This window comes from Desmodus rotundus, chromosome 7, assembly GCF_022682495.2.
Source record: "Desmodus rotundus isolate HL8 chromosome 7, HLdesRot8A.1, whole genome shotgun sequence".
Taxonomy (NCBI): Eukaryota; Metazoa; Chordata; class Mammalia; order Chiroptera; family Phyllostomidae; genus Desmodus; species Desmodus rotundus.
The window spans coordinates 95,492,129-95,757,746 of NC_071393.1; the positions used below are offsets into that span (position 1 = coordinate 95,492,129).

The 265,618-nt window shown below is 45.1% G+C and overlaps 5 protein-coding genes, 3 non-coding genes and 2 pseudogenes across 17 annotated transcripts; 3 read left to right on the plus strand and 7 right to left on the minus strand.

The window, feature by feature from the left end:
• Positions 1-15,926: 15,926 nt before the first annotated feature.
• MAP2K1 (mitogen-activated protein kinase kinase 1) lies at positions 15,927-93,434 on the plus strand. The gene is made up of 11 exons (XM_024567676.4): positions 15,927-16,448; positions 51,633-51,843; positions 54,138-54,284; positions 60,318-60,395; positions 60,952-61,003; positions 84,219-84,343; positions 86,987-87,188; positions 88,466-88,530; positions 91,200-91,261; positions 91,638-91,683; positions 92,402-93,434. Exons 1-11 carry the CDS (start codon positions 16,369-16,371, stop codon positions 92,513-92,515), a joined length of 1,182 nt encoding a protein of 393 aa, XP_024423444.1. The 5' UTR covers positions 15,927-16,368; the 3' UTR covers positions 92,516-93,434.
• Positions 30,032-33,514, minus strand: LOC112311577 (large ribosomal subunit protein eL42-like; annotated as a pseudogene).
• On the plus strand, positions 52,047-53,105 carry LOC112311574 (methylsterol monooxygenase 1 pseudogene; annotated as a pseudogene).
• Positions 93,435-95,118: 1,684 nt separating the features above from the next.
• SNAPC5 (small nuclear RNA activating complex polypeptide 5) lies at positions 95,119-98,193 on the minus strand. Of its 2 annotated transcripts, none has more exons than XM_024567751.3 (3): positions 98,066-98,193; positions 96,813-96,902; positions 95,119-96,028 (listed from the first exon to the last, which is right to left on the minus strand). In XM_024567751.3, exons 1-3 carry the CDS (start codon positions 98,153-98,155, stop codon positions 95,915-95,917), a joined length of 294 nt encoding a protein of 97 aa, XP_024423519.1. In that variant the 5' UTR covers positions 98,156-98,193; the 3' UTR covers positions 95,119-95,914. The 2 variants fall into 2 exon arrangements, with proteins under 2 accessions (XP_024423519.1, XP_045057414.1); XM_045201479.2 differs by having other exon boundaries at positions 95,119-96,031.
• Positions 98,194-99,396: 1,203 nt separating this feature from the next.
• Positions 99,397-104,464, minus strand: RPL4 (ribosomal protein L4). Its single transcript, XM_024567279.3, has 10 exons — positions 104,310-104,464; positions 102,820-102,991; positions 102,523-102,629; positions 102,038-102,176; positions 101,563-101,687; positions 100,895-101,024; positions 100,585-100,741; positions 100,206-100,289; positions 99,787-99,907; positions 99,397-99,702 (listed from the first exon to the last, which is right to left on the minus strand). Exons 1-10 carry the CDS (start codon positions 104,310-104,312, stop codon positions 99,472-99,474), a joined length of 1,269 nt encoding a protein of 422 aa, XP_024423047.3. The 5' UTR covers positions 104,313-104,464; the 3' UTR covers positions 99,397-99,471.
• LOC112312064 (small nucleolar RNA SNORD18) lies at positions 101,784-101,855 on the minus strand. The gene has a single exon (XR_002975518.1). It is a non-coding gene; the product is annotated as a small nucleolar RNA SNORD18 (small nucleolar RNA).
• LOC112312066 (small nucleolar RNA SNORD16) lies at positions 102,238-102,336 on the minus strand. The gene has a single exon (XR_002975520.1). It is a non-coding gene; the product is annotated as a small nucleolar RNA SNORD16 (small nucleolar RNA).
• On the minus strand, positions 102,701-102,771 carry LOC112312065 (small nucleolar RNA SNORD18). Its single transcript, XR_002975519.1, has one exon. It is a non-coding gene; the product is annotated as a small nucleolar RNA SNORD18 (small nucleolar RNA).
• A 32-nt stretch (positions 104,465-104,496) lies between the features above and the next one.
• Positions 104,497-138,492, plus strand: ZWILCH (zwilch kinetochore protein). Of its 2 annotated transcripts, none has more exons than XM_045201698.2 (19): positions 104,497-104,906; positions 106,794-106,845; positions 111,795-111,890; positions 114,451-114,566; positions 116,469-116,668; positions 117,430-117,500; positions 117,829-117,984; positions 119,536-119,607; positions 123,927-124,020; positions 124,530-124,579; positions 125,213-125,318; positions 126,281-126,360; positions 127,778-127,934; positions 128,432-128,460; positions 131,042-131,178; positions 132,257-132,352; positions 133,524-133,636; positions 137,168-137,277; positions 138,360-138,492. In XM_045201698.2, the coding sequence occupies exons 1-18, from the start codon at positions 104,854-104,856 to the stop codon at positions 137,254-137,256; spliced, it is 1,767 nt and encodes a 588-aa protein (XP_045057633.1). In that variant the 5' UTR covers positions 104,497-104,853; the 3' UTR covers positions 137,257-137,277; positions 138,360-138,492. The 2 variants fall into 2 exon arrangements, with proteins under 2 accessions (XP_045057633.1, XP_045057631.1); XM_045201696.3 differs by having other exon boundaries at positions 104,499-104,906; positions 137,162-137,277.
• LCTL (lactase like) lies at positions 138,296-151,189 on the minus strand. Of its 8 annotated transcripts, none has more exons than XM_045201704.3 (14): positions 151,046-151,189; positions 150,358-150,497; positions 149,808-149,971; positions 149,071-149,158; positions 148,684-148,793; positions 147,111-147,239; positions 146,914-147,009; positions 145,507-145,561; positions 145,252-145,413; positions 141,926-142,200; positions 141,294-141,420; positions 140,961-141,160; positions 140,047-140,110; positions 138,296-138,609 (listed from the first exon to the last, which is right to left on the minus strand). In XM_045201704.3, exons 2-14 carry the CDS (start codon positions 150,473-150,475, stop codon positions 138,494-138,496), a joined length of 1,704 nt encoding a protein of 567 aa, XP_045057639.2. In that variant the 5' UTR covers positions 150,476-150,497; positions 151,046-151,189; the 3' UTR covers positions 138,296-138,493. The 8 variants fall into 8 exon arrangements, with proteins under 8 accessions (XP_045057639.2, XP_045057634.2, XP_024424018.2 ...); XM_045201699.3 differs by having other exon boundaries at positions 151,086-151,165; XM_024568250.4 differs by having other exon boundaries at positions 150,358-150,511; positions 151,046-151,165.
• Positions 151,190-265,618: the final 114,429 nt, after the last annotated feature.

Sequence of the window (265,618 nt, forward strand, 5' to 3'; positions counted from 1 at the left end):
TCTCCTATTCAGTAGACACAGACTACTTTCTGGGGTTCCTGGAGAGAGGGTTACATCATATCTGGCAAAGCCCTCATCTTCAAGCCACTCTCCCACTCTTCTCTCTCTTTCCCATCTCCTCTGCTACTGAGACCACCTTTCTGTCTTTGTAAACTTGGAGCAATTGACACCCTCAGGATAGGAGGAGGCAGTGTATGTGGGTGCTCACTGACTATACTTTAATAAGCATTTTAATAAGTATTAATTAAAATGTAGTGTTCTTCCTAACAAGAACATTTCTCTTCCTTGGAGGACTTTAGTGTTTTCCATTAAGGCAGTAAACTGTTCTTTACCTCCATCCAGAATTTAATGAAAATGAAGGGTTATAAAAAGTACAGTCCTACACTTCCTAATGATGTTTCAATCAACAATATATACAATGGTGGTTTGATAAGATTATACTGAAGCTGAAATATTTTTATCACCTAGTGATGCCCTAAAGTTGTAGCACCAGCGGGACCTGGAGTGTGGCTATGAGGTTGGCTCGAAGTTGGCACTGCACATCCTACCTGACTTTCTTATGGGACTCACTTCTCTCTCCTTCCTTCCTTCCTTCCTCCCCCTCCTCTTTCTGTTTCTCCCCGAAAGTACCCAAGTGCAGTTGGGGAGGAGCCACGAGCTGATGGTCCAAAGACATACACCTCCCCCCAGGGCCTTGTACACCTTTCTGGGAACTTGATTGTCTTGGCACAAGACATTGCTCGTGTGTTTGTGGCGATGCTGGTATAACCAAAGCCAGCTGCGCCATCAGTCATATAGAAGTACTATACTTACCGTCGCGCTACAATTGCTTACAGTACTCAGTGTAGTAACATGCTGTCCAGGTTTATAGCCTAGGAGCAATAGGCTATACCATAGCCTTTGTGTGTGGTAGGCTAATCTAGGTTTGTGGGAGTACGTTTTATGATGTTCACACAAGGAGGAAATCACACATCTCTCAGAACATATTCCCATCAGAAAGCAGGGCATGACTGTATTTCCAAGGTGGGGTGGAGTTAGAAGCAAGCACTCAACCATTGGACAGATTGAGACCAGCACTATTTGAGTTTCATGTCTCACATTTTCTAATTATTTCTTCTGTGTTCCCCAAAATAAGGAATTTTGCAATTCTGAAAAATATTTGAAAAAAAGAAAAACACATTAGGTAATTTCTGACTCATAATTTTAAAATGTTTTGTGTTCAGATGTTTTAGAAGAGCATTGTCACCAGACGAGGGAGCTGGGGAGCAGTTGGCTCCTCAAGCGTTTTCACAACCAAAGAGCATGTTTTAAAGATTCAAAGTTTAAGAGATGCTATTCAAAATATGGAAGAAATTTTCCCTGGTAGCATTCAAATGACAAAAGTTTCTTAACTGGAACACACAAAACATAAACTACAAAAGAAAAAGACCAATAAATTGGACTTCACCAAAATTAAAAACTTGCTCTTCAAAGAAAATGAAAAGACAAATCACAAACAAGTAGGTAGAATATAGTTGCAAATCATATATTTGACAAAGGACTTTTATCTAGAGTACATAAAGAACTCTTGCAACTCAATAATAAGACAGACAACCCAATTCAAATGGGCAAAAGATTTACTTCACTGAAAAAGATAAATGGATGCCAAATAAGCATGTAAAAAGATGCTCAATATCATTAGTAGGAAAATGCAAACTAAAACCACAGTGAGATACCAGTACACCTCCACTAAAATGACTAATATATAAAAGACTGATCAGACCAGATATTGGCAAAGATGCACAACAGTGCTGATGAGAATATAAAGTAGTATAATAATTTGGAAGTTTCTTATAAAGTTAAACATACCTACCATATAAATAAGCCATTTTACTCTTAGGTATACTCAAGAGAAATGAAAACATAGCCATATAAAAACTTGTACACACCTGGCTGGTGTAGCTCAGTGGTCTGAGTGCAGGCCTGTGAACCAAAGAGTTACTGGTTTGATTCCCAGTCAGGGCACATGCCTGGGTTGCAGGCCAGGTCCCCAGTGGGGGACACATGAGAGGCAACCACACATTGATGTTTCTTTCTCTCTCTTTCTCCCTCTCTTCCCTTCTCTCTAAAAATGAATACATAAAATCTTTTTTAAAATAGCCAAAAAAACCCGGAATGAAATAATGACATAAATATCCATCTGAATAGATAAACAAATTGTGGTATCACCATAAAATGACATACTACTCAGCAATCATGCTGAATGAAAGTAGCCTGACTAAAAAAGAGCACATTAAAGAGTACATACCACCCTGGCCAGTGTGGCTCAGTTGGTTGGAGCTTCGTCCCTGTAACCCCAGGTTTGATTCCGGGGAACATACTTAGGTTGCACGTTCGTTCCCCTGTCCGGTTGCTTATGGGAGGCAACTGATCGATGCTTCTCTCTTACATTGAAGTTTCTGTCTCTCCCTTCCTCTCTCCCTTCCTTTCTCTCTAAAAAGCAATGAAAAAGTGTCCCCGAGTAAGGATAAAAAAAAGAAGAGTACATGAAAGAGTACACGACATAAAATTCCAGTTACATAAAATTCTAGAAAATGCGAAGTGTAGTGGGGGCAATGGGCAGATGAGAGAGGGATTCTAAAGGGGCCCAAGGGAACCGCTGGAGGTGATGGATGTGCTCCTTTTCGTGATTGTGCTGATGGTTTCTCCACATACGTCAAAACCGTTCAAACTGAGCAGTTTCAGTGTGTGCCATTTATCTTATGTGGTCATGCCTCAAGAATGCTGTAAAAAAGATTCGAAGTCTAAGAAATGTTTTTAAAATCTAGAGGAAAATTCCCTCAATAGTATTTAAATTAGTGTGATTATATTTATTGAGCTCCCAGTTACTGAGGATATATAGCACTGAATTTGGGACCTGTTACCTTATAGGAACTGAATGAGTAATCATCTTCTGCCTTAATATTTTTCTACTGAAAAGCAAACAAAAACAAAACAATAAAAATACATTAAGAGGAAGAATAAAAATGGCCATGGGAATTAACTGATTATGTCATTTCATAATTGTTTTCTCCAGCAGTCTTAATCCCTCAGGGTGAGAATGTTTCTTTTTATGTTTACATTGCAAACTGGCTAAATGGCCTGAAATAACACAAAGTAATTTCATGTGAAAAGAAACCATATATATATATATATATATATATATATATATATATATATATATATATCACCAGTGAGGGTGGAAAGCTGTGACAAAGACTTCTGAGTAAAAGCCTTGGATTACTTTTTTTTTTTTAATAAGAGGGCATTATAGCACATCACAGAGTTTGTTTTAGAAACTTGCTAAAATTTTTTCCTTCTCTAAAATGGTACAAGTGTATATTTTTACAAGGAATATAGAAAAACACATGAGGAGGGTGGATTCCTTGGCTTAACTGAGTGCTCAGGTTGCTGTGGCAGGAGCCTGGGGCTGGTGAGATGCTAGACTGGGATCCTGTCCAATCTTTGCTAATGATTTACAGTGTAACCCAACCTTTTCTGGCAACCAGCATCTTCTATAAAACGGAGATCCCACTGGCTCATATTAATGTGCCTCAAGATATTGTTTACAGGATTTGGTCAGAAGGTGAAGGGGGAGAATTACTCATTTGACAAATATTTATTGTGTATGTGCCAGGCATGGCTCTCGGAGCCAGCGATGAGACAGGGAGCAAGATAAATGAGATCCATCTCTTACGATGGGGAATCAGAAAATAAATAAGTAAATAAATGAAGATAATAAAAGAAGAAAATAAAATGGCAACATGACAGAAAGTGATTAGAGGAACAATGTAGAAAGGGTGAAGAAGTGACATTTGGGCAGAGTCCTTATAGCAAGAAGGGGGCAGCCAAGCAAAGGGCTCAGGAAAGACTGCTCCAAACTGAGAAAACAGCAAGAAGCCCAAAGGCCCCGAGGCGAGAACAAGCAGACTTGTTCAGGAGGAAAGAAGGTCAAGGTGGCCAGAGTTTGGCAACAACGGTGGGGAAATAGGATGAAATGAGGTATGGAGGAGGCAGAACTGGAAAGTTCTGATAAGGTTTTTGCAGATGGGTCCACTGGGGGACCTTAAGCAGTACGCTAATGTTTGCTTGGCTTCTGTTTTTGTTTTTTCTTTCCTATCAGAATGGGTAAAATGAAATAGTGACACCACCATATGCTAGTTGTCGGTGGAAGGCGAGAAAGGCACCAGGTGTTAGACCAGTGGGGGCAGACTGGACCCTGATTCAGCAACCTTGGTACTTGAGTTCTGGCTAAGAAAGAATTCAGAGGCAAGCCTCAAACTATAAGAGAAAGTTTATTTAGAAAGTCACAGAGGTAGAAAGAGAGAGCTGTAGAAGAAATGGGCTCAGGAAACAAGTTACAGAAGCAAAAGAAGGGCCCTTGGAGCTTAGGAGAGGGAAAGGGAAAGGTAAGGCACCTGGGCAGGGGCAGGGAGGGGAGAAGAAGGGCAAGGGAAAGGCTCTGGCATGCTCCCTGGGAGGAAGAGCCACCCTAATGTTTGTTTTTTAAGATCTTCTAATTGTGTGGAGAATGGACCATCAGGAGGCCAGTTGGAAAGCAGAGGGCTGGTTAAAATTATATATTTGAAGATAGAACTTAAAGTCAGACTCAACGCTGATGGTTGCAGCATTTAGGGCACAGGTGGCAAACACAAGGCCCACAGGCTGAATCTGGGCTTCCACCTTGTTTTATCTGGTCCAGCACCTTGTTTCCACCCAGGGGCAGTACCGAGCTCTCACTTAGCTGTTAAGGAGTAGTTACATTTATACAGTCCTAAAATTACATTCGGCCCTTTGAAGGCAACCCCGAGGCTGATGTGGACCCCAGTAAAAATGAGTTTGATACCCTTGGTTTAGAGCAAGAGAACAAATGGAAGCCCAAACCCCAATGCTCATATGTGTGAGTTATAAATTAAGCTACAGATCATTAAATAACATATCTTCTATCCTCCTATCTTGAAAAATATACTTTCAAACAATGTGGAAGTCCACGTTGGAATTTAGATTTCTAAGATTCCTTGGAATGCTGTAATGGAACAAGGGGAGAGCTGGCCCCCTCACTTTCCTTCCTCTGCCTGTTCTCTCTCCTTTTCCCACCTCCAACTCCTTCCTACACTGCAAGGAACTTCACCTTCAGGTACATGGAAATCCAGCTCACCAGCCAAGCTCTGTCCACACATTCTTAGCAAAAAGGTCCTTTTCTCATCCCTTGGGGCTAGAGGAGACTGTGCCTGAGCGCAGGGCGTCACTCTGCCCTCAGGAGGATGGACCAGGGGAAGAGGCCCCTGCAGGCCCTGGGAGCAAGCTCTGTTTAGGCATGGAATTCTGGAGTCTTGGGTGGCCAGAGAATGGTCTAGAAGAGAAACCACAGGCTCTGTGCAAGCATGACCCCTTGGCCCTGTAGACCTCACAATGCGAGCAGGGGTGTGACCAGAGAAGGACCATAGTGGAGCCTCAGAAGCCACCGCTGAGAACAGGGCCTCAGAATTTTATGATCGGGTGGATGTGGATAGTGCTGGATAGAGAGGAATCAAGGTGGTTCTAGTGGGTAAGGGAGTGGAATCAAGTGCTCTAGTTTAGATGTTTTCAGTGTGAGATGCCCATTGATATACCCAAGTAGAAGTTCCAGGGAGGCAGTTGGCCATGTGTGTCTGAAACAGGAGGAGAGGTCTAGCCAGAAGTACTAATAACATTGGGAGCTCATCGACATGTATTGTAGATGGTAGAGGTCACCTAAGCAGAGAGTGTAGACAAAAAATGGGCTAATAAATGTTCATTAATGAAAAATACTGAAAAGCACAAAATAAAAAAAAGTCTCACCGGTATTTTCACCTTCTAGAAATAAACACTGTCAACATTTTGAGATATTTCCTTTGTCTCAACCTCTCTGTTTATATTGTATTAAACACACATAATATGTGTTTATGTTGTATTTTAATAATATAATGGTGCTCATAAGTAATACATACTTTTTTTTTAGGGAAAGAGGAGAAGTTGGGAAGAAGGAGAGGGAGAGAAACATTGATATGAGAGAGAAACATAAATTGGTTGCCTCTTGCATGTGCCCTGACTGGAAATTGAATCAATGACCTTTCAACTTTGCTGGATGATGCCCAACCAACTGAGCCACACCAGTCAGGGCTATAATATATACTTCTTATAAATGCTTTTTCACTTACTATTTTCAGAACATTTCTCATGCCATTACCATTACATTTTTAAAGAGAGATTTTTTTAAACTAATGTATTGAATTTCATCACATAGATATATTATAAAATCTTCTATTTTTGGACATTATTTTTATGATAATATAATTTACTGTTTTTTTTAACATACAGAACTCCAAAGAAGGAAACCAAAAATTGCCCATCATCTTCCCACCTAGGAAATAAATATCTGTTGATGTTTTTGAAGAAAATAAAATAAAGTAGTACATATGCAGGGTGGGATAAAAGTAGGTTCACAGTTGTGAGTATGTGAAACACAGGGTTTATTCTGAATTATTATTGATTAATTATTATATTATTTTCCATATGAACAACTGTGAACCTACTTTTACCTCACCCTGTATATTGGGCAGAAAAATCAAACAATGCAAAAAGTTACAAAATGAAACGTGAAAGTTTTTCTTCCCACTCAGCAATTCTTTTTTTCTAAAGGTAATTACTGTTAACAAAATCTTCTAGTTCTTTCCAAGAAAAAAAGAACATTGAATTCAATAAGAGAGTAAACAAGTTGAGTATAAAATTAATTTGTGTCTACATCTTACTATGAGTAGTACAGAAATAAACATCCCTATTGTATATAAATCTTTGTGCATATATCTGATTATTTTCCTGAAATAAATTCCCAACTTTGAGCTGTATGCATTACGGAGATTATATAAAATTGCTTTTTAAAAAAAAAAACAGTTTATAAACTAAATTTGAATGGCATCTAGATTTGTCAGCTTTTAGGTTTGGCCCCAAATTCACAGCACTCAAAAGAAGTGTGGACTATGGGCTGTCCAAAGCTATTGAACTTATGCCAAATATGGTTTGACATCACTTGAAATTGATGGTAAGTATCAAAATTAGAGAAAGGGATGATAGATAAAGGGGAAAGAATTGTATTATTGTTATTTATGGCATTACGGAGATCTCGGTGTCTTTATAATTAAAGATACTTGAAAATGCCATGGCCAAACTCATCTACTTGGTGTCTATCAAACAAAGTAAATTTACTTATGTACTATTTGGCAAGGCATCAAGACTATTTAAATGATCGCTGGCCTGGGAATTGGGAGATATGTCCCTGTTCTACTCCTAAGTAGCTGTGTGGCATCAAAGGACACCATCAAACCCTCTGAGGCTCAGTTTTCCCATTTATAAAATGAGATGACTGGACATCATGATACCTATAGTCCAAATCTAAAATTCGGAAAGGAATTCTGTCTTTCTCTGTATGCTGAAGCCCCACATCATATGCCGTTCCCTGATCTAGCTATAAAGGTCTCTCTATTCAGAGAAAGCCCACACAGAAGCAAGGATAAATAACCATATGGTTCAGTAGTCATTATAATGACACCACAAAACTATCATTATCATAACAATACTTTATGAGGCTATACAATTAAAACAATCTGGCACATTGCAGAGAAAAGATTTCTTGCTCCCCAGGAGTATATAAAGAAACAAAACACACCAGTGTATCAATAATTATAGTTTATAATAAAGTATGCATAAACCCAGAACCACGTGTCATTTATGGTTCATCATTGAAGATGAAATTCTTTCAGCTAATTCTTAGCTCTCTATAAGTTGACCTGACCTTTAAGTACGAGTGTGAATTATAAAAATGATTGACAGATTTAGGATGGCTCTGTATGTGTACATCCCATATATTCTTATCATAGCTCCAGACCACTGTGGTTCAAAGGGTCAGTTTCATTTTACATTTCCTGCTTGTCATCTTTGCAAAGCACCTGTCAGGAAAAGGACGATTGCAGGGGTTTTCCATTGAACTGAGAAAGCTTTAAAAAATTTTTTAAAAGACCAATGATAACAAGAATTCAAATGAATGTCCTGGGAAAGAGATTTGTTTAATCTCAGACCAGATATGAGAATAAGAATATCCGGGATCCTGGACTGTGATTCAAAAGGAAGTCAAGACTTCCCTCTCCACAGCTGCTGTCTAGGAAGCTGGTATGTCCAAGTGTATCTTCTTTCAAGGGTCAAAAACAAAGTGCCACATCTCCTCTCTGGAATGCCAAGCCAGGGCAAGGGCCCTACCACTCACTCCCCTAAGAAAAAAAGGTGCCCTATCTGTATCCTGTCTGGTTGAAGCCACATCCTTAGAGAGCAACTGAAATAGTATCATTCCGCACCTTGGTGAGGCATCTTTTCCTTTAAATGAAGGGCAAGTGACCAATTAAAGTGGCTCCCCAAATAACCCAGTGGTTTCACTGCATTCAGAATGTCTGACATCCAGAATGAAGGAAGCGGATGTACCTCCTCTGAAGGGGAAAGGGGTAGTGTTACCCTTTACGCAGCTACTCAACAAAAACAGCTGCCAAACTCACAGGAGCTTAAAAACCTAGACAACGGATTCCTTAGCTATTTATTTAAACATTTAAAAAATTACCTTCACCCTGAACAGAAAGAATTATAACCAAAGGGACTTAATGATAGTAAAGCATTTAATAAAGATTCAGAGTTCTCTCAGGACTTGAGATTTGGAAAATATAGTATTAAAATGAGAAATATGAAATAACTTTTGTTTACAATAACTAGTTTTTTTTTATTTTGAATATCCCAATTGAACTTTTCATAACAAGAGAATAAAAGATCTTGATTCATAAGGAGCAAATACGGACTTGCCTCTAAAATAAAGCTCGTGAATTGATGATATAAACTTGAATGACCCCGTAATACAAACTGTGTGTGAGTACGGCTAAGATAAATGCGGGGCTCCATACTGTAAATGGAAGGGATTCTCGAGCAGCGTATCAAGAATGGTTTTTATCATCTTTTCTAGTTTTTACCCACGTAATAAGCTGGTATTATTTATTAATTTTTAAAAAACCAGCAAAATTTGAAACAAAACTAAAACGTTCAGAAGACATACATGTTTTAATGTAAGAAAGGCCTATATTGTTCTTTCCCTTTAGAAAGAAAAGCAGAGCAAATAACAACACATTTTGGTCATTCTGTCCTGTTTTCTGAGGAAAAAAAAACCTTACTGTAAGTTTATATAGTAAACTATAGTTCTTTTCTATAGTAATTGCTTTATTGAAAGGGTAACACATATCCAGAAAAGTACATAAATCATAAATAGGACACACCTGTGTTTTAATGTCATATAAAGTCATATTGCTTTTTGTGTGTAGCTTATTCTATTCAAGAGGATGTTTGTGAGATTCATTCATATTATTGGAAGTAGTTATTGAATATTTTTCACAATGCTACAAAGATTCCATGTACAAATTTACCATAATTTATCTATTTACTATTGATGGACACTTGGGTTGTTTTCCTAATAACTATCATATATAGTGTTGCTATGCACAGTCTTGTACATATTTTTTAAATTAAATTTATTGGGATAACATTGGTTAATTCTATGATGCTAGATCTGTCTATTGCACTGAATGTCCACCACCTAAAGTCAAACCATCTCTGTCACCATAATTAGCCCCCACGACATCCCCACCCAACCCCCTTCCCTCAGGCAACCACCACATTGCTGTGTGTGTCCATGAGTTTGTTTTATATCCTGCATGTGAGTGAAATCATACGGTTCTTAGCTTTTCCTGACTGACTTATTTCACTGAGCATAATATTCTAAGGTCCATTCGTGTTGTCACAAATGGCAGTGTTTCATCCTCTCTTACGGCTGAGTAGTATTTCAATGTGTATATGCACCACATCTTTATCCAATCCCCTATCGAAGGACAATTTGGTTGTCCACTGTACGTGTTTTTTGATAAACATATATACTGATTTCTAGGAGTAGAATTGCTGAGTCTTGGGTAAATGTAAGTTCAATCTTAGTCAATATTGCCAGTTTTCCAAACTAGTTGCACAAATTTATACTTCCACCACAGTGTATATATTTTTTTATTGTGGTAAAATATACACAATAAAAAATCTACCACTTTGATCATTTTTCAACATACAATTTAGTAGCATTAGGCACTCGCATTGTGGTTCTACTTTTCATTTCCCTGATAACTAAAGAGGCTCAGCACCTTTTCAAGATTATCGGCCGCTTGGACATCTTCTTTTACGACGTGCTTGTTCTAGTCTTTTGCCCATTTTTCTGTTGGATTGTCTGTCTTTTTCTTATTAATGTGTAGTTCTTTATACATTTTGGATATGAGTTTTTTGTCCAGTATATACATTGCAAATATCTTCTTTCTACCTTTTTTAAAGGTCAGAGGTCACTAACTTTAATGTGGTCCAATGTGTCATATTTTCCTTTATTATTTGTTTTTTGTGCTTTGTTTAAGAAGTCTTTGCCACCCAGGCTGATGTGGCTCAGTGGATTGAGCACCAGCCTGTGAACCAAAAGGTCACCAGTTTGATTCCCAGTCAGGGCACACACCTGGGTTCTGGGCCAGGTCCCCAGTTGGGGGCGTGCCAGAAGCAACTGATTGATATATCTCTCACACATCAATGTTTCTCTTCCTTTCCTTCTCCCTCCCTTTCCCTCTCTCTAAAAATAAATAAATGAAAATTAAAATAAAGAAATCTTAGCCTATCTTGATGTCATGAAGATACCCAATATTTTCTTCTAAAACTTTTACTTAGTTCCATTATCCATCTAGAGTTGATTTATTATGTATGGTGAATGGTAGGAGTCAATATTTATTTTCCTCTGTATGGATATTTAATTGGCCACGCACCACTGGTATAAAAGACCTTTCCCCACCTCACTGTATTGTCATCTTTGTCATAAACTGGGTGATCAAATCCATGTGGGCTTGTTTTCAGACTCTTTGTTCTACTCCATTGGTCTCTCTACTCTGGTCTGACTGTCCGTCCTTGTGCTGGTGCCCCATCGCCTTAAATTCTCAGCCTTTAGAGGGTTCTTGATGTCTGGAAGTGCGAATCCTTCAGCTTTGTTCTGCAACACTGTCGTGGCTAGCCACTGTTTTATTTTTCCCTTGAACTTCCTTGTTCATATTGTTGTTGTTTTAACATCAGCTTTATTGAGAAACAATTCACATACCATACATTCACCCATTTGAAGCGTACCATTCGATAGTTGTAATAACTTCACAGAGATGTGCAATAGCACCACAACTTTAGCACATTTCATCACTTCATACAGACACTTTACACCCTCTATCACCCTACTATCACCCTACTCTCCATCATTTACCTGCCCCACCAAGCACTAAGCAACAACTAGTCTGGTTTTAGTTTCTATAGATTTGCCCGTTTTGGACATTAAATGTAAATGAAATCAGATGTGATCTCTTGTGACTGGCTTTTTTCAGTTAGTAAGATGTTTTTCAAGGTTCCTTCATACTGTAGCAAGGATCAGCACTTCACTCCTTTTCATGGTTTAGTAATATTCCATTGCATGGATATGCCAAATTTTGTTTGCCCATTCATCAGTGATAGACATGTGGGTTGTTTTCACTTTTTGGCTTTTCTGAGTAATGCTGCTATAAACATTTGTGTATAGGTTGTTGTGTGGATGTACATTTTCATTTCTCTTGAGTATATTGTTAGGACTGGAATTGTCAGGACATATTAACTATAAATTTTAATGTTGTTTTTAACTGAATAAGATATATATAAAATTCAAACAATACCAAAGGCTACAAAATGAAGAAGAGAACTTACTCTGCCTCTAGACTTCTCAGGGGTCCTCCTCAGAGGCAACTACTATTAACAGTTTCTCTGTATCTTTCCAGAAATTTTATATTATATATAAGCATATATTTAAATATATCAATTTTCATAAGACAAATAAGACCATCTTGCACTGTCATACTCTTTTTTTTTTCTTTAACATAATACATTTTGGAAATCTTTCTACCACAGCATAGCTAAGTCTACCTAATTCTTTTGAATGACTGTATAGTACTTCTTTGTATAAATGTATTATAATTTATTTAATTGCATCTCATAATTTACTTTTTTTTGATAGATAATCAAATTGGTAACAGTTTTTTAAAAGGTTTTATTTATTTGTTTCTAGAGAGAGGTGAAGGGAGGGAGAAAGAGGGGGAGAGAAACATTGATGTGAGAGAGAAACATTGATCGGTTGCCTCTTCTATGTGCCCTGACAGGTCATTGGGCTGGCAACCCAGGCAAGTGCCCCAGCCAGAAATTGAACTGGCAACCTTTCACTTTGCAGGATGATGCCCAACTAACAGGGCCACAATGGTTGGGACGAATTGATAAAAGGTTTTTTTTTTAAGATTTTATTTATTTTTTTAGAGATAGAGGAGAGGAAGGCAGGGAGAAAGAGAGGGAGGGAAACATTGATGTGTGAGAGGAACACAGATCAGTTGTTTCTCGCACGTCCCCAGATGGGGACCTGGCCCTACAACCAGGCGTGTGTCCTGACGGGGAATCAAACCGGTAACTTGTTGGTTTGCAGTCAGGCTCTCAACCCACTGAGCAACACCAGCCAGGGCTAATAACAGTTATTAAAAATATTTTAAATATTGCTGCAGTGAACATGCCTGAAGAGATTTTTTTTGTACACATGTCTAAGTAAATTCGTAGGAAAAATTACTAACAATGGCATTGCTGGGTCAATTATGGGATCTGAAAAAATAAAAGTTATTACCAAAATGCCATTTAATGAGATTGCAGCAATTACACTCCCAGTAAGTATGTGAGAATCCTTCCCCCCAACACTTGATATCGATAAGTGGGAGGTGATATCTAATTTTAATTTGCCCTTCTCTAATAAGTGAGAGTGAATATTTTTCCATATATTTGAAAACTGTATTACTTTTTCTATAAACTACCTACATTATTCATGTGTTTTGCCCAATTTTCTGTTGGGCAGATGGTCCTTTTTTTTTTATTTGGAAGAGTTCTTTTATATATACAAGAAATTAGATTTTTGTTGTGTATGTTGCAATCATTTGGTGTCTCAGCTTGTCAGGTGTGCACTTACGTCTTTGTATAAGACATTTTTTTCCCACGGAGAAATTTGAAATATTTTTGAGGTTAATTTTATCAATATTTTACCTTTATGGCTTTGGGGGGTTATGTCTTGCTTAGACTGGCTTTTGCTATTCCAGATTTTGAAAACTATGTTCTTATGCTCTTTTCCAGTACTTCTACAGTTTCATCTTTGATGCACCTGAAATTCTTTCTCACATAGAAGTAAAGATCCACCTTCACTTCTTTTCCAAATGACCAGCCAGTTGTCCCTTTACTCTTTTCTGTGTAATTTAAAGTCCTGGGCACTTCCCAGATGTCTATATATTCTATCAAATTTTACCAATAATAGTGATGGCTCAGTGCTGGCTTATTTCACTTTCGTTTTTGTGTTGACATAAACAGAGGTTGACATCCAGCAAGTCACTTTTTCTCTTTCCTGATAAGAGAATAGATTTCAGAAGGGTTGCTAAAAAAATTGCCTAATGATTGAAATCTCTGGAGAGAAAAGCCTTTTCTTGCCCAATATTCCATTATTTGGGTGTATATAATTCTCTTTTGTTGAATATTTAGGTGGTTTCAAATTTTAACTATTTAACTAATACCATTCTTTTACAGTTGCCATAATTCCCTTACAAGATATGCACAGAAATGGGATTACTGAGTCAAAGTATATGAATATTATTGAAAACTGAACCGTTTTCCAGAAAGCCTCTGTCAATTCTCCTCCCAGCAGATTATGTTTACATGATGAAACCCACCGTCCACACCATTTATTTAGCTCCTGTATGTTGGGCCTTGTTCTTTCACAATTTCATTGAATGTTCACCGCAATCTGCTATAGTAGGTAGTGCAATTCTTATTTTATAGGCAAATTAACTGAGGCCCAGAGAGAACTAATCAGCACAAGGCAGAACTGGAATCCAGGTTTTTCTCTCTCAAATTCATGCTCTTTTTTCTCTGTTTTGTTTTATTTGATTTTGGCCCCCATAGAGGATTAAATTAAATGCAGTTCTCTGTTCATGGTACATTTTCATCATTGGCTGCCTGTGTATTTCTTGGTTCCTCACATTTGTGATCTCATTCTGCTATGTACTTATGGGATGACCCATATGAAATTGTCAGTATCCAAGCTTTTTTTTACCTGCTAACATGGCAACTTCATATGGTCCAGCCTAATATGCACAGTGTTTATCACATGGTGGTCACTAATTCACACACATATATCTGAGTCTTATTCTTGTCTGTCTGATCAGCACTTACGTCTGGGACTCAGGGAAAGTAAACAGGATCAATGAAAGCCTATCTATAATGGAAAGGAGGAAAACTCTCCTATCTTGGACTATTCTGGTAACTTAAATCACTAGGGCTTCTTAATCTGGACTCCCCAGGCTACAGTGGGGACTTAGGAACACTACTCAATGAGGCTGACCCTCAGCAGCATTCATAGAATCATAATATTTCAGTGTTGGAGGAATTTTGTATTTTTTCACAGCGTGAAAACAAGGCCTTGAAAATTAATTGCTAAAAATCCTACTAGTATTCATTTGCACTAGTAAATATAAAATTGTACCAGATTTCAGATAGCCTGTCTTGTTTCTCAACGTACATTGCTTTGAAAAAGTTAGTGTCAATTAATTTTTAATGTTTATTATTGTACTCTGACATAAAAGTTTGCATGTTTAATATGCATAAATACAGGATCACATCTACCTACACACATTCACATATCATCTCTTCCTATATATTGAAAACTGTGAGTTAATACCAATACCTCCAATTCCAATGCCACACCACAGGGTTTTCTTCCTTTCCCTTTCCTTCCTTTCTTGATTTGAAACTTCTTTTTCCCACGGTGAGAGACCTGGCTCTACTATCTTTAATCATATTTAGACTCCCATCTAAGCGGCCATGCTTCCCCCTCTTGGATGCCTTGCCCTACCCATTTGGCTCTAGGGCCAGTGTAGGGCTGCCTCCTTGGTGGGCAAGCCCTCTTCATCCTCTCAGGTTTCTACAGCCTCCTTCCCTGCTGGGGGGCTAACATCCTGCTCTGGACCACCAGGTGTAGGTGCTTGCTTTGTTCTGCACAGGTAAAGCCTTTAGGACTGAATACTTTAGGGAGGGCAAAGGTGATGAGGAAAACTGAACGTGCATTTTGAATAGGCATTGTGCGTCTTTTATTTTATTAAGATCTTTATTCACGTCTTAATATTCAAGTTTCATAGAGCTGGAATTACTGGATGAAAGGGTTTATTTTTAAGGCTTTAAAAAATATTACCAATCTGCTCTCAAAAAGGTTGCCCCAATTTACAACCTCATCTGCACCATCCGTCTTCCTATACCCTCGTCAGTAAATCAGTAGTATTTTCCAGTTCGTTAGGCGCAAGGAGCCCCTAAACAAGTTTTCTATTCCTCCACGCCGCCTTTCCTTTGGATAAGAGAAGGGGTCCTTTTCCTATTTTATTTTGTTATTTAATCTCTGTCAACGTAACGCAGCCCGGAGGACTCCAGTCACCATAGAGGAGGAGGCAGCTCGGTAACCCTGGCCGGGACAAACTCGCCTCGGCTCCAGATGAGTACGAGGATGCACGCACGACCTCCTTTCCCGGTGGATCCACCTGGGTGCCTCCGGCCAGTAGAGGGCGCTGTGGAGCCCGCGCCGGACTCCGCCTATGGGGCTGCTGGCCGCGCCCCCGTGACGTATTTCCGCGTCATCTGCCTCCGAGGCTTGCTCGCATTGGCTGCCTGCGAGGCAATTGAGGCGGAGCCTAGTAGGTTCGCGTAGAAGGCAGCAGTCCCCTTTCTCGCCCCTCCCCCACTCTCCAGTCCCTCCCAGGGGCCGCTGTGCAGAGCTACCGGGGAGGGCGGCGGCTGCACTTTTTCGGGCTCTGGTTGGAGCAGGGTTCTGGTGCGCGAGCGGCGGAGCCGCTGGAGCCCGAGGGACCGGTTGACTGTGGGAGAGAGAGAGGAGGGAATCCCGGGCTGCCGAGCTGCGCCTGCTGGGTAGCCCTTTCGTTCTCTGCGCGCCGAGCCGAGCCCCGTGCTAGTAGGGCGGGGGTCCCGCCAGACCGCCACCGGCCCAGCAGCGCTGACTGGACCGCGCGCCGCCCCGCAAAGACAGCCCCCTGCTCGCGGCCCCGAATTGGCTCCGCGCGACGGGCGCGGGACCTTGCAGAGGGAGGAAGCAAGAGGGGCCGCCTTCCTCTCGGAGTTGGAAGCGCCTTTCCCAGGTTCAAAATGCCCAAGAAGAAGCCGACGCCCATCCAGCTGAACCCGGCCCCAGACGGCTCCGCGGTTAACGGGACCAGCTCGGCAGAGTAAGTATGGGGTGGGCGGCGAGCGCGGGGCCAGACTGGGGAGGCCCCCGCTGGGGTGCAGGAACAGCGGGTGTGCGCCGCGCGCTGGGCTCAGCTCGAGTTCGTCACGTACGTCTGGGGCTGGCAGGGGCGAAGAACTCCTGTCCGCCGAGGTATTGGTGACTAAGCACTGATTGTGCTCCTGACTCAGACTAGTTAGTGGACCTAGCGAGTCTCGATTTTTCCTCCTTTTCCGACCTTTTCAGTCACCCCTGGCCACAAGAAAATAAAAACTGGTTCTTCTACCGCCCGTCCTCAGCTGTTTTATAAATGCGATCCTCTGGGATTCTGGCCTGTAATGGGGAGAAGGGACAAATGTCTTGGAAATAATGAAGATCGCATCTGCTTCTTTGAAATCGGCCCAGAGTATGGAGTGGAGTTGGGACCAGCTAGCAGCATCCTCGCCTTGTTGCCTGACACCTGTGGGCCGGGAGTGCCTTGTCGCTGGCCCTCTGCCTGGCCAACGGGGGCGAATGTACACCGACACCCCGGTGTCTCTTCCATTGCCGACTTTGGGGATTCCCGGTCCTTGCCCTTCTTCCTGGAAACTATCTGGTCTCATAGGGAGCGGCTTCCTCTTCATCTGACTTCATTCATTCATTCATTCATTCATCAAATCACTACTCACCTTGCCCTTGAGCCCTAAATTCCTGACCTGAGACATGAACACCATCGCCATGGACACTTCACACGAGGTGCTCCATCTTTGTAGCTTCCAGTGTTGCTCAGGAGCCAACACATTAAATAATGATGAGATTGTTTTATTAGGGGTTTCTGAGTTCCCACAACTCTTTGGGGTTTTGGGTAAGAGACAAGAAAGACTGGGGGAGAGACTGCTAGCTGGAGGATTTGGCTTTTAATCTCTTGCCGGAACGCTGGAGACTAGGAAGCTACCTAATGAAATGAATAGAGAAGGCCTGGACCTTCTGCCCTTTGGTGATGTCTGTAACTTTCCTCTCTGGATTTTAATATTCCGGGGACCTGTTGGCTTGGCGAATGTCTATTGTAATGATCATGAGACCATTGGTGAACCTGTGGTGTGAGCTCAGCCAATTTCCTCACACCTGCTCCCAACAAACCCCCTCTTCAGTACTGTAGTGTCTGTCTGGCATGCTGTTGACTTCTACAGGTCAGTGTATTGCTTTGCAGATACTCGTTCAGTTTTAGTTTGTAAGAATTTTATGTCCTTAAAATAGACTGAAAACCCCCAGAGACGGGGATTCCTTAGTAACGGTCACTGTTTTCAGGTCATACTTTTGACCTTTTTGTTTTTATCACAGTGGATTCTGGCTGAATGTTGTGGCCTAATCATCCTTCTCGTATTTGGAGGAAGGAATTAAGTGGAAGTATCTGTTGTCATTCTGTTAATTGTGACACCACAGCTGTATTCCTGTAAAGGGGAGACATTTCATTAACTGAAAACAGTACAGGATGGAAAAAAAGAAAGTGCCCTAGTCAGTGGCAGAAAAAATTGGGAGGGACTGGGAGCATTCCAAAATCTGGGTGGTTAAGAGGTTGAACTCTGAAGTCAGCCTTAGTTTGAAGCTTGCTCTGGTACTTGTGGTTTTGTGACTTGGGACAAATCTTTCTGTGGCTTAGGTTTAGTTTTTTCATCTGCGAAAATGGGGCTAATGATAAAACTGATTTAGGGTAATTTTCAAGATTAAATAAGCTAATACATAGTAAATCTTCCATAGATGTTAGCTGTTGGTACCTTCGTTACTGGGTAAACGTTGAGAAGGCTGAAGGAAACTGGAAGGTAATTTTCATTCCTGGTGGTACATGTGTTTATTAAGATGCCTTTGCTTCTGGATGAACGACTCTCCCTTGCTTAGTTTTCTGTGCCATTTGCATCTACCTCCATGAGTCATTGCTGTGTTACAATAGGAGGCATCTTTGTGTAGGCTGCCTGATACAAACAGGGACTGTCCCACTACACTTCCTGGCACTAACAGGGGGAGAGCTGTACACATCTTCATCTTTTACCTTCAAGAGTGTTTCTCAAGCAAAGATACTGTTCTCGTGGTTTCTGTAATTAGACCAGGGCACAGTTCTGAACCTATCATACAATGTAAACTAAAGAAGAAAAAAAAATCCATTGACAGTGAAGACTTACTCTTGATACTAAGTTGGCAAGGTTGATTCTCCTGTGTGGCTCCCTGGTACCTTGGGATTTACGTCTAATGTAACACTTACCCATTCAGATCAAGCTGAGTTATATGGGACCTGAAGTTTATTTTATGCAGGTTCTGCGAGGTCCTAGAAGAAAATGAATGCAAAAATACTTATTTCGCAAGTTTTGCAAAAACGTGTGATCATATTGCAAGGCTGCTAAGTGTTAGAATGAAAGAAATTGGAAATAAGATCCTATTTCCCTGTTTAAAATGTTTTCATGGTCCTGTTGCAGTTAGAATAAAGTCCAAACTTCTTATATTGGGCTATGAGACAAGGGGTGATTCCCCCCTCCCCCTCCCCCCACCAATCTCTTTATTCGCATTTCCTGCTGCTTTTTTTTTTTTCTGCCCCACTGGTCGGTCCTCTTTCACTTCCTCCAGGGGATGGTCTACTCCCACCAGGCCCTTGCACGTGCTGTTCCTTTTGCCTGGGACTGAATCATCCCTTTCTCTTCCCAAGCTAGGAAGGAAGCAATCTTCACCTCTCCTAAATGTCATTTCCTCAGAGATGTTCACAGACCACCTAGTTTAAAGTAGATCCCTTTTTCTCATGTCACCTCATTTTTAAATGACACTCATTCACTGTCTGTAATTTTTTACTAGGGTATTTTAAATATCTATTGCTTCTTTACACCGTGAACTATATTCATAGTGCTGCCATTTTTTGATTCACTGCTCTGTATTTAGAATACAGTACCTGGCACATAATAACTGTGCCAGTGTTTGTTCAGTGAATCAGTGAGTGAATGAAGTTTGTAATGTTTGTGCAATATGTTTAACAAATCTTTTTGTACCTTTTCATTTTTTTCTTTGATTTTCCCTTTTACTCTCATTTCCCCATCCCCATTTTCTTTTCCTTCATAGGTACTGCTCACCTACTCTATGGTATTTGATAGATTCTTATAGTTCCACCCATTCGTTGGGTATATGTGTACCTTTGGGAGGTAGGTAATACTGTTTTTTGTATTTCTGTGCTTAGAGTGCTGGATGCTATTGTGCTACTATTCAGCCTTAAAAAAAGAAGAAGGTCCTGCCATTTGCGACAACCTGGATAAACCTGAAGGACATTGTGCTAAATGAAATTAACTGGGCACAGAAAGAAAAATAGTGCATTTATCCCTTACATGTGGAATCTAAGAAAGTGGAACACAGATGCAGAGAGTAGAAAGGTGGTTATCAGGGTGGCGCAGTGGTGGAGATGGGGAGACGCTGGTCAGGTGTACAAGCGCAGTTGTGCCCACGCGTGCGTCAGGGAGCTGATGTAGAGCACGATGGCTGTGGTTAATACGCGGTAGCGAGAACTGGGGCTTTACTCAGAGTGGATTTAGGTCTCTCACCACACACACAAATTGGTTATGTGAGGAGGTGGATATGGCTAATTAGCTTGACTATAGTAATCATCTCACTGTATATCCGTTTATCAAATCACCACCTTGTATATCTTAAATATATTCACTTTTTGTTAAAAAAGCTATTGTACTATAAGTCTGCATTAGGCACGATAAACTAGGTTCTTCTGAGGTAACAATCACAAAATCTTACTAATTTAACACGCTTGCAGGTCAGTGGGAAACTTTGTTGATTGGATGCCATCAGGGACCAGACTGATGGCAGTGCTGTCTCTGAAATATGCTTATGTGAGAAGGGAATCTTGAGAACCACATTTTGGCTCTTAAAGTTTCTGCCTGCAAGTGTCACTTGTCACTTTTGCAACCATTTCATTGGCCAAAGCATGTCACATGGCCACACTGATCTTTAGGTGGGAGTCTTCTTGGATCTAGAGTATTTGAACAGAAGCAGTGATCACCCCAAACTTTTATTTGAGTGTCTTACCTTTTAATTTTAAAAACCAGATAGCATGTTTCTGAGCTCTGTTCATAATGCTTTATTTGTATCTAGTTCATTATTTCTCCTGGTTGCAGGGCAGTCAGTCATGTGCATGTACCACATTGTACTCATTCCTCTCCAGTTAGACCACTTGTTTCCAACGCCTTGCTGCCTGGAACAGTGCGGCTATGACTGTCTTTGTACCACAGCTCCTCTTGGATCCTTGTGAGAGTTCCCTGTGGAATGTTTGACCTTAGGCAAGTCCTTTGTACTTTCTGACTTTTAGTTTCCTTATCTGTAAAGTGGAGATAATAATTTACAAAATCTTTACCTTAATGGCTTATAATGCCCTACCTAATGAGGTCCTTCGTTTTCTTCCACTGTTCCCTTCACTCAGGCACTCTGTCTGGCCACACTATTCTCCGTGCTCTTCCGCAGTAGGGTGGGCCCATTCCCATCTCAGGGCCTTTGTACTTGCCCTTCCCTCTCCCTGGAATGCTCTTCCAGATACCCACGTGACTTGCTTCCTCACTTCCTTCACACTCTGCTCAAGCGTCTCCATGTAGAGGACGACCTGATCACTATCTATATAACACTTGCTGTGGTTCTCCACTCCATTTTCTTTGCAGTGTATTTCTTCATAGCGCTTGCCACTAACCAACACTGCATTGTGCACAAGTATTTATCTGCCCCTCCCCAACTAAAATGTAAGCTTCCTGAGGGTGGGGGCTTGGCTTTGTTTCTTGCTCAGTGTGTAGAACAGTTTTGGGCCCTACAGTACCCTAAGAGGTACTCCGTAGGGATCTGTTGATTAAATATTCCTACCTTAAAGGAGTATTGAGGAAAGATTAAATACTCTAAGCACTTTGACAGCTTCAAGGTGCTGAATAAACAGGAGGGTGCATTACTTGACTTTGGTGGCATCTACAGACTTTGGATTTTGAACTGTTTCAAGGTAACCCTGAAACACTCGGACTTACTGAATCTTTGTAGTCAGAGCATAGTTTATAGCATGAGCAAATCTGCCAGGCTTGTAAGGGACACACATGTTAGCGTGTGAGGCTTTTAAGGAAGGGAACACAAAGGTTGTGATAGGTTGATGTTCTCTTTTGAGGGCAGGGAGGGTTCTCCAATGGTCTTTTCAAGATAACTAGGAGCTTTTGAAGTGGTTGTAACTGCTTTTGTAGTTTTGAACTTGGATGCTTCTGCCGGTTTGTTGCTGCAGTAACTAACGGTGGTGGTGTCTCTTGAGAACAGTTGCTGGTGAAAAGTACGTCCCGCTGAAGTCCGTGTGTTTGGGGAGGATGTCTTTCCTTGCAGCGGATAAAGGAACGGCAAAGATTCACAAAGATGACTTAGCCCATGACGAGATGTGCATGCAGCTCTCGTTTGGTCATAAACACTTACAAAATTCTACTTTCACTAATTTACACATTTTGAAAGAAAGGGAGAAAATACTTCAGTAGTAGAGTAGCTGTACCCGTCTAGTTTGATTTTTCTCTCTCTCCCAATTCACCTGCGTTGGTCCACACTGAGTATGTATTTGTCCTCCTCCTGATCTCAGCATACTGCTTCTTAGCTCTCTCTCCTCTTGCTCACATGATTTCCTTAGTCTGGAATGTCCTCCTCTGCTTTCCTGTGTGATTTTATTTTTATTTTGTACTTGCCACCACACTTTAGATTTTGTGACAGCAGGGACCATGACTGTCTCATGTACTGGTACTTCCTTAGCATCTAGCATGGTGTCTGGAATGAATGAATATGACCTATCTTTTAAAACATAGCCTAAATCTCATCTGAACCTTGGTTTTCCTCATTAGTAAAGTAAGAATGATTATATTGGATTGGCCAAAAAAGATCATTTGATTTTGGTAAGATGGCTCTAGTAATGCTTAGCTGTCTTTAACTTCATTCAAAACAATTTTGTTAGACTATATTGTGACAGCTGTCATATCAGCGTGCATTAAAAAAAACTTACCAAAATTGGTGACTTTTTGTGTAGCCATTGTAATATCGAAGATGGAAGAAAGTGTGCAACATTTTTGGCATGTTGTGCTTTATTATTTCAAGAAAGGTAAAAACGCAACTGACACACAAAAAAAGATTTGCGCCATGTATGGAGAAGGTGCTGTGACTGATCGAATGTGTCAAAAGTGGTTTGTGAAGTTTCATGCTGGAGATTTCTCACTGGACGATGCTCCACAGTTGGGTAGACCAGTTGAAGTTGACAGCGAGTAAATTGAGACATTAATTGAGAACAATCAACGATATACCACACAGGAGATAGCCGACATACTCAAAATGTCCAAATCAATAAAGTTATTGGTGAAAATGAAAAATGTGTCTTTTATTTTACGGAAAAAACTAAACAGCCTTTTGGCCAACCCAAGACAACAAACTTGTGAGGGAAGGTGGGCAGGTGAGCATCATCTGAAACAATGTGTAAGAAAGCACTTATGGCTGCTGGGGTGCCATCCCAATGGGAAGTGTTGTTAAGGGTGCCAGCTGTGGTTTCTTCCGTCTCAGAAAGCTGATTCTTGCCGTTTGTTCTTTACCACATTTGCAAATGTTGATAAATCATGTTGATTTGGACATTTTATATGCTGTCCATCCTTTAAAATGTAACCCAGTCCTGCATCTAATCAAGCTTTGAGATCTAACTTCCTGTTTACAGCAAATACAGGGACAGAGAAACAAGTTAAATGACACCAGGAGGACACAATCAGACCAATCCAGGATGTGGAACACTCACAGTCTCTTTAAAAAGTCAGTGGCATAGGAAAAAAGTCTGGGTGGGGAATAGGTAGAGGTGCTGTTCTAGAATAAGAGGCTAAGGAACATGCCAAGTAAATGGAATGCATGAACCTCAATAGGGTACTGGGTCGAAAATTGAAAAAGCTATAAAATGCATTGTTGTGTCAATTAGGGAATTGTATAGAGAGTTATTGTTTTTTTTAAGACAATAGTATTATGACTGTGTAGGAGGGTGTTGTAATAAGTGATGCATGAAACTTAGTTTGAAATGGTTTAGCAAAAAATGCACAGCAGTGGATAAAGCAAATGGGGCAGATGTTCACAATCGTTTATTTTATTTGGTCAGTTTATGAGTTTCACTGTTTCAGTCTTTCCATCTTCCTGTGTGTTTGGAAAAATTCATAATACATTGTTAGAAGTACCCAAAGGACAAAATTCATCCTAAGTGTTATGCCCTTCTTAAGTAACCCATATTTCTCTCCTTTTGAACGTCTGGCCTAACATTGTATAATAAACATAAATGCAGTATCAGTTTTAATCATAAATACTTTCTTGATTATTAGGGACCATACTGTTTTGGACCCTGGGTCTTTTAAAACTATTGACACCAAGTAAATAATTTTTGGTAGAGTGGACAAAGCCAAAATAATGTTTAAACAAACTTCTTGCTAGCTTTTGTCCATACAAATTGGTAATTGTTTCCAGCATATCCACAGGAAGCACAGGTCAAGCAGTGGTGAATCTTTCTGACATGCTGAGAAAACAGATCTGGAGAACCCGCAGGCTGGGAAGATGAGGTGAGCCTAAGAAGAAAGCCTTGGGTTTTGTTCCTGTTGTCTTCCTTCCAGAAGCTGCCAATTTTGAAAAATCATCCTGGTCTCTTACTGATACTTGATTGTGGTTTTACTTTATGTCCTGTGTCCTGGTTCTGTTGCCTGAAACCCAGAACTGTTTGGAGGCTCACAGACCTGTTTGCAGAGTTAACACCTCCCACAATGAATGGTGTTTTGTTTTAACGTAGCAGGTGTTCTCTGAATCCTGGTACAGGTCCTGCTGCTAAAAATGCTGATCCTGCCCCCAGTTTCTTTGGGGTAGGTCCCAGGGGCATCCTACTTTGATGTCAGCAAAGGAGTCAGATTGAGAATAGGTTACATGGGAGTTGAAGGAAAAGTGGACAAGGATACAGTGACCTCTTTTCCCCTTACCCTTTCTTTGAATATTTGCCTGCGTGAGCACAAGTTTCAAAAAAATTGAATATACAAATACCTTTTAAAGAAAGAACCTACAGACATTACGTTTTCCGGTTTACTTTTGGTTTTTCCATATATACGTGTTAGAGAGTTGTGATCAGCTGGTGAGTGGAAGACTCTTTGCCAGTTTTTACACGGGGACATAATCCTCATAAATCCTTGTTATTTATTTTTGGGTGAGAGTAGAATTTGATAGGGTCCGGTTTCACAAATGACACTTTGTTAATTTATTGATACTCTTGTAAATGTTTTGAATCAATTAATTTTGTTCTGCTTTTAGATTACTTCATACATAGAATCAGAGGCAATGAACTGTGTTACCACTGTTGTTACACATTAACAGAATGTGTTCCAAAAAATAATACAACTAACTTACAATGTATATTTCAACTGTTTCCTCAAGATTCAGGAAGGGTTTTTTTTTCTTTTTTTTAAGTTTAGTGTTTTTTGGTAGTTTAATAGGCAGTACAAGGGCTCCTTTGAAGGTCAATCTGCTTTACTTTAATAGTTAGCCAGGCCGTATTTGTGAAATGGGATTATTTTTCTGTATTTCACCAGTTCAGTTTCACATGTAGTGACTGCTCACTGAACGTAATTCACTATGCTGGAAGCTGTAGGTAGGTGAGTAAGGCTGTTTTTGCCTCCAAGGATCTTAAAATCGCACACAGGAGGAAGAGGTTGCAGGGGCACGAGAAGGAAACAAGTGGCTGTAGAGTAAGAGAAGTGCCCTAAAAGAAGAGGCACAAAGAAGGTACTGTGGGAGCTCGTCGAGAGGAGGGAGACGCACATGCAGTGGAAGAGGTTAAGAGAGCCTTCGTGGAGGAGATGACATTTGAGCTAGGTCTTGAAGGATGGCTGGGATTTCAATGGGAATGTTTGGGGAGGGGGGAGGCAGGAAGAGGGTGACAGTGAGCCACTTTACACAGTGGGAAAGCTTGGGGTGCGCGGAGGAGCCAGCTAGTGGTCTAGTGCTCCTGGAGCACCAGTGCTGGTCGCAGGAGATGAAGCCGGAGAGGTAGGTGGTGCGGTTTTGTGCTGCCAGCTGGACATTCTGAAAAGTCATGTGTAAACTTTTGTCAACCGCTGACTATTTTTAAAAATATGTCAATAGTTTTTATATGCTTTGTATTTTGTTTTTTTCCTTAGGTTATATCTTTTGTTAATCCATGTACTGTATAATTACTTGTCTACTGGTTTATTGAAGCCGTAGGTCAGTGTGCTTTGTATTTTGAAGTTTTTTATATTATGTGGTTACTACATTGCCCCATTGTGATATTTATGTTGTATTACTTAAGAAAAAAATTTTTTTTAGTCTTCAGAAGCATGTCTTTTTTATGGAATAGCTAACTTTTCGTTAGTATTTAGACATCCATCATCTCTTCATAACTGGCAGGAGTATGCGGCTTCATTTTCTTCAGCCTTTTCTCTCCCTTAAATGGGTAACATTTTGTCCCATGTGGAGTTAATGAATTAGTGTGTTTGGCGTGAGGTATGGGTCTAAGTTAATTTTTCGCCATAATGAGTTCTAGTATCTTACTGGAGTTTATTAAATATGATTTATTTATCCATCTGTTATAGTTTCAAGTTTATCTTTATTTGGTCTTCATGTTATCTTGTTCTATTTCTAAAATTTCCTTTTAACTTTATGCAGTTTTGGTAGTATTATTGTTTTTCAAATTTGATAAGGGTAGGTTAAAACTTTAAAAATGTTCATGGTATACCTTTCCATTTATTAATGTTTCCTTCTGGTGTTATAGTTTCTTCTGAATAATTCTCTTGTTATAGTTGTTATAGTTTCTTCTGAATAATTCTCTTGTGCCCTGAGGTAATATTTCAAATACTTAATATTTTGATGCTGTTGTGATTGAACTTTTTAAAATTTGTTTTTCTGCCCTGGCCTGTGTGACTCAGTCGTCTGTCCCATGGGTTCGATTCCCCGTCAGGGCACATACGCAGGTTGCGGATTCTATCCTCAGTCAGGACATGTATGAGAAGGTAACCAATTGATGTTTCTCACATCGATGTTTATCTCTTTCCCTTGCAAAGGGAAAAAAAATGTCCTTAGGTGAAGATAAAATTTGTCTTTCCATCGTCACTGTGGTTTGATTTGTATGAATTGTTTATTTCCTGCAGCTTTGTTGAATTTACATATTATATCTAGTAATTTTTGATTGAATATATTTGCATTTCTAGATTTACTAGTGTCATCTGCAAAACACAATTTTTCCTCTCCACACCTTTTATATTTTATAGCTGTCTCATCTTTCATTGCTCTCAATAGCAGTTCTTGTGTTCCAAGGGAACACTATCAAGTGTAATGAAGCTTCCCAAGGAGCTTCTGGGCCAAGGACTTTTCTGCTCTTTCCAAGGAGCCATGAACATAGGAAGCAGCTGCCCAGCTTTAGAAGTGGAGCCTGTTAGAGCTGGATGGGACCTTATAGGCCCTCTAGTTGAGTGCCTTCGTTCGTGAGACCGTCCCCAGAGAGGGGAAGGAACTTGCTGGCAGTTCACACAGCTGAAGTAGAAAGAGATGTGGTTGAGCTTTCATCCCGACTTACTCTCTTATGGTGTATGTATTACGTGTTTTCATTTGGGACATTTACTTGGTTTGAAAGTTTTCCCAGTTTACCCAATGCTGAATTTTGGTAACTTTATCCAATTATCCTAAAAATAATTTTTTTAGAAAACTACTTTTCTTTCTTTAAAAAAAAATTAAAGATTTTATTTATTTATTTTTAGAGAGAAGGGAAGGAAGGGAGAAGGCGAGAAGCATTGATGCGTGAGAGATACATCAGTTATTTGCCTCTCGCACCCCCCAACTGGGGACCTAGCCTACAGCCCAGGCATGTGCCCTGACTGGGAATCAAACCAGCAACCTTTCAGTTCTCAGACTGGCACTCAACCCACTGAACCATACCAGCCAGGGCTAAAAACATCTTTTCAAGTAATAATCTGAAGCTATGGAGAAGATACCTCTCTGTTAGCACTCTCCCAGATGTTTGAGGGGAAGGGGAAATAAAGAAATGGGGGAAGGAAAGAATATTTTAGTCCAGGATCCTTAGTAAGGGGGCCTATTTTTAAGCTTCAAAATGATAGTTTTAAAAGCGGTGGTTTTCAAAATAACCGCAGACAAAAGTCCCCTTGAAATGAATGCCTTTCTGGAATTGACCTATTTTGAGTTTAACTGTTACTGGGAAAGGTTCAGAATCTTGAATGCTCTTAAGTGCACAATTGAGGTAGGTGAATGATCCACTTGGGTTCTAGATTCAGGTTAAATCTTGAAATTTGGGGAGCTGGAAGAAGACATGACTAATAAGCCAGTCATATTGCCATATTCTTAGGTTTGTCCTGATCCAGGTTATGTTTCCTTCTTTATTGAGTTAAACTTACATATCTGGGTCAGTTCTGAGAAGTGAGATGAGAACTTCATTATATTTGAGGGTCCAGAGTCAAAATTATTGCACTGTTTGATTTCATACATCCTTCAGTAAATGATCATTCGAGAACGTCCTTGTTGGGGGAGGCCTCAGAAGTCCAAGCATGAACTCCAAGCTAAATGTGAACCTTTGTGTACTGGCTTACTCAGATCCAGATTGAAATCCTACCGAATGCCAGCCTGCATTTCAGTCCCCCTCTCCCCAGCCCCTCTTTCCGGCTCCTTCTCCCCATGCCCTGCCTCAGCCTGCGGAATGGTGGGGAAATGAGAGCAGCTTAACATTCCAACAGTTGTTAATCATAGAAAATTTATCCTGCTTACCTTAGCCATTTGTGTTCACTTGTGTAAACTTGGCCATTTAAATCATGGAAAACCATTTACCAAAGGAAGGACCAGTGGAACATTTGGACTAAGCTCTTAACACATTATATTAATTTAGATAGAGATTGTAATACTTATTATTTTACTGGCATACTCCTAAAAGAGTCTTCTTTGCCTTGTTTTATTTTGCTAACTAAATTAATGCTGGGTTGGCCATAAATGTAGTTTGCTGCTTTTCTATTTCTGAGTATACTGAAAAATTACCAAAAAAAAAAGAAAAGAAAAGAAAAAGATAGTTGTAGGCATTTTTAAATTTTAAGAAGGCCATAAAATATTAGGGGAAGTCAAAGGCAGAGTTAGTGAGGAAAGTACCAGAAACCACCAACAGATGTTTTAATTGCATTGAATAAAGTTTCAGCTTGATAGGCAATCACAGGGAGGAGTTTTGTGAATTCCTGAATGCTGGTGTGAGGTGGAGGGGACACAGGGTAAGCGGAAATCAGCAGTTCCCGGAGGCTCAGAGGACTTGGATTACAGAAGGCTCACCCATCGCGGAGGACTTGGAATGATTCCTGAGCAAGTTGCTTTCTTTTTGAAAAACAAGGGCTGCATCTGTAGCTGCATCTGTAGGGCCACAGCTGTTACTCTGTAGGGTGTAATTAAGTATGGCTCCTAGATTGGGAAGGAATAGTGGGATGAAGTCAAAAGACATGAAACTCTTCTCCCTGAAGGATATCATAACTGGAAAAATAACTACCATTTATTGAGGGTCTGTCCGGTCTATCTACATCCATTATCTTGAATTTGCACTAAAATTCTGCAAGAAAGGTCATAATATTCTATTGTACATATAAGGAAAATGAAATTCAGGGAAGTTAAGTAATTTGTGCAAGGCTGCACAACTAGTAAGTGGTGGAACTAAGTTTAGAACCCAGGTCTGTTCTACTCTAACACCCATGCTTTTTCCTACACACCCCCCAGAGATTGCATAAAATGCGAGAGGTCTTTTTAGAGCTTCACTCTCCAAACTGTAGCTACCAGCCATATGTAACTATTTAAGTTTAAATTAATTCAAATTAAATAAAGTTTTAATCATTTAATCATTTTTTTAAACTTTATTTTATTTTATTTATTTATTTCTAGAGGGAGGGGAAGGGATGGAGAAAGAGGGAGAGAAACATTAATGTGTGGTTGCATCTCGCATGCCCCCAAATGAGTACCTCACAACCCAGGCATGTGCCCTGACTGGGAATTGAACCAGTGACCCTTTGGTTCACAGGCTGGCACTCAATCCACTGAGCCACACCAGCCAGGGCAGTCATTTCTTTTTTTTTTTTTTTTTTTTTTAATTTTTATTGTTATTCAATTACAGTTGTAGGGCAGTCATTTCTTAAGTTGCATAGCATACTTCAGGGTCCCAGTGGTCACATATGGCTAGTGGCTACTGTATTGGAGATTACAGATTAGAACATTTCCACCATTGCAGAAAATTTGATTAGTGCCTAGAGGTTACTTAATTTTACTCTTTAAAAAAATTTTATTGATTTTTGAGACAGGAAAGAAGGAAGAAAGACAGAGAAATATTGATTTGTTGTTTCACTTATTTATGCATTCCTTGGTTTCTTCGTGTATGTGCCCTGATTGGGGATGGAACCTGCAACCTTGTCATATTGGGACAACACTGTAACTGAGCTATCCAGCCAGGTCTAATGTCACCGCCTTGGTCCCCCTCCCACACATCCTTAGGATTTTATTGTCACATAATAAAACAAAATACGAAGTTTAGAACTGTATCACTTGGCCCTTTCTCTTATCTCCTCCTAGATCAAAATGCTTGCATCTCCTAATAGCCAGCATTCTCTTAGATCTGCAGTTAGGCTCAGTGCATTCAGTCCTCAGCTTGATCTTCTTTTGTAGTTGGAGCTCTTTTGTGGATGGCTTAGTCCGCCCACCATAGCCACTCCACTTCCTGTCCTAATGCTGCTTTCCCTGCACATACAGAGAATCCTTGCCCTTCTTACTGTTACTTTGTGGGGTTGATGCTTGCCACGCTTTCTATAGAAAGTCCTGCAGGTTTTAGCAATGTTCACAATGTTTGTGAGAGCACTATTGGGAAGGAAAAGGCCAATTTTATTTTGTGAAGGAGAAAATGAAGGACTAAGGCAGGAAGTAACTTGTTTGTTGTCATACATCTAATTAATCCAGGCCTTTGGACTGGTGGCTTTTCCTTTGCTCCACATTGCCTTAAAGAAAAAAAAAACCAAAACCCAGAATGGAGATACAAATGCAAAAGGAATGACTCCCCTACTCTCCCAGCTTTGCTTGGACTTCAAACTAGGTTTTTTTCAAAGGACAACCCTGTGTTTTCTTAAGTTCAAAGGGCATGTCTGTGTTGGTTTTCCCTAGGGAAATGAAAGATGTTTGTTGGAAAGAAATTCCACGCTTAATATATGAAATAGCACTTAGATTTTCTCTGGTTCTTCCTCTGCCTTCCTACCAAGCACTTTGTAATTGAACTTGCAGCTGCTAACCATTTGTCTTCTGAATCAGAAGACAACTTCAAAACAGGTCAAGTGACAGAGGTATGTATACTTTCAATGCAAGCAGCTGCTTGTTATTTGCTGTTGATTTGAATGGCATTTGTATTGAGGTCAAATAGATTTAGAGTATGACAAACATTTCAGTAGATTTCTAACTTATGTGTTAAGAAGGTAAAGATTTATTAACATTGATTTAACTGATATATACCAGTATACCTAGTATATACCAGACACTGACCTGAGGGATGGACAAAAAGGACTTTTGCTGAAAATTGGAAAGGATGTATGGGCAAATTGAATGCACTTTAAAATCTTGTCTGAATTTTGTCAGTATTTGCCATCCATATATTTGCTAATTTAGTCCTGAAATTAAGTAAAAACTCCAGTTTGGATCATAGCGTTAAAGTAAAGTGAAGACTCCTGTGCAAATGTCCTTTTAGTAGATGCTATTAAAGGCATTTAAATTACACACTCCAGTATCTAAATGACAGTCTGAAGTATGTGTGTGTGTGTTTGGGGGACAGGCATGTGGGAACGGAAAGGAGGCATTGTGCTGAGGTAATATTTTTAGGAAGCCTAAATGTAGTGTTTGATTTCATTACAATAGTCTAATTATTTAGAAAGTTGTCTTTCAGAAACTGAGAGATTAAAGTTTTGGGGTTTTTCCTAAAGAAATGTGAAAGTCATGTGCACGAGTATGCTCAGAGAGAGTACAAACAGAGAAATTAGAATGATGGCAGGATATCCAGGAAAGTGCCTGTCTTCCCCGAGACCCTCTCTCCCAGAGGGGTCTGCAAGTCTGCAGGCTTTAGAAGTTTTAAGCTGCACTGCTTTTGAACAACAGTGCCTTGTGGAGAGGAAGAGTGTGTGATCTGAGCTCCGTCTCTGGTGCAACTGGTAACTCACCACGTGACCGCTCTGCCTGCTGCTTCTCTGCAAGGTGGGGGCGATAGCAGTGCTTTGCTGCCTTTGGGTTTATATAATGAACTCCGCATGATCACACATGTTACCACTGAGCACACGTTTGAGCTCTAAGATATTAAGTAGATTCAATGTTATTGTTGAAAGGAATTTTGGAGATCTTTTGGCAGATAAAAGAACCCAGGACTACAAAGAAGGGTTAAGAAAAATTGGCCTTATCACACAGCAGGTTCTGTTTGAATTGTGATTGTGGCTTTTGAGAAAGCGTAGCCTGGAGATGGTGTGGCTCAGTGGAAAGGCTTTGGAGCCAGCAGACTTGGGTTTGATTTCCTACCCTTACTGAGTGATCTTGTCCAAGTTCTTTCAGATCCTTGAGTCCATATACACATTTATAAAATGGGCATAATAACACCTGCCCAGCAGAAAGGATTTATAGACATTGTGTAAACTGCTTTGTATGATTAATATGATTAATAGAACCGGCCCAGGTTCCCGGCCCAGGGTGCCTTATTCTGTATCAGGTGAAAAGGAGAGAAAACTCTTAACCTCCCAAAGAACTCCCAGTGATGGGGCTCTTCACCTGTTCTTTTATCTATACAGACTTAGAATGGAGACAATGCCGAGCACACTTGGAATTTTGGGGGATGTGCAGGAAGCAACAGAATTATTTCCTGTGAACAGGAGGCTGCCCAAAGGTGCTGAGAAACAACTGCCACACATTACCTCCCAACACAGACTTCTCCCAGCTTCTCTAGGACCTCAAGCACCACCCAGGAAACTCAGCTTTCCTCTTCAAGAGTTTAAAGAGGATTTCCTGGGCTGTGTGTGCGTGTGTGTGTGTGTGTGTGTGTGTGTGTGTGTGTGTGTGAAGGAATAGGGCAGGGTAGTCACCGACTTAAAGGGATGGATGGTAACACCCCCTTCTTGTGGCCCTAGCCAGATGTTGGGGATCATCAGTTCTAGGTAGATTTTGGGTTCAGCTTCTCCATAGTTCATCCACACATCTTCCCCAGTGGGCTTCGGCCTCTGCTCGTACGGTGTCGTCTTCTGGGATTTCTTTCTCCACCCTCAGTGCATGTTGAAATCCTAATCATATGTTGGAGCTCAACTTACAGGTCAGCACTTCTGTAGATCTGCCGCAGACCTCTCTTCCACCCCATCCCAGGCCCTGGTCGTCTGCTGCTGCTTTCAGGGCACTCTGCACGTATCCCCCCACACTTACGTTGTTTGCGTGACTCTGTCTACTTGGACTGGGTCTTAATCATCATCATCCCCAATGCATATCATGTGCCCTGGCATCTGGTTTGGTAAAATTTTGTTGAATGACTAAACAGGTCTTGAGATGGCAGTAAAGGCAGGCAGAAGACGCTCTGCTCCAAAGATCACAGCTCTGCTAATACCTGCAAAGGGATTATTGGTGGTTGATTATTTTCAGTTTATAGCATCTTGGCACCAGAGGGTCACAGTGTTGGTGGTAATCACGGCATTTGTTCTTCAAGGCTCTGAATATTCTTCACTGTTTTTATATCCCTTTATTTCCTAATTCGTCCACGAGACATTCGGGATGTGTGTTTACTCCATAGATAGGAAACTGCTTCTGGCTAAGGGCCTTGTGCAGGTCACACCGCCAGCTAAGACTGCCTGTGGACCTCTGTACTGCCTTTCAGCCAAGAGTCCCTTACTCGCCCAGGGGGGGACTGGTGGTGACATTCTGTGGTGTTCCCTCAGCCCCATGCCTGGCACAGAGAAGGCTCAGGGAGCGTTTGGGGCTGGGTGGAGGATGGACGATGAGCCTTTTTTGCATGCTGAGCTGAATACTTATCTCCAGCAAATGCTGGGCTCCTTAATGGATATGTGACATCGGTGGCTGAATATACATGGCACCTGTGGCTTTTCACACTTTCCCCCCACGCCTCTCCGGGGACTCAGATAGGACAGATGGCCGGAGACATGGGATTGGCAGCTCTGCATCCTCTCTGCAAATCACATTTGGGGAAAAAGTTAAGTTTGTGCGGTAACACAATTTCAGTAACATGGTTTCACGCTGCTGGTAGTTGTTTAACACTCTGGATAAATCACACTTCAGCAGAACTCATTTGGGAACAGAGTTTAATTTCACTGTAGGTGGCTGTGATTCCCACCCACCAGTCCTCCCACACCCCTCCCCCTTCTCAATAAATCTAGGCTGATTAGGTGAATGTAGCACTAAGCTGGGCAGGCTATTTTTGGGCCCAAAATAGCGTTAAATTGTATTAATCATCGTTTTCACCACCAACACCTTTCACTCCTCTCCTGAGTGTAGCTGCCTGTCTGTCCTTAAATGCTAGGATGGAAAAGATCTTGATAGTTCCTATCTGCTGGAAGTATCAAGAAGATATCCAGACCCAGCGAGGTGCGGCAGCTTATTCAGTGTAAAATGGCTAGTGAAGGCCTGGATTAAGGTCCAGGGCCCCTGACTCCTTGGCTTCTGTGTTCTCCCCTGACCTATTCCCTGCCCTTTGATCTGTCTTACAAGAAAGGAAGAATTTATACGTTGAGTTCAAAATAAGTAAAGGTGACCAGTTCTTTTTGTTGTTACTATTTTTCTTTTCTTTAACAATTATTCTTTTGTTGTTTGTTTTATTCAGTTGTTCATTGTTCAAGGCCCCCAGCCCAGAGTGAATTCATTTCCTGTTGACCCTCACAGACTTTCTTTGACCTATCTTTGGTAAGGGCCGGTAAAGTCTTGACATATTTCTATACAGTCAGCTGCAGCCTAGGGGTAATGCTGTGTGGATTTGACTGATACGATTTACCTTAAAAAAAAAAAAAACAGAGGGGAGGATAATAAATATATATAAAGGGAGAGAAAAAGTAATGTTAATTTTTTTTCTTAATAGTATACCTTTGGCTCCTTGGCTTTAAAAATCATCAGATTTTGGTGTTCAGACTGCTATAAATTATTTAAATGTAGCAATAGGTCCAAGTTTGAAACTTGAAATAAAACAATACTTTTCATTTGTCATAGAAGCTTCTGTGTTCTGTGTTCCCCAGCTAAAGGACTTGGGGAGGCTTGGGAGCTCAGCAGCTGGTGTGCCATGGACTGGTCTCTGGTCCTCCCCTACTGGGGTAGGCATACTCTTTGTTCAGGTGGGGACTTCTGCGAGGGACACACGTGCCTGGCCAGCCAGAGGGGCCCGATTAACCTGCACTGGGGTGATGTCTGTAGCAGGAAGTCCAGTTGTAACACAGCAGATGATAGTAATTCTTTGCACAGTATCTCACAGATAGTAGGTAGTCAGTGTTGACAGACTTCTTGATTTAAAAAATCTTTCTTTCTTGATTACAAAGATCTCAGTCAATTTAAGGGGGCAAGAGGAGTAATTATGCCCTGCTCCTCTTCAAGTTCCAGCTCCCCCACAGACACAAACTCCATTCTGGCTCTTCGTGTGACAGGAGTGGTCTGTGGAGGCAGCCGCTGAGGTTGGAGTCCTGGCATCACTCCTAAACACGCTACGTCAGTAGGGCTCATTATGTCACCTTGCTCATACCTCGCTTCCTCGTTAGTAAATATGAAGGTGATAATACTTAACTTGTAGGGTTGTTTTGAGGGTTAAAGGTCTTTGGCATAACACCTAAATCACTCACTGTAAACACTCAATAAAATGTTACCCGCTATTTACAATTCACTTGGTGTTTCTCCTTCAAGTTTATTGCCAGTGTTTGAGAGTCTACCTCTCCTTTAATGCTGAACTCAGATATTTTGTTGACCGTGAAACTGCCTGGCCTCCCTTGGAAAAGCTCCAGTGGGACTGTCGTAAGCTACTCAGGAGACAAACCACTTGTGCGTGTATGTGTGGTGGCCTTCATACATACGTTGTGTTTCACCACCTCCACTGAGATCTTCTGGAGATCAAGAGTCCAGTCTCTCTGCCCTGTCCCTAGTCCCGTCCTGGCATAGTGATCTGTAAGTGTGGAATGAATGGATGTCGGGGCCAGTTTACAGACCTCACGTGGGACAGGAGATTTGCCCTGCAGGTGTGCTTCACAGATACAGTGGGTTTGGTTCCAGTCAACCACAGTAATGTGAGTATTGCAGTAGAGGGAGTTGTAATTGTGCTGGTGGAGGGTCTTGCCTTCAATTTGTAAAAAACACATCTTTGAAGTGCAACAAAGTGCAGTGCAGTAAAGCAAGGAGTGCCTGTATTGGATTTTCACTGATTTCAAATACAATGTTATATGTATTGATTTTTCTTGATAACCATTCTTGAATCGTTTCTTCTTTATGTTTTTATTTTATTTTTTAACAATTAAGCAAAAGCTGGGCTAGTTGGAGCCCCAGATGGGACTGAGATGTGCTTCTACCTGACTTTATTGTAGGTAAAGTGCTTAAATTCAGTGCCTGGCAAGAAGGAAGTTGGGAGTTTTTTATTTTTTTTTAAGGTTTATATTTATTTATTTCTAGAGAGAGGGGAAGGGAGGGAGAAAGAGAGGAAGAGAAATATCAGTGTGAGAGAGAAACATCGATCGGTTGCCTCTCACATGCCTCCAACTATGGACCTGGCCCACAATCCAGGTTGCTGGGAATCAAACCAGCAACCTTTCGGTTCTCAGGCTGGTGCTCAATCCACTGAGCCACAGCAGTCAGGGTAGAAGTTGGGACTATTATCTGGTCAAGTAGAAGGAGTCTAGTTACTAGACTGTATGAGTACGGTGGGTAAGGATGTCATAAATATACTACTGGTTTAGGGCAGCGATTTTCAACTCTTTTCATCTCATGGCACACATAAACTAAATTACTAAAATCCTGGAGCACACCAAAAAATATATCATTGCCAATCTGACAAAAAAAAAGGTGTAATTTTGATTGATTTAATAATAATAATAACGGCAACAACAACCTACTGTTTTTGCTACAAAGTGCCTTTCAAAAAAATCAGGTGCCACCCTGGCTGGTGTGGCTCAGTGGATTGGGCACTGGCCTGTGATCCGAAGGGTCACCAGATGGATTCCCAGTCAGGTCACCTGTCTAGGTTGTGGGCCAGGTCCCCAGTTGGGGGTGTGGGAGAGGCAACTGATTGATGTTTCCTCTCACACATCAGTGTTTCTCTCCTTCTCGTTCTTCCTCCTTTCCCTTCTCTCTACAATAAATAAATAAAAATAAACTGCTCCTGCCTTTAAAAAAGCATAAAAATCAGGTGCCTATACTTGTATCTTTAAGGACTTCCGGTACCAAGAATTAACCAATCAGACACAACCTTATTATGCGACATGACCGGTAAGATGCAACTCTATTATATGACCTATATAGTTATGGTTCAAGACAGGGCATTAACATTGACGGCTATTGTTGTGTTGGCTGTTGTCATTTTTTTTTTATTTGACAGCCTAAGGGAAAGGAGGTCAGTGCCCCTGACTAAATAGTCAAGTATCTCATGTTTTAAAAATTCTTGCAGCACACTGGTTGAAAATGGCTGGTCTGGGGCATAAAGATGTTAAAGCTTCTCTCAGAATAGCCCAAGCAACTCCTAGGAAGTAGCTTCAGAGACAGGATGTGGCAAACCAGCGGGTAAATGAGAGCCCCTCTCCTTTGGAAGAAAAGGAAGTGGGTGGGGAGAAGTGAAGAGGAAGAACTTGGTGGACAAATCTTTTTATGCGCTGCTCTAAGAGCATGTATCCCTTATGAGTGCCAGGCAGAGCCTACAGATTTTTGACTCAGAGTGGCCAAGGTCCAGCGAATACTTAATAATGCTGGTTTCGTAGTTGTCTTGTTTTCCCTCCACAGCTCAATTTTGATACATTTGTTTAATATGCAGTGGAGTATTATCTTTGTAGCTTTTGTTTGTAATCTTGATAATTGGTTTATTCTTTAATGCTCTTTAAGGATTCACAGTTACTGTGAGATGTCATCCACAGTCATACTCTTTTCTAACCAAGAATAAGATACAAGAAAGGCATTTTTTAAAAAAACTGTATCTTCAGTGTGTTTATCTGTGTACCTGTTTCAGAACACTTTCTCACCCATTCTTTGCTCAGGTACTCATGACAGTCCCTTGTGATACAGGATAAGAGTGTGCTTCCATTGACTTATATTTTCCCCATTTTTCAAAGACTGCTTTTGCTTTTTTAATACCCTTTCCCCAGCTTTTGTGGGATGATCTCAGCAAGTTTCAGAAGAATTGAGAAGACCAATTTCTAAATCATCTGGAGTAATTAATTCCAGTGGTTGGAGTTAGTTATGACGGGGCAATTCATGAAGTATACAGTAGGAAAAAAGCACCAGTTAATGAGACTTCATCTTCAGTGGGGTTTTTTCCCGAAAGCATTTTTCTGGCAATGGCTTTCCAACTTAAATGTGAGTGTGCTTTAATGGTAGGAAAATAGTTTATGAGGTTATTGGGTATGGGAATGAATTATGTGCAAATGGTCCTATGTATATTTTTGCAGATAGGATATAGGCTTAACAGGTGTATAACATGGGAGATGTAATGATATAGCAGAGACCTCAGCTTCATCATGTTTTTTAATGTAAAAACTATCATATATTTACCAAAAAATCCATTAGTAAACTGTCATGGTATTATGAAATGTTAATATCAATATAAAAATTATCAGGAGCATATTGAGTATAGAAATGACATTTTTGGAAGGAATGTGCTTTAATGCAGTTGAGGGATGCTCAGGATGACCAGTTGTCAGCATAGTTGATGGAGGGCAACAGATCTCCTGACTTCAAGTTCAGGGTTATTTCCTCGAAGCAGTCCGTGAGAGGTTAATTATCTAAAACAGAAGACCCCAGTGGGCTTTCAGGGATCTGGAAAGCCGAGCTCTGCAGTTTTTAGACTTCAGATTTCTGTATACACTTTGTCTCCTGAGTTGTGTACCTCTTAACTCCATTTCTGTGAAGGTTTCAAATGAGAACTTTTTCACTTATCCAAATGTCTGCATTGCATAAGCACATCATGGGTAATGTGCTTATGCAATGTAGACAGGCTTAAATTGTATCCTACTCAAATTGTGATATCTTGCGTTTATTTTAGATGTTTAAACACAGCGACAGGCAAAAGGAAGTTTACAGATGTGAGTACGTGAAACACGGAGTTTCATCTTGTATGATTATTTAATTATTGTATTACTTCCCATATGAACAACTGTAAACTACTTTTTCCCATCCTGGTACTAAAACAAGTATTCTTATGACATTTTTTAGAAGCTCAGGTGCCAAGCTGCTCTTTGCTGAACCCTAGCCATTTTGAGGCGTTCTAGACTCGTGTGCTGTGGCCATCCTTTTTTATTTTTTTTCCACTTAAGATTTTAATTTATTATTTTATTGAGATATAATTGACATAAAACATTGTGTAAGTTTAAGGTGTACAATGTGTTGATTTGACACATTTGTGTATTGCAATCTGGTTACCGCCATAGCATGAGCTAACACCTCCATTGTGTCACATAATTATCATTTCTCTTTTGTGATGAGAACATTTAAGGTCTAGTTTCTTAGCAACGTTGAAGTATATAATTCAGTATTGTTGACTATAATCACTGTGTTGTGCATTAGATCTGCAGAACCTATCTGTTTATCTTCTAACTGTAAGTTTGTACCCTTCAACATGTCATCAAAACCTAATTTTTGGCATGGTGTACTGCACCCTTTATGGTCCAGCCCCTGCTTACCCTCCAGCCTCATCTGGGCGCTCTTCTGGATGTATCTACTTTCTGGCCACTTGGAAAAGCTTGTAACTTTCAGTACCTCCGTTCATGCTGATGCCCGGGCCGGGGTGCTTTTTTTCTCTGCTGCAAAACCTGATATTTCTTCAGCACTAAACTTGGGCAATACTTACTCTGATTTTCATTTTCCCTTCCTTATCTTAGATGGAATTGGGGTCTGTTTTCTGTCCCCATAACCCCCTGTATCCACCTCAGTTTCAGCATTATGATCTACTTTACCCCCCCCCAGTTGTTGCTATACTTGTTAGTAGCCTTCCCTGTTTCTCTCTTTTTCCTCTCCGTATCTCTGTCTCCCTGTCTGTTAAACACACACAGACTGAGACTGCCTGGTGAGGGCAGGGACCTTGTCTTCCTCACGTGCACCTTCCTAGCCTCCCGCGTAGATAGTGCTTGTCACGCGGGGGCGCGCCATCCTGAAGCCGTGTTGCATTTTCCTAGGTGTAAGCCGATGTCTGCTCCAGCTCCCCGCCCCTTGCCCTCCTCTAGTTTGGAGCAGTTTTTGTAGTTTACATCTTCATGGTTACTTCTGCTTCTGTGGGACTCAGAGTTCCCTTTCTGTGGTTTTTCTCTTCTTTCTGCTCTGTGTTTAACCAGCTTGGAGTTTGGTCCCCTTTTCCTGATTTCCACCAAACAACAATAAGAACAAAATACACGTGAAGCTATTTGTGTGCATGGCAAGTTGGATTTAAGGTCTGGGTGGGAGAATTATAGCAATAAACACAACTTAAAATCTACTAGTATTAGGTAGTTTTGTCTTAAACGACCTTTGCCACTCTGCCATGGTGCATTTTTTTCTTCCTCTCTTGCTACCTCACAGCCATTTCTAAAACAAGCTTCTTTCATTTTATTCTGCAGCATAATTCAGCTCTCCAGCTGCTCAGGTCTGCTTCTGCATATGCCAAGGCTCAGGAGCAGGCCCTTCTATAAACTATAGGCAAGCCTCCTGTCCTCTGGTGGCCTCTGCTGGGAGGGGGTTGGCTAGCACAAACACTTATTTCTCCATCCTGCACCTTCTTTCAGAAGACAGAAACAAGCTTAAATTTTGTTTTCTCTGGTTCATAATATTACTTCTACTTAGGTAGGTTTTGACCGTACCAAGCCAACTGGGTATTGATTTAACGGCCTGACTAGTAGTTTTCCACGCTCTAGATTAAGGAGTTGAGTTGCCTGGGTGAGCTCTTGTGTGGAATCTGAGATCAGGATTCCCTGAGCATCGCTAGAGAGTGACCCAGGGAGTGGGATTTTCCCCATAGGTGATGTGTGCTTGGAGGTGAGGTTTGCGCAACCCCTCCTTTGTGTACTTTGGGCAAGGAGAAGGGCCAAACAGGTTGTTTTTGTATGTAAGAGAGGAAACAGTTCTGGGGAATTAAGATTCCTCAATGTTGACTAGAATTGGAGAGGTTTTGAGTGCTGTGATTCTTCTGACTACATCTTCTTGCCCTTGGCTGTGCTTGGGCACTTGCTGGCTGTTGATCTGTTTGTCTTGGGGACTTGATTGTTCTCATGGTTTTGGGTTATGAGGTCTAAGATTATGGTCACATTGGGTCCTCTACCCCTCCCTGCACTCCCACCCCGCATTGAAGAGCAACTTGCATCTTTGATTCACAGAGCAGTATGGTATCACCACCATTATTCTCACATAAGATGTTTCCAAAAGGTCAGGTTTTCAAGAACAGGGAACCGGGGGGGGGGGGGGGGGGGGGGGGGTGTCGAATGCATCGTCTAAGGCCACAGTCAGTCAGCTTGTCCTTTCAGGAACCGCCAGCCACACCCATTTCTGTGGCCACCACCAGACCCAAGGCTCCCCTTGTGTTTTTTCTCCTGACAACCACACATTTATTAGACTTTCTACCTGGGTTGTCCTTGGTGCTTTCTTCCTTTCAACATTCCCTGCCCTTCCTCTCTACCCTTCCCTCCCTCAGCGGTGCCCTGTTTTATTTATTTATTTATTTATTGTGTGTGTGTGTGTGTGTGTGTGTGTGTGTGTGTGTGTGTGTGTTTATGGCCACCAGAATTTTCCCTGCTTGTACCAGTGTGCTTTACCTGGCCCATGTCCTGTCTCTTCCCTTCCTAGCCAATCAAAATATGTCAGCTTCGGATGTTCCTCTGAAGGGAGTTCCTCTTTGGGTAGATTTAATTTGTTGTCCTTCCAGGAACCTTGCCCTTTTAGCAAACCACAGTTCTTTACCTGAAAGGAATGAGTCACTAATGGGTAAACACCTGGTATTGGAGATGAGCTAGTGGGGGATTTGTTTGAAGGACACGAGCTCCTCAGCAAAGTGTGGAAGAGAAAATCAAGCTTTGGAGTTCCAGCCCTCCCCTTGGGTAAATTCCTTAACTGTTCCTGGCCTCCATTTCCATATCTGTAAAATGGGAACCACATACCTATTTTTTAATGTTTTCATTAGGGTTTAGTGAGTCAATGGGTGGCATTTAGGAAGCTCATCTCTTACATGCATCTAAACCTCACTCTTTACCAGATTGTCATGTCCCTCTCCTGCCCCTCTCCAGGAATGTGGTATTCCATTTTGTCCTCTGTCTTCTGATCTTTTTTCCCTCTCCTGCCAAACTCCTTTCTATATTTCTACGAAGATTGATCCATAGGAATTAATTCATAGGTGGCTAATATGAAACAAAATTTGCCCACTCGGGCAAAAGGAACCATAGGCTATAAGTTCTTTCAAACAACAATATGACAGCCCCTCTCTGATTCAGGACATTTTCAATATTAAGAATAGTCTATGTGAGTGGGTCGCCCTATCGCTCCGGAGGTTCCTCTGTGTGTGCGCAGGCATGCGTTTTTCAGTGAGTCTCTGCGGAAGCCTGCCATGGAAAGGTCATCTGTATGACTTCAGAAGCCTGTCTGAGTCCAAGGAGTAAGTTGATTTTGTTTTGTTAAGGATAGGAATATGTAATTCTTATTTGCTTCTTTTTAAACTGGTTTTCTTCACTTTTTTTTTTAAAGACTTTATTTTTATTTTTAGAGAGGGGCAGGAAGGGAGAAAGAGAGGGAGAGAAACATCGATGTGTGAGAGAACATTGATGCACACCCCCAACCGGGAACTGGCCTGCAACCCAGGCATGCGCCCTGACTGGGAATCGAACCAATGACCTCCCGTTTCTCAGGCCAGCACTCTTACCACTGAGCCACACCAGCCAGGGCGTTTTCTTCACTTTTAAAAACATATTCATTGGCTTGGAAACCACTTGATTTAAAGTGAAATTAAAGATAAACATTTGTCTTAACTCCCATTTTTATCTTTACTTTTGTTTTATTCCCCCAACCCTTACTCTGCTTTTAATATTCCTAACCCAATTGTACTCCATTGTCTACAGAGTGGACCTTAGTAGAGAGCCCCTTTTCCTTTTTTTGCTATAGAAAATTTTTTTAAAAATTAAATTTATTGGGGATAACTTTGGTTAATAACATAATTTTCAACTGTTCAAGATTATAATTTGACATCTGTCTTAAATTTTGTGTGTTGTTCTGGACCAACTGAGGCCTCATTTTCCTACAAAACTTAGTCTGGTTACTCTAGCATATCTTGGACTACAGAGCCATCTGTGTTCTAGGTACCTCGTGAGACTTAGGGGAACTGTGGCACAGTCTGTCCTACAGTCATTTTTGGGAGTGGTGATGAAAGCAATGAAAAGCAATAAAGGTAGCATTTAACTAAATTGTACATTTTTTTCAGATTATTTATTGCACGAAAATGTGAAAAGGTAGGGATTTCATCAGTAAAATGGGGCTGACAGTGGTAATCACATCATGGTGGCCTTAGGCAATTAAAGGAGCTCATCCACATTCAGCAGCATACCTGGCACAGAGCAGGTGTGTAATAAATCAATGGTAGGTACTATTAAATGTTATACTTATTGACGAATAATTAGCTACAATAGAATAACAATATTAAATATTTGTTTTGCACTTAAAGTAATTCTAACTTTTTTTTACATTATACTCGCATTTAATCTCTACAACCACCTTTTATTTATTATCACATCATTGTCTTGGTCTATATTCCTTTCTCTTCACTGAGGGGGCCTTCTGGTGTCGAAGTGCATGCAATCTCAGAGAACATCAGGGGAGGTGAAGCAGTCGATTTAGTCTCAAAGGAAAATGCAGTGAGGGTGAGATAACTTTCAGTGGGGTTTGTATGTGGACAAGAAATAAAGACCAGGGTTTCAAACCGTACAACATGGGAAGCTAACCACTGTGTTTGCAGAAATGTGTGGTACTTAGCAGCAGAGTTCTATCTTTGGAGTATTACAAGAGGAATCTGATATTAGGATTAGAGAATTTTAGCACTAAAGAGGGCCTTAAATACTACTTAGTTTAACTCCCCTATTTTACCTACGAGGAAAATTGAGAGGAGTGCACAAGTTCACAAGGTCAAGTAACTATGAAAGTTGAACGCAGGTCTTCTGACTCCCAAAGCCTTCACACCTATTTCCTGAGTATCTGGCAGCTGCATGCATATTTTCTATTTTCTAGTTGTTTCATGTGCCATTGTAAAAGACCAGCTCTGTGCTGACCCAGAAGCAGCTGATTTCCTGCATATATCTCTGGCCCTAGAAGTGGGTTGGGGGGCTGCTTTCAAGAACAATGTCTGTAAGACTCTTCTCACCTACATACCTGTCATCAGGCAGAGAAGAGTCGGCAGCCAACATGTGAGCAGCTTCATCAAGGAAAAGGAAACAAATACCTCTGCTAAATTCAATGAAGTACATGATGAACCATGCCAAAGAATGACTGCACTGAAGCCTGGCTCCCCGCAGTTGGTTAAGAATCTAAGCCTAAAGATGGGCTCAGCACCCATAAGCAGAGGTCTATCTTAGCTGGAGGAGGTCTAGGAAACGTTCTCCTGCCCAAGGATCGCCACAGATACAAGGTAGAGTTTGGCTGCCATGGAGAGGAGGGGAAGTCATGCTCACAGGGCATGCTTAAGACTGGGGCTGGACCAGGACAAGAGAGACCCTACTACCCTCTACCTGTTCCTACCACAGGCTTAGTGCCAGATGAAAGTAATTTCGGTCTGCCCTGGAGTAGGGACAAAGCATGGAGAAAGACCCCACTCTGAACAGGCATTAACGGACACTTCAGAGCTGATGGAAGAGTCGGAACACTGAGAAAAAGAACTGTGTGGCTCAGGCACTTCTCTTAGCCCAAGATAAAACTCATTGCTGGATAAATTTGCAGGCTTTGGTGTGTTAACGTTAACAAGAAACCCAAACCCAACTCAACTCCTGACTAACACACACTAACAGCATGACAGAGAATGTGCCCATTATCAAGCATAAAGACAATTTACTTCAGTCTCTGTTCTTCTGTAATAATGTCCAGCTTTCAGTCAGAAATTACAAGACAAGAAAACCAAGTGAGAGGGGGAAGAAACTCAGCCTATTAACAAGTGAGAAGGTAGTGAACCAAACCAGACCCAGGGATGACTGAGACTGTGGAATTATCAGACAGGGGCTTTAAAAACCATGATTAATATGTGACAGGTGGATAAGATGCATAAACAAATGAATTTTAGAAGAGATGCAAACTAAAAATGGATTCAAGTGGAAATGCTAGAAATTAAAAAAAAAAAAAAGCATCAAAGGTCAACAGACTCATCAGACTGAACAGTACTGAGGAAAGAACCAATGACCCTGAAGATGGCGCAATAGAAATTACCCAAAACGAATTACATGAAGGGGGAAAAAAAGAATTAAAAGATATCAGAATGCTGCATCTAAGATTGATTGACTTGTCTGTCTGTCTGTCTATCTGTCTGTCTACATCTGTGCATCCATCTATCCATCAGTCCATCCATCCACAGGGAGAGAAGAGAGAGAGGAAACAGACAGATAGTGACTGGGGCTTTTTAAAAAAATGGCTCATACGATTGTGGAAGCCTGAGTAAGCCCCAAATTCCCAGGGTAGCTGGCAGGCTGGACACCCATGGAAGAGTTGTAGTTTGAGTCCCAAGGCAGTCTGCTGGCAGAGTTCCTTCTTCAGGGAGGCAGGTCAGCCTTTGTTCTGTTACGGCCTTCCACTGATTGTATTACCCTCCCTAGTGTGAGGTTACCATCACACTGTGGAGGGTAATCTGCTTTACTTAGTTTATCAATGTGAGTTTTAATCTCACCCCCCAAAAAACATGTTTTCGTAGAAACATCCAGAATAATGTTTGACTAAATATCTCGGCACTGTGGCTTAGCCAGATAGACACATAACATTAACCATCACATGGCCCCTTGCAATTACTGCCCCTTGCTGCAAAAGGTGATCCTTTTCCTACTTTATAATTGCATAGATTAGTTTTGCCTTTCTTTGAATTTTATGTAGATGGAAGAACATAATATGTGTTCTTTGGCATTTGGCTTCTTTCACAGAGCTTATATGTATAGTCCTGGAATTTTATTGCCTAGTTAGGTGACCAGCCCTTCCCATAGTGGCCTGCAGAACTGAGGTGTCGGCAGGCATCGAGGCCCTTCTTCGTGTTGTCTGGGGCTGGCCCTGGTTGGCACGTCTGCATCCTCTGACACAGATGGACTAGCCTAGGGTAGCGTCTGGGAAGTTAGTTACGTCTTTGGCCTTCTTTGCCTTTCTCCTTCAAGGCCATTCCCCTTTCCTCTCTTACTACCTGTAACCACCCCTACCTCTCATCCCCTGCTGTCTCTGGGCCGGTTCTCTTTTTTCCTCACATTTCCCCACTGCCTGGTGAAGCTCCTCAGCCCCTCAGCCTGAACACACCTCGGCCTTATTCTGCAGGTCCTCAGCTGGCTGTCACATTGACAGGCTTGGGCCTCATATATATTTAGACAACTGTTTCCTCCCTCCTCTCCTCCTCCCCATATACTGTTGTTACTGGGTGTGGAAACTGAGGACCAGAAGGGAGGTAACTTGCCCAAGATGTCACAAGTGGGGAGTGGTGTCTAGGGGTGTGGATCAAGGGGTTGCAGCCTTAGTGGCTGGGTGCTGTTACCTCTTAGCTTGGGTCTTTCTGCCTTTCCTTCCCTCCTCCTGCCCCAGTAGCATTCCTGCTTGCCAAATGCCACAGGCGAGAGAGAACTTTGCTCCCTGGGCTCTCTGGTGAGGACAGCCACCTGCGCTGGGCCCTTTCTCTCCTTCCAGCACAGTGATTGGTTGTCATCCTTTGCTCTTCCGTCTGTGTTCCTCCTGGCAGAAATGGGGGCTGCCACCTAGAGCAGCCTTGCTCTGCCAGGCTAGAGCAAGGTTTCAGTGGGTTAGAGCGAGGATAGCTGGCTGGTGTTTGGCATGCAGTTGTGGCCCATTTCTCTGTAGCGTGTGGCAGTTTGAGGACTCTATTCCTTTGTCTGGACATCACCTCCTTCCCCCCACCTTCAGTCACTTTTTTTAAAAAAAAGATTTATTTATTATTTTTAGAGAGAGAGGAAGGGAGGGAGAGAAACTTTGATATGTGAGAGATACATCGATTGGTTGCCTCTTGCTGGCTCTCAACTAGGGATCTGGCCTGCAACGCAGGCACCTGCCCTGACTGGGAATTAAACCGGTGACCTTTCAGTTCCTAGGCCAGCACTCGATCCACTGAGCCACAGCCAGGGCGTAGTCACTTCTTTAGGTCACTTCCCATTTCAATGACCGTGAGAGTTGGAGGTGGCAATATGGGGCCTTGAAAGGAGCCCTGTTCTAGGAGTTGGGGGACTTGTTGCCAATAAGCTGTATGACCTGTACTCTTGGGACCCCAGTTTTGTTACCTGTGAAATGGGTTAGATCAGGCTGTCTTTAAGGTCCCTTCCCGTGCTACATATTATACTGCTTCTGGATTTAAACCACTGAACCACAAATGAAAGATCCCAGTGGTGGTGGTGTAATTAGGCTTAGCAGATGTGCAGGATGAGAGGGAGGGAGATATTCTTGCCTGTGGGATTATCTTTTCCCCACCCACTTCTTTGTGCCTTCCTGGTGTTTTCAGAACACAAGTGACAACCTTTGTTTTTCTCCATGTTCCTTATTTTTCTCTGTGTTCCAATTTCAAGCCTATAATCTCCTTTTTATTTCAATGAACTTGTATTTATTATAAGACAGCTGTAGTGCAAAATTCGCATTACAGTGTTTGGTTTTCTTTCTGCTGTGGTGAACTTGATGGGGGTAGAGCTCATCACAGCTGGTCCCTGGAGAGGGCTGTACGTGTGTGTCACAGATTTATTGTGCTGGGCTCTGGTTTCTTTTCTCAACCCCTAGTTCTGGTTTTGCTGTTTTTCAGTTAAAAACAAAAATTATGAAGAAGGCAGATTCTTGCCCTCTGAGTTTTAGGGATTTGTGGTGTAGTTTAGGGTTGAGGGCCCCTGTCTTCCTCTTTCCTTTGCTTGGGGCATTTCGCCTCGGGAAGGGACAGATGAGCCTTACTGCACATCCTTGACTCCCTGTGCAAGAGGCAGTAATACTGAATACTGTTAAGTTATTGGGTGATTTCTTTTGAATGAGTACTGAAAGCCATTTTGATGCCAGAATTTTTCTTTTGCCTTCAGATAAAATCTTGTGTCTTTCATTCTCTGAAACAGTTTTTAAAACTTTCAGAGGGTTTTAAGAATTACTAAATTAAAGGAAAGGCAGTTATTTCTGGATCCTGCTGTTGCTGCCTTGGCTTCTGCTCCTTATCCTCCAACCTGCCCTAACATTAGTGTAGAAACGTGTCAAAATTCCAGTGTTTCTTCCCATCACTTTTCTGTTTCGATCCTCCGCTTGTGATGTAAGCATGAATTGCGACTCCATATTATGGGAGAGAACACTGAGATGTGTCAAGGTTAACATCTGTTATGATGAGTCAAGGTTAAATAACTTGGCTGTGGTCACACAGTTAGTTGATGACCACCAATTTGGGATAAGAATCCAGGATTTTAGATTACTAATGACTTGTTTATTGAGCAGCACTATTCCACCCCTAGTCATTAGGAGAGTTGTCACCACAGCTTACAATGTAGCCTTTGCCCTGTCTTTCCCTGGCCCATCTTCTGAAAGCAGGAGGCAGGAGTCAGTTCCTTGCTGATGGGGTAGGTGTTTACATGGTACAGCATAGGAGGTAGAGGAGGGAGGAAGGTGGCACAATGCCCAGATTGAGTTTCCTTCCCTAAAGGTGGAAGAATTACTTTTTCTACAGAGAATTGGGAAAATGAACAGTCAACATTCCCCCCCCCTTCTTTTTCTTTCCCAAATGGGTGGTGTCCCACAGTGGGGTAAAGGTGTACTGGCCCCTGTAAATGAGAAGGTACCTTAAGACCGCCAAACCAAGTGGGCAACTCCACGGAACATAACGGGTTTATGATAGGGTGATTACTTACGGGAAGATTGGCTCCGAAGGGAAGCAGATTATTCTCCATGAACAGACCCCTGTCACAGTACTTTTTTTCAGTAGTGTAACTGGGACGCTAACGATCCACAGCACAAAGGGAAAAGACTGTGGTAGCGCCAAGGGCCTTCCCTCCTGTGGTCTCCTGATGCACGATGGTTTATAATCGACACTGTCAGTTTGTTATTTATCTCAGTTGTCATGCCATTCTAGCTATTACTGGCAAAAATAGTTATGGCTACATCTCAAGGAACACAGATAATCATCAACTGGAAGGCTTTGATGTGCTTTCCTAAGGTCAGTGAGGTTGGTCAAAGGTCACACGAAACTTAAAAAATGAAATTAAATCCAGGACACGGATGGAGTTAGTTTTGTTCACACCTACACCTATCTAGGTGAGGTTTTTTGTGGCCAGTTACTTGCAAGGCAGTGTTCAGATGATGTTCGGGGGAAACAGGATTGCATCGGGGGCGGGGGTTCTTTGTGTAGGGGCACCGTCTTCATGTCTCATTGGCACTGGTGTGTTCAATGTGCTACACTGGGACCGTACCCATGTTTGCAGCTTGCCTCTCTTGAAAGTATTGAATCTTTTGAAGAGGTTATATAGCATCATGGTTAAGGTCAGAAATTCTTTCTGTCCAGGTTTGAATCCTGGCTCTGTCACCTACTTGCTTGGTGGTGTTGGACACGTCATTTCACCTGCCTGTGCTTGAGTGTGCTATCTGTTGTAATTGTAGGATTGTGGATTAAACGTATTAACACATAAATCAGAATACACAGTGTTGTGAAGAGCGTGGTTGTCCTCTGATCCAGCCCTCCGTCCTCTCTCCCTCACCTCCACTCAGTGTGTGTGTTTTGACAGTACCTTTTAGAATTGCATTTCCAGCTGGCCTGGTGAGTCCTCCAGGCAACGGTAACCTCAACGAGTTTTCGCTGTGGGTCTGTCAGCATTTAGCATGTGTTTCTGAACGCTGTCGTCAGTGGGCTCCTTTGTGGAGAGACCCGAAGGAAAGGAAACCAGAGGGGTGTACTTGTGCACTGCAGCCACACTGTGCTGGACCCCCAAACCTGAGGGCCTGGGGGCAGCTGAGACTTGGTTGAATGTTTTAGCAAGGTGAGAGTATTGACCAGCTAGTTGTCTTAGCCCGCTTGGGCTGAATAATAAAATACCTTAGACTGGGCGGCTTAAACAACAGAAATTTGTTTTCTCACAGTTCTGGAGGCTTGACTTCCAAGATAAGGGTGCCAGTGTGTGTAGAGGTGTAGGGGGAGGAGGCCGCCTCTCTTCTTATAAGGCCCCACCAGTCTTGTCTGGTTAGGAATCCACTTGGATGACCTTATTTAACCTTAATTATCTCCTAAAAGTCTTATCTCTAAACATAGTTACATCCAGGGGTTAGGGCTTCAGCATATGAATGGGGAGGGGGCACAATTCAGTCCACAGCATCAGCTTTCCTCTCCCCAGAGTTACCCAGTGAGGAAAATTGGTAAAGGCAGCCTTGTGTCCTCTTTGGCTCCATGTGCTGTGTTATTTGTAAGGCAGTGCTGGATCTTCCCACACACTGGGGGGGCATTAGGTCTGTCTGACTGTCTTCTTGGAGATTGGAATAGAGTATGAATGAAGAGTAGAAGGTTATGCTTACTCCTGCCCCACTAGCTCAGAAATGGTGTGTGTGTATGGGGGGTGGCGGGGGGGGGGGCACCAACATTCTGGTGTGGGATGATGGCCTGTCTTGTCACATGTGTTGTTGTGTAGACTAGGGACTGAAATAAAATGAAACACCATGGAAGTTCTCTTTGCCACCCTCATCTTAGTGAACTCCCAGGAGTGATGAACACTTTTCAGTTCTCTCTGTAAAACACACTTAGTAATGCCCACCGCATGCTGCATGCACAGCTAGCCGGCTGCTGTCCGCCTCACCCACTCGCTTCAGCGCCTGCTGGTTGAATTATGTGCTTACCAAGAGCCAGTTTGTTCCCAAAGCTGTTTGTGCAGTTTTAGCTGGTATTAAGTAACAATGTGTTTAAATATTAGACAAAACTGATGAAATATGACCGCAAATGAGATGGTTTTCATTTTTTCCTCCTGTGAACACTAGTTAAAAGCTGTGGAAAGGCACAAGTTCAAGTCACTAAAAAACATTACCACTGTCCAATTGGATAAGATTTAAAATTGGGGAAACATAAAATTCTTAGAATTTTATTCTGTTCTAACTCCGTGTGTACACTTTTACTTCACGTTAAGGAATCAGGAATTGGAAATGATAGGCAATGTATTGTATTGTGGTTCATGCGGGAAAAACGATGTGAGGCTCTTACCAGTGTACCCTTCCGCAAAGAGACGGCCTTGCGCTGGGTTAGAGGATGGGTGAATGAATGCGCATTCATGTGTATTATGCACGTATGAAACATTTTAGGTAGGTGTTTTAAAGATTTCTTGCATTACTTTGGTTAATCTGGTTCCCGACTTGATCACATTGGAAAAGAAGTTTGTGTTCTTGTGATTCCGTTTAGAGCCTCTTTTGATGATTTGCTTTGGTTTCAGTTTAGTGGCTTTTGGTAATAGATTTTACTTTGTACATGATGTCAATACAGCCAGCACTAGTGGGGCTTTTGAAATTGGGGCTTTAAAGCAAATTAAGGAGGCTCCTTCTGGAGCCACCGTTATTTTAGTAGGTTCTTTGGTTCCTCTTGTAGACTCACGGCATATTGAGAGAGACCTAATTCCCTTGTTTTATGAATGAGGAAACCAAGGCCTTGTCGGTGGTGAATTGTGTGGGGTGGTGGAATGAAGAGGGCAGAACCACTGTGATGGAACCTCTCCCCCTAGCCTTTCTTTGGGTGGACTCCTCTGGTGACATTATTGACCTGTTCTTCCCCCCTTTGGGACAGGACCAACCTGGAGGCTTTGCAGAAGAAGCTGGAGGAGCTGGAGCTCGATGAGCAGCAGCGGAAGCGCCTTGAGGCCTTTCTGACCCAGAAGCAGAAGGTGGGGGAACTGAAGGATGATGACTTTGAGAAGATCAGCGAGCTGGGTGCTGGCAATGGTGGTGTGGTGTTCAAGGTCTCCCACAAGCCATCCGGCTTGGTTATGGCCAGAAAGGTGAGGCTGCCTCAGAAAAAGGACTGAATCAAGTTTGCTTGGTAAACAGGTAATTGGTTCATCTCTTAGGAGACCTGGGGAGAGCTCAGCTGGGAGAGGCGTTTCCTGGGTTGTAGCACCTGGCTGAGTTTGGGTGGTGGTGAGTAGTGGCGTTCTCCGTGCAAGCATCCAGAGTTACAAGGCCGTGTGCGGAGATGTGAAAAATGGCAACAAGTGAAAGTGTCGGCATCTTTGGTTCAGCGTCCTTGGTTGTGGAGTCTGTAGATTCACTTTTACCCGAAAATCCTCCACAAGAACCACTTTAAAATGCTTGGAATATGTCTTGGACAACTATACAGAGTTCCGGATTGCAACATTGGGGTCCCTGATAGTTCACAAGGCCCTTTATTTTTTGTTCTGTTTACCTGGCTTTTGTTTCAATTTATACCTTACGTGAAAAGTACAAACTTCAAAGGGATAAACCAGAAACATGGGGAAACCAATGGAAATGCTTTAGAGTACTCCTCTTGAACCAGTTTTGTATCCAGCGTCCTTTGATTTGTAGATCTTACTATTTTATAGAGTATTTCAAGATTCCTTATGGTTGGGAAAGTATGCCGAGATGGCATATGCTTTCAGCAGGGCACTTTGGTTGTGCGGTGACTGAGGATACCTGGTGCTATTTCCTATATAGGCTCTTACACCACAAGAAATATATGTATGTTCATGAGTTTCAGGCTCCATTTGGAATGGAAGCTGCATGTGCACATCCCCTGGAAACTAATTCTTGGAACTGGATTTTTTCACTGGAATCATTCTTTTATGTAATCATGTAGTTCTTTGGGCGTGGGTGACCATTCGTGTGCTGGAAACTTGATGTCCACAGTGGTTACGATATTCCTCTCAACCCTTTAAACCTCATCCCTTTCTGTGCTGGTCCTCAGCATCATGATCTTCACTCCATGAACGTCACTGGAGACTATGCTTCAACATTTACGCGAGGGGATGGAATTTTTGGAACAGACCTTCAACTTATGGCTTATACTGAAAGGATGAAGCATTTTGATAAAAAGTCTGAACAAACATTTATGCAACACTTAAAAAAAAAAAAAAAAAGACCTGGGGACCTGAGGACAAGAGTGGAAGGAAGGCTAACTTTTCACCGAGTAACTTTTGTGCTGTTTGAATTTCAAACTCATGTTATCTATCAGGTTATAGGTAAAGACATTAATAATGTGTTAGTGACTTTATCCCATTCCCAGACTGGAAATAATACCAAGTGACCCTTTGTTAGCGTTCTGTGTGTTCTGGAAGGAATGCTAGCGTGCATGTTTGTAATTTTTCAAGTGCGGGCGAAGCTGCTTTCATTTACCCAGCCCCAGGGATGCACAACACACTCATTTCTCGTGTTCCCCATGCTTCTGCCCTGCCAGTTGTCTCCCTCATTCCCTTCAGTATAACGTCTCAGCTCCCCACCATACAGCATGTCGTCTTCAAGCTGGACTTTCCTTCCTGTCTGCCCTGGGTTCTTTTTCTGAACACAGAGCCCTGCTCCAGTGAAGTTGGGCTCTCTCAGCACACCATGTTCATTCCTGTCTATATATTTTTGCTTATGCTGTTCCTTTCATCATTTCAAAGAGTCTGCATCTTGAAGGCCCACCTCTCGCCCGGCTTGCACTAGCTGCTGCAGCCCACACTGGTAACCAGTGCTTGCATGTCCTCTGGCACTCCTTGTCTGTGGCTCTTTTTAGAAGTTCAGCCTTATTCGGAAACATTTCATGTATGCCACCTGTCTCCCTGATTGAAACAAGGGACAAATCAGGAGGATTTAAGTTCTGAGGAGTTCACTAAATCTCAACTACATTGGGCTCCTGAGGTCAAAGAGAAATCTCTTGGGCAGTTAGCTCAGCCTATCCCATTCCTCATTTCTTTGTACTCCTACAACCCTTAAGTATCAACCAAGTGCTCAAGGCCACTTTCCCTTCATCTCTCAGCTTCACGGGACTTTTTGGAGGAAACCCTTCATTTAGTTTTTTGGGGTGAGGGATGAGTTTTTCTTTCTCAGACTTGGCTCCTAGGAGTGGAGGCATAGCTGGCCCTCCCCTGCTTACAGGTCCTCAGGTTCTAACACCTGCCTTGGTGTGTTGGCACTTAGTGCTTTGGCTGGGCAGAAACTTGTTTCTTAAACTTGACTGTTTCCTCTTACCCTACCTTTAAGAGCTTAAGCATTTAAGAAAACTTCCATGCATACATCCATCTCTCCATCCACTTATATATGTTTAAAGCCTCTCCTTCTCCCACCTTTGTTTCCTCAGCTGATTCACCTGGAGATCAAACCTGCCATCCGGAACCAGATCATAAGGGAGCTGCAGGTTCTGCATGAGTGTAACTCCCCGTACATCGTGGGCTTCTATGGTGCATTTTACAGCGATGGCGAGATCAGCATCTGCATGGAGCACATGGTATGTGACCACCTGTTGGCCTCTGGAGCCTGGGAGTTGGGTGACTCTTGGCTAAAATTTAGTCTGAGAGGTAACCAGCTGCTTCCTGCTTTTTGCTGGATCCCCATACTCTCTTGGGCTTCTGGGAAACCTGACTGTAGAATTTGTAATAGCCAAAAGATGAAGGCCTCCTTCTAGATCCCTGCCTCTCTTCAGAGAGGTGGCAGCACCCAGTTATCCCTGGTGGGTATGCCTAGAGCACATCTCCCAGTCTTCTTGACCCCAAGATTTTGATGTGAGTAAAGTTTGGTTGTTATAGTTCAAATCCATTATGCAATGCTATGTGCTAGGTACATGGTTCTGGGGTTATGAAGATGAGTAAGACAGTCCTGCCCTCTGAGAGTTTATAATTTGCTTTAAGTGCAGCCTGAAGGGGTTCTTGGGGCGAGTAGAGAAGTAATCCCCCCTGATGCACAGGAGAGCATGCGAAAGGGTATCGATGGGCTAGTCATGTTTGCGAGCTGCCAGTCTTCTTACCATTAGTTGCCTGGAGTCACTTTTTTCTCCCCAGTGACTAACAATAATAGTAACAGTCATAATGTTAGCAATACTAATAGTGATAAACTAATATTTATTGGGTGCATGGTATATCAAGCACTGCCCTAAGAAAATTAATATTTTATTACATTTTCACAACAGTCTGATTGTGTGGGTAGGTTTTCCCTATTTACAAGTGAGGAAACACACTCAGAAATGGAAGAACTGAGCCAAGGTCATGCAGCTAGTACATGGTATTGTAGAATTTAAACTGATGCAGGTACTTTCGTGAATCCATTGTGTAGTGATTGGGGTCCTGTTTCCTTCTCGATGCCTAGAGCTTCAAAGAGAGGGGTTGGCTTCATGGTTGCTATTTTCTCCCGTCCCCATTAGGCAGCATGGCACCTTGGAATCTGAGATGTTTAGTCATTATCTCCCTTCTCCACAAAAAGCCAAGTAGGCACTCTGTTTTGTTTGCCACTGTGCCTCCAAAGCCCAGAGTAGTCCTGGCCCACAGCAGGTGCTCAGTAATTATTTGTTTGCTGGTTGTCACTGTCTCATCCATGTCCTTGGGCAAGATATCATCCTGATTCTCAGTTTCCTCATCTGTAAAATCACCATTACTACACCTTCCTTGTTGTGGTGAGGATTAGTTATAATAACAGATGTATGTCTTCCAGCATACTGTCTGATTCAGAGTATGTCTTTGGCAGACATTAGCTTTTGCTTTATTCTCACTGGGGCCAACAGTGCAGAGATACAGGCTGACACGATTGATCTCCATACTTTGTGATTGCTGTGCTTTCAGTCCAGCATAGTGTCCCTCAGCAACTTCTTTACTTCCTTCCTGACTCTCTAGACCTGCCCTGGCCCCTGGAATTAGAGCCCGGTGTCTGGTCTCAATGAACTCCCGGAGAACTTCTGTGCCTCCTGCCCTGTCTTTCCCCCATCCCCTCCAGCCTTCCCTTCCAGGAGGAAAAGATGACATGGGAATGACAAGCGATGACTTCTTATTCTCTTGGCTCATTTCCAGTATCTGCAGGTCATCCCCCACCCCACCCCCATGGACTTGGCTCTGTGGCAATAGTGAGATCATCCCACACAAGTCCCTGAAATAGAAGATGTCTCTGGAATTATCCTGGGGAGCCTGAGCCTGGAAAACTGGCTGTCAGAAGCTGGGTGGGTTAAAACCTTTTGAGGGCCAAACACAGTGTCCGGCACCTTTTAGGTGATATGTGTTGAACGATTGAATGAGGGAGGCCAGGATGGGGGAAGTAATGGTCAGGCCTGGGCTCAGTGGGAGAGAGGCCCTGGAGTCAGCAATAGGGCAGTGTTTTGGGTATACATAGAGTCAGAGGGCAGCTAGATCAGTCTGTTAATATTAGGGGAGAGGCAGGACCCTATAGGGAAGCAGTTGTGACCTGAAGTTCAAGCAGCCATGAGTACCAGAGTAGCTTTCTGCTGCAGCCCTGGACACTCTTACCCTTTCCTTGGTCCCCAAGAAGATTCTCCTGCAGGAGAGTTCCTGCACCAGCCACCCGGATGGGAAGGCTCCGACTGCTGGCTGCTACTCGGGATTTCTGCTTTGTGCCAGATTCTGTGTTTCTGAGGTGTTGACATGTAGAGCTCTGTTCATTATCATACCCCAGCCTCTGAGGTTCTTCAGTCCTCTCTGTGTTACCATCTTCACATGATATTTTTTGTCGTTAACATTTCCCCCCATGCTTATTACGAAAATTTGAAAATAGAAAGTTGAAGGAATTGTATAGAGGTACACTGTAAACCCATCATCTAGATTTTTCAGTGGACATTTTGCCATATTTGCTTTACCACATATTGTCCATCTCTTCATTGCTTAAATTGGTGTTTTTGGATGCATTTTAAAGTAAGTTGTGTCATTACCATTCATTGAGCCCAGTCTTCTAAAGTACTTGGCTAGTGTCTGACCTTTCCTAGAAATAAGCGGTGTGTGCACTGCCCAGTCTGAATTTTGCAACCCAAGAAATGAGTCTTCCCTGACAGAACAGGAGTGCTCTTGTCTTTGGGGAAGTAGATTTCTGCTCGGTGGTAGCTGGGCAACCAGAGGACTGGGGACTCAGAGTTGGTGGTTTTCCTGCAGGAGTAAAAGCTTTTGAGCTCCCCCCACCCCCCACCCCCATAAATCATTTATCTCTTCTATAGAAAACCTTCACAAAAGCACCATTGACTTAGTTAATAATGGGCTTCTAAAAATAAGCACTGTTTCAGCAGCTTTAGTCAGTAAAGGCGAGTCCTTGGCAACAGTGCAGTAGAATTTAGAGGTTGTGAGGTGAGTTGCACGCATCTCTGGGTAATCCTGATGCTGGTTCATGCTTCTTATATCTCGTTAATTCCATTGTTCACACTGTAACTCTGCTTATAGCATAGAAGGGGGTTAAAGGGAAGAGAGCCAGGGTTTCTTCCTTTTTATTAGAAATATTTACCACAACTGTAGACCAAGACAGTGGGCCGGGCTGTCCTCTGTCCTAGGCTGTGGCACCTGAGCACCACAGAGCCAGCTTTTCTACTTCATTTGAATCAGATTTTGACAGAGTTGTTTTATTATTTTGTTTTAAGTTCTCCTCGAGAAGTAGGGGAAGCTGTTTAAACATAGGCTCTTGAAACCACATTGAATTGGAAGCAAAATAGAAATGGTTGGGAAACTTTCTGCACTGGAGTTTCTCTTCCCATCAGTGAAGGAAATTCAGAGGTGCTGGCTGACTTGGGTGTGGTTACCTGGGTTATTGTGTTGTCCTGATTTGGTCATCAGGAGCCAGTGACATGAAAGCAGCCAGGCTCACATGATGACTCAAACCTCAGCCTGAGTAGGGCTCTTCCAAGTGCCCTTGGAAAATAAAGGTGCTTATAGGGGAGTTCTCATTTGAGTTCTAGATTCCTAATTCCACTCTTGTACTTGTGTGGAGATTATGCACATTTGGTCTGTAGGCTGAATTTCAGAATCTTCTATACCGTGCTCTTTGGTGGACTGACCCCCCTATTGATAGTTTTGCTAGGGAGTTTATCCTGATTAGAGGTGAAACCTGTTTAAGGGTGTTAGTGTGCTTTTAAGAGTCCACACCTGTACTGCTTTCTTTTTCCATCCACATCCCTGATCCAGAGTTGACGTGACAGGAAGTGATTAGTCCAAACTATCCCTTTTTATAAGCATAGGATTTTTAAGTTGATAATCTTTTTTTAGCATTGTTTTGGGTAGCATTTTTCTGAGAGGTCTGTATCTCTGAATGAGTCTTACTTATTTTCTCACCTCCTTTAGAAAGACAGCAGTGTGGTATCCACCTAACAGTACCTTTGCACAAAATGGGTGCTCAGTTAATTGATTTGTAGATTCAGTTTTCCACTTTTATAAATGAGCTCAGTACCTAAAAAAGGTAAAATATTTACTCATTGTAGATAATTTATAAGCAATAGAAAAACACAAAAGACGAAACTCATGCAGCACAAATCCCCAATAATCTTACTACCTTGGAAATAACCATAGATAACATTGTTGATGTTCTGGTTTTGTGTGAGTATACGGAGACTTTTTTACTTCTTTAGTTTAGCATGTTATGCATTGTCCTGTGACTTCACCTTCCGTGGCTGCGTTATAGAGGCTTGTGATTTTGGAGGGAACGTCTCTTTGGTCTTGCCCACCTTCAAGGTTTAGCTTCCATGTCACTCCTGTTGTGAGTCCATCCCTTAGCCGCTCTGAGTGGGGATCATTTCCTCCTCTGAACACCCCTGGCAATGTCTGTCTTTTCATTCAACTCTTTGTTCCCTGCCTTGTTTCCGAGGAGGATTGAAGGTGCTTGGCCTCATTATGAATTCATCCTGTTTCCCCAAGCATAGTGTGTTTTTTTTTCCTCTATTTATAGTTTTTTCATCCCTAGTTTTTTACATATCCCTGTGCCTTACTCAGAGGTGATTCATAAATGATAGGTGATGAATTCAGTGTAGACAGGATACTTTATAAAATTAGAGTTTAAAAGAATTATTTTGCCTTCTGAGGGTAATTTTAAATTGTGGCTGACAATCGGTTACCCCTGAAGCCATGGGGGCACAAACTATTTGTCTTGACATTGAGGTTCCCTGAGTGAAGCATTTCTTCCCAGGTGAAAATGTAGGATCCATGAGCAGAAAGGCCCTGCCTGGTGCGTGAGCCTTGCAGCAGCTGGCTTCGCACCAAACTTTGTATTCTCTCTTACACTTTCCCTTCCCACTACCTCTGTCCAGGGTCCAGCTCATGTCATCGTCGCGTGATTTGCTTCTTGCTGATTGCCTTGCCTCTTTCTCTCAGGCGAAGTTCTTGCCATCTTGAAACACCCTATCCTTCTGTGGGATTCCTCTCCTTCTGCCTCCATCAAGTCAAGTCTTGTTCCGTAGTGGGGCTCTGTGATCTGGCCACAGCCGGCCATTTGCAGCCTGACCCGTCCCTGCGTTGCCTCATGCACCTGCAGTGAAATGAACCGCATGTCATTCCAGCAGCGCAATGCAATTTAATGCGTCTGTGCTTTTGATCTTATTGAAATACCTTGGGAGGGGGGTTCGGCTGGGGTGGGGTGGAGGGATGGGGAGAAAAGGCACACAACTGTAATTAAATAACAATAAAAAATTTAAAAAAAGAAAGAAAGAAATATCTTGATCTTTTCTTCTCTTGCTTCTCCTCTGTTCCTGGTATGGAAATCATACTTATTCGAGTGAGATTTCAGCTCATATGCCATTCTTCTAAGTGAAGTCAGAATTACTTCTCCCTTCTTCTGCACATCTAGAGCACTTTTCTATAATTTATTTCATTTTTATAATACTTTCTTAAGAGATGTATATTTTCTCTATTAGTTTGTAAATTTATTGAGAACAGGAACTAGGTCTTTTTCATGTCTCTATCTGCCATAGAACCTAACATCGTACTTGGTAAGATTTGTGGAATGAATTTATTGCTTTCTATAACATTTTAAAAGTTTCTATTAATTATGATTTATTAGGATAATACCAAATGCAAGTTGTGACATGATGGTGATAAAATGGCTGACATTGGTTGAGCACTTACTATATGCTAGAGATTATTCTTAATGCTGTGTATTAGCTTGTTTAATACTTACAATAGCCCTATGATTATTTTAATAGGTTTATAATTATTATCGTCCCCAATATATAAGTTGAGTAACTTGGCCAAAGTCCCCCTAGATAGTAAGCAGCACAGTTGGGGTTCAAATTTAGACAGTTTGCCTCCAACTTTCTATAGTACAGTGCAAATAAAGCCCTTTTTTTGACCACTAAATTAGTAATTTGTTTAATGATTATTCATAGTTTGGGTTACTAGTTATTTGATACCCCCCACAATGTTTGGCATTCATATAATATTTGATGTCTGGAACAAACCAAAGGGTAACCCTCTAGGAGGATTTGCCATGTGTGAGATTCACTTTCCTCCTGGAGTTTAACACTTGAAAGAATAGTTAGAAACATTGTCACTAAATGGGCCGGTATTCTTATTCTTAGGATGGGGGTTCTTTGGATCAAGTCCTGAAGAAAGCTGGAAGAATTCCTGAACAAATTTTAGGAAAAGTTAGCATTGCTGTGAGTATATTGTGAATTTTTTCCCACCAAGTCCCCTTATTGATATGTTAATGAGTCAGAAGGAAGTAGACAAGGGAGGAAGCTAGGAAGTCAACAAGGGAAAGTTTGTAAGAAAATGGGGTTTACTCGCTAGAATATTTCCTATTTAGTTCTCTCTCTTATTAAAACTAGAAAAGTGACTTACTCTGTATTAAAATCAGTGTCTTGAAAAATCTGGTAAGGTGTCCAAAAGAATTCCCATTTCTGGCATCAAAAAGCCTCTTTTTAGATTGTACATTTAGAAAGAAATGGATGCAAATAAAGCATTTTTTAAATGTTGTTTAAACTTGCAATAATCAATTTTACTTAAAAATAATACTCTGTATTCCATGTAAAAGAGATGGCTTCTTGTTAAGGACAGTTAAAAACACAAAAGAAAGAATAAAAAATAAGAGAAGGAGGCAAATTTATGATGTTAGATAAAATATTTTCTAGATTATTTTAAATTAGAGACATTGAGTGTTTTCTAAACACCATTATTTCCATTTCCTAACTCTTTACATTCTTTTTCCTCTAGGTAATAAAAGGCCTGACATATCTGAGGGAGAAGCACAAGATTATGCATAGAGGTAAGAAATTACTTGCTAGTGTCCTGGCTGGTGTGGCTCCTTGGGTTGGAGCATCATCCCATTAACCTTAAGCTCGAGGGTTTTGTCCCTATTCCAGACACATGCAAGAGGCAACTGATGGATGTTTCTCACATTGATGCTTCTCTCCCTTTCTCTTGCCCTTCCTCCCCCTCTCTATAAAATCAATAAGCATGTCCTCAGGGCAGGATAAAAAAAAAGGAAAGAAAAAGAAAAGTAAATACTTACTTGCTAGTTGTTACATTTTAAATTTTAGCTGAAATCTAAAAATGGCTGTATCTTTTGTGTTTTGGTGTAGAAGTCATTTAATAGGGGTTTTTTGGGGTTTTTTTTGCTACGTCAACACAATGTAGATAATTTATATTCATATATTCCTGTTTGTACATTTTCTTATTGCTGTGCAATTACAGTTGTCCCCATTTTCCTTCCATTACTCTCTCCCATCCCCACCTCCCCCATTCAGTTTTTTCCCCCTCCCATTGCCTTGTCCATTTAATAGTATTTTTAATTTTTATTACAAGTCTTTGGCTATTTAGCTTGATGTCTAGAGCAGCAAGTTCCACCCTCTTCTTGGTCTGTGGTACACGCGTCACCTGGAGCTCTAACAGGCGTAGAGAGCAGCCAGCCCCCTGTGTCACTGTCCGCCTGCTGGACTAGATTGTCCATAGGCCCAAAGCCACGACAAACAGCCTGGATATGAGACTGACTGTAAAAGAAACTCTGGTTTCTTTAATAAAGGTACATACACATTTGCAATATGACCAAACCACTCTGACAAGATATTGAAACATATGTCCACGTAGGCTCCTGCGCAAATGCTTAAAGCAGCTGTAGTCATTGTAGAAACAATCAAAATGTTCTTCAACAGGCAAAGAGATAAACAAATTGTAGCATCTCCATACGATAAATACTATTCAGCAGTGCAATGAAAACAAATAAGCTACTGATACTGTAACTGTGATTAATCTCAAAAACATTTATGCTGTATGAAAGAAGCTCGACACAAAATAGTACAAACTGTTTCCATTTATATAAAATTATAGAGAAGACAACAACAAATTTATGACAAAGTAGATCAGTGGTTGCCTGGGGGTTTAGAGGATGACTTCAAAGAGATGTGAGGTGTGAGGGAGCTTTGTCCAACAGGGCCCCCCTGCCCATCATGGATGAGAATAATTCTATTCAAAACATGATCTGCTTGGGGAGGAAAGGTGGCCAATGTCTCAAAGGAGAAGGGCCTTGAGCCTGTTCCTCAGTGGGCTTTTATTGGGTTTAATTTGCATAGGAATACAGGGCATATAGGTAAAGCTCAATCATTGTCAGGGATAAGGATCAAATAATAGATAACATTCAGAGAACTATGAGGGCTCATTCTGAGTCAGGGTCAGATAGAGTGCCGCCAAAGGGCCATAAAATTTTGGGAAACAAACTTATTTTATGCTTGGACTCTTATCATTGAAATTGAGGGTATTCTTAGCAAAGCGGTTTCACAGGATTTTATGCGTTCTTTTCTTAGGTCTGATTGCCTCAGAAACCCACCCTTTCCAGCATAGGGCCGCACCCACCTCTGGCATTGTTTCAGGCTTAAATCGGGTGGGGGGTGCGAGCAGCCAAGAGATTAGGAGACATTTTAAAGACAGAATGAGGACTCAGGCTATATCAAAGCCAAGGGGTGAGGGTCCATCACCCCCTTTTTTCTGTAGTCCCCCAATTTCTTCCCTGATGGTCCCATCGTGGCCATGCCTGTCTTAGGTCGTCCCTCCCTTGAGGAATCTTACCTGTCATTGGCTAACCAGTCATCCTCCAGGGGCCAAGCAGGGTGAAGTAAAGGGGGCAGAGGTGGCACCCCTGCGGGGAAGATAAGCTTTGTCTCCTTAGTGGCTTCTGGTCCCAAGGTCTTTTTACTCAGCCTTAGCCATGGGGGGTGGTTACAGCTTCTGAAACCAGGCAGGGTGGTTCCCAACAGTGAGGGGCCCTGGTCAGTGTGGCTTGATTGGGTGGAGCATGGTCCCTATGCACTGAAAGGTTGTGGGTTCAATTCCCAGTCAGGGCACATACCTAGGTTATGGGTTCAGTCCCCTTTTGGGGTACACAGCAGAGGCAATCAGTCGATGTTTCTCTCTCACATCAATGTCTCTCTCATTCTGCCCTCTCTGTCTTTCGCTCTTCCTCAGGTGAGGATTAAAAAATAAGATATGAGGTAACTTTTGGGCGTGATGGAAATGTATTTTGATTGTGGTGGTAGTTACACGGGTATATGCATTTATCAAAAGTCAAACTTTCCATTAAAGTGGCTGTATTTATAGTATGTAAATTATACATCAATGAAGTTTATTAAAAAACAAAAATGAAGAAAAATGGAAAGTGCTGTAGGCCATGTCCCTTCAGCCACAGTGTGCTGCCAGAGGCCGGCAGAGCGGGGAAGGCTGAGGAGGAGTGGGGTGCGCTGGAGCAGGCGGGTGCGATTGACTGGCCAGTTCATGAGTGAACACGTGCTAGGTGATAGGTTCTAAACTTTTAAATAAGCACTGCTTTTTTTAGTTAAAAAATTTTAAATTGTGGTAGAATACACATAAAATTTACCATTTTAACCAGGTGTAAGTGTACAGCTCACTGGCATTAAATCCATTTTATATTGTCGCACAACTACCGGCACCAATAGTGTTGTTCAGGCGCCAGTTTTGCTTTAGATTCAGGGCTGTCCCATTGCCGGTCCAGCAGCCTTCTTTTTCATAGAAGCGACAAAATTGTGTCTGAAATGTGTATGGAAATGCAGAGGATGTAGAATAGCCAGAACAACTTTGAAAAAGAAAAAGTTGTGGAACTTACACAACCTGATTTCAAGATTTGTTACAAAGCTCCCGTAACAGAGTGTTATGTAGGTGTAAAGCTAAAAGTAATAGATAAATAGAACAGAATGAGGAGTTGAGGAGCAGACACATGTAGTCAATTGAGTTATGACAATATCACAAGGTAGTTCAGTAAGGGAAGGGTAATCTTTTCAACTTACGATGCCGGAACAATTGGATATCCTGTGCACAGAAACGAACCTTTGTTGCATCATATAAAGATGAACTCTCAGTAGATCATAAGTCTGACTGTAAGAGTTGAAACTGTAAACCTTCTAAAGGAAAGCGTAGGAGACTTTTAGTGACCTGTCTTGTAACAAAGAGTTTTTAAATGGGAATGAAAGGTGCAAACTATCAAAGAAAAATCAACAAATTGAACTTCATCTAAATTAAAAACATTTGCTTTTCAAAAGACACTGTGACAAAAATGAAAAGACAAGCCCCAGACCGAGAAAAAATATTGGCAAAACCTGTCTGTCAAAGGACTTTATCTAGAATATATAAAGACCTCTTAAAACTTAATAATAAAAGTATAAACAGCCCAATTTAAAAATGGGTAAAAGATTTGAACAGAAACTTTACTAAAGATATGTGAATGGCAAGTAAACACATGAAAAGGTATTCAACATCATTAGTTATTAGGAGAACGTAAATTAAAACCCCAGTGAGACTGTGGTTTTAACTACATTAGAAAACACCCAGATTTTAAAGAGACTGGCCATATATTATTGAGGATGTAGAGTAACTGGCACTCTTAGAAACTGCTGGTAGAAATGCAAAATAGCACAGTTATATTGGAAAACAGCGTTACCAGTTTCATAAATGTAAGCGTGAACCTACCACACATTCATTCAGCCATCTCGTTCCCAGGATTTACCCCGAGGAAATGAAAGCATATGTCCAGCCAGGGACTTGTACATGAACGTCCATGGCAGTTTTATCTGCAACAGCCCAAACTGGAAGCAACCCAAATGTCCGTCTCCAGCTGAGTGGATAAGCAAACTGTGTTATGTCCATAAATAGCATACTGTTTAGCAGTAAAAAGAATAAATCATTGATACATGGAACAATATGGATGAATCTTAAAAGAATGATGCTGAGTGAAAGAATCAGACAAAAAGCACGTACTGTGTGATTGATTCTATTTATATAATTCTAGAAATTGCAAACTAATTTGTAGTGACAAAATGCAAATTGGTAGTTACATGGGAATGAGGGAAAGGGGAGGAAGGGAAGAATTACAAGGGAGCATGAGGACAAGTTTGGGTGGTAGATATGTTTATAATCTTGATTGTGGTGATGGTCATATGTATTCATCAAATGATAATGCTTTAAGTATATGGATTTATTTTATAAAATTATACACTAGTAAAGCTGTAAAAAAACAAAAGGAAAAAGAAGTCAAGTTGCTGAAAACCAGTGATGAAGAGAGATTCTTAAAAGCAGCCAGGGAAAGGGACAACTGCTTTGGAAAGCAGTTTGGCATTTTCTTTAAAAGTTAAACCATGGAATTCATCACCCCCACTTTTCAATATTGACTTAAGAGAAATGAAAGCATTTGTTCACACAAAGGTTTGTGTGCAAATGTTCATAGCATCTTTATTCCTAATATACCCATACTAGAAACAACCAAATGTTTATTACCAGATGAGTAGGTAAACAAATGTTTTGACATATTCAAACAACAGAAAACAACTCAACAGTAAAAAAGAGCTCCGTTGATAAACACAACTTGGATGAATTTCAAAAACATGCTAAGTGAAAGAGGCCCGACACAAAAGAGCACATAATTTATGACGCCATGTATGTAAACATGCTAAATGAAAGAGGCCTGGCACAAAAGAGCACATAATTTATGGTTCCATGTGCGTAAAATTCCAGAACAGACAGAAGGAAGGAAGCCACGGTAACAAAGTAAACCGGTAAACCGGTGATTGCCTGGGGGTCTTGAGGGCAGGGTCGGTCACATCGGGGTGACAGAGGGGACTTTCTTGGAGTGATCAAAATACTAAATGTTGAATTTGGTGGTGGGTTCACAGATTGTACATTTTTTTCAGAATGCATCAAATTATACACCTAAAATGCAGAAATACAGAAAGCCCTCTGCTTTCTGACTGCACTGGCCCGTTACCATTCTGTCCTCTTCCCTCTGATAATCAGCAGCGTGTCAGTAGGAGGTGTGTTATGGCTTAAGCGTTCCTTAAAGGGAAGGCAGTTTTCCAAGAGTTTGTGGCCCTTTATCTCTGAGATCTGAGTTCCGTGTTAGAATATTTTAGTGGATTGATTTCCGGGAAATAGAAGCAGGTGAAAGGAGAGGAAGGATGAACACTTCTTGAGCATGGAGCTGTGTTCTAAGGCTGTGATTGACGTGTGTCCTCACTGACAGAAACCCTGAAGTCCGTGTTGGAGGGATCTGGTAGAGGAAAGCCAGTACCTCCTCTGTAACATGGAGTCCTCACGTCTGCTCCTAGGTTGCTGTGAGGATTAACGATACTACAGAAGGAAGCAGCTGGTGAAGTGTTTTGCATATAGAAGGTCCTAACAAATGCTAATTGCCTCTCTTATTCCTTTATGTGATTTGTGAGGAAATTGAGACAAGTGAGATTAAATTCCTTTCATGACCTTTGTGTGCCCTGCACCTTTGCTCTTACTACTGCTTTTCCAGGGATACTTCCTTCCACATCCCCCCCAACCTCCTCGTACGAAAATCTTCACTAGACCCAGTCTGCTGGTCCTTTAAGTACAGCACTGAGGCTGGGGAATCAGCAGTTGGAGTTCAAATCCTGACTCACTTATATAAAAGGGTGTGTGAACTCTGGGTTATTCATTCATCTGTAAAATGAGGATGATTCTTGCCAACGAGGAGTAATTGTGAATGACATACTTTTATTTTACACATTTGTGAGAATTAGCCTCCCTCATAAGTCATTAATAAATTTTAGCTATTAGTAATAATATAATTATTTAGCTCAGACATGTCTTAGAGGTTTTCCCATGAACCATCCCGTACCCAGAATGGATTAAGTATGCTACATCTGTATTCCTTCGGCACAGTACCCATTTCACTCTTACTGTAATAAATAATGACCAGGATTTATTGAGGACCTGGTATGTACCAAGTGCTGTATTACGTGCTCTATGCTACTTACCTCATTTACTGTTCATAACAACCCTGTGAAATGGGTATGTTTTTCTTATTTTACACATGTGGAAAACAACGCTCACAGAGTTTATAGGTTTCTCCCTAGTCCTTGAGTTTCTTTAAATCTGGAAACATGTCTAATTTGCCTTTGTATCCCGGTCCCTGACATAATTGCAGAAAACGGCTTCTCCTTTAAAGAGTTATTAGTCAGAACACATGGGAATCAACAGTGGAACTGAGCTAAGAACCCATGTCTTCCACCCTTAACATAGTCATTAAGCTAGTCCTGTTTTTTTCTACCATGCGCCTTCTTTGTGACTTTGACAGAAAGTTCTGAGTCTAACTCATATTTCCATTCTGGAGAGAGGAAGGTTTCAGCTTATTCCTGGAATAACAAGCTTGGTTTCTCCTTTAGCCTAGGTGCTGCTCCCACTTTCCTAGGAATTTCCTTTCTGCATTCACCAGTTATTGCTCTTTGGCTTAAACAGCGCTTAGTTAACTAGACAGGTCTATGGGTAGATGTCTTTGGTGCAGAGTTCACAGCTTGCCCAGCCAAAAAAGGAGAAGTCACTGGAAGGATTTCTGCCCCAGTGAGCTGTGCATGTGCGGGCTGGCCTGGCTGCTCAGCTTTTCAGACTCCTGCTGTTAGTAGGTCTTCTCCAGAAGTTCTGAAAGAATTTGCTGTAAGGCCTGGCCTCTTGCACAACTTGATTCCTGAGCAAGAAGCACAATGAGTTGTTGATTCCTGGAAACGTGAGTTAAGATAAGAATGAGAGGGAGTGAGTCTTCCTGCCTCTTTCTTTAGGTGTCCTTGCTGCCAGTAAGCTCCTCCTGTGTTCTACATACAGGGTCCGGCAGAAGTAAGGCCTGCTCGAGTGTGGTTAGTAGGGTAATAATATGGGTGTAATCATTTATAGTTTTAATTTGAACATTTCACCTAAAATGCCATATGGTGTGCTTGAGTGTGATATTGTTGTGTGACAGAATTACATGCTTATGATTTTGTAATAGAAAAGGGGCATTATTTGTTTTGGATTGTATATTCATTCCTGATTAAATATAAACTCTCTTCTTCTCATTCTGTCCCTGAGGAAAGATGAAGGATACAAAGGCGTTTTTTCTGCCTCATATTTTTGCTAACTCCTACTCGATACTATTGATTTGCTGGTGATAGCTTAGTGATGATCAGTTCACTTTTGCTATCTAATAAACCACCCCAAAACTTAGTAGTTTAAAACAACAGCAGTTCATTACTTTCTATAACTCTTTGGGTTGGCATGGCCTATCACCCCATGTTTTTACTCAGCCTCTGGGAGGGTGAAGCCCTTTCAGCTTCCCATGATGGTCTTAGGCTTTTAGTAGCAAGAGGAGGTAACCCCAGTATCAACCACCATGGAAGCGCCTGCTTATGTCAGGCTTATCCCTGCCCCGTTGGCTAAAGCAAGTCATGTGGTCAAGCCAAAAGTCAAAGAGTAGTGCTATAGACTATCTCGTTGGGCGGAGCTACAAAATATTATGGCCAGTTTTTCTACTCTGTCACACTGATAAAAGCTCCGGGTTTGAATCTTGACCGTGTAGCCTTGGGCAGGTTATTTAACTTTTGCAAACTTCAGGAAAATGGAGAAAATAGAGCCCACATAAAGGGTCGTGAGGATTATTTTAGGTAATGCCTACAAAGCACTTGAATAGTGCTTGACACATAGTAAACACTTACTAAACATTAGCTGCTGCTTAGCAGATGAATTAGTAGAGGTTTTTATGATTACCAGCAACAGAAACCAGCCTAACTTGGTTTAAGCTTCTCAAAACTTACTCCTTGGAAGGATCCTGGGAAAAATCAGAGAATCCTTTGAAAAGCTGAACCCATAGACTTTGGTAGGACAAGGACCAGGGCTGCCCTGGTTGGGAAGCTGGGTCACTCAAGCAGAGCAGCAGCTGCCCCGAGGCCACACCTACCACAGGGGGCTACTGCTGGGCCATTTGGACCTTCTAAGTCTCTGTGGGGAGTGGGCTGTGGGCTCAGTCACCTCCCAGAGGTCAGGGGTCAGTCCTGTGCAGCATATACTCCCACAACAATCATGCAGGTGTCAGTATCAAGGGACACGAAGCCCTCCTGCTGAGTGTTGGAGGCAGGTTGGTGCCCCATTAGTGTGCAGAGGTGACACTTGGGACTTTAAATTATTAGGTTGAAAGTGATTCTCAGTGTGCCCTGCTCTAAGTAAAACTAATGTACAAAAATAACTTACAAGTTGCTCTGGGGGCAATTCTTTGCTTTTTAAGTACATTCACTATAGGATCTTTCCAATGTAAGTTTTCATAGAATCTTCACAAAAGCAAGCAAATCAATTTGACTCAAACATTTCTTTTTAGTAATATGTCAGTGATGCAAAACTAGGCATACCTATACTTAAAACTGACTTTTGTAAGGAAGTAAATGGTATTTAGGTAGAGACCAGCTGTTTTCAGGTGCCTTTTAGCTACTACTTTTATCTTTTTTTTTAACTAGGTGAGTGTGTCTTGGTCCTAGTGAGGTATACTGCCTTGGATGTGCACATCATAGCTTTCCAACATTGCAAATGTCTCCATGCTGGATGGGATCTTAGAGCTCCCCCCCACTCTCCCAGCATCCAGATCAGTGCTTGACCACTGATTGACTCTGATGGGAGTGCCCGCCCACTCCTGGACCAATCATTGTGTCCAGGACACTTAAGTAGTTTGGCTGGCCGTCCTGGGTTATAAACCCACCTCTGTGGCCAGATAGATGGGGCCTAGCTGACATCCTAACAGAAACACTTGCTGTTGGGGGAGGGTCATATCCCAAATGAAAAAGCACTTCTATTACTAGAAAATGCAGAGGTGGAATGGATGCTGAAAGCAAGCAAATTGGGAAAAAAAAAAAAAAGTTTTTCCATTATAAACACTGTTAAGCATTGGATGAGAAAGACAAAAATACTAACACGAATCAAGACAATAATTGAGCCCTTAAGGCCGGGGTGGCAAATTGGCGGCCTGCAGGCCAGATGTGGCCCACCGTCTGTATTTGTGCGGCCTGCAGGCTAAGAATTGTTTTTCAGAACTTTGACCTGTGGCAATAGTGTGAAATTCACATTTCGGTGTTTGTAAATTAAGTTTTATGAAACACAAGCATGTTTATTTGTTTAAGTGTTGTCTGTGGCTGCTTTTGTGCTATAACGACAGAGTTTGTGAAAGAGACCTTGTGGCTCTCGAAGCCTAAAATATTTGCTCTCTGGTCATTTACAGAAAAAGCTTCCCAACCCCTGAGTTAAAGGGAGGAGAATCCCCCCCTGCCTGAGGAAACTTTAGAATTTAATCACAAAACTCAGGTTTAAGTTTATCAGCTCTAAGTTCTCTCTCTCTCTCTCTCTTTTTTTTTTTTTTTGCCATGTCAAATACCATTTACTGGTATCTATATACATGTAATAGAAGAAACTAATAAGGTTACCAACACAATGTTACTTGTTTGTTGATCTTACAGCATCAAGAGGAAATGTAGGAGCTATAATAGCCAAGATTGTCAATAGCTGCATTTTACATCCATTATCTCATTGAATCGTTACCTGAAGGTGCACTTTACCTCTAAGGTGCCAGTTTTTCTCATTTCTTTTGGTAATACCAAGACACAATGTGTGTAACACATTACACCAATTGATTGTTCTCACTGAAATAAGCCTTAAGGCCCTTTAATTTCCCACAAACCATAGCTACTGTTGAATTTCTTGTACCTAGTTTAAAATTGTATGGCTACCCCACTAAGCCCTTTAATCTTTAGGATATCAGTACTTAGTGTTTTAATATGGGCTCAAGAAACGTTTTCAGAGACCCATCGTATACATGGTCTTAGTAGTTGGGGCAAGTTCAGTGTGGGTCTGGCCACTCAGCTCTAGCCTCGTCAGTCTTAAGAGCCTCTCCTGAGCTGCATGGGTCCAAAATGAAATTCTTTTCACTAAGCCAAGAAAACAGACATTTTAGGAAAAAGATGACAGCTCATTGAGGAAAAAAATTGGGTGCTTTGACTATGATACTAGGTATGGGCTTGGGAACAACTCATTCATGCAGCTGTTTAGGGAAAACGATCATGAATCACCTCATCGCCTTGGTTATATCACTACTGCTTACGAAAATCCGTTCCATGCCGGGTTTGACTAGTTCTAACCCAGATTTTTTTCAGTGACCTTCTTTGTGACCGTTAACTGCTATGTTGTGCTCTCTTCATTTTCATCATTACTCTCCATTTTTTAGGTTAAACATCCTTTCAAATTACAATTACATAAGACTAAGTATTCTACGAGTTAGTTAATCAGTGATGACTTTGGTGCCTGGTGACCCCACCCCAAAATTGGCCCTGTCTTTTCACATTGCTGTCATCCATTAAACAGCATGAACTTTCACTCCACTTTAATTACGCATTTTAACTTTACGCAGATGATCAAAGTTAAGACATTTATCCCCAATTATTTGATTACAAGACTACTTAATTGCCAAAAAATTCCATTACAAATACTTAGTTTGACATGCACTCCTAGAAACAGATCCAGGGTATAATCTACTAGTTAACAGGCTGTGACTCTCTAGGGCAGTGTGACATGACTAAATAGAAATGGCTTGAAATCTTACGGATCTATTAATCTAGATTTGATGTGGTTCAGAATCTATTTGCAAAATTAAAAGTAAACACTCTGTCTTGATGTGTATGTTTTCTTTCCGTGTCCATAAAATGAAGAGCTTTTCTTGATCACCAGTTTCCCACACAACATGCAGGTCACTCTTGTAACACTGGCCTTCAAAATGAAGCTGACTCGGATAGCTTCACTAGTATTCATCAATCCTCAGGATGCTAGTAAGAATTCATTTTAGCCAGGTAATTTTCCAGCAAATGTTCTCCCATGTTTTGGAGTTTTCTTTTGCATCAGCTACAAAGGAACATCTCCCAAGTCCCGAAGCAAAAGAGTTCTAAGTTCTTGATGAAGGCATAGGTAGGGGAGAGTGTTTTTCCCCTGACCCTGGAGCTCTAAAAGAAATTAGCTACAAAGGTTTCTGTGTAGTCTTTCCTGTGTAGTCTATGGCAGGAGGTTGTAGGTCTACTTCATCCAAAGCTGAACCCCAAGTGGTTAGGTTCTGAGTTAATGTGTGTGTGTGTATGTGTGTGTGTGTGTTGGGGAGGTTGCGCAGGGGGTGGGGTGGAGATTAGGATACAGCTCTGTTTCCTGCCCTTTAAGGCAGTGATTTGCATTGGCAGCCCACCATTCTTCTTAGCCCACTCAACTTACCACAGTTTTACTTTGATGAAGACCCTGAAAGAGAAGCATTACATGATTAGCCCATAAATTATTTCTGCCTTGGAATTGCTGGCTGGTGATCAATAAATGGCCAAGGACATTGTTAAATTATGCCTCAACTTGTTTTTCTTTCCCTTGTATCGGATAAAGCAGTGTGCAGCCCGCCTGGTGTTGATGCACAGGATTGAGTTAGTGGCCTGGGCCTGTCATGTATGAGAAAGCCAGCCTAGGTTTTTGAGCTGTAATTGGAGCAAGCTGTATGGGGTTCTTCAGAGCTGGAGTAGTTTATATCTTGGGACCTTTCTGCTTGAAATCCACTCCAGAAGAGTTCTGTATTGCTCAGGATCAAGAGTTGTATAAAAACAGGGAGCTCTTGGATCAGAAAGAAATGTAAAGTTTCTTCGGGGACTGTAAGAGTGTTTTTGGATCCTAGTCCTGGGGACAGGAGGGTGTCTCCAAAGTACCTCACAGGTATTCCAGCAGCAGCCTCCAGAAGAACCGGGTCCTCAGCCACGGCCAAGATTTCAACTTCTGAAGTCCTTCTCTCCCTTCAGTGAGACCTGCTGTTAGCACTGGTAGGCAAGATCTGCAGTGGCCTGAGAATGTTTTTGTTTTGTGATTGTTTTACAAGCTGTTGGCAGCAGACTCCCATGTGATGAGTTTCTGAGTAGCTTCTGCAGACCTTACAAGGCACTTCCTGCAAGCCGGGCTTTTTCTGGTGTATTGCCAGGCTGCGCTGAGCGAAACTCAGGGTTGCCCCTGAGGCTGTACAGAGGGTTCTGCCCTGGGTAGTATCCGTGTGTGTGTGTGTGTGTCTAGATATTGACTGTGCTACGGTCCATAAATTGGTCCATAGGACTCTGGAGGTGTCTCTGACTGCACCCCCAGGCCATGTGGTGACAGCCTCAAGGTGGCAGTGAATTGACCGGGAGACCAGGTCCTTTGGACTCTGTCTAGACTGCCTCACCTTACAGACGGAGAGAGAACGGTGGTTAATTAGTAGCTAGAATCCAGCGTGCTGGTCTCTTGAGAAGTGAGAGTCACGTTCGCTCTAGAGTTACCTCAGCTGCTAGACCCACAGCGATGCTCCAGATGAGTTTGTCTCTCGCTCTGAGTGAGGCAGCTGGGAAGTTGGAGGAGGGGGAGTGTTTCCTCCCCTGAGGCACTGGCTGGAGTGAGGACGGAGCACTTCTTCTAAAGAGGTGTGTGTGGTGGGGAGAGCGTTTTCTCAGTAAACTACACAAGGAATGCCCATTACTTTTGGCTTACATTTGTCTTTAAATTGGCAAACACATTCTTCTAGTGCTTTTCTTTAGGAGTTTTTCCCAACTTGAGGTATGAATGACAACTGGCGAGTGGCCTCTTGACCTGTCCAGACTTCTGTGGTGAATCATGTTGAGACGTGACCCAGGCACAAATAGTGATGTCTGTCTTCGGTGCAACTTGAGTTGCCATAAATACAGTGATGTTACTGGGAATTTTCTCCCACTCCATTTAAACATGAACGTACAATTTTCCTTTCATGAATAGCAGTCGATGACTCTCCAAGGTAGCCAACACTGTATTCCTGCCCACTGGCGTTGATCGGCTTTGTGATGGATGCCATACCTACTTGACTTCTGAAGTAGCCTAGAGAGTCTGGAGGGGGAAATACGCTACATTAAGGCGTGTCCTTTAATTGGAAAGGTTATTTCATGATTTCTGGCAAGAAACTTCACTTGAGCCTTAATTTCTGTGTCTGTAAAATGGGGCTGCTCTGCCAAATATTATGGGTTATTAGAAATGAGAAATCAGGGAATCTGGGACCTGTGAGCATTTTCCTTAATAGTGCCTCTTTTCTTTCCTTCTCTGCTCTCTGTCTCTTTAGTGTAACCCCTATACGTTTTGCTCTGGCTTTTGCACATCCTATTTTAAAATTTTAGGCCATTTCTTAGAGTGGTGTGTGTTAATGAAAACCAAATCCTGACTTGCAACATCCTATTCTGTTTAATTGTCAGCATTTGTGTCCCTTATGGGTCAGAAATGAGTAGTGAATTTGCAGAGAAGAGTGTACAAAGGTAGAGAATGAAAGCATTTCAAAACTAATGAATCTTGGGAGGGAAGGAAAATATTTTACGGCCAAGATGGAGGCGTAGGTAGATACTCTTCACCTCCTTGCACAACCAAAAGAAGGACAACAACAATTGAAAAACAAAAAAACCCCAGAACTGCCAGAAAATCGAACTGTATGGAAGTCCAACAACCAAGTAGTTAAAGAAAAACACTCATCCAAACTGGTAGGAGGGGTGGAGACAGGCAGCAGGGCAGAGAGGACAGGCAGCAAGGTGGCGGCTGGTGGAGCAGGTGGTCCCACATTTGTGTGCAGACAAACGGGGAGGAAACACTGGGGAGCCAGACAGACCATACAACCCAGGGCTCCACCATGGGGAGATAAAGCCTCCAAATGTCTGACTGAAAACACCTGTGGGGGTTATGGCAGGAGAAACTCCCAGCCTCACAGGAGGGTTCACTGGAGAGACCCACAGGTTCCTAGAATGTACACAAACCCACCCACCCAGGAATCAGCACCAGAAGGGCCCAATTTGCTTGTAGGTAGCGGGGGAAGTGACTGAAAACCAGCTGAGAGCCGAGCAAATGGTGGTATTCCCTCTCAGACCCCTCCCCGACATGCAGCGCTACCACACAGTGAGGTGGGTTGCCCCACCCTGGGGAACACCTAAGGCTCCGCCCCTTATAACATAACTGTCTGCTGATACAAAAAAAAATATGGCCCAAATGAAGAACAGATCAAAGCTCCAGAAAAAATACAACTAAGCAATGAAGAGATAGCCAACCTATCAGATGCAGAGTTCAAAACACTGGTAATCAGGATGCTCACAGAAATGGTTGAGTATGGTCGTAAAATAGAGGAAGAGGTGAAGGCTATGCAAAGTGAAAGAAAGGAAAATGTACAGGGAACCAACAGTGAAGAAAGGTAACCGGGACTCAAAGATTTGGAACAAGAGGAAGAAATAAACATTCCAGAACAGAATGAAGAAACAAGAATTCAAAAAAATGAGGAGAGCTTAGGAACCTCTGGGAAAACTTTAAATATTACATCCGAATCACAGGGGTGCCAGAAGGAGAAGAGGAAGAGCAACAAATTGAAACTTATTTGAAAAAATAATGAAGGAGAACTTCCCTAATTTGGCAAAGGAAATAGACTTCCAGGAAGTCCAGGAAGCTCAGAGAGTCCTAAAGAAGCTGGACTCAAGGGAGCACACACCAAGGCACATCATAATTATATTATCCAAGATTAAAGAAAAGGAGAGAATCTTAAAAGCGGCAAGAGGAAAGGAGACAGTTTCCTACAAAGGAGTTCCCATAAGACTATCAGCTGATTTATCAAAATAGACCTTGCAGGCAAGAAGGGGCTGGAAAGAAGTATTTGAAGTCATGAAAGGCAGGACCTACATCCATAATTACTCTCTCCAGCAAAGCTATCATTTAGAATAGAAGGGCAGATAAAATGCTTCCCATATAAGGTCCAATTAAAGGAGATCATCATCACCAAGCCCTTATTATATGAAATGTTAAGGGGACTTATCTAAGAAAAAGAAGATGATCAAAAATATGAACAGTAAAATGACAACAAACTCACAACTATCAACAACTGAACCTAAAAAAAAACCAAAAACAAACTAAGCAAACAACTAGAACAGGAACAGAATCGCAGAAATAGAGATCACATGGAGGTTTTCAGCAGGGAGGGGGAAGGGGGAGAATGGGGGAAAAGGTACAGGGAATAAGAAGCATAAATAGTAGACAGGATAGTAGACATAAATAGACAGGGGGAGGTTAGGAATAGTATGGGAAATGGAGAAGCTGAAGAACTTATATGTATGAACCATGGGCATGAACTGAGGTGGAAGAATGCCGGGGTGTAGGGGGGTGCAGGGTGGAGGGGAATAAAGGGGAGAAAAGAAAGGACAATAGTAATAGCATAATCAAAAAATGTATTTAAAAAATGTTTCTAAAAAAATATTTTAAATACAGTTACTAGACTTGGTTGCAATAATCTTGAATGTGAAGAGAGAAAATAGCTGCTTGGTGGGACCTAGCATGCATGCTTTGAAGGCTCCTTGTTGAACTCATTGTTAATCAGAAGGAGGTGGGAAACAACCTTTAGTGCCCGCTGTTTCTTGCAGTTTGACTTGTCAAGGAGGAATGAGCTGGAGCTCGGAAGGAAACACATGCTCACTAAACTAGAGTAGAGAATTATTTTCTCTCACAACCAGATTCAAGGGTTTCAACCTACCGCAAGTCAGATCCTATTCCCTATTATGTAAGTGACCCCATTCCCCAACCACTACTTTTAAAAACTTGAGATACAATTGACATATAACATTGTATTAGTTTTAAGTGTACAACATGATTTGATACGTGTATATATTGTGAAATGATACCACAGTAAATTTAGTTAACATCCATCACCATACATACTTATCGTTGTTTTTTCTTCTGATGAGAACTTCAAGATCTATTCTTCATAGTAAGTTTCAAATATACAATACAGTATTGTTAACTGGAGTCACCAACCTGTATGTTACATCCCCTGGACTTATTTATTTTATAACTGGAGGTTTATACCTTTTGACCACTTTCACCCACTTAAAAATGACTTCTCTGAAATTTTGGAGTACAACTCAGTGATTTGCCATTTGATCTGTTGTCTAGACCCAGATTATTTAGGCTCTGGATAGTCAGTCTGGAGTCTATGAGCTCTGCTCCAGCCTCTGACATCAGTTCACTGTAATTTCGACAGGTACTCCTGGACCCTGGGCTGCAGTGTTTCTCATCCTCGCTAATGCTTACTTCACAGAACCGTGAGGGTTAAAGCAGACCGTATATTTAAAGGGTCTGGCATAGTAGGTGTTCAATGACCCAGAGCTCTTGTGGCGTCTTCCTAGGTCTGCTGGGCTCCCAGCCCCCATCCTGCCACCCCAGTCTTTCAGGTACATTTCATTTTCTGTAGTAGGGAGGGGAGAAGGCTGGGGCCTCTTTTTAATGCCCTTGGGGAAGGTTGAATGGGGCAAAAGAGGTTACAGTTTGTGGCTAATTGAAGGGTTTGGGATTTTCTCTGAATTTTAATTACATTTGCTACTTAACTAGCTCCCTGAGGCCATGAACTGGAGGTGGCTCTGTGCAGACTGTTAATCGACTTAGCAGGGGCAGATACCTTTCCCTTGTGTTTCTCCACCTTTAGAGAAGGGTTATTAAGGCTCTGCTGGGGTTGCTAAGAAGAGGCCATTTGACGCCTAGACTCACCATTTGAAAATCTCATTTGCCTTCTTTTTTCTTTAACCTTTAACTCTCACTTATCCAAGATCATCTTACTTTTGGATTCAGCCTGTCACAGGTGAGCCAGAATCTGGTGTCCAAGTGTCCTCAGCTTGCTTCTCTAGGGCCCTCATTTCTTTCCTCCAAGAGCTCTTACCTGTTTCTCTTCTACTACTCATTTGCCTTTCCTGCTTCTCTGCGCTTTTGTCCCTCCATGTTCCACCTTCTTCCATTTGCTTCCTCCCCCACCCCCTGCAATAGGTAATGCATCTTGTGATATTAGCCTAAACCAAACATAATGAGGTTACTCAAACCTAGAAGCCTGTGGGGGCTGATGCTCACCTGCTTCATCTGCCTGACAGGGCCTTGCCACCTAGTCAGGCTGGCACTGATCCTGCTGGTTGGGAGAATTGGACTAGCTGAGACCACAGTGCCCTGACCATTTCTCTCTTTGCCCTACTGTCACGCACATGTGTACACATTCTTGTTATTTATTTGATTCTGTCTCCCGTAATGGCAGTGGCTTTGAGGACAGGGACAGGGACTGTGTCCTTTTCACTCATAGCTCAGTACAGGCATTCTGTAAGGGTTCATACAATAAACAAATGACCCGCTGACTTATTTAATTTAAACAACTTCTTGTAGAGAGGTAGAAAATGCTCCAAAATTAAGTTAAAATCATGTGCTCTTTGGGGGTTAGAACAGGGGTTTTTGAATGGTAGTTATTTCTCGGACAGAAAATATCAGAGAAGAACATATTTTCTTCTTAGTTTTTCCAAAAAGTTCCTTGTTCGTTTTTGTGGAAGGGGTGTTTACCCATCCTCATTGTTGCAGAGGCTGAGCAGGATGGGGGTATTAAACCTTAGCCTCTTACAGATTTCCTAGGGAGGCTTGTAGCCTGTGAGCCTAGCAGGGTGGTGGATGCTCCCCCCAGAATGCAGGCTAACCCACCAGGTGCTGGGGCTCCTCCTCACCTCAAACTCTTGATATTGAGGGCTCAGAAAGAGAACCCAAGGCAGAGAAGGCCTCAGGAAGTAGGGAGAGACCAAGCCTATGATCTGAAAAATGTTTGAGGTTGCTGCTAGGAAAGATGTGGGAGGAAGCCAGTTAACTCCGGGCTCCAGGAGCAGGGCAGTACTCCGCATTGGGAAAACGACTCAGAAGAACCAGGCACCTAGAAGTGGAGGTGAGAAGGGTGAGTGGTAAAGGAGGATGCTTTAGATGCAGGCACCAGTACAACACCAGCAGCTAGAGAGGCAGACAAGCCTGAGCTGGGAGGACATGGACGTGGAGACATGTTGGAGGGGTAAGGAGGTGCAATGGAAGTCTTGGAAAGGCAGGCCAAGGGGCTTGGACTGTTACTCTAAGAAAGGTGGGAGCCACTGCAGGCTCTGTGCAGGGGCCGTACTGCTGAAGGGGGAAGATACTGGAAGTAGAAACCGAGGAGAGAGGGGTCAGAGGGGTCGTGACTATAAAAAGCAAATGTGGTTGCTGACAGAGAGAACATTCTCTCTCTGGTTTTGTCTGATATGCATCTCTTTTGTGCCCCCAGAGAAAAGCCCAACTTGGCTGGGGCTGCCAGGGAGGAGCTTGCTTCAGCCACAAGCTCTGGAGTTGACAGGTCTCCAAGCAACTTCTTATCAGGCTTCCCTGGTCACCAGGGACAGCCATGTGTAGTGCATCTGGCCCCCAGGATACAGGTCCAATCAAGGAAGTACCCTCAGGATTTCCCTCTGCTCCTCTCCGCCTCCACCACCATCATGGATCTTAGCAGCCTCCCAAGCAGTGCTGTTCCCTGGGGTGGGTGGGGGAAGCGGAGCTGACAGTCAGGGCTGGAGGGAAATGTGTTACATAAGTTTGAAAAAAAGGAGGCTTGCTTGCAATGTGAATAGAAATCAGATACAAGGACAGCTACAGAGGCAGTGCAGCCACTCCTGAGCAGCAGCTACAGCCTGGAGAGACGTGTGGAGCCAGCAGGCGAAGGCGTCCCCAGGCCCTGGGGGAGGGGAAGGGACTGCTGCTCTGTTGTCTTGGAGGGCAGCATGTGAAAGAATCATTCTTTGTGTTCCTGTAACATGGTGTGCTTTTATTTTATTTTTAAAAATATTTTATTTATTTTTAGAGCAATGGTAAGGGAGGGAGACAGAGAGAAATATCAGTGTGATAAACATCAATCAGGGCCTCTTGCCTGCCCTCGACTGGGGAGCTGGCTTGCAACCCTGGCATGTGCCCTGACCAGGAATTGAATCGGTGACCTTTCGGATTGTAGGATGATGCCCAGCCCACGGAGCCACACCCGTCAGGGCTGCTGTGCTTTTTAAATGCCCACACTTCATTACATTGATCCTGGGCTCCACCTGGTGAGGTGGCAAGAGCTGCTGTGCTGATAGGCAAGCCACAGACCAGGAGAGCGATGTGGCTTGCTCAAGGCCGCAGGCAGCAGGGCCAAGGATTTGCATCTGAGTGCCTTGTCCCTTTAGTCACTTCCACTCTTCTGCTTTAAAACAAAGCCTAACAGGCCATTCCTAAATCGGCCATGGGAGCATTTGGAAGGTGAGGGGGCTGAAGGCTTCATGGCCAAGCACTGGGATGAAGTGCCGTGGCGTTTGGTGGGAGTGTGGAAGAGAGAAGTGCACATTGGATGCCTCCATGTGCCCTCCCCGCCAGGCCCCAGCAAGCAGCATCACAGGCCTGGTTCCTCCGGTTCTGTCCTGTTACTCAGCATCACTTCCGGTCCTCTGTCCTCTGTTTGGTGAGGGCCTCAGTACTGTGGGGAGGGGGACATCCTCGGTTGAAGGTATCGTCTGGGCTTGTCCTAATGTTAGGCTTGGAAAAGAAACGAAAGTTAGTCCCTGACCTCCTAAAGTTTGTAATAGCCCCTTGTGCTTGACGTAATTCTCCAAGAGGCCACACAGGTGGTTGCGCAAGGGCTGTCCATACAGCGAGGCCTTCCCTCGTGGCCCGTCAGGGCAGCACCTCCTGCCCCGCCCGCGCTTTTTCATGGTGGTGGTAGTTCCATTTTCTTCGCGGTACTGGAGACCACCGGACGTTGCACACTGGTTTCTCAGTTTGTTTTTGTTTGTCTCCTCACACTATAATGTCAGCTTCATTTTACACTGGACACATGATCAGTTCGCTTGCTGTTGTCCCCCTGGGACCTGCCTGTAGTAGGTGATCAGTGAACGGGTGAAACCGTTGAGTAATATGGCAGCAAGGGAAGTGGGAAGAGGGCAGGTGTAGGCATCAGAAAGTCTGAATGCTGATTCCACCTTTACTCAGTTTTTGCCGTGTGACCTTAGGCAAGTCCCTGGACCCCTTTGGGCCTTAGACATTTCATTGCCACCATGAGGGGGAGGAACCAGATGCTCCTTAAGGCCACTTCTGATGCCTACATTCTGTTCATCTGTTTGTAGGAGACACGGGGTTGCTGAGGGGTCTGGAAGGGGCGCAGGTCCGCGTTCCTGTGTCCTGTGACGTGACGAGGGTGGGCCTTACAGAGATGCACAGATGGCTCGGAGCGTGTGCATCGGCGCCCGTGCGTACAGCTCCGTCGTCCACATCGTCTGGAGCGCCTGCTGTGTGCCAGGCCTTGTCCTCACTCTGGGGTTGCGGTGGTGGGTAGATCGCCAGCACTCCTCTCTCTTGGAGCTGATGGTAGGGGGAGAGGGGCTAGAGTGGCCAGGAGCTGTGGTTATGACCCCCCACCCCCGGGCTGGGGGTGTTGAGGGGCTAGGTGGGGGCTGGGCAGGGGAAGGACTTACTGGGATATGAAAGGGTGGGTTGTTTTGTTTTGTTTCAGTTTACTCTTGGAAGGTTCTTAAATAGACCTATTAGAATCTATTTAAAAATAAATGCATTCACCTGAGAGTATTACAGGGAAAAATAAAATGTTAATAGCAGTTCTTGGAGGTTGGAATTGTGGGGAGTTGTTGTTTACTCTGATCTCCAGATGTTCTATATAGTGTCTATATTACTCTGTGAAAGATTCCCTGTCATGGTTTATGACTTTGTCCCTAACATGTGGCCTGCTCAAGTGGGTCTCATGTTTGCTGATGTCTGCCCACAAAGTCCTGGCCTGGGGACTTTTACTGAGTCCCAGCCTCGGTTTTCCTACCTGTAAATGAGACTACTACTTGGCCCTGGTCTGCCCACTTTATAGGGCAGCTGTTTGAATCAGAGAGGCAGTAGAAGAAAATACTTGGAAGTTTACCTCTCTCTGCAGAGGGAATGGCCAGTGGCCTAGCAGTGGTGACGGCAGCTAGGTCGCAATGTGAGGAAGGTCTGTGTGCAGGAAAGGGGGACGGGGCTGGTACTGGGAGCACTGCCTTGACCACAGTGAGGAGCAGTTTTTCAGGCCTTCCTGGTTCTCCGGCTCTCCTTGACTAACAGGTACACGCCACTGTGTAGGCTGTTAGCGAAGTCACTTCAGTGAAAGACTCATGTCACCTCCTAACCACTGCCACACGAGGTCTATCCAGAAATATCCAGCCGTGTAATATGAAAAACTGACATTTACTGAAGATACAAGAAACATTGTACATAGAACAATGATGCCTCAGTCCACTTCAAAGGCACCCTGGGACCCACTCAGTTCTCCCAGTCGCCATCAGCTGCCCCATCATATTTTCCTGAATCTCATCGACAGTCTGAAATCTCTTCCCTTTCAAAGGTGATTTTAGTTTTGGGAAAAGCCAGAAGTTGCTGGGTGCCAAGTCTGGGCTGTAGTGGGGCTGAGTCACCTGGGTGATTTGATGTTCTGCCAAACCACTCTGCACGAGACGTGATGCATGAGTGGGCGCGTTGTTGTGATGAAGCTGCCAATCACCAGTTGCCCATAGCTGCGGCCTTCTGTATCATCTGAATGGTTTCCACGGAGGAATGTTCAAGCTTAACACAAAATTTGATACAGATTTGTTGCTCTACTCCAGGGGTGTCAAACTCATTTTCACCGGGGGCCACATCAGCCTCGTGGTTGCCTTCAAAGGGCCGAATGTAATTTCAACTCCTTAACGGCTAAGGAATAAGTCCTAAAATTATTTTGGCCCTTTGAAGGCAACCACAAGGCTGATGTGGCCCCCGGTGAAAATGAGTTTGACACCCCTGCTCTACTCAGTCATTTTGAATACAGCAGCCAGACAGTACGCGTGCTCACTCAGCGGCGTCTTCTGCCCCCACTGACTAGTACAGTGAAGTTGTCATCATTGTTCACACATGCACATTCCAGGCCACTCTCCTTGGCTGCCTGGTTACATCGGTGTCGTGCAAACTGTTCTCATGATATTAATGATGGTTGGACTTTTTCTAGACAGACCTCATATTCATGAAACCCACATGTTCTGTGCTTGTAACTGAGGTCAAAAATAGGAAGTCCCACCCCCACTCCATCCCCCTTTAGTCTTTGGTCTGCAGCCTCAGCAAGCATTCAGGTGTTATTATTATTGGTGCTTTTCTTCCTCCCTTATGATCCAGCCATAGTTATTGTTTTTTTGCCAATAGGGGTGCTTGAAGCCACAGACTTTGAAATCTTTCTTCTTTTGTTTTAAAGATTTATGTATTTTTAGAGAGAGGGGAAGGAAGGGAGAAAGGGAGAGAAACATCAATTGGTTGCCTCTTATATACACCCAGCTGGGGACCTGGTCCACAACCCAGGCATGTGCCCTGACAAGGAATTGAACCAGTGACCTTTTGGTTTGCAGGCCTGCATTCAGTCTACTGAGCCACACCAGCCACAGCAGACTTTGAAATCTTGATTATTCTTGGTAACTGACTCTTTCCATGAGTCACCTTGCCAAGTCTAGATTCCTAAAGAGTTGACATTTACTGGTTCTCTGTTCTGCTTCTACAGTAGCTTGTCATTTCCTCTCTTCACAGTCTTTCCTTTAACCCTGAACAAGGGGGATTAAGGGGTATCGGTGTTAAGTTGTAACTGAAAGCCAGCCCGGCTGTCTGTCCCCAGAAGAGCCAATACTCAAGAGGCTGGTGCTAATGTGAAGAAAAGTGGTTTGTTTAGATGCCGGTCGTCTGGAAGACGGGGGACTCATGCCCCCAAGCCCATCTCCACTTCTCAGTGGAGGCAGAGGTTTTTATAAGGAGGGAGAGGGGACCAGAACAAAGTGATCAAGGGAAGGGGTTGAAAAGTCTCTCCGTGCACATGAGCACAGTCCATTCTGCTAAGGCAGGTGACAGTCTGGTGTGTCTCATCCTGGTTTAGTCATCCTGGTTTTCCATCTCCCAGCTTCACGTCATCCTGGCTCCACGGCGGAAGGTCAACCAACCTCCCGGAGCCGGGATGCCTGAAGGTCGGAGTCTGTCTTCTGAAGTTTGTTCCTAGGATTCTTCCACAAACATACTGTTTATCTACCAGTTACACATTAGAGTCAGCACCTACAGAAACAATGTCAAAAGCATGGTGGTGTGGGGTACAGTTTTCCACAGTTACAAGGTATTTGCAAGCTGTGGGCTGGCTCTGTGCCGGGGGCGGTGTGTGTCCTGGGGCTCATGGTCAGAGCTAGTCTGTCCGTGGAGTGCTGACTTCTCTTCCCAATCCTGGCAGAGAGAGTTTCTACTTTTCAATTTTCTTTTCCCTGCAGATGTCAAGCCTTCCAACATCCTAGTGAACTCCCGTGGGGAGATCAAGCTCTGTGACTTTGGGGTCAGCGGGCAGCTCATCGACTCCATGGCCAACTCCTTCGTGGGCACAAGGTCCTACATGTCGGTATGAGCCGTGGGTTCTATTTTGTGGGCTTCTGCTCTGGTTAGGAGCTAAGGGGGTGCCTTTCCTGTGGAGCCAGAGCCAGGTGATAGAAGGTGGGGGAATGATCGGTGAAGCCCTGTGACCCCACCCTGAGGAGACTGTGGTAAATATGGAGATGGTCTCCGCCTTTCATGGGCCTTGGAGCATAACTGGGTTCCTGGGCCTCTTCTCACCAGAAGAGGTTGTCCGATCACAGCTCAGTCTGTTGCTAGTACTCCGATGTTTCCCAGAGCTGGGCTTCCATTCTGAAGAGACTGTGAGCTCCAGCTACCCTCTGGACACCTCTCTCTGATTGTCTTCAGAACTTCGAACCTTACACACCCAGACATGGCCCCACCCCAGGTTGCCCCATCTTTCCCATTAGCAGTAAATGGCATTACTCTTTCCTTGGTTTCCCAAGGCAGAGACCTGAGCATCAGCCATTAACCTCCCTTCCCAGTTCTCCAGCTGCTGTGAGACTATTAAGAATTGTTTTCTCAGTCCAGCCCCTTTTCTCCCTCTTCACCGCATGTCTCCCACTTAACTGTCCCTGCCTCTCACCAAAACCCACCTACCGTGTCTCCTGGCTGGAGTCTCTGCTCTAGTTCATCTGACACCCCGTCACAAAGGTCTTCCTCCTGCTGCCAACTCTGGTGGTTCCCCCGGCCACTGGAGCTGTGTGTGTGGCTGTGCCCACGCCATGGTAATATTAGCTTGTTCTCGTCCTTTCTCTGTACAGCGAGCTCTTTGGGAGCAGGGATAGGACATAGGTGTCTCTGTTGTCTCTAGGGTCTGGCTCGGGGCCTGGCACATGGTGGGTGCTCAGGGAGTGGTTGGTGAGTGGGTGAATATTTGATTGACTGAATGGGTGGGAAATGGCTAGCACAGTCCTTAGGACGATTCAGAAAGGGGGAAACTTGACTGGATGAGTGCTGAGCGGGGCCAGAGGTCCCTGTGGAGGTGGACATGAGGGCAGGCCTGGGTTGCAGGGGCCGGGCACAGAGGCTCGGGGCATCTTTGCATAGAGGATGTTTTATGTGGTCTGTGTCGAGCACTTTCACATCTTTGCGTGACCTCATTTGATGCATGACCCCTATGTGGTTGTCCCAGGAAGTAAAGATTATTGTTCTCATTTTAGAGGTGAGGAAATCTAGATTGAGGGAGGTTAAGTGACCTGCTCACTTAACCTTGCAGAGCCAGGATTGAAAGTTAGATCTTCTTGCCAGTAGGTCTCCCGTCCCACAGCATGCACTAACTTGCTTCTTAGGTAGGCTGTCAGCTGTTCCTGACCTCCCTGTGCGGGAGGTCGTGTCCACATCTTCATTCCTTCTTGCCGTCCCCGCCTCACCATGGCGCCAGTCACGGTCAGCAGCCCTCAGCCGGCGCTCACCCCCGTCTCCGCCCTCCGCTCCAGGGACCCAGTCTCAGGAAACTTGAAGCCCCTGGGCCCTTCAGAACGTTCTTCTACTCTTTCCCTGCCCTCCCCTCATTGCTTCATCTCTGCATGTCTAAAAACTGGGCCACTCAGCTGCTGACTCAATTTCACAATCAATTGACAGGCCCTGGGACTTATTGATCCAGGGGTTTTGTAGTGGTTTGAGTTTTTGTGGTTTTGTGGCCAATTCCAAAATAGTCCAGTGTTGGAGTTAGGGAAAAGTCCTACAGGAGAGATAATTTGATGTCTAAATAAATGCATGATGGTCAGAATAAGGGTTTTTTAATAGGGTCCCTGAAATACATGTGCTATATCAAATAATGCTTTTCTCTAGCACTATATGCTTTTTCCTTTGCCTCTTCCCATCAACAACTCATTTGTACAGCATTTTGCAACACACAACACACATTTTCTTTTGCTTTAACCTTTCTAATAATCCAACTAAGTAGAGCAGGTATTTTATTATGTTCTTACTGCTGTTACTTCATCATCATCCCCATTTTATAGATGAGGAAATGGGGGCTCAGGATCGTGTAGCTTAGAAGTCCCAGAGTTCAGATTTGAACCCAGGTCTTCTGACTCTAGATCCTTTGCCTTCTCGCCATTCATGTTATCCAAGAACAGTGAGTCAGTGGTAGAGCTGGGCTTAGAACTTCTTTCTGCCCACCGCACCATCTCATTCATGACCCGTGCACCAGAAGCTTCATGCTTCAGACTCAAGTAACAAGATGAGCCTCTCACGCTGGACTCTGGGTGGGCTGCCCCACACATGCAAGACAGTGGCCAGGCTGGGCAAAGCTGGAACCACAGCTGAGGTGACGGCCAGAGTTCAGCTGGGTTGGATGCTGTTTAGGTTACAGGGGAGACAGAGAATTGAGGAGGGGTCAGAGCCATGGGACTGGCTAGGACTTGGTAAGCACAGTATTTGGGAACAGGCAACAGGCAAAATTTAAGAGGTTAGTGGAGATCTTAAAATGGGATTTGAGTTCCGGAGAGAGAAAATAAAAGCCATCAACAGACCCAGGGCTGGAACCCTGTGGGGAACGCTACTCCCCTGCAGTGCAAACGAGTCTCAAAGTGGCAGGAGTCCCTGAGGCTCCCTTTGAGCATCCATGGGGACTCCTCCATCCTTTCCTGCATGGGCCCAGGTTAGCTCACAGGTGATTGTAACTGTTTCTGTCTCTCCGCAGCCAGAAAGACTCCAGGGGACTCATTACTCAGTGCAGTCGGACATCTGGAGCATGGGGCTCTCTCTGGTTGAGATGGCGATTGGGAGGTATCCCATCCCTCCTCCAGATGCCAAGGAGCTGGAGCTGATGTTTGGGTGCCAGGTGGAGGGAGATGCGGCTGAGACACCACCCAGGCCAAGGACCCCTGGGAGGCCCCTTAGCTGTGAGTGTCCTGGTGTGCCCAAGCTTGGGCTGTGGGGGTCCCTTACTGTCGGGCATTTCTGGAGCGCTGATTCTCTGTATACTCTCCCGAGACTGACTCCCTGTCTCTGGGTGCCAGGCTGGGGCTGTGGGAAGCAGAGCAGAAGAGTGCAGGGAGGTGCAGGAAATCACCGTTGTAACTGCCACTTCTGCCACTTGTTGAGTGCCCACTATGTTCCTGGCACTGCACTCCGCACTTACATGCATTATCTGATTTTTTTAAATCATGACATTTTCTTTTTCTTTTTTTTTTTTTAGGTAGATATTTTTACTGAGATAAAATTCACGTAACTGAAAATGCACATTTTAAAGTGTTCAGATCAGTGGTTTTTAGTATATTCCTCCATGTAGCGCAGCTATCACCACTATATAATTCCGTCACAGAATGTTTCCGTCACCCCCAAAAGAAACCTCACCTCCATTAGCGTTCACTCCCAACTCCCCCGACCCCACCCCTGGCAACCACTAATCTGTTTTCTATCTCCATGCATTTGCCTACCATTATCGAATTCTAATAGCAGTTGTGCGTGAGCACTATTATAATCTCCATTTTAGATACGAGGAAACTGAGGCACAGAGCACTTGACTTGCCAGGGCCACATATGCTTGTAAGTGGCCAAGTCTGACTCCGAGGTGGCGAGCACTGTGCCGCCTCTTTGAATGCGAGTACTGTGAAGGAAAGCTGATACGTGGAGGCTTCTGCCCGCCATCTTCTTCTAACATAGTTCCCACGAGGACAGTCCTGTCTGACCCAGGAGACCTGGCTGGACTTCACCCTTAGGAGGCCCACATGGGAGAGGGCGTGTAAGAAGGGAGAAGCATTGAAGGGGCTGGTGGCTGTGGCCCATGACTCTGGGGTATACAAGGAAGACACCCAAGTTCAGAGTTAATTAAAATTAAGTTTTTTAGTTGTTTAGTATTACTTCATTTGTTTCTCTCTCAACATAAGGAAGAGAGAAAGGGCAGATATAATTATCTATTTATACAACTCAAAACTAGGCTCCGTGACAATTGATTTGCCCAAGGTCAAAACCTTTGGGTGTGGCAGAGCCCAGATTCATACCTGGCCGGCTTACTCTGTGCCTTTGCTGGTGCCCTCTGTTCAGGCCTGTGCCTCTGTCGTCCACTACCCTGTTCTGGTTCCTGGGATCCATGGTCGACATCTAGCCCCTTATTGGCAAGTATCATCCTGTCTGTTTCTGAGAAGCGTTTTCTTCTTTCTTTTTATAAAATCTCTAGCTTATGGAATGGACAGCCGACCTCCCATGGCAATTTTTGAGTTGTTGGATTACATAGTCAACGAGGTAAGTACCGCATGGCTTCCTTGACCGTGGAATCTGTTTGCTCCTCTTAAGAAAAGACTCACAGTTGGTTTAACTGGGAAAGCTGTGAGTTGTTCCCACCAAATGGGCTGGTTGGGCCTCAGGGTCCCTGGGTTCTGCTTTGTGCGTCATGCTTTTGGAATCGAGTGGCTGGTTTAGAGGCTGCAGCAGTCCCATCCCCAGGGAACATCTTCAGGTAACTCTGTGTCCCTCCTCTTTTCTCAGATAGGAGCCTCCACTTTACCTACTTACATTCTCATCCCTTCATTCACCAAGCGTTTCTTGTGCACTTACTATGTGCTGAGCGCTGTGGGGTGGCAGAAAGGAGGTGGACGTCCAAAGGTGGAAAATCCGAAGTCCTGAGTCGTGAAGACGCTCAGATTGTGTAGGGGAGACGAGGCAAAAACATTTATAACTGCAACATTAGGTTTTGTCTTGTGCCATTAAAAAGCAGTGAGCATAAAAAAGCGACGGTGCAGAAACAATATATGTATATAGTTTGTATGTGTGTATAAGGTCTGGAAACTAATATACCACAGATGGAATGACAGGTGATCAAAGGTTTCTGTTTGCTGATTGCTGTTAGCTGACTTTTTTTACAAGGAACACATATTGTATGTAAATATGTATACCAGTATGTTTAAATGAAAAAAAGGATCAAAGGAGGAAGAGACTGATAAGCATTCATGAAATTTGGGTGGGTTTGAGGGGAATGGGAAGCTATGGGCTAGCACCGTGGTTGCTCAGAGGGGAGGGGCAGGGCTCAGGACAGGATTTCAGATGGTAGGGCCAGTGCTCCTGGCCCCAGGGCAGCATGGGTAGTGGACCAGGATAAGCTTCTGGCATGGTTGGGCAGCAGTTGAAGGCCCCCACTCAGCCTGGGTATTTGGTATAAAGGGCATCACCCTGTTCTCTTCTTTCTCAAAAGACTAGTGGAATAACTTTCCATACTTCCTTATTGCTCTCTAAAACCAGGTCCCAAAAAGCCCAGAAGGTCCCCTTATCTATTACAAACTCAACAGGGAAGATCCTGGTAACCCCAGCAGTACTAAGCCACCATCACTGGGTCACAGTCTGCCAGGGAGGTTAGCGACCTCTCTCTCGTGACTGCACGGCGTTAAGCTAAGCACCGTGGCCATAGAAAAGAAGTTCGGGGTCTGATCATGGCTGCTTTAGGACCCGGGAAGGGCCATGAGCATTGCATTGTGGTGGTCAGGAAAGCCATCCCCTACTGTTGTATTCCTGGGTTCCACTTTGTGGGCCCGAAGCTGAGTGGTGCTGGGTGGGAGTTAAGGGAAGTTAAGGGAAGAAATGGCCTGAGGTTATATGTGCAGCTGCCAGTCACCTAGAGTGCACTGCTTTCTTCCATATTTTCACATTTTCCTGATCAGGTCTCTAAGCACTGCCCAGGTGGGTCAAGTTGATTTTGTTAAGTTCTTCATACAGGTGAGGAAACTGAGGCTCCAGGATGAAAGCTCAGGTTCTTCCCACCTACTGCTATTCCTTCCTTACCACTTACTCCTCCCAACCCTCCCCACCTTCATCCTGGACCTCCCAGGAGGCTGGGCTGCATGGTGATGGGGGCATGCACCTCACACTCTACTGGCACACAGTCTCTCCCTTGCCTGGCCCCTCCTACTCAAGACTGGAATGGCCTCTGGAGGCCCAGCTGCTCGTTTCACCCTTGGATGTCCCCTTCACATTCCCCTGAGCAGCAGGGACAGTCTGCAGGTTGGGCCTAAAACCTGGGTTTAAATCCTGGACCTCAGATCACCTGCTTTTCTTATAAGGCATTCAGGGGAAGAGGGCTAGGCTGGGCATTTTTGGTAGTGTCAATATTTAACTTTTAGTTTCAAATTACTTGTTTATTTGGGCAACACATCAGAGCAATGGCATCCTGGGCAGGGTCTGGAGGTAAGCTCACAAGGAAGCTGCACACGGTCCCTGCACAGGTCACAGGGGTGGGTCATGTTTCCTGAGGAGCTGTGTGGAGCACAGGATACTGCAGGGCCTTGTCCTGAGTAGCCCTGTGTCATGTCCACCATGCACGTGGGGAAAATGAGACCTGTGGCCAGTGTTCTTGCTCTGACGCCTGCATACAGCTTCATTCCTGGAGTGTGCAGCTAACATTCTTTCAGACCCAGTCCTTTGCCAGTTAATGTTTAATTAACCTTTCTATTTCCTTCGGGGCTTAGAAAGAGGATATATTTTATTAGTTAGCTAGTTAGCCTTCTATGACTTCCTCAAGTGCTGTCTGGGCTGGACTGTGCCTGGTGGTTTGCATATGCCCGTAGCTGCTGCCACTGGTAACTGCTTGTTGTTTGCATTGCCACACTCCAAGATTTTCTGTTGTACAGTGTGAGCTAGAAAGGGTCATTAGGCCCTCATTTCATAGAACGGCAAACTGAGGCTTAAGGGGAGCAGTGATCTATTCAGTAATTAGCCAAGTGAGTGGTGGAACACTGACCTGGCCCCAGTTCTGTGGTTTGAGACCAATGGTTCCGCCAGAGAGACGAAGTAGCCAGCCACTGGCCTCCCACCCTTGGCCTTTGCTTGACCGGATAAGGGCAGCCTTGCCCGGTGGGGTTGGGGCGGAGGGATGGCTGGGGCAGGAAGCCCAGCATTTCTCACGTGTCGACATGTATCTGCAGCCTCCTCCGAAACTGCCCAGTGGAGTATTCAGTCTGGAATTTCAAGATTTCGTGAATAAATGGTAAGTTGGCTCCTTGTTATATGGAAGAGTACCCCATTTTTGTCAAGCTCCCCACCCCATCTGGGGGAGCACGGCTTTGTCCTTTCCCCTCTTCGTGATCCTTTCGGCTCCTGCCCTTCTTAGGTGACCTGACAACTGCAGTTGGTAAAGTAGCCGCTGCTTTTGGCATATTGCCTTTTGGCCTTACTCGGTTCGGCAAGCATTTATTAACCTGCTGTGGGCATGGCATTGTGCTAAGAACAGGAAGGTGAATAAGGCTCAGGCTCTGCTCAGAGCCTATAGGGTGTGGGGAGGGCAGGGAGGTAAACATAAGTACATAATTGGAGGTAGAAGCAGCTCCAGGCAATAGCTCTCATGTTATCTTTCTTCCTTTAAGCTTAATTAAAAACCCTGCAGAGAGAGCAGATTTGAAGCAACTCATGGTAAGTTCATTTATTTCAGATTCTTACACTACTTGATTATTCTTCTGTTCTCCTGTGAGTCATCCATCTAGTACTTCCCGAGTCGGTCCCCTGCTCTGCATGACCACAGCAGTCCAGCTGGCCTTGCCATAGGGTCCCAGATACCAGTCTCCTCTGTCCTCCCATCAGTTTAAAGGAAAAACTGGGATGGCCCTGCAGCCCTGAGTCCAGCCCATCCCTTCACAGGGACAGGGTCTTTTTCCGATACTGACCAGCTGACTTTTTATTTAGCTCCCTCCCCAAGCTACTCTCCACTCGCCGCCTCTCGTTTGGTGGTGGTGGTAGAGGGGAGTTGAGAAGTAATGCTATACATACCTGGGCTTGCGTGTCTTGTAGAGCCTGTACAGTGTAACATGCACTTTTGTCAGTTCCTTTGTTCCTCCTAACAGTTGTGTGAGGCACTGAAGGCAGAGCTACTATCCCCATGTCAGAGCTGGAGAGAGCAGGCTGAGGGAGGCGAGCCAGTTGCCCAAAGCCTCACAGCTGGTGTAGCTGGCAGAGCCAGGGAGAGCTGGTCTTTTGTCCGGCAGCCGGACCTGCTCTCCTGGCCCCCACAGCTGCTCAAGGGCAGGAGGCTCCAGGAGCTACTTTCAAGTGGCATGAGCTCTGTACTACCAGGACTCCTGAATTTTCCTTCTTGGTGGCTTTTTATCGTTGCTTCCTCTGTTTCCTCATGCAGGTTCATGCTTTCATCAAGAGATCTGATGCTGAGGAAGTGGATTTTGCAGGTTGGCTCTGCTCCACCATTGGCCTTAACCAGCCCAGCACGCCAACCCATGCGGCTGGTGTCTAAGCGTTTGGGAAACAGCAAAGAGCAAGTCCCCTGCCCAGTGGCGTGTCATGTTGCTTTCAGACCTATTTCCCACGTCTCTGTTCAGACATGCATTTCACATATGACAAAGGATGAAGAACACAGCATGTGCCAAAATTCTATTTGTGTCATTTTTAATACAACTGTCTTTATTCTTCTTATTATTCCCCTAAGTGGATTGGCTTTGCGCTTGGGGCTATTTTTGTGTATGTTGATGATCAAATCATGTGCAACATTGAGTTACAGTGAAACTTTGGTGACTGTGGGTAGTCATTTTACTGAAAATTTGCACTGCTGTCCCTCACGAGGATTGGCTGGCCGGCCGCCTGGATCCTGGGGATTCTCTGACACTTGGTGGTACTTCACTCTTGCCAGGCATACCTTCTCTACTTGAGGAAGGAGCCTTGTAAGATCCTTCACAGGCAGTGCATGTGAAGCATGCTTTGCTGCTATGAAAATGAGCATCAGAAAGTGTGTATCATGTTATTTTATTATATTTTCGCCTTTGGTGTAGAATTCAGCAATTTCCATCAAAATCTAGCCAGAGCCCTTCACTGCCATAATAATTGGGGCTTCACCAGTGTATCTACTCTGATGATTTGTAGACTTCTGGTTGTATTTCTATATTTATTTTTAAATATACTGTGTGGGATATTTAGTGGTATATGTCTCTAAGTTTGGATTAGTATTTCTAAAATGGTAGAATTACTTTGAATGTCACCAGTGTATCAAGGCATTAAAATGTATGAGATTTATCTTTCCCCAAATTCAAATACTGATGCTATTGTAAACAACAGTGTGTATAGTGCCTAAAAATTGTATGGAAATCCTTTTAACAACTTTAATCCAAATGTTTAACAAATCTAATCTCTTATTCTAATAAATATACTACCAAGTTAAAGGCTGAAGCGTATTTCTACCCTTGAGTTAGGGTATTCAGTGTCTCTGACATAGGAGAAGTCAGATGGTTTAGCCAAGCATCATTGTGAGGGGGAAGGAGGCCTGAAGGTGGAAATGCCACCGGGAGGGCAAGTGCAGTGCTTTGGACTAACGGGGCTTCCTGAAATTCCCACCGTGGACTTTGTCCATCTCTTCTCAGCAGACACCCTTGTCTGTGAATCTTCCAACCACCTTTCCCGTGGACCTGTGAACATCCTTCCTACTACATACGGGAGCAGCAATAAGTGGGGGTGGTCAGCAGGGCCTGGCTGGCACTGGAGCCCCACCTGGGACTGTCCCTGCTGCCCTGTCCCACTGAGCGCTGGTTCCCCTTCCACTCGCTCCACTTACTCCACCTTTGGAGAGGAGAAATATGCCTGGTGCCGGTATTGTCATGGCTGTGAGGTGGCAGTGAGGTCACAGAAAAACAAAGCCCTGTCTCAGTTGGCCACTGGTACCCTCTCCTCCTTTGAAATGACTTTTGGAACTTCAGGTCCATGTCATTGGAGGTCCTGGTCAGCACCTCTTCAGACCTCATGTTCTTTGAGAGGACAGGTTATAGAAAGCCAAAAGTAAGTATATATTAAAAAATAAAATGCCTATTTTATTTTCAAATTAAAGAGAGAATCTGGGTAAATCTGAGCAGGTAGTTCCACTCTGGAGCCACCAGAGCTTGGAACACAGCCAAGATTTTTAAAACTGGTCAGTGTTATATATACTGCCATCTCAGCTCGCCATTTTTTCCTTGCTGCGAGGCTGGCTGTTCTAAGTCAGCATACTTTCTGATATACAAACATTCAGGCTAAGGTTTAATACCCACACCTTCCTCATTCTGTCTTTCGCTAGCAGAGAAAGTGCCACCGCTACTGAGAATGTCTCAAGCTGGGCAAATGCCACCTGAGAAGGAAGGGATGGTGTAACTTGGAGTCTAAAATCTGGATCTGAACACTTTCACGCTCGTTATCGTTTGAGGGGTGCTTTTAAATTCTCTTCATGTCTAAAGGTATTACTTTTGAGAGGCAGAAGATTTTTCCCCCCAGTAATTACTGAGAATTATCTCATTCTCCAGAATGATGCTCCCTGCATCAGTCTTGCTGTGTTTTGAGTTCCTCATGCCAAGTTCCTTAAACTTCTGAAACACTGACCCCAGTTGGATTTTTCATTAGCATCTCACAGTAACCTGTAAAAATAGAGCAGGTACGATACCCTCATTTAACAGAGAAGTGAGTTCAAAGATGTGAGAGGCAAGCAGTCAGAGGTAGGGCTGGAATTCGTAGCCAGTTTCCCAGCTCTTGCAAACCCATGCTCATATTTTACATTAGGCCCCAAAATGTATAACCCTGATGCTTTTCCTTGATGCAAAACTATCTTCACATTGTGTTTTCTAAGAAACATGTTCATTTAAACTTCCTGCTACTTCCCGTACGAGTAGCTCAAGGTAACTTTAATGAAAATTATTAACACGGTCTCTTTTCTGGAACAGTTACATAAGACGTTCTGCTTGAGGTTCTTTGTGTTTGGCTTTTCTGTTGCATGGACAGGGCACGTTACTTTTATAAAGTTAAGTAACTCACCAGTGCATTCAATGGCAAAGGGAGAGTATGCAGAAACAACTTTCAACTTCAAACACCAAGTTTTAACAACACTTACTCTGTAACTATCATCTCTTTATTCTAAAAATCCAATCTCCCAAGCACAGTGACTCCTTCCCTAATGACACATTTCCTCCTAAGTCACGAAGTGGGTTTTAAACCGCCCGGCCATACTCTGTTCCCCAGAGGAGGAGCTGATCGGTTTCCCTGTTGCTCTCTGGAAACCCGAGGCTGCACGATGGCTACTCATCTAGTTTATTTCTAAGCACGTTTTATCAGTGGCGTCTCCACCTAGATGTGACGACAGCCACACAAAACAGTCTGGAGTGGGCAGCGTTTCTGGACATCGCTGAGAGGTGGCAACAGCCTGTGCCCTCAAGTGGCCTTCTGTCCTTGTCTTCTTTCTTTCCTAGACTCTGGCTATGCTTACAAGGGTACAATAGTATGCAAACAGCCTTACACTGATTTGCTTACAAGAGGCCTTGTTGATCGGAAAGGCTGGCTTGTACTTACACTCTGCCCTTTTGGCAAATGTCAGACTTTCTCAATAGCACTTCAGAGGAAATGTTGTTTTGAAGACGATTACTGGATCTGACCAGAATAGACACAGCACCACCCACATTGCTCAATGCTCAGACATTGCATCTTTGCTTTTCCCCGTGTCACTGATTTTTGGTAAAGTGTTCCGAAACTTGAATTATTGATGGAACCAGTTTCGCAAGTACACATCTTCCTGAAGTTCTTGCTCTCTTTAAAGCAGGCCGTAGGGCCCATGGCAAGAATGTTTGGAAGGAAGTTTCTGAGACTTCGAGATTTAATTTGTATAAGTAATCCTGGCTCTTTCCCCACTTCAGGAATCTGATTCTTCTTCCTCCTCCTCCTCCTCTTCTGTCACATGGCTCCTTGTGCTCAACTCCAGTGCAGTTTGGTTGATGGATGCTTCATTGTCTACATGCACCGACATCTGCTTTAGCCAAGGACATCATGGATTAGTAGGGAGGGCACCGGCCTCAAAAACAGCACATTTTAACCCGAATCTCAATTGTGTGTTCATTCCCAGTATTTACCACTAAGAGGTATGACCACTTTCCTATTTCTCCAAATTCTACCCCAGGCTTCCCTCCAACCTGCATTGCTAAAATGGGAAGTTAAATGCCCTAGATCTCACAGAATATCGCCTGATTTACAAACATGGTTCTTATATAAGAATTATGCTGGCTTAGATGTACTACTTTCAAATGGGTTTAAAGGGCTTCACACAACTAACTGTTCAAATGTCGTATATTTAGAAAGATTATGATTTTACTGATTTAAATGAGGGAATCTGGGAAGAGGGAGGATACAATGAAGACTAGAACTCACTTGTTAGCACCATGCTTTGCAATTGAAGTTATCTTCTATTTCTGAACCCCACATTACTTGTTCACAGAGCAAGAGGTCTGCCACGTCCCTGCAAAGACCTCTCCTCTCCTTGTGTTCATTAAAGTAATGCAAAAGGTAGATGACTAGGATGGTGGAGGCAATATAAGTACCTAATGAATGAATCAATCATGGTGTAACCAGCTGGGCTGTTCTTGTCTAAAACAGTAATACTAAGTAGTCAGTTTATAAAACTAGAAAATTCTTATCAGTACTTCCCAGTCCCTTGGGCTTCGTAATGTAATTTACAACAATTTTTGACCTCCAAACATCACGACAGCAGAATGGGCTTCGCACTCCCTCCCCACTCCAACACTTCACTAGCTTACGTCATGTGACTGTTCACGTGCAGCTTGAGAAGGCAGCATCTCATCCCCTCTTCTGGAACTAATCATTGATTGGAGGGCCAGTTCTTCAACCTAGAAAAGAACAGTGAAGGACATTTTCCTTACTATTTCCCTGGGCTACTGATGCGGGAAAGTTTTACTGTCCATGCTGTAGACGGTTGGCATCATGAGAGGAAGTGAAAACAGTGTAATCTCCCTGCCGCAGGAGAGAGCGGGTTGGAAGCCTCCAGTCCCTTTCCCCTGGGTGTACAGGTGCCCCAACTGAGCCAGGGCTTCCACTCCCCCAGCCCTAGCGGCTCTGGGAAGAAAACAAAGAGTGAGTCCTTAAAAAAAGCCAAGTGTCATCTTCTGATTCCACAGAGGGCAGATTCCTTAGGTGTGAGCTCTCCACCTAGTAATGAGAAACTGAAGGTGGGAAGAACGGGAAATGGAATTGTTCTCAGGAACATAAAGAAATTTAGGCTTTGGAGTTCATTATCAACACACGCACATTAGGTACCTGTACAGGTACTGTGGTGCCCTGAGAATGTTAAGTGTGGGCTACGACAAATGTCCTGAGGAAAAGTGCTTATACATTGATATGTCACAGTTGTGCACAATGCTTCTCAGTTTACAATGGGCTTTCACAACCCTTAGCTCCCTTGGACTTAGGATCCTGAAGAAGGGTGCCGAGCAGGAATTATCAGGATCATGGGGCTGAAGGGTGAATGGTAATGCACAGGTCTGGGAAATGGTCCTGGTGGGCCTAAATCTCTGTTCCCGGTCAAGGCCGTGGAGTCTGTCACCGCTGTGGAAAGACAAAGTGGGAACTGCAACAAGTCTCTTCTCTCGGGCCTCGTTGTCCGTCGCACAGTGGGAGACTGTGCGAGTCTCTTCTAGCTTTGCAATGCTAGAGCTATTTCAAGCGGCAATACAGCCTGGGAAGAGTGGCTCGTAAAACCTGCATTTCCGGGAGGTCTGGTGTGGGAATGAACTCGCCAAACGTGCAGACTGCCGGGCCTCAACCTAGACCTACAGGATCAAGGTTCTGAGCTGGGCCCGCGATCTCAAAACAAGCTCACCCGGAGCTTGTTTACCACCAGGTCAGCACCCCAACCGCCAGGTGAGGAAGGGATCACCAGCAGCAACGCTGCACTGCGGACGCCTGGGGGCCGAGTAGAGCCGAGCCGGGGCACTGTGGGGTGGAGGGGGGCCCCGAGGTGACGGGGCGGGTGGGGGCTGCGCTGCGGGGTCACCTTGAGCCGGTTCAACTGGTCGTGCAGTGCCGCCTTCAACCGGAGCAACGTCTCCTCCTCCTTGCGCAGCTCCTGGAGCCTGCTCAGCATCGTGTCTCCTCAGGCAGCCCAGCCTGCCGGGCGCTCGGTGATGATGTCACAGCCTGTGTCCCGGAAATGGAACTGCAGGCTGGCTGCACGTGGGATGAGGCGCTTCCTGCCCTCTCTGCCGGGAGGATCCCGAGGCTTTAAACCCGTAAAACCCAAACTCGAATAGTAATCAGGATTCCTGAAAAACAGGGCCTTGAACAGTATGGAACCGGGAGATAAAACTAATGTGACGTTGGATTTATATTTTAAATTTGATTTTAGAGAGGGAAACATCGATGCTGCTGCTCCACTTCATGCAATGGTCAATTTTTGTATGTGCCCCGAGGACCAAGTGCAACCTTGGCCTATGGGACATTCTAACCAATGGAGCAACCTGCCTAGGGTTAAGTGGTTAACACCACGAAACCTCCTTTTGAAGGCAGATTATCAGCAACATCCAGCACAGAAACAAGCTCCCATGTTGGTTGTTGGAGGCAGATTCCCAGTTGCATGAAAATGTTTCCCAGGAGACCGCGGAAGTGAGCATGAAAATAAAGCAGCCAGCAAATTGGAAGATGGTGCCCTTATGAGCTAGGGAACTGGGATCTCTGGAATCTGCAAATGGATTGTCACTCTTGCCTCAGCTTTGACTGCCAATAGGAAGGAAAAAACCCCCCTAACATGAAGTCAACTCTAGGGTAATGACATTCAACCATCTAAAAGAAAAAACTAACATGCCTTGGGTACATGCTTGACCAACATATGCATTCCAGAATATGCAAACTGGAAAATACTTCTGGCACTATTCCAAGAGCCAAAACAGGAGGGCGGCAAGCATACCCTCTAAGCCTTGTCCCAGGTTGTACACAAGCACTCTTAAGGAAACCGGGTTTTCTCACTGCTGCATCTCAGATGTGCATTCTGATCACGCCCTCCTGTGGTTACTAGAAATGTCAAATCTTTATGAAATTCTCTAGTTTTTTTGGGGGGGGGGGGGTGGCAGTTAAATTTTAACAGTTTCGGTGTATTTCTGATTCAAGTTTTCTCACTACTATCTCTTTCTCAAAACATTGCTTACAAAATGGATTGGACTTTACATTATATTTATGGAGCATTCTCCCTTCAATTCAACAGCATGGACTTTGTATAAATCCAACAATCCATTTTAGACCAGACCGTTAACAAATGAAAGGCTGGGGTTATAGAGAACAAGTGTCACCAGAAACAATTCTAAGCAAGAGTCACACAACAGATGCAACGAGTCATGTTTCTCACTGCCTTTGACACATTTATTCAAAACTAGCTGTCTGTGCTTTATGGGATAAACAACTGTAAGTTTATGCCACAGGCTTCTTTTCTTCCGTGGTGGGCTTCTTCTCTGCAGGCTTCTTCTCGGCTGCTGGTTTCTTGGTAGCTGCAGCCTTTTTCCCCACCACAGGCTTCTTCTGCTTCTTAACGCCAACCACCTTCTTTCCTTTCTTTCCTACCACAGGCTTCTTGCCTGGAACCCCCTTCTCATCTGATTTGGCTTTTAGTGCTGCTGCTGCTCTATCCACCCGGAGCTTGTGCTGCAATAAATTAGGAAGAAAATCTAAAAAATCACATCTTTCTAAAGACTTGTTGTATCTGCAAAAACCCAAATTATCACTCACATTCCTGGCCTGGCGAAGAATAGTGTTCCGGCGCATGGTCTTTGCGTATGGATTTAACTTCAACATGATTCTCAGGTTTTTCAGTGGATTCTTCTTCAGGACTCTGCGATGAATCTTCTTGCTATTAAGAGATAGACAGTATATTAACATTTTATTCCATTATCCACATTTTTAAGAACCCTCACCCAAGGACATGCTTTTTAAAAAACTGACTTTAGAGGCAAGGAGAGAGCAGCAGTCACTGGCTGCCTCCCATACACACCCTGACCAGGGATCAAAGCTACAACCTTTTGGTGTATGGAACTGACACTCCAATTAACTGAGCCAACCAGCCAGGCCTACATTACCCACGGTTTACAAATAACCAACTCATTATAGTGATGTTGGGGCAAGAATTACTGTAAATACCGCAACTTTACCGTGGTGCTCGGAGGGCTCGTTGGATCTCTGGACTTTTTAAGATTCTGCTGAGGTCTGTATTGAGCATCTTGTGCATGGGAAGGCTGAAAGAAAAATCAAGAAAATGTTGAAAAGATGCCCAATTCTTATTTCTCATGTGATTAAAATGAACCTCAATGTTTAACCATTTAAAGCTCCCCAGAATTCAATGAAAATTTTCAACTCCCCTATCACTCCCCACAGCATCTCACCATATCAGCATATTGCATTTGTACATACAGGGAAATAGCAACACAAAACAATCCACTTAGACTAAAACACGCAAACCAACTCTGAATGTGAACAGGCATGGTATAAACATCTATGAATGGATTCATATGTGAATATGCAGACACTCACTTGTAGTTACTCTTGAGGGAGGCTGCTTTACGCCAAGTGCCATACAGATCATCTAACTTGCGGAAAGCACTTTCAGTCCAAATGCAGAAACGGCCCACATGCCCACCAGGAGCAAGTTTCAAAATGTTCAGTTTGCTTACATTAAGCAGAGTAATTCCTTTTAAAGGGAAAGGAGAATTCAGGAATGTGTATTTCAACAGAAGAAACACAAATCGTCTTACACGGACCGTAAGTGGAATCTCATCATAATAAAAGTTGAGTAAATTTGCATAGTTCAGGGTATCAAACACGAAAGCAGTAGAATAATTACCAGGAATGTTTCTGAAGGCTTTGTTGATACCGTTGTCCTCATTATAAATGATGCAGGGCCCCCTGCGCTGGATCCGACGACGGTTTCTCATTTTGCCCTTGCCAGCTCTCATTCGCTGAGAGGCATAGACCTATGAAGCGAGGAGGTTTTGTGTTCTGATTAAGACTATCCTGTAATGGATCTTCAGAGTTAAAAACCACATATATAGACAATGGTATACCACGTAGCCTAGGGACGTAGTTAAGAAGGATACCTCCCATCTATGTTTGTGTTAAGCACTGAGTCACAGGAGGACAAAACCACCTAACACATTTCTCAGACTGTATCTCTGTTAAGCAGTGCGTGACTATAACACGGTTCCAGTGTACTTGCTCGCACACGTAATCATATCCAAGACTTGTGGTTAATACTACCCTTCAGCAATCTTTAAAAAAAAAAAATTACTGATTTTTCTGAGAGAAAGACAAAGAATCAAAAACATCAATTTGTGGTTGCACTTATGGGCGCATTCATTAGTTGATTCTTGTATGTGCCCTGACTGGGTACTGAACGTGCAAACTTGCAGGCATACTGGGGTGATGTCCCAACAAAATTACCCAGCCAAGGCAGCAATGTTTTGAAAATTAAATTCTGACAAATTTGTGAAGGACTACCAACGTTAAACCTACCTTTTTGATATCATTCCAGGCCTTAAGCTTCTTAAGAAGCAAAACAGCCTCCTTGGTTTTCTTGTAGCTTTCAACTTTATCTTCAACCACCAAAGGAAGTTCAGGAACTTCCTCAATACGATGACCTGACAAAGCCAATTAACACTGAGCTGGTTACCCTGAAACTTTTGAAAAATGGAAAGTTTACATAACCCACAAAAGCAAAGTGGTATACAATTTACCCAATCAGAACTTCCACAAATATCATGTGTTTCAGAAACACGGACCAATTAAGTGGAATCTCATCATTTTGACAGTTAAAAACAACAGGCAACATGAAGTAGAAAGTTTTCTAATAAACTAAATCACTGTATTTGAATTACTTCCATGTTATAGTATTCACGGGTAACTGATTTGTCAGACTGAACAGAGTATTTGGTAGAAGGAAAAAATGGGTATCCTGTACCACTCCTGCAATATAAAATACATCACAAACCTTTAGACATGACCAGCGCTGGTAAGGCCGAGGCAGCTAGGGCAGAGCAGATTGCGTATCGTTTCTGTGTTGTGTTCACTCTGCGGTGCCAACGGCGCCAGGTTTTGGTTGGTGCAAACATGCGGCCCCCACGACACATCTATTTTTCTAAGTTAAGAATCATATTTCTCAAATGTTAGGAATTAAAAAAGGTTATGTCTTGCTCAGTAAGAATTTTCGTCAACCTCCTGAACCAGCTTACTGACAGCAGGCAACTGTCGCCGAGAACAGAGTAAGACGCAAATTACAACATCATTGCAAGTAAAACTTTCTAACGTAAAGCCACTGTTGGAATCTTCCAGATTCTAAATCTGTCTAGAGTTAGCTAAACACTATTAGTATTTTGGACAAAAATATTTTCAAACTACTAACATGAATAAACCAGGACCAGTCTGCTAAATTCCATGACGGCTGATAAGTAGGTAGTGACAAAAAAAAAAAGATACGTTTCCAAAAGCACCCTGGCCGGAACGATGAGTTCCACCACCTCGAACTCTGGGAATTCGAGCCACAGCTCTACCAGTACCCCACGACTCGGCACTGGTTTGATGTCCTGAAATTGGAAAGAAATAAAGTTTTAGCTACCCCACCATATCAATGTGACAGTTATGCACGGCAGCAAACAGCATCAGAACATCCAGGAAAATCATCTGATTCAGAAACACGGACCAATGGAGTGGAATGTCATCACTGCTGTTAAGCAGCTCTTAAAACATCAAAACATGAAAGATCCAAATCCATACCTGCCAATTCACTGACAGCATAGGGCTGTCTATTGTTTTTGCGCAAGTTGGTGTGAACAAAGTTCACAATATCTGGTCGAATGGGAGCCTTGAACACAGCAGGCAAAGTGACATTTTTGCCAGATGATTCCCCCTTTTCGGAGTACACTGATATCAGCGGACGAGCACACGCCTGGGAAAAAGGAAAACGTATTTATACTGACAAGAAATGTCAGAAGCACTCTTCTCATGTGCCATCAATGCCATTAAATGCTCAGTTACAAGAGTCCAGAGTTTAGTGAGGGTGACACTGCCTAAAGCTAAAACAAGGGCTACGTTACAAACGCGTCACGTCTACTAACTTCAATAATTCTTACCTGGAAGAACACTTAGAATCAAGTTGTACTACATAATTTTCTAAGAGAATGGTTTATCACTAAGCTTTCAAACCAGGGTTCACAAAGTGAAATGACTGAAACAACACTTTGGGGTTTTTTGGGTTTGTTTTTTTTTTTTGAGAATTTGAGAATTGAGAAAGATTCGAGAATGCAGATTAAAACCACTACCTAAACTTTCACCCCAAATGTCAGCAAATCTTGCCTACAATTCTATTCCTCCAAACTTCCATCCTTGCCCCCTTTATCCCATTCTATACTCATTTTTCAAAACTTACTAATAAAAACACTGATTGTTACTTTTTGCCCAACCTTCTCCAAAGACTGACCACCTGAAAATAAAACCGACAAGTCCGGAGCATGGCCTATACAATCTGGTGAACCTCCTGCCCACTCGCTTCAGACACACTGTTTCTGATTGTTTAATGCCCACCTGCTCCCTCCTTTTCAATTCCCAATGTGCAAAGAACTCACTACCACCAACATTACTGTGAATTTTACGCCTAACTCAATTACACTCTAATCAACAGCAGTTTTTTGCCCATTCTGTTCATCAGCAATACTATGAGCGGGCTGAGTTCTAAAAGATTTAGAGGACACCAAGTCAAACTCTTAAGGGGAGTAGAAACCTTTTGATAGAGGACATTCTTAAGGTGAACAGACTGGAATTCAGATAAATGGTGGAAATACAAATATTTAAAAACAAATCTGCCTCAAAAGATAGAATATTCTTTATTAATCAGCACCTGGAGCTACAAGGCCTAAAACTGACTCACCACGACTCTTAGGACTCAAGAACTCCCAAATTTTCAGTACAGCTCGTGCCTTTTAAGATCAAGGAAAGCTACAACGCCAAAAGACCCTCTGCGCCAGAGAATCATATGGTGTCTTGCGTTGTTTCCAGAAGCTGGAGCACCCTGTGCCTGAAGGCCCACGTTGCCTCTAAGATGGCCGCCGTATGGCCCCACTACCCAACTCCCCTCAACAAACAGATGCATTTGGTCCATGTCTCCTTTTCCCTACTTCCCCTCCATAAGATCTTATGCCCTGAACCCTCAATCCACTCCTGCCGGCCCAACAGATGGGGAAAGACCAGAAGGGAAAAGTTCTACTCACCATGGCGTTGAGAGGAGAAAGCACACTCCTCTCGGCCCGGCGGCTCCCACAGGAAAAGGAAATACTTAGCACTTCCTCGTTCTATATGTAACCTTCACCTCGTCTCCCATCCTGCTCCGCCTCAGGACCAATCCAGAGCCACAAAATCTCTCTGTACCACTCTAAAAAAAAAAATACAGTATTATTTCTTCATATGGGTAAAATTACGGTAACTTGACTTCCAAAGTCCACAATAGCGCTTAGAAACGAGGGACTCCTTTTCGCGGAATAATTCATAAGTAGGCGTGTCAACTCTCGCGAGATGAGGTGTCTTTCCCTTCAACTACTGTAAAGTATTATAGCTTTCTCTTATGGAAAAGAAAAATTACAGGGACGGGAAGAATCGCTGTGTGCTGTAAAAGAAAACTTTGACTTGTGAACAAACCGGCCCTGTTGTGGGCTGGTGGAAGTAGTCCCGGCGGGGGTGGGGTCAGGGCTCCAGACGTCAGCGTCCGGCGCGCAGTTTGGTTTGGCGGTGTTTGCTCTGCTGTCCGGCTCTGGCGGGATGTGGTCGCGAATGAACCGAGCCGCTGAGGAGTTCTACACTCGACTCCTGCAGTGAGTTGTAGCCCTTCCTCTTGGCTAGATTGCGCGAACGGCATTACTCCCTCCGGGTATCTCGATTTCTCCCCCTCAAGCCTGTGGCCACAGCTTTGGGGATTAGCGCCTTGTCAGTTCTCGGTGGCGCGCACGTTACCGACTAAGTTAGCTGCCCAGGGTCCGGGCGTTGGGCGGAGGCCAGTTATCCGCTCCAGTGTGCGGTTGGCCCTGGGGAGGCTTGGTTGTAGTGTAGTTTAAGAGAAAATATCCACGTTATCGATCGCGGTGGAAGGTGACAATTTTCCAAGAGGTACTTTATTCATTGTGAAAACGCATATAACTTGCAATGCTAGAGGCACCTTCCAGTATATGGAAAACTACGTGTTGGCATCTTTCATCGTTTTAAAGCCTTGCTGTAGTCTATTCAAGATAGTTATCATATGAGCCATAGTTATAATGTGATGGTGTGTTGGCTTTTTTAAGCACCTTTATTTTACTGTGCTCTAAGATTGCATTTTATTCTCATAGTGAGGTACTAGTACCAAAGGGGATTCCGTCTACTCCTGCATCCAAGTAAAAATTGAATCTAGTAGTTATCAGATTTGAGCGTGCATGAGAAGCACCTGGAGCACTGTCAAAACACAGATTGCTGGGCCCCACCTCCAGGGTTTCTGATTTAGTAGGTCTGGGTGGGGCCAAACAATTCGCCGTTCTAACTAAGTACAGGGGAAGCAGCTGCTGCGGGCTTGACACCACGGTTTGAGAACCACTGGTATGATCTAACCCCGTGTTTTCTAAATGCTATAAATGTTCATTGTTTATTGCTTTTTTTCTGCTTACAAAAATGGTCATTCTGGTCAATTTTTTGATCATTATAGAATGTACATTGGCTTTTTTTTTTAACCTAACAATGTCTTCGATAGCTTTCAGTATGAGAGCCTATAGGTCTGTTTTTTTTTTTAATTAACTGCTGTATAATTCATTCTATAGCTTGAGAAATATACATATGCTTGAGAAATGATTGTTGATTGACTAACATCCCTGAGTTATACATTAAAGACAAACGTTTTTAAGAATAAGTCACAGTCTTGTCCAAAAGAGCAAAAGTGAATCAGTCTCAAGCCTATATCTCCTGGTTTTATTTTAGTAAGTCATAGAGTAGAGAAAATAATAAATGGTATCCTGAAACAATTCCTTTGGGTTCCTTTAGGTCTCTAAAGATTCTTTTTTCAAAGTGTAGAGCAGGCATTCGGGTATGTTAATGATTTATAGTTTTACATGCTTTGGGATCACTATTTTAAAGCTTTTTTAAAAATGATTTTATCTTATCGTTAGAGGGGAAGGGAGGGAGGGTAACATCAATGTGTGGTTGTCTCTCGTGCACCCTCTGCTGGGGACCTGGCCCACAACCCAGGCATGTGCCCGGACTGGGACAAACGTAGAGGGAGAATACATGCTTCCATTTTAGCCGTGGAAATCTAGGACCTGGGAGCCTTAAATAAGTTCACTGTGGTGGCCCACTGATTCATTGGCAGGTCAGAATCCAGTCGTCTTTACTTCCTAAAAGTCTTGTGGTAAATTACGTTTTAATAGTGGCTAGTAATATGTTTTAAAAAATAAAAGAGTGGAAGTGGGTCCTCTAATTTACTACTGTCTCTTAGGAGCAGTTGTACCCAGTTGTGGGCTGCAGTCTGTTAATCTCTACTACATCTCCTTTTTCTCTCTTTCCCTTAACCCAATACTCTTTTCTGCTTTTTTTGCCTCTCTTCCCAACACAGGACTGCCACGACTGCTTTTGCATTTTGCTTCCTCACTGTTGCCACATAGAGATGAAATGATTACTAACTCCTGAGTTGAAATGATGATACTGTAACTCTATTTTTCACATGTGGTTCTTCATTACAGGGAATTTGATGAAGAAAAGAAAGGAATCGGTAAAGACTCATTTATCTATGAGGTATGAAAAACTTCCTTGGTTTTCAACATAACTCAATAATCCTAAAATTGTGAGTTTTAAACAGTAGGGTTTATTGAAATTAATTTACATACTGTAAATTTCATCTTTTTAGAGTCTACTTCTATGAGTTTTTACAAATGCATTCAGTCATATAATCAAGACATAGAACATATCTAACATCTCCAAAAATGTCCTCATGTCCCTTTATACGTAACCCTTTCCTCTGTTCCCAGGCCCTGGCAACCACTGATGTGTTTTTTATCTCTGTTTTCTGTCTTCTAGTTTGCCTTTTCCAGAATTTCATGTAAATAAAATCATACACTATGTAGCCTTTTGGATTTGGCTTATATCAATGAGTATAATGCATTTGAGATTCATCTAATTTGTTGTATATATGAGTAGTTCATTCTTTACATTGTTGAAAAGTGTTCCATTGTGTGGATGCACTGGGTATCCATTTACCAGCTGATGGACACTTGGATTGTTCCAGGTTTTGATAGTTATGAATAAAGCTGCTAAAACATGTACGAATTTATTAAGCATCTAATATATGCCAACCATTCCATAGATAAACTCCCCATAAAGTTTAACCCATAAAATAATTAGTAAACTAAAGTAAATTATACATTAAAAGGGAAATAAGCTGGGGAGAAATAGTCATAAGTGATAAGGGTTAATATCCACATATAAAAAACATATGATTCCAGTCAAGATGGCGGCATAGGTAAACACAGCTCACCTCTTTGCAAAACCATGTCAAAATTACAGCAAAACATCTGACTGCAAAAACCAGCAGGACTGAGTCAGTGGAAGAAACTGTTGAAGTCCCAAGCAGTTCCCCGTAAAGAATCCACACATGGACTTACTCAGACTTACTCCCTCTGAGCTCTAGCACCAGGGTTACAGCTTGAAAGGCACCAGTGGCACACAGGGAGGAACTGAAGTGTCTGGCATCAAGTTGGGAGCTGGAGAACAGGTTTGTCCCAGACAGAAAGGCAGGTAGAGGTAATCGTCCCTTTTCAGAGCCTTCACCCCACAGAGTCTCAGAGCCAGCAGGCAGGTACCAAATCTGAGACTCCATCAACTCAGCTAACACTGCCCTGCCCTGGAGATCCAGATACTCCATGCCACCCAACTTACAGACCCACACAAACTGTTAACTGTGACTTTTCAGTATGAATGGCTGGTCTTGGCTCATGTTTCACAACTTCCTAGATCCTATCAAAAAAGCAACAGCCTACCTCATTAAGCACCCAGACCCTGTACCTCTTGCTAAGTGGCCCCAAGCCTGGCACTAGCAGCAGCTAGCCTAGATTCACAGCTTGGCTTTGCCTGGGAATCTCCAAGCCCAGCACAAGTAGGAGCCATCTCAGATTTCTTTATAGTTCAGGCAGGGTGGCCCTGGCAGGGACATAGGTGGTGGCTGACTTTAGATTGCATCACCTGGAAAACTCCAGGGCCTGTGCTCTCAGTGGACAGCTACAGACCATGTCAGAGCATCACGACTCTGCCCCTGCACAGCTTATCCTCCACGGAGGGTGGAGGTTGGTGGTCAGTGGTCACAGCCAGTCTTTGCAGCTGACTGGCCTGGGGAAATCCCTCCCATGGACTTGCCAACAGCAGCCAACGCTCAATTACAAGAGGAGGGTATACTCAGCCAACATGAAGGGCACTCCTCAATTACCCAGCTTGGGTGATAGGGGAGGCTTTGCCACTGAGCCTTACAGGACACCTGTTAGATTGGTCCACACTACCAAGACATGGAGTCATAGCAGCTCTACCTAATACATAGAAACAAACACAGGAGGCTGCCAAATCAAGGAGACAAAGAAACATGACCCAAATGAAAGAACAGATCAAAACTGCAGAAAAAGAGCTAAATGAAATGGAGATCAGCAATCTATCAGATGCAGTGTCAAAACACTTGTTATAAGGATGCTCAAGGACCTTAGTGAGGATCTTAGCAGCATAAAAAAGATAAAATCAGAAACAATGGATACACTAATTGAAATAAAGAACAATTTACAGGGAAACAACAGTAGATTGGATGAAGCCAAGAATCAATGATTTGGAATATAAGGAAGCAAGAAACAACCAATCAGAACAACAAGAAGAATAAAGAATGCAGAAAAAAAAAAATTGAGGCTAGTGTAAGCAGCCTCTGGGACAACTTCAAGAGGTCTAACATTTGCATCATAGGGGCGCCAGAAGGAGGAGAGAAAGAACAAGAAATTGGAAATCTATTTGAAAAAATGAAAGAAAACTTCCCTAATTTAGTGAAGGAAATAGACATGCAAGTCCAGGAAGCACAGAGTCCCAAATAAGATGGATGCAAAGAGGCCCACTCCAAAAAAATCATAATTAAAGTGCCAAAGGTTAAAGGTAAAGAGAGAATCTTAAAAGCAGTAAGAGAAAAGCAGTTAGTTACCTACAGGGGAGTTCCCATAAGACTGTCAGCTGATTTCTCAAAAGAAACTTTGCAGGCTAGAAGGACTTGGCAATAAATATTCAAAGTCATGAAAAGCAGGGACCTACAGCCAAGATTGCTCTACCCAGCAAAGATATCATTTAGAATTGAAAGGCAGATAAAGAGCTTCCCAGACAAAAAAACTAAAGGAGTTCATCATCACCAAACCATTACTATATGAAATGTTAAAGATACTTATTTAAGAAAAAGAAGATCAAAACTATGAACAATAAGGTAGCAAAAATAACTACCAACAGTTGAATCTAACAGTTGAATCTAAAAAACAAATTAAGCAAACAAGAAAAACAGAGACAGAATCATGGATATGGAGAGTGTTTTGTTGGTTGCCAGGTGGGAGGGGAGTTTGGGGGAATGGGTAAAACTGAGGGGATTAAGAAGTATAAATTGGTAGTCACAGATTAGCCATGGGGATATAAAGTACAGTAGGAGATGGAGTAGCCATAGAACTTATACACATGACCCATGGACATGAACAATGGTGGGGGGATTACCTGAGGGAGTGGGGGGTGCTTGGTGGAGGGGAGCAAGGGGGAAAATTGGGACAACAGTAATGGCATAATAAGACAATTTTAAAAATTAAAAAAAATAATCATTCATACATTCATTCAATATATACCGTATTTTTCGGACTATGAGATGCACCAGACCATACTACGTACCTAGGTTTTAGAGGAGGAAAATAGGAAAAAAAAAAACCCTGCTCCACCAACGCCGCCCCCACCCCAAGTGAGCCAGGTAAGCTACATTTGGACTATAAGACATACCCCTATTTCCTCCCAAATTTGGGGGGTGCGTCTTACAGTCCGAAAAACATGGTATTCAGTAACTGTATAATATATGCTAGAAAAAACATAAAAAGCTCTTTAAAATCAATAAGAAAAAGACAACTATATTAGGACACAAGTAATCACAGGAAGAAAAATACAAATATAGTTATCTTCACTATCTGAATTCTCGCTAACCAAACTCAGAAATTCATTAGATTCAAGTAAATGTATTAATCCTTCCCTATATGAATTCTTGCCACTTGATACCTATATTAATTTCCTAGGGCTACTGTAACAAAGTCCCACAAATTTGGTTTGCTTAAAACATCAGAAATATATTCTCTTAACGGTTCTGGAGACCAGGAGTCTGGAATCAAGGTGTCAACAGGGCCGTGTTCCCACTGAAGGCTCTGGGAAAAGTTCTTTCCTTGCCTCCTTGCATTTGGTGCTGTCTAACAATCCTTGCTCTCTGAACTCGGTATCTAAGTGCTTCAATATCCAAAATAAGAAATTAAACACACTTAAATAATGAGAGATATTTGTCAATAATAAGCATACTAGAGGCTGTTCACCTTCATTAGTAATCAAATAAATGAAAATTAAAACAATAACAGGATACTATTTTTTGCAATGAGATGGTAAAAATAAAATACTCGAATATTGATATAAGTGATAGGAATGCAAATATGTGGGTATGGTGTATTTGAAAGGCAATTTGGCAATATCAATATGATTTTATGTATTCATCTTAAGAAAGTAATTCAAGATGACCATTAACAATTTTTTATTATATCAAATAACGTGAAACTACCTAAATGTCAAACATTTGAAATTAGTTATATGATGATAGAGCCATGATACTGGACAGCCAAAGACCATTTAATGGCATGAGATTTCATGACATACACGTTTAAAATTTTTTTTTATCCTCACCCAAGGACATTTCTCATTGCTTTTAGAAAGAGGGAAAGGGAGAGAGAGAAACATCGGTCGGTTGCCTCCCATATACACCCAGACCAGGGACCGTATGCACCTGGACTGGGGATCCAACCCACAACCTTCTGCTTATCTGATGACGCTCCAACCAACTGAACCACACCAGCTAGGGCAGGAATATCCCACTTTTGTTAAGCAAAATCCTATCTAGATATCTAAATAATGGATACATTTCTATTTACATAGATTTGTTTATATTCCTGGAAAAAGTGCTGGCAAAATATGTGCCAATAAGTTTAATAACAGTAGTGATTACCCTGGCTAGTGGAATTATAGGTGAGTTTTTAAACATTTCTTTTAGCTTTCTATTTTCAGACTTTTCTACAGTAAATGTGTATGGTAATTGGAATGAAAGACTGCATTTCCTATAAACAGATAAAGTTCTAAATTCCATCTTCTAATCAGGAGAAAGGATAATATTTTGTAAAGGGTTACTTTTGTGGTTCATAACAGTAAATTCAGAAATGATTAGAGGAAAAGGCAATCAATGTGATCCTAATTTAAACAAAAAGACTACAAGGCAGAGTGCGATTTAGGTGGGCCTTGAAACACGTGTAGGTATAGATATGAGCTACATTTTCTAAACATGAAAAGTAATGTGGGCAAAAAAATTACTTGCGTAGAACTGGTGTTTATTTAAATATTTGCACAAATATTAAACACATAAAACATTGCTTGACAACCTCTGTTTTTACTAGGCCGATGTCCAAGTGCAATTGATCAGCAAAGGCCAACCAAATCCTTTGAAAACTATTCTAAATGAAAATGATGTAGTATTCATCTTGGAAAGAGTGGTAAGTGGTTCTTGGCCTTTGTGGTGGTTTTATTGTTAATTTGGTTTTGTGGGAATAATCTCAGATGTATACATTTTTTTTTTAAGATTTTTGTTTTTTTATTTTAGACAGAGGGAAAGGGAGGGAGAAAGAGAGGGAGAGAAACATCAATGTGTGGTTGCCTCTGACACGCCCCCTGTTGGGGACCTGGGCCACAACCCAGGCATGTGCCCTGACTGGGAATCAAACCAGTGACCCTTTGTTTCACAGGCTGGCGCTCAATCTACTGAGCCCCACCAGCCAGGGCTCAAGTGTATACATTTTTTTATCAGTATATTTAAAAGTAGATTCTAATTCTTTTAGGAATAAGTACAGTGATGTTCAATAGAAATATGTGAAACATGTAATTAAAAATTTTCTGGTAGCCTCATTAAAAAATAGATAAATGATATCATATGGTAATATTTACTTTTAAGAATGTTATGAATGGAATCATACAGTGTGTAACCTTTTGAGTTTGGCTTTCACTCAGTATAATGCCTTTGAGATCCTTCCAAGTTGTGTGTGTATCAGTGTTTCATTCCTTTTAATTGTGAAGTGGTGTCTCATGATATGTCTATACCACAGTTCATTTACCTATTCACCCTTTGAAGGACATTTGGGTTATTTTCAGTCTTCAGTGATCCTGAAAAGAGCTGCTATGATAATTTTTGTTCATATTTTTGTGTGCACTTAACTTTTAAGTACAGTAAGTACTCTCAGGCGTGGGATTGCTGGATCTGCAATTAGGGTCAGTAATTTTTTTAAAATTTAATCTATCTGAAATTATAATTTCAACACCTAATGTAAAAATCACTAATGAGATGTTTCAAGTTCTTTTTTTCCATACTATATCTTTAAAATCTGATGTGTATTTTACACATGTATCTCATTTCAAGTGCTCAGTAGCCACATGTGGCTATTGTATATTGAACAGCACAGCACAGGTAGCTATGACTCATGAAGTTCTATTTTAATTTTGTTTAACTGTAATAAGAGGGAACTTCTTATTTTGTTTCACTTTATAATTACAACCTGAAACCTTTTTATTTTAATTATGGTAACTGTTTTGGCAGTTGTGGTTCTTACCCAGTGCTGATAATACTGTCACATGACAGGATTGCTTGGGGCAGCCATTCCTTTGGTTACATCATTTCCTGAGGTAGATGGGAACAGGCTCTAATAGGGGAAAGTGGATGTTCCTTTAGAAGGACCACCTCTGTCTGCTTTAGGACCCTCATGCTGTCTGGCCAGGCATGGTAGTGAATGAACAAGCTCTTTATTTTAAATACACACACGAAGACTTTCTGAGGAGGGAGCTACTTTGTCTTTTATGTTAGTGCATAGGTATTATTAGTGCTTATCTGTGGTGGACAAATGCTAGGAAAATAATAATCAGTGAATTATGTGGTTGAATTTAGATTTGTGTCATGGGGAGAAGGGGAAATGTATGTACATAAAGCAAAAGCTGAAAAAAATGAATATGGTCAGGTAAAGATAAATTATCTTGAAAAAGGTAAAGATGAATGGGGGGCATTTGTGGAAATCTGGGCGAGGATACTAGGTAGAACCCAGGTAACTTGGAGTTAGGGTTACCTAGATTTCAGCGAGGCCCTGTCGTTTTTGGGCAGGGAACAATTAAAATGGCCTTTGTCTCTGCAAAGGTCAGTAAGGCTTAATGCATAAGTGTTAGATACATAAATGCTGAAAAGTAGAACAGAGAAAAAATGACATTTCTTGGATACCTCTAGTTCTATGAACTTTTTGGAAAGCTAGGCTTGGAAGGGAATAAAATCTGGAATATGGCAAAACCAATTCAAAGTTGAGGAAGCATCTAGGTTTGATTCCTATTAGATCGGCAGAGGACTTACTGCCAGAAGAGACTACGTAGATTCAAATGTTGGCTTTGCACTCAGCAGCTCTGTTATTATCCTAGGCAACTTATTTAGCCACTCATTACCTGTTTTCTCATGTCTAAAACGGGGTCAGTAATAATATCTATCTCAGGGCTTTTATGAAGAATAAGAGAAAACTTAGAGTGATAGCTGGTACCTAGTTATGCTTAGGAAATATTAACTCATAATTATTGTTACTCTTGGCAAGATTAAGCTAGTTATCTAGTTAAACAGATAGATATCAGAACCCTGTAACACAAATGAGAGTTGATAGCCCTAAGAGGAATAGCTTTTAGGAATCTTCGAATTTTGAGAGTGAAGAATCCAACAAAATCAGGGACTTTCCTGTGGGTTTCCCTTGGTATTTGGTCTTTAGCTTATCATTAGGTACACGTTGAAGCACTTTTTTTCCTAATGGCATCGGATGGTTCCTTCATCAACAGCAACTCAGAGCAGTATCTTTTGATAGAAAATACTTCTAATGGCAAGATGTGTTGGTACCAAACTGCTTTGTAGGTATGATTTTTCGATAGCCAAATCATTTGTGCTTAAAGTTTTAGAAATCGATGCATTTTGTTCTAGCATAATGAAGAGTCGACTTTTATGTTCTTTTACACAGTTAAATAATTTTAAAACATTTTTTAAAGCCTTTAGAAAAGGAAGAAACAAGTCATGAAGAGCTACAATCTGAAGAAACTGCTATTTCTGATTTCTCTACTGGTGAGAATGTTGGACCACTTGCTTTACCAGTTGGGAGGGCAAGGTAAGTATTTTTCTTAGTGTCAGGGTAGGAATAGAGGTGGAGGGTAGAAACTTAAATTGAAGCATTCTTATAAACAATGGGGGAAAAGACATATCTAACGCAGATTCTTCCCTCCTGCTTCCCTCCTCTCCCTAAATATGTATATCCAGGTCTACTGAACATCCATTGACCGTCCCAAACATGACGAAGAAGGCTGCAGTGATCTTCCCTGTCTCCAGTCTCCTATACTGTTTGCTGTTGCTCCTTAAATGTTTTCCTTGTGTCTAATCTGGTTCCCCTCCAATCTTTCTTCCTCTGTGTTGCCAAGAAAGTCTGATCAAGTTTCTTCCCTGCTTATAAATCCCTCAGCGGTTCTCATTGCCTCATAATAACATCCAGATTCCTTTTGAGTGACACATAGGAGCCTTCCTTGTCTAGTCTAGTGACGTTCCACCAGGGGTACCATGCCCGGTATGGGCATTCGGAAATTTAGGGGTACTTTTTGGTGGTCATAATGATTGAGGGGAACTATTGGCCTGGGCCATGGATTGTAAACGTCCTGCAATGCATGGGGTTCTCTTGCCCAGTGAGGAATGATCCTACCCTGTTAGAAACCCTTTTGTCTCTCTGCCTTGCCAGCTTCACTTCCTGTCTCCTCCCTGTGTAGCCATATGCGGTTCTCTCTGCCTGGCCTCCCGTAGCTCCAAAACCAGAAAGTCCTTGCCATCAAGGAGTTCTGGAGGATATAGTCATAAAAATAATAACATTTAGAGAATAACAACTATAACAACAATATTCACAAAGTGACCTTCCTTCATAATGGTTTTTGTTTGTTTTGCTATGTAGAAGCTTTTAACATTTTTATGTAGTTAAATTAATCAGCATTTTCTTTCATGGCATCTTGACTTTAAGTTACATTTGGCCTTTTTTCTTTTCTCTCCCACAACTTAAACATCATTTATTTATATTGTTTTCTCCAGCCAGTGTTTGTTGGGATTTACCCATATGCTTATCATTTCTTTGCTCTCTATTTCTTCTTGCATTTCAGACCTTCCTTCTGGGATTATTGTATTTCCCTTTTGAAGTTCAGTCCCTTAGAAATTCCTTTCCTGAACATCTGTTGGTAATAAATTCGGTTTTCATCTGTTTAAAAAAAAATTAAACCACGTTTTCAGTAACTTCATTTTGATATACTTTCAAATTTACAGAACAGTTACAAGAATAATATGGGTATGTCCTTGACTGAGTTTTAACCAGTTGTTTACATTTTGCTGTATCTGCTTTGTCACTCTTTTATTCCTTCTTCTCTTTCCTCCTCCTCCCCCACTCCCACTATCTGTATAATATATACATCTTACACCATTTTTTTTAGAATGTTGGAGATATTGTACTTCTTTACCCCGAAATGCTTCACTATGTATTTCCTGATAACAAGCACATTCTCTTATATAATCACAAAACAATGATCAAAATCTGGTAATGTCACATGTAACAGTTACAATACTGTTACTTAATTCATTTTCATTTCCTCAAATTGTCCCAATGATTAATAACTTGGAGCATCTTTTCATATGCTTATTGGCTCCTACTTCCTTTTTTCCCCCAGCTTTATTGAGAGAGAGTGACATATTCTACTTATTTCCTTTAGCTTAATCTCATACCATACTTCCACTTTTACTGTATTGAACTCCCTGCTGATAGCTCCCGTCACTCTGTCACTTTCTGGTGTATGAATTTTGATCTGCCTCGTGTGCCCATCTCTCACTTCTTCATTGGGTGAAATATTTATGTGCATGCTGCCACTTAATTTTCAGAGTTTTGTTTCTGGAAGACCCTTCATGATATGATATCTTTGGAAAAGAAAATTCTTGACTGATTGGCAATCTCTACCTATAATTAATATTTTCTACTCTTGTTTTCAAGGCAATTAATTGGACTTTACACCATGGCTCACAATCCTAATATGACCCATTTGAAGATTAATCGGCCAGTTACTGCCCTTCCTCCCCTTTGGGTAAGGTGTGACAGTTCAGATCCTGAAGGGACCTGTTGGCTAGGAGCAGAGCCTACCACAACAAATAACAGCATTACAGGAATTGTCTTATATGTGGTCAGTTGTAAAGGTGAGAGCTCACTCTTACTACTTTAACGGGTGTATGTGTATATTTATTTATTTGATAGTTATTGTTTTGTGGTTTTTATTAAAATTTGGTATCATTAAGAGGGAAATGCACACAACAGAACTTGTGTTAGCCACCACGAATGAATCTACTCCAATGTATAACTTGAAGCATGTTGGCGATATTCCAGAAACACCAGAAACAGATCTCCAAAAGTCTGGGCAGGAGTTTATGGCTGTTTTGTTTTGGTTTCATTAGATTTGTATGGTATATTTTTGGGAATTTTCATTAGAGGATAAAAAATTGAATATAGTGACAATATAATTCCAATCTCATAGTAGGCATCAGTTATTTTTTTGGTGGTAGTATTGACCTTTGTCCCACTTTTATTCTTTTATAAACTTTTTTTTTTTTTTAAGATTTTATTTTTAGACAGAGGGGGTGGGAGGGGGAGAGAGAGGGAAAGAAACATCAATATGTGCTTGCCTCTTGCCTGCCCCCTACTGGGGGCCTGGCCTGCAAGGCAGACATGTGCCCGAGACTGGGAATAGAACTGGTGGACCCCTTGGTTCACAGGCTGGTGCTTAATCCACTGAGCCACACCAGCCAGGTCTTACTCTTTTATAAACATTTCTTTCACCTATGATTTAAAATTTAATTTCAGCTATTATTAGTGTTAAGTTGTGGTACCCTCAGAATTTGAATTTTCTAGCATTAAGATGTAATTTTCAGTTGTAAATTTTTCTTTCTTTCATGCCCCATAGCTGATAAAAATTATTCTATAAATCTTGAAGAGTTAAAAAATTCACATAAGAAAAGACATCACTTGTCTACTGTAAGTATTTCTCTTCTCATATTATTTTCTTCAAACTGTTATTGACCTACCTTCTAATTTAAAGGTTTATTACTCCTAATATGACTACATATTTTTCTGTAGTATCAAAATGTTTGTATTTATTTTCATATCAACTGACTAAAATTAAAATATGTGTCTTCTTGCCATTTTGCTAATTTTTGTGTTTAAAAATAATTGCCTTATTTTTCCATTTGGGATGAAAGTAGGGCACTTTTTCTTCATTTGGGAAAAGAATCAAAGTAGTTTTGAAAATGGGCTTTGGTTATGTGGAAGCATAGCTGCTGGTGTGCTGGATGTACTTTTCCAGGTTATAGCCAAGGGCTTTGCCCAGTATGAGCTCCTGAAGTCCACTGCCTTGGATGATACAGTCCCTGCATCACAAACTATGATCACTTTGGATATTTCCTGGAGTCCCGTGGATGAGATTCTTCAGATCCCTCCACTCTCTTCAGCTGCAACTCTGGTAGGAGTGAGCCCTGTTTTTTGTTGAATTTACTCAGTGTAGTTTACTTTTAACTTACTTGTTGCTGGTGCTGCATGTTTCTAGTCCCAGCCCCAGCCCTTCTCTGACAGCTTGCCTCTGAAGTATCCAGAGAAGCCAGTGGAAGTTTTGTCAGGTGATCTGATGTATCAGTTGCCCACAGCACTGCAATTATGTAACTTAAGAATTTTCCAGTGATTAATGAAGTCCCTTGAGTTGGGACTCAAGTGAAATTATCAAAATGACTTCTCTCTGCTATTATTTTTATTATTTCTTTTTATTTTTCAGTTGTTGCAGACATTCAATATTATATTAGTTTCAGGTGTACAGCATAGTGGTTAGACATTTATAAAACTTACCAAGTGATTTTCCTGGTAAGTGTGGTATCTACCAGGCACTATACACAGTTATTACAATATTATTTACTGTGTTCCCTATGCTGTACTTTACATCCCCGTCATCTGTGCTAGACTTAAAAGAGTGCCTATATTGGCAATACATCAAGAATTAGTATACTATTAAGTCTTTTCACCATATAACATTTCTAGGAATCTGCCTTAGGAAATTAATCAGAATTACTAACAAAAATATATATACAAAGCTATTCATAGTGATATAGCTGGGTTTCCAAAATATTAAAAACAAAACCTGAATGTTCAATAGAGAAATGACTAAAGTTGATTTCTCTCATGAAATATTACACATTCTTGGGGGTGGTTGGGGTTGGGGGGAGTGGTGTGGGGAAAATGGAGGTAACTGTACTTGAACAATAAAAAAAAGAAATGTTACACATTCTTTAGAAATCATTATTTAAAGTGTCTTTAATAATAATAGGAAATGCTTATTCTTAAGCAGAAAAAAGCAGATAGTACAAAAGTGAACGTGTAGTAGAATCCCAACTATGTGTTTAAAAAATGTACAGAGCAGCCTGGATAGTGTTAATAGTGGTTCCCGCAGGGTAGTGAGGTTATGGGTGGTCATATTCTTAATGCTTTTCCTTCAGTAGGTAGTCACATACATCAGAATTTAATTTTTCTTTTTTTTTTTTACTCCCCCTTTTTATAAATAATATCTTAGGTTTGTAGCCATTGGCCTCCAGGTAGGGTGGTACATTGTTGGTTTAGTTAAGAGTCTAATGAACATACTTATTAGGGAGGTTTTAGTTTTGGTGTGTGGTAATGCTAAGTTTATCATTAAGTCTGGAGCTATATTTATATTCTACTTGCCCTTTGGAAATCCAGTGGGAGGGAGCAGGAGAGTGTGTAATGAGAGCAGTTGTTCCACGTAGGTACACTCACGGTAAAGAAATGGGGTTTGATGGCCTGAACTTAGGTTACTATGTTGGGATGGGCAGAATCTGTGGTATCTCTGTGTGAGAGGTTCTAAATGAAGTTTTGCTCTACATTTTTAATTTATTCGTGCTATATGAAATATATATTTTTAATATGTGGGTAGTTTGAAATACAAGTAACTATGACCCTAATGTTGAGAACACGAGATTACCAGTGAAAACTGATTTTGGGAACTTTTTAGAATATTAAAGTGGAATCGGGAGATCCCAGAAGTCCTTTGAGTCATCTTCACAGAGAACTGAAATTTCTCCTTGTGAGTATCCTTCTGGAATTTGTAACTTGCATTAAATCTCATGTTTTCATAAACATGTTTGCTAATATCATTGTTATTTAGTTTTGCATTCCTGATGTTTATTCCAGATGTTATGTATGCATTTAATATCCTTGGCAGTTTGGGCAGTTTAGTTTTTCTGCCCTATTACCCTTACGTTTAAAGGGAGCATTAGTTAGATCATTAATAGCTACAGTTCTTCGACATTTTTTTACTGGAATGTTCGCTTTTATTTATATGATGGACTCCCCTCTTTACAGGTGGGTTAGCTGCCAATTTATTTCCAATGCATGTATAATCTGCTTGTTGATAACTTGAGGTTTTTAAAAATATATACATGTATATTTTAATCCTCACCTAAGATATGTTTATTGATTTTTAGAGAGAGACAAACGTTGATGTGAGAGAGAAACATTGATAGACTGTCTCCCGTATGTGCCCTGACTGGGAATCAAACCTGCAACCTTTTGGTATACGGGACAACCCTGTAACCAACTCAGCCACCTGGCTGGCAATAACTTGTGTTTTGATTGATGCTAAAGATTAATGGGCACATGCTTCAAGGATTTTATGTTTCAGTAATTTTAGCTCCACTCTACAAATTGAATCTCAGGAAGGTGCCTCATTTTAATGGAGTAGTAATTCCAAGTGTCTTCTTGGCATACAAACTCAGTTATAGCTAATCACTGCCCTACTTCTTTCTTTTTTTAAAAAGACACCTTTAATAAGTAATATCCCATAAAATTGACTTGTTCAGTGATTTTTTTAGAGATTTTATTTATCTATTTATTTTTAGAGAGAGGGGAAGGGAGGGAGAAAGAGAGAGAGAGAAACATCAATGTATTGTTGCCTCTCGCATGCCACCAACTGGGGACCTGGCCTGTAACTCAGGCATGTGCCCTGACTGGGAATTGAACTGGCGACCCTTTAGTTCACAGGCTGGCACTCAATCTACTGAGCCACACCAGCCAGGGCTGTTCAATGGTTTTTAGTATATTTACAGAGTCATATAACAATGACCATTTTAATTTTAGACCATTTTCACCACCCCCAAAAGAAATCCCATAGCCATTAGCAGTTACCTTCCATCCCTACCAACCGCTGGCAACCACTAATGTACTTTCTGTAGTACTTTGTTCCTTTTTATTGCTGAATAGCTTCCATTGTATAGATATATCACATTTTGTTTATCCATTTGTTATCAGCCGATGAACATTTCAGTTGTTTCTATTGTTTGGCCATTCTGAGTAATGCTGCTATGAACAGTTGTGTACATGTTTTTGTGTGACATCTTTTCACATCTCTTGGGTGGATTTGCCACATCATATAGTAACTAACCTTTGGAGGAGCTGCCAGACTGTAACTGTTTTCTAAAGTCGCTGCACCACTTTACATTCCTACTAGCAGAGTATGAGGGCTCACTTTCTCCATATCCCTGCCAACACTCGATATTATCTGCTTTTGTTTTGTTTCTGTTTTTCTTCATAATCATCTTAGTGGGGATGAAGTGGTATCTTGTTATGTGGCAGTGCCCTGTTGGCTAATGACTTTTGGTATCATTTCATGTCCCTATTGGCAGCTACCTTTTTCTTTAGACTAATCTAACATTCTACTTCCACTCCCACTGAACCCCCCACCCTCAACATATTGAGCCCCATGCTTATAGTAGCTCCAGTCCTGTCATACTTTGTCACTTTCTGTTGTGTGTGGGTCTTGATCCACTGGGTGTGCCCTTCTCCCACCTCCTTCTGGGTGAGCTCTCTGTGACATCTTTTGCTTAGGATGGTTGCACTGGTCCCCTAGAGTGGCTTGTGCCTTGCTTTGTGCTGCTATAGAACTCCAGCAACTCTTGTCAGAGTGTTTATCACTCACAGTAATTTGTCTACTTATCTTTCTTCCTTACTAGACTTCAGTGCCAAGTACCCCGTTGTGCCTTCAGCATCTAGTGTAGTGCCAAGCATTCTAAATAGCTTTGTACTATTATTATTATTATTTATTATTATTCCTTCCTATTATTATTTCCCTGTTTGTGCAAAACTTGGTACTTTTTCTACCTTTCTCACTTTTCTTCTTGAAAGCTCCTCTTCCAGGACTGTTACTGTGGGCCACCATCATATTTCTACCCTCCTGTCTCTGCCTTTCTCTCCCCACCTGGTGAGATGTACAAATCCCTTCTACATTCAGTGATTTGACTAATGCCTTTATGAGGGAACTCCAGATCCCTTCTTTAAGCCAATACTAGTTCCCATCTTTCCTACTCCCACCAAATTATTTGCAACTTGAATAGAGGGTTATTGCCTCAAATTTAGTATATCCAAAATGAAACATGAAATCTTCTCCAGGCTAGATCTCCAGACGAGGAACCCCTGTGTGGTTCCACCCTTCCTTCAATTTCACTTATGTATTGACCCTTGAACAACTTGGGGGTCAGGGGCGCATACCCTTCCACCCCCAGCATGTTTGGCAATTCATACATAACTTTTTTACTCCCCTAAAACTTAACTACTAATAGCCTTCTGTTGATTGGAAGCCTTCCCAATAACATAAACTGTTGATTAACCCATTTTATATGTTATATGTATTACCTATATTTGCACAATAAAGTAAACTAGAGAAAAGGAATTTTTTTGAAAATTATAAGGAAAAGAATATACATTTGCTGTATTTACGGGGGGAAATCTGCATATAAGTGGACCCGTGCAGTTCAAACCTCTGTTGCTCTTGGGTCAACTGTATTTTACTTTAGTAAGAACTGTTTATGCCACCACCACTTACTACCACAGCTGGAAGCTGCTGCTGTACTGTGTGCCAGCCATGGGGTGCTAGATGGTTTAGTCATTTTGCCTGAGGCATCAGCACTGGTAAGTGAAAGACCTGGTTCAAAACTCATTCAAATACATGTCCGTCTATCTGACTTGAAAGTCCATGCTTTGTTATAATCTCTCTTATAAATTCACAGAATCTTAGATATGCCTAGGGACATAGTCTCTCCAAGTTCAGTCTTCTGTATTTTTATGAAAGGGTAGGATTTTTTCTTTTCTTTTATTCTACATACATTCTCCCCCGCCTCCTCCCCCACCCTGAATATACTATTCTTTTCTTCCTTTGAAGTTTCACTCACTGTGCCCATCTTAGTTAAAGCTCGTATCACCTCCCTCCTGGACCACTATAATGATCATTTATCGTTTCTCAGCAGGGACACTATCGATGTTTTGGGCAGGAGCATGCTTTGTGGTTTGGGACCTTTGTACACATTGCAAAATGTTTAGCATCTTTGGCCTCCATCACATTAAATGCTCAAGATGCTCCTGTACCCCTAGATATTGTGACACCAAAAATAATCTGCATATTTTCCCAAATGCCTCTTGAGGGTGGAGGATGAGATCAGTTCTGTTGAGAAGTATTGTATCTTCTCTATTCCTTTGACTCCATCCTGGGTATTTCTGATGAAGGAATCCTCAGTTGATTGTGTCATTTACTTGCCAAAAAATTGAGTGGCTGTTGTCTTCCATATGAAATAAAAAATATTTTCAAGTTTTAAGGTCAGTATTCCTGTGTAGCCCCTTTCCCTTGTAATTGTCTGGTGTTCCATAGGTATTGTCTCCACCCTAGGTGGAATCTCCCACCCTCTTCATCTCAGTCCCTGTTCCTTCCCTGCTCTGTAGCCGAGGGTTCTCACTTTTGGAGTTGAGCTGAGGTTTCACATTGTTCCCCAGGCTATTCCGACGTATCTTGACTTAGTACTTCATATCCTTTCTTTAGTACTTCAGTTTAAATATTGTATGTATGGACATGTACATTTATATTATTTTTATGTAAACTTCCAGTTCGCTTTACATTTGTTGTTCCCAATTATTTCATCTGTATTATCAGTCCTTCTTAGCCAAAATTACAAGCATCTTCAGGGCAGGCTCGTCAGTCTTGCATCCCGCAGCATCTGCGCACATGGCACTGTGGTTTAGAGTACCGTCTTTAGATGTGTGTGCTGGCACTGTCAGTTGCTAACTGTTTGTCCTGAAGCAAGTTACCTTAGCCTCTCTCAGCTGCAGTAAAGTGAAGGAAAATAGTAATATCTGCCTCATCGGGTTTTCGTGAGGGTTACATAACATACTGTAGGGTCGGCTTTAGTTCAAGCAGTTACTTCGTCATGGCAGACACTCAGTAACATACTACATATGAAACACTTAGAACAGCTCCTGGCATGTGATTAAACTCAAGAAATACTAGTATTATTAAATATATCCTTACTGACTAAATTGAATTCCACTAACAAGCTTTTGGGTTTTATAAATCTCTCGTAGGTTTTGGCTGATGGTTTGAGGACTGGTATAACTGAATGGCCTGCGCCTCTGCAAGCAAAATCCGCTGTTGAACTTGTGCAGGAATTTCTGAACGGTGTTTGTTTTCCTAACTCATTCTTCTACATTGTTTATTTTTCTTAATTGGGAATATATACTTGCTGTATTTAAATGTAAGTTGCCTTTTTAGGCTTAATATTCTTTTTGATTGTGATATATAAACTGTGAAGTCTGTCATGGTCAGAAGGATGGCTTTCATTTTGAATTGCTGATGGTAACAGCCTGAGTAATTTTAACAGTAAGATTTAATTTAAAATGTATATACCACAGCCATATGTGAGATTGTAGGAGAAGAGGGATGGAACAGCAACCTTCGAGCACCTACCACATGTGCAACGCTGTGTATCGGGGCTTTCCCTCTACCTCATTTCTTCCTCACACCCCTGCCTCCTGGGTATCTATCACGGCTTCCCCTGAAGAGTTATGTGATGTCCTAAAATCCCCAGTTCTGTCCTCATCGACCATTTGGAAATAGGATTAGAGTAGAAATAATTTTGAAAGCAGAACAATAATGTCCAGAATTAATAAGCTTTTGCCACTTTCTAGACTTAAATAAGCTGGATGGATTTGGTGATTCAACAAAAAAAGACACCGAGGTAAGTGGTTGTTAATATTTAGATATGTACACTGGAATGGCTTTTAAAAGAATGTGGTTGGACAGTTAGTTATCTTTCATGCTGTACCATCCATGTCCAGTGGCCCTGGTACAGCAGAAGCAGTGATTTTGTCTTTAATGGCAGCTCTGGTGATTGTTTTTCTTAAGGGCTGACAAATATTTTTGAACAGAACTAATACATTTGTATTACTTCTCAACTGCAGAGAAGTAGAAATGAATATGGTAAAAAACTATAACATGGTATTGCTTTAGTATATTAATATAAGAAGCATGTTAATGTGCTAGATAGAGGTGGTATTATTAAATTAAGCTAATTGTGTTGTCATTTGATGAATAGGAAAATGTAAGCAACAGTAATTTAATTAAATATTTTTACATGAAGGGAAGTTGGTGCTTGTTTTGAGGCATCACAAACAATCTTAGCGGCCCAGTTCTTCATTGTCTGTTGATTTGTAGGTCCCCATAGTGTGTGGAGTTGCTGGAAATTCATTCACATCTTTCTTTGTGTACGTTCATGGGTCCATGTTTTCTCAGAGCAGCGTTCGAAAGCTTATTGACCTTAAACTATTTCACTTAAAAGAAAAACTATTTCTGACTATTTCTCTGATTTCAGACAGTGAAGCATGACAGTGCTGCTCTGGATCGTTCCATCGAGTGTCTTTTCACAGTACGGTGTGACCTCGATTTTGCCGAGCAGCTGTGGTGCAAGATGAGTAGTAGTAGGTGTCCGTCGTAACTGTAGAATAAATTATTTTCCTTTTACTTCTTAGGTTAACTATTTTCCCAAACTGTAAGAGAATGTTTATTTACAAAGTCACGGAGGTAAAAGTGGGCTGGCTATAGAAGGAATGGGCTTGGAGAATAACTTACAGAGGCAAAAGTAGGGCCCTTGGAGCTTAGGAGAGAGAAGGGTGAAGGTAACCGCATGAGGGGCCCCGGGGTGGGGGGAGGGGGGAGGGAAAGGCGTGGGCATGCTCCCTGAAAGGAGAGTGAACCAAGGTTTACTTTTTTTAAAAAAAGACTTTACTTATTTTTGAGAGAGGAAGGGAGAGAGGAAGAGAGGGAAAGAAACATCAATGTATTGTTGCCTCTCGCACACACCTTACTGGGGATCTGGCCTGCAACCCAGGCACATGCCCTGACTGGGAATGGAACTGGCAACCCTTTGCTTCACAGTCTGGAGCTCAGTCCACTGAGCCACACCAGCCAGGGCCAAGGGTACTTTTAATTAAGTCTTTTGGAAATAATACAGTGTGTACTACTAGTTTTGTGTGCAAGTCTAGTTCCTATTTCATAAACTTATGATGCACTGGTACATTCTGCTTAAGAATTGTGCTAATACTATAAGGCAGTTGGTAAAATCTATTCTTTTTCCTCAAGTGTAAGACTTAGGTGGTTTTTAAGCTGTGTTTGTATGAACCAAAACATACACCTTAGCGCAATTTTCATTATTAGAGAAAGGAAAAGATATTTCTCAATATTCTACTAAGTGTGTTATTTTGTGGCAATAAGTTTAATTTCTTTCTTTAGAAATGCGTTGTCTTTTCTTTTGTCATTTTCTTTCCCTTCCCCATCATACAGTACAGATACTTATCTTCTTCATTTGTGTAGCCTTAAGATTAATGACAGATTTGATCTGCAGAAATACCGTGAAAATAATGTTACTGACTTGCTCTTCAAGGTGTGATTTCATATCAAGACTTGGTGAAGTGCTTCGCGTTGATCTACCAGAGTCTGCAGCATGGTGACATACAGCCCTGGGTAGGTTTAGTAGTGCGCGCTCAGTGTTTTCGCAGCGGTATGGCACAGTGGGTAAGGACGCAGGCTCTGGAGCACACTGCCTGACGCTGAATTCCAGTTCTGTGACTGACTTACTAGCTGTGTAAACTTGGGCAGATGCCTTATTGCTCTGGGAGCTAGTTTCCTCATCTGTGAGGTAGTGATAGGAATAATACCTACCTCAGAGTGTTGTTTTAGGATTAAGTAATTTAATTTATATAAAGCTCTTAGCACCCAGCTAAAAGTAAGTGCTCAGTATTTGTAAGCTACTAATACTATCATCGTTACTGTTGCTGTGCATGACAGTTCTCATATAGTACTGATGAAGGTACAATTGGGAACACGCTCTAGGAAGCAGTTTTCATAACGATCCTGAAAATGTGTCATGCCATTTGAATCAGTAATTCTTTTGTTAGGATCCATCCTAAGCTCATACACAGAAATGTGTGTTGAGATTTTATATATCAGAATAGTCATTAGAACTTCATTTAGGGTAGCAAAAAATTGTGAATAACCTAAATTTCCACTATTAGTGAAATGACTAAGTAAATAATAATATAACCATATAGTGGCACATGTAATAGTTGCCAAAAATGATGCTGGTATCCCTGGCCCAGTGGGTCAGTTGGTTAGAATGTTGTCCCAATATGTCAAGGTTACGGATTGGCTCCCCAGTCAGGGCACATGCAAGAATCAACCAATGAATGTGTAAATAAGTGGAACAACAATTCGATGTTTCTCTTTCTTTCTGTCTGTCTCTCCCTCCTTCTCCCTTCCTCTCTGTCTCTAAAAGCAATAAAAATAATAAAATGCAAAAGATTATAATGAAAATTAGAGATCATAGCAAGACAGTAGCGAGATAATATTAAATATTTTAGGTATGTTTAAAATTAATTGTTTAACATTTGGAACATATGTTAGATCTGTAAGTTCACAGCCCTTTTTTTTTAATTTGCAAGTGATCAAGTTAGTGTGTTGGATAGTGTAGCCAATAAGAAGTTCCCTATGACACATGCATGGACCGTTGAGGGAGAATTTTCTGCCACAGCAGATTCAGTGTGGGTGAAGATGTTTGACTGGGCAAAGCTGCTCCGTAGCACTTAGCCAGGAAGAGGATTCCTAGTTGTAGAGCTTCAGTGGACCAACTCTGTCTTCTTTTTGGTGCAATAGCATCTAGGGGTGATAAGTTTAAATCCTTCTTAATTGCTCTGGACTTGAGCAAATGAAGTAGGAATGGCACTAGAGAAACTATGTAACTTGGGGGATTTTATTCAAACAACTATAGTATCAGGAGACTAAAGATGCAAGCTAATAATTTTTAGCTTGTAGCTAATGCAGTTTGCTCCTCTTTTGCTTATTGGATTTATTTATGACTTTGTAAAGTTTTCTTGATTTCTAGCTCCATAGTGGCAGTAACAGTTTACTCAGTAAGCTCATTCATCAGTCTTACCATGGAGCCATGGACTCAGTTTCTCTCAGTGGGACTCTTCCAGTTCAGATGCTTTTGGAAATTGGCTTGGATAAACTAAAGAAAGATTATATCAGTTTTTTCATAGGTAAGTCCCTTTCCCAGCTCACAAAATTAGGAAGTACATCATAGTTGTCAGCCCATAGATATTTTCAGATTTTATCTACTTGTCCCTAGTCATTTGGAGACGTGGCTTTGCCCTTGGTTCACTGTGAAACAAACACTTTTGTTGTCTGGTCCTTTAGTTTCTTCCTCAATAAAGGTATTAGATTAAAGATTCTTATAATGTTTGTTTTTAGTTCAAACATTTTGAGATTCTATGAGGATAATGTAGTAAATAAAAACCCTTTAATGAGGTGCTGTTTTAATACCCAACACTTAGTTGTTTTTATTAGGGCGAGCTGCCATCATTTTTAGAATAAGTATGTCTTTACGGTGTAATGTGCCAGAAAATTTGACTACTTCTGATCAACTATTTAGTTTGAGCATCTCTTTTATATATGAACTATGAAAAATTTCTACTTAGATTCTTTAACTTGTAATAGATAATACCTAAAGCTTATTTTCATGTTTTTTTCATAATAGGTCAGGAACTTGCCTCTTTGAACCATTTGGTAAGTTAATTTTTTTAATCAAAACTTGATTTTTCTTTTTATTCATTCATTCTGTATATAATTATTGAGTACCTAATCTGTGCCCCTGTGTCCTAGGTCCTAAGAAACAGATAAATAAGACAATGTCCTTATTTACTGCTGTCTAGTAACTAGACAGACAAAAAAGCCCATTTAGTGTCACTTGTCATTCTCTATAAATTTGTGATGACTGACATACAGCTGTATCCTGCTCAACCCAACGTATTCCCACAACTCATTTATCTAAAATGGAGGGAATGCCTTTCTTTGATAGGCACTATAAAGGAATTTTTGTTTTATATTCTCTTGACCCATTCATATTACACACAAATTCCGAAGAATTTACGATGTTCTTTAATATATTGATTCAAATGAGACTTCTGTGATAAAAGGAGACCTGACTCGGGGTGGTGAACACGGAATACAATATACAGATGGTGTATTATAGAATTGTACTCCTGAAACCTACATAATTTTATTAACCAATAATCACCCCAATAAATTCAATAAACGAAAGACAGACTTCTGGGTTTCAGGGTCATGGTTACAAGCTTTTGTATTTTTTTAGTGTCTTTATTTAGAAAGTTTAGGAGATTGAACAGCATCTGTACTGACCCTTGGCATTTGATGGAAGATGCTTTTAGAAAATGAATTTATAGCAGCAACTTGTTTGTCATTTGTGTCATAAAAATACAAGATCCAAAAACTCTAACTGTGTCTGCTGTGCAAAGTAAGACTCAACTGAATTCTTTTGAGGTTTAATTTTTGCTCTTTAAATTTTGCACATTTTATATATCTCTTTAGTGGAAACATGCTCTAACAACAACTATATACATACAAATATGTATTATGTATATAGCATATATACTGAGTCTGGCACAAATAATGCCCCTTTTTTATTACATACAAATCTTATTACAAAATCATAAGCATGTAATTCTGTAACACGACAATATCACACACAAGCACACCATATGGCATTTTAGGTGAAATGTTCAAATTGCTGTCATTCATGTATCCTACCAACCACACTCAAGCAAGCCTTACTTCTGCCGGACCCTGTGTATATAACATATATGTGTGTGTTAATGGGGGTCCCAGAGGGGAATGGTTTGATACATATTGTTAAACTTAGAAAAGTAATAAGATTTTTGAACGTTAGAATACTGTAGAGGGCAAATACACCCTTACTCTCATCATCCAAGTATGAATACTCTAGTTTTTATGAATTCCCCTGTAGTCATTTTATATGCCTGTTTTTTAAAAAAATATGGTTTGACTCCAAACTTCTGACACAATAGTCCTTAAACTTGAGAATCTCCTAGTCTTGTTAAAATGCTAATTCCGAAGCCCCAGTGACTCGGTAGGTCTAGGGCTCAATAATACGTCTTTATAAACAAGCCATCTCTTACTCTAAATAACTGATGTTTTCCCTTACTGTAGTAGTTTTCTGTTACTGAATAACAAATTACTACAAAGTTCAGCTGAGTCCTCTCTGCTCGGGGGTTTCACAAGGCTGAAATCAAGAGGTCGGCCTGCTCTATTTTCATCTGGAGGCTTAACTAGGGAAAGATCCACTTCCAAGTTCCCTCATTTGTTGTTGATAGAATTCTTTTCCTCGTGGCCTGATGACATAGGTCCCCATTTTCTTGCTAGCTGGCAGCCCTGGATCAGTCTTAGGTCCTAGAGGTTGCTTGTGGGGCCTTGCCATGTGGTACTCTCCACAACATTGTAGGCAGTTTGTTCCCTCAGGCCCAGTAGGAAAGCATCTCTAATGCTTCACCGTTTAAAGAGCTCACCTGATTAGGTCATAGTAATACATATAGTCTGTCTTTTGATTGATTCACAGTTCATCAGTTAGTAACCTATTCACAGGAGTGACATCTCATCATATTCAGAGGTTTTGGCCTCACTCAAGGGGAAGGGATTATACAAGATGGTCACGCCAGGGGGTGGGAATCTTGGGGACAGCTGTTGAATTCCACCTACCATATTTACTATGGCCTATTTCCTTAGGATGGGCTCTCAGAAATAGGGTTAGAAGGTCTGAGCATTTTCTGATGCCTGGCAGACATTGCCAAATTTCTTTTCTGAAGGGTTGTACTAATTTACCAATAATATGTGTGACTGGAATCTTATCAATACACTTGCTTAATTTCTTGGTACTTTAGGTTTACTACCTGTTTTTAGAGGTGGACACTTCTGTCAACCTAGCAAGAGTATTGAAGTTAAGAATTATCTTGTGGATTTGCCATTTATTCTATTTGGAGAGGTTGGTGGGTAGCGTAATCACCCACTTGGGTCTCCTTTGTGAAGCAGTTCCATGATTTGCCTTCACCAGAGATTATGTAGAATGGTTTGCTTAGAATATTCTCTGTGAAGACTTTACTTACAGATTAGAGAAATAGTATTAAAAGGTGGTAAATTCTATCTAGCTGCCTCCTGTTTATTTTCCCCCTATGAATGCAGCATCCAAACTTAGGTTTAGCAGGCATAGCCAGATTCTTTCTAGAGATTCTCCTTAATTAACTCCCTATCTTGCTTATACTTTTTTTCTCTCTAGGAATATTTCATTTCTCCGTCAGTAGATATACAAGAACAAGTTTATCGTGTTCAAAAACTCCACCATATTCTGGAAATAATAGTCAGTTGCCAGCTTTTCATTAAACCTCAACATGAGCTCCTCTTTTCTTTAACACAGTAAGTATTTCTCTGTTGTTTTTACTTATGTAACAGTATTCTCTTCTGAAATAGCTGCAGCCAAAATATGTGCCTATTTTATTACCAGTTAGAATAGAATCTGTGCACCCTGTCTTCAGAGTAGCAAAATGGTCCTAAGGTGCTGTCATAGGAAGGAAAGGCCTTAATTCAAAAGGAATCAGTTTGATGCTTGGCTGTAGCACTTCCTAATTTCCAGAGGAAGTTTCCTTACACTGCACTTTGTTTTCTCATGTATAAAAGTAATCTAATAACCTTATGTGTTTGTTGTCAGGATTAAATGATGTAATGTATATAGAGCTCCTGTCACTTAATATATGCTTAATAAATGGTAGTTCCTTTTCTTTACTAGCCCAAACTAATTGCCAGTTTTTTGTATGGTAACTGAATGGAATGAATATGACTAGGCCTGTGTCAACAGTATCGCTGTAATTTTAGAGATTTCTGCTGATGAGTTTACTAGATTAGTTGGGAGTAGTTCTCGTCTGCGCGTCACTGGTGTCTCCTGTGTGTGGGAAGCCCAAACTGGAAATAAGTGAACCATGCAGCGGCGGGACTGGGCTTCTTTTCTCTGTGAAAGGAAATGTATCTCTGCCTCTTCCAAAATTAGAATTTGCCTCAGTTGTAAATGGAAAAGTACCAAGAAGTTATTTTTTTTTCCATTAAAGATAAGTAGTATAAATAACTTTAATTCCCCAGACTCTGAAAACCATGGAGACTACATCTTTCTCTTTTGCCTCTTGACTTTTTTTCTTTCTGATAGCTCTCTCTCCTCATGTAAGCCCTTATTTGGGCTCAACGAAAATGTATTTTATATGTCTATTACTAATTTTTAAAAAGCAGATGATATTTCTTCAACGAAAAATAAATGACCAGTGTTTTGTTGGGAGTGGGAGTATTGTGTGTTTGTTTTTCACTTTTGTGTCCCTGAAATTATTCTGTTGTTAGTGGTATTCAATATGAATGTTTCCCATATGAGTTTTAGACTACCTGAAAGCCTTTATCTCCAAGTGTCATCCGTTTCTAAAAGAGGTTCATTTTTTTTTTTTTACTTTTATAGGTCCTGCATAAAATATTATAAACAAAATCCTCTTGATGAGCAACACATTTTTCAGCTGCCAGTCAGACCAACTGCTGTAAAAAACTTATATCAAAGGTACACAATTTAATACATTGAACTTTAAGTCCAGTCCTGATTCTAGGCAGTTTTGGTATCTATTCCATGGGGACCTTGTGACACAGAGCTGCCTCTCCTCTGAAACCTGGATCATCTCACCCCGTCTCTGGCCACTGTCTGACAGCTCTCCCTCTACCCTCTCTCTGACTTTTCGTTTACTCTTTGGACCATTGAGCCTTTAGCCTTTCATTTCTCTCAATTTGTAATTCCCTTGCTGAACAGGGTGGATTGTATAGCCATAAAGGAAATGACAGATTGGAGAAAGAGTGATCAGGGTAATGACAACAAAGTCAAAGGTATGGCAGTGCGAGTGAGAGAAGAGTTTGGGATGGGGAAGGACTGTGAGGCTAAGATGACAGACTGGCCATCAACATGGACATTGGGTTTGCCGCAGATGATGGTCTCCCCTCTGCATCTCATATACTTGAACTTTCTGTCATACTAAGTCACTCTGTTTGTACCCTCCCTCTATTTAGTTCCCTCTTATTGAAATCCCAGCATGCCCATGAACCTGCTCTGGCAAAGGTCATTAGTTGCCTTCTAAGTGCCATATCCAATGGATACTTCCCAGTAAAACAGTATTTTTTAGCTCCTGGTGTCACTAGAGGGCCCACCAATTAGTCCTTCAAATTTATAAGCACTTGTAAGGCGATTTGGCATTTAACACAATTGCTTTCTTGATCCTATCCCCTTTCTTTGTTTCTGTGACATAGAATTCTGTCTTAATTTTAATTCTACCTCCCTGGTCTACTTCCATGACTGAGAATACCTCTCTATGAATTTCTTCTTCCTATGCCTGCTTTCTATATGAGGGTTTTCACCATAACTCCATTCTCTGCCCTCTTCCTACTTTCTCTCTTCCCTGGGTGATTACATTCATACTCAAGGCTTCAATTCCTCTGGGCTAATGATAATTCATAAATCATGTCTCCAGTTTCTCCTGAGCTTCAGACCCATGTTTCTATTAGATGTGAACCCCAGCTACAGTGTCCTGTAGGTAGGCAGTTCAAACTCTAAAATCTAAGTTTAGAATTGTGACCTGTTCATCTCTTCTTCCTTAGTGCTTATCACGTAAGGATGTCACTAAATGATTTTAGGCGGAAAAAAGAAGGAAATAACTCATTTTTTTCCCCTTTGATGTTTTCCTTAGTGAGAAGCCACAGAAATGGAGAGTGGAAATAAATAGTGGTCAAAAAAAGGTGAAAACAGTTTGGCAACTGAGTGACAGTCTACCTGTGGACCATCTGAATTGCCACAAACCTGGTAAATATGGTTTTTAATCTATTTAGATAAATTGAAAATGAAAATAGAATTTTACTGGTAGACATCATTATTATAGCTCTTGTGCCCAATTTTAAATAATTTTCCTAAACCTATGTGTAAAACATATTTATTCTGAAAAAAATCATGAAAGAGTGCTTTTTCTCATTATCCTGGATAGAGGAACTTTTATTAAAAGAGATCAAGCAGTAGGGACATAGGAATAAAAATAGGTTAAAAGATTGAAAAGCCATATTTCACACTTTTGTGCACTGTTTAAAATAGTGGTATTTCTGCCTGAATGTCTTCTCTGTGACTGGAGTAAAGGTTCAGATTTCTGGTATTCTATCAAAGATAGTTCGGTCAAAGAATGTCTTTTAGCCCCCAACGTAATTATCTGGCCCACCAAGTCTTCCTCCTTCATTGTGCACCTATAAAACTTGTTTTCGTTGCTCAAGTGGATTTATGGTGTAGTCTTCTTTCACTTACATAGGTCCTAAATGGCTGAATTCGAATATTGCAAGGGTTATCCAAAATTGAATCTGGTGGTTGTAAGACAAAATCCAAGATTTCAAAAGCCTGTAGTTAACTACTGCTGGGAATACAAATATTCCTATTTAAGTGATTGATACCTTTCAAAATTATTTCCAGAAAATGTTTATCCTTCTCCCCAAAATATATTTTAGTTCAGTCACAATAGAAACTTCTCTATTCATATGGCTGAACTGTGTAAGTCCTGAAGAAACTGAAACAAGTTTCTTTTTTTTAAAGATTTTAATTATTTATTTTTAGAGAGAGGGGAAGAGGGGGAGAAAGAGGGATGGAAGCATCAATGTGTGAGAGATACATCATTGGTTGCCTCTTGCACGCCCCCAACTAGGGACCTGGCCTGCAACCCAGGCATGTGCCCTGACTTGTGCCATTGGGAATCAAACCAACGACCTTTCGGTTTGCAGGCCAGCACTCAATCCACGGAGCCACATCAGCCAGGGCAAGAATTTTCTTAAAAAAAAAAATTTTTGCTTGGCAAAAAATACCAGAGGCAAAACAACAGACAAATGATTAGGAAAAGAAATTTTCAGCTCAAGTTCAGAAAAGGGGCTACATTCCCTGGTAAAGAAATTTCAAATCAGTAAGAAAAATATTAATAATTCAATAGAAAAATGATCAAGTAATATAAACAGATTACCAGAAAGGAAATTCAAATGTCATTTTAAAAATAAAAGGTGCTCAACTCTACATACAATCAGAAAAATGTGAGTTTATGTTATATATCATGTTACATACCATCTTTCACCTGTCAGTTTCACGGGGATCAAAAAGTTTGGTGCCACAGTGCTGACAAGGACATGGGGGAACAGGCAGTCAACCTCACTCGTTGCTGTTTGGAGTATAAAGTTGTGTATAGCTTCTTTGGAGGATGATATCCACCAGAATCTTACAACAATATGTATTTGGCCCAGCAGTTTCTTTAATAGGAATTTATTTCACACATATAACCACATGTGCCAAAAGACCTATAAACAAAGCTATTAATTGCAGTATTGTTTACAGTAGCAAAATACCAGAGAAAACATGGAAACTGGGACATAGTAAAAGGTATGGAAGGATACAAATGAGTTCCTGAGGTGTGGAATGGTGAGGGCAGGGGAGGTTCTCAGCTTTGGCTGAACATTAGAATCATGTGAGGAGTTTTTAAAGTTCTCATACCAAGTAAATCCTAATCTCTGGAAGTAGAGCCTGGAAATCAGTAATATTTAAAGTTCTCCAGGTGATTCCATTGTGCAACTTAAGGTTGAGAACCACCAACTTAAATGTTTTATTTTATCTACATATGTTATTTCAGGTGTTTTTTAAAAGATATGTATTACTTTTTTATTAAAAAGAAAGTCTTAATGATGTGAACATATGTGATGTACTTTTGAAACTGCTGTTTTAAAATTTTATTACATAAAGATTAAACCTCTTATGAAGAAATTCATGCAAGACTAAATACCCTTTTCCAATAATGCTAAATAAGTGAAGTATACTAAACATATTTTTCAGAGTCTTTTTGATGCAGTTTGCTTCAAAAAAAGAGTGAAAGTGATTTTGAATATTAAAAGTTAAAACAATTTGCTAATACATTGGTCCAGTGACGACTCTTATGAAAATCAAATTTTTTAATGAAATTGTATACTTGCGTACTTGAGAAACACACTCAGCCCTGGCCGGGTGGCGGGTTAGAGTGTGCCTCATACACCAAGGTTGTGGGTCTAATCCCTGGTCAGGGCACGTGCAAAAACCAACCAGTGAAAGCATGGATAAGTGGAACAATGAATTGGTGTTTCTCTCTCCCTCCCTCTATCCCTCTTTTCTTCCTCTCTGTCTCTAAAATCAATAAAATAAAAATTTTAAAAAATACGCAATCAAACTCCATTTTGGCTCTGGTGTCATAACCTCTTCTCCCCATCATATATTCTTGACGTGTTAGTCTAGAAACTATTTACTACCTTTGGCCCACAACAAGATCCACTGTTGGAAGGAGGGCCTCATTTATATTCAAACAAAGTCCTGATTATAAATTTTAAAGCCCAAAAATGAAAGATCATACGCATTTAAGGAGTTAGACTTCCTATTTCATTGGACTAAACACTTTGGTCAAATACTAGTTTTTCAAGATATTTAGTGGTATAATACTCTTGTGTAAAACAATTGATATCAAAAGCAGGACAACTTAAGAGAGAAAAGTGCCCCTTTACCTGCCATGGGAAGAGAGAATAATGATTTGGAGTTAGTAGGGGAGTAAAACAGTGCCCAGTACAGTGCCGCTCACCCAGTGGGTGTTCAAATAATTGTTGATAATGGTGAGAATATGGAAACCAAAATGTCAATCTACAAGAGTAGACTTAATCTCATCTAAACGTTAATTGTACCATTTATTTTGAAATAAGAGACTTCAGGAGAAAAAAATGGGTGTATATCTAGCCCTGAGACTACCTACATATCCTAGGTAGAATATGTTTTCTCAAATACATGTTAAGATTGGAAAAAAATTGTTTAACAGTAGTGGATGAGGCACAAAAAAATAAAGCAAATTAAAAATATATAATTTTTTTAAGGTTTTATTTTATTTTTAGAGAGAGGGGAAGGGAGGGAGAAAGAGAGGGAGAGAAACATCAAATGGTTGCCTCTCACATGCCCTTGACCAGGGACCTGGCCCGCAGCTCAGGCATGTGCCCCAACCAGGAATGGAACTGGCCGCCTTTCGGTTCACAAGCTGATGCTCAATCCACCAAGCTACACCAACCAAGGCAAAAATATATGATTTTTTAAAAATCTGATTTCTCGTTTAATTTATCATGTTTTCAGTGCTCCAAGAGGGTTTACTATTTAAAGGAATTGTCCTTGCTGATTTTTGTCTTAACAAATTCTCTTAAAGTATAAGATACATCATTCACTTCCTGTCTTTTATTGTGAAATTTAGCAGTATACATGATAGAAAAGCCAGCAGGATGGTAAACAGTTCTGATCTCACTGTCTTTCTAGTTACAGATTTTTCTGAATTAACATTAAACAGTAGCCTGGAAGAAAGGATATCCTTTACTAACATGGTCACCTGCAGCCAGGTGCATTTCAAGTGAAGTGTGCTGGTCCTCTCTCAGGTAGTATGTTCACTTTTTGTTCTCTTTGAATACTTTGTAATGTGTTTTCAATACCTTATGTTTTAGTTTTTCTTCAACATAATGATGACTTAATACATTAGGAATATCGATTACATATCAATAATCACATAAAAGGCTTACCAGATGTTACTGGGCCGTGCAAGTTTTTAACTTCCTTTCTACCTTCTGTAGCCAACCTAATAGCTCAGTTTAATCCTAAACCCAGAGAAACAAAAACAATTTCTTTGAGTGGTAATATCTTTGCACTTTAAATCTGGATATAGAGTAGAGTTTGATTTCAAAAATATTGATGGAAGAGCAAAACCCTGAACAGGTATATAGATTTGACATTGAAAGCAAAGACTTATTAAAAGCAATTTACCCCAGCCCAGTTGTAGGACTAAGCCTCAGGTGTAAATACCTTTTTAAAAATGTTTAATTTGAAATGCTATTGGCCAAAAGGATTAATGGAATAGCATTTTCTATTATCTTACTGTTTTTTTTTGTTGTTGTTTCAGAAACAGTATTAAATAGAATCAGATGAGTAAAATTTCTGATATTATTCCTTCCTAAGTTGTGTTTTGTCCTCAGGCAAGTGGAGATTAGTTAATGTTAGCATAGTTAAGAATAAAATGAACCCTTATTTTAAGAAACAGAATATCTAATTACAGAAAAGATACATAAATTAGTTATATTTCTTTAAGATATTTCATTGAGTGAAGTGGATTGGGATGAGGAAAGTGTATGTGCTCATTTGCTTGGTACCCCCTAAGCTTTTCCCTGGTGCCTGATAGGACCCCCGGACTGAACGGATGTTGTCTGTAGGTGATTGACTCTGCCCCTCGTGTGTAGGACGGTGCTGAGATGGCGTTTGTGTCTACTTTACAGTTACGTGTCTGGGCAGATTTGAAAATGAAAAAACATCAAGTCATAAAACAGTTTGTACACTGTGATTTCTTTTTGCAAAATGAAAATAGATTCATAACATACAGCAAAATATTAACTTTGAGAAGGGTAAGATGATGGGTGATTTTTATTTTATTTATTAATGCCTATTTTTATTTTCAATTCTTAAATCCCAGCATAAGCCCAAAAAAGAAAAAAAAAAATTACAGAGCCTGAAACAGGAATGTATATAAATCTTTGAAGCAGAAAATGGATGAAGATCAGAAGATTCTCTCCGAAAGATGAAGCTGCAAAATGGGGTGACCCTGTCTCAGCTCTGGCTCCGCAGGAGGAGCATTAAGAGAACTGCAGCAATTAACACACAGAGGGTGCAGACTGTCGGTACCACGATCTCCGTCGCCATCTGCATATGGCTTAGCAAAGGCTCTGCAGTGGGAGGGAGAACACCAGCACAAATGGGAACGTGATCATTTTAGCAAATACTGTTTCATCCTGAAAGCTTTACCTGTGTTGGAAAAACTTGGAAAATGGTATCACACTTTCTAATTATTCTCACTTGCTACAAAAGAATTAAATGTTATAAAAATTATGTGAGGGCTTTGGAAAATATTTGAGAAAATATAGGATAAAGAATACCTAAATTTGATTCTTCCATAGGTACTAATAAAGTCTAAATGTATACTAATACTCATACTTACCATAATTTATCTCAGAATATTAGCAGCTATATCACATGGTTTTTATAATTTTTACTGCAGGGATTTGTGAAAGAAAAATCCTTGGCAGACATTTCCAACCTTTCAAAGATGTTATTGGTGTATCTTAAGAAGTATAGGAGTTTCTACATTGAAATTTTGTGAGGTAGTTCTTGCGTAGTTAAGTAATAGTCCTGAAGAGTTAAATGTTAAGCATATTCATATTTCATGTACATGAATATAGTAGTGGACATTGATTCAATACCTGCCTTTAGGTTTTGTGCCAGGGACCCTGATGACCAAGGTAAATAAGGCATAGGCCCTCCTCTAACTGGGATCATAGGCTCAACAATAAATTCTCCATCATGTCTGTACATGATAAAGGTTTATTTTAGTTTAATGGAATATACATCCTTAATATTACCTACTTATTTATATGTGGGAAGAGGGGTAGGCACAGTGGTGTACTAACTTATAAAAATAGCTGAATTGGCAGGGTTTGGTTTAGCACTTTCTGCTTCTGATACCGTAGTAAAGATGTGTTTGTTAAAACAGGAAATATATTTCTCTGATTGCCCTTATAGAGATATAAAGACAAAATTCAAAGAAACAAATGGTATGTGCTGGCATTTCTTGATATAGTTGCGTCTTTATTATTCTACATCTCTGAGCTTTTTAGATCCCATTGCGTAAGAAATGATGCCTTCCATGAGGTCAGGGACCTTGTTTTGTTTATTACTATTTCCCCAGTGCTTAGAACATCCTGCCTACCTTAAAGTGGGTGCTAACAGTTACTTGCTGAATGAATGAATATAATATCTCAAGTGTTCTTTAATTTTTCTTTATTTCCTTTGGTATAATGGTTGAATTTTTCCCTCCTTCCATAAGCCCACTATAACAAAATAATGGATTTATAAGTTTACAGTATGATTCAGGAAGAAAAGAATAGAGTAGCTAAAATGTTTCTCTTTCTGGTAGGTTTTTAAAATACTACTTTAAATGCTTATAAAATAGAAAATTGAAATTGCTTCAAAATAAAAAAACATTTTAATCATTTGGTTTTGGAAGATTGACTTAGGGTAGGTCCACATTTTCAGATTTTGGTAATGTCATTTTCTGTATAATTGTGTGGTTTAATTATCAAAGGGAAGAATTAAAATATACTCACCTGCAGCAAGCATCTGGTTGTTGACAGAGCAAGTTTCCAAGGCTTTGAAGTACCAACTTTCCACCTAATAAAAAGTCACTTGGTGATTAATGTTGTTTTTAATCTGCTTGTAGATAAAAGTAATTAACATTTATTGAACACCAATGTGCATCATTGTGAAAGGGTAAAAAAAAACGGTATTCTTGAGGAGCTCATAACCTAGTGCTTTTCTAGTGAACGCCTACTAGCTTCCATAGTCTCACTGGAGTCACCCTAAAAGAATGTTGGTAAATAAGTGAAATTTATTTTTTAAATTATTTTTATTAAGACAGGCTAAATTACAACATTTATTGTCATTAGCAACATAGAGAGCTAATAGAGAAGATTGTCTGATATTGAAAAATTGGCAATATTTGTTTACATTAAGATTCACCATTTAGCCCTGACCAGGCAGCTCCGTTGGTTAGAGCATCATCCCAATATGCCAAGGTTGTGGGTTCAATCCCTGGTCAAGGCACATATAAGAATCAATTAATGAGTGCATAAATAAGTGGAACAACAAACTGATGTTTCTTTCTCTGTCTCAAATCAATCAGTAAAAAGATATATTTTTAAAAGATACAACATTTAGAATGACACTTAAAGTCTTTATGGACTAATATAACCTAAACAAACAGGGCTCCTGCATTACTGTAGTCTGCTCTTAATATTCTGCATGTTAGGGGTGAATTTTAAGATGTGCTCACCCTGTTCTAGGGCAAATGAACAAATAGGTTGTACTAGTTAGGGTAAGAGACCCTAAAGGGCCCTGCTCTCACATACCCCTGTCCTCTTTCGTGGAGGAGAGGGGAGGGAGGTGCTTGCCAAACTCTGTGCCCCCCAGCTGCCGAGCTCTTCTAAAACCCAGAGTGAGTAAGATGGAGGACTAGTCCTACCTCTCTTGGATTGGGAAAGCCATTGGCGGTAATAATCTTCTTATAATACTGAACTGAAGCCTTTGGATACCGCGGCTTATTTCTGTTTTTAAATTCGACATAGTAGAATCCGTATCTCTCTGAGTATCCTTTCTCCCATTCAAACTTATCCAAAAGAGACCAGGAAGTATACCCTTTTATGTTAGCACCATCTTTTATAGCTGCAAAGACATTGTATTCCACATTTAATACATTTCATTTACTTGGAAAAATAGTATTGGGAAGATAAATGTATTCACTTAGAAACATGTTTTAGTCAGTCTTGTGTATGAAGACTGTTGGTTTGTATCTCACCTTTTAGCATTTCATTTATATATCCTTTAAGGTATTGAATTCTCCACTTGTCACATAATTGAGTGCAGTGTAATTTTTGAGGTGCTCCATTTTCCATCACATATATGGGAGGATCACCATATTGAGTCTGAAAGTGAGTCACAGTAATGAATATCTTTAAAAAATCCAACCTAAGGTGGGTTTCTCAGTCTGAGGTACATATAGACACACGTGTTCAAGCCTGCCGTGTTTTAACCACGTGTGTTTAGTATTTAGTAAATGCCAGTTCAGACGTTTATTTAGAGATGAATGCAAACAGGAGGCAAATTCATATGAAAGAATACATTTCTCAATAAATCAGCATCAGTGTAGAGAAAATGTACCTCAGGTCTTGTTCTTACCCACATATTCCATTTCAGGTGAGAAGGGCAGCAAAATAATTAAATGTAGGATAAGACTTATAGCTACAGTTATATAAATTGAAATGGTTATTATAGTAGGCATTGGTCTATAAGGTCTAAATCAGCCTCTGAAATGTGAGTAACTGGATTTATTTTATTTTGTTAACTTTAAATGTAAGCACCTGCGCTTAAGCTCTAAGACCATGAGTTCCGATAAAAAATGCCTTTTAAATAGCTCGGTGTAGTGGTCACCTGAGCGAAGTTGAGGAGCCTCCTTAATCCCCATGGCACAGAAGATAGCTGCTGAGACCCCATATCAGGCCAGTTGGGGTCAACCAGTTCTAGTAAGTCACGATCGTTCTGGTAGCTGGGCCCCTGGCGGGAGGAGGAGTTCCTTTCTGTGATGTACCGAGTTGTAAAATGACCTAATCCTAAGAAGTCAGATGTGCCTTTAATGTAGCTCTTTTCCTGGAGTGAAAACACTGGTAACCTTGACATATCCAGGCCTTGTTCTGCACTCTTTCTTCCTATTGAAAGAGAAAAACAATTTAACAAAGTTTTACTTTCTCACAATCATTTTATGTACTAGGATGATACTGACATGTTGACATAAAACCTGTCATCCAAATCCTGGGCTTTGGGATTTATTTGTATGGAAAATGTAACCTTAGCTTTTCAAACTGGAATTTTGACATTTGAATACTGTCCAAAAATTTAAAAGTTTATATTGCTTAAAAGTAATACTTTCATAGATTATTCAGTAAGTGGTATGAAGACATGTGTGTAGCCATCTGGAAAATAGTGGAGTTGGATTCCTATATTTTCATTTAATCAAAAAGTGGTGACTTTGGTTGCCTCTGGGAAGGGAACTGAAAGGCCAGTGCGGGGTGGGGGGACACACGGTCGCCTTCGTGCTCTGTTGTAGGGTAAGTCAGATGGTACACCTCTGTGCTGAGAAATGTTGTCCTGGCTTTCAACATTGTAAAAATATTTGTCCTTTCACTGATCAGTTACAAATCCGTTTACCCTACATTTTACTCACACATGTAAAAGGATATATGTACGAAGATCTTCACTGTAGATTGAGTAGCAAAAGGTTAGAAACAATCTAAACATCTGTCAGGAGAGACTGCTTAAACAAATGACGGGATGTCCCTCCGTACCCAACGCTGCAGCCATTGGAGTGCACGAGGCAGTACTTTGTATGCCACCGTGGAAAGAATGCCAGGGTGCGTGCTTAAAAGAAACAAGATGCACAGTGTTGTCTACAATAAGCACGATAACCAGTGCCACTCGCAGCAGCGCTTTCGCTCACGTGGGCACGGTCCATGCCCAGAAGTGTGCTTCCTCCTGGGGAGGTGAGGGCAATGGGGAGGGGAGGGGGCAGAAGGCTGACTTTGTACTTTCAAATTTTTGAAACATGCATGGCGTTATATAATCTATGCAAAAAGTTTTAAATGAATAAATAAAAGTAACATTTTTATGAGTTGATATAAAATATAACCATAAAAATGTTTCCACAGAGGCTATTGATTTAAGTAAATGAAAAGTTTGTATTATTAAATACCTTTCAACTATTAGCATGTTATTACTTTCAGTTAAATTTAGTAACTTGAGAAAAACCACAAGTTATTGCCGCTATTGTCTTTACTACAATAGCCACTCGCCACATGTGGCTCTTTGAATATGGCTACTGAGTTAAAGATAGTATGACTGCGTCTTTAATTCAGTCACACTGAAGTACTGAGTTTTTTATTTTAATTTTAATAGACAAATGGCACAGGCTGTCATTGAATAGCACAGATATACATTATCTGCATAATGTGTAGCTGTATATATCATATCTGTGTATATATACATTATTCATAACATTTCCGTCATCACCAAAGTTGGTCAGCATTGGTCTAGAATTACTTTTGTTCATGTTTATTGTGAATAAAAGGGTGCTTGAGATGCCTGGAAGTAATTTGTGAACAAGATTTCAAGCAGATGCTTTCACTACTAAAGAAAATATTAACTGCTCAGAGGATCTTTCCACATTGTACAAAGGAAAAGTTCAGCCCAGTTTGCACTTGAGTTATCACAGAGTTGTTCGGGATGATTGGCCTCAAGCCAAGATCTGCTCTATGACAAATAATCTGTTTAGCTTTTAGTGCAATCCTGTGTGGCTCCTGCAATGGCCTCTGAGGCCCCAGGTGAGTGAACGCACTGTGCAAATGATGGGCGGTGCCTACAGGAACACAGGCATTGTCTCTGGTCACAAGGGGTTTTTCCTTGGGCATCTTGAGGAAATCGTTTCCAAGGTTTTAAGTGTAAGTCTATAGACGTGTCACACAACTGGTTATTGTCAAAAGATTTTTTAGAGATTTTGTCTAATCCTTCATTTTCAGATGATAAAGCCGACACCGAAAGAGGTGAAGCACCTTGCCCTGTCACTCACTGGTTAGTGGCAGGGTTGGAACCAGATAAGCCTGATAAATGGTGCTTCAGAAAGGGAAAGTGTTGACATGTTGCCAGTTCTCAAACATCCGGGATAGCCTTGTTGTGTGAGATTGTAACCTATTTCAATATCATCCTTGTCACTCTATTTTTAGTGGGGTGTGGGCTGATACCTCCAAATTACACAGAGATAATACACTTAGATTCCTATGGCCAGACACTGCTGGTTGCCTGCCCAGTAGTCCCATGCCTGTCTTCTTTGCCCTCTTCTAAGGACCCAAATCCTTTATGGGAGTCCTGGCCCCTCCCTGGCCTCTGAGGACCTCGTCCTGGTGGTCTAGGGCACTCCAGGGTATATGGTTCTGTCCCTTGAGGCATGAAGGGGAAGCAGCTTTGGGTGGAAGCTGTTTCCTGGGAAGATTCTCCTTGTTAGAAACAGATATGACAAAGCTATTTCCTTTTTTCTGCCCTTGGGTGTTGATGTGTAAAGATGTGATGCCTGGAGCTGCTGCAGCCATCTTGTAGCCATAGAAGTGGAGGTGCCAGAGTGGAAAGATGGAATGAACCTGAGTCCTCAAAGACATCCCTGAGGGCTGGATTAACCTAGCCCTGGACCATCCTCCTCTGGACTCAGGTGAGATGATAAATTCCCAACTTTCCAAGTGACTTTAGTTGGGGTTTTCTGTTATGTGGCACTTAAATGCATCCAAACTGATACAGCCTTGTGAGCTCTACCTGTCTTTATTGTCTGACACTGGAAACCAGAGCTTGGAAGGAATTTCCTGAGTGTCAGAAAGAACTGGCAATAGAACTGACACCACCCCCAGCAGTGTCTTTGATTTCTCTCTCCACTGCAGTTAAAATGGAGTGCAGTGAGTGAGAAGACAGGACAGCAGGACACAAAAGAGCAGCTGAGAATTGCTGAATTTTTCTCCTGGGTTCTAAACTTCTTTGGATTTGGCTGTCCCCCCCCCCACACCCCTAATTCAAATAGCCAGTTCTCAGTTCTTTGGGGGTGAGGTTATCCCTTGAGTGCTTCATTCAAGCCCAGTGTCTTCTACCCCTGCCTTCTGGTCATTTCACAGGAGTTCATTACAGTTGCTGGGGTATCTGGAGTTTAGAAATGGATCTCGGCTCACCAATACTCTCCTTCATGACCTGGGGGTAGTCACCGGCATAAACGGGGTTGGCAAACCAGCCCAGGCAGAATTGTAGGTATCTCTCGGCAGCTTCTATGTCCTTGGGATTACTAATGTCCACTGGCTCCCCCCACTCGCAGTTTAATGAAATCCCCACCAGCCCTAAAGGAAAAGAAAGAAAAAGGGGTGACAAGAGTGAGATCACTCCTCTGGGCACTAGTCTGTTCTCTGCACATGCGTGTTGGTGACGCTCACCTTGCTGCTTGCTGCGCCATGTGTTGTTGTAGGAATGCCAGGCTTGGGCGTGCGCCTGAAAGAGGAAGGAATTCATCAGAGGTGTCTCACCCCCCCCCCCCCACTTCTCTCCTCCCTTTCAGACGGAGGTGGCCTTTCTTTCCTAACTCTAGAGATCCAGGTGGAGTCCTGCCATCTTCACGAGTCTGGCCTTGATCATCCCAATCCATAGTCTCCCATCCTCTGACCTCCAGAGGCACTTACTCTCTTTGTACGATAGAGGAAACGAGGTCTACATCTGGCATTAACACACAAACCACAACTTTGTGTTATTACTGCTCAGATTTTTGCTGAAACTTCTCATGTTCCTGGTTGTTCTCTGGAGGCACGAGGCAGTGCTTTTCCCATCATGAGCTCAGGAAGCTAGGAATATACCAAGCATCTGGAATAGTCTTGAGAAATGGGATTCAAAATGTGCCAACCTACCTTCTTTCCATATTCTACCAGTCTCCACTGATGTCTTCAGAGCTCTGCTCTTTAAATACTCACAGTTTAAGAAATCATAAGCCAAATATAGAGAGAAAAAGTTCTCTCCCCAACATGAACTGGAGGGTCTGCTATGTCACCCAGTGGCCCCTTGCCTTCCTGCTTGATCAGATTATCCATTTTCTGCCCAGTGTCCATTGGAGCCTCATGCCCCTGTCCTCCAGCCTCCATCACCTGTAACCTCCTCTGTGTCCTGTAATGTGACCCAATCCACTTCCTTCCCAGGCCTTCCCGGGAGCCTTGTAACCATGGTGAGGCCCCTTCAGCATCGTTGAATTTCTTTTTCACTTCGTGCCCTAACTGAGCTTGGTCGTCCTGAAAGACCACCTCCCCTGCAGCTCTTTCCAGCAGAGGCCATTTTTCCCCACGTCCCACACACCTTAGGGAAGTGCCTGCCTTGCTCTTTATCGCTGCTTCTAAACGATTGTCCTTCCTCCTCCAAAATCCAAAAGACTAGGGATCTTTTGAAGTCCATGCTCTCAGAGGAGTGCTCTTTACTTCAACCTCCCGTTACTTCTGCTCATTCGTTGAAGATGTTAGCCCCTAGTTCCTGTCATTCCCGCCCCCTCCTGTCACCATTGCACACAACACAGTTTAGACCTGTAGGTGACAAGTTTTCCCATGCATGTGCTCCATCCCTGGGCTAGATTGTAAGCCCTAGAGAGCAGCCACTATATATCATCTCAGCCACAGTGTCCAGCGGAGTGCTGGACGGCAGGACACTCCCACCTCAGTCCCGTGGAAGGAAAACGGATGGTCTGAAAGTGCTGTGGGATATGCTGGCTCCGACGTGGGGCTTGGAACCCTGGGGCAGGCCAAGCTGACACTGGGGCTCATCGCTTCCCGCTGAACCCAGACCCCTCCCAGAAGGACCCTCCTCACCTTAATGATGTGGTGTGCCGCCTTGTACAGGCCTGTGCCGTGGAGCCTCAGGCCTGGCGCATGCTGGCCTGTCTCATAGCCTTTTAATGCCATTGTCTACAGGGATGGCAGATGGGGACCAAAGGACCCGTGAGCAGTGGCAGGGTACACGTGGTCTGGGAAGTGGGTTTTCTCACCTGGAGAGGGGCCCTGCTTACCCAGGGATCGCTGAAAGTGACCCAGTGCTTCACCCGGTCCCCAAAGGCCTCAAAGCACAGATTGGCGTAATCACTGAAGTAGTTGGTCATGCTCACGTTCTGCCACCCACCATACTTGACCTGGAGCAGCTGAAAATAGAGAAGTGGAGAGAGGAACAGGTGCCCCAAAGGTCTGTCTGCAGAAAAGACTTGGAGCTTTTTGGCCGAGTGCGTGGGAGAAACATGGGTGATCTCAGAACATGGGTGATGTTTAGAGGAGAGGGGAGCCAAGATGCAGGGTGTTGAGCATTAAGACTTGAAGATGGTGGAAGGGATGAACCACGATATGACATGAATGTGGGTGACCTGTGTGGCATACTGTACACAAACAAGACTGGGAGCAGAGACGGTGTGAGGCTCCTGCTTAAGAGGAATTTGATAGGGTGAATAGTTAAGAAGATTTGCCAGGGGAAAGAGGTCTGACCATGGGGGAAGAATCTTGAATATACATTCTGAAGCAATAAGATAGTGGGCATGAAAGCTTTGATTAGGATTTTGAGGGCTGTGCAGATGTCAGCAACCTCAGAGAAGCCTCTGTTAGGAGAGTGGATTCTGCTTTCTTCCGCAGAGGGCTCTCTCCTGCCCAAAGGCTGAGGGCAGGTTTTCCCAAGATCTATCATATTACCTACCAAGCTCTCTGTGGTGGGTTTGAGGGGATGCTAAAGTGAAGGCAATCAACCAAGGAAGACCCTGGGAGTTTGTCTCCAGTTCATCTGCCGAAAGCCTGCCCTTTGCCCCCAGCCCCCAACCCCAACTTAGAGGCCTCTGGTGACTCCCCTTCCCACAGAACAAACCCGTCACCTTAGCCCCACAGTTGAGGCCATTAGAATTACTCCTTCAGTCTCTATCCTCCCCTCTTCCAGCCTGCTCCCCAAACTCTAGCCAAATCACTTGCGCAGCGCCCCCCCAGCCTCCTTGCCACGCCCCTCTAGCCAGAATGCCCCAGCCTTTCAGAGGGCCAATCAGATTTCATCTTTCTTCAACACCTCCCCAAAGCCACGTCTCTATTCTCTGACCTCCCGCCACCCTGTGCACAGAGTTACGTACAGGCTCCTCTCCCGGCTAGTCTGTGATCTGTGTGGGCCTTGTTGAATCAGTGAAAGAAGTCACTTGAACAGTGATATCTAACAGTACTATTCTTAAGCATTTTGAGACTTGGAAATTGCTGGGGGCTCCCATACGAGCACATATGGTGCTGGCTCAAACAAATGAGGAAAAGGCTAAATGAACTTGTTATTATACCATGTCATCAGATGTTATATTCAAAAGATATTTTTTCTTTATAGTATGAGTTGTTTTTGAGGACAAATATTTTGGGAAAACATCAAGATGCACACTTATCACTTACTACAAACATCAGGTAAACCAGCGCAACCTCCCTGTCATGGGTGAGCCAGAGAGATTTCTTCTTCACTCCTTCCCATCTTTTTCTCCAGGCCCATCTGCCCCACCTTGGCTGCCCCAGGCGTCCAGGTCAGGCTCCCTCCTGCTGAGCTGAGCTCCCCGTGGGCCTCTGCACCTGCACAGCCCTCACCTGCGGGAGATCCCAATGGTGCAAGGTCACGATGGGGGTGATGTTGCTCTTCAGAAGGGCATCGATGAAGTCACTGTAGAACTTGATTCCCTTCTCGTTCACATGGTCACCTGAAGGTGAGATGAAAGAGGGCTTGATGAGGACCATGGCCTGGCCTTCTGAAATGTAGCATTCGTAGGCCTGAAGGTCCCTCAGCCCACCGGCACTTGGGCCTCAGAGGGGTGCTGTAGATGCTCCACGCAGCCCAGTTGCCTGCAGAGCCTGTGCGAACTGCTGCCGGAAGAAACCACATCTGTGGTCTCCCCACCCAGGACTGTGGTGTCCCTACAAAGCTAACGTGGCCTAAAGGGGCCACACTTGGGCTAGAGAGGGGCTGCCCTCTCTTACCTCGGACACCAGTGGGTAGCAGCCGGGGCCAAGACAGGGAGAATCGGTAGTGGTTCACCTGCAGCTCCCTCAGCAACATGATGTCCTCCTGGGCAGAGAGGGCGACAGGCAGGGCAAGGTCACCTGGGGCCCTGGGGTGGGCAGGTAGGGGGCTCCCAGGCCAAGGCTTACTTCTGTTTATACTCCCAGTGCGATAGGTGCGAGACCACCTGTCTCCGCTTCTTCCTGGGGGTATGCCAAGAGTCAAATAAAACACGGGATATGGGGGCACTTGGAGAAGGCCCTTGGGATATTCCTAATAAACTTGGGTGATGAAGTCCCCAAAAAGTCAATCCAGAGGGGAAAGTGGGTGCTGAGCAGAGGGACTGAAGATGAGCTGGTCCCATTCCCTCCACAGGGGCTGACGCACATGCGGGATCAGGGATTCAGGCCACTGTGGCCTATAGGCCCTGGTCTGTGGCATCTGCGTTTTGGCTACCCATCACTCAGCTACCCCACCGAGGCCCTGGCTCAGGTAGGGCCCTGCTTTCCTTTCCTCCTACATCTGTATTCCCACATCCTGCACACGCCCCCAGGCCCCAGTCCCAACTGGCCCCGTCCCCTTTGGTGGGGAGTGTTCAGTGGAGCACTGGGTTAACACTGTCACCTGGACTCCCCCAGTATGTCACTGCCCACCTCCCAGCTAGCTGTGTGCTCAAACTCCTCCCCACCCCTCACCACACACACCCTTCACTCACCTGGACCTTGTAGTAGCCATTACAGGCCACATCTGCTGTCTCATCCCCAAGCACCTTTCCTTTCCCGCTGTGCGTGAAGGCATCCCAGATGCTCGGCCCTTTCCCATCCTGGTCCCAGGCACCCTCAGTCTGGAAAGCGGAACTGCCCACCCCCCAGGAGAATCCTGCAAGTAGAGACCCTGAGCTGGGCTCTGGGCTCTCCCACTCCCTGCCCAGCACTGGGACCATGGGCTGTGCTCACCAGGCCACAGGGCAAGCCCCGCCCCCAGCAACCTGCCCCTGCCTCTCTGGAACTGGAAGCGTGTGGGGTGGATGGGGGGAGACATGATGCATTAAAATATTTTTTTTGTACAATCTTAGCCTCATTAGCATATTATCTGTATAATAATTGAAAAAGTCTGTTAGAGCTTCTTTTATTTTTAGAATAATTATATGGAGTTACTTTCCACATTCTACCTATTAGGAAGCTAAAACACAAAACTTGTTGGCAAGCTGGCCAAGGTGGCCAGCTGGCAGGCAGATGGACAGACCAACAGAGGAATGGACATACCAAGTGGGAAGGTTCCATAGTAGAAGGAGGCCTCTTCTGGGGACCCCTTCCTGGTGGCCCCCAGCCTGGACGCCAGCAGTAGCACCCACCAAAGGGTGACAGCTGGCGCTGGCTTCATAGCACCCAGCCCTCCTCCATTCCTGGAAAAGCACACCTGACAGGTGGAGGCCCATGCAGCCAGGGCTGGGGGGCCAGGCCCCAGCTCGGGGCAAAGGCCAGAAGGGGAAGAGGACGGGAGGAAGATGGGAGGAGGAGGGGGTACTTCATCTAGAGAGGTGTTGGCTCTGCGGGGAGCAGGCTGAGGCCAGGCACCAGATATAACTCCCATGTGAAACACTGAGGGGGAGATGAACTCTGGGCTTGGGAGCTCTGGGTCTGGTGGGGAAGGCTCCAAACCAACCCTACTCCCTGTGTGATCGGAGAGACCCAGCCCATACCCTGTGAGAGGCCCTGATCTAATGGGGAAACCACCTCTGCCTTGGAGAAGCTCCAGTCTGATGGGGGAGGTGGGACAACCATGGAGCTATGGCACACCTCCACTTACACACTGGTGCATGCAGAGGGGATAGATACCCCCGCCCCAAGCTGGGAACCCTGAGTAGTGTTGCCATCCAGGGGCCTCCAGTCCTGAGGGTCAGAGCAATTCCCCTCACTGGGATCCCCTCTGATGCCAGCCTTGCCCACCTACCTAGGATTGTTCCTGGTCCCGGACACCCCCAGAGCAGTACCTGGTAGCCGCAGGGCTCCCAGGCTGACCCCCAGGGCCTTATGCTGCCCCCTGACAGCAGAGCCCACAGCTGTGTGGAAGGCTCTGGTTGGGGGTGTGGTCAGTGGCCTAACCCCCCATACAAAGACCTTCAATATCCCTATTCAGTGGTGTGGGCAGGAATGCTGAGCTGACCAGTGGGGCCTGAGTCAGCAGTTGGGCAGTTTGCCCTGGGTCCAGGAGAATCCAGTCAGCCCCATCCCAGGGCAGAGGGGCAGTGACCCCATCCCCCTGACCCTTCCTGGGCCTGATATGCCACACTTTCCTCTGCTAAGCTTAAAGTAGGTCTATCGGGGTGGGATCAGCGTGTGTGGGCATCTGTCTCTGTGTCGAACTCTCCCTGCTGCTAGAGAGAATTCGCTGTAGAAGGTAATGTTGGTTTTTCCACCTTACTTTCCTCTCTTTGGATGCCTTACTTATTCCTTCACTCATTCAACCAGGACTGTCTGCTAGAACACGCCTTCCCTGGAGGTTCAGCACCTCCTTCTCCCTACCATGGCTGCTCAGGTCCCCTACTGGAGCTTCCTGCACTGTAGTGTCCCCTCCTACCCAACCCCCCTTACAGATCCCTTCAACTCACTCAACTTGCACCTCACTCACTCCTCTTTAGCTGAGCCTTCACTGTGGGTCTTTCAACTGGGAGGAGTTCACCCCTTTTAGTTGATTAATTTCTTTCTATTCATCCTTCAACTCTCCTATATGGGCAGCAGCACCTCCTCCAGGAAGCCTTCCAGGACCTACCCACCCCCAGATCAGGTTATGTGCTGCAGGTTTACCCCTCCAGCCCTGCACGTCCATGCCTGCTGTTTAAGTACCTGTGTCCCTTGCCCATTTATAGACTACTGAGAGGCAGGGGCCTGCCTGCCTTGCTCAGCCAGCATTCCTACCCCCAGCACTTAGTTGGCACTCAGTCATGTGAGTTGAGTTTAAATAACACAATAATTGCCCTGGCTGGGTAGTTCAATTGGTTAGAGCATCATCCCAATATGCCAAGGTTGTGGATTTGATCCTAGGTCAGGGCAATACAGGAATCAACCAGTGAATGCATAAATAAGTGGAACAACAAACTAATGTTTCTCTCTCCCTCTCCCGCTCCCTAATTAATCAATAAAAAAATTAAATAATGCAATAATTATCCTAAAAATGCTTCCTATAATCCAGGTATTTTTACATATTGAGTCCTCCCAGCACCCCTTGCAGAGAAGCAGCCTCAGCTTTGCTGGGGGGAGAGGGTGCGGATTTTCTGGCCCCCAGCAAGGGCAGGATTGGAGTGCTGTGCAAATAGAAGCAGCCCCTCTTGGCCTGACGCCAGCCTGGAGGTGGCCCTGCTCTGAGGCCTCCACCACTACTGGACCCATTCTGAATTCCTCCAGGCCTCCCACCCTGGCAACTGTCCAGAGCATCGCTGAGGGGAGCCTTGGGGCAGGTGTCTGGACACAGGCAGGGGCTGCTTTCCCTCTGGCTTCCCCCCACCCTTACCTCAGGGGCCCAGCTAGGGGCTGGCACTGTCTCCCTTGGGCTTCCACCACCAAAGGCTGTGGTAAGGGGGTTAAGGCTCTCTCCTCCTAGATTCTGAGGCTCCCCAGGCACATTCGTGGGGCAGAAACTGCTTCTCGGAGTGGATGTCAGGGCTGGTCCCTCAGCAAATATGCAGTGAAGGGATGGGGTTTGCTGAGAAGTGCTATCTCCCACCACTCTCCATCCTTTCCTTCTCAAACACTTTCTGAGTCCCGCCAAGTGCTACAAGAGGCACTGGGGTGAAATGGGACTTGGCCGGCACCCTCCTGTAGCTCTGGTCTGGCGGGGGACAGGGAAAGGGACATGGCTCTAAACACGGTTCAGAATGGTCCGCCTCTAATGGTAGATGGGTAGGATGCTGTGGAGGCTTGGGGAGCTGCAGTTGGCCTCACAGGGGACGGAGCACTGGACATGATACTTGAAGGATGGGAGGCGTTTGCTAGATGGTAAGGAGTGAGGAAGGCAGGGGAAGTGACTAAGGGGACAGTGTGAGCAAAGGCCCCGAGGTGGGTTTGGGGACCTGTGAGATTTTCTTTCAAGTCTGTCCTGCAGAGGCGGGGCTGTGTCCTCAGGGTGAGCAGTCCACTGGACAGCCACCATCTTGGCCATCTTTCCTGTGGGTGGATTGTCACAAGTGTCCATGGCTAGTGATGGGCCCTTTGCGCTGGAGCTGGTGCCTGCCCCTCCAGGCTCATGAGCCCTGGGGACTCCACTCTCTGGGCTGAAGTAGGCAGGAAACATAAAACTTTAAGAGCTGATGTCACCTCTGAAAAATGCCCTCTTCTTGCAGAGCCGGGGGCCCAGTGTTTGTGTTGGAGGGTCTGCTGGTCGGCCTGGCATGGCCAAGGCTGCTTGGGGTCTGTCTGTAGACTTGGTCTCCACCGTCTGATCCTGTTCTTCCATGGCTCTGAGCCTGGCTCTGGCTGGAAGGATGTGGGCCTCACAGCTGGGTGACCCCTACTGACTCCCTCCCTCATGTGTACACACTCCAGGGGCTGCTTGGGCCCTGAGACCTGGAACAAGCAGGGCAGGACCCTTCTCTTGGGTTGGGGTCTGAAGTTCCTGGGCCAGGTCTGGCTGGGAGTTGTGCTGTGGGAGGGGTGGCTCTTGAACCCCTATAGTTTCCCCCTCTTCACTCCCTGCCAGAGGCTGCAGGGGCCCAGACCTATGACTTCTCGGGAAGGGACTTGGTAAAGGCCAAAGGTCTGCTCTTAGGTCCTGGGGAGCCCTGATGGGTCCCAGGCATGCAAGGATGGACGTGGGGGAGGCGCAGCTCAGGGACTCACTAGGCTCTCCAAGCCTGTGCTGGGCCTCCGGATCCTTTAGAGAGAATTGAGGGGTGAAGTGGGAAGGACACTGGGGATTCAGGAAAATGGATTCCTACGTCCACGTAGCCAGGAACTGGCTGTGGGGTCCAGTGACAGGCACTTCCTCTCTCTGGAACTGAATCTCCCCATCTATGAAATGAAAGTCGCTCTTTCAGGGTCCTGGCTGACAGTGCAGGGCCCAGCAATGCTCACCCTGGCCATAGGAGCTTATCTTCTCTTGGGGAGGGGCACTTTCTAGGTCCTGCCCACTGCCTCCGCTCATCCCAGCCCTCCTCCCTGCAATAGCCCTGAAGCCCATCTCAGCCCTGCCAGACCCTCAGGGCTTGGTCCCAGTGTGCTGTGTGACCTGGGACCGCCACTGCCCCTCTCTGGGCTTTATTTTCCTCCTCTGCAAAAACTAAAGAGCCCAGCTGGATTCTATTAAAGAGGTGGCAGGCTATTTTCAACTATCTGGGTGTTGATTTTGTGGTAGGCAGGGAGGCTGGTCAGAACAGCTTTCTGGGGAGCAGAAGTTCAGGGACAGGAGAGGGGTATTTGGTTTATAATGAGCACTCTGGGCCTGAGTCAGACTTTCTCCTGACCTTCCTTCTGAGGCCAGAGCAGAGACAAGTCTGTGACAGGCCTTCGGGGGAGGGGTTGGGAAACAAAGTGGAAGGATTGGGGAGAGCAGCTTCTGGAGCAGAATAGGGCAGGGTTAGGACCGAAGCCTCTGGAGTCAATTAGAACGTTGAATCGCAGCTCAGCCTTTGCCAGCAGAGTGTTACACACAAGTTACTGAACTTTCCCAAGTTGTTTTTTACAGATAAATGGGAATGACAATAGTACCTGCGTCACAGGGTCACTTAAACATTAAATGACATGTAAATGTAAAGGCTTAATGCAGTGCCAGCAAAGAGAAAAGCTCCAGTAAATAATCCCTGTCATCAGCATTATCATATTGTCAAGGATGAAACCCAACTCTGCCCTTGGCACTGCGCCTTCAAGGAGAGCTGCTACTTGATGGCCTGACAAGAGGTTTCCATGATCTGAGCGCTCTGTCTGGGAGAGGCCAAAATCCCTCCACGCTGTGGGCTCTGCAGGAGCCAGGCCTCCCGGTCCCTGCTGAAGCCAGAGCTCTGCTCCTGAGAGCCCCGTCAGAGCCCACAGGCCAGGCGCCAGGGGGTCAGCTGCTAGCTCTGGCTCTTGTGAACAAAACTCAGGGCCTTTGGCTTTCTTGGTGCGGATGGTCACTTCCAAAGTCCACTCCATGTCTTAGAGCCTCCAACCGTTCATTATTAAAATGTTCAAACACAGAACAGTTGGAAGAGCTGTACAGTCCACACCGCCAGCTCACCATTGACACTATTTTACGGCATTTGCTTTATTGTATGTCAGTCTCTCTATTCTTCCTTCCACCCAGTGACACATCTCACTTTTCCGACGCATTTCAAAGTAAGCTGAGATGTCAGTTCACCCCTAAACACTTCAGCAGGCATATCATTAACTGTTTGTTTATAATTCTTTTTTGGGGGAAGGTAAAGTTTGCTGACAGTAAAACGCACAAATCTTAAGTGCACTATGTGAGTCTGACAGACCCTGTGGGCCACCAAACCATGTTAAGATGTGGAACACAGGTGTGTTCCTTTCTGACTCACGCTGCATCTTCCCGAGGGCTTGGGGGGAGTTCCCTCGGGCCTCAATGGCGGGGGTCTGGGCCGCCTCGTTTCCCTCTCAGCCCTGGCTGTGAGGCGCATCTGTGGCCTGGCTCCAAGCGGGCACATGGGACTTGAGTTAAGCATTTCTGTGTCATCCTATTCTCTCTTCTCCCCGATTCCCTTGTCTATTATTTTTCAATTCTCTGAAGTATATACAACTCTGCAAGCTGGTTCTCAAATCCTTTTTTTGGAACGAGACTGAAGGAGTGCTGCATAAATAATCAGGTTGGAATTTTCAGGATATTTCAATGGTTTGTGGTATCCAAGTATGTGAAAATTGAGGCTGTTCCAGTAAATCTGGAATGAATTGACACCCTATGCATGGAGTACGAATGTGTGTATACAGTATGTAGTGTACACACACACACACACACACACGAATTCCTTTCTCAGTCCAGATACTGGCATTGGTAGTGAAACCATCCCTTCTACACTGAAAGATCCCACTCACTGGTGGCCTTGCTGCCCAGGATCCCTGAGGGCGGAGGATGGGGAGAGGGTGGTGGTTGAATAGTGTGGCCTTGGATGGCCTCAGGCCGGCGTCTGCGAACAAGAGATGATGAGGGTGACAGGTCTGGAACCAGCCTGCCGTGTTGGACAGCACATCCCCATCAGAGCTATTTGGTCTGAATTCCTCTGCTGCGATTTCCTGGGTCTGACCTTGCATTTCCCCCGTCTCTCCTCCACTTGTGGGGGATCCCTGGGGCGGCTGCTGAAGACACCAGCCAAATCCTCAGGTTGCAGTTCATGAAAGGTGGAAAGGATGAAGATGCAGGGTGGGGAGAGGGGAGGAGTCTCAGTGAAAATGGGGGAAAGCCTCTTCAGAAAACAAACACAACAAACTACAAAACTCCACAAAAAAACAAAAAATAAAAGTAAAAAAAAATGATCTCCTCAGCTTTTCTCTCCCCAGGACATTCTCTGGGTCTGTCTTCCAGAGCATCTATCACAGACCTCGCTTCAATTTTATTTAGGGGGCTGCTAGATTAGAGTGGCACTCCTCATCAGATTCTAATCTTGTCTGTTATTATGCAGCATTGAATATCTGTGGCTTTTGCCCCAGGTAACACTGTTTATTTAAGGAAGGAATGAATTAAGGATTTTTTTTCTTTCATCCTTGAACAGATGATGAGAGAACAAGCTCAAGGGATCATCCCTGGGCAGGGAGCAGGCCTGGGGTAAGGGTTTGGGGGTCCTGGTCTGACGAGCCTCCGAGGTATGTACAGTCCCTCATCTGGGAAGAGGCCCCGTCTTGGAAGAGAGGAGCCTGGGTCCTTCTACAGAGAGATGACTCTATCGTCAGGAATAAGTATCCATGGGCCCAATGAAGATCTTGGAAGTTTTCTGAAACAATGGGCAGGGATTAAAAATTTTGCCCTGGTGGGTGTAGCTCAGGATTGCTGGTTCGATTCCAGAACAGGGCACGCGCCTGGGTCGCAGGTCAGGTCCCCAGTGGGGGATGCATGAGAGGCGACCAAACACTGAAGTTTCTCTCTCTCTTTCTCCCTCCCTTCCCTTCTGTCTAAAGATAAATAAATTAAATCTTAAAAAAAAAAAACATTTCAACAACAGTGAAAGATTTTTGCCCTGGCTGGTGTGGCTCAGTGGATTGGGTGCTGGCCTGTGAACTGAAAGGTTGCTGGTTCAATTCCCATTCAGGGCACATGCCTGGGTTTAAGGCCAGGTCCCCACTTGGGGGCCTGTGAAAGGCAACTGATCTTTTGCACATCAAGGTTTCTCTCCTTCTGTCTCCCTCCTTTCCCCTCTCTCTAAAAATAAATAAATAAAATCTTTTAAAAAAGATATTGAAAGATTTTATATAATTATATAAAATTCAACTAAACAATACAAATATAATGACATAAAATTAAAATATAAAAATTACCATTTATACAAACAACCCAATTAAAAAATGGGCAAAAGACCTGAACAGACACTTCTCCCAGGAGGATATACAGAGGGCCCAGAGACATATGAAAAGATGCTCAGCATCACTAGTCATCAGAGAGATGCAAATTAAAACCACAATGAGATACCACTTCACACTGGTGAGAATGGCCATCATAAACAAATCAACAAACAACAAGTGTTGGGGAGGATGCAGAGAAAAGGGAACCCTAGTGCACTGTTGGTGGGAATGCAGACTGGTGCAACCACTATGGAAAACAGTATGGAATTTCCTCAGAAAACTAAAAACGGAACTGCCTTTTGAACCAGCAATTCCACTGCTGGGATTATACCCTAAGAGCCCTGAAATACCAATCCAAAAGAAGCTATGCACCCCAATGTTCATAGCAGCACAATTTACAATAGCCAAGTACTGGAAGCAACCTAAGTGCCCATCAGTAAATGAGTGGATCAAAAAACTGTGGTACATCTACACAATGGACTACTACACAGCAGAAGGAAGGAGCTCCTACCGTTCGTGACAGCATGCATGGAACTGGAGAACATTATGCTAAGTGGAATAAGCCAGGCGGTGAAAGACAAACACCATATGATCTCACCTATAAGTAGAACCTAATCAACAAAACAAACAAGCAAAATATAATCAGAGACATTGAAAGTAAGAACAAACTGACAGTAACCGGAGGGGAGGTGGGAGGGGATAATGGAGGGGGAGGGGGGAAGGGTTTTCAGAAACATGTATAAAGGACACATGGACAAAGCCAAAGAGGGGTAGGACCAAGGGTGGGAATTGGGGATGGTTGGGGTGGGGGAGAAATGGAGACAACTGTATTTGAACAACAATAAAAAAAAGCTTAAAAAATTACCATTTATATATAAATTTTAAGTTTTAAAATCTACACAGAAAATATGTGAACACATTCACATCATGAAGGAAAGGCAACCCCTTTCCACGCTATCCAGAGAGGTTGTCCATAACGCGTCCTTCTGCTTTTCCATTCGAAACTTAAAGGGAAACTTCCACAGTGACTGGAGCCACCGAGGTCCTGAAAACGAAGTAGGAGGATGTCCTCAAAATTCTGGCGACAGGAACTGACTTAGTTGTGTCCTTTGACTTGCAAAAGGCGCAGTTCACTGACAAAAGGAAAACTGAGGGGATCTACATCATAAATCTGAAGAGAACCTGAGAGAAGCTGCTGCTGGCAGCTCGTGCCATTGTTGCCGTAGAAAACCAGCTGGTGTCAACGTCATATGCTTCAGCAACACCGGCCTGCGGCCAGCGGCTATGCTAAAGTTTGCTGCTGCCCTGGAGCCACTCCTGTTGCTGGTGGCTTCACCCCTGTAACTTGGCACTAACCAACTCCAGACAGCCTTCCGGGAGACGCCACTTCCGGTGGTTACTGATTCCCTGGGTTGACCCCAGTCTCTCACAGAGGCATCTTATGTTAACCTGCCTGCCATCGCTCCGTGTAACAAAGACTCTCCTCTGCGCTAGGTGGACTTTGCCATCCCCATGCAACAGGGGAACTCACTCCTCTGGTCTACTGTGGCGGATGCTGGCCTGGGAAGCTCTGCGCATGCGTGGCACCATCTCCCATGAGCACCCTCGGGAGGCGCTGCCTGTTCCTGAAGAGACAGGAGGCAGAGCAGGCTGCTGCTGAGAAGGCTGTGCCTGAGAAAAAATTTCAGGTGGACTAGATCTCTCCAGATCCCAGATTTACTGCTTCTGGGTCTGGAGGCCCGGAGGGGCTCTCGGTGCCTGTTCAGCTGTTCCCTGCTGATGTCCCCACTGCTCAGGCCTCCGAATGGTAGGAGGGACCACTGAGTGGTCTTACGCCGTTCTTCCAGACTCTTCGACAAGATTGGAAATAACGTTGTCAGAAACCAACTAAACAGTTTCTTTGAAGGAAGGAAAGAAGGAAGGAAAAAGGAAGAAAGAAAGAAAGGAAGGAAGGAAGAAATGGCAACCGCTCCTGAAGTAGATGACGTTAAAAAGGGTAAGGCCCTTGTCCCTCTCCTCACCTTCCCGTCCCCAGATGCCACTTCTGACATCTGGCCTATCCCTCCCTGAATTTTCTCTGTGTTTTCAAACAAATCAGGTCATATGTATATGTAGTTTGGTTTGATTTCCTACGTTAGTGGAGATAGATAATATTGTTTGGCAACTTGCTGGTTTTTGTTTTATGATATGTGTAAGAGATCTTTCTGGATCAGTTCACCCGGTGCTGCCTCATTCACTTTAATGGCGCCACAGCATTTTATTGTAGGATGTTCCATAATTGACCTAAGCAGTCTCCTGTGAGTGGACATTTTTTTCTTTCCAGTGCTTTGCTCTCACAAAGAATGCTGCAATGAATATGCCCGTACATGTCATTTCATGCCTGTGTGGGTATCTATTTTTAAAAGTGGAATTGCTGAGTCACTTGTGGGTTTTTTTTTTTAAAATTCTTACCTGAGGTTATGCTTGTTGACTGATTTCAGAGCAGGGGGAGGAGACGGGTAGGGAGAAGGAGACAGAGAGACAGGGAGAGAAACATCAATCTGAGAAACATCGATGGCCTCCCCTACGTGCCCCTACCGGGGAACGAACTGGCAACCTAGGCATATGGCCTGACCTGGATCGAACTTTCGACCTAATTTAGGTTTGCAGGATGACACTCCAACCAAGCCACACCAGCCAGGGCCAGTTGTGATTTTAATGAATGTTGCCAAATCATCTTTCATTAGAGGTAACTTTATTCTTTTTAACCAAAGCGTATTCAATGTCAACATTTATCCAACATAATTATTGGGTTGGCCAAAAAGTCTGTTACGTTTTTTCCATAGAATGGCTCTAGTAGTGCTTAATTGTCTTTAACCTCAATCAAAACAATTTTGTTAAATTGTATTGTGACAGCTGTCCTATCTATCACCTTGCATTTAAAAAGAACTTATCAAAATTGGTAAATTTTTGTGCATCCATTTTAATACTGAAAATGGAAGAAAATACACAACATGTTCAGCGTATTATGCTTTATCATTTCGAGAAAGGTAAAAATGCAACTGAAATGCAAAAAAAAAAATTTGTGCAGTATGTGGAGAAGGCGTGTGACTGATTGAACGTGTTAAAAGTGGTTTGTGAAGTTTCTTGGTACTATTGACATTTTGGCCAAATAATTCTTTGCTGTGGGGATGTCTCATTCATTGAAAGGTATTTAGCAGCACCCCTGGCCTCTACCCACTAGAAGCCAATAGCAGGAGATAGCCGACATACTCAAAATATCCAAATCAATAAAGTTATTGGTGAAAATGTGTCTTTTTTTTTACGGGAAAAACTAAATAGACTTTTTGGCCAACTCAGTAGTTAAAAATGGCAATGGAACTGTGGCTCAGGGTGTGATGGTTGGGGAAGGCCCTGACTCCTGCTAGGAGCTCAGTGGTAAGAGGGAGGTATATTTGCTCTAGTTAATCCCTGAAGAAACCCACACAAGTCCAGAGCATTATAGTTTACAGAATGTATTTCTGTGCGTAATCAATCTCATTTAATCATGTTGAGCAAGGAAGGGCAATATTACTTATTCTCATCCCATTCTGTGGATGAGAAAGCTGAACCTTGAATGAGTCTGGCAGGCCCAGACTTCAACTTTCAGTTGTTTTTCCACCGTGTATCAGCTGCTTTCCCCTTTTTCTATGGGTTACTTCTTCTGTCTGCCCACTCCTTGCCACGCCCTCTCCAACCGAATCCTCCCCAAACAATGCTGCCCTCAGGATCACCCCCAAAGCTCACTCATCAAGCTCCAGTAAACCCAGGAATGTGCAATGAGATTGGAGATGGTTAGGATTTGCCTGGAATATGTCCCTGAGGCTGTCCCCGTATGAGAATTTGTAGCTCCCTATTGCTCCACTGGCTCAGGTACCAAAGGTGGGGCCTGGACTCCTTCCTACACAGCCCCTTGGCTCCCAGGGCCAGAAAAATAGTTACTTAAGTTTGGCGAATGAATAATTGTGGGGCAGGAGGTGTGCATAAGTGAGTATATGTGTTGAAAGGCAAAAGACCCAATTTACAAAGGTGTTTTATCATCCAGACCCCATTTGATTTTGGTATCTGCGAGGGTCTTGGAACCAATCCCCCACAGACACCAAGGGATGATTGTACAGCTAAAATGAGGGAAGGTCACTTCCAAGGTCGGGTTACAGGGGGACTGTGAACCTTCAGGTTGCTCACTAGCTCTGAGGGAAGCCAGAGGCCCGGCTGTGGCTGCTCTGTGGAGGAGCGCACAGGTTGTGGAACTAACTCTCTCAAGAGTCAACAAGGATCTGAGACTGCCAATAGCCATGTCAGTGAACTTGGAAGTGGATAGCCTTCCAGTCAAACTTTGAAATGACTGCAGCCCCAGCCCACACCTGCATTGCAGCCTCCTAAGAGACCTCCAGCCAGAGGCATCCAGCTGAGCTGAACCTGGCTTCCTGACCCACAGAAACTGGGAGAAAATAATAAATGCTTGTTAAGCCACTGAGTTTGAGGGTAATTTGTTACCCAGTAGCTAATACACATTCTATATGGTCTAGATTTTCCTATTGCTGAATATCTGGACTATGGTTAATTTTTCATTAACACAAAATTATTTAGTGGACATTTTCCTGTCCTACAAGTCTTTTCTGAATTTGGGATCATTTCCTGAGGGTGACCCCAGCAAGCAGACAATTGAGACCAAGATGTGAGCATGTAAGATTTTTCATAAACATCTCCAAATTGCTGTCCTCCAAGGATGGGAATGACCAAGTTGGGTCACAAGGAGTGTCCAGGCCCTCATTTTCACATACCCTTGGCCAGCCTTTTCTTAGACTTCCTGATTATTAATGTCGCAACAGCAATCAGGTAATTATGTTACTTTCCTTGCCCACCCTCAGGGTTATTGTCTGACTTGAAATCAAAATCATGTAAATGAAAAGTCCCCTAGAGGTGACACTGTGTTCTGTGAGGCTGGGAGAGGTTGTGGTTTTTCCTGTAACCCCATTGCCTCCTGGTCTCATAGGAGAGGAAGCGGGAGCTCAGAGATGAACAGGGGTTTACTCGGGGTCATGTGGTAATTCATGGTGAGCCTGGGACAAGGTAAAGAAGGCTCCAGCGGAGAGCTCCTTCCTCTGGCCCTCACAGCTTACCAGCTTGCCAGCTTTGCCTGAACCAAATATCCAGGAGGAACTGCAGGTCTTTCCTTTAACCCAAAGCCTCAGAAAATACCTACATTTCAATAAAATCTGGCCCCCAATCGTTCCTCCCTTTGCTGACCTGGCCGCCCAACACACCACCCTTGTCCCCACCCACTGAGACCAATAAACCACCCATGCCACTTTGCCTAGCTCGCTCCTCACGCATCTTAGGGCAGGCTGGCCCCACGGCTCAGCCTCCTCTGTCTAGGGCCCCGGTCTTAGGCCATGAACCCCAGCCCGGGCTGTTTCCACCCCCCCCCCCCCTCTCACTGTGGCCAAGAAAACAGGAAGCATCTGAGTCACCCATTGTCCCATGGGCCTTGGCTGTCTGGGCCTGAGTTTTGGAGTCAGGGAAGGACAAGAGGGGAAGAGGTTGGCCTCATTGAAGCCAGGACTGTGTGGAGCCCACTCTTCCAACACTGTCTTTCAGCTTGTGGAGGCCCAAATAGCTAATGGTCCACGAACCTCCCAGATTCTTCTTGGGATAAAAGGAAGAGCATTGTTTTGAGATTTGGAATTCTAGACTTGGCTCTGCTTCCCACTGGCTGTGGGCCTTGAGCTTGTCCAATGGCTCTAAGCATGGCTATATATTAGAATTGCCTGGAGAGCTTTAGCCCAGGTGTCAATACTTTTTACCCCAAGTGATTTGAACTTAATTTTTAAAAGTTCCCAGGCGATTCCAAAGTACATCCTGGCGTGAGAACCTCTGGGCTAGTCACTCCCTAAGCCTCAGTCCCTAGCTTGTCAAATGGAGCTAATGATGCCTCCTCTCCACAGCTGCTGAGACACAACTGTAACCCTGGGTGTGTCCAGGCACATTGAAAATGTAGCACTAGTGTAGTAAGTCTTTATATGTCCACCGTGGTAGGGCTTGGGTAGAACTGGGGCACCTACCCTGATTAAGGATGCTCACAGAAATTGTTTTGAACTCTGTTTTGAACTCTGAACCCAATAGGTTGGCTATCTCTTCATCACTTAGTTCTTTTTCTAAAGTTTTGATCTGTTCTTTCATTTGGGTCATATTTCTTTGTCTTGCGGCACCTGTTATGTTGTAAGGGGCGGAGCCTTAGGTATTTGCCAGGGCAGGGCAACCCACCCTGTGTTGTGTTGTGGCGCTGTATGTAGGGGAGTGGTTAGAGAGAAACTATACCACTTGCTTGGCTCTCAGCAGGCTTTCAGTCACTTCCCCCACTACCCACAAGCAAATTGGGCCCTTCTGGTGCTGATTCCCTGGGGTGTGGGTTTGTGTATGTTCTAGGACCCTGTGGGTCTCCCCAGCAAACTCTCTTATGAGGCTGGGAGTGTCTCCAGCTGCCACAATCCCCACAAGTTTTTACAGCCAGAGGTTTTGAGGCCTTTTTCTGCACCCCAGAACCCTGGGTTGCAAGGTCTGTCTTGCTCCCCAGTTGTTCCTCCCAGTTTATCCACATGCAAATGTGGGACCACATGGTTTGCTGGTTGCTGCCTCGCCCATCCAGTCCTCTAGTCACCTGGCCACAGGTCCTTTTTGCCATGGCTGCCTGTCTCTGCCCCTCCTACTGGTCTGGATGAATGTTTCTTCTTTAACTCCTTGGTTGTTGGACTTCCATACAGTTTGATTTTCTGGCAATTCTGGTTGTTTTTTGTTTTTAAATTTGTTGTCCTTCTTTTGGTTCTGCAAAGAGGCAAAGTATATCTACCTATGCCTCCATCCAGATCAGAAGCCATTGTTTTTAAGATTATTAAAATATTGTGGCCAGTTTTTTAAAGTTGCCTTCAGTAGCAAAGTTGGTCTGAGCATCTAAGTCTGCCTTTACTGAAAGTAGAAGTCCCTCCACTTTGATTCTAACATGATAGTGTTCCTACTTAATTTTTGATCTTCTAATTATACCCTTTTCTTTTAGATTGAAAATACGGTATCAAAAATAAATGCTTATTTACTTTGTTCTGACAGCACATGAAAGAGTTCAAAACAACAGCAATATGAGCGATAAATCCCCAGTGTCAGCCCAGATGTGACTGGCCCTGGGTCTGTGCCGTCCTTCGGGACCTCAGTCCAGCCTCCCCTCAAGTCACTGGCCCCCCAGGGCAGCACCCTGCCCCTCTCAGCTACCACCGCCAAGGGCAGGAAAGCTGGGGGATTCCCTTCTAGACTTTAGATTCAGCTTGAAAATCATACTATTCTATTTATGTACCACAAATTTTAACAATCTCCTCTGACAACTCTTTGAATGATGTTTTTATCCTAGTTTATAAACTTAATCAAATATTTTTTTAAATTTTAATCTTTATTTAAAAATTAGACTTCTTATTTCAGTGCAATTTCTGAAGACCAATGAGAGCTTTCTTCCTGAGTCCTAAATAATATTTATAAAGCCAATGAGTTAAATTTATACAAAATAGAAATTAAATAATAGTGAACATTTAAATATGGTGAATTTACAGTTCTCTTATGCATTCTAATATTGTGTAGCAATTTAGTATGAGTTCAATTCAAAATCCTCACTTTAAATTTTTCAGTTATATACTTTCAGTTATTAGTTAAAAAGCCATCACTCTAAAAGGCCAAATTATCTTATATATTACAAGCATTATAGAATACCAAACATGTACAGAGCTCTCTTAATACAAAAATATTAGGGTCACACAATACAATACACAGATGATATACTATAGCATTGTACACCTGGAACCAATATAATTTTACTAACCAATGTCACCCCAGTAAATTAAATTCAATAAATAAAAATAAATAAAAACAAATACTGAGAAAAAATCAGGGTCAAGTAGCCCACATCCTCGTGCCAAATTTTCTACACATTTCCCAGTTCTTCTGGTGCAGCTTCCTCTCTGGCTGATAACCTGGTTGAATTTTGAATCTTAAACTAGGTGTGCATAATACCCCCAAAGAGGTCCATATCCTAATTCGTAGAACCTGTGAACATGTTTGTTACCTTACATGGCAAAAGGGACTTTGCAGATGTCATTAAGTTAAGGGTGTTGAGATGGGGAGATTATCCCACATTGTGCAGGTGGACCCAGTGTAGTCATAAGGTCCTTATAAAAAGGAAAGAGGGAGGCAGGGGAGTCAGAAAGAGAGCTGTGATAACAGAAGCAGAGGCTGGAGTGATGTGATTGCTGGCTGAAAGGGAGCCACGAGCCAAAAAATGAGAGCAGCTTCTACCTACCCCCCTGAGCCTCCAGCAGGAATTCAGCCCTGCTCACACCTTGATTTTTGCCAAGTGAGACCCATGTGGGGCTTCTGTTCTCCAGGATCATAAGATAATACATTTGTGTTGTTTTAAGCCACTAAGTTTGTGGCAATTTGTTACAGCAGCAGTAGGAAATTAATATACTATATAAATGAAATTTTTTACTTGAATTCCATGTGATCCTAAGATATGTAAATATCCATTCCATTCAACTTTTAGGCTTTTGAATGACCATAACAATAAAATTGCTGAATAAATGGAAGCTCCATGTTTTATATGCTGTTGTGTTTGTCCAGCACACTGCACCGAAGCCATGGAGTTATATTCCTCACAATTCCTCCTTCCACGTGGCCATGTAAACACTTACTGACGTAAGCAGTTTGGTTCATTTCTAATCAGACAGTGTTCGCTTTCTACAGCTGACGGTCCCAGCTTCTTGGAAGGTGGTGTCTGCAGCTACTGGGCTTCCTGATGATATTCTGGCAACTGGGGACAGTAGTAGAAGTCAGTTCTGCAGGCCACTTAGGAGATAGCTCCCCTGCATTCATTCTTCAAGCACTCCCAGAACACCCAGTGGAGGGACACAGTAGTGAATGGGGGTGGGTCTGTACCCTCAGAGTGCTCTCCTGTAGGGGGAGCCGCAGATAATCGTGATAGGGTGCGGTGAGAGCAGGAACAACAGTGGTGCTGAACACCTATTCCTCACCGAGGAGAAGGTAGGGAGGAGGGTGTGGTCAGGAATTTAAAATGCATGGGCTGAGAAGGGTCAGCACACAGACTGTTTGAAATCAGACCTGGTCAGGCTGGGAAACAGGAGTGAATGGTTGCCATGCCTGAGAGCCCTTGGTGGGGAGGCAAGGAGATCTGGGCTGGTGCTTCCCTCAGCCTACGCTCAGCAGGCTGGGTTCCAGTGCCGGTCCTGTCTTGTGACCTCAGTGTCTTCATCTGAACAGTATCATTCATACTACAACCTTCCTCTCCACAGGGAGGCAGGAGACCCCTGGGAGAGCAGGGAGGATGGACTATGTTCAGGAGGTCGGACCCCCGGCATCAAAAGGTAAGCCAGGCTCTAGCCAGTGCATCCACGGTGGTCTGAGCCCTCTCACTTTTGGGAAGTCCCTGCCTGCTCCCCACTCCTTGAGGCCCAGAGCTATGCCTTACATTGCACTGATGACAAAACTGTCAACCAACCCAGTGAAGGGTATGTGAGAAACAGGAGCCAGGCTCCAGCTTAGACCAAATGAACCAGAATCTGCATGTGTGTGTGGAGGAGTCAGTAGTTCTGGGGATCTGAACCCCAGGGAACCCTGGAACCCCACTACGATTGAGCACTACTGTGTTATAGCCCAGGACTCAGGGATGGGTCCACACGGGATGGTCCTGACCACTCCCCTTTCTTTGATAGGTGCGCACTTCAGGCCTGGCATTCATTGTAGTACCATTCTCCAGGTCTCCCTTCCCATGGTGACTCTGGGGCTTGTGCACCGCCCTACACCTCCCCCCACACACACACAGTGTCCCCATACTCACCCAGTTATACTGACAAAGTCCAGTTAAATTTCAATTTCAGACGAGCAACATATACTTTTTTAATATAAGTATGTTCCAAGGATTGCGTGGGACATACTTGTACTAAAATTATTATTCATTGTTTACCTAAAATCCACATGAACTGGGCACCCTGTGTTTTGCCTGGCAACCCTACTTCTTAGTCCCAAGACACTTTCCTGGGGAAACCTTGAAGAGTAAAAGGAAATGAAGCCTGGCAAGTTGCCCCCATAAAGGGGCTAGGCCTGAAGAGGGCGTCCTTCCCCCACAGGTTTCAGAGCCCACCTGCATGGTAATGGTGGTGATGGTGGTGGTGATGGTGATGGTCGTGGTGGTGGTAGTAGTGCATTGGAGATAGGTCAGGACCAAAAAGAAGACACTCACCCAGGTCAGAGGTTCTTAACCTGTCAGATCTATCTCCCTCCTAATATAAAATGTTGCGGACACCCCTTTCACCACCCGGAAATAAAATTCACAGATAGTACCACCAATCTGGAGACAGGAGGAAGAAACAAATATACTGCCTTAATTGTAATACAGGAGAAACAAAAAGAAAGCAATTGAGAAGAAAATACAATGTATTTCAACCTGTAAATGTTTGAGCATGGGTAGCTAGAAAAACCTTGTAATTTCTCAGTACCTCTAGCTTTTCGCTATAAATAGAAGCCCTGAGCATGTGACTGGTGAAGGGCAGGTGGATACAGGGTGGTGTTCTGATGAGTCAAATACCTGGCGTGATTTTCTGAAAGAGGAACATTTCTTGATAAAATTCCAAACTAAACAAAGTACCTGTCTTCCTTTGATTTACAGAGTGTTCGCATTCCAGTGTATGCTTTAATAAAAGCCGTACAACAAAATACTTGTGTTTATATGTAAAACAGAGTTGGTTCTAGACTTGGAGATTTATAAGCAAGTTTTTCACCAATATGGGACCTGGGACGGTTTTTCACCACCACCGATGCTGTCCCTCCCATCACTGTGACAGCCAGCGCACCCCCACAACTCTGGAAGAGCTGTCCCGGGGGCAGTATCTGCTCCCCGAGGATCAGCATCGGAGGCCACACGGGGAAGCCAGAGCTCCTGGCTTCCAGCTCGGCCCCCTGCATTGCAACCTGGGCTTGCCCCACCCCCGGCTCACAGACACCCTCAGAACTTGGCTAGCACCGGGGATCTGTGCCAAAGAGGACAGCCTTGGAGGTTCTTTGAGGTGGGAGGAGGAAGGCAAAGGATACAGAATTGACTCAGCCTCTAGGTTCCCTCCCCTCTAGGGATCTGTCAGGAGCAGGTGGGGGAGGTGACAGCCACATGACAGATTGTGGTGTACAGGGAGTACAGCATCCAAGATCCCTCTCTTAGGAAGGACTTGCTGCCCCAGATTTTGGGAGGACTGTCAGGCCTTCAGGGATGGCCCCAGCCACTAAGAGCTTCTTCCCTAAGGTGTACCCCTTCCCCAGGTGGCCCACATCCACCGACATACTGAGGCAGGAATATAAAGGCCTGGCCATCTCAGCCCCACTCATGACACCTCAGAAGGGCACATGTGCTCCCAAGCTCCCATGGGGCTGGACCTGCACCACAGCTCAGCTTCTCTCCTTGCCCACTCCTGCGTGTTCCCTCCCTTCCACGGGTGTTGATCCCAAGGGCCTCCTGAATAAGCACCCTGCACCTTAAACTCCATCTTAGAGTCTTCTCAGTGAACCCAACGTGTGACACACGGGCAGTGTTGGTGAACTGTGTGACCCAAGTGCTGGGAAGGGGGGACCATGACTGCTGGGAGCATTTGGGAGGGCCCTGTATCAGTCAGGTTCTTCAGAGAAAAGGAAACGTGTAGATTTATAGAAAGAGATTTAGTATGGTTTACTATTGGCTCATGCAGTTATGAGGCTGAGAGGTCTCATTATGTCATCTGCAAGCTATAGGCCCAGGGAAGCCATTGGTGTAGTTGTAGTCCACATCCCAAGGCTTGAGAACGGAGGGAGCCAAGAGTGTAAGTCCAAGTTGAGTCTGAAGGCCCAAGAACTAGGAGCTCTGACGTCCAAGGGCAGGGGAAGATGGATGTCCCAGCTCAAGCAGAGAACAAATTTGCCCTTCCAGTGTCTTTTTATCCTATTCCGACCCTCAGCAGATTGGGTGAGGCCCACCAGCATTCGGGAGGGCTACCTACTTTACTTGGTCTCCTGATTTAAATGTTAATCTCTCTTTGACACACCCTCATACACACACCGTGAAATAATATGTTGCCAGCTATGTTACCAACATCCTTTAGCCTAATCAAGTGGACACATAAAATTAACCGTCACAGGCCCCTAGAGGAGGTGGGGTTGGGGCCATTGTGAGGGACAAGTAGGACTTTTCAGCCTGAGACTGGGAGGAGGAAGAGGTCATCTGAGCTGATCACTGTTACCATCACCGTTAACAATGGGCTGTTGTGGTAGGCACTGCACTTACACATTTCACTTGAGCACAGAGGCTGATGGGGGAACGAAGAGGTGGGGGCGACCTCTGAGGCCCTGATGGAAGAGCAGGCTGGACTGAGTGGGGGCGGTAGCACCCGTGAGAACCACATGCGGCGTGTGTGGCGTGGCATTTGTGTGCTGTGTGTTGTATACAGGGCTGTATTCATTTGCTATTGCTGCAGAACAAACTATTACAAACTTAGCAGCTAAACCGACATGCATTGATTAGCTCACAGTTCTGTAGGTTAGAAGTACAGTTGGAGATGTTTGGATTCTCTGCTTAGGGTCTTCTTGCAAGGTCAAAATTAAGTTGTGGCTGGGCTCTTCTCCGGAGACTCCAGGGAAGAATCCACTTCCAGGCTCGTTCAGGTTTTTGCAGAATTCAGTTCCTTGTGGTTATGGGACTGAGGTCCCATTTCCTTGGCAGCTGTCAGTGGCGGGTAGTCAGTGGCGGGTAGTCAGCTCCGAGAAACCACTCTCTGGCCTTACGTGTGGCCCCTCCATCTACAAGTCCAGCAACAGTGCATGGAATCCTTCTGCTGTTTCAAATACCTGACTTCTCTTTCTCCTAGCTGGAGAAAACTCCTTTTAAAGGTCTTGCCTGATGAGATTATGCCCTCCCAGGTATTCTCCCATTTATCAAGTCATATGACACAACTACGGGAATGATATCTCATCATATTCACAAATACCGCCCACGCTCAAAGGGGAGGGAACCCTACAAGGTCAGTGGGTGTCATGCTTAGAATTCTGCCTCCCACGAAAGCTGGGTCCAAACACCTTTAACTCTAGTCCCTCCTCTGCACAGTAGGGATAATTATATCCTGCAAGGATATTGTGAGGATTACATTTACTAGTTCACACACTTAAATATTTGCTGAGTGCCTGCTCTGTGCCAGGCACAGTTCTGGGCACTGGACACACAGCCGCAAACACGACAGGCACAGGCAACATGTGCATGAAGTGCCCTCGGGCAGTCGTCAGAATCGCTGGCTTTAGAATGACATTGAAAGCCCTTATACTGAGGCCATTTCATTTCCCGAGTCTCCAAGCCTTTACCGTCCCTCTTGCCTCCGCTCTGTGGCAGACAGCTTCCCGCCGCTGGGAGGACATAGTTGCTTCTCTGAGCTCAGGAATGCAAAGGGACAGCGGCAGCAGTGTCTCCACTGTCAACTCCATCCTGGGATTCAGAGAACTCATCCACAGATGTCTTCTGGGACATTTAAAGAAATTAAGAAAATTATTATTGACTGCTCTCTGTGTGCTGGGTCTTTTTTTTTTTCCTCCAGGCAGCCTTCCCTGATTGCCTCCACCAGGACATGAGCCTTCTGGGCAACCACAGTCTGACCTGCCCCTCTCCTGCAGCGCTTTGTTCCCCTACCTCATTCCACTGGGGGATTGTAGTTTATCTCCATTCCTGCTTCCAGGCTGTGAGGGCTGCTAGGGAAAGTTGCCTCAGGGAGGCAATTGATTGAAGCCGTGCAAATTCCAGCTTTGACTCCTGCATTGCCTCACCCCAACACTGGAGGAAATAGAGGTCAAGATTGAGGCTTCCATTTTGGAGTTGTGGTTCTAAGGCCCTAAGCTCTTCTTTTTCTCACCCTGCTCTTCCAACCTAAATGAGTTCTTAATTCACATCTGCCTCCCTCTCTCCGCATCTTCTCTCTGAAATCTTCAACCCCAGTCCTATTACACTACCTGCTGTCACCCAAACTCAAAGACCCTCTCTATTTCTTCAGTCCTAAACATTCCTCCCCCACCCACACTTCACAGAGGTCCGACTGAATCATTGACGGTGCTGATGAGCACTGTGGGCTTCGGTACCACCAGGCTGTATGACTGCGGGGGAGCCGGTCGCTTTGAGCCCGTTTCCTCGTGGATGAAATGGGAGGTGGTATTTTTGTGGTGGGGTCCTTAGAGTGAACTATGATACAGATGTGTTGGGGTGCACAGCTGTGTAGAGGGCACTGGGGGCTACTTACATAAGGTTGGAGAAGGCTCCTTGGACAGGAGTCTGGCTGAGGAACGTGGCCCAGGACAAAGTCTGGCGCTTGGAGAGGTGGGAGCATCGGGGCACAGCGAGACTCACTGGGTGAGGGGCTTCTTAATTCTGGCCAGTGGAGGTCATAGAAAAAGAAAAGTTTTTGGAGGGGTTGAAAAAGCTCTTGGGAGGCCTGGGGGAGATGAGCTACTTCGGGAAAGAAACAAAGCCCATCCCTCCATGCATCTACCCTTTCTCTACTACAAAACAAAAGCTTTCAGCTACTTAGAAAGAAAGGGCAGTGTTCAGGGCACAGGGGAAGCCTAGTGCTGCTGAGGGAAGGGAATAGTAAAAAAAACACATCTGTGGGGGAGAGATCAAAAAGGAGTGGGTCCAGATCTCAGCAATAAGGACTCTAACGAGAGAGGACAGGGTCACTGAGAATGGAAAAGGGAATGGAATACCTCCACCCCTCACCACCAAGCCAGCAAGCAACAAATAAACAGTGTCAGCAGTACAGTGCTGGAGGACACTCTGAGATGAAGCACCAAGGAAATACCTAAAACAAGGCTGTTACCATTCTCTTCAATGTTATCGTGGAGCCTTCAGGTAACATGATAAAGCAAGGAGGAACAATGCTCATAAATTGGAAAAGGAGAAATAGCACAATTCACATCTAAGATTGTGTACATAAAATATTCCCCCCAGCCCTGGAGTGGTGTGGCTCAGTGGATTGAGTGCCAACCTGTGAACCAAAGGGTCACTGGTTTGATTCCCAGTCAGGGCACATGCCTGGGTTGCTGGTCAGGTCCCCAGTAGGGGGCACATGAGAGGCAACCACACATTGATGTTTCTTTCCTTCTCTTTCTCCCTCCCTCCCCCTCTCTAAAAATAAATAAAATCTTAAAAAAAAAATAACATCCCCTCCCAAATCTACAAAAAAGCTACCAGGGGTAATAAGTAAATTTAGTAAGATCTTAAGATACAGGATCAGTATACCAAAAAAAAAAAGAAAGAAAGAAAGAAAGAAAATCCATCCTGATGCTCTATAGTAACAATAAACATTTGGAAATTGAAGTAAATTTTTAAAAAGCACCATCTATAACAGCACCAAAAACCATGAGATGCTTAGGTGCCAGATTGGTATGCTGAAAAGTACAAAACGATGAAAGAAATCAAAGAAGACCTAAACAAATGGAGAGATATACTATGTTCGTGGACTGGTAGACTCAGGGTTCTCAAGGTGTCACATTTTCCCAAACTGATCTGGAGATCAAATAAAATTCCAATTACAGTTCCAACAGGCTATTTTCAGTAGAAACTGACAAGCTGATTCTAAAATTTATACAGAAAATCAAGGAAACTAGAAAAGTCAGAACAATTTTGTAAAAGAAGACAAAAGTGGAAGATTCACACTACCTATTTTCAAAACTTACTATAAAGCTACAGTAGAAAAAAGAAGGTAGAAAATTCATGTTTATTAACTGTTTTTTCCTGTGAAATTACATGGGGTATGCTGTGGGAACCTAAGATGTAGTTAGAAGTGGGCAGGGGATTGTACAAGTGGCCTTGGCAGGTGGGGACCACAGCCTGTGAAACATGGGTGGGTAATACACAGATTTGCGCTTTAAATGACACGATGTCACCGATACTGGCCTCCTCTCTCTGGAGAGCAGGACCTACTGCTTCTCCCTGTCCATGGGTCCCGTGAAATCCAGTAAACACGTGGCCCATAGTGGACACCCCTGGTTATAGACAAAGGGTATATTTGCACATGCACACATACTTTGTGTGTGTGCTGATCCCCTCTTTGGAGACTGTCTCTGCTGCTTTTCCTTTGGCCCAGATAGTAGAGAACTGGCCCAGCAGAATGGATCTCTGAGTATGTGTAGGTTCTCTGTGCCTGCCCAGAGAGGGAGGCTGCTGACTTCAGGGAGGAGGAATGCAGTCTGTCTGAAAGCACAGTGATGATGGATGAAAGGGAAAAGGCTGCATTCTTTCCTAGCAGAGAGCTGCCAGGCGTGAGCACGTGTGTGTGTGTGTGTGTGTGTGTGTGTGTGTAGCAGGAACACAGGAGAGTGACATTTCAATGGCTGAGCTCCAAGTCAACTCCCAAGAAATTTTTAAATTAAAAGACACTTAGGATTTTGCTTCCTGCCGTATCCCCACTGGCTGGCTGGCTGGCTGGCTGGCTGACTGGATCTCGGGTACTGAGGCAGGGTCGGCAGTGCTTCCGGTATGTCAGCCAGGGCTCCTGTTTGGAGTGTCTCTGTCAGGTGCCCTGCCCTTTGCCCAGAGGCCTCCCAAGGCTCTTTCTAGTTTGTGGCTCTGCCATCCTCAATGCCTAGCCTCCATCTCAAGGCCTAAGTTGACTGTTTGTCACGTCCCAGCAGTGGGAAGGTTTGAGGGGGACGGAAAAGGTGCCTTTCCCCTTTAAGGGCAGATGGAAGCTCTGCCTGTCACAAGTGCTCAACCCGGGAAGCCAGAGTTCAGTCACATGGGCCCACCTAGCTACAAGGCAGGCTGGGAAAGGTGCCCAGTGAAAACACAGGGGTTCTGTTAATAAGGAAGAGGAGAATGGGTATTGGAGAACAGTTAACAGTTTTATCCATAAAGCAGAGATGTGGAGAGTAATTGGAAAACCTGAGAGTGCAGGCAGGGACACCAGGTAAGAATCCATTGGAATAATTCAAGTGAGAAATTATGATGGTCTGGACTGGGAAGGGGTCAGCAACCCAGTCCAGACCAAGAACTATTTAAGTGGAAGGATTAAGAACTATTCAAGAGGTAGAACCAATAGGATTTGGTATTAGTTAAGTGTTGAGGGTGAGGAGAAGGGGGAATCAGGGATCACTTCTATGTATCTGGCATGTGGGGTCATTTATTCAGCAAACACTTATTAAATCCACCGACATGGCAGGTACCATGCCTGAAGATGTGTGGCAACACCTCTGTCCTTCCAGGGACATTGGAGGGGAAAGAGTAACCCCTAGGACACAAGGAGAGAGCTGCTAGATGCTTGCAAATCAGTTAGGGCTGACAGTGGGCAGACAGGATTTCAGGGGAAGCAGAGTTCACCTTCAGGCATGAGGGCATTCGGTAGGACTGAGCACTCCTAGAAGAGAAGGCAGGCATTCCAGGTGAGTAAGCAGGAGGACCCAAGACTTGGAGGTGGCCTAAGTGACCAGGATAAACATTCCCGTGATGGCAGTGATGGTCACAGTGCAGCAGAACAAGCTCTGGCTTTGAAACCAGATGGACCTGAATTAGAACCCTGACTTTGTGCTCACTTATTGCTGGTGGAATTGTAAATTGGATCAATCTCTGGTGCAGAGTATTTGACATTATCTATCAAAACTACAAGCAATCCAACCCAGCAATCCTTAACCCAGCAATGCAACTTCTAGGAATTTATCCTGCAGATCCACTCACGCGTGTGTGAAGTGATATATAAGGCTATTCACTGCAGTATTACTTTTGTAGTTGCAAAAGGTTGGAAACAACCCAACTGTCCATCATCACAGCATTGGGTAAATAAGTTGATATATTTATGCAATGGAATCCTATGTGAAATAGGATGAAATTACTATGCATTAATATGGAAAATCTCTAAGATATGTTATAAAAGCAGTACACAGATCAGTGTGTATAGTTTACTACCATTTGGGTAAAGAACTAAAATGGGGAGAGAATATCTACATCTATCTGTCTAAATATATGTGTGTATTTTTTTCATATTTGCTTACCTATGTGTAAAATATCTTTGGAAGGACACACAGGCCATTTACTTCTAGGTCACAGAACTTGGTGGCTGGGAGTCCGGATTGGGGGCAGACTTTTTACTGTATTCTTTTATCTGTTTGGAATTTCAAATTATGTGAATGTTTTATATATACTGTGACTTCCCTACGGCCACACAGCTACGAAATGGCAGGACTGGGATGTACCATATTTTGCAGTGTGTAATGTGCACTTTTTTCCAAAATTCTTGAGGGAAAAATAAGGATGCACATTATACATGGGTATAACGATTGCATACCATGGGTATAATAATGGGAAAAATAATCCCGGGTAGAATGTGCACAAAAGCTATGGGTGCACATTATACATGGCAAAATATGGCACGTCCCAGTCCTGCCATTTCGTAGCTGTGTGACTGTAGGGAAGTCACGTGGCTTCTCTGAGCCTTAGTTTACTTTTCTGTAAAATGGCGATAACACCACTGGCCTCATACGAACCATCAGGGTTGCCTGGCACAAGGGCGGTGCCACACACGTCCTTCTCATCTCTTCTGTGCTTCATTATCTGGCTGCTAAGCCTTTCCTGGCTCACCTGCTTGCAGGTGAGCTGCCCACCCCAGACTTGCTGGTGTTTGGAAGTCAAAGTTAGGGGCACTTGACAACTATCCCCATGATTTCCAACACCAGCCAAGAGGGCAGGCGCTCAGGAGAAGGAACAGGTTTGGGGGTGCAGAGGGTCAGGTGGAGGGTGGCATATCCAATGGAACTCAATGTCTGGGCTGGTGATGAAAATTTGAGGGTCTTCAGACCCTTCCACTTGAAAGGAATCATATTATAATGATAATAATTGCTGACAATTATTGAGCGTGTACATGCATTAAACCTCTCAGCAACCCTACAAGGTGCCTGAGAATCTCCAGAGTCACCCCATTAGGAAATGGTCTGGATTTCAAACCAGGTCTGTCTGACCAGAACCTGGGACCCAGATTTACAGCAGATCCCCAAAATAGTAACTTTTACATGGGCAGATGTTCTCTCTAAAAGGCCAGAAAGTAAATATTTTAGGCTTTGTGGGCCACAGATTGTCACAACTGTTCAACCCTGCGTGTGGCATTGTGAAAGTAGCCATAGACAACCCATAAATGATCATGGCTGTGTCCCAGTAAAACTTTATTTAGGGGCACTGAAATTTGGATGTGATATAATTTTCATGAGTAATAAATTATTCATCTTATGATTTGTCCCCTAAACATTGAAATATGTAAAACTATTCTTAGTTCATATGCTCTACAAATACCCCTTGAAATCCTATGATAATCAGAAAAGGTACCACTGGCACCAGCACCTTCTTCAGTCTGGGTTTTTGCCTCCCAGAGGCCAGTGGCCATGATGCTAACATCCATCCCTCTGTCTGGATGCTTGTCCCCATAGAAGGAACAGGGCCAGGGCCCTGTTCCCTATCAAGTCCAGGCCTTTTGAAGACCCAGCTCCTTCTGAAAAGAGAAACAGGTCTTCTCAAGGGCCCGACCCTGGCAGGTCTGGCATCCGTCTCGGGGCAGGAAGCAGGGGCAAAGTTTGGCCCCAAGGCTGTCCCTCTTCTACCCTGTTTTCCACCAGTTCCAGGCCTGCCTTTGGGCCATTATGGGACAGAGCCAGCTTGGGTGGTGTCAAGGGCTGCAGGCTCAGAGAGGGGTGGGGAGAGACCTGGGGGGGTGCTGCTGGGGAAGGCTGACAGTGTCAGCTGGGGCCTTCCTTCCTCTGGGAGATTTTCTTTGAAAACCTACCTGAGAGTGTGGACAGCCCAGGTGAGCAGGACTGTATTGTACTCTTTTCTCCTCTGGTCTCTGCTTTTGGCCAGCCTCCTCTTCCCAACCCTTTTTTCTTCCTCTCCTCTCTTGCCCTCTGGTACCTGACTCAATTACCACTGAGCCTTTGTTCAGACAGCTGCCTCCCCCTAGAAGGCTTGTCTCCCTTCCCTCCCCTCCCCTTTCAGAGGGCCCCTCCTCCTCTCCTGAGGTGGGCATCGGTGTGGGGCTGGGAATCCACCTTCCTGGATGCTGGGTGTAGGAGCTGGCTTTATGGGAACCACTTTCCAGATTCTTTGCTCCCCAGTGCTGAGAAGGCAACTTCAGGTCCCTCAGTCTGGCGTTCGAGGTTCCTCATTATCTGCCTCAGGCTTTGTGCTGTCCCGTACTGCCCTCCCTGCCCTCCCTGCCCTCAGAGAGCTCCCCAGCAGGGAGGAGATGCTCCACCCAGTGCCATCCGATAGAAATATAATGGGAACCACAAGTGTAATTGCATTGTTTTAGTAGCCACATTGAAGGAGTAAAAAGAAACAGGAAGAACTGATTTTCATAATATATTTCCTTTAACCTATTATACCCAAACTCTTATCATTTTGACATGTAATCAATATAAAAATTATTAATGAGATTTTTATATTCTTTCTTTTCTACTAAGTCTTTGAGTTCTCATGTGCGTTTTGCACTAATGGCACATCTGCACTCAGACTGGCCACAGTTCAGGTTCACACGTGGCCCGTGGACCCCGCATTGGCCAGCTCAGGCCTAAACTAACTCACACTCCCCACTGTTAGCCCTAAAAACTGCATCAGTAACTACAAGGCAAGTGTAATAGAAGGCCCTGTTGGAGATTATACTTGTGAGTTTTCTTTTCTTTTCTGCTTTGGTTTCTCAGGGAAGAGGTAAGTGGTGCCTATTGGAAGCTTCGTGTGTATGTCAGAGTCATGGGTCCCATAGGGGATGACCAAGTCTTGTCCCAGAAGTGGGAAACGGGCAGCCCTTTGTGTGTGAAGGTCAAAAAGGAGAAGCTGCGACATGGATCCCCAGAAGAGAGCCAGATAGCTGCACTGGGGTGGGGTTGGGAATGCTATGGGCAACTCATTACCCAGGAGGACAGGGCAGTGGGCTCTTGTCAGTTCCAAGCTCTGGAGCCCTGTGGAGTCCCTGCTGGGGCAACCACTTCCTGTTTGGGGTGGCAGGGAGTGTTTCTGGAAGAGGGCATTGTCTGAGCCAGGTCTCTTCCCTTCTCCTTTCAGCACCTCCTCCATTCTTTCCTCTCTCATGTCCCCTTCCTCTCCTTGCCCCAGAGTGAGCAAGGTGGGTGCCCAGTGAAAAGGCCATATCTACCTGCTCTTTCTTTGAATGTCCAGGCTCTCTTGGCTCTAGAGGAGCATGCTGGTAGAAGAGGCAGGCAGAAGATGGATTCTGTCAACCTGGAGGCCTGACCTCACCTGTGGGTGCCCCTCCCCCATCTGTGCATTGTGACTGGGAAGGCAGCCCAACCCACCTGTCTGTGGCTTCAAACACTAGCCCCTTCCGTAAAATGTGTGTGAGTGTGTGAAGGAGGGCTCCCAGACAGGTGGTGGTGCAGCGGGTTGTCTGGGGCACTGGGTTGATTACCGGGGTCTGTAGGACGGGTCTGTTATAAAGGGTCATTCATTCCTGACAGGTGTGTTCTGGGTGTTTGGCCTGGCCAGGGCCAACCAGAGCTTTCAGCAGGATTTAATCTGGGCTGGGGTGGGCCCCTCGTGGGCCCCGCCCCGCTGAAAGCTGGAGTTGTGCTCTGGCAGAGGTCCCTGCTTCATGCTGGAACGCTCTGTGGGTAACAGAAAGCCAGCCTGAACCAACTGACCCTAGAGCCAGAAGGCCACCTGGGTGACCAGTGGGTGCAACCTGTGCATGGTACAGATGGGCAAAGGCCCCAGGTAGAAGAAGGAAATGGATACCAATTCAGGGTTGCTCTATGTGAAATAGCTTATTTAAAAGTCCTTGATGTGGGGCTTGTTACCCCCATTTTATAGACAGGGGGAAATAAGGCTCAGAAGCTTTATGAGTTTGGCAGAGGCTTGTGGCTGGTAAGTGGCAGAGCAGGTATTCAAACCCCAGTACAATAATACATCTGTGCCTTCTGGTGGGGTTCATCTTTCCCTCAGCTTCTCTGTCCTTCTTTCAGGGCTTTGTTTGAGGGGGTTGAGGACAGGGAGGGAGGATTTCAGGGCATGAATTGGGCATTGCAGCAGGAGTAAGTCTCAGGTCAGCAATTCAGCCGAGTAAGAAATAGAAATGAATTTTTCCATCACTCCCTTACTGTTGTGTTGAGCCCTTCTTGGGGAGGGGAAACGGAAGGAGGAAGTATGCAAATCTAATCTTTGGCTGTTTGGGTCCTTCCCCTTTTCCCCAAAGGGCAGTCTCAATTCTACCAGCAGCTCTCTCCCAACTTAGTGCCACTGTTGGGGCCTGTTCTGAGGCCTCCTTGGGACCCAGAAACTTCTGTGATGTGCTCACAGCCCTGTCTGTCTCAACGTGCTCCCCCAGAGATTCCCCTTCTAAGGGAGGCTTCCGTGGTGCCTAGACCCTCAAATGTGCTTCCAACTCAGCCACTTCTCAGGGTATCTCAGATTTCATCAATGGCTTCTATCATCTACATACCCTGCAACCCAGGGGCTGGGGGCTGGGTGGGCGGCAGGGGAAGTGGTCTTCCAGGCTCCTGGGGACTGACCATCAGTGTGAACAGAGTACCCACCTTGGTCCCTGGAAGCTCTGCTGATGGGATCAAAGCAGCAGTATTCTGGGGGGGTCCCTGAGGGTCAAGGTGGCCTTCCATTCTCTTTCTCGGGGAGCAGGTCACATACTACTCTGATATCATTAATCAACTGTGAGTTCCCAGAGCCATGGGGTTCTGTGACCCAGCTAGGATCTGAAGGCCCTCTGGGCTTCATTTCCCTGATCAAGCCCAGGAAAGAGATGCAGGCTGGCTTTCCTGCAGGGGAGAGGGTGGCTCGGGATTGTCTGTTCCTAGTTTGCAGTTCCTGGGACCAAGAAAACTAGGAGTCTTAGGTAAACTGAGTTAAGCTATCATCCTATCTTTTCCTTCCCTTCCCTTCCCCTCCCCTCCCCTTTCCTCAGTCTGGTATGGCTGGCCTGGGGAGTGGAGGACAGAGTCAAAGCCCCTTCATTTCTATGTTCTGTGCTTGGGCCAGGATGTCAGGCAGACCAGGCCTTAGAAGTTGATCTGGGGGGGATGAGACTCCTTGGTGAGACCAGCTCCAGCCTTCCCCACTGTGCCCACCACCAGTAACGGAGTAAGAATTATTTTTGGTGTCCCCTGCCTCCACGCTAGATCACTACCAAGCTGGCCTCCTGTTGAAGGTTGACCCAGGGGCTTATGAATGAATAAGTCCAGGAAGCAGAGCCCCTGGGCCCATCCGCTCTCACTCTGTGATGTCGTGCAGGTCACTGCACTTTTCTCCGGCCCCTAGTCTCCTTGGCTGTGAAATGGAAGGCTTGATTTACATGGTCAACTAAGCCCCCTCAAGCTCTCACAACTTATTTGAGCCCACACAGGTGAGCACCTTGACCCTTCTTTCCATATTTGGCTCTGGAAACCCCAGCAGGAGGCCAAAGACTTGCGCTATTAGGCTTTGGGGAATACAGGTCAAGGATACTGCTCCATGGACCTGGACAAAGAAAGAAATTAGTCCTGCATCAGATGGCTAGAGGCAGGGCTCCCCCAGGGCTTGGATCCATCCAGTGAGTCCAACTCTCCTCTGTGCTAGACGCAAACTGGCCCAGAGAGGGAAAGTGAATTGTCCAAGGTAACACAGCAAGTGGGTGACCTAGTGGGCATTAGGTGCCTGGTCTCCTGGCTCCTCCCCAGGGCTGTCTCGGTTCCTTCTCAGGACCACTCATATTACTAAGTGCTCTTCACACAGAACGTCTCCTCCTCCTTGCTCCTGTTTTGCCCTGCACACCCTATCCCTTAGCTTTCTGAACCTTTCTGTAGCACTTAGATAGGGACCCCGCAAACGTGGGGCTGTGGTCACCTCTGAGCTGCTGGAGGAGCCGTGATGGAACTGGTGTCCTGATACAATGGTGTGGAGCTGCAAAGTGGGGAGCAGCTGAGGAAGTTGGGGGTGTGTGGAGCCTGGGTTCCTAATGGGTGTGGGGTCTTAAGCTGGGTCCTTCTGTTTAGCAGGGGCTTGGCTCCAGCTGAGGTTCTTAGAATTAAACATCTAAGACCTTTAATGATAATAAGAAAAGTAGTAATAGTAATAAAAGATTCCATTTATTGGGAGCCAACACTGTTCCAGGCTCTGTTCTGAGTGCTTTGCACGTATCCAACTCTCCCAGCGGCCCTGTGGGAGAGGGAGTCTTTTTATGGCCATTTTACAGACGAGAAACTTGGCAGAAAGAGGTAAATACAATCACATGGTCACTCCACTGAAGACGGGAAGGCAAGTTCCTATTCCAGAAGGCTGAGGTAGCTTCAAAGGTTTTGTCCTACATTTAAAGCAGAGTTTGCCTTCTAACACTCGTGTGTGAGAAATTTAATTTAAAAACAGTGTTTTAAATGACAATTTTTATTGACTAAATCTTGGCATTAAATTTCCTTGGACACTTGGATGAGCCACCCCCAGGGGGCACTCACGCCCCATCTGGGCAGCACATTCTGGCCAGAGACACCTCCCAGGACCATCTGCAGGCCCCTCAATTAATGATGCTCTGGAGGGACAGGTGATATGGAGGAGGGGGCGGGGACTGAACTCCAACTCCATGTTGTGGTTTTTCCCCGTGAGGAGAGCTCCACTGAGGGCCTACCCTGCCCGGAGCGGGGCAAGGATGGGCTTCAGGGAATTTGTGTGCAACGTGATGTGAGGTAGCCTTCCACTCTCTTTCTTGGGAGCAGATCACACACTCTACAGAATATTTCTAGGGAGAGAGCCATGGTTTTCATTAAACATCACAGAAAATGCTGGTACCCCTCATTAAGAGGAACTCTGCTCTGGGTACCAGCGTCCCAGGACGGGGTGCTACCTCCTGAACCAGGTCCTGTCCCTTTGCTGTGCCCCGGGCAGGGCAGACGATGTGGACTTCTCTGAGCACCCTGAGAAAATGCCAACAGAGACCCCATTCTCCTCTCCAAAAGTGGGAGCCTGACAGAAGACGCACCCTGTTCCCACTGCCCCACCCACCCTACTCCAGCCTGGGTAGTGTCCAGGACCCATGTTTGAGGGCAGGAGAGAGCCCAGGCCTGCAGCCTCCGTGCCTGGGTGTTTACCTTCTCAGGTTCCTCACTGGTGAAATGGAGATATAAATGCCTCCTTTGTAGGGTGGTCCTGAGAACCAACGCAGATGATTCTCATGCGTGGGGGTGTGTTACCCCTGCAGAGCTGGGCCCTGGGGCCTTGAGGTCACTCCTGGATGATGATCCTTCTTCTCTAGGGACAAGGCCCTCTGTCCTGCAGAGCAGAGATTGGGCAGAGCATATTTTGCTGACCCGGCCTTCCCGTTGTACTCCCTGAAAAGGCAACAGGAAGGCAGTGTAATTAAGCTAGAATGTAAGCTCCATGAGAGCAGGAGTTTTGTCTGTTTTGTTCACTGCCGTGACCTCAGGGACTAGAACACCACTTGGCACACAGCAGGTGCTCAGTAAGTATTTGTTGAATAACAGATGGAGCCATCGAGAAGGGCAGCCAAACATATCCAGAAAACTGTAGGGAGGGGCTGTGACCTTCTCACTTAGAGTCCCTGGTTCAGCTCTGCCACCAATTTTCTAGATGACCATGGCCATGTCCCTTCTCCTCTCTGGACTTGTTTTCCCATCTATAAAATGAGGGGATTGTTCCGAGGAGTCTCCAGGCTCTATCCAGTTCTGACATCCTGTGCATTGGTGGGAAGCATGACCCCTGCCCCTCCCCACTCCATGTTAGTATTTGATGGAGGAAAGAGAGGTGGGCATGAGAAGTCCAGGGGACAGGGAGGGGCTGCCATGTCATGGGCGGGGGCATGGCAGATGGGCAGTCATTCTATGGGGAGATGCAGACCGTGGCAGCTGGGGACTGTGGACAAGTTTCTGCTGCCACCCACAAGGGGCAAGCTTTCCCTACCCACCCCCTCCCCTTGCCCCAGCCCTTCACCTACTCAGCAGAAGGAGCTACTTCTCTTCAGTTTGCAAATTGTGAGAACACCAAGATGCTGTCCTGGTCCAAGGTCTGGGGAAAAGAGGTCCTGTCTCTTAGCTGGGAGGCTGATCCACCCCTTGGGCCCTTCACATCCCCCTGGACCCTGGAGAGACCAGGGGTTGACAGAGTGGAGCTTTCTTTTAGCTTTGTGCTATTATAAGCCGTTAAATACTAATCCCTACCATCACTCCCCTTTCTCTGTATTCTTTCCCTGAATTTCTTCTTCAGGTGAGCTGGTAATTACTTTTATCCTATAGCTTGATAAAGACATATCTGGACATATAATTAGATGTATTTTATCATTTAATTTAAACAATGAACTGATGACTATTAAAGTGAGATTTCCATGTGTCCTAATCAAGTTCTAGCATGTTGCCCCCACCTCAGACCGGCACTATCCCAGCAACCACTGAACTAGTACTAAGTGTAACCCAATTGCATTACACATTACTTATAACAAAAATAGTGCCTGGACTGGTATGGCTCAGTGGGTTGAATGCCAGCCTGTGAACCAAAAGGTTGCCAGTTTGATTCCCAGTCAGGGCACATACCTGGGTTGTGGGTTGGGTCCCCATTTGGGGGTGCACGAGAGGCAACCAATCAATGTTTCCCTCTCTTTCTCCCTCCCTTCCCCTCTCTCTGAAAATACATACATACATACATAAGTAAATAAATAAAAATACTTTAAAAATAGTATGTGCTTTTGGGTGAATATTGCAGAATGATGAGATTTTTTAAAAGTGAAAACTCTCTCTCCCCTTCATCTCACTGTTTAGCATGACCAGCGTAGTGTACCATACGAATATATGCTCTACGCAAATATTTACATCACCTTTTGTACAAACAAAACCAAACCTACATGCTGTTCTGAAACATACACAGCCTTCTGAGCCAGAACACGTGAGCCTCCTTCCCTGTTTGAGCGACTGCATTAATGGGCATTTGGGTCATCTCCAATTTTCCATTATTGCAGACAATGCTGACATGACACTCGTATCTAATCTTTGTGTACGTGCATGACTTTGTCTGCACGGTAGTTACCGGGTCAAGGAATATATGAGTTCAGAATGTTCGTAGATGTCACCAAACTGCAAAAGTCAAATTTTGTGCACTCGCATGTCCATAAGTCACGTGTGCAATCACCTCTTTCCCCCACCATGGCCAAGTCACGTTGTGAGTCTTTGCCTGATGGGTGAGGATTGTGTCCCGGAGTTTTTAAATTTGCATTTCTTCAACTGTAAGTAAAATTGAACACCTCCTCTCATATTTATGGATTTTTAAATAACTTTTCTGGTATCCATTGCTCACTTTTTTTTTTTTTTTAATCCTAACCAGAGGGCATTGTTTTCACTGCTTTTGGGCAGAGAAGAAGGGGGAGAGAGAGGAAAACATTGATGTAAGAGATAAATGTCAATGGGTTGCCTTCGTATCCGCACCCTGACTGGGGATCAAACCTGCAACCTGGGCATGTGCCATGACTGGGAATTGAACCTGTGACCTTTCCATCTACAGGATGATGCTCCAGCCAACTGAGCCACACTGCCCAGGGCCATTGATCACTTCTGAGTTGTCTGTTTCTTATTGATTGTAAAGTGCTTGACATAAGAAGGGCATCATCAAATTAATCTTTGGCTTGTCATAATTATTGGCATATATTTTTCTTAATGTTTTTGTTTATGTTTTATTTCCAAAATCTGTGTAAATCCAATTATTAGTATTTTCTTAATGGAGTCCTGGTTTCTTGCCAAGTTGCATTTTTAATACTACAACTTCAGTGAGAGAGAAGTTCCTTAATCTACATATTGAGATTTAGGGGAGAAAGGGTTTTGCTATTTGTAGCTGAAGATTGAGAGGTACAGAGAGACCTGTGCTTTTTCTGATCTGGAATCTGATATCAGGAGGGAAACAAGGGCAGCCAAGAGATAGCATGGTGTGATGGGGAGAAACCCTAGATTTTAGTGTCCATGGCTGCCCTGCCCTCCCTTGGCCTCAGTTTCTCTGAATGCAAAAAGAGAGGGTTGAATTGGTTGAATTCCAAAGTCACCTCCTGCTTTAACATCTGATAAGTCTGTTCATACGTGATGTGCCCTCAAATAGGTAGGTCATTGCCCTTCTTGGGAACTATTTCTTGTGCTCCATAAACGACAGTCAGAACAGGGTGATGGGGCAGGACTGTTCCAGCACTGAGGAAACATGCTCCACAACTGAGCTTCCCTGCCTTCACTGGGCCTCAGATGTGCCTCGAGCATTCTTGTCCAAAGGGAGCTGTCAGTAGTACAGAGGCCCTGGCCACACCCCAGGACAATGACAGGAGAGCCTCTGGAGGTGGGCCTGCCATAGCTTCTACTGCTAGAAACAGACTAATGGTTGCTGTGTCTGGAGTGGGCCTGAGAGTCTGCATTTCCAACAAGCTCCAGGGGATTCTGATGGTGCCTGTTCAGCTCCCCACTGTCAGCAGGAGGCTGGTGGCACCAGCACCTCCGGCCCAATCCCTAGAAGTGCAGTGGCTCTGAGTCCCAGATGGATCCTTCACCCTGGCTTCCTCAGGTGCTGCTGTGCTGCTTGGGTGAACAGACTTACTTTCAAAAGCAGGGCTTTGTAGGTTACACTGTTGTATTCACTTTTTGATAATTATTGAGCTGTACACTTCTGATCTTGCCAAGGAAAAAGGGATAGGACCAGGCCCTCTTAGACCCCAAAAGGATGGGGAACCGTGATACAGCTCTTTGCAGTACAGGCTGCACGTAGGGGCATGACTGGGGAGTTAAGAGGGTAATGCTGTGGGGTGCTTTTGCTCTCTTTCCAACATGGAAGGACAGGGGGTGAAGGGGTCCAGTTCAGCTACGAAAATGTTCCCTGGGCCTTTGGATATTTGGAGTGGATCTGGTGTGAGCCTCAGTTTCCCATCAGTTCAATGGGGGTAGTGGTGACCCGTCCTGTTCTTTAAGAAAAGCAGCTAGCCTAGCACATGATAGGTGCTCAAGTCGATCCAAACCAGCTCTTGGTGGGGGCTCACTGTGAAACAGGTTATGGCCAGGTCTCATTGCCATGGCCTCGACTTATGTCTAGGCTGGGGCGGGGGTGGGGGGTGGGGTGTGGGGACAGACAGACCTGGTTTGCTCCTCGTTAGCAGTGGGACCATAGATGAGTCATTTCATCCTCGCGCCTCAGTGCACATGTCTGTTCAATGCAAATAGTCAAACCGCTTTGGCAGGGCTGTCGCAGGATTGAATGAGGTCGTGCGTGTGAGACATGGAGGCCTGTGCCAGGCCCAGGGCTGGTGACTCTGTCGGACTGAGTGCAGGCTGCAGTAGCTGTCTGCCACCCACCCTGGGGGAGTCCTGGCTTCAGAGAACAGAGTCCCCTTTGACTCTGCTGGCCACCGAGGTCATTACACCACAATCACTGAGCGCCGGACAGCAAATATTCCAGCTGTCAGGTCCAGCCTTTTTCTTGGCGACAGCCCCTCTAGTCAGCCAGGTTGGGGTTTGGCAGCATGACTGGCTGCGCTTTGATGTGAGCAGTGCTGAGGCTTGGAGATGGGGGTGTGGGCTCCCAGCTTGCCTTGGTGGCCCAGGGCCAGCTCCTACTTTTAAACCCCAGAACCTAGCAAGTACCAGCTGCCTTGGGCCAGTGGAGGGGGGCAACTTGGCACCAGTAGGTCCTCACACCATCCCCTAAGGGCATGATTATTATTCCCATTTTATAGATGGAGAAACTGCGGAAATTGTTCTCCAGTTCTGGTGAATGCCAGAGCACATGGGGAGGCAGAAGTGCCTTCTGGTTTAGTCCAGCTGTGGGTCTGAGGTTCCAGCCCATTCCCCAGGAGGGGCTTCATCTCCCGAGGACCCCACTTAAATGGGCACTTTGGACCCTAGAAGGGCTAGGGTATGACCACACAGGTTTGTTGGGCATCCGGCTTGTGCCTGGCCCAGAGCCCATGCCAGGGGAGCAGGGAGGGTGGGTGAGACTCAGCCCCTCCACAAGCACAGGTTTAAATCCCAGCTCTGCCGCCGGCCAGCTACAGGAACAGCCCCTCTGAGGGTCTTCGGTTTCTTCCTCTGTAAAATGGGGTGTAGGGAAAATTAAATAAAGTATTGCACGTGAAAATGACTTTTAAAACTGTGCTGGTATATGCAAGTCAGGGATTATTAAAACTACTGAGCTTACCCAAGTCTCTGTCACTGAAGCAGAAAAAGCACAGGAGAGAGAGCATGGCTGAGGGGCTTTGGTGAGTGACCCACGAGGTGTATGGGTGGGTGTGTTGGGAGAGGGAGGATGCACTTCTAGTCAGGAGGCTGGAAGGGACAGAAGGCTTATCCAACCCCCTCTCTCTCATTTTTCAGAGGAAGAAAAAGGGGCCCAGAGGAAGGTTTTGCCCAAAGACTGTGGAGAAGCAGCAGCCAGTCTCAGCCCTTGGCAGGAGTCCCCTCTGGACTTCTGGGCAGTCCTGGAAAACTGTTTTAACCAATCTGGGCTTCAGTTGCACTGGCTGTTAGTCACAGTGAGGGCTGCTGGGGGTGCTGTGCTTCTGAAGCACCTGGGCATCATTTGTGTAATGTGGCCCCCTTGTTGCATGGAATAACTGAAGGGTCCATTGGGGTGGTGCCCCAGGACCAGGCTTAGGCTGGTCCAGTCATCATGGAAGGGGTCAAACTGGGGACCCTCCCTCAGTGGGGTCCCAGGAAGGAGGTGGCCTTGTGGAGGAGAGCAGCTTTGTCTCCTCTGACTCTGCTGAGGACAAGGTGGTCCTGGGTCCTTAGGAGGAGAAGGAATGTAAGGATCCCAGGTGACCCACAGGCATTCCGATCTTAGGGTGGGACTTGAGGCAAGGAGAGAAGCCAGTCTGGGGCCAGGCCTGGGTGCCCGTGAGGAGGAGGAGGAAGAGGCAGCGGACTGTTGCCAGTCAGGAAATGTCTGCCTGCTGGCATCAGGCGTTCTTGAGCTAGCAAGCTTCCTGTAAGCAGTACACACGAGCCCAGTGACCTCACCGCTCAGACATTCTGGGACAGCCCCCTATTCCAAATAGGCCATCCCATTGTCCCCAGGAACAGCGAATGGGTGGCGGTGCTGACCTTTCGGCATCCAAACAACATCCATTCATTCAACAATGTTTACCAAGCGCCCACTTTGTGTGGGCACTGTGCCAGGCACCAGCACACAGAGAGAAACTTTGGAGCTCAGCAGCTAATGAGCCTGTGTTTTCCAGCCAGGCCCCCAATGCCCGGAGCTGGTGCAGACCTCCTTACTGCTCTTTTGGTTGGGACACTTTGGTCATCATTGAAGAGGAAGATTCCTTAGAGTGGGTGAACTCCAGGGCAGGGGTGGGGATAAGGTGTGGGGGAGGGCCCACAAACATGAATTTGGCCTCATGTGTGCCAAGCACTGCATCGGGGGTCTGCATCTCTGGTGTCATTTAAGTCTCTCAACAACCAATAGGGTGTCTTGCCCTTATTTAAGGAAACACAGTCTCAGGTGAGTGAGCTTGCTCCAGGCCACACCGTTCCTAAGAGTCGGGGCCAGGATTCAGACCCAGGTCTTTCCTAGTCACCAAGACCTCAGATACTGAAACTAGTTCAGCAGAGCCCCTACCTTCAGATTGAAGTCAGCTTAGCCTCCCTGAGCCTTGGTTTTCTCATCTGTAAAATGGGCCTCATAGTGTCTACTTAGTAGGATTGTTGTGACGTTAAGTGGGACAATGAATGTAAAAGTCCTCGCCCACTGGCTGAGGCAAGAGGCTTTAGGAGACCTTGTTCGGTGGGGCTCTGTCTCCAAGAATTCTCTGGTCAGACAGGACCTGGAGAAGCCCTGAGCGCACTCCTCGGCCTCCAGGTCAAGTCACCCTAGGTCACCAGCAAGAACTGACAGGCACATACCATTTTGTTTGGCATAGTGGGCAAGGACAGATGGGGAGGAACAAGAGGAGGGGAAGGTGCAGATAAGGAATAGGACACAGCACCCTATCACCCTTCCTGCTTTCCCTCAGGTGCTTTAGGGTGTTGGGGGCGAGGAAGAACCATCCTGTGTGAAATAATGGGACTGGTGGAGGCCACCATCTCTGCTCACACTTTGCTTCATGAAGATGTCTCACGTTCTAACTCGTTTCATCCCAAAGATAACTAACATCCCTGTTTTGCACGTGAAGAAAGAAGGAAACTGACTCTTGAGCAGATTTATCGGAGGTCACTGAGCTAGTGAGTGAGTGGAATTTAAGCCTTGGCTGGCAAACCCACCTTTTCTGGGAGGGACTTCCAGAGCCAGTCTGTGGAGGGTGTAGGTTCCCATTGAGAAAAGGAGAAAGCCTTGCTTTTTACAGCTGTGCAGCTCCTGCAGAAGCCTAGAGGGAGGTAGAAGAGGAGCCACTGTAAAAAACAAAAAACAAAAAACCAAAACCCCTTCAGATGTTTGCCTCTTTCCCATACTCTCCTTATAAGAAAGCCCTGAATCACAACCACCCTAAAGCCCTCTTGCTGCAGGTCCCACAGCCTCACCTGGGCTGACAGTCATGGTCCCCGGCCCGTCAGGCCGACTTTTCCATGGCATTGCACCAACCCCAGGATGTCCAGACAGCGCTGGGGGCCTGGTCAGGGGCCTGGCTGCCATCACTACCTTGACGACCTTGAGTCCATCCCAACCTCACCAAGCCTCAGTTTTACCCTTTGTTAAATGGGGATAAATGGAGTGATAAGAAGACTGCCCTGGGCACAGCCTGAAACAGTTGGCATAGCAAACTTTTGGACTTGACTTTAATTCTTCTAAAGAGATGTAGCTTTCCCCCTGCCCTCCTGCTTGAAGATGGCATCAGATTAAGAGGAGACAGTTCCACTCTGCCTGTGTGAAGAATCCTGGGCATTGACTATACAGAGCAGAGCTCATAACCTGACTATCCCTTGTGGCAGCCCCAGTGAGGATGTCAGTTCTCTAAGTCCTGGTTTTCTCATCTGTAAAATGGGGATGCGATGCCAACCAACCCGCGTGAACTCCCTTCATTCACCCAGCGGTGCCACCCACCAGAGGAGAGATTCACCGTTGGATGGATGACTCTTTGGAGAGAGGGCAACGCTCAATTCAGAAGAATGCCTGGAAGTTGGTGACATCTCAGAGCAGTGGGGGAGCTGTTTCAGAGTGAGGTGAGGTGAAGGTTTCTAGCACTTCCTAAAATCAAATCACCTCCATTATTATTTACTCAGGTAGAAACCTGGTTCAGATATTCAGAAAGGGAAACCAAGTTGCTCCAAGAAGGAATATGGCTCCCAGGTCACAGAATGCCAAGGAAAGGTGGGGACAGATACCGTGAAATGGGGGTGGGCTGGAACCAGGGTGCCTTCTAGTTTGCCTGCCCTAATTTAATCCAGGTAAGTGTAACAGACACATTCCGAGCTTCTACAATTTGTAGGAACCACGCTAGCCACTTTGTAGGATCAACTGAGTCATGAGTCAAGCATTATCTCTGCCCTTAAGAAGCTTATAGTCAAGTGAAAAGAACGAATGGTGATATGAACAAGATATCTCCATTCCGGCCCCCACCCCACCCCAACTGCCTCAGAGGCATCTTACTCAGAGTCTGGTACATAGTAGGTGCTCAGTACATGTTCACTGAATGTAACTGAACTACAAACTGCAGCCCTGGCTGGTGTGGCTCAGTGGATCGAGTGCTGGCCTGTGAATCAAAGAGTTGCTGGTTCGATTCCCAGTCAGGGCACATGCCTGGGTTGTGGGCCAGGTCCCCAGTTTGGGGTGCGTGAGAGGCAACCATATATTGATGTTTCTCTACCTCTCTTTCTCCTTCCCTTCCCCTCTCTCTAAACATAAATAAATAAAATCATCTTTAAAATCTTTAAAAAACCCCTATAAACTACAATAGGGAGCAGACCCCGGATGGGGTGGTTTCCCAGAGGTAATTTATACCAGACTTTGACAGCTGTGTAAGAGTCCTCTGCTCCTCCATGTGTCTAGTAATCCCCCATCAAGGCTGACGGAGACCACAGAGGGCAAAACCCCAGCTTTTCCTTGCTCCTGCTCAAGAGCCCTCATCTGAACTCTGAGGAGTCTCCGGATGCGAGAAGGAAGTAGCCAGGCTGCGGAAGGCAGGCTCATTTCCAGTGTGGGGCTGGGCCGCCATCCTTGGGTCCTGTTTACACAGCAAGGCAGACAGGCGGACAGGACTTCTGCCTCTGAGAACAGAAGAGGCTGGCAGAGCCTGGCCCGGCCCAGCACAGGGAGTCCTATGCCAAAGGGAAAGTCGAATGTAAAGAGTGTTTCCTTCTGGCCAGGCAGCCCCAGACTTTTGTCTCCAGTCTCCAGGCAGTTCCTCCAGTGATTCACAATCAGCGGGAACTTATAAATAAACCCCACCTCTGCCTTGCACCATAGCCTGGCCGGGACCTGGGCTAGAATGAGGTGGGGGGGCTGGGAAACAGGGAGGCCGAGGAGGGGCCCTGAGGAGACTTGGGGACCTGGGTGATGCTGGCTGTTGGGCCCAGCACCGCTGGCTTTCCACGGAGGGAGTGCAAGGCTGTTGCCAGCAGTCACGTTTTCCTCCAGACGACTAGGGAATTGGGCCACCGGTCTGGAGCAAGGAACTCTGAGAGGACTGGGTGTTCATCTGTTCCCCAGGAGTGTGTGCAGGAAACTAGAATTTTGAAACAACTGGGCTTTAAAACATTTTTTTGATATAATTTCAAATTTATGAAAAAGTTGCAAAACTAGAACAGAAAACTCCTGCATAACCTGTGTAGCCAGATTCATGAATTGTTTATGTTCTGTCCCATTTTGCTTCGTTATATCTTTTGCCCAAATTGTTTCTTTTACTTGGAACCAGCTGAAAGTAGTCTTCCAGCATCACACCTCTGTGCCCCTCTGTCTTCAGTGTGCATTTCCTGAAAGAGCCAGTGTTTGAATTCCTGACTGACCGCTTAGTGTATTCCAGAGCAAGCTGTTCAAGTCCTGTGTCCTGTGTGCTCAGAGGACCCCTCACTAGGGAGAAGATGAGAAGTGACAGGGGAAATATCTGCTGGAATAATAGTGATAAGCACAGTCCATCATTATGTGCAAGGCAACTTGCACCCATTATGTCATTTGATCTGAACAACATCAATCCTTGTCTAAAGAAATCAGGCTCAGAGAGGGTGTGTCATTTGTGCAAGGTCACACAGCAAGCTAGGCTTTGCTGCACACATTAAGCACTGAATTACTCCTGGAGCCTGTCCTCTTCCCTATTAGCTGTGTGATTGCAACCAAAGGCTGGACTTTCTAATGCCTCAGTCTCCCCATCGTGCTGTGGGCACGGGGATCTCTGGGGTGGGATGTAAGATGCTTTCACAGCAGCCTGGTACTCTAGATCCCTGGAGACCAGGTAGGAATAAGCCCTTCCTGTGTTAGAGCCAGAGTGGAAGCTGCTCCAGCAGCCAAACCAGCTTCCTCTGAATTCCAGCTGCATCGTGGTCTGGGCTTAAAACTCTTGCAGATTGTTTCTGGAAACTGGGAAATCTGACTGGAAAACCCTGAGCCTCCCAGCCTCTGGAGCTCCTGCAGTGATGAGGCCTGGCCACCAGATGGCCCCACCTAGGCCATTGCACTCTCAAGGAAGATGTGCCAGTCTCATCCTGTGTCTGTTTTAGAGTGGCCTCTCTCCTCCCCACACTCCGCACAACCATCCCATCCATTAACCTCGGGTCACAGCCAGGGACGCTGAGCGCAGGAGGGGCAGCAACCTGCCATGGCCACTCAACTTGCACTCTGTGCTCCCAAGGGGGAGTTGCTCTGGTTGAGCAAAGCCCTCGGACCGTGACAGAGTTGAGTTTCTCTAGACCAGCGATTTTCAACCTTTTTCATCTCATGGCACACATAAACTAATTACTGAAATTCTGCAGCGCACCAAAAAATACATTTTTTGCCGATCTGACCAAAAAAATAGTTATGATATTGATTTATTCACACTGGACAGCTATTGTGTTGGCTTTTGTCATTTTTTAATTTGACAGTCTAAGGGAAAAGAGGTCAATGCCCCTGACTAAATAGTCAGATAATGCATATTTTAAAAATTCTTGTGACACACCAGTTGAAAATCGCTGATCTAGACCTCAGTTTCCAAATTTGCAGAAAGGTATGAGTCGCTTCTGCCTGGCTTTCTTCAAGGGCCTGGGTGTTGGTCCTGAGCCTGTTCCAAGTCTGTGACGTTGGTATAATGTAGAGGTGGTTTTGTGTTGTAATGAGGATGAATAGCAGCCCACACCTGAAGTGATCTGAGGCGTTAAGCCTGCAGGCCCAAGACCAGCCACACACAGGTGAGCCCTGGGTCTCCCTATGACCTGCAGCACAGGCCCTCAGAGTGGGAGGAGGCCTGGAGGCTCATCTTCGTGTGCACTTCTCATTCCTGGGATGGAGGAAAGTCCAGAGAGGGCGGCGGTTTGCCCAAGGTCTCACAGAGTCATCTGACCACACCAGAACTCAGCTCCACCGTACCTGCAGACAGCTGTCGTTAACTTTTCTCTCACCTCTGCCCAGAGCCCAGCAAAGAAGCCCATGGAGGGAAGGGCTGGTCCTGGGCAGGAAGAGCACACAGGGGCCACTGTGAGCTGGAGGCCATGCTGCAAAAGAGCCAGCTCAGAGCCCAAGGATGTCCCTTCTTCTGAGGGACAACAACTTCCCCCCATTCCCTCACGGTCTTCCATGGAAAAGCCCCTCAGGGGCTACCTGCCCAGACCCTGGGGGTAATATTTTTAAATGTATAAACACTCTCCAGGGAACATTCTGCATTTCTCCTCATACTGTGTATCTATGCTTTTATTTATGAAATAAAAAGGCTTCTGTTCTCTGTTAATTAGTGGGCTCATATAAACCCTCTTTCCCAGCTCAGGATGTAGGGGGAAGGCAGGGGGGAAAAAACTAATAAAAATATAAAAATATGGAATTCCAGATGCACTGGGCAGGACCAGCCTTCCTGCCTGGGGAGAGGGAGGGTGTATTACCCCAAATTAGTAACTGTCCAGAATCCTGGGCTGATAATATGCATCTTTTGGGAAGAGTGTGCTAGTAATTTGAACTCATTCATACTCTACTGACTGTAACTGACTGATGGAGTGGCTTGAGCAAATTTGAATGGGGGAGGGGAGAGGGGGCAGGGTTCTGAGAGTCTGGGGGTGGAGAGGAGGAAGGAATAGGAGTGTGCACAGCGAGTGGAAGCCGAGGGCCCCGGGGACTGATGGTATTATATTGCCCATGCCCATGCCCCAGAAGGAAATGGGAGACTTGTTTCCAGGAGAGGCCTGCCTGGGTTGCAGGGGGCACAGATAACTCAGTTTCCATGAGTCAGTGCTTATAACCTAGGGGAGAGGGATATACCTATAAACCCGGTATCTCCAGGAGAAGGTGCTGGCCCGTGGGCCCAACCTCACATCCCTCTCTCTGCAGAACCCCACAGCTGCCCTGGGAAGGAGGCCCCATCATCATCTCCATTTCTCTCCCAGGTGACTGAGGCCCAGAGAAAGGGAAGGACTTGCCCAAGAGTAGTCACACAGAGTCAGTGCTAGAATAGCTAGCAGAGCCAAGGTCTCCTCATCAGTTGCTTTTTACTTATCTTCTCCCTGAATGTGCAGTTAGGCCAACTCGATTCCTGGCTCTGTGACCCTGGACAAGCTCATGAACCAGTTTTCCTCATGTAAATGGGAGTGATATCACCTATCCCCTGGGGATGTTGACAAAATCTGATACTGTATGAAATGGCCTGGCACACAGTAGGCATGCTGGTCAACCATAGCTGTGTTAGAGGGTATGGTTCTTAAGGCCGTTTAATGCAAACAAATGAAAAACCCCAAAAACCTCCCCTTGGAAATCCCTTAGGAAGGCACCATGAAGAGTCAAACCCTTACGGGGATGAGTAGGGGAGAAAGAGCAGGTTTTAGGAATTCCAAGGAGCCCAAGGGCAAGTGGGATACTGTGGCAGGCAAACCGTGCAGGGGAAGGGGTGCTGTGGGGACCTGGCCGGTCCAGGAGGGTCAGTTCCAGCATGGGCAGGGCCTTGAATGCCAGGCAGAGAAGTCAGGACGGTTTGTTGTTGTCCCGAGATGTTTGGTTGTAGCAGTGGAGTGACTACAGGGACGTTCCTCTGTGTGTGTGTGTGTGTGTGTGTGAGTTTCCACCCACCCCCAAAAGTTGTCTCTGTGTGGAGGGCTGGGGCCAGTTTATGGCTCCTGGCGGCCCCTGTGTGGCCTCTCCCGCTCTCCTCCTCCCTGGCTGTCTGGCAGCCGACTGAGTTTTATGTGGGGAATTTGAGGAATTTGAAAAGGCAGAATGCAATGCCACTGTTAGAGACTACCCGTCAGCCTTTAAGGGGGAGAAGCCCCTCTCGGGGGCAGTGGAAGACAAGTGTGGCATTCTGGGTTGCGGACCCTGTCCCGATCTAACCCTCCAACTGTGGAAAGGGGTAACGTCAGCACCACCTTCCACTAGCGCCCTTGGGGAGCCAAGCTCGGTAACAAGAGAGGGGTCCTTGTACACTGCGAGGCGCCTGTCGCACGCCCCGTGTTGAGGGGTTATTGACGGTTCCTCAATGCCGCGGTTTTGCAGCCCAGGGGACTGACGTCCGACTAGAAAACTTTTGTCTGGGGTCACGGGGGCAGACCTGGGCCCTGGCGAGGGTCGTCCCTCCGCTGCTCGGGGCCTGTTGGTGGTCCGGCCGCGGCGCTGCGGGCGGGCGGAGGTCGCGGGGCGACCCCGGACGTGTGGGTCCCTGGAGCCTCCTGGCCATGGGCGCGCCCGCCGCACCCGGGCCTGCGGGTTGTGGGCGCCGGGATCCCGGGAACGCGAGCCGCGCCCGGGCCAGGGCGCCTCAATCTCCCGCGGCAGCGGCGTCTCCGAGTCTCGGCAGCCCGAGCTCCCGGCGCGTTATCTGCTCTCGCCGAGCCGGGCCCCTTCCCGCCTTCCCGCCTTCCCGCCTGGCCGGGGCCACCATGGTGACGGGCCGCTCCCCCCTTATCGGCCTCCCTCGCAGGGGCTGAGGCCTGGCGGGCGCCGGGATGCGCGGAGCCGGGCCCACGCCTTCCCCACCTCCCACCCCTTCCCACCCTGGGCTGGCCCCTCCCCTGGCTTCCCCGGTCCTGGGCCCGGCTGATGGGAGCGCTTTCCCCAAGGGGTACCGCATCAGAAAAGGGTTTTTGTCAGATTTGCCCTTTCCTGAAAAGGCAGGCTTATCCACCAGATCTCTCTAAAATGCTTTGCTCTGTGCTTAACGGGTTAAATGTAGCACCTTCTTGGAAGCTCAGTTCCCCACCTGAATATTTGAATCTGTAGGACAGGGAGCTCCCCACCGTACTGGGCAGAGAATGTGGGTGCAGCCCTTCGTAATAACAGTTTGGCAGTATAGATGGAAAGCCATAAAAGTGTTCATACTCTTTGACTCACTCTTGGAATGTATCCCAAGGAAGTAGTCCAGCAGTACCAAAAGAAAAAACAGAACTCTGGTTCATCACTGTGTTGTTTGTAAGGCTAGTGAACATACCTTTCTAAGTGAAACATTGGAAGGCACGAGTCGCATGGAACTGGGCTTGGACCCACCATAGTCACCTACAAACCTGGGTGAGTGGTTTAGCCTCGCCGAGTTTTCATTTTAAAGTGGACAGCCCACCGCTTGGAGGGCTTTTGTAAGAATTCCAGGAGACAGCCTGTGAAAGCCTCTAATACAGGGTTTGGGGTCGAGGAAGAACATAAAAAATGTTTATTTCCTCCCTTTTTCTGTCCTTACACAAATGAAAGCATGGGGTATTTCAGGTCATATTTGTAAACACCAGAGAAAGTGCATGTGGTGGTTAAGAGTTTGGGATTTTTTAATCCTTTCCCCTTGGATGGGATCCTAGCCCTACCACTTACTACCCAGCTGTGCGATCTTGACAAGACACACTTCCTCATTTACGAAAAGCGCTCACAGAACCTCCCCCAGAACTGTCGAGGGGGTTAGATGAGCTAACACGTGCCGTGTGTTTAGGCTGGTGCCTGGTATGTAGTAAGCAATCAATAATGGTAGCTATTATTAACGGGTGTTTAAAACCGGAAATAACTTCAATGTCCCAAAATACTCCACGTTAAATAAGGTAGTGTATCTGTCAGTGGACTACAACATAGCATTTAAAAAGATGAGATAATCAGTGTAATCTAATTAGGAAGGATACACATGATAAGTAAAGATAGAAAGCTGTATCATTCTGGATAAATGACCTAAATAGGAAGAATTAGAAGTAAAATATAAGGTAAATATTTAGGAAAAGTCTCGTATAATCTTGGGTTTGGAAGGATCTTGTCAAACAAGCCAGAAACCCAGGCCCATAAAGGAAAAGATTAGATTATATAAGATGTTTGAATGTCAGCGTGATAAGAGACCCCATAAACAAGGTTAGAGACACCGGTAGGCGGGGAGAAGTATTTGTTGTGTAGAGGATAAGGCCCCGCGCCTCATATCCTTCGTAATTCCTCATACAGAATTCCTCCAGATAATTAGAGAAAGGCAAACAATAGAGAAACGGACAAAACACTCAACAGAAGAGGACTGCAAACATGGGAAAAGCACACGATTTCCCCAATTGTTGGGGAAGTGCAAATAAAAATATAAACAAAATACCATTGTTTTCCCCAAACACCATTAACATGAAACGGGCCTGCCCTTTCCCCCACCAATCCCACTTTCAGAACTTTACCCATAAAAATCTATAATTCTTTTTCATTGCAGGGTTCTTCATAGTGACAATCTCAGTGCCCGCCTCTAGGGTTATGGGCGGGTAAATTCAGTTACATCCGTGCTGGGGAGTGCTGTGGGCCACCAAGAATGAGCTTGTTGAGACTACATGCAGTGACTTTCATTGTTGCCTATGACATTCTGTTGGGTGGCGAAAGGTGATTGTGCAGTAGTGTGTGAAGTCTGGCCCCACTTTGTGTTAAAAAGTGTGTGTGTGTGGCAGAAACAAGTCTCCAGGCCTTCACCAGGGTGGTTAAGTTTGTATGAGCCTAAAGAAAAGTGGGTGCTGATATTGAAAAAAGTGGCAAGAGATTTTGCCCATTTTTCTTTTTTCTTATTTTGGTTTAAATGAGATGTTCTTGACATATAACATTGCATAAATTTCAGGAATACAACATAATGATTTGATATATGTATATATAAGGGGGGACCCCAAAACCCCTGGAATTTATTTATTAAAAATTGTGTACTTATAAGTTTAAACTTCAGTTACCTTCAAAGTGCTCTTCATTTGACGAAATATAGCTATCAAGCCATTTTTTCCACTGCTCAAAACAGTTTTTGAACTCACTGATTTTGATGCCTTTTAGTGCTTCTGCCATTTTTTGTTTCACCCCTTCCACATTGGCAAAATGTTTCCTTTTAAGGACTTTCTTCATCTGGGGAAACAAAAAAGGTCGCTGGGGGTGAGATTGGATGAACAGGGAGGGCGGGGCCTGGGCGTCATGACATGTTTTGGTAAAAAAACTGCGCTCAGAGCGGTGTGGGGAGGTGTGTATGTAAATCACCCATCATGAAATGGGTAAATGTGTTGAAAGATGCTTCAAAAAAAATTCACTGAAGCCAAACACAGCCTCTCACAACAATGCCAGCTGGTACACTGATACAGATGGGTTCCTAGAACACTTACCTAGTGGGGGAAGCCTGTACCACAAGGGGCCCACCCTCCAGAAGAGAATTCCGGTTTTGGGGGGACCCCCTCATATTATGAAGTGATTACCACAATAAATTCAATGTCTATCACCTCATATAGTTACAGGTTTTTTTCTGTGATGAGAACACTTTAGATGTACTCTCTTAGCAGCTTTTAAATAGATAATACAGTATTGTTAACTACGGTCACTGTGCTGTACATTAAATCCCCAGGACTTATTTATCACATAACTGGACACTGGCACCCTTGCACCCCCTTCACCCACTTCTCCCACCACCTCTGGTAACCACCAACCTGCCCATTTTTTGATAGTTTGACTTTTTTCCATCTTGTTTGTAGAAGTTGTATATATGAGGGATAAGAACCGTTCCCTCCCTGTGTATGACCCTGAAGAAAGGTCTCTGCCAGCCTGTTCTGGATAGTTGCTGGTGGTGGGAAGAGACAGGGGTGGCATGTTCTCGGTCCCCATCTCGGTGACTTTTGGCTTGTTGAAGCAGATTCGTTGTTACAATTTGGGGAATGGCAGTTAAGTAAATTTGATCTCACACAACAAAGGAGAAGTTGCAATAACTAAACCCTGTGATTCCGTTGGTGTTCAAGGAAGAGTCTGTGTTCGCAAGTATGGGAAGAAGGCTGGGGAAGGACGTGGCCGACTGTGGGAGGGCACTTCTGAGCCGTGGGGTGTGCTGACGTGGGCTTTTATGTTTATATGTCACCGTTGTTTGCGTTTTTCACAAAGAGAGTTTTTACTTCTGCAATGACAAAACAAGAGTATTTCGCCCCTGAAGTACGCAGTGGTGTTTGTGTGCTGTGACCCAGCAGGGATGTGGACCAGAACCAGACAGTGGGTCAGGGTGGTGGGACTTTCTCCTTAGTTGTTTTTTTTCTTTAGATTTGTATTTTTAACTGTTTTACTGTGGTGAAAAACACATAACATAAAATTTACCATCTTAATGATGTTTAAACGTGTAGTACCATGGTGTTAATTACACGCATATTGTTGTATAACAGATCTCTAGACCTTTTTCATCTTATGGGGCTGAAACTCCCATTGAACAAACTAACTCCCCAGCTCCTCCTCCCCTCAGTTCCTGGAAACCATATTCTACTTTCTATTTCTGTGAGTTCAACTACTTTACATACTTCGTGTAAGTGGAATCATGTAGTATTTGTATTTTTGTGATTGACATTTCACTTGACATAATGTTTTCAGGGTTCATCCATGTTATAACTTATGACAAAATTTCCTTCTTTTGTAAAGGGAGAATAACATTCCACTGAATGTGTATACTACAGTTTGTTGATCCTTTCATCCTTTGATGGACATTTAGGCTGCTTTCACCTCTTGGTGATTATGAATAATTCTGCAGCAAAAATGGATATAGAAGTATAGCTTTGAGATCCTGTTCTCAATTCTTCTGGATATACGCTGCTATGGACTAAATGTTTGTATCCTCCAAACTCACATGTTGAAACCCTAGTCTTAACATGATGGTACTTGGAGGTGGGGCCTTTGGGTGGTAATTAGGCCATGGGGTGGAGCCCTCATCAATGTTATTAGTGCCCTTATGAGAAGAGACCAGAGCAGTAGCTAGCTCTCTGCTTTCTACTAGGTGAGGATGCGCTGAGAAGTCAACAGTCTGCAACCCAGAAATGGGCTCTCACCAGAACCTGGTTATGCTGGCAGCCTGATCTCAGACACTCAGCCTTTCTAACCATGGGAAACAAACTTCTGTTGCTTCCGAGCCACCCAGTCTATAGTTCTTTTTGTTTTGTGGCCCATATATGGACAAAGGCATATAGCAAGAAGTGAAACTGCTGGGTCTTATGTAATTTTATTTTTAATTTTTGAGGATCTGCCATACTGTTTTCCATAGTGGCTGTACTCTTTTACATTTCCACCAACGGGGAACAATTTCTCCACAGCCTCACAAGCACTTGCTATTTTCAGTTTCTTTGATAGCGACCATCCTAACAGGCATGAGGTGAAATTGCGTTGTGGTTTTGATTTGCCTTTCTCTGATGATTAGTGATGTTGAACATCTTTTCAAATGCTCATCGGTCATGTGTATCTCTTCTCTGAGAAATGTTTATTCAAGTCCTTTGCCCATTTTTAAATTGGGTTATTTGTTTTGTGTGCTATTGAGTTATAGGAGTTCTTTATTATTCTGGATATTAATCCCTTATGAAATACATGGTTTACAAATATTTTCCGCCATCCTGTAGGTTGCCTCTTCACTCTGTTGATTGTTTCCTTTGCCGTGTGAAAGTTCTTAAATTTGATGTAGTCCTCTTTATTTATTTTTGCTTCTGTTGCCTGTGTCATATCCAAGAATGATTGCCAAATTCAATGTTATGAAGCTTCTTCCCTATGTTTTATACTAGTAGTTTTATATTTTCAGGGCTTACATGTAGGTTTTCAATCCATTTTGAATTCATTTTTGTATATGGTGTAAGGTCCAGATCTAACTTCATTCTGCATGTGGTTACCCTATTTTCCCAGCACCATTTGTTGAAGACATTATCCTTTCCCCATTGTGTACCCTTGGCATCCTCGTCCAAGATCATCTGATCATATATGAGAGGGTTTGCTTTGGGGCTCTCTATTCTGTTCCATTGGTGTGTATGTCTGACTTTATGCCAGTACCGTATAGTTTTGATTAGTGTCATTTTATGATATATTTTGAAATCAGGAAGCGTGAGACCTCCTACTTTGTTCTTTTTTTTTTCTCCCCATATCTTAATGTGGCAGAGTTCCATCAAGTACATTTTCTTTTTTTTTTACATTTAAAAAATGATTTTATTTATTTATTTTTAGAGAGAGAGGAAGGAAGAGAGAAAGAGAGAGAGAGAGAAAAACGTCGATGTGTGAGAGAAACATTGATTGGTTGCCCCCACTCAATGTTTCCCCCACAGCAGGGACCTGGATGGCAACCCAGGTATATACTCTGATTGGGAATCACATAGGTGACCTTTGGTGTGTAGAATGACACCCAATCCACTGAGCCACACCAGTCTGGGCCATCAAGTAAATTTTGAACTGGTATCCCTGGATAGCCGGCTGGGAAGATCCAGGGGAAGAAGACGGGATTGGATTCCTATCTTGGGAAGGTCCTGTTAGTACAGATTGAACAAGTGACATTGTTTGCCCACCTAGCCCTCCGCCATGTGTCTCTTGGTCTCCTGAGCCCACACCAGACCCATATTGGCTGGCTGATGGGCATAATGTTACTTTCTGGTTTCCTTCCTTTCTTTCCCCCTATCTCCCTCCATGTCTTCCTCCCTCTTTTCCTCACTCCCTTCTCTTTCCTTCTCTCCTTTCTTCCCAATCCCAGCCCAGCTGAACTGGGCGACATGCCTAAAGCAATTTGGGAGTGACACATAATCTAGTCCTCCCTGCCTGTGTCCCTGCTCTCAGGAAGATGAGGAAGCGAAGGAGGGAAACACTTGTCTGCAACACCTACCATCGTCCAGACTCCCTGGTAGGTACTTTGCTCTCAACCATGGCGTGAGCTAGGTTTATTGCCCTCATTTCCTCATCTGTAGATCTTTAGGTGAGGAAACTGATGCTTAGAGGGCTAGCACCTGCCTGAAGATATACAGCTGTACATATCCTGGCCATTCACGGTCCTAGGACAGCGCCTCCCATGGGTCACCTAAATGCATCTTCCTAACAGCACTGAGGATGGGGCTTGTTCCCGCATTTTCCAGACGAAGACCAGGAGGCTCAGAGCACAGGGTCACACAGTTAGCTAATGAAGGAGCTGGGATCCCTCCCTGACCATGGGTACTCCTGGTTACCACACACTGCCCCAGGCTCTGCTCAGCTCCTCTTCCTAACTCACATCCTCAAATCTCCTGACAGAAGTCACTCAGTCAGGTCTCCACAGTCCTTGTGATTGTTGTCTGTGATGACTGTTTTATTGTAACTGATTAGGTTAAGGTTTGATTGTGTGACTTGTCATTTTTTAAATTACAGTTGATAGATGAGGCTATAGCTTCCAAGGTGCCGAGTGTCCTCTGATCTCATACACACCGGGGCAGGTGTGAGTGACAGGAGCCGGAAAGCCTTGCAGAGCGTTGGATTTCACCATGCTGTGGGGGCGGGCATTCTAGGAGGGTGACACAGCATAGAAATGAAATAACACCAGTCATTACTTCCCGAGCATTCACTCTGCGTCATGACTCTCCTGAGGACTTTATATACTCATTGAATCCACAGAGAATTTTATTAGATATGTATTATTATTAGTCTCACTTTACAGATGAGGAAAGAGGCTCAGAGAGGTTTAGAAACCTACCCAAGGACACACAGCTGAGGTGAAAAGAAAGTTGAGCCAGGACTGAGGCCTACATGATGAAGAGGAGGCTGTGTGTACAAAAAAGCCTGCCTTCCTTCCTTCCTTCCTTCCTTCCTTCCTTCCTTCCTTCTGCTCCTCCTCCTCCTCCTTCTTCTACGTCTTTTTAAAACAAAAGGGATCCTTTCTGGAAGGGGCAGCTTTGCAGAGGCCTTTAGAAACCAGGTAATCAATCCTCTGTAAGCAAGTCAGTAAAATGGGGACAGTGATTATCCCCTTAATTTCTCTTTCGAAGCCTGCACCCTCTGCTGACAGCCGAGAGAATTTGCAACTTTGTAGCAAAGCTTGGGGGCATTAGGGGTGACGGGGCTGTTCCCAGGAAGCCCCCAATCCAGCAGCGCAGGTCTAGAGCAAGATCTCCTCAGGTTCTAGCCAGCCCTGTGTCCCTGGCAGTGTCTGCAGGGATGTGGGAGCCTGGGGCTCCTTCCGAACCAACTCTTCCTGTGCAGGAGCCTGTGCAGGTCAGCCTGGGTGACCTGGAGTGGCCTGGGCAAAGACCCTTGTGTCCTCGCTCCACCCCTCACTCGTTGTGTGGCCTTGGACAAATGCCTTAATCTTCTGGAGTCTTCTTTTGCTTCACTGGGTTGTTGTGAAGATTAAGTGAGTTTATATGTGTGAGGTACTCAGAACAGTGCCCAGCACAGAGTAATTGCTACACAAGCGGGCTGTCATTTTTATGATGCAACAAATACTTATGGAGCCTGTGGGTGCTGGAGGGACTGGGATGGATAACCCAGAGTCCTTACGAAACTTGGTGTCCACCAACTGCCTTCATTCTTCAGGGCCTGAGGGCTCTCCTGCGATGTGGGCTTATCGGCGCCCAAACTGGGAATGTCTATGGTAAACTGCGACAAGTTGACTACTGTCTAGTGGGGGCACAGGTAGTTAAACAAGATATTCCAGGTAGAGATGGTAAAAAAAAGTTTGGGGTGTCATGGAAGCGCCTAGCAGGGGAAGACGAAAGCCTGGGAATCAGGGGTATAGGGAGTGAGGGATGCAGGGAGAGGGGAGGAGAGTGTGCCAGGCACAGAAGTGGCATGAGAGCAGAGCTGGTGGACAGTGAGAATATAGCACATACAGACCAAGGTTTGTCCAGAGACGTGGGCACATGCGCCCAGGACGCCCTCGTGCAAGTGCTGGGCGGAAGATGCAGGGGGCAGCAAGGTAGGGATAGCACATACGTATTTGCTGGTATATCTACAAGTCTTACACCAGGGGTAGCGTCCGGGGAGAGCACTGGCAGAGGGGGTGCTGGGTGGAGATAAGGGCGGGAACCCTATGGAGTTTTTTGAACTGAGAGGATGTAACACCTACACCAACGATGAAGTAATGTAAACCAACAACCGTGCATGCCCGTGCTCACCCCTGTGCCCAGCTCATGCTAGTCAGGGCTCTGGAGACGGTGGCTGCAGGACCCCCTAGCAAGGGCTGTTCCAGCCTGGGGGGCACCAAGCTGGCCCAGGAAGGGGAAGAGGCCACAGCCACCCTGTCTGCCGCCTGAGCCTCCCCCGGGCCTGTGGCAGACAGAACTAAACAGGCTTTCTTATCAGCTGTCGCCACTGTGTCCCACCCGGCTGAGGCTGAGCGGGGCTCAGTGCTGGGAAAGTGGCCCCCAGCCCTTTGCCAGGGACACCATTGGTCCAGGGTGGGGAACTGGGGTTGGGGGGGTGGTGTTTTCCCAGGGATCAGCCTGGGGTGGGGGTGTCTGGTGAGTGTGTAGAGCCAGGCCTGGGGCCCAGGAGTTGTTTCGCCATAGACTCGCGGTTTTTAAAAATGAATTTTTGGTGTTATTTTAAAATTATACAAGTGATCCAAAAATGCATTCTCCTTATAAAATAATCAGTATGTGAACTACAAGCACCCCCCACCCCCCGCCCCTGTTGGGTACGGGTTTGAACTATGCTTTGAATCCTCCATGCCCTCATCAGCCCTCCCAGCCCCTGGCGACAAGTTGACTGAGGAGATCTTGCTCTAGACCTGCGATGCTGGATTGGGGGCTTCCTGGGAACAGCCCCGTCACCCCTAATGCCCCCAATTTTCTAGTTCCCATTTTCTAGTTGAGCAGACGGAGACCCAGAAGGATTCAGGTTTGTTCTAGACCTCAGCACAGGGGAGCAGCGGAGCTGGCTCCAAGACACCTTCCCACTCTCTTCCAGGAGCCCCACAGTGCCTCCTGTTGAGAGGGGGGAACACAGAGGCCAGAGGGGAACAGGATCAGAAAAGCATCCTCCAGCCTCTCCGGGCCTCAGGGTCCTCATCCAGCATTGTGGTCAGAGGTCCTGGCCCTGCTCTCAGGGTAGGTGTGACGGTGGCCAGGGACTCTGTGTGCTGGTGGCCAGGGACTCTGTGTGCTGAGGGAGGAAGGGGCGGAGGCTCCTCCTCTTTTCACCTCTCTTCCAGGTTCTGTCCTGGGGGTCAGCCGGGGGGTGTTGGGGGTTGTCCCCAACCACTGCCTTTGTCACACAAGGTCTGGCATCCCCTGGCTGCCCCTGCCTTCTTGTCCAGAGAGACCAGACTTCAGCCTAGCAGGCCTTGCTGGGCCAAACCCTTGTCTGGGGGTTGGATTTGGTGCTGGGTGGCGGATGGAGGGAGGGGAGGAAGAGGGGCCTTCAAAGCCCCCTGTACCATGGGGTATTTTGGACTGAAACTGGTAGAGGCTGGAGGTAGAAGGTGGAGGTTGCAGTTGAGGGATAGAGTTGGGGCGGAGGGGAGGGCTGGGGCTGGGCCCCACCACTGCTAGGGCTCCCACAAGCACCCCCGGGAGGCTTGTCCAACAGCATACCCATCACCTCTCTCCAGACCTGCCGTAGCTCTTGTGGAGGTGTGCCACCATTGGACCCAGGCTAGAGTCTGGGTGTGCTGCCGGCCCCTCACTCCCCAGGGACAGTCAGTCACCAAATCCTCTGACTCCTGCCTCCCCAATATCTCCTCAGCCTGGGCCTGCTTTCCCTCCTCTGAGGGGCTCGGCCTCTTTTCCTCCTATTAGGGTCCTGACCCCAATTCCCCAACAAGCCTCTATTGCCCCCAGCCTTGCTCACCCTTCCCCCCTGCACTCATTCATACTTCTCTCCAGAATTCCTCAAGTTTCAGCTCCAAAAGGCACCCCTTTACACCCCTGTTTAAAACCTTTAATAGCTCCCCACTGCCTAGAGGGACTGTTTAACTCCTTTTCATGGCCTTCGAGGCACCCCGTGCCTGCCCCTGCTCATCTACTTTATCAGCTTACCGCCTTAACACCCTGCCTGTCTCAGTCTTGCTGATGCCCTCTAACCTGGGGTGGGGGGCTCTCTCAGGCCCCCATGCCTTTGCCCTGCTGTTTTCTCCCCTGAGGCTCTTCCTTGTCCCCCTCTTGGCCCTCTCTCCTGGCCCTGCCCAGCTTTGGGTCTACGTATACAAGCATACATGGCCAGGCAGTGTGGAAGGGCTCTGACTTACAAGTATATGTCTCTCTCCTCTGTGGGACTGGGCTGGTCTTTCATCCTAGTATTCCCAGCACTCAGCATATGCTTGGGCAATAGCTTGTCTTTCCCACAAAATGGGGTTGGGGACAGGTTCTGTCCTGGGGGTCAGGAGAACTGGGACCCCACTAGGCCCTGATGAATGTGTGGCCTTGGCCTCCCTTCCTCTCTCTGGCTTCTAGGTGAGGAGGGATCTGGGTTTCAGCTCTATTCCCATGTACTCTGTTCCAGCTTTGGAGCCCAGCCCTGGGCCACCAGACCCTGCCGCCTTCCTGTGGGCCCATTCCTCCCACTTGTAGGAGGCTAGCCTTGTTTGGGACCTGCCCCCTGGAGGGTTGTGTGTGTGTGTGTGTGTGTGTGTGAGATTTGGGAAGGAAAAAGAGCCCCTCTTGTCAACTGGGTAGAAATTACATGGTGGGTATTCCTGGCAGGCACACAGGAGTGTGATGCGGGCCCTCGGTCTGGTGTGGGCACCACCAGCCCACAGAAATGTGCTTCGAATTACAGCATGTATGTGGCTGGCTGGACCCAAGCATTTTACAGGCTCCTAGTGGAAGGAATGCTAACCAATTCCTCCTGCGGTGGTCTCCTGTCAAAGGGTGGGCTGGCAGATGCTGCCGGGCAGATTGGAAGGGAAGGCAGGGAGGAAGTGAGGTGGTGATATGACATGCACTTGGAGGAGAGGGGTGAGGCGGGAGGAGCAGCCCAGATTGGGGCATCAAACCTCAGTGTGAACCCAGACTGGGAGACTTTCCCCCGGGGTGACCTTGGGCAGGTCACTTACCCTTGTAGCCACTCAGAGCCTCAGCTTCTCCACTCGAAACTGGAGACAAGAGTTTTTTTCTTGAAAGGATATTATGTGTGTATATCCCCAAGGACTCTAAATAATGGGTGTGAAGTGTTTAGCGTAGAGCCTCTATACTGGAGATGTGAAAAAAAAGAGAGAAAACCTTTATGTTCCAGGGTAAAAATCAAAGCTTAGAGTTCTACTAATTGTATGATTTTGAAAAAAAAAAGATTTATTTTTTACTATAAAGCAATATGATCAGTGCCAAAATATTAGTATATAGAGATAAGGGGGGAAAGCCACTGGAATTTCCCTTGCCAATTATTATTGATTATTGTTATTATTATTATTGTCAGCGGTGGGGTTTAAGGCACTGGAAGTGGGCTGACGGCATAAATATTCTCAAATTAGAGTGCCTCAAATTACACATTCCATTTAGGCTGAATGTGTAGGCTACACCCTCCTCCAAAGGAGGGCAGCCTGGGGGGTAGCCGATCCTTGCCTTGGTGATGTTGGAAACTGGCCCTGCCCCAGGAGGACCCCCAGCCGCCACCTGCAGGAGTGGCCTGCTGGGCCACCTCCCAGCAGTACTTCGGTGACGCGTGGCAGAGAAGGGCAGCGAGCTACAGGTTTGGAGCTCTACAGACCTGGGTTCCAACCTGGCTGTGACCCTGAGATGCTTTATAAAATCTTATAACATAGTTTTGATAGACATGATGCAAGCGAGTGTAAAAAATTGTTTCTGAGCACAGGAAAGTATAAAGGGAGACCTACAAGCCCGACTGCCCAGAGGTAGCCACAGTTGCGTCACGGGGAGCGTGCACCCAGCCGTGTCTCCATGCAGATGGAGGTGTGTGTCCATTCGGTTTCACGTGAACAGGAGTGAGTGATAGATGCCGTTTACATGTGTCAGTGCACTCCCCTAATTCAGCCTGACAGTCACCTGTGGGAGGTTAACAGCAGGGTGCTGGTATTGTATTCCTAAGTGTCTCCACTCTATCGTGCCTCACTCAGGGGCCTCACAGTGCTTTGTCTGCGGGTGTGTGTGTGTGGCAGGGGGAGACCAGGAGCAGCAGGAAGGCTTGCATCTGCAACAGGGATTGACGGTCTCATGTGTCTAGGACCCTTGTCCTGGAAACCAGTGCAATGCAGAGATTAAAGTGGTCAGTGCTGGTGCCAGGCTGCCTGGGTTTGAATCCTAGCTCTGCTGTTAGCTGGCCACCTCACCTTGGGCATGTTGCTTGCTCTCCCCGTGCTTCAGTTTCCTCATTTGCAAACCAGGGATGACCATAGAGCCTCCCTCATATGGCTGGCTGAAGTCTAAATTCAAGTAAAGCACTTACCTCTCCTGGCACAAGGTGAGAGATTTGTACGTGCTGGTTGTTATTGATGCCCCTGTTATTACTCTGTGGTCGCATTGCTCCATCGTGGAGCTGGAGGGTGGCTCCAGGCAGACTGGTCTGGGGGCAGGTGCTCTAGACTCCCACATGACCTTGTACCTCCCTCCTTGAAACTTGCCCTTGGGTCTGTTTACCAGAAGCACCCATGCTTTGGCAAGTTTGGGGAGGCAGCGATCACACTGGGTATCTGGGAACATGGTGAAACCTGTCAAGTCCTGGGCCCACGTACGCCCACTGTTATTCCTGGCTGCCTTGGCTTTCCATGTCACAGGCCAGAAGCAGAGCCAGGAAAACTGTTGTTCTTGTGGTGGTTGTTTTTTAAAAGTTGGCCCTTCGGGGCCCTCTCACCTGACCTCCCATTTTACACGGAGGAAACCTGAGGCCTAGAGAAGTGAAGTACCATCACCCACTGTTCAGTGGGGTGTGCAGGCTGAGAGGTCTTTTCCAGACACTGGGCAGCAGCTGCCTGGAGACTCGCCTGCATCCACGGTGCAGCCGAGGTGCTGCCAGTCCTTAGTCTGGACGTCTTTCCTTCCGCATGGCCCTGTGCTCGGTTAATGCTGCTCTGCCAGCCGCAGTGGCGCAGCTTTCACTCCCTTCTTGAATAGAAGCCGGGAGAGGAAGACTGGTTGACACGTCTGGGTAAGCCAGGATGGGAGCGGGGCACAGAGCCTCGTGCTGGGCCCGGTGCTGTACACATTTCCCTCCCTGCCTTTCTGTTCAGTCAGCGCGCTTGTTCAGCACCTCCATGAGGGCCTGGGCCCTGTGGGGGCCAAGAAGAGGGGTGGGAGAGGATGGCTCTAGGGACCAGGCCTGAGGCACAAAATAAAGAAAAGGGTGTGGCTCAGCCTCAGACCATATAACAGGCCGGGGTCTCTCCAGCCGCCTTAGGATGGAGGGGTGGACAGGGAGAAGGCCAGGCTTGTTCTTCCTGCCACTGAGGAACTGCATGCACTTCTACAGTTGAGAAAACTAAGGTGGAAAACTTCAGAGCAAGTTAGTGATTCATATTCTAAGCATTCCCCTCTCCAAATTTCCCTCCTGTTAAGTTATTCACACCCTTGTCTCCAATCACTGCACTGCTGCTGAGTTCCAAGTAGGTATCTCTGGCTCCAAGCAACAAACCCGTGTGTCCACCTGAATAGGGTCATTTGGACTTAGTTTACAGGAACCTCAAACCCAATATGTACAAAACAGAATTCATCATATTCTTCATCTAGCTCAGTGAATCACACCACCATCGAGCTAGTTGCTGAAGCCAGAAACCTAAATGTCAACCTTGATATTGCCTTCTCTGTCACTTACCCTGAGCTGTCAAATCATGCACTTATCCTCACTGCCACAGCAGTGACCTTATTTCACACCACTATCATCTTTCACCTCATGTAAGGCAATATACCCCTACCTGTTCTGCATGCCGCCAATCAGCTGTTCACCTTCCGGAGAGAGTAACCCTTCTAAAAGTCAAAACTAGCTGTGTAACTTCCCTGCCAGTGAGTGATTTCCCACCAGCCTTTGGATAAAATCCAAACTCCTTAATGCAATTTAATTTTCCTATCTGACTAGCTCTTGCTTAACTTTGTAGTTCTCATCATTCCTTTCAGCTTCACCACACATCCCAACACATGTTCATTGGTTAAATCACACTTCTTTACTTTGCGTCAACTGTGCCTCTCTTGCTTCTTAAGTCTTTCTTGCTTCTTTCTCTCTCTCTCAAAAAAAAATAGTGATTCATTTGGGTCCAGAAGAGTCCATACCAATACCTTCTGCTCTCAGCCCCTGACTTCCAAAGCTGTGGCTCAGGCACCCCAAGTTCCTGAGGGCACCCTCAGACCAGAGAGATCAAGAGGCAGGGGGAAGCCCTCTCTGCTTCTCGCTTGTAGGATGACTTTGGAACCAGGCACAGCCCTTCTCTGCACAGTGTGTTAATGGCAATCACTGGCCTCACTCCTCCCCTGAGGACTGATATAATAATGGATGTACCTTTCTTTGAAAATTATAAAATGAAAGTCATGTGCGAGGTTTTTGAAAAATGAGAGGGCTGGGGGGAAGATGGGTTACACTCATCCAGGGAGAGAGGTTATTACAGGAGGTGGCCAAACTCTGTTTTTATCATTGCTACTCTACTTTTCACATTTGCTTATATAGTCAATTTGTCTTTCTATTGCTTCCAAAACAGGAGATAGAGAGAAAAAGAGAGAAAGAGAGAAAGAAGGAAGGAAGGAAGGAAGGAAGGAAGGGAGGAAGGGAGGAAGGAAGGGAGGAAGGAAAGAAAGAGAGAGAGAAAGAAAGAAAAGAAGGAAGGGAGGAAAGGAGAGAGGGAGGGAGAGAGGAAGGAAGGGAGAGAATCCATCATACTAACTCCCAGTGAAACCACGGTAACATTTTGGTAGAGCTGCTTTTTTCTAGACATGTATTTCAAAATATCTGTATGCATATGTGTGTTAAAGACTATAAGACCATATTTTATGTTTTTTATAAAGTTTGCTCCTTTTTCCACTTACCCACATTTTCGTAACATTTTGCCTTGTCAACGAGCGTCCACCTCCAGCACCCTTTCCCCTCGCAGTGTGGAGGATCTTGCATGTGTACACTGCGGTTTTATGAGGTCCAAGCGGTTTAAGTGCAGACACTGTAACACCCCAAGCTGCCTACCTCCAGGGCTCTGCCCTGGGTCTGAGTCTGGAAGCGGAGGGGGAGGCCCAGGAGGCCTTCTCGCACAGGCCAGGTAAGGAGAAGGACCAGCTCTGTAGAAGCCGAGCACAGATCTTCCGGCACCTAAGCCCTCCTCTGCTTGCTCTTGGGGCATCTTGCAGAGCTGAGGGTGGCATCCCCTGAATAGATTTTGCCACTTGGTGCTGAGCCAGTGCAGTGCTGCCCCTCAGCCAGGGCCACCCCAGTGTGTGCAAGCAGCTATGGGGGACACACAGAGGCAAACGTGGCCCAGGGCTTGTCTTGTTCCCTACTCTGCCTTCCAGACCCTGAGTCCCTGAGTAGCAACTTTGTTCCATGGCAATGAGGCCAAAGATGGTTCTGCTGCACCTGAGGGTGGCCTCAGAGGGGCGAGGAAGAGGGAAGGGGTATCTTGCCTTGGTCTCAAGGGTCATCTGTTCTTCCCTGCCCCACGGTAGGTGGGGACACTGAGGGCCAAGGTCCCACCCCAGGTGGTAGAAGTGCCAGGCCAGATAACCAGCCGTCTCACCTACAGTGAAGCATTGCCGATGAGATGAGCTCTTGGGCCAGATGCCTGGGGACTGAACCCTGGCACTGCCACCCACCATCATCGTCAGATGTGTGACAATGGGCAAGTCGCTCAACTGCTCTGTGCCTCAGTTTCCCCTTCCCTAAAGTGGTTATACAAACTGTCACATATGTCATAGGATTGATGTGAGGCTAGAACAAATTAATCCATGTAAAGCACTTTGAACAGCGCCTGCACACAGCAGGTGCTCGTAAACACCAGCTGTTTTCTTTCCGGCACTCAGGAAACGTTGTAGGCTGACTTGTGTCCCCGTCGCTGCCCTCACCAAAGTCTTCAATCCCAAAGTTTCTGAGCTGGCAGAACTCACAGATGTGAGGATGTCACCTTCTGGGTGCCCTCAGCTGAGGGTCTCAAGATTGTATTCTTGGGATTGTCTTCTTCCTGGGTGTGCTCTCTTCTAGGAGCCCGGATTTTATGGATATTTTTCTTTGTGTGTCACCTGGGATGGCTACTTACACTCTTGGAGAACAGGAGTTGGACTTCAGGATGGTTATAGCTCCTCCCCGTGACAAAGCAGAGGATTCTGGGATGGGGCCCGGAGCAGGACAGCTTGTTAGATGGAGACTTGGTGGATATTATAGAATTGTGTCCTCACCAAAATTCTTATGATGAAGTCCTAACCCCCAGTATGTCAGAATATGGCTTTATTTGGAGATGGGATCCTTAAAGAGGTAACTAAGTTAAAATGAGCTCATTAGGATGGGCCCTTACATAATAGGACAGTGTCCTTAAGAGGAGATAGGACAGACACACATAGAGGAAAGATCAAGTAAAGACGTAGGGAGAAGACAGCCATCTGTAAGCCAAGGGACCAAGGCCTCAAAAGAAACCAGCCATGTTGACACCTTGATCTCAGATTTATAGCCTCCAGAATTGTAAGTAAATTTCTGTCTTTTAAGCCACCCAGCCTGTATGGTTTAATGGTTCTTTGTAATGGCAGCCCTAGCAGATTGCTGGGTTTGATGTTGTCTGCTTGGTCCTAGAAGGACCGTCTTTGATTCACCAGGCTACCAGGACCTGTTGAGGGAGAGAACCAATGTGTCCCCAGAGCTTCCAGAAACTCAGAGAGGCCTTAATCGTTGAGTCTGCAGGATAATAAGACTTAGTCCTACTGTGTACCCATTCCTGGCCAATCCTGTTTCCCTTAGTCCTCTGTAACCTTCAAGATAGGTATTCTATTCTTAGTCACATTTTTCAGAGGGGAAAATAGAGGCTTAGAAAGTCACCTGCCCATGGATTCCAGTCTTGGCCTGCCTGGCCCCCAGCGCAGGTTTTTCCCTGCAGACTCTGGTGCCCCTCCAAGGAGGCCTTCCACCATGTCTTGGGGGAGCTTGTGCCCTTGTCACTGTGTGGCAGCTGGCACCTCAGCACCCTGCACCCCGGGTACAAAGGAGATATGGGTAGGTCCCAGGCTCCAGGCCGGAACACCCTACCCTCCCAGCCCCCTCCAGCTTTCCTCAATTCTTTTTCTGTTGTTTCTCTGCTCAGCCGGCCCCTGTTATCTTCCTCTGAGTCTGACGCCTAGTTCTTCCTGTTTAAAATTCAGACTCTGGACTTTTCCTTTGGGGGCGGTTCTGTGTTTGTTTTGTGTTTCGGATTCTGCCCCTCACCCCCAGCCCCTATCTCTGGCACTTTAGGTCAACCAGGCTCAGCACTAACCCCATTTGCAGTACCCCAGTGCCTGAGTGACTGAGGGGTCCTCCCTGCCCAACGCCATGGCTGGGGCACTCAGGTATCTGGCGAGGAGGGAGGAGCCTGGCACTTCTTCCCTGGCTGTAATATTCAGGGTCCCTTAGCCCTTCCCTGCTGCCTCCTTTTTACCCATGGCCCCTCCTCTACCCCAACCTAAGCTGAGGGTCTCTGGGTGCCCCGCAGCACTCTTCTTTGAGCTCAGCACACCCCAGGAAGAGATGCAGCCAGAGAATAGGGTGGATGTCAGTCACCCTGGTGAGCTCTACTCCTGAGAGTGGAGATAGGATCCTGGAGAGCCTAGCATGTGCTACCTGCACGGGAGAGGGCACTGAATCGGGAGACAGGAGACCTGGGCCCCCCTCTTGGCTTTCTATTCCATGTTGTGTGAGCTTGGACATAGGATGCCCCTCTCTGGGCCTCAGGTTTCTCACAGGAGTGGGGGAGGAATTGAGTCAACTGGCCCCTGAAGGCCTCCCAGCCTGAGGAGCTGTGATTTTAGGTGCTGGTGAGATGTCCTTGGGAACTCCAGGTGTTGTGGTTGTGGGAAGACACAGGGGATGGAGAGGAGGCAGGGGGTGACGTGTGCTCGGCCTCCGAAGTGCAGACCCAATGCCGCTTCCTCCAGGCAGCCTCGTTTCTCTAAGGCCCTGCAGTACTCCCTGGCCCCACCAGGAATGCTGGGAAGGCTTCAGGAAGGAGTGAGACTTTGGGAAGGTCTCAATGTGCCCTTCTCTCAAACAGAGGTAATATCTGTCTTGTAGGGCTGCTGATGGCACCTCGCCCATAGGAGGTGCTGAGGGCAGGGTGGGTCTTGTTGTCATTATCTCCTGGTTGGAGAATGTACATGAGGGGTCCTCACTGGCGAGCTCCTAGAGGGAAGGTATCAGGTCTGACCCATTCTTGGGTACCCCTAGCCTGGGGACCATTGACTGAGAAGGGATGTGACTCATTGGACATGGTGTCAGGCACCTCTCAAGCCTATGTCATAGCCTCTCAGCTCACATTTGTATGCCAGCTCTTGCTAAGGTAACTAGCTCAGCGCAGGTACATGCTGATGGCCCCTGGCCTGGCAGCCCAGCTTAGTGCTCGCTTTCTGCCCCAGATGATGAGAACCAGTGGGTAATGTTGCAGAGGCCCAGCCATTAGGAAAATGGGCTCTGATTCCAAGCTCAGTTCCCTGGGCATGTTACAACCTCTCTAGGTCTCAGTTTCCTCATTTGTAAAGTAGGAACAATAACATAGCCAACCTTACAGGGCCCTTGTGAGATTAAGTCAATGCCCAGTACATCGTGAACTGGGTCTATTTACTTTCTCTGTTCTGAGTAGTTCCTTGCCTTCTTAGACAACAGAATCAGGTTTGGCAGACATGGTGAAGTGTGGGGTGAAATAGAGCCTGGAGTTTGGATCCAGAGACCCGGGTCCCAGCCTGGCTTCGCCAATGACTGGCTGTGTGACTTTGGCTCCATCGGGGACTCCAAGACACCCCTGTACATGGGGTTAATTGTGGGGAGGCTCCAGTGGGAACCTGTGCTGTGTGGAGCCTGTCCCTGCTGGTCTGGTCCCAGTCCTCACCCCACCCAGCCTGGGCACTAGGATAGGCAGGCACTGTGATTGCTGGGCAGCTGGCTCCCAGCATCCTGCCGCCAGCTCCCCAGGCTACCCGTCTGCACGTCCTACCCTGCCCGGCCCGCCAGGGTGGCTGAGGCTTGGAGCCGATGGAATCAGTGTGCCCTTCCCTCCTTTGTCTGCTGGTGCTTCCTTCCCTTCACAGTGTGCTTTCTTTTTTCTGGTTTATCAGGCCCTGGGGAAAGCTGGGGCCAGCCAGGCTCCCAGCCGAGCACCCCTGGGAGGCCGCCAGCTAGGAGCAGACGTCTTAGTCTCTGGGGCTGGCGGCTCAACCCTCCCTTCCCTCCACCTGACCCCAGCAACTCTGGCCTGGCAGTCAGCCCCTCTCTCAGCAGAGGGAGGCCACCAAAGCCTCCTTTCAGAGGCCGAAGCCTTGGGGTACTTAGGGCACTTAGGGCACATTGAGGCCCCCTCCTGACGTTAGGAGAGTGGAAACGGAGGCCCAGAAGCAGGAAGGACTCCTTCCAGCTTAGGACTCCTTCCCCATCCCACACAGCTGTCTGCTATCTCCCTAAAGACCTGGCAAGTCAAGGGACCTGTGTTCTGAAAGTCCCAGCTGTGCATCTCAGCCCTGCCACTCACTAGTTAACTAGCTGGGCAAGTTAACTAACACCTGTGCCTCCGTTTACAAATCTGTACAAGGGGACAATGGCGCCTGCCTCAGGGGCTGGGTTGAAGGCTGGAGGAGACAATGGGGATGACACCTTAGCTCAGAATAGGCATTCTCATGGGGTGACATTGCCCCGAAAGGGGCAAAAACTGGTTCAGGGAGGAGGCATCAACAAAATCTTAAATCATGGATATACATATAGAACTTAAATAGATACATAGTGTACCTGGGGTGTTCGATTTTTGTACTGGGGAGCGAGTAGAAAAAAACAATCTCCAAAGGCTCTTAGCAGGGGGCCGGGGATGGGGGGGTGGTGCGGGCCGTGCAAACATGACATTTAGACCAAAGGTTGAGAATCACCACTCTTGAGTTAGAGCTCAGTTAGATATCTCTGCACAGCCTTTCCCTTGCTTCTCTGGCCAGCCCCACCTGGCACAGGCCTTATAGTAAGACCAGGAATCGGGTAATGCTCACCTCAAAAACTCCTGAGATTGCCCTGGCTGGTGTGGCTCAGTGGATTGAGCGCTGGCTTGTAAACCAAAGGGTGGCAGGTTCAATTCCCAGTCTAGGGCACATGCCCGGGTTGCGGTCCAGGTCCCCAGGAGGGGGCATGTGAGAGGCAACCACATATTGACATTTCTCTCCCTTTCTTTCTCCCTCCCTTTCCCTCTCTCTAAAAGTAAATAAATAAAAATTTTAAAAAGACCAAACTCCTGAGAATGGTTGGTGGGATCCCCCAGGTTTTGACATAGGAAAATTCATTCATTTGACATTTGCCCAAGGTCACAAAACTACCCCTCAGTGCAGGGTGCAAGGTGGGAAATGACAACCTTGGTCCCAGCTGTCATCCAATAGCCAGGACAAAGGGGTGGGGGTTGACATAGGTAAATTCATTCATTTGACATTTGCCCAAGGTCACAAAACTACCCCTCAGTGCAGGGTGTAAGGTGGGAAATGACAACCTTGGTCCCAGCTGTCATCCGATAGCCAGGACAAAGGGGTAGGGGGTGGGAATGTGGCAAGCCTGTGCTAGACGTGAGACCAAAGCCCTATGGGCAGGCTAGGGATGGTGGCAAGCTTGTCCAATTCAGAGAAGAGGGGTCATTTTGGGTGGGCTTTGATGGATGGCTAGGAGTTTCTTAGGTGAAAAAGAGCAGAAGCAAGTGCCAGGTAGAGGAAACCACCTGAACGCAGATACAGAAGTGTGTCTGAGAGCTGTGAGTGGGACGGTGCCTGGAGAGAAGGTGGAGGGTCTGAGGACCCCTGTGCCGCTTCACAGGGCAACCTTATTCATACTTCCTCTTCGGTCCTGTTCTTCCCCTGGAATGTCCTTTTTGTATACGAGCCATGTGTGTTCTTTGTAGAAAGGTTGGAAAGTCTTGAGAAGTGAGTACACGCCCCAGTCTTCTACTTGGGATGGAATTTGTGAAGGGGGTTTTGCCTTTTGAATTTGTATCTCCCGCTATCTCTGATGAGCCTGCCCTTCAGGAGTGGGGGAAGGGCACACAAACAAGTCCCCGTTCTCTCTCAGAGCCCAGAACCCTGCTCGCTGCTTTACATGCATTAACCAATTTCCTGCCCAACTCTGTGGAAAGGGTACTCATCTCCTCCTTTTTACAGTGGGGAAATTGAGGCCTAGAGCTGTAAAGTGACTCAAGGTCACGTATGTGGTGAGTTGTGGGCCTGCCGTGGTACTTGGACCTGTTGGTCATCTGAGCCTCCTGCATCACGCTGGAGACCACAGACGGGCCTCAGGGGCTCCAAGAACTGCGGAAACTGCAGGCAAAATCTGAACAGGTGGAGAGATTTGGGGACAGGCCGACAGTCTTCGTTACGCTCCCAAATGGATCCATGCCCCAAATCAGAACTACTGCAGGCCTCTAAAAGCCCCCAGAGCTCAGGGCCCTTCTCATGGGAGACGCACAGCTTCCTTGGGAGTACGAGGGTGGGTACCAGTGTGGGACAGGTGAGAGAGCTCCAAGCCGGGAGAAAACTGGGTACACTATGGGGCTTCTTCTCTGGCCTCAGTTCCTATGCCCAACTTGGTCCACCCTTAGAATGTACTTCCTCACATCTACTCTAAAGCTCTGGCAGAAGCTCAAGCATGTATTAGCCTGCCCTCTGTGCTGCCTCAAAGTAGAAAGAGCTCCAGGGAGTAGAGAGAGCTCCAGGTTCTTGGCTGCTTATGATAGTAATGATAACTAACCAAATAAAGGTAGGCCCCAAAACAAGCACACAAACAACTCCTTGCAGGTTCCTTGAGAATAGACAGGCTTTGCCTGGGACATCTTTCCTCAGTTGCTCCTGAACCTCAAGCCTTTTGGACAGCTAAGCCTGGTGACTCCTGTCATCTGTAGCAAAATTTTCAGGTCCCTCCTCTTGCAAGGTGATGCTAGCTGTACTTGGGCTCCGCCCAGGCTAGTCTCCACTTTGTAGCATGAGGGGATGGGACAAAGTTGAACTCTTTGGATTTTTCCAGGGTTCCTTTTGTGATTTCCAAGATCAACTCACCAATCACAGCTTTTGTTCACACTGTACCATCTGCCAGAATGTCCTACTTCTCTTTTCTATCTGTCCCACTCCTACCTTCTTTCCTTCAATGCCTGCTTCAAAGGCCACTGCTTCTGGAAAGTCTTCCCTGATCTCACAAATGAGAAGGGCTCATGCTTTATTCTGGATCTCACCTCGAAGTGCTTGCATCTCGACAGCACCTCTGGGAATTATGTCCTTTCCGGCCCAGGAGCAACCTAAGATTGTTTTGCTCAATCTAAATCCTCCGCACTAGCACAATGCATGACCTTTAGACAATGCCCTGAGAGTTTATTGAATGAATAAACCAGTGATTAAGTGAGTCAATGAGTAGATGTATCTCTATGTACCTCCTCCCACACCCCTACGCGTGTGGCCTCCTTCCAGACCCCTAAGAGTCAGTGGCCTGGAATGCCTTCTCCACAGCCTGTGTCTCAGACTCTTGGTGTAATTAGCCTACAGTTAGTATTTGATGTGGCTCAGCTGGGAAGGCTGGGCGAAGCGCATGCACCCGTTTATTTGGCCTGTTCCGCCCGTCACAGTGCACAATGCTGCCTTAGTCTGGGGAAGCGGGATAGGGAAGGCTTGCAGTGGTCTGTAGATTCTGACCTGCACTCAGCTGCCAGAGTCACCAGCCACCTGGGCCAGCCTCCTTGCCATCTGCATATCTCTAGGGGCCAGGGCACAGAGATGGAGGCCACCAGGCCTGGCCAATAGTCAGAAATGGCTCCTGAGAGTAGCTGTTCCAGCCCTGAGCTTAGAATACAGACAGGGAAACTGAGGCCTGCGGGAAAAGGAAAAAAACTGAGGCCTCGGGCCTTGGTTGGCTGGAGCGCTGTCCCGTGCACCAAAAGGTTGCAGGTTTGATCCCTGGCCAGGGCACATACATAAGTTGCGGGTTCGATTCTTGGACAGGAGGCAACCAATTGATGTTTCTCTCTTGTAAGTATTTCTCTCACATGTAGATGTTTTTCTCTCTCTCTCTCTGAAAAAAAAAATCAATAAACATGTCCTTGGGTAAGGATTTTTTTTTAAAAAAAAGAGCCCCTGCCCCAGGGCGCATTATCAATGTGCTAGAATTATAGAAGCCGAGGGGGAGGGAACACACAGGTTATGCAGCCCAGCTCTATGCATTACTTTTTCTACATTTGTCCTTGAGAATGGGCGTGGTTTCTGGAAGGCCACACACCAAATAACTGCCTATTGTCTTTTAGCTGTTACATGTCCGACGTAAGGCCAATGCTCCACTTCTAGAATAGTGTTCATCTGATTAATGCGGAAACTGTGGCTCAGGGAAGTTCAGCAACCTGTTGAAGGTCACACAGCTGTTAGGCAGTACAGTCAGGACTGAATTCAGGTTTAGGTGGTCTTGGACTTGCACTTCTGACCCTTTGGCAAAATTGCCTCTTCCTTGCTCAAAGTAGATTTGTGGATGAATTACATTACTTGATTTTTGTTTATCTGTATTTTCTAATTTTTCTTCAATGACTATGGAATACTTGTGACATAAATTCAGCTAAATGGAAACAGGAGTTTTGTGTGAGTTGGTATGTGTGAGTGTGTTGTATTGATTTTAAACTAATCACAGGGAATGCACGAAGCTCTGAGTGTCTCTGGGCAACTCTGTACACCCTCCCCCGAGCCGGTTCTGTTCTTTAAGCAGCAGCCCGCTCCAAAACATATTAAGACAGGCTCCTCAGGCTTCCTTCCCCAGAGTGCACTGTAAAGTCACTGGCACCTTTAGAAAGCCAGCTCCCACTAAATTCAGAATGTTTTCATGCCTAGGCCCTGAGGCAGCAGGGTGAGCACTTCCCTGGGAGTCAGGGATCTTGAAGTCTGACCTATCGCCCTGCTCTGTAACCCTGAGCAAGCCCTTTCCCCCTGGGCCTCAGTTTCTCCATCTGTCTATAAGGGGTTGTGCCAGGTGAGCTCTGAGGACCCTTCCTACCCAAATGGTCCTGTTTTCAAGTGTTGAGCCAGCCACAGAGCTGGGACAGAGTTGAGGGCACCTCAAATTAGCCCGTGTCTCTATAACACTAGGAATTTCAAATAACTTTATGCACTGAGCTATCAACAGAGCAAAGTAGGTCACCCGCTCTGGGAAACAGCCTTCTAGGTAATCCCTTCAATGTGTGTTTGTGAACAGAGAGTTTATCAGGGTCCTGCTTCTGTGTACGCAGAGTGCTGAAACAGAAGTACCCTGCTATAGCACAGCCTTGCACTGCCTGCCGGCTTATCAGGTTTGGATGGCTGATCTCTAAGGGAGATCTAGCAAGAAGTGGCTGTTCAATGTATATAGCCCTTCTTGGAGAGTTTGCAGTTGGTCAGAGAAGATGGGAGGATAATGCTTATCAGAAAGGAGTAGAAATCTAAGGGGATTTTAAGGATGGGAGATGGGCAATGTCAGATGTCTTCCTGAGGCCTTCCTGAGGCTATGTTCATATAAGCCAAGTCCAGCTGGTATGAAGGGTTCCAGGCCAATGGAATGTTCCCATCTTTAAATAGGCCTCCCTGCAATTGTTCTGCTGGCCTAGCCTGGGGCTGGGCTTTCTGTGTCCCTGATGTCCTATGTTTCTGTGGCTGTGACTGCTGGAGCCAGGACTGCTAGGCCAGATCTCTTCCCCAGGTAGTTCTGATCATATAGGAAGGGCAAAGTCTGTCTTTCCCACCTATCGCCAACACCAAGTGGGAGAAATACCAGGAGCAAGCAGAACCAGGAGTCAAGGAGGTTTCCTGGAGGACAGGATTTCTGTGCAGAATCTGCAGATTGCCAGGCAGAAGAAATAGCTTGTGCAAAACTATGCCTGGGCCTTGGCCAGGTAGCTCAGTTGGTTGAGCACCATCCCAGTACACCAAGGCTGCAAGTTTGCTTCCCGGTCAGGGCACATATGAGAATCAACCAGTGAATGTATGAATAAGTGAGACAATAAATTGATCTCTCTCTTTCCCTCTCTCTCTAAAAAAGGGGGAGGAAAAAGTGTGTCTAGAGAATGGCAGAGTGAGGCAGGAGGGCTGGTGGGAGTTCAAACTGTAAATCCTGGACCTTGGAGGCCACAGAAGCTGTACTAGGAACCCTGGGCTTGTTCCGAGGCTCATCAAGAACCTGAGAACCAGCATGGAGGGATTCTGAGGACAGATCTGTTTTAGAAAAGCAGTTGTAAGGGGAGGGAGAGGAGGGGACGAGTTTGAGGTGTGAAGGGAGACAGGTGGGGTCAGGTGTGTGAGAGAGTGGGAGGGGTCGAGGAGGGCTCTGTGTTTCTGACTGGGGGAGTGCAGGGGACTCTAAACATGTCCTTTGGGGGCAGGATGCTCTCAGGGAGCCCAAGGAAAGCTGGGTGGGGTGTGGAGTGCAGCGGACGAAGGCGCTGGGAGCAGAGGGGGAAGATAATTTGAAAGTCACCTGTGTGCAGGCGGTGGTTGAATCTGTGAGTGTGGGGAAGCCTGTCTTGAGAGAGTGAGGACAGAAGGCAAGCCTGGAGCCAGTGAGTCCTGACACTAGGGGCAGAGTGCAAGGATGGGGTCCTCTTTGGGAGCCCACGCAGAAGTGGTCAGAAGGTGTAGTCCCTCCAGCGGGGAGGGACTGGAGAGCATGGGCCCCAGGATGCCAGGACAGAAACAGTTTAGTGAGGGAGCAGCCCGCTGGTCCAGTAGCACAAAGGATTGTGTGGGTTTGGTCCCATGGAGATCCCTGATGAACGTGTTAAATCCAGGTCACCAGATGAGGCCAAACCCCTGGCATCTCTTTCACAGGGCAGCTGCCACATCCTCTTGTCTTCTGGTCTCTTGCTTTGTCCTCAACCCTAGAGTCCGTTCATCACACAGTGGCTGTGGGACTCTTAAAAACACACCCAGGTCACTGTGCACCCAGGTTTCTAATGCTCTCTTGCCTTCCCACCACCATCCTTACCATGGACCGCCACTCTTGATACCTTTTGGCCTCTGACCCATTCCCATTCATATTTTGGGCCCCTGCTCTGAACAAGGCACCAGCTTCAAGCTTCTCTGACCTACAGAGATCCCCTCTGGCCTTAGTGCCTCCACATGGGATACCCCCACGACCCACACCCTCACCCCCTTCCCCTGGTTCTACCCTGCTTCTAGATCACTGGGCAAACTGCCTTCTAAAGAAAGGTCCCTAAACACCACCCCCTCTTGCCAACACACACTCCACAAACTTTTGTTTTGTACACACTGTACCCACTACAGAATACTTCCCACAGCTGTCAATAAATTTTTAATTGTGCTCCTTATCTTTCTCTTTAGAATATGAAGTACTGTGAGGGGCAGAGGCTGGTTCTGCTGGGTGCTCCATAAATTGCAACACCAGGCTTGGTGCCTGGCCTTGAGTAAGGGCCTAGTGAATTTTAATGAATGAGTACATGCTAATGAATGAAAACATAGACGCAATAGGATTAAAGGATGTGCAGGGAGAAAGTGCAGGCTATTGAGAGGTTTGAGTGAGAGGTTGTAAAAAGGAGAGTGTGATGTGTGGAGGGGTCAGGGGCCTTAGCCAAGCTGAGCCAGTCTCAGTCTATTTTACAGGATAATAATTATAACTGTTAGGCACACAGTACAGTATGTGATCAGTAAGTGGTGGTACCTAGACCTCATCCCCTTACGGAGTCTCAAAGTGCAGCTCATGTTGGGCAGGGGGTCAGGTCCTATGCACCATCATCTCAGAATGGGTGGCCCCCCAGCGCAGGAAGCACCCACTCCTGATCCCACCCTAATGGAAAGACTCTCCAGACAGGCTGAGGAAAGCCTGCTGGCAGTGGGGTAGCAGGGCCTGTGGCTTCAGGATACTCCATTCCAAATTCCTGGGCCCCACAGCCCCCAAGAGTAAGAGCAGGGAGGGGAACCCCTGGTTCACAGCCTGTCAGAGTGGGGCACGGTAGGGTTGACCTTCCCAGCACCCCAGCCTCCTGGAGGGGGTAGGGAGAGGCAGTGTCCTAACAGGATAAAACCATGAAGGGAGTCCCGTGCACCCCACCCGCTGGAGTGTGTTCCCCGCTTCCCGCCCTGCCCCACCCCTCCCTGCGCCGCCCGCCTGCCCTCCCGGATGTTTCAGTTCGTGTTTTGTGACCCAGCAGGACGGGAGGGGCGGAGTGCGGAGCCGCCGCTTATCGCTCCCTGTCTCCGCGCTGTCTCCTGCCTGCGGCCTCCCAGGCAGGCCGGCCTCTCCCCCCACTCGGCTCCAGCTCAGGCTCCACACTGGCTGGCTGGTCCCTCTGGGCTCCCCCAGGGCAAAGCTGGGGTGGGAGTGTCCTGCAGAGCAGAGCGGAGGCCTGCCTCCAGTCCCTTGGGCCTGGGGAGGGTGTGGGAGATGGTGGGACTGCTGGTGGGTGGGAGGTCTCCCCCAAGAAGGCCCTCCAAGGGGTAGGAGGCTCTAATCACCCCCTTGGTAGCTGATGTGGGAGGAACTGGCCAACTTGGAACCAGGAGGACCTTTGTGGGCAATTGCCCCAACCCCATTTTATAGAAAAGATACTTGGGGCCCAGAGAAGGACATAACTGGCCAAAGTCACCCCCTCCCCCAACCTCCTATCAAGCTCTTCTCCATCCTGGGTCTAGAAGGCTTTCCTTTCCCGGAGCCTGGGTGCCAGTGGCAAAGAGGCAGGGACCAGCTGAGCCCTAGAAGGTGCCAACCTCTAGTGAGGCCTGTGGAGGCTCTGTCCCTGATCCAGCAAAAATGACTGGGTTCCTTTGCAAGAGGGATGGGGACAGGATGGAGATAGCCAAGTCCCCGTTCCTACTGTTGTCTCCCGATTCTAAACCACACTGACCCCCTTTGCTCTGGTTGTTCCCTCTGCTTAGGGTGAATGCCCTCCTCACCTCAGCTTATAGGAATCCTCCTCTCTCTCTAAGGTGCCACCCAAAGACCACCTTCAGCCTGTAGGTGATGGGAGGAGGGAGGGGGCAGCTAGAACCCATATATTCAAAAAGGACAAAAGCCACCCCTTCACTTCCTCCCAGCTGCAGGTGGTCTGAAGTAACCCATTTGGGATGGAGGGAGGTGGTGTAACCTGTTCTTTGGGGCTCTAAGGTGGGTCTACCCCAGAGGTGTGCTGCCCAGAAGTGTGCTGCCACCAAACAGCCTTCCTACCCCAACACATACGTGCATGCGTGCACACAAACACACACACACAAGCCCCACTCCGCCCTGCTGGTACCATGTGCAGGCTGGGGGCTGCTGAGCTGAGAGACAGTGGGGAAGAGCTTGGGCAGGGATGGAGCAGGCACTGGGGAGTCCTGGGTGAGGAGAGAAGCCAGGAACACCCAGGAGGGGATGTTTGAGCTGGTCTGGGTGGTTAACAGGAAGAAGGTGGAGAGCCCAGCATGGGCAGAGGCCTGGGGATCCTTATGTGAGAATGTGGGGTACAGCAGAAGGATGTAGGGTGATTGGGGGAGGTGGAGATAAAAGGTAAGGTGGGGCCAGATTGAGAAGCTCTTAAACTTCAAGGCAAGGGCAGAAGAACAGGTTTCATATTACATGTTACTTTACCACATTAATAAAATGATAAATAATAATAATAGGTGTTATACCCATCTTACAATTGAGCAGTCTCAGGGTCCGGGAGATGCCTTGGCCAAGACTGTGCCAGTGACTGGGAGAACTGGAGTTTGAGCCCAGACCATCCTGTTGTAGAAGCCCAGGCTGTAGCCTTCCTGCACAGCCTCCAGGGAATGGAGCTGTGGAGAGGCCTTCAGTGCCATTCGCCCCACCCCCCTTCACCATATTTTTATGGATGAAGATACCCAGGTCCCAAGAGGGGCCAGGCTTGGTCTCATTTTCCTTCTTCCTAATTTGACATGGTTGCTGTCCTTCCCAATGTTCCCAGGCCAGGAGCTGGTTAATAACAGATTTTCATCCCTATGCCCAGTCTCCTACCCTCCCACTTGGTGGGTCCCATGCAGGGCCTGGGAATCTGTAGTTTTGGCAAGCATTTTGGTGGTTCTGAGTCTGCTGTTTGTCCTCAGTCATTTGGGGACCATAAACTTTTCCCTCAAGCCTCTCACTGAGCCCCTTCCTGGCTGGCTGCCTCCCTTCCCCCTCAGCCTGCCCCCCAAGGGCACACATTCCCCCCCAACTCTCCTCCACTTGTATGCACCCCAGGCCCTTCCTTTTCAGGCTCCCCCTCTCAGAAAAGTGGAAACACATGGTTTCCTAGGTAACCGCATCCCTCCTCCCAGCTTGCCCTGAGACCTCCCAGCGTCTCTCAACCACTCAGAAGAATATTTCAAATACCAGCCTCGCCAGGCAGGGGCTGACAGAGGCTGACTTCCCTTCAAAGCTCTCTCCCTGAAGAGCAGTGGCCCTGCTCCCCTCGAACCTGGAGGCCTGGGGTCTCCAGGGCAAATTCCAGGCCATCTCTTTAGTTACCACCTGGGCCCACTTTGCACACCAGCCCTCAGCCAAGAAGTTCAATTGCTAGTTGGCTGTAGAGATCTCTTTAGATGGGGAAGCCAGAGCCTAGAGGGGGAAGGGACTCACACAGCTCACATGACCAAACTGCCACCTGTAAGTAAGGGACTGAGGGGAAAGGAAGTAGGATTGACTGAGTACCTGCTACTTGCCGGGCACAGTGCTGGATGCACAGGAGACATTGACTTGTTCTCCCTCCCCACGATCCTGTGAGGTCAGTTTTATTCCCATTTTATAGCTGAGAAAACGGAGGCTCAGAGAGATGAAGTGCCTTGCCCGAGGTCACCCAGCATGTGAACGGCAAAGCCAAGTTTCAGGAAGCCTGGTCTGTCTCCCCAGTAAGGCCATGGTCTCTGCACTTAGACATTTCTCAAGGCTGGGCAGGGGCTGGAGGAGTTACGGGGCTCTATGGAGTCCTTCCTGATTATTACTTTTACATTTCCATATTAGAAGAGATGTGGCTGAAGTTCTTTGGTGGCTGGGCTCCAGACGAGTTTCTCTCTCCCACCTTTTCTCTGCCCTGACCTGCTGGCCAACGTTTTTCATTCCCAGATGTCTTTCCCTGGGCGGGTTAGGGTAGAGAGGTGCCAGTTATGCCATTCATGCCTTCTCTCTGGGCCTCAGTCTCCTCACTGGAAATGTGAGGAAGGGTCGGAAGTGAAGACTTGGAAGGTCCATCCTAGCTCAGATAGCCTTGAGCCCTCACATCACGCACATGTGTGCATCGTAGGGCATTAGGTATGTGATTGTGTCAGTGGCTGCACGATTAGGTGTGTGGTTCTCTTTGGGGGGTAGTGAGCATGGGGTGTAATTACGTGTGTGAGAGTGTATGTGTGTGGATTATGAGCGAATCCTTGTATATGTAAATATGTATGATTAGTGTGGGTGCTTACATACGTGTATGGGGAAGGGTGATCTTGTATGTGTGTGTTTGGGGGTAAGTATATGTGTGTAATTGTGTGTGCATGTATGTGTGCACATACAATGTGTTGGCTGCCTGTATGTTCTTGTGAGAGATTGTATGTGTTTGTGGACATGCGTGTGAGGTTATGTATGGGTGATTTGTAGTGATTGTGTGTGTGTCATTGTGGGGAGGGCCATGAAACCTCTTCTCAGCTTGGTTATTGGGACCTAGGGTGGGCACGACCCCTCCTCCTTGACCCGCCATGGGTGTGGCCCAGCCAGGCCCAGCTGCCCATGCTGCCAGCAGGGCAGGGGAGCACATCCCCCTGCTAATCTACTCCAGACGCAGCTGCACGCCTCCCCCCCACTGATGGGAGGACTCTGGAAATGCCTCCTGGCCCCAGCCAGGTCTCTTTGGGAGAAAAAATTAAAGGGAGAGGAAAAAATCCCCAAAAGGCAGATCTTTATTGAAGCATTTCGTGACATGCACACCAACTAATTGATTTCCTTATTAGTAGCAGATTTTCTCCCGGCCTTTTCTCCTGCCTGAACTTACAAAAACGAAGGGTGGAGAGCCAGTGTGGTACATTGCTGGGGCCAAGTTTCTCCCTGGATCCTCCCATGGCCCAAGGAGTCAGCAAGAGCACAGAGCTTGTTTGCTTTTCCAGATCTAACTGTGGGTGGAGGAGGCATGGTCACCTGTGGGATCAGATTTCAAAAGCCTGGGGAAAGCCCCCCTTCCCACTCCTCAATTCCCTCTTCCACTCCATTGCAGTGGCTGCTGCCTGAAACCCCACAGTAAGTAGCAAGCACGTTGTGGGACTCTAGAACCTGCTCTGTACAGAGATGCTCCCGTTATTGCTGTTATAGGGTGCTGCTGGTAAATGTAAGTTGTTCCCGTTACGTAAGTTGTTCATATGTAGCACGTATGTCAGTGCACAATTCAAGGTCTGAGAGTTCACAAGGGGGGATGGGCCTTGCACTTAGCAGAGTTAGGAGGGGTTGGACAGCAGCCAAGTTCAGGGGGAAAGGTCTCTGAGATCTTTCCTCCTCCAACAAGGAAGCCAAAAGCTACCCCTGTCTCTGGGCCTCTGGCAGTTGGTGGCTCAAGCTTCATCTAAGGGTTAGTGAAAAGAGAGGGAAGACACTTGCCCAGATGGTTCCAAATGACACTTTAGACAGCCATTTAGTCTCTTTGTCATAGAAGGAAGCCGAGACACAAGGGGGTTTATAAATACAGCAAAGATCGCGTAACTATGAGAGGGAAGGCAGACGTTTGAACTCAGGTCTGACTGGTTCTGAACATAGATGAAGCCCTTTATTCATTCAACAAAAAGGTACAGCCTCTTTCATGGAGGGAGAGGAGGAAAAGGCGGCCCAGACCCCTCTCCCCAGAATATCTCAATGGAAAGACAGATAAGGAATAGATATTGGAGATCTTGATGTGACGAGTGATATGACAGGGGTAAACACGGCCACTGGAAAGGGTCCCTGATACTAGCTCACGGGGTCAAGTAGGGCTTCCTAAAAGAGGTGGCACCTAATAGGTAGAGGGAGCTGAACACGCAGGGCCCAACTTTAGCTGGCAGGCATCAGGCATGACCATAAGAGCGGCTAAAATGGTAATGCACTTACACAGGTGTTTTAAGTAACCGATATCCATGCTCCCCTCCCCTCTCCAGTGCTCAGACTAGCTGGCCCTACCCCCAGCCCCCTGGACCTTCCCATGTCCAGAAACCTTAACAGCTTGTCCAGGATCCTGCTAGAATAGAGGGTGAACATTGTGAGTATAAAAGGCCCAGGAGGGGCCTGGTGTCTGCAATTCTCATCTTGTTACTGCCCTCTCATGGGTGGGCAGGGGTGCAGGGGACGGGCTGTAAAGTGGCTAGAAGCTGGAGTCCGGGCTGGGCAGAGAGGCCTGCCGCTTGACACGTTCCCTTCCATTCCACATGCACTTCCTGGAAATGGTCAGGGGCCTCTCTGTAGTTCCTGTTCCCAGCGGCTCACAGTCGCCAGACCCAGGGAGACAAAACTCCCTGAATGTGGTGGGGCAGGGAACAATATGGGGTGGGCGGAGGAGGGCCACAGGAAGTGTGGTAGGGAAGCCAAGGAGCTGGCCCTGGGACTGGGGGTGACTCAGGGGCTTGTGACTTGATAAAGTAAGATGACTCCAGAGGAAATCACCACAAGTCCAGGGGGAGGGGGAGGCGCCAAAATGGCCAACCGGATGGGATTTCCGGCCCCTCTTGAGACATTGGTTCCTGAGTCTTCACACGTCCCTGCACAGCAAAGGACCTTAACACTGTCCAACCAGACACGCTATAGTCACTGACCCTGTGGGGTAGTTATTAAGATCCCACCTTCACGGAAGAAGAAACTGAGGCTCAGAGAGGTGAGGTAATGTGCCCAAAGGTCACAGAGCAATGGCTGTGCAGCCAGGATATGCACCAGACAACTCTGATTTGAACTTGTGTGCCAAGCCAGGCTTCCCGGCAGCACCGTCCCCCACTGTCCCCAGGAGCCAGGCATACCTGTATTGGAGCCCAGGGCCTCCTACTGGATCTTCACATCCTTGCCCACAAAGCCAGGGCCCCTGTCACACCCCCTGAAAGGACCCTCCACAAATAGGTCCATTTTGCCATTTGTCGTAGATAGAAGGAAACCGAGACACAAGGGGGTTTATAAATACAGCAAAGATCGTGTAACTATGAGAGGGAAGGCAGACGTTTGAACTCAGGTCTGACTGGTTCTGAACATAGATGAAGCCCTTTATTCATTCAACAAAAAGGTACAGCCTCTTTCATGGAGGGAGAGGTGGAAAAGGCAGAAAATAAGAAAATGTTTGAAACCAGGAAAAAAGTACATGTCTTGGCTTCCAAATACAACACGACTGCTGCAAGAAAATGAATAATCACAGTGAAAATCATATTTACTATAGGATTTGTGGGTTTAATATGCCTCATAGAGAGTAGGGTAGGATCTCCAAAATAAGAGTGCCCAGGACTGAGAAAAAGTCTTCAAACTGCCCTGCAACTACTGGTCCTCTTGCTGTGTGAGCACTGGCGGGCGTTTGAGGCCGGGAGGCTCAGTCAGCTAGTGTCCTTAGACCAGCCACTCACTTTCACAGCCTCCACTGCAGTCTCCCTCTCCCACCCCACCCTTAGTGTCTTTGTTAGTAAAATGGGACCACATAATAGCTCCTGCTTGGGGGGATGTGAGGGTTAAATACAATAATGTGTGCAGAGAGGCTGGCTCCACAGTTGGGGCTCTACTATTGTTCTTGCCTCCTCAGGCTGCCCTGCCCAATTTCAGGAAGTCTTTTTTGGCTGGAAACTCCTTAGGATGAAAGAATGTTGGAGAGAGAAGGCCATGCGAGATAAGGCGGAGCCGGCCTCTCCTGTGGGAGGGTGACTTCAGGAATGCAGAAGGCTCTTTAGTGCTATTCTCACACTAGTTCCTTGCTCAAACTCTGCCCTTCCACCTTCAGCCTTCTAGCCTCAGGCTTTGATTAGGTTCCAGTGCACAGCCCTCCTCCCCCTCCCCTCGAGGGGGCTAGAAGCAGAGTCCAGGTCAGATTTATCTCTGTGTTTCTTTCTTTCATGTTTTAAAAACAGCTCTGTTGGAATGTGGTTGGCATACAGTAAAGTGCATGTATTTACAGTGTACAACATGATGAGTTTTGACATATGTTTATGCTCATGGAAGCATCACCATAATCAAGAAAATGAACATGTCCATCACTGCCACGTGTCTTTGTGCCTCTCTGTAATTCTTCCCCCTCTCCTTCTCTCCCCCACCTCAGTCCCCAGGCAACCACTGATCTGCTTTAGGTTACTATACATTAGTTTGCATTTTCAAGAACTTTATATGAATGGAGTTCGACAGAATGTATTCTTGTGTGTAAGTTTTTTTTCACTCAGAGCAATTATTTAAGGCTCATATATATCATGTATATATCAATTGTTCGTTCCTTTTTATTGCGGAGGAGTATTCCATTGAATGAATGTTCCACAATTTGTTTATACATCTATCTGTTGATGGGCATTTGGGATGCTTCCAATTTTTTATTATTATAAATAAAGCTGCTATGAATCTTTGCATACAAGTCTTACATTACTTTTGGGTAAATACGTAGAAATGGGAGGCTGGGTTACATAGTAAATAAATGTTTAATTTTTTTTTAATATATTTATTGATTATGCTATTACAGTTGTCCCATTCCCCCCCCACTCCACTCCATCCTGCCCACCCCCTCCCTCCCACATTCCCCTCCTATAGTTCATGTCCATGGGTCATATTTATAAGTTCTTTGGCTTCTACATTTCCTACACTATTCTTACCCTCCCCCTGTCTATTTTCCACCTATCATCTATGCTACTTATTCTCTGTACCTTTCCCCCCCTCTCCCCCTCCCAATCCCCTATTGACAACCCTCCATGTGATCTCCATCTCTATGGTTCTGTTCCTGTTCTAGTTGTTTGCCTAGTTTGCTCTTGTTTTTGTTTTAGGTGTGGTTGTTAATAACTGTGAGTTTGCTGTCATTTTTACTGTTCCTATTTTTGACCTTCTTTTTCTTAGGTAACTCCCTTTAACATTTCATATAATAAGGGCTTGGTGATGATGAACTTCTTTAACTTGACCTTATCTGAGAAGCACTTTATTTTCCCTTCCATTCTAAATGATAGCTTTGCTGGATACAGTAATCTTGGATGTAGGTCCTTGCCTTTCATGACTTGGAATACTTCTTGCCAGCCCCTTCTTGCCTGTAAGGTCTCTTTGGAGAAATCAGCTGACAGTCTTATGTGAAGTCCTTTGTAGGTAACTGTCTCCTTTTCTCTTGCTGCTTCTAAGATTCTCTCCTTCTGCTTAATCTTGGGTAATGTAATTATGATGTGCCTTGGTGTGTTCCTCCTTGGGTCCAGCTTCTTTGGGACTCTCTGAGCTTCCTGGACTTCCTGGAAGTCTATTTCCTTGGCCAGATTAGGGAAGTTCTCCTTCATTATTTGTTCAAATAAGTTTTCAATTTTTTGTTCTTCCTCTTCTCCTTCTGGCACCCCTATAATTCAGATGTTGGAACGTTTCAAGGTGTCCTGGAGGTTCCTAAGCCTCTCCTCATTTTTCTGAATTCTTGTTTCTTCATTCTCTTCTGGTTGCATATTTCTTTCTTCCTTCTGGTCCACACCGTTGATTTGAGTCCCAGTTTCCTTCACATCACTATTGGTTCCCTGTACATTTTCCTTTGTTTCTCTTAGCATAGGCTTCATTTTTTCGTCTGGTTTTCGAACAGATTCAACCAATTCTGTGAGCATCTTGATAACCAGTGTTTTGAACTGTGCATCCAATAGGTTGGCTATCTCTTCCTCACTTAGTTGTATTTTTTCTGGAGCTTTGAAGTGTTCTGTCATTTGGGCCTTTTTTTTTTTTTTTTTTTTTGGTCTTGGTGCGTCTGTTACTTTAAGGGGCAGAGCCTGAGGTGTTCACCGGGGGCGGGGTAACGCTGGTTGCTGAGCTGTGACGCTATATGTGGGGGAGGGGCTGAGAGGGAGTAATGGCGCCCATGTCACTCTCCTCTGGATCTCAATCTTTCACTCCGCTACCCACAATCAAACTGGGCCCCTCTGGTGCTGGTTCCCGAGTGGATGGGCTTGTGCACGCTCTAGGCCCCCGTGGGTCTCTCCAACGACCTCTCCTGTGAGGCTGGGAGTCTCTCCTGCTGCCGCCGCAACCCCCACGGGCGTTTTCAATTAGAGGTTTGAGGCTTCATTTCCCCGAGCTGGAGCCCTGGGTTGCGTGGTCTGCTTCGCTCCCCGCCGTTTGTCCAGTTTATCTGTGTGCGAATGTGGGGCCGCGGGGTGCTACCCGCCGCTCTGCCTGCCCCGTTTTCTGCCACTCTGAGTCCAGCCTTCTCGGTTTATCTGCGCGAATGTGGGGCCGCAGGGTCTGCTAGTTGTCAGACCGCCTGCCCCGCTCGTCCCACACTCCGCCAGTCTCGGTCCCACCACGGCAACGCGAGTCCTGTCCGCCCCGGCTGCGGTCTGGATGAATGTTTATTTTTTATCTACTTGGTGTCAGACTTCCTTGCCTTCGATTTTCTGTCAGCTCTGGTTGTGCGAGGAGGCGCAGTGTGTCTACCTACGCCGCCATCTTGGTTCTACACCTAAATGTTTAAATTTTTAAAGAAACCGTTAAACTGTTTTCCAGTGTGGTTCTACCACTTTCGTTCCAACCAGCAGTGTAAGAGAATTGCAGTTATTCCATATCCTTGCCAACACTTGGTATGATCAGACTTTCTGGTTTTAGACATTCTCATAGGCATGCATCTGTGTATCTTCTCTGGTGAGGTGTTCAAATCATTTGTCCATTTTTTAATTGGGTGATTTATTTTCCCATCATTGAGTCCTGAGTTCTATGAATGTTCTGGGTACAAGTCCTTTATCATATCAGATTTGCAAGTATTTTTTCCCAATCTGTGACTTACCTTTTTATTCTCTTACTAGTGCATTTAAAAGAAGACAAGTTCTTACATTAATGAGGTCCAATTTGTCATTTTTTCTTGTATCAATTTTATTTTTTCTGTGTAGTTAGGAAATCTTTGCCTAATTCAAGGTCACAAAGATTTTCTCCTGTTTTCTTCTACAGCTTTATAGTATTAGGTTTGACATTTAGGTCTATGATCCATTTTGAGTTAATTTTTATATATGATACAGGTATGAATTAAAGTTTTTTCTTTGTCTTTTTTCTTTCTTTTTTTTTTTGCATATAGGTATCCAATTGTCCCACACCATCTGTTAGGAAGACTTTTGTTTCCCCATTGAATTATCTTGGAACATTTGCCAAAAATCAAAATCAACCATTTACTTTTGGGTCCATTTCTGTACTCTCTCTTCTGTTTCATTGATCTATTTGCCTATGGTGAGGGCAATTCTGCACTGTCGTGATTATTTTAGCTTTATAATAAGCCTTGAGGGCAGGTGGTGCAAGTCCTCCAACTATGATTTTCGTTTGGCTACTTTAGGTTCTTTTCATTCCCATAAGGATTTTAGAATCAACGTGTCAATTTCAACAAAAAACACCTGCCACGATGTTGACTGGGATTGCACTGAATCTACATGTCAATTTGGGCAGAACTGACATCTTAGCAATATTGATTCTTCTGATAGATGAAGATGGCATATCTATCTCTTCATTGATGTACGCTTTTTTCCTCTTAGCACTGTTTTATAGTTTTCACTGTACAGGTCTTGCACACCTTTTAGCAGATATATCTGTATTTAAAATTTTTAAATGCTGTTTTAAATAGCACTATTTTTGTTTTAAATTTTAAATTCTGATTATTGATACTTTCAGACAGCACAAACTAGATTTACCCTGCCACCTAAAAACAACAGAAAAACCAGACAAAATATGAAAAACAATGACTCTCAAGACATTGGAGCAAAGGAATTAGCATGGGTAAAGGCTGTGAGGTGGGAAAGGGCTTGGAGAAAGAACAGGGAGATCAGGGGTAAAGGTGGGGAGTGTGGCAAGGGGTGGAACTAGGAAGGCAAGGATATGAGTAGGCTCAGGCAGCTTCCTCACCCCATCGCATGGCCAGTCCTCACCCAGGTTTATCACCCTCTCCATTGCTCAGAAGCCTGTCATGGCTCCCCACTGCCTAGCCCCACAACTCCCACCTCATGGTGGTTTTCAAGGATCTCCATAGTCCAGCCTCTTTCTCCTCCAACTGATTTGCCTCCCTCCCACCCCACCATCTACTCTGATTAGTTGGACCTTCTCTTCTTCTCCTGGAACTGCTTGGCATCTGCTCATCCAGGCCCTTCCTTTCACAGGAATGCCCAGAGCCCAGAGAGAGATGTGACTGAGCCAGGGCCACACAGCACGTTATGGGCCAAGTCTGGAGACCAAGTTTTCCTGACTTTGTGTTCCAGGGCTTACAGTTTCCTAGGTTGGCCATTTTAACTGATATTGCTTGTCTCACAGTATAACTTGAAGAAAGGGGGAGAGGCAGGGAATATGAGGAAGGTGGAATCCACTACTTGGAAATGACTTCTGCAAAATCCTTGGTGTCTGTCTGGGTCCCTTTAATGCTAAGCACAACTGTTCCTCAGGGAGAAACCATTTGCAAGTCTGGGACACAGAGGAAGCAGACAGTGCCCATCTGCCTTTGCTTGTGTCTATCCATTCTCACACTAGGAGAGCTGGGGATCCCCATTTGATAGATGGCTGTTGTTCAGGCCCCAGGGCCATGCTGGGGAGTGATGGTAGAGACACCAACAGTGGCCTGAGGAGGAGGAGTGAGATTTAGAAAGGGGAGGCAGAGACCTCAGGAAAAATACAATTAACCCCTAGGAGATCTGTATTAATCTACCAGGGCTGTCATAACAAAATACCACAGACTGACTTAAACAACATAAATTCATTTTCTCACAGTTCTGGAGGCTAGGAGTCCAAGATCAAGATGCCACAGGTCTGTGGCCTGTCTGCTTGGTTTACGGACAGCCTCCCTCTTGCTGCCTCTTTACATTTCCTTTTCTCTGTGGGCACACATTCCTTGTGTCTCTCTGTGCATCCAAACTCCCTCTTTCATAGGGATACCAAACGGAATGGATTGGGGCCCATACCAACAGCCTCATTTTAGACTAATCACCTCTTTTAAAGCCCTGTCTCTGAATAGAGTCACATTCTGAGGTACTGGGGTTGGGGCTTCAACAATGAATTTTGGGGAGGAACACAATTTAGCCCATAACAAAACCAAACCCCAGTCAAAGCTCAGTCCTGGGCAGGAGTACGAAGACAGAGGACTCCCAGGAAGGAGGCATCAATAGTTGGGCATTCTGGTACACACACAAAAATGATACTAGACCCCTTCTTACAATATATAAAATAATAAACTAAAAAGTGATTAAAAATGAACAAATTGAACTAAGCAAAACAGGGACAGACTCATAGATGGAGAAGAGATGACAGCTAGTGGGGGGAGGTTAAGTGGTGGAGGGTTTGAGCAAAAAAGAAAAAAGACTCATGGACATGGACAGCATGGTGGTGACTGCTGGGGGGAGGTGTATAAAGGGACAAAATGGTAATGGAAAAATATAATAAGGATTATATATTTTTAAAAAATTAAATTAAAAAATGGATTAAAGACAAATGTGAGACTCAAAATCATAAAACTCCTAGAAGAAAACATAAGCAGTAAAATCTCTGACATTTCTCTTAGCAATATGTTTTCTGATATATCTCCTTGGGCAACGGAAACAAAAGAAAAATAAACGAATGGGACTACATCAAACTAAAATGTTTGCACAGCAAAGGAAATCATCAACAAAATGAAAAGACCACCTACTGACTGGAAGAAGACATTTGCCAATAGTACATCAGATAAAGGATTAATATCTAAAATGTATAAAGAATTCTTACAACCCAACACCAAAAAACACAAACCATCCAATTAAAAAATGGACAGAGGACCTGATTAGATGCTTCTCCAAAGAGAACATATGGATGGGCAATAGGTATATGAAAAGATGCTCAATGTCACTAATCATCAGAGAAATGCAAATTAAAACCACAATGAGATATTATTTCGCAGCTGTCAGAATGGCCATCATCCATAAATCAACACCGTGGGTGCTGGCGAGGTTGTGGAGAAAAGGAAACCCCATGCACTGTTGGTGGGAGTGCAGACTGGCGCAGCCACTTGGACAACAGTGCAGAGTTTCCGCACAAAGGTGAAAATGGAGCAGCCTTATGACCCAGATTCTACTTCCGGGTACATACCTGAAGAAACCCAAAACACTAATTCAAAAGAATACATGCACCCTTATGTTCACCGTAGCATTATTTACAATAGTCAAGATATGGAAGCAACCCAAGTGCCCGTCAATAGATAAGTGTATAAAAAAGTGGTGATATGTGTGTGTATGTGTGTATGTGTGTGTGTGTATGTATATAAAATGGAGCATTACTCAGCCATAAAAAGGAATGAAATCTTACCATTTGTGACAGCATAGATGGACCTAAGGCAATTATGCTAAGTGAAATAAATCAGACAGAGAAAGACAAATACCATGTGATTTCACTTGTATGTGGAATCTAAAAAATGAAATAAATGAACAAACAAAATAGAAAGAGATTCATACAGAGATCAGACTGATATTTGCCAGAGGGAAGGAGGGATTAGAAGGCTGAGTAAAAAAGGCGAAGAAATCAGGAAGTACAAATTGGTAGTCACAAAGTCACAGGGATGTAAAGTACAGCATAGGGAATATAGTCAATAATACTGTAATAACTATATATGGTGACAGGTGGGTACTTGAAATATTGGGGGGACCAATTTGTGAAGTCTAACCACTATGCTATATACCTAAAACTAATGCAAAATAACAGAATGTAAACTGTAATTGAAAAAAGTTTTTTTAAAAGATTTTATTAATTTAGTTTTTAGAGAGAAGGGAGAGGAGGGAGGAGAGGGAGAGAAACACGGATGTGAGAGAGAAACAACATCGATCAGTTGCCTCTTGTATGCACCCTAACCAGGGACCAAACCTGCAACCCAGGCATGTGCCCTGACTGGGAATTGAACAGGTGACCTTTTGCTTTGTGGGATGATGCCCAACCAGCTGAGCCACTCCAGTTATGGCTAAAATTTTTTTTTAAATCTAAAAAAAAGGCAGGGTTGGTTTGGGCATTCTGGAAAGGTTTCCTGGAAGAGAGAAACTTGGTTTTGGTCAAAAGAAGGAAGGACATTCCAGGCACAGGGAACAGCATGACAAGGGCCTGGAAACTCATACAGGATGTGTTTAGGAAAGACAAGTTATTTAGCTGTCTAGTAGAGTCATAGAGGCTAGTTGTTCTTGGGGGTGGGGTAAAGTGTAAAGGGGAGCTTTGTTGTGAAAGGCCTTGGATGGCAGGAGAAGGGCTTGGGCTTGATTCTATGGCAGGAAGGATCCATTGATGATATTTTGAACATAAGAAAGATGACGGTTATGCCTTAGGCTAGAATCAGGAAAATTACAGATTACAGCAATGGTTCTCACATTCGAGTATACATCAAAATCACCTGAAGGGCTGGTTAAACCAGATTGCTGGATGCTGCCTCCAGAGTTCCTAATTCAGTGGGTCTGAGATGGGGCCCAAGAATCTGCAAAGTTCTCAGGGGATCCTGTTATGCTGGTTTGTGTATTGGAAAACTACTGGGAGCTTTGCTAGGGGACAAGAGTTGGGGTGGAGTGGACATCTTCCTAAGACTAGGCATTAGTAGTGGAAAGCGCCCCCACCCCTGCCAACTGCCATATTTTATAGATGAGGAAACTGAGGCCTGGGAGGTGATAGCTACATTAGGCCATTCCATTTCCAGGCCTTGAGCCCAGAATCCTGGGTCTGAGTCACCATGGCATCTGGGGCTCCCCAGAGGAAGGCTCCTTGGACCTCCTCCTGAGTCCACCAGCCTAGGCCCTTCCGAGGGCACTGCCATTTTGGGTTGGAAAACAGGCCTCCAGTAGCTGGGTGCCCCATAGTTTGTGACAGGACAGCGAGATCAAACACAGCTCAAGGACGGATGCCTCTGCCTGTGTCGACCCCACCCCACCCCAGGCCCCATCCACTGAGCCCATCCCTGTGCCCCCCGCCTCCCCACACCATCTTGTTTTCAGTAGGGTCATGTGTTCGGCCACCAGCCTGGCTCCACTGGTCTGGCTGACTCAGGCTTCAGCTGTTGGCATAGTGACTGGGGACAAGTGGGAATAGAGACAGTGAGATGAACAGGAGAGGGAGGAAGGGTGTAGCCAGGTTGGGGAAGGAGCACTGAGCCAGGGGCCTGCCAACCAGGCATCCCTGGGGATCTAATCTTGAAGGGCTGTTTAATGTAAGGGAACTTGCTAACCTCTCTGGGCTTCATTCAGTCAATGAATACTTGCTGTAGACTTGGCTGTGCCAGGTAATGTGGTAGTGAACAGGGCCCGTGTAGCAGGACAAATCCTGGTTAAGTGCGTGATCCCTGAGGCCCAGGTTTCCATCCTACTGAACTTGGGCAAGACACTCAACCTCTCTGTACTTCATTGTCCTCAACTGTAATTTGGAAGTTAAACACCTACCTCATGGGGTTGTGAGGATTAAATGCATGTATACTTGTTAAGTCCTAGGAATAGTGCCTATGAAGCACGATTATTAAGTGCACACATAGTAAGCTTCAGTGTTAGCTAGTGCTATTTTTATTTTCACCCTCTTGGAGCTTATATTCATGGACATCTCTTATTTAAAATTTCTTTTCCATTATGAACTGACATATAAGAAAGAACATAAACACTCTGTCCCCATCAGCCTATTTAAGAACTAAGTATTGTAAATATATTATCTCTGCTCCACTTTAGTCCGGCCTTGATATCCCATGGCCTGGAAGCCTCTAGACTCTCCTGCCTCCAACACATTCTCTGCCGTGCTCACAGTCTCTGAGAGATCCAGATAAACACAAATCGAATCCTGCCATAACCCTGCTTGAAAATCTCCGCCTATAAGATGAAGTCAAACACGTGACATTAGGCCCTTCACCTTTGACCCCCACTGACTCTTCCTATTTGGTCCATCCCACCCAGGACCAAAGTTCCCCTTAACATCCCCTTAAGGGGATGCTTTTTGCATAGTCATCCCCTCTGCCTAGGGTCCTGTGTATTTCTTCCTCTCTCTTCTTCACTCCCTCTGGAGGAGTGCCATCCTTGGTTCTCCCAGGCTCCCTGAGTGGATGTGTGCGTGTGTCTGCCTCCCCTGGACTGTGAGCTCCTGATAGCAGCCCCAGGGCTGGCTCACTCTCATCTGCTCCCAGTACAGGAAAGGCAGGCGCCCCACACAGTTGCAGTTGAGTGTTGGGTGTGGTGGGGTAGTCATCCTTTCACAGGGACTCACAGCTCATTAGCTGTAAAACCACTGGGGAAGAACACGAAGGTCATTAAATGGGGTTCTCATCTTAAAGACACTCCAGCAGTGTGATTTCCTCCGCAGCGCCCAGCTTCCCCCTCCCAGGCCCCTTCCTGCTCCTTCCCAAGGCTCATTCCTCATAAGGACTGGATCTTCCCCAGGGACTGTGATGTAGAAAATGCAGTGACCATGTCATGACTCCAAGAGGCTTGTGGTTTGGGGAAACCAAGCGCATGCCAAGCCCGGCTCCAGACAGCCTAGGTTCTAGGAGCAAAGAGGAAGTGCCAGGTGCTCCCAGAGCCAGGGCTCCCAGCTTGTTTTCATCCTGTCAGATGTATTTGCAAGGCAGATTCTTTTCATAGAGAGAGGGGAGCCTCAGTCTCCATTTAAGTAAGTTGGAAATAAACTGTGTGCTCAGATTCCAGGGAGATGGCTGGGGGCCTAGGGCAGGTGGGAGTGGGAGAAGAGGGACACTTACCTCTAGGCGCATTTTGAATTTTGCACCGTGTTCACGTCTGACCTATTTTCTTAAAACTATGGAAACATACATTAGATGGTCATCAGAAGAGCTGGGCGCCAGCACTGCGAGCACCAGTTACCAGCCTGCCCACCTTGGTCTCTCTGAACCTCACTGTAATGACCACCCAGTTCTCACACTCAGGCAGTAGGCACAAGGGACACCTTTGTAAACTAGACAGGCTGGGCGCACTTAAGTATTATTTACTCTTCACTCAGCTCATCCCAATAGACAATAACCGAGGCCTCTCTGCTGGCCACAGTGTGTGGGTCTCTGTGCGAATGTGGGGATGTGTGTGTGGACATGCGGGTCTGGGGGTGTGTGGACATGGGGGTCTGGGGTGTGTGGACATGTGGGTCTGGGGGTGTGTGGACATGCAGGTTGGTGGGGGTGGTCTGGGCATGCGGGTCTGGGGTGTGTGGGTCTGGGTCTGTGGGCCTGGGGGTGGTGTCTGGACACATAAGGGTGGGGTGTGGGGTGACTATGAAGTAGACCATTACAGGGTTCTTGTTCCAAGGAGCTCCTGCCATAGCAGCACAGGTGGCCAAGTGAACAATTGCTCTGTCACTCTTGAATTCTACTAAGGGACGAATAAAGGAATGAGAAGCGTGGCTGCACAGGGGCGGGGACATGAACTCAAACGGGCTGGTGCACTGGCCCCTCTGCTTGGAGTGCTCTTTCCCCAGGACCCTCAGGGCCCACCCCCTCGCCCCTGCAACTCTCTTAATAAATGTTACCTTCTCAAGCCAGCCTACCTGACCATCCCATAATGATAAATAGCAGCTCTACTCTACAACCTCCTAAACCCATCCCAGCTTTAATTTTAACCAAAGCCCTTACCTTCAAGGATAGTCATTACCTATAATAAAGCTAACTTAAAATGCTATATATTTTGCTCATTTGTTTTAACTGTTTCTTCCATTTCCTTCATTAGAATGAAAGGTCCATGAGGGAAGGGACCATGTCTATTGTGTTTACCACTATGTCCCTAGGACAGCACTTGGCACAGAGCACACACTCAGTAAACATTTGTAAACGTGGTGGTGACAGGGAGGGTGTTCAGGACGTGTGGCAGCAAGGCCATAGCCGCGCCTGGGGAGGTAGCCAGAGGGCCGAGGCTGCAGCAGTGGGCTGACCTCTGTGAGGCGGGGTCTGAAGGAGATGTGGAGGCAGGAGCACTCCAGCGGGCATAGGGAGGAAGGGTGGCCGACAGAAAACCTGAGATATAGTCGGGGCTGTTCTGTGTGACATTCCAGCTCAGTGCCCACACCCTCCCACTGGCACTCTGAGAATCAGAGCCTGTCGGTACAAGGGAGGGAGGTTCAGAGGCCCTGTCGCTTTGTTGGAGTAAGTGATGGTAGACCCATTCATGAGAACCAAAGGTCACCTGGAGGTCCTTGTCTAGGACAGAGTGTCTGCAGGGTGTGTGTGTGTGTGTGTGTGTGTGTGTCTGAGAGAGAGAGAGAGAGAGAGAGAGAGAGAGAGAGAGAGAGAGAGAGGGAGGATGCAGAAGGGAGGAGGCAGCAGAAGTCCCTGACATGGTGGTGGCTGAGCGGAGATGTTCTGTGAGTCTTGGAGAACAGATAGCGAGGCCCAGGTAGAAGGCACTCTTAGGCCCAGGGACCAGAGAAGAGGCTGAGCAGGCATTGGGGCCTGTCTGGGGAAAGCCTTGTCGGCCAGGCCAAGGAGCCAGCATAGAATCCTGGGGGCCCAGGGGAGCACATGAGGATCTGGAGCTGAGAACAGGAAGTGACGAAGCAAGGAAGCTATATTCAGGAAGAATTGCCACTCAGAGGTCTTTACTGGTATTAGCTGCCCAAAGGGGAGGAGGAGACATGCTCTCGGAGTGTTACAGACAGAGAAGGGGGACAGAATGGTCGTCTCACTTCAGTAATTCATTCATTTACCCTTTCACTTCATCAAGTCCTCAGTGTGTGCTGCATTGTGTGCTGGAACCTGGGGATGCAACGAGGAATCAGTCCTGAACTTTGACCCCATTTAAAGGACAGCGTCCCCTAGGAGAGAGGTGACAGCTTCAGAGAGGCTGCAGCTGTGCCCAGCTGAGAGACCAGAGAGGGCTCCCTGAAAGAGGAGACATATGAGCTGGGCATTGAATGATGGCCAGGGTTTTGAAAGTCAGCTAATCAGGAGGAGAGGGAGCTTTACTCAGGAGCTCCAAACCAGGGGTTTTTCATTCACCCAGCGAGTCTCAGAGAAGGTAGCCAAGGCAGAGGAGGTGACATTTTACAGATAAGAAAATAAAGATCTTGGGACTAAGCCTAGAGAGAGTAGGTGCCCACCCCCGGTCACCGGCTTAAAAACAGCAGAGTTGGGACAGGAGCCCAGGGCTGTCAGACTCCCAGCTAAGTGCTCACCCAGCAGGCTCACAGCTGCCACTGGTTATTTGGGGGTTCCATTCCCTGCTGTTTACTAGGGTGCTGTGGAGGAATGTTAGCCAGTCCCTAACCCCCAGGATCTTGATCTGCCCCTGCTTGACACTGAGAGGATCCAGGATGTGGACCAGTGACCCAGCCAGGCTCCTCGGTGGTTGCCTTGAAGGCAGGCAGTAGCCAAGGTACACAGGGTGCATTAGCCTTCGAGCTGGAGGGCAGGGAGCTGGTCTTGGCTGTGCTGGGTTTGGCTGTGCAGCCTTGGGCAGAGCACTTCATCTCTGTGTGCCTTCAGTCTCCTCCTCTGTCAAATGTGGACCCTGTGCACTCCAGTACCCCCACCTCCAGTCCGCTGAGACACTGAGGCTATAATGGGCTTGACCCGCCTACACAAAAAGGTAGCTGTTTTTATTATAAGGGACTGGGGTCACTTGCACCACTAAAATGATGACAAGGATGCCACCACACTGCACGTACTGGAAGCTAACCCTCACTGAGCCCTTAGCAGGCCCAGTGCTAAGTGGTTTATGTGCATTAATTCATTGAATGAAGCGCAGATTGGAAAACATTGGAGGGAAAATGGTCATCAATATATATTTTCTGTAAAGATGATGATGAAAAGATAGCTTGCAAAGCAGTGTAATTAAATGGTTTACAAGTCTTTGAGAGCAACCAGGAGCTTTGCAGACTGTGTGCCCTCGCCCCTTGGCACAACTCTGGGCTTTTGCTTCTTTCAGTGGAGTGGCCATCACCCTGGGAGCACAGGCAGCCGGCCCCACCCACCCTCAGCCTCCCAACCCCTGGATGAGGTGTTTAGGCTCCAAGCCAGGTCAGCCCCGAGATTCCTATTCCGGAGCAGCTCGGCTGCAGCCCCAGGAGGGCAGCCAACAAGGGGCCCAGCAGCTTATCGCTCTGCAGAGGCTCTCCAGCGGGCAGACTGTCTCCGCTGCTGCTGAGCCAAGCTGATAAAGAGGACAGACCCTTGTGTTTACTGTGGCTGGGAGAGTGGGGCCTCCTGGGGGCGGCCCGGGCTCCTCTGGGAACAAACTGTCTGTTTGCTGAGATACCATCGCATTCCTGCAGCCATGGCCACCCCAGGATAGATGGGGTGGGGGTGGGGTGTGGCGATGGGAGGGGAGGAGGAAATATGACAGCTGCCAGCCCTCCGTTTCCCTGGGGCCACACTGAGAAGGCCTGCACTGGATCCTCCAAGGAGTCTATGGTTTTCAGGCCTGATGGTTAAGCACGTCATAAAGGTCATTAGTAACTACCACGGGCACTTCACTCCAGAGTTTACAAAGCCTTTATGTTTTTTGCTCTTCCAGATAACCTTCCATTTAGGTAGTGCGAGGTAGTGAAGTTTTACAGAAGGGAGATGCCTAGCAAGGCTTGAGCAGAGGCCGATGACATGGCCAGACATTGGGGCAGGGACTCTGCCTGACCCTTAGCTGACCAGCCCTACCCATAGTAATAGCCAACACTTATAGAATGCTTACTGAGTGGTGATCACTGTCAAAAGTGTGTTAAATATATTAGCTCATTTCATCTTCACAACAGCCCTTCTGAGGTAGCTGCTATCATTTATACCCACTGTACAGATGAAGAAACCGAAGCAGAGACAGGTTAAGTAGCTTGCCTAAAGATCACACAGGCAGAAAATGAGAGAGCTGGGATTTGAAACTCAGCAATAAGACTCCAGAAAGTCCGATTGAACCACTGTGCTACATTGCCAGCTTAAAGTTAGGTAATGATGTGTATATTTCTATCCTGCTTACAACTGCAGAGACAGCTTAGCAAAGGGGAAGAACTGGCTTTGGAATTTGGCTCAGGTTCAACTCCCAGCACTGATGCTAATGAGCCCCGAGGCCGAACGTCACCTTTCTGGGCCTCAGTTTCTTCCTCTAGACAGAGTAGCATCGGCCCTAGCAGTGGGTGTGAGAGGTGTTGTAAGCGAAGAGTCTGGCACATGTTAGATGTTCATTAATGAATTACTATTAGTACTTTGTCAGCTGAGTCAGGGGGGTGGCCTGCCCAAAACTGAGACTTCAGAAGAGTATTTCTTAAAAGAGAGGCCCAATCAGTCAGTTCTGGGAGTACAGGGAAGAGGTGACATCTAGTTGAAGGGACCAGATGGTTTCATAGGAGGCAGCATGAGCAAGTGGTTGCGACTTTGGCTTCAAAGTTGGGCAGACTTGAGTTCAAATTCCAAAACCCAGCACTTCTTTGCTGGGTGGCCTTGGGGGATAGCTTAACCACTTTGAGCCTGCAAAATCAGAGCACGACTAGAACCTCCTCATAGGGTTGGGAAGAATGGAGGAGATCATTTCGGGAAAGGAACACTGGGCATGCTCACGGGCACACAGTTAGTGCTCAGCAAAGGCTGCTGCTATTATTCATGGAGGTGGGAGTGGGGTGTGGTAGAGAAAATAGTGCCCCCTCTGTGTCATAGCCCATGAAACCTGTAATTATGTTAGGTTACATGGCAAGGGTAAATTCAGGTTGCTGATCAGTTGACCTTGAGATGGGAGATTATCCTGGCTTATGTGGTGGCCCAAAGTAATCATAAGGGTCCTTATAAGTAGAGGAAGGAGGCTGAGAGTTAGTGTCAGAGTGATGTGAGTGAGAAGGACTCTAGCAGCCATTCCTGACTTCGAAGTTGGATGAAGGAGCCATGAGCTGAGGAATGCAGGCCGCCTCTAGAAGCTGCAAAGGCAAGGAAGTGCATTCTCCCCAGAGCCCCCTCCAGAAAGGTGTGCAGCCCTGCCAACATTCTCGTTTTAGCCCAGTGACACCCACTTGGGACTTCAGACTTCTAGAACTATAAGGTAATATAATTTGAGTTGTTTTAAGCCACTAAATTGGTGGTAATTTGTTATAGCAGCCAAAAAGGGTGTGCATTGGTCTTTGAGGACTGGCAGGATGACATCAGGCAGAGGCGGGGCCAGGACACACAGGAGGAGGAAACTGTGCACCCAAGCCCTGAGGCTAGAAAGCACGAGGCATTTTGAGGGACCAGTGGGAAAACCTGTGTGGTTCTTTGCAAAAATAGACGTGATTACCCACCCTTGCCAGTATCCCCTTTACAATGTAACTGGGCAGATCTTCTGATTAAGAGATGGAGTCTATTTCCCCATCCCTTGCATCTGCATTTGGCCCTACACTCAACGTTGCTGCTCTTAGGACCCTGCCACCAGTGTATACCCAAGCCCCAGTGTGACAGGCAGCCTCTAACACAGCCCCAGTGACCCCTCCTCCTGGGGTTAACATCCCACTGAGTGCCGGCTTGGACCTAGTGCCTTGCTTCTAATGAATAGAATGCAACAATAGACATGGGCTGGCAATTCATGATGTTAGGTTATGGAAAGACTTTGTGACTTCTGTCTCTTTCTCTTGCTGGCAATCTTTGAGGGACTCGAACTGCCATGTCGTGAGTGTCCTATGGGAAGTCCACGTGGCATGGAAATGATGTCTCTAGTCAACAGCCAGTGAGGACCCGAGACCTGCCAAAGTCACACACGAGTGAGCTTTAGAAGCTCTTCATCCCCCAATTGAGCCTTGAGATGACTGAAGCCCTAGTTAGCTGATTCCTTGCTTGTACTCTTGTGAGGGGCCCTGACCCAAAGATACCCAGCTAAATGGCACTTGGATTCCTGACCCGCAGAAACTGTGAGAAAATAAGTTTGTCGTTTTTCGCTCTGTAATTTGTTGCATAGCACTAGGTAACTAATATATCAGCCAACTAGTGTGCTGGATTGATTAGTGACATGTGATTCAGTCCCTTCCTTTCACCCAGCAATCAGCCAGACAACCACCAGACGTGTGAGTGAGGCCATCCTAGACCACCCAACCCAGTTAACCTGTTAGCTGCTTGCAGACATGAGAGCCAAGCTGAGATCTGCTGAGCCTGGTTCAGATCGGCAGAACTTCTGGCTGACCTTAGAATTGTTAGCAATAATATAGGTTGTTGTTTTAAGCTACTGAGACTTGGGGTGATTTTTTTTTTTTTTTTTACCCAGAAATAGCTGATAAAACCTGCACAGCCAGAAGGTTTTATGTGCAGTAGGAACTGAGCCTGGATAGCAGGGTATGGGCATGAACATGGAGGTCTTTGATGTCAGATTAAGGCATTAATTTGCTGGCAATAGGAGGAGGTATTGGAGCAGGAGAATAAGATTATGATCAGAGCTGTGGGTAAAGGTTTTCCTGTGGCAGCAGGGAGTGGCATGAATCAGAGGCAGCGGGATCATTTAGGAGCTTGCGTTCCTGAGGCAGGTAAGCAGTGATGGAGCCCTAAAATTAGGTAGGAGGTGAGGAAAGGGACAGAGGGAGTAAAGAAGGAATCAGTGGAACTTGCTCTGGATTGGGTTGGGGGCAGGGCAGTGGGAGAGTGGAAGCTGACACCCAGGTTTTGATCCTGGGAGGCTGAATGATTGGTGGTACTGTTTGACAGAGATGAAGTAGTCAACACAGTGGGTAGAGAGATGCATGGTATTTGGGACAGACTGAGGGTTAAGTGCTAAAGGGACCTTCTGGGAAGAGGCCCAGGAGACTGCAAAGTGATTTGAGACTGCAAAGGGAGCTTTATCCCCAGCCTGGAATATCAGTCAGGTCTGGGGAAGGGTAGAGAAGAGCACATTCAGACTGGGCAATTGAGAGGGGTGGATACAGGACTATGTACAAAAGTGTGCAAAGAGTTTGGGCATTACAGGAGGGGTGGTGGACTAGCTCGGGGCTAGCAATGGTGGGGAGCTATCACCCCATAGGCCTGAGGAGCCCCCAAGGGAGGGAACAAGAACTAGACCAAGACAGGGTATGGTATGGAGAGGGCTGCCTTACAGGTACTGTGGCCTTCAGTGGAAGATGCAGGTAATCCATGGAAATCCAGCAAGGAGGACAGAAGGGAATAAATTCCCTGACTGCTCCCTTTCCCTGTCCTGGGAATACTTTCTGGTGTTCCCCATTGGCTGAGTCCAACCTGAAGTCACAGAGCAAGTTTACCTGTTGATGCAGCCTGTACACAGCAGCCTCGCAGGACAGAGAGAAGGGCACAGAAAGGAAGGGATGAATGGACACTGTCTAGTCCCCTAACAGATGACATTTCTTTAGCTTCAGTGACCCTGTTCTGGTCCATCAGTGACCCTATTCTGGCAAATGAGATTTGAGGGGACTTCTGCAGGGGAAAGGTTCTTTATTCTTTGGAAGGAGACAGCAGAAAAGATGTTCTTAATTGTGTGTGACTTGATGCCTGGGACTGAAGCAGCCATTTTGCAGCTGTGAGGGAAGCCAGCCTAAGGCAAAACTGTCCCACTGAGGAAGGATAAGCAGAGATGGAAAGAACTGGGTCCTTGATTGCTTTGTGGAGCCTCTCTGAGAACCTATCTACCTCTAAGTTATTTTTTTTTTCATGAAGTAATGAAGGTTCTTGTTGTTCGAACCACTTTGAGTTGGACTACTTGGAGCCCAAAGCTTCCTAATGGACACAGCTGCCGTCCACCATCTCCAAGCCCATGTGCAAGCTTCTCAGCTCCCATAGAGTCCCACAGACCAAGCCCTCCTGTTTTCCTCTGCTGACCATGGGCTTGCACGGACTGCAACAAATTCAGTACAGAGTTTCAGATGCTTTTCCAGTCGGTGATGAAAGAATCAGAAGCAGGAGGTGGACCCTCAGCTAGGCTGCCCTGTCGCTACAGGTTGCTTCTGGTATTGGCACTGACCAGAGTAGCCACTCCCATGGAGGCAGGTGGCATAAAGCAGTTGTAGGGCACAGGCCTTGTCAGAACTGGCCTCAAGTCTAGGTCTGTTGCTTTCCAACTGTGTGACTTTGGGCAAGTTAGTCAGTCTCTCTGAGCCTTGGGGTTTTTTACTGGAGGTGATAAGGCTTAAATTAGATAAAAGAAACAAACAAACCAACTTTGACACAAATCCCAGCCCTGACAGGCTGCCCTCAAAAGACTTCATCCCTCTGTCCTGATTCCTTTCCACTGCTGGGACGGATATGAGGGAGGTTAGGAAGGGCCCACAGGGATATCAGGAAGAGAAACAACCCGACCAAAGGGAGGATGTGAGCTCCCAGATAGCGGTGCTTTGACTTGACATATAGAAGGACCCTCCATGTGTTTGATGTATGAATGTGTGAATGAATGAAAGAATAAATGAAAAAAAAAAAAGACCAAGTAAGAGGGCTAGAAAGATGGAGAAATTTCACTCCAGAGCAATGGCTGGAGAAGGGCTTCATAAAATTCCAATGGTCAATATCCAGGGTGCAGATGGCAGATCAGTCAGGACTGGCCAGGTAATGTGGTAACGAACACCCTCAAGTCCAAGCAGCTTTCAAATCATCTTTATTTTTTGTTTATACACTACTTGGTAGGTTATCAGGGCGCCCTGTTCTTTAAAGTGACTCAAAGATCCAGTTGAAGGAAGCTCCATGGTTATATGCTTCCACGGTAAAGTCGCAGGGAAAAGAGAATGTGGCAAGCCCAACACTGGCTCTTAAATCGCCCATTCAGAAGTGCTTCACATCACTTCTCTTCATATTTCAGTGGCCAAAGCAAGTCATATGGCCACAGTTGAGGTCAGGGGGTAGATAAGCACATAGAATCCTCCTATGTTCCCAGAAAAGAGAGGACTGGCCATTTGTCAACAGTCCTAATAACTGCCATCAATGGTGTAGCCAGGTGGTGGGGGACAAAGGGGAGGCTTGGGCAGAATGCAGCTCAGATATGGTTTGTTTGGCTCATTCAGTATTTTAACTATTTTTACAAGGTTTCCAACATTTATGACATCCAGATATGTCACTTGCAAATTTATATAAAAAGTTGGATAACCTGGTGACAGTGAGCCCAGTTGTATTAATCAAGAACAAGTTGGGGAGATGGTAACAGAAAAATGCAAAATAACAGTAGCTTAAATAAGATAGATGCTTCTTCTGTATATAAAAGAAGTTAGGAGGTAAATAGGCAGCCCAGACCTAAGGTGGTGGATTAAAAAAGTCATCAAGGGTTTAGGCTCCTCTCTCTTTCTCCTCTACTGTCTTCAGTGTATAGCTCCCATTTGCAAAGTTTGCTTCACAGTCCATGATGGCTTCCAGGGCTCCAGCCATCACATTCATACTCTAGGGGATGGAAAAGTTGTAGGCATAAAAGTGAGCCTCCCAGCTGAGTCAACTCTCCTTATATAGCCTTCCCAGAATTCCTGCACAACTTCTTATATCTTATTGGCCAGAAATAGTCACATGGCTATACAAAGTGCAAAGCAGTTTAGGATAGTCATGTGTCTATGCTCAGGCCAAACTAGTCCTTTTCCCCAGGATGGAAGTCCAACAACCAAGGAATTAAAGAAGAAATATTTATCCAGATCAGTAGGAGGGGCAGAGAAGGGAAGCCGGGACAGAGAGGATGTGTGTGTGTGGGGGGGCGGCTAGGGGGGGAGCTGGCAAAGTGGGGTGGGCAAGGCAGTGGCTGGTGGATGAGATTTCCCACATTCTTGTGTTGATAAGCCAGGAGGAACAACTGGGGAACAAGACAAACTACGCAACCCAGGGTCCCAGCACAGGGAAATAAAGCCTCAGACACTCTGGCTGTACAAACCTGTGGGTACTGTGGCAGTGGGAGAAACTCCCAGTCTCACAGGACAGTCCACTGGAGAGGCCCAAGGGATCCTAGAACAAGCCCACCCATCTGGGAATCAGCACCTGAAAGGGCACAATCTGCTTGTGGGAAGCGATCAAAGTGATGGGAAGTGGGGTGAGAGCCGAGCAAGCTAGCAAGGGGCATTGTTCTCTCTCTGACCCCTCACCCACATACAATGTGACAAAGCAGTGAAGTGGGTTGCCCTGCCCTGGTGAATACCTAAGGCTCTGCCCCTTATAATATAACAGGTGTGCAGAGAAAAAGAAATATGGCCCAAATGAAAGAACAGATCAAAACTCCAGAAAAAATAACTAAGCAACAAAGAGAGACAACCTATCAGACGCAGAGATCAAAACACTGGTAATCAGGATGCTCAAAGAAATGACTGAGTACAGATGCAAAATAAAGGAAGAGGTGAAGGCTATGCAAAGTGAAATAAAGAAAAATATACAGGGGACCAACAGTGAAGGGAAAGAAACCGGTACTCAAATCAACGATTCGGAGCAGAAGGAAGAAATAAACATTCAAGCAGAACAGAATGAAAAAAATAGAATTCAAAAAAATGAGGAGAGGCAGAGGGACCTCAAGGACAACTTTAAATGTTCCAACATCCAAATCATAGGGGAGCCAGAAGGAGAAGAGGAAGAGCAAGAAATTGAAAACTTATTTGAACAAATAATGAAGGAGAACTTCCCCAATCTGGCAAAGGAACCTGACATGCAAGTCCAGGAAGCTCAGAGAGTCCCAAAGAAGTTGGATCCGAGAAGAAATACACCAAGACACATCATAATTAAGTTACCAAAGATTAAAGATTAGGAGAGAATCTTAAAAGCAGCAAGAGAAAAGGGGAGAGTTACCTACAAAGGAGTTCCCATAAGACTATCAGCTGATTTCTCAGAAGAAATCTTACAGGCAAGAAGGGGCTGGAAAATATTCAAAGTCATGAAAGGCAAGGACCTACATCTAAGATTACTCTATCCAGCAAAGCTATCATTTAGAATGGAAGGGCAGATAAAGTGCTTCCCAGATAAGGTCAAGTTAAAGGAGTTCATCATCACCAAGCCCTTGTTATATGAAATGTTCAAGGGACTTATCTAAGAAAAAGATCAAAACTATGAACAGTAAAATGACAACAAACTCACAACTATCAACAACCGAACCTAAAAAACAAAAACTAAGGAAACTAGTAGAACAGGAACAGAATCACAGAAATAGAGATCACATGGAAGGTTATCAGTGGGGAGAGGGAGGAGGGAGAATGGGGGGAAAGGTACAGAGAATAAGAAACATAATTGGTAGATACAAAATAGACTGGGGTAGGGGGGTGGTTAAGAATAGTATGGGAAATGGAGAAGCCAAAGAACTTATATGTACTACCCACGGACATGAACTAAGGGGGCTGGGGGAATGCCAGAGGGTGGGGAGGTGTAGGGCAGTGGGGGATAAAGGGAAGAAAAAATTGGGAAAACTGCAATAACATAATCAACAAAATATACTTAAAAGAAGAAAAATGAGAGTGGAAGTATATTTCTTTGGGGAAGAGAAAAATATTCCTAGCTGTGTACCATGCAAACAAGGTGTGTTGAGAAAAAAATGCAACTTAAAACACCATTATAAAATATCTTTACTCACCACTCTGGTCTGGCAGGCATTTTGCTGGTTGTGCAGCTTCCTGGGAAGACAGTGGGCCTCAGATTTCCCTCATTCTGCACAGCTCTCCCCTCTTCCTGGGAGAACAGTCTCATTTTGTCCAACCTCTCCTACCCCTCATTTGCAATGATCTTGCCCTTCTTTGTATTCAGGGCTTATTTTGAGCAAGTTCAAAACTGCCTCACAAAGTTCAAGATCATTATAACAGGCAAAAATGCAGTGAAATAGCACACCACTGTCAGTTAATTACTAAAAATCCTTTAATAGCTGACATTATTATAAATTATATACCCATTATGACAGGGACAATTGGGCTTTCTGTTTTTCTTGCCCTACATTGGAACCCCAAACAATGCTGTCTTGTTGGGGAGAGTGCCCTGGATGCACTTGGAGGCAAGAGGGGAGTTTACATAGGCTACCTATGCTGACCACAGCAGCCTGTGGGCCTCTGAGGCCACCCTGTTCCTGGTGGAGTGAGGTAGTGGCCTGACAAGACTTCAGAACCAACCCTCTCTCCATTCTCCCCTGCCTCCCCACTGCCGTGTCTACAGGAGTCTCTTTCCCCTGGGCCTTCCAACTCCCTGCTTCTACCCTTGTCTAGGCCCAGCTCAAAGAGCCCCTCTTCCAGGCAACCTTCATTGATTTTCCTTCAAGTTCTAGACACATAATAGGTTGTTTCTCTTTTGTTTTCATTTGTTTTCTAATCAGATTCATAAAGTATACATCTTAGGTGTAAACCTTGATGACTAGTTGACATATGTATATGACAAGGTCTGTCCGGAAAAAGGCCAGCCATTGTTAATATCATGAGACTGGTTTGAGCAACATCGGTGTAGCCTGGCAGCCAAGGAGAGAGGACTGGAATGCACATGTGCGAACAATGACGACTTCACTGTACTAGTCAGTGGGGGCAGTAGACACTGTTGAGTAAGCATGTGTACTGTGTAGCCCATTGCATTTAAAATGACTGATCGAGTAGAGCAATGAATCTGCATCAGATTTTGCGTTCAGCCTGAACATCCCTCCACAGAAACTATTCAGATGATTCAGAAGACTGCATCTCCAGGCAACTGGTGACTGGCAGCTTCATCATTACAATACACCCTCTTGTGCATCATGTCTTGTACAGTTTTGTGGCGAAACATCAAATCACCCAGGTCCCCCTACAGCTCAGATTTGGCGCCCTGAGACTTCTGGCTTTTCCTAAAATTAAAATCACTTTTGAAAGGGAAGAGATTTCAGACTGTCAATGAGATTCAGGAAAATACGACAGGGGAGCTGATGGCGATTGGCAGAACTGTGTGAGGTCTCAAGGTACCTACTTTTGAAGGGGACTGAGGTGTCACTGTCCTATGTACAATGTTTCTTTTATGTTGTATCTTCTTCAATAAATGTCTCTATTTTTCATGGCTGGATACCTTCTGGACAGACTTCGTATTATGTAATCCTCCCTTCCTAACCAAGATGTAGAACATAGGTCCTCTCTTAACTCAAAAATGTTCCTGTGCATGAGAATCCCCTTGGAAGTATGTGAAAAATGCAGCTTCTGGCCTAACTCAGAGATGCTGGTTCAGTGGGTCTGGGATGACCCAGGCTGGCAGGTTAACTGCACCCGGATCTTCAGGTTGAGGGGTCTGCAGCCCACCCTTGCTGGGGTAGGTCCTGTGTCTTCTTCGTTATTCCCCTCTTAGGTGGCATTTAGATCTTTAGAGGGCATTTGGTCCTTTTTTAAAAAATCCTCACCGAAGGATTTTTTTTTTCATTGCTTTTAGAGAGAGAGGAAGGGAAAGAAGAAGCGAGAGAAACATTGATGAGAGAGAGAAGCATCGATTGGTTGCCTCCTGTATGTGCTGGGACTGGGGGTTGGTGATCAGGGACTGAACAGCAACCTAGCCATGTGCTCAAACTGGGACTCAAACCCACAGCCCCTCGGTTATGGGATGATGCTCCAACCAACTGAGCCATACTGGCCAGGGCGCATCTGGTCCCTTTATCTCAGGGTCCAGCAAGGTTCTGGGCTGAGTGGCACACACAGGGATGGATCCAAGCTGGGTTCGGCCTGAAACTATACAATTTGGGAGGCTGTCTTTTAAGGAAAAGAATACTCTTTTGGGTGCAGGGCCTTGGAAGGAACCCCCCCACACACACACTCCCTGCCTGTACAAATGACCTTTGCCCTACTTTCAATCCACCCCTGGCAGTCCCTGAGGGTTTGTTTGTGATCTCAGATGTTGTTGGGGTGAGAAGTCATCTGCTGGACAAGACAGGTTATTCCCCAGCTCACTCCTTCCATCCTCAGGAATAGCCCTAGGGTTGCTTAGCCTTGCCCCATATTAGAATCACCCAGGGCAACTTTAAAAAGCAATATACCAGGCCCTCAGCAGATATTTTGATTAATAATTGGTTTGGAGTAAAAATTGAATTTTAGTATTTTTCAAGCTCCCAAGTGATTCTAACACAGTCCAGGCTGAGAACCCCTGAGCAGTTGCCTGACTCTGAATTTAGTCTTTCTTTATCTGCTCTAGACTCACACTGAGAGAAGGCTGGTTGAGTGTCCCTTCCACCACCACCACCTTCCTTCCACCTCTCCTTCCGAAGAGGCAGGACTCCTGGCTGTATGCAGTCAGTGTCTTTGGCGTCAGCCACATCCCTGGCCCCCCTCCAGAGCACTCCCTCTAACCTAGGGACAAGTCAATCAATACTGTTAGGCCAACTAAGCACCTTCCATTATTTCTAATCCTCATTGCAACACTGCATTTTAGCAGGGAGGAAACTGAGCTCAGGAAGCCTTGGTGATTGCTCTCAGAGCCCTGTGGGGTATTGCTGGAGCTGGGATACAGCCCCCATGTATTACTCCGGCCGGTCTGCTCCTAGAAGCTGTCCCTGTTTATTGAACACCAGCCAGGACCGGGGCACAGGCTCAGGACAGACGTCCATTAGACAAGGCGGACACAGTGCCTAGGGCCCATAATTTTATGAGGCCTATGGAATGTTTCTTTCTCTCTTTTTTAAATTATATTTTATTGATTATACTATTACAGTTGTCTCAATTTTTCCCCCTTATCCCCTTCCACCCAGAACCCCCCAATCCCTCTGGCAGTCCCCACACCATTGTTCATGTCCATGGGTCAAGTGTATAAGTTCTTTGGCTACTTCATTTCCTATACTGTACTTTACATCCCCATGGCTATTCTGTAACTATCTATCTATCTTCTTTTTTTTTAAATATATTTATTGATTATGCTATTACAGTTGTCCCATTTCCCCCCCTCACTCCACTCCATCCTGCCCACCCCCTCCCTCCCACATTCCCCCCCTATAGTTCATGTCCATGGGTCATACTTATAAGTTCTTTGGCTTCTACATTTCCTACACTATTCTTACCCTCCCCCTGTCTATTTTCCACCTATCATCTATGCTACTTATTCTCTGTACCTTCCCCCCCCCCCTCCTACTCCCCTATTGACAACCCTCCATGTGATCTCCATCTCTATGGTTCTGTTCCTGTTCTAGTTGTTTGCCTAGTTTGCTCTTGTTTTTGTTTTAGGTGTGGTCGTTAATAACTGTGAGTTTGCTGTCATTTTTACTGTTCCTATTTTTGATCTTCTTTTTCTTAGGTAACTCCCTTTAACATTTCATATCATAAGGGCTTGGTGATGATGAACTTCTTTAACTTGACCTTATCTGAGAAGCACTTTATCTTCCCTTCCATTCTAAATGATAAGTTTGCTGGATACAGTAATCTTGGATGTAAGTCCTTGCGTTTAATCTTGGGTAATGTAATTATGATGTGCCTTGGTGTGTTCCTCCTTGGGTCCAGCTTCTTTGGGACTCTCTGAGCTTCCTGGACTTCCTGGAAGTCTATTTCCTTGGCCAGATGAGGGAAGTTCTCCTTCATTATTTGTTCAAATAAGTTTTCAATTTTTTGTTCTTCCTCTTCTCCTTCTGGCACCCCTATAATTCAGATGTTGGAACGTTTCAAGATGTCCCGGAGGTTCCTAAGACTCTCCTCATTTTTCTGAATTCTTGTTTCTTCATTCTCTTCTGGTTGCATGTTTCTTTGCACACACCGTTGCAAAGTCCACACCGTTGATTTGAGTCCCAGTTTCCTTCGCATCACTATTGGTTCCCTGTACATTTTCCTTTGTTTCTCTTAGCATAGGCTTCATTTTTTCATCTGGTTTTCGAACAGATTCAACCAATTCTGTGAGCATCTTGATAACCAGTGTTTTGAACTGTGCATCCAATAGGTTGGCTATCTCTTCCTTGCTTAGTTGTATTTTTTCTGGAGCTTTGAAGTGTCTGTCATTTGGGCCTTTTTTTTTTTTTTTGTCTTGGTGCGTCTGTTACTTTAAGGGGCGGAGCCTTAGGTGTTCACCAGGGCGGGGTAACGCTGGTTGCTGAGCTGTGACGCTGTACGTGGGGGAGGGGCTGAGAGGGAGTAATGGCGCCCGCCTCACTCTCCTCTGGATTTCAATCTTTCACTCCGCTACCCACAATCAAATTGGGCCCCTCTGGTGCTGGTTCTCGAGTGGGTGGGCTTGTGCACACTCTAGGCCCCTGTGGGTCTCTCCAACAACCTCTCCTGTGAGGCTGGGAGTCTCTCCTGCTGCCGCCCCAACCCCCATGGGCGTTTTCAATCAGAGGTCTGAGGCTTTATTTCCCCGTGCTGGAGCCCTGGGTTGCGCAGTCTGCTTCGCTCCCCGCCATTTGTCCAGTTTATCTGTGCGCGAATGTGGGGCTGTGGGGTGCTACCCGCTGCTCTGCCTGCCCCGTTCTCCGCCACTCTGAGTCCAGCCCTCTCGGTTTGTCTGCGCGAATGTGGGGCCGCAGGGTCTGCTAGTGGTGGGACTACCTGCCCCGTTCGTCCCACACTCCGCCAGTCTCGGTCCCGCCAAGGCCACGCGAGTCCTCTCCGCCCTGGTGCCCGTCTCCGCCCCTCCTACCAGTCTGGATGAATGTTTATTTTTTATTTCCTTGGTGTTGGACTTCCTTGCCGTTCGATTTTCTGTCAGTTCTGGTTGTGCGAGGAGGCGCAGTGTGTCTACCTACGCCGCCATCTTGGTTCTCTGGAATGTTTCAATTTTGTTTGAACCCAGAAGAAAAAAGTGAATACTAAAGTGAATGTGTAACAATGAACTCAGCCTGGATTACATTTATCTTTATTGCCGACATACTTGTAAAAAATACTTTTCAATATATATATATTTTTCAATATATTGAAAATACTTTTCAATATATAATATTTTTAATGGAAGAAGGGGCCCATGTAGACAAAAGTATCTGAGCCCACGGAAGTCATGACACAGCCCTGCAGACAGTCCCGGGCCCAGAAGGCTCTTCCCGGAGCCCGGCTAGTGCCAGTGGGGGTTAGGACAAGAAATATTTATCGCACACCTTCTGTGCACCTGGCTCTGGGAAGTAATCAAGAGCATAAAGCCTTCCCTGGTCTGGTTCAGAAGAGAAGACACACACACAGGAAACCAAGAACAAGACAAGACAGGATGCACTCTCAAACTGTTGTCAGCTTTTACGTACATCTCTTCTTGTTTTTGTCGTTTCACTTGTCAGTCTGTTACTGCTTGCAGGTGATTGAACTGTTTCATTTATTTAATTCTTCAGTCAACTAGTCTTTTGTTGGTTTATTCCCTTCTTCAGTAAATGTTTACCATTTTAAGAATATATTTTTTATTTTTAAATACTTGGTTTAATTTCTTTTGAGTGGGTAATTCAGCCCCTGGTGCAAAACTTCAGGACGTAGGGAAGAGTACATAGTAAGAAGGCTGGAGGCAGAAGAGCGATGGCGAATTCTTTTTACTAACCCTCTGGTCCTGTTTAGACTTTGTACCAGGTGCAAGCATTACCTATTACATAGAATGAATTAAAACAAGCAAGCAAGCAAACAAAAAATTTGAACAAAGTATGGGCTAAATAGCTAATCTCCCTCTCACCTGGCTTCCAGCCTCCTGGTCCCACCCGCAAGGGACAGTCATTTCTACCAGTTTCCAATGTAGCTTTACAAAGACATTTCACATAAGCATATATCATTTGTAAAAAATTCACACAAATTGTAGCATAATGTATACATTGTTGTTAGCCACTTAGAATTTTGATCTCTTGATGCTGAGGGCTGCCTCATTTTTTTTAACAGCTGGATGATCTATCATAATTTATTTAACTAGATTCTCTATTGATAAAGGTGGTTCCTAGTTTCTTGCCTTTTATTATAAAGTAACATTCTGGAGCACAACTCCCACTCTTTAAGTTGTGCATTTCTTAGTGGTATAAAGACACTATTTTCACTCCTGTGCAAGAACATCTGTATGGTGTATGTGTTGAGTGGAACTGCAGCGTCAGCAGGTGTGAGCATTGCTGTAGAAACAGGAAGTGGGTACAACTTGTATGGGGAAGCCAGTTTGCCCCTACTTATCAAATATTAAGCCCCCTCTCCCCAAACAACTTCTGGAGTCCCTCCTGGGTGCTGGGCTAGGGGAACAGACAGGAGGAGCATGCAGCCTGTGGGCTCTTCGATGCAGATGCATCACTTCCAGCCCTGGGAAGCAGGGGTGTACAAATGCCAGGACAGTGCAAGGAAGTCGGCCTCGGGCCTTCTCTCGGGGAGAGAAACAAAAGTTTGCTCAGAGGAATAGAAGGAAGGGCATTCCAAGTGGGTGGACCAGCACATGTGAAGGGCTCCCTGCACAAATGACTTTGGCCTGCAGCAGGTGCCCAGGAGAAACATTATAGCCCAGCACCAGAATGAGCCACATCCAGGGCATCATCTTTTAAATGAGGGTTCCTGTATCACCCTGAAGGTGGAGGGGAATGAGCTTCTTCTGGGGGTCAGTGGTTGGCACTGGAATCAGGTCAGGTCTGGGACTGTGGACTGATGCTACTACTCACAGCAACTGTGACATTTAGAAGTCTTTCATCTCTGTTCAAAACTCATGGAAGTTTTGCATTCTATTCTCTGATATAGCTGGATTAGCTTTAATATTAAAAATGAGATATAGTATAAATATAATATACAAATAAATTTCCTCAACATCTTTGAGTCAAATTAGTTCTTCTGAATAATCTTTACTTCAAGAGAACCTCCCCCCACCCCAGTTGCCCTGTATGAGAAGGGTGCAGGTCATCCAGTTTCGCTGCAGCAAACCCACCAGCCCTCACCCTGACCTTTGTGCTGTAGCCTCCAGCTCTCTCAACAGTCACGAGACTCTCTGTTCATTCAATCAGTGGATAAATCTGAAAGCTGATAATGCACAGGGTGTTGCCCTTTCCTGTGGTGTTCACAGGAGCAGAATGACAACAGCAGCTCTAAATGCTTTACATTTTATCTCAGTCAATACTCACAATGACCCTATGTGGTAGCTACTGTTATTACTAAGACCATTTTACAGATGGGGAAACAAAGTCAGAAAGGATAGGTAAAGTGACCAAGACCACTGTGTAAGGGGCAGAGCCAGGATTAGGACCCAGGCGGTCTGACCCCAGAGCCTGTCCTCTTACCTCCTGTGCCCCATGCACTGCTCAGCTGGGCGCGAGAAGCTGTAAGTACTGGAATAAGGGGCAAGGAGCCCTGGGAGTCAGCAGTCTCCGCTCAGTTCACTGCTACCTCCAAATGACCCAAATGACTTGAATGAACAAGTCATTCTCCTTTCCTGGGCCTAGAATCTCCCCAGGCTCCCCCTCCCTGCCCCATTCTGTCCTGCACTCGTGAAAGGCTATACAGATAGTACAGGGTTAAGTGCAGCCCAGGGGGGTGTGACCAGTAGCAATTGGGAGGGAAGTTTCTGTTGGTTCCCTTACATAGCCCACCTTCCTTCTCCTGGTCACCCCCACCATGAGCTGCTGAGTCCTGCAGTGTCACAGGACTCGACTCTTTCAGCTCCCACCTTAGTCAAGCAGGTCCATTTTACCATTGAGGAAACTGAGTCTCCTAGAGATTAAGTAGTTTGTAGGGTTAGATTAGGGGTTTAGCCTGATAATGACTGGCTCTGTTTCACTGAACTAATAATAGCTACCATTCCTTGAGCCCTTATTAGAAGCTAGACGCTGTGCTAAGCATTTTAATCTTCAAAACAACCTTCCAATATTATTTTACCAGTTAAGTCTCAGGCTTCCCCTCTGTAATCCACAACATGGGAATAATACTAGTGCACTATTGGGGGTTATTGTAGGAGGTGAAGGAAGTTGCCCGAGGCCCTGTAGCTAAGAGGTGGTGAATCAGGATTTGAACCCAGGTCTGTTGGGTTCAACAGCGTAATGGTTAAGAACCCAAGCATAGGCTGCCTGGAGTGGCAATAATAAAACCAGCGGTTGGCAATAGATAACAAAACCAGGAGAGAGATTATGGTAATGGGCCCCATAGTTATAGACAGGAACAGGAGAATCATTCTGAGGAAAAGTAGTAAAAAGCCAAAATAAGTGAGATTAGAAATTGTTTAAACCGATATTCTCAACACTGCGCGTACCCTGGTAGCTCCCAGAGTGATTTCAGGTGATGCAAAGGTAAATATATCCTATTTTATATATTTATTTTAAAGTGATAAATGTAACTAGCACATTTGTGACTTCAGGGATATCACTACTTACAATAAGGCTAAATACACGTGGCGAGTTAATTTGAAAAATTAAGTAAATAAGCATCAAAAGCAAGTGTACTGTTCATATATTCTCTCACACTATTTGGTATGTAACAGCAGATTAAGCTGGTTCTGTCTTCATATATGTCCAAGATCCGACCCCTTCTCCCCAACCCACCATGGCCTTTCCTGGACCACAGCAACAGCCTCCCACAAGGCCCCTGCTCCACCCAGCCCCAGCAGCCTATTCTTCACAGGGCCGCTAGAGGGAGCCAGTTAAAACAAGGAGGCTCATGCCCTGCCCCGGAACGCAGGGGCTACTAGTGGGCTCAGAGGACAAGCCAAAGAGCCAAGAACGTCCTGTATGAACCTAACTTGCCCCTCAGTATTTCTCCCATATCATCACCTCTTTGTTGGTTTTGGAACATGCCAGGCATGCTCCCACCTCAGGATTCTTGCTGTTCTCTGTGCCTGGAACATTCTTCATCCAGGTAGTGTTGTAGTGGTTCGCCCATCACTATCAAGACCTTGCTCAAATGTCACCTGCTTGGAGAAGCATTGCCTGACTACCTTCTCTGAACCGCACTTACTCTCTCCTAACATTCCTCTCTCCCCTTCTCTGCTTTTTCTTCAGCCTTGGTACCTTTACCTTCCAAAATACTTTATACCGGATTATTTGGGTTATGGTCTGTCTGTCTTCCCACTTGACTCCCTGAGCTCAGGAATTTTTGTGTTTTGCCTGCTGCAGGATTCCTATCACCTAGAGCACAGCCTGCCACCAATAGGAGCTCAATAAGTATGCGCTGAATGAACGAACACAAAGTTCTATTTATGCACATGTACATTTTTCAAGAGAGAGAGGGCCCACAGCATTCACCAGAGCCTCAGAACCGGTTGTCTACCGCCCAAGAGTTTCCCAACCCCCCCATTTTGGGCCATCTTGGCCAAGTTGGATTTACCTTTGGACTTACCTTTCAAAGGGGCAGACACTATCGCTTGGCCTGCTTTAGTTATTCTCCACGAGAATTAGTGAGTAGGGCCTTGCTTTATTCATCAGTCTCTTATGAAGTGGGTTAGGATGAATCAGTCTCCCTGCCAATCCATCTAACTGCAGTGAGAGGTGGCCCAGACTCCCTCTGTGATGCCTCTCTGTTCATAAGCAGTGGCCCCTAGAGACCACCCCTCAACACCAAGAAGCAAGTTCTGCCTTGTATAATTTCTGTTTTGTGCCTTTTATCTTCCCAGCTACTGTGGGAACTTCCCAAGGACAAAGAAGCATGTTTTATTCTCTAGGACCAGGGGTTAAGAAGATGAACACTTATCATATTTTCAGACTATAAGACGCACCCCCCAAATTTGGGAGGAAAATGGGGTGCATCTTATATAGTCCAAATGTAGCTTAGCTGGCTCACTTGGGGTGGGTGGGGTGGGGGGAGGCAGCGGTGGAGCAGGGTCACAAGAGGCAGGAGCAGGACCACATTTTTGCTTCAAAATTTTTTTCCTATTTTCCTCCTCTTAAACCTAGGTGTGTCTTATGGTCTGGTGCGTCATATAGTATGAAAAATACAGTACTTCAAGCAGACCTGGGTTCAAATCCCAACTCTGTCACCTATTGGCTGTGTCACCAGAGACAAATTACTTAACCTTCCTGTTTCCTTCTCTAAAAACTCAGGCCTAGTGAGAATAATTTTTTCATTGTATTGTTGGGGGTATTTGATAAGATAGTGCATGTAAGTGTTTGGTACAGGATGATAATGAGCATGGAGCTTGGTGAGGTGAGGGTTTTCAACTCAGTTACGTGACAAATATTTAGAGTGCCAACTGTGTGACAGGCATACTGCGAGGGACTGGGGAGAAAAAAATGGGGCAGGTGTTATCGTGTGTGAATTAGTTTCTTTGAGGGCACAGATGGAATGCATCAAATGGCCTACTTCTGACTACTCCCTCAGTGCTGCTGTGGGTGCCTGTGCCTGAGAGTTTCAGCATCTCTATCCACATGGGCTTCCCTTCTAGAGGCAGAGTAGAATGACAAGGAGTTGTATGGTTGCAAATTGTGAGAATCACTGTAAAAGGGAAGGAAGCACAGGGTGCTTTGGGGGGAAATCTAGAATAAGGGAGTGGGGCAGATTTGAATCTGAGGGGTTAGAGGTGCTTCTTTGTGATTTACTTTGTTAGTGACTCAGCTACAGACTCCTGAGGAGTAGCAACTGGAAACCCAGCTTCCACCTCTCCTACACCCCCAGGAAGTGGAGCTCCTTCTCTAGGCGGTTGCCTGTAGGTTGTAACTCCCAGGCCCTGCCTTGCTGGGCTCCTGCTGCACACACCCCCTAGTGGTCTTAACACAGCCTGGAGCTAGGCTGGATGGGCCCTGGGAAGCCAAGGACTGTGGACACAATCTCCCCTAAGGAGCAGTCTTCCCATAAGGCCGGATGACTCTGGGTCCTCATGTCCTAATTTTGGTAACCACCTCGAGTATGATTCCCATGCCTATTTTACAGATGAGAACCCCAAGCCTTAGAGAACTGAGAAAGGCTAAGTAGGTTCAGTACTGAACTGAGGCCTAGCAGACTCTGGGTTCAGTGCTCTTCAGGCTCATCCAGCTGGTACTAATGGGGCCCCACCCCAATATTACAGGTGAGCAAGAGCTGAAGCCATACTTGGTCTGGGTTACTGCCCAGGGAAGAAGGCAGCCTTCCTAGGAAGGTCACTGCTTGAGTCTCTCCTAGGCTTGAGGCCCCCACACAGGCCCGACATCCCTCAGAGCAGTCCCCCAGGAACACTGCAGAAAGGGATGCTGTAGTACCTTAGGGAGGTATGGGGGATGAAGGGGAAGGAGCCACAGTTCACATTTGCCCCCAAGGGTAGGTGATGAAAATTTGTGGAAGCTGATCACCCATTTTCTGTTTGCTGTCCGTTTCCCTTTGCTTTCTGTTACACACATATATCCCTCCCCCAGTCAAACTGGCTGGGTTCAAATTTTGCCTCAGCCACTAATTACAAGCTTGTACAAGTTCCTGAATGTCTTGTGCCTCAGTGTCCTAATCTGTAAACTGGTGGTAACAACCATACCTACCCGCAAAGTTGTGTTGTATGGAGTTCCAGCCCTTACCCCAAAACACTTCGATTCAGCAGGCCCAAAGGACCAACATTTTGAAAATCACTGTCCTGAAGGGTGTGCTCTGACCCACACACCACTTTCTTTTCTTTTCTTTCTGAGTGAGAAACATGGATTGGTTGCCTCTCATACACATCCCAACTGGGGACTGCACCTGCAACCCAGGCTTGTGCCTTGACTGGGAATCCAACCTGTGACCTTTCACTCTGTGGGGCAATGACCAACCAACTGAGCCACACTGGCCAGGGTTCCACACACCACTTTCTAGCTGTTGGGGGTGAGCAGCCATACTGGTTTTAGCATTTAGCACTCTCAACACTATTTTCATTTCAATGACAAACTGAAAGGGCAAGTTCCTGTGCCCCAGTTTCTTCATCTGTGAAACAGAGATAATAATACCTCATCAGGGTGGTTGTAAGAATTAAATGACTAAAATCTTTCTAATGCTCTGAACATTGCCTTGCCCCTAGTAGTGACTCAGTACCATGAGCTATTATTGTAATAGCTCACGGCCAAACCAGCAAACACCCTGATAAAAGAAAATACATTACATTGAATTTCTCCTTGTATTTTAAGACACGGTAATTTGCCTGAGGGCAAGAAGTGACTGAAAGGGACTTCTGGGGTGCCAGTCACATTGTCTTCTGGGTATTGGTTACACAGGTATGGTGTTCACTTCTTAAAATTCATCCTGCTGCTCATTTGTGATTTGTGCACTTAAAATGCGCTGTCTCCCAGGATCTATATAGTTCTGTGAAGAACTCAAGGCAGGCTTCATCCCCATTTATTAAAGTAATTTTTAAAAAATTACTGATTATACAGGGAGAGAGAGAGAGAGAGAGGATGGGAGGGAGGGAGAGAAACATCGACCAGCCGCTCCACCCACTGATGCATTTATTGTTAGGTTCTTGCGTGTGCCCTGATCCGGGATCTAACCCCAACCTTGGCGCATCAGGATGAAGCTCTAACCAGTTGAGCTACCAGGCCAGGGCATCCTTATTTTTCAAACAAGAAACCGAAGCCAAGACATATATTTTGATTTGGCCAAAGCAGTAGGGGATGAAGGTGGGGAAGCCTCTCAGCCCGGTGCTCCATACTGGAGAGCAGCTGCCTCCCTAGGGAACAAGGCGTGAACAGTACCTGGTTCCAGGTAAAGCTCACCAAACGGTTCTGAGCCCTTCCTGCAAATACCGCCCTTACTCCAGCGTACACACAGAGCCCCGCCCGGGACTGGCTCCGCAGCGCATTGTCTAGGCCTAAAAATGGGCACGCGGAAGGGAGACCCCCCAAGCCAGAGCCCGGCGGGAGGAAAGCTCCCAGCCTCGGGCCAATGGGAGTAGCGGAATTTCTTTCATTCAATGTGGGGCTGGGCTTCGCCTGTTGCCCGGAAAGGGGCGGGGCGCCGTGCCGGGGGCGGTGCCACCGCGCGACGGAGAGAGGGCGGTGCCCG

What these genes read in the sequence shown, in the direction of transcription:
- SNAPC5 (XM_045201479.2), bottom strand. Translation starts at nt 98,155, where the DNA reads ATGCTGAGCAGGCTCCAGGAGCTGCGCAAGGAGGAGGAGACGTTGCTC. An exon ending in ACCAGTTGAACCGGCTCAAG is followed by an intron (nt 96,903 to 98,065) that starts GTGACCCCGCAG and finishes GTTCTTTTCTAG; the next exon opens with GTTGAAGAACTGGCCCTCCA. An exon ending in CACGTGAACAGTCACATGAC is followed by an intron (nt 96,032 to 96,812) that starts GTAAGCTAGTGA and finishes CCTTGGCTAAAG; the next exon opens with CAGATGTCGGTGCATGTAGA.
- LCTL (XM_045201704.3), bottom strand. Translation starts at nt 150,475, where the DNA reads ATGAAGCCAGCGCCAGCTGTCACCCTTTGGTGGGTGCTACTGCTGGCG. An exon ending in GGTCATGAAGGAGAGTATTG is followed by an intron (nt 142,201 to 145,251) that starts GTGAGCCGAGAT and finishes CTCTTTCAATAG; the next exon opens with GAAGAAAGAGTGCAGAACAA. An exon ending in CAACCAGATGCTTGCTGCAG is followed by an intron (nt 138,610 to 140,046) that starts GTGAGTATATTT and finishes CTCCCACTGCAG; the next exon opens with AGCCTTTGCTAAGCCATATG.
- RPL4 (XM_024567279.3), bottom strand. An exon ending in GCCAGGGTGCTTTTGGAAAC is followed by an intron (nt 102,177 to 102,522) that starts GTATCTTTTTTT and finishes TTAGAAAAATAG; the next exon opens with ATGTGTCGTGGGGGCCGCAT. An exon ending in CGAGCCCTCCGAGCACCACG is followed by an intron (nt 99,908 to 100,205) that starts GTAAAGTTGCGG and finishes ATCTCTTAATAG; the next exon opens with CAAGAAGATTCATCGCAGAG.
- MAP2K1 (XM_024567676.4), top strand. Translation starts at nt 16,369, where the DNA reads ATGCCCAAGAAGAAGCCGACGCCCATCCAGCTGAACCCGGCCCCAGAC. An exon ending in AACGGGACCAGCTCGGCAGA is followed by an intron (nt 16,449 to 51,632) that starts GTAAGTATGGGG and finishes CCTTTGGGACAG; the next exon opens with GACCAACCTGGAGGCTTTGC. An exon ending in TAGGAAAAGTTAGCATTGCT is followed by an intron (nt 60,396 to 60,951) that starts GTGAGTATATTG and finishes TTTTTCCTCTAG; the next exon opens with GTAATAAAAGGCCTGACATA.
- ZWILCH (XM_045201696.3), top strand. Translation starts at nt 104,854, where the DNA reads ATGTGGTCGCGAATGAACCGAGCCGCTGAGGAGTTCTACACTCGACTC. An exon ending in GTGGTGCAAGATGAGTAGTA is followed by an intron (nt 125,319 to 126,280) that starts GTAGGTGTCCGT and finishes TTGCTCTTCAAG; the next exon opens with GTGTGATTTCATATCAAGAC. An exon ending in ATGGTGACATACAGCCCTGG is followed by an intron (nt 126,361 to 127,777) that starts GTAGGTTTAGTA and finishes CTTGATTTCTAG; the next exon opens with CTCCATAGTGGCAGTAACAG.